The sequence below is a fragment of the Meriones unguiculatus genome, chromosome 16, assembly GCF_030254825.1.
Source record: "Meriones unguiculatus strain TT.TT164.6M chromosome 16, Bangor_MerUng_6.1, whole genome shotgun sequence".
In the NCBI taxonomy this organism is placed as follows: Eukaryota; Metazoa; Chordata; class Mammalia; order Rodentia; family Muridae; genus Meriones; species Meriones unguiculatus.
Genome location: NC_083363.1, coordinates 2,131,259 through 2,410,627, shown reverse-complemented (window position 1 = coordinate 2,410,627; position 279,369 = coordinate 2,131,259). Strand labels below are relative to the sequence as shown.

At 50.0% G+C, this 279,369-nt stretch overlaps 14 protein-coding genes and 3 long non-coding RNA genes across 37 annotated transcripts; 10 read left to right on the top strand and 7 right to left on the bottom strand.

Annotated features, from left to right (window-relative positions):
* Window positions 1–20,214: 20,214 nt before the first annotated feature.
* LOC132648294 (uncharacterized) lies at window positions 20,215–28,162 on the bottom strand. The gene is made up of 3 exons (XR_009586660.1): window positions 25,841–28,162; window positions 23,532–23,552; window positions 20,215–21,084 (listed from the first exon to the last, which is right to left on the bottom strand). It is a non-coding gene; the product is annotated as an uncharacterized LOC132648294 (long non-coding RNA).
* A 6,978-nt stretch (window positions 28,163–35,140) lies between these two features.
* On the top strand, window positions 35,141–51,921 carry LOC132648293 (phospholipase D A-like). Its single transcript, XM_060369083.1, has 4 exons — window positions 35,141–35,257; window positions 36,885–36,971; window positions 38,761–38,775; window positions 51,275–51,921. The coding sequence occupies exons 1-4, from the start codon at window positions 35,245–35,247 to the stop codon at window positions 51,766–51,768; spliced, it is 609 nt and encodes a 202-aa protein (XP_060225066.1). The 5' UTR covers window positions 35,141–35,244; the 3' UTR covers window positions 51,769–51,921.
* Window positions 51,922–95,793: 43,872 nt separating this feature from the next.
* On the bottom strand, window positions 95,794–98,456 carry LOC132648210 (uncharacterized). Its single transcript, XR_009586582.1, has 3 exons — window positions 96,817–98,456; window positions 96,487–96,610; window positions 95,794–96,208 (listed from the first exon to the last, which is right to left on the bottom strand). It is a non-coding gene; the product is annotated as an uncharacterized LOC132648210 (long non-coding RNA).
* A 16,487-nt stretch (window positions 98,457–114,943) lies between these two features.
* Window positions 114,944–137,064, top strand: LOC132648292 (nuclear transcription factor Y subunit beta-like). 2 transcript variants are annotated; one of them, XM_060369082.1, is made up of 8 exons: window positions 114,944–115,081; window positions 116,514–116,537; window positions 118,017–118,040; window positions 118,911–118,931; window positions 119,380–119,397; window positions 119,931–119,951; window positions 123,860–123,874; window positions 136,162–137,064. In XM_060369082.1, exons 3-8 carry the CDS (start codon window positions 118,022–118,024, stop codon window positions 136,857–136,859), a joined length of 792 nt encoding a protein of 263 aa, XP_060225065.1. In that variant the 5' UTR covers window positions 114,944–115,081; window positions 116,514–116,537; window positions 118,017–118,021; the 3' UTR covers window positions 136,860–137,064. The 2 variants fall into 2 exon arrangements, with proteins under 2 accessions (XP_060225065.1, XP_060225064.1); XM_060369081.1 differs by lacking the exons at window positions 114,944–115,081; window positions 116,514–116,537; window positions 118,017–118,040; window positions 118,911–118,931 and having other exon boundaries at window positions 119,213–119,397.
* Window positions 137,065–158,187: 21,123 nt separating this feature from the next.
* LOC110565385 (butyrophilin subfamily 3 member A1-like) lies at window positions 158,188–164,877 on the bottom strand. Its single transcript, XM_060369080.1, is given in 13 exon segments — window positions 158,188–158,800; window positions 158,803–158,952; window positions 158,955–159,038; window positions 159,041–159,142; window positions 159,484–159,510; window positions 160,259–160,285; window positions 161,740–161,766; window positions 161,849–161,869; window positions 162,093–162,293; window positions 162,404–162,606; window positions 162,608–162,665; window positions 163,492–163,842; window positions 164,793–164,877. Coding segments are annotated over 13 exon segments (1,869 nt in total). The 3' UTR covers window positions 158,188–158,267.
* Window positions 164,878–181,446: 16,569 nt separating this feature from the next.
* On the bottom strand, window positions 181,447–187,279 carry LOC132648291 (uncharacterized). The gene is made up of 3 exons (XR_009586659.1): window positions 185,737–187,279; window positions 185,337–185,446; window positions 181,447–183,622 (listed from the first exon to the last, which is right to left on the bottom strand). It is a non-coding gene; the product is annotated as an uncharacterized LOC132648291 (long non-coding RNA).
* A 2,033-nt stretch (window positions 187,280–189,312) lies between these two features.
* Window positions 189,313–211,069, top strand: Notch4 (notch receptor 4). The gene is made up of 30 exons (XM_021663050.2): window positions 189,313–189,513; window positions 190,237–190,318; window positions 190,409–190,704; window positions 191,169–191,516; window positions 191,594–191,716; window positions 191,823–192,059; window positions 192,146–192,301; window positions 192,874–193,068; window positions 194,633–194,746; window positions 195,235–195,348; window positions 195,417–195,539; window positions 197,040–197,199; window positions 198,186–198,331; window positions 198,560–198,712; window positions 199,287–199,404; window positions 199,621–199,708; window positions 200,240–200,390; window positions 201,024–201,208; window positions 203,872–204,124; window positions 204,329–204,441; window positions 205,244–205,767; window positions 206,203–206,589; window positions 206,695–206,870; window positions 207,235–207,454; window positions 207,572–207,644; window positions 207,746–207,884; window positions 208,554–208,849; window positions 209,164–209,311; window positions 209,740–209,837; window positions 209,997–211,069. The coding sequence occupies exons 1-30, from the start codon at window positions 189,435–189,437 to the stop codon at window positions 210,606–210,608; spliced, it is 5,907 nt and encodes a 1,968-aa protein (XP_021518725.1). The 5' UTR covers window positions 189,313–189,434; the 3' UTR covers window positions 210,609–211,069.
* Window positions 211,070–212,045: 976 nt separating this feature from the next.
* Gpsm3 (G protein signaling modulator 3) lies at window positions 212,046–213,969 on the top strand. 2 transcript variants are annotated; one of them, XM_060369079.1, is made up of 5 exons: window positions 212,046–212,059; window positions 212,345–212,474; window positions 212,673–212,775; window positions 212,950–213,149; window positions 213,388–213,969. In XM_060369079.1, exons 2-5 carry the CDS (start codon window positions 212,433–212,435, stop codon window positions 213,523–213,525), a joined length of 483 nt encoding a protein of 160 aa, XP_060225062.1. In that variant the 5' UTR covers window positions 212,046–212,059; window positions 212,345–212,432; the 3' UTR covers window positions 213,526–213,969. The 2 variants fall into 2 exon arrangements, with proteins under 2 accessions (XP_060225062.1, XP_021518728.1); XM_021663053.2 differs by lacking the exon at window positions 212,046–212,059 and having other exon boundaries at window positions 212,102–212,474.
* A 468-nt stretch (window positions 213,970–214,437) lies between these two features.
* Pbx2 (PBX homeobox 2) lies at window positions 214,438–219,413 on the top strand. Its single transcript, XM_021663051.2, has 9 exons — window positions 214,438–214,975; window positions 215,740–215,813; window positions 215,999–216,246; window positions 216,332–216,522; window positions 216,667–216,802; window positions 216,902–217,055; window positions 217,381–217,469; window positions 217,649–217,735; window positions 217,840–219,413. The coding sequence occupies exons 1-9, from the start codon at window positions 214,755–214,757 to the stop codon at window positions 217,930–217,932; spliced, it is 1,293 nt and encodes a 430-aa protein (XP_021518726.1). The 5' UTR covers window positions 214,438–214,754; the 3' UTR covers window positions 217,933–219,413.
* A 343-nt stretch (window positions 219,414–219,756) lies between these two features.
* On the top strand, window positions 219,757–222,621 carry Ager (advanced glycosylation end-product specific receptor). Of its 2 annotated transcripts, XM_021663080.2 has the most exons (11): window positions 219,757–219,913; window positions 220,102–220,208; window positions 220,329–220,521; window positions 220,685–220,749; window positions 220,843–220,930; window positions 221,027–221,209; window positions 221,321–221,451; window positions 221,609–221,750; window positions 222,016–222,042; window positions 222,172–222,298; window positions 222,373–222,621. In XM_021663080.2, exons 1-11 carry the CDS (start codon window positions 219,766–219,768, stop codon window positions 222,467–222,469), a joined length of 1,308 nt encoding a protein of 435 aa, XP_021518755.1. In that variant the 5' UTR covers window positions 219,757–219,765; the 3' UTR covers window positions 222,470–222,621. The 2 variants fall into 2 exon arrangements, with proteins under 2 accessions (XP_021518755.1, XP_060225054.1); XM_060369071.1 differs by lacking the exon at window positions 222,016–222,042.
* Window positions 222,622–222,701: 80 nt separating this feature from the next.
* On the bottom strand, window positions 222,702–224,995 carry Rnf5 (ring finger protein 5). The gene is made up of 5 exons (XM_021663079.2): window positions 224,752–224,995; window positions 223,787–223,805; window positions 223,536–223,703; window positions 223,346–223,463; window positions 222,702–223,265 (listed from the first exon to the last, which is right to left on the bottom strand). Exons 1-5 carry the CDS (start codon window positions 224,889–224,891, stop codon window positions 223,168–223,170), a joined length of 543 nt encoding a protein of 180 aa, XP_021518754.1. The 5' UTR covers window positions 224,892–224,995; the 3' UTR covers window positions 222,702–223,167.
* A 561-nt stretch (window positions 224,996–225,556) lies between these two features.
* Window positions 225,557–234,056, top strand: Agpat1 (1-acylglycerol-3-phosphate O-acyltransferase 1). Of its 3 annotated transcripts, none has more exons than XM_021663076.2 (7): window positions 225,557–225,761; window positions 231,226–231,425; window positions 231,610–231,743; window positions 232,065–232,240; window positions 232,365–232,460; window positions 232,551–232,623; window positions 232,954–234,056. In XM_021663076.2, exons 2-7 carry the CDS (start codon window positions 231,235–231,237, stop codon window positions 233,136–233,138), a joined length of 855 nt encoding a protein of 284 aa, XP_021518751.1. In that variant the 5' UTR covers window positions 225,557–225,761; window positions 231,226–231,234; the 3' UTR covers window positions 233,139–234,056. The 3 variants fall into 3 exon arrangements, with proteins under 3 accessions (XP_021518751.1, XP_021518752.1, XP_021518750.1); XM_021663077.2 differs by lacking the exon at window positions 225,557–225,761 and adding an exon at window positions 226,058–226,165; XM_021663075.2 differs by lacking the exon at window positions 225,557–225,761 and adding an exon at window positions 227,006–227,283.
* Window positions 233,991–237,257, bottom strand: Egfl8 (EGF like domain multiple 8). 4 transcript variants are annotated; one of them, XM_060369076.1, is made up of 9 exons: window positions 237,130–237,257; window positions 235,649–235,770; window positions 235,422–235,544; window positions 235,230–235,339; window positions 235,043–235,138; window positions 234,775–234,945; window positions 234,619–234,698; window positions 234,387–234,540; window positions 233,991–234,216 (listed from the first exon to the last, which is right to left on the bottom strand). In XM_060369076.1, exons 2-9 carry the CDS (start codon window positions 235,747–235,749, stop codon window positions 234,173–234,175), a joined length of 879 nt encoding a protein of 292 aa, XP_060225059.1. In that variant the 5' UTR covers window positions 235,750–235,770; window positions 237,130–237,257; the 3' UTR covers window positions 233,991–234,172. The 4 variants fall into 4 exon arrangements, with proteins under 4 accessions (XP_060225059.1, XP_021518748.1, XP_060225058.1 ...); XM_021663073.2 differs by lacking the exon at window positions 237,130–237,257 and adding an exon at window positions 236,227–237,119; XM_060369075.1 differs by lacking the exon at window positions 237,130–237,257 and having other exon boundaries at window positions 235,649–237,118.
* On the bottom strand, window positions 237,153–258,276 carry Ppt2 (palmitoyl-protein thioesterase 2). Of its 10 annotated transcripts, none has more exons than XM_060369073.1 (9): window positions 258,259–258,276; window positions 246,577–246,767; window positions 246,229–246,382; window positions 245,641–245,736; window positions 245,448–245,555; window positions 243,793–243,876; window positions 243,613–243,697; window positions 238,164–238,218; window positions 237,153–237,959 (listed from the first exon to the last, which is right to left on the bottom strand). In XM_060369073.1, the coding sequence occupies exons 2-9, from the start codon at window positions 246,757–246,759 to the stop codon at window positions 237,816–237,818; spliced, it is 909 nt and encodes a 302-aa protein (XP_060225056.1). In that variant the 5' UTR covers window positions 246,760–246,767; window positions 258,259–258,276; the 3' UTR covers window positions 237,153–237,815. The 10 variants fall into 10 exon arrangements, with proteins under 10 accessions (XP_060225056.1, XP_060225055.1, XP_021518743.1 ...); XM_060369072.1 differs by lacking the exon at window positions 258,259–258,276 and adding an exon at window positions 250,328–250,347; XM_021663068.2 differs by lacking the exon at window positions 258,259–258,276 and adding an exon at window positions 247,848–247,976.
* Window positions 249,167–252,475, top strand: Prrt1 (proline rich transmembrane protein 1). The gene is given in 5 exon segments (XM_021663061.2): window positions 249,167–249,332; window positions 250,033–250,262; window positions 250,264–250,572; window positions 251,166–251,351; window positions 251,473–252,475. Coding segments are annotated over 5 exon segments (921 nt in total). The 5' UTR covers window positions 249,167–249,313; the 3' UTR covers window positions 251,650–252,475.
* Window positions 258,277–265,047: 6,771 nt separating the features above from the next.
* Fkbpl (FKBP prolyl isomerase like) lies at window positions 265,048–267,851 on the top strand. 2 transcript variants are annotated; one of them, XM_021663056.2, is made up of 2 exons: window positions 265,048–266,006; window positions 266,714–267,851. In XM_021663056.2, the coding sequence occupies exon 2, from the start codon at window positions 266,774–266,776 to the stop codon at window positions 267,824–267,826; it is 1,053 nt and encodes a 350-aa protein (XP_021518731.1). In that variant the 5' UTR covers window positions 265,048–266,006; window positions 266,714–266,773; the 3' UTR covers window positions 267,827–267,851. The 2 variants fall into 2 exon arrangements, with proteins under 2 accessions (XP_021518731.1, XP_021518730.1); XM_021663055.2 differs by lacking the exon at window positions 265,048–266,006 and adding an exon at window positions 266,311–266,498.
* A 707-nt stretch (window positions 267,852–268,558) lies between these two features.
* Atf6b (activating transcription factor 6 beta) lies at window positions 268,559–278,167 on the top strand. 3 transcript variants are annotated; one of them, XM_021663058.2, is made up of 18 exons: window positions 268,559–268,727; window positions 269,064–269,143; window positions 269,527–269,605; window positions 269,897–269,988; window positions 270,424–270,559; window positions 273,386–273,471; window positions 273,591–273,726; window positions 273,812–273,943; window positions 274,081–274,214; window positions 274,683–274,868; window positions 274,949–275,040; window positions 275,704–275,883; window positions 276,037–276,144; window positions 276,282–276,363; window positions 276,564–276,634; window positions 276,744–276,855; window positions 276,972–277,056; window positions 277,577–278,167. In XM_021663058.2, the coding sequence occupies exons 1-18, from the start codon at window positions 268,625–268,627 to the stop codon at window positions 277,804–277,806; spliced, it is 2,124 nt and encodes a 707-aa protein (XP_021518733.1). In that variant the 5' UTR covers window positions 268,559–268,624; the 3' UTR covers window positions 277,807–278,167. The 3 variants fall into 3 exon arrangements, 2 of the variants coding, with proteins under 2 accessions (XP_021518733.1, XP_021518732.1); XM_021663057.2 differs by having other exon boundaries at window positions 268,583–268,736; XR_009586656.1 differs by lacking the exon at window positions 277,577–278,167 and having other exon boundaries at window positions 268,581–268,736; window positions 276,548–276,634; window positions 276,972–277,000.
* The last annotated feature ends 1,202 nt before the right edge of the window (window positions 278,168–279,369 follow it).

Below are 279,369 nucleotides of genomic sequence, written 5' to 3'. Positions count from 1 at the left end.
TGCTGTTCCTCTGCACAGTCCCTGCTGTTATATACTTTCTCTACCACAGGCACTAACTCTCTCAAACTCTTTTCTCCCAGTGGTTCCACTCTTTGGAACTTTTTCTTAATGTCTGGAGTGGACTGGCTGATGAAAGCCATGGCCACCCTGGGCTCTCCTCTGGCCCCTGACTGATATCATACACCTTGGTCAGATGGTCTGTGTGTGAGCAGCTGCCTTGAGACCTGTCAGCAGATCCTGGCTGTAGACCACAACCCTTCCCTTCCCTTCCCTTCCCTTCCCTTCCCTTCCCTTCCCTTTTCTTCAGCAGTGTTATTAATCCCAGGTGGGTCTAGTCAGAGGGAAACCTGCATCGGTTTGTCCCTGATTGCTGGTAGGGACTCAGTGGTTCCAGGAACCACTTTTCTGGCTTCCATCTGGGTGTCTCCCCTTTCCTCCATGATGAACAACAATAACTGTTGACAGTCACCCCAAGTGGGCTGGTGGCTAAACAAGACAGTTTCTGACCACATCAGCTGGAGTGGTTTGCTTCAGCTTCAGCAAGTCCAGATCTCAGCTCATTTCATCTGTCATTTCACCTGTCAGCAGGTGAAAATCTGCTGAGACAAATTTAGGCTAGGGACAGAAGTTAAAATTTGCCTAATCATTCAGGAAAGCCAGGAACATCAAGACCAAGGAGAAAATTGCATTTCAACCTCAGGCGGGTGTAGTCATTTAGAAAAAGCAGGTAACAGGTGACTGCAAGACAGCAGGAATAGACTCATGCCTTTAAGACCTAGTAAAAGCTATGGCTTTGGGTTACACTAGACTCTAGTGTGTCTAGATTACACACTAGACAGAGATGTTTTTAGAATATTTAGAAGCACAAGTCTATCTCCTAAAGACAACCAAAAGGAAATTAGAAATCTGGAGCTTGTGACTGAATAATAAGCAGTCAGTGTTTCATCAGCTTATCAGAACTCTATTGATCAATGTCAACTCTGAACCTTTGAAATTTTATAACAACATGAGCACAACCATAGCATAGAGGGGTAAGAGAAAGCTGAAATATTTCTCATTTCTTATATCCCTTAAAATATTTTTATATTTTTAGCACTTTCATTCATGTATCTTAAAACAGCTTTTCAGACCCATAAACATTTTACAAGTTGCACTTACCAACCTTAAAATACCTTCCTAGAGTCTCAGTTTTTTTAGATCCTCATAACTTATACTTTTATATCCTCAGATCTTATGTAAACTTTATATCTTTCTATCCAGCTCTTCACCATAAGGCAAATCAGTTAATATGATGCCTGTGAGCAATGCAAACCTGTTTGCCTTTCTAAATAAGAAATCTAGTACCTAGTAGTTTTAACTAAGCAATGAATCAACTAATAAACCAACAGTAGGTCTAACTGTCTGCTCTTTAGCTCCAAAGCTACCATTAGCTTGGTTTAACCATCAATGTGATCAGAGACCTGAGAATGATAAATTATAAGCTAAATGAATGTACGTACAGATGTTAAAATGCCATATTTCACAGATCTGTGACAAGCTTGAGGGCCCACATAAGTTACTCTCTCTATCTATCTTTAGTTTTCTTCTGCCTTTAGTTACTGCCTTCAGTAACACAGAATGCCATAATCTCTAATTCTGGCACATTCTGAAGTTAAGTGTTTTAGGACCATATCTATTTCAAGTAGATCTACATGGGCAAACTTTGTAGTTACCTATCCTAGGCTTAACCTTGAAAACATAAACAAGAGACTAGGTAATGCTCAATCTTGTAACTAAATACAGTCATTAGCATAACTTTAAATATACTTCTGAACTAAAGTCAAGGCAAAGCTTTCAAACATACAGTTCATAGAAGGACTGGCAAGTCTTGCTGATCCTAGTATATCGCATCATCAAGACTGAACCGCAAACGTTTAAAGGACAAAAGTTGCGCTATAGTGCCAAACAGCCCTCAACAAAGATGGCAGAAAACCATGGCTTCACCCTCTTTCTCCCCGAATCAACATGGCAGCAGCCACATGCTGTTACAGGCTGTGGCAGGCAATTTCAAACACAGCCAGTAGGTGTCGCTGGTGGTGCTGTTGCCTCCCATGGTCTACCACTGTGGAGCATTTACAGTTTCTCATAACCAAGGTCTAATCCTGTAACCAAATCAGTTTTAGTACCAACTATACACTAGAACAGTGTAGAACAATTTCAAAATGTACTTGACCTATTCTGGCCATCCCGAACCTATCGGCCAGAGGAAACAGCATTAATCCATTCGTTCAGGATCTGGCAGCCAGGGACGCACTTCATGTCTAAATAGACCTTCCCAAACCACGGTTGAATCACACAGCATGCCTCAAAAATACAACCCTGGAATACACATCTATAAAATCACTAAAGACATTATTGTAAAATACCGGATAAACTTAAAACTGTTTCATAGCCTTAAACACATTTTTAAGTTTAAAAGTCAAACCCAAATTTTACCAGTGTAAACAATTTAGTCTCTAAAATCAATGCCAATTTAAAATGAGACATGTTTACTTAATCTGGAAGGAGATAGTATGATAAACAGAATTAATTATTACTAAAAGTTGTTGTAATTTTTTTTGCCCTATGGCACACCACAAGATGGCAAGTCACGTCCTATGCCAGGCCGTATGGTTCCTATATGTCTCTCTCTTTCTCCCCATCACATCCTGCTCTCCCATCCCTCTCCATATCCACCTAATAAACCTCGTGCATAGAAGGTCTGTTTCAAGCCTCATCTTTTATTAATAGATATAACATTGGTGCGTTGGCCGGGAAAGGGTCTCTCCTGGCTTTTCTAGGACCCCTTTCGGACTCCTTTAATCTGATAGGACCTTGGATGGCAGCTCCCACTGGCTCTGTGGCGGCAATGGTGGCCCCGCCCTGCAAGTGCTTCGAGCCCCAGAGTAAAAAATCATCTTTGAAAAATCTACTTGGTGCACTGCTTTAGGTAAGGAATTTCTAAAATTCCAGCACAGCCATGGAAATTTTAAATTTCCCGCGAGATTTCCGACGCCATGTTGGTTTCGTGAAGAAATGGGCGCAACTGTAGCTTCACCATTGACTTTCAGGTGGCGTTGCTGCCATTTCGAGTTCTGGCAACGGGCTCTGCCTTGCCAGGCCTTCCCCCCTTCCCCACCAAGCCGCTTTCGTTCCTAGCTCCCCGTTTGTACTCTGGATTTTAAAAATTCTGACTACCCTAAGAGGCTATTTCCAAGCTTTAAAAAACATTTTCTTCTGATTTCTGCACACTCTGCTCTTAAAAGTATATATACATATTTAAAATGCTTTAAATTCTTAATCTAATGATTTATATAATTTTATCATTGGGTTTACATTTACAAGACTTTCTTAGTCATAACTAACTGTTTATTTTGTCTTTTAGACTAGGCTACAACAACAAGCCTCATTTTAAATTGGTATGGATTTTTATAAAATTTAAAGTTACATTTTACTATCTATAATTCAACCCTGCTTCAAAATAAATTTTATATAATAATAAAATATCAAAGTTATAAATATCTGTTCAAGTTAAATTGGTTTAAATTGTAGATCTCACTGCCTATATCTTTTCAGTTCCTAAATTAATAAAGGCTATTGCTGTCTCCTGCTAAGTGTTGCTCGTGATCCGGATTTACCACTAGGCTTTCTGGCTAATGGGTTTGCTATAATAAATTCAAATGTAATTTTAAAATTGCTCTATACTGTTCTACTATATTGTTGGTTTTAAACTTATAGCTCAGGTTCGTTATTACATACAAGTTGTTTACCAATATTCTAAATTAAGATCTATTAATTTAAAAATGTATTTGTGTTAAAACTGGGTCAATTTTCTGTATCTCTACTATCAAAAGGTTAAAATATGCTTGGTCTTGTTCTCTTAAATGATATTATTATTATTAATCTATAGTATAGCCTTAGACTATTATAAACTATTATAAGTTGCAAACATGGTCTCACTGCAATTTTTAATAAACAGCTGAGGATGGTCCTTGAGTCACCATATAGGAGTTGGTAAAAATATTAAGAGCCCTTCCGACTGGTTCCAGACCTTAGCTGTGCTCTGAGGCTGCTGACATTCTCACACAAAAGACAGGAGGTCTACAGTGAGCCCTCCCGACTGGCTCCAGACCTTAGCTGTGCTCTGGGGGTGCTGGCATTCCCGCAAAAAAGGCAAGAGGTTTGCAGAGCCAAAAGTCAGTTCTGCTAGGTGATTTTTCAAATGCAGCCAAAGTTGGTGCAGCAGCGGGCTGCTGCTTCAACATGCCATAGCTGCCTGTTGGCAGGCTGGCCTCTGGAAGTCAAAATGCTCCCAAGCAGGCTTGTCCTCTGTGCCTAGCCATGGAGGTTCAACCAGCACAAGAGCCACAGACACTTCCGGCCTTCTAGCTCTTCAGCCTGGCAGAGTACAAATGGCTCCTTGGCTCAGAAATCTCCACCACCATTGTCCAGAGCAGGGAAACACTGCAGGTCTGTTTTTGACCTCGCAATTTGGTCCCATGGACATATTGCCAACTTCTGTGTTGGGAGACTTCAAATGCCTTCCCAGTTCTCTTCATATGCAGGAGACCAGGCCTTAAGCCTAAGTCCTAGAGCTGCTGTTTTCAGGCCTAGGCACAATATGCCTTGTTGCCAGACTCAAAAACAGGCCTAAATAAAACCTTTTATCATCCCTTTAGCTAGGACAATAAATGTTCATAGCAGTCTCAACTCTGTCTCATGGTAAATAACTAAATACAAAGATCCCTCTCAAAAAAAATACTGTTTGAGAGTCTAAAAAAGCGTCTTAAGATTGATAAACACCAGTTATACATGCTTGAGACTCTCAAAAATTCAAAAATGCCTTAAGATGGATAAACATGTTATACAAAATTGAGTGTCTAAAAAAGTGTCTTAAGGTTAATAAATGTAAGTTATAAATATTTGAGGGTCTAAGAAAGTGTTTTAGGGTTGGTAAATGCAAGTTATAAAGGTCATAAGGTCTAAGGTGATTTAAGGTATCTTAAATAGGTAAAAAGGCTTAATATTTCCTCCTGTTGCCATGCTACTGTTGCATTGACTGTCCAGAGCTTTGACCTTTATCAATAGAGCTCTAATTTATTAATCTGACTCTAATACAAGAGCATTCCACTATACCACGTACTATTATGGTTCTACACTCAAGACTGCAAGCCTCCACAATGTGTATGCTTATACTAAAAGTTAAGATCAAGTGAGTTTCCCTTCTACTTCATAAAAGGCTTCTGCCTTTTCAGAGCTCACCTTAAAAAATACTTATGCTATTAACACAACTATGTATGTCTGCTGCCTTTTTCTCAATGCAGAGTACAATTGTGATACTAACATGTCTAAAGTTTTATCTCCTTAAAACTTAAAAGTAATTCTTGTGAGCTGCAGGAAATCCACCTGAATCCACCTCTCAGGTCAACTCCAGGACTCCAGATAAGTACTGCACTTATTGCCTATCTCAGAGGGTGGGATTCCTCCCCTTTCCCTGGTTCTGGAACTTCCTTTCCTAGCTACCAGACTGCTATTTACTACATGCAACCACTGCTGGATTGGTGAGTTCTCCTTATTGACCGGCCGCTAAATTGGTGAGTCCACTCCATTTTTCAGCATAAAACGCCTCTCTTGGTAGGGGAAGCTTGACCGCAGAGCGCTGGCAACTTTGTACTATCTTTTGAGACAGAGCCCCCCCCCCGCCATAGTCTGAACTGTCTAGGGTTGAGCCTCTCTGCTGACCTCCATTTTAGGGCCCCACTCTCCCTTGGGCGGTGCTTCCCCACTCACACACGGTGTCTTCTCCCCCCTCTCTTGTTTGTGGGAAGACCTAGTGCTAGGCAAAGCGTCATGCTGTGCCCCGCTGGGCATCTGTGCCTCAGTCTCTGGCCAAAAGCTGACGAGCTATTGGACCAGGTGGGACCTCTTGCTTGAGTCACACCTTGCCTTTGTGATGCCTTTGGAAGGTTCCTGATTTCTGCCTCCCAATGGCAAACGCCCAGACGCCTGTTCCTCCAGATTCTCCTCTAGGATGTCCTCTGGAGAATTTCAAGTTTCTGCACCTAGTACCAGCTGGCACCAGGGCCTCTAAGTTTACATACTTCTGGAACCAAACCTCACCTCAATGACAGATCCAAAACAAAGCCTTTTTAACTACTGCCAGTGGTTGGGTAACTAAAGGTCCCCCAGGTAGACGGAGGTTCCCATGTTCAAGTCTCATTGATCCAAACCTTCCACCTCAGTTTGCTCTCCCAAAAGTTTTCAATGTATACCTAAAGGATTTTTCTCCATAACCTACTCAACTTTATCTTTTGCCTATATATATGTTTCAGTGTCCTGCCAAACACAGATGTTTCCTATAGCCACAACAGTGCCAAAGCAACTATAAGTGTTCAATTCTGACCTCAGACTTCCATCAAGCTGGGCCTGCACTTTCCCTCCCAGCCATGGATGTTCTCACAGACCCTGGACAGCATCAAAACAGCCTGTTCTTCCTGGACTTGGCCAACATTTCAGCCTTTTGACCTCCCTACAGCGCCCCCAGTGTCAGCAGGAAGTAGCCAGAATAGAATCTATGCCTGTTATTAACTTATTATTAGCAAAAGGCTGAAATGGGGTGCTTCAGGACCAGGACAAACAGCTCCAGGTTCTCCCAGCATTACCCAGTCCCTACCTGCTGCCTTGCATGGCTGGCAACTCTCTACTGACAACACTCTACCCTAAATTTTCCAGGGCAGAGGCTTCCCTTACTCTTGACCTTGTAATCTGACCATTTTGTTGCTATAATTCTTCTCTTTCTCTTAACCCCTTGCATGACAACCAAGAGCTGCTTCCAATGAACCTAAATTTATATACTTTAACTTACCTTATGAAAAGCAGCCCACCCTCCTCATTTTTTAATTATAGAAAAAGGAAGGAATGTTAACATTTTGGAACAAAACCTGTTTTCTGGGTTACCTAGCAACTTATGATGTCATCATGTGTCATTGGCCAGGTGGCCACACCTGGAAGGCCTGGTTACCTTGCCCCTGGAAGGGACAACCTGACACGGGGTCACTCTTGCTCTCTTGCTCTTCTCTTGGTCCTCTCTTCTCTATAGGGGTACCCCCTTTCTCTTTACCCTCCTCTCTCTCCCCATCATGTCCTGTTCTCCCTTCCCTCTCCATATCCACCTAATAAACCTCTTGCATAGAAAATCTGTTGCAAGCCTCATATTTTATTAATAGATCTAACAATTACAAACACATATGCAAACATATATATGTTTTAAACAAGAGTTTGAATTTAACCTTTAACCATATCCAATAACTGTTGATCTATGCTCCAGACATACAGAACATATTAACCATCTGAGATTAGTCAGAAATAAACACGTAATGCCCATACATTCATTTACAACAGAGAAACTTTTTTAATCTTACTTCCACCAGCTGCAATTTAAAGCCGTCTGTTATTGGCTGAACCTGTGAAGGGTTGGGGACTCGCCAGCAGTATTACTTGGGGAGCCACAGGATGCAGCCACCCCTTGGTGGGCCTCCTCGCCTCTGCCCTCTCATCTATCACCTGGTGGGCACCACCACGGCAGAGATTCACCATTTCTCCTCCCAGAGGCCAGGCTTACACAAGCTGTGCTCTTTGCAGAGGCACAAACTCTCCCTGCCCCAGGATTTCAGCTAGCGATGCTGCCCAGGGGCAGTGACATTTGGGGTGGGGGTGGTAGGCACCATGGGTGACACCAACATCACCCCTCTCCCAGCATCTTCCCGCATGGTGCCTTCCCAGTCTTCTAGGTGGAAAAGGGCCAAATCAGCATGGGTGAGCCTGAGGTGCCTGCCCTGTGCTTGGCTGTTTCCTACCTGTCCCAACTTGAGGCATGTTCCCACCAGAGGTGCCCCAGCTTGTACTGCTGGGAGCATGGGGCAGGCAAAGTCACCACAGTGCACAGCTGTTTGGTCACCAGCCTACTGAGACCATCACAAGCAAACACACACACAAACAAAGAATGTACCAGTATAAAGCACACAAAAAGAAAAGAAGAAAAAAAACCCAAAACTCGGAACAGCCACTCTGCCAGACCAGAGGCCAGAGCAGCAGCAGAGGCACCAAGCCCGGGGCTCTGCATGCTGTAGCCATCCCTTGGCCCCTCCTCATCATTGCTATCGCCAGAGGCTGTGGAACATGGCTCGAGCCTCCCTGAAAGGGACAAACAACCAAAGGCAGGACAAGGCACGTGTGATGGACACCTCAGCCTACTTGTTGACATGTTTGTCTCTGAAGACTGATGTCAGCTGGTCACAGTCCTGGAGTGATAGAAGCACAGAGGTCAGGCTGCTCCTGAGGGCAGGGCTGGGCATAGGCTCCATGTCTTGGGGGGTCACAGGCAGTATGTGATAATGGGGAGTTGTAGTGATGTTGTCTACACTGTGCTCTCCTCGAGGTGCTGAGAAAGGAAGGGTCTATGTTTCCTTCTTTCTTTGTTCTTTTTCCTTTTTTTTCAAGACAGGGTTTCTCTGTGTAGCTTTGGCCATCCTGGACTCATTCTGTAGACCAGACTGCTCTTGAACTCATGGAGATCCACCTGTCTCTAACTTCTAGAGTGCTGGGATTACAGGGGTATGCCAACATCAGTAGCAGGTCTATATTTCTGGTAGAGCTTGCTGCACCATAGCTGGGAATGGGGTGGGAAGGGAAGGAAAGGCTTCCACTCAGCTCCCCAGTCTTCTCCGTGGCTGGCTGGAGCCAGGCCTGGCTGCTTGTCATGTTATGCTCAAGTCTCAAGGACCTCAAAGTCCACCAAGGAACCAATTACAATGCAAACTCAGTAGGGTCTTTTATTATAATTTTGAGCTCCTACCCACTACGTCACTGATGCAGCAGTTCTCGAGTGCAGAGCCCCAAGCTCAGGGAGGGAGGGGTTTTTATTTAGGGTTACAGCCAGGTTCGGAAAATTCCAGCTAGGTAGTTCTGTTTTTTGTTCAGAGGGCCAAACGTATTGTAGGGACACCTGAATAAATTCCAGGTATTCAAAGATCAGCCATTGCTAGGGAGGATGGTTAAATATTCCTGGGGCTTCTCCAGGGTATTCCTTGGGTTGGGGACTTTATTGTCTTCTTCCTGGAATTGATGACCTATGCCTTATTCCTGGGACTGGTGACTTTTGTGTAGGGGGGTGGCCTGGTTATCTCAGTCAGCATTGGGCTATGGAAGGCCTTCACACTGTGAACATGTGTTAGGCCCAGCAAGAGCCTAAATATAAGAAGGTATGAAGAGAACTCAGGAAACTAATCATCCATCAATGCAAAATTGCAAGAGGTTCATTTTGACCATTGCGCAATGGGGTCACCCCTGCTGGTCAGCAAGGAATGGCACCGGGAGACAAAGACCTTAGGTTTTTAAAAGACAAGGTGCGGGGAATTCTAAGAGTTGCCTTCTTGGCAATTTATGATTGGATGAGGTATTTAACTTTTAAAATAATTGGTTGTTTCTGGGCACCCTTAGGTCTGGTCAGCCTAAGGGTAAATATCTGATCTTCAAGTCAGTTTGGAATTTCCTGCCATATGAGATATAGCCACAGTTAAAGGTGGGAGAGTGATTAACTCATCCCGTGTCTGTTCTGAGGAGTGGGGGTTACAGGCTTTGGATCAAAGATCAGGAGAAGGATTGGGGCCATTTGGCCCAGGGCGCTGGCCAGTGATTTTCTCTCCATTTAGTAGAGATCTCTGCTTGTTCTCTTCCTTATCTCTGCCCTCACGGATGGCCAGTGTCAGGAACTTTTACATTCCACGGCTCTCTGGAGAAGCACTAAGAGGCTTTAATTAACATGGGCCTAAAACTTGAAAATATAAGTTATAAGGCGGTTAAAGAAACATAGGTTACAAGGTTAGTCTGATTCTTTCCCATGGGCATGTTTTGTTCCTGGGTGCTGGCCCTCTCACTGGTGAGTGTCCAAGCTCTGGGTGAACCTCCTTCCTTCCTGCTATTCAAGGGTCTAGGTCAGCCTCATGTTAGGAGCTGCTGTTTTACCAGCTGCTTTGATATTTAAATCTCAGGGGAAAGACTGCTTTTTCCAGGCCTTCATTGGAGTCAGTGAAGAATTTCCAAGTCTATCTCCTTTTGTTTGAGACAGCAGGTGGGATACTTTGTCAAAATCACACCTCTTGTTTCACCTCCTTATGAAAATTTAACTCATTGTACTGAAACTACTTTTACTCTGGCTTAAAAGGAGTCTGAAATAAAGCAAGGCATCTAGCTTCCCCTAGAGCCTCTTGGAAAGGTCCCATGTGTTGTGTATTGGTTTATTAATTTCAGTCCTCACTCCCAACTCAAGAACTGTTTGACTCTGCTGTCGGGTTTTGGCAGATTGGTGCTCGGACATGGGGCTTGAGATACTGGGGAATCAGTGAAGGACAGCTCAGGTGTTGACAAGCTCGAATCATGAAGTAAAAAGGGAGTGGTGAGTAAATCCTAGAATAAAAATGGGACAAGGCCTCATGTATTTTGTATGGAACTTAATTAGAGATAGTCAGTATATGCACCAGGGAACTGAGAAAGTTAAACTTTCAGGCTTAGAGAGAAAGAGGTTAGAAAGATGGGAGGCTTTGAGACAAAATGAGATTAGACCATCAGCTCCTCCAGAGGAGTTATATTTCCCTCCTGATGATAGTAATTTCTTGTCAGAAGAAGACCTTGAGGATGACTTAGATCCTGATGAGCTTGCAGAGTTGGAAGAAGAACCAGATCAGTATTACTCTGAGAGACACACTCTGATTCAGGCTATAAATGTTTAAAAAAGCATAAGCCTTGGCAAAAAGAAATAAAAAAGCTGGAATGGGGCTTGGAGGAAATAAACAGAAAAATTGGAGAATTAACTACTAGGGAAAATGAGGCTCAATCCCCCACTCCAACTCCATCATTGGTCACCCACTTGGGCCCTCCCCCAGGACTGCTACAGTAGCAGTGGCCCAAAAGACAAGGGGCCTTTTCCTTTGTCCACTATAAGGGCTACTGTATCTCCCTTGCAAGCTTCTTTATAAGAAGCTAGGCAGAATGGAGGAGATATAACTGAGGTTTATGGTTTTCCAGTTCTAGAGCAACCTGGTGGACAGGGTAATATGGTGAGAGTCCACGCTCCTATACCTTTTAAACAAATAAAAGACTTGAAAGCTGTGTGCGCTCAATATGGTCCTACAGCGCCTTCACTCAAGCTCTGTTGGAGTCCTTGTCTACTGAGGCCCTCTGCCCAGGGGACTGGAAACAATTAACAGAATGTGCTTATCAGGAGGAGATCATTTATTATGGAAGTCAGAATTTGCAGAGCACAAATTACAAGTTACAGCTGAACTTAATTGAGCTCAGGAAGTTCCTGTAACTTATGACTTGCTGGAGAAGGAGTCTACAGGGACACAGGACAGTGATTGGATTTTGATGTGGCAGTTTATGCTCAAGTAAATGCTGCTGCTCGGAGGGCCTGGAATAAACTTCTACAAGCAGGTAATGAGAGACCAAAAGATTAAAAATTAGCAGCTATTATTAATAGCTAAGGCCTGAACTAGGTGGGAAGAGAAGTCCGGTAATGCCCTAAGGGGAAGGACTGCCTTACTGCATTCTTTCTCCACCCACTAGAGATACAGTTGCTAGGAAACTGGCCCATCCCCCTAGGGAGGGACACCAGGTCATTATGGCCTGGGGACCTTCCTATAGCCAATCAATTCAAAATGTAGCATTTGACCAATAGATGCTTGCCAGGCAGGAATCGCCCCTGCCTTGGGCATGCAGGGATGGACCAGAATCTTTAAATCACCCAACTAACCTGGGCGCAGCGTGCTCAGCTCCCAACACTTCAGCGGTTAGGGGTGTGGGCCCAAGCTGCAGCTTGTAATTTACAATAAAAACAACCTCATGTATTTACAGCAGAGTCTGTTTATTCCTGGTCTTTTGGGGTTCGTGAACTGGGCAGAACAGTAGACAGGTGGAGGAATTGTCTAAAATCTGTCAGGGACCTGATGAGTTATTTCAAGATTTTGTGGCAAGATTAATACAAGCAGCAAACAGAATTATAAGCAATGAAAATTCTGGATTATTATTAGCAAAGCAATTGGCTTATGAGACTGCTAACAGTGCCTGCCAAGCAGCTTTGAGACCCTTCAGAAAGAAAGGAGATATCTCTGATTATATTAGGTTATGTTCTGACAGGGGGCCATCTTATACACAAGGAGTAGCTATGGCTGCCACCCTACAAGGGAAGACTATTAAAGAGGCAGCTTCTCAGTTTTTCCAGTAAGAAAGCTAATGGTTAATTTTGCTACAAAGCTTCTATGGTCATAAAAATCAGATTCAACAAATAGTGCGGTGTTTTCTCTGTCTGTTTTCAATGTATAGGTTTACTATGATTTTTGGTCATTATGTATTTTAAAATCTGTAACACAAAGTTAACTTACTTAAAACCTAGGGTTGGAACCATTCCAAACAACAAATGGACATTACTCATATCCCAAAATTTAGAAAACTAAAACTTTTTTCTACAATTGGTATTCCTTCCATTATAAAGACTAATAATGGTACTACATTCATTAGTCAAGCTTTTCAACATTTTTATAAGTCATAAAACAGTATTCCATATAATCTTCAAAGCCAAGGAATTATGGAACCTGCCCATGATCTCTTAAAATTGCAAAAAATAAAAAAGGGGAGTCATGTCTCCAAATCTTAATCATGCTCTCTTTATTTTAAATTTTTTGAATGTGGATATAGAAGGCCATTCTGCAGCTGATCAATTGTGGCATCCTAATACCAAAGATAATTATGCCCAAGTAAAATGGAAAGTTCCAATTACTGGAATATGGCAGGGCCCCGACCCTGTATTAATATGGGGAAGAGGGCATGCTTGTGTTTTTCCACAGGACGCAGAGGGAGCCAGGTGGATCCCAGAAAGGCTGGTGCGATTTGCAGGAATTGTTCCCCGGAAGGAGTATGTTCCCACTTTGGACAAGGGTAAATTCTGCCCTGGGGCTGAACGGAGAACTGTATTGGACCTATGCTCCTGACCCACCTTTGTTTCATTCTCCTGGGAGAAGATGTCATGCAGAGAAACTTCTTATACAATGGACTGGACTTGATTGTTCTGTTAATGAGGACAATTCTCAACAAAATCAGGAAGAATGAAGAAGAGGACTGACTACGAAACTTTGGTCTGATTCTGGTTTTCAGCAAAACAAAACAAGTTTGCTTCAGAAACTCTCGGGAGGCCCTATAACTGCCTATGTAAATTCTCCTTATGCTTTGTTGTTTGTAAATGTTAACAAGATTCAAACTTGTTTCTTGCCATCAATGCAAACTAACAAACTCTGTAAGCTTTCAAATGGTTCTGATTGTTCAACAGCCTTTTACTATGTAGTCCCTGTGAACGTTTCTCAGACTTGGTATTTACACAGTCATCTTTTAAGTCACTTTTATGGAGTGTTGTTATTTTGGACTTGGCTTGTTATTAGGAGAGCATCTGCTATCTGTGACAATTAAAGCCTTCCTGAAGAACTTTTAGAATGTTGAAACTGAGCTGATCTGCATGCATAAGATTAAACCCCAGTGTCTACGCTAGCAGAGATTGGTAGCCAGAGGTGGGTAAGATTTCACTGAAGTATGTTCGATCTAAGACAGGACATGAATGATGGAATTCATGTATCAATGATGAGTAAGATAATCTTATAAGAGAGACAACCTAGGACAGGCACAATCTTCTGCTCCATAGCTCTTAAGTTATGGTCAATCTTTTTAAAAACAAAAAGGGAGACCTGTTGGGAGCTGCTGGTCTTCCAGCTTGCTTTGATATTTAAATCTCAGGGGAAAGACTGCTTTTTCCAGGCCTTCACTGGAGTCAGTGGAGAATTTCCAAGTCTATCTCCTTTTGTTAGAGACAGCAGGTAGGATACCTTGTCAAAATCACACCTTTTTTTTCACCTCCTTGTGAATTTAACTCATTGTACTGAAATTGCTTTAACTCTGGCTTAAAAGGAGCCTGAAATAAAGCAAGACATCCCCACTCAAGAAACGTTCAACTCTGCTGGCAGGCTCTGGCAGCCACACCTTTTTTCTTCCTAGCTCTGAGTATATGAAAAAATTGCTGCAGGCACTCTCCACCATGTCATCTTCCCTGCCCGTTTGTCTTTGCACAGCTGCTCCCTTGGGTGTCCACAAGTGATTCTGTCCTGGTCACGTCCTGTGTCCCATCAGTGAGTAGGATCTGCCAGGTTCTCTGAGGCTCAGATTTGCAGGAGACTCATTTACTGTTGGGATCCGGCATTGTCCCAGCGTCCCTTTACAATGACTTAGTAGTAGGAGACACCTAGGGTGATCATGTGTACATCAATTTAGAGCAGCTATGAGTCCTTGCCAGCCTGAGCTTCATAGCCAGACCCTAGCTGGGGAGCCTAGTGGGGACAGCCTTGGAGCTGGCCCTATGCCTGGGGAGTGAGGAGCTGCAGAGGCCAGTGCTGGCTGCAGAGAGTGAGGCAGGGAGAGAGATCAGGAGCTGAGGAGGGAGCTGTCCTGCTGGGCCTGGTGGTCCCTGGTGGGAGAGTCAGAGATGGACAGAGCCTTGAGCACAGCAGGGGCGTGGCGTTGAGTCCATGTAAAAGGGCCAGAGTGGGGGTTGGGATACAGCAGGAAGGAGTCCTGCTGTATTGAGAGGCAGCAGCGTGCTAGACCCACACGGAGCAGTTCAGAGGGACAAGGATCTCTTCTGGGGCAACAGTGCCTATTTCACAGTCCTCCATGCCTAGAGGGCCAAGGGCACTCAGAGTGAGGTGGATTGTGTCTCCTGGAATGCTGGTGGCTTTGGGGGAAAGGAGGCGTTGTCGCTGGGTATTTCATTTCATGTTTGGGCGTTGTCCCAGAATGTATGTCTGTGTAGCAGCTGCATGCCTGATGCCCAGAGTCCAGGAGAGTATTAGAGAATTGAACCTGAGTCCTGGAGGAGTAACCAGTATCAACCAGTATCTTGACTGCTCAGCCACCTCTCCAGGCCCTGGTTCTGTTTTTAAACTCACATATAGCTCAGAGGAGGAAGTTGTGAGCTGAAGTAATGCACTTAGGATCTGTAGTTGGGTGGATATCTGGATGTGGTTCAGTGATCAAGGATTTCTAGCATAGGGTGTGAGACAGGGAGAGCCCAGTGTATCTAGATGTGGGCATCTTCAGGGATATTGAGCCTACCCCAGACCCAGAAACTGAGCTCTGGGCTGAGATCCAGTTACCTGGAAGGCACCTGTGTGACCAGGTAGATGCAAGCTAGAGAAGAAATGCACAGGGGGTTTCTTCATGGAGGGGTCTGGGGCCAGAGACACAGGGAGCACAGGGAGTATCTAGCATTGTTTGTGGGCTACACTGTATTGTCTGAAGATCTCTTGTGCCTTAGTCATGGGTACCCAATCCACAATGCCTAGGGCTACCCATCTCGCCCTTGCCTCCTGCTTACAGACTATTACGTAACAGTGTGTGTTCTCTGCATGGACCTGTGTCTCCCCTGTCCTCTCACGTCCATGTCTGTGTCCACAGAGGAGTTCCTGGTGTTTGCTCCCTCTGACCCCATTGTGGCCTCACCAGGTGGGGGAACCATACTGCCCTGCTCTGTGTCTCCAGCCATGAATGTGGAGAACATGGAGGAGTTGAGGTGGTTCCGATGGAGATTCACAGCACCAGTGTTTGTCTATCAGGAACAACAAGAGCAGAAGGAGGAGCAGGTGGCTGAATATTCAGGGCGGACCTCGCTGGTGAAGGACCAGTTCCACCAAGGCAAGGCTGCCTTGCGCATCCACAAGGTCCAGGCATCATGCAGGATGCAGGGTACACTCTGCCACTTCTGTGGGTTCTTCCGTGGAGAGGCCATCTTAGAACTGAAGGTGGCAGGTTGATTAACTGATCTTTCTTCTGAAGTCCTTGGGTGGCCGCTAACTTGTGGGTGGCAGAACACTAAGGGATCATGTCCCTCAGCTCCTTACCTTAGTTGTTATGTGTTTATGTTTGGTTTTTGAAACAGGGTTTCCCTGTGTAGCCTTGGCTGTACTGGAACTCAGATAGTCACCTTTCTTTGCCTCCCAAGTATTGGAATTAAAGGTTTCACCACAACCTCCTGGTCTGCCTTTTTCAGAGAATTCATATAGATCAGACTGTCCTTGAACTTGCTGTGTAGTGGAGGATGACCCTGAACTTCTGACCCTCTTGCTTCTCCTCAGGTTTGTGATCACAGGAATACTCCACCACACATGGCTCTGATCCAAAGTTTTTATTTTCATTTATGTTTGACACTCCATTGTCATATGAGAAATACCTGCCTCATTCCTACATCCATTCATCTAAAATGTTCTGGGGACCAGAGTCCCTTTCAGTGTTACAAAAACACCAGCTGTTGGGATTTATAGTTCAGACGTAGGCAGGAAGATCACAGTGCACCAGGCCAATGAAGATCAGTGCTTAAGACAAATGAGGAGGAGGGTAAGGAGGGAAATTCATGGTGGTGTCTTCCCTGGAGAGGAGAGCTGGGTGTGGGCCGGCCATCCTGGGCTCACAGTTGTGTGCATAACAGAGAGGTGGAGTGATTGTATCTACAGGCTCCTGGGTTCAACTTCCTTCAGTTTCCCAGGGTCTTGGTGGTGAAAGAATGTCCTGTGTTTTGTGCCCACAGTGGGTCTGTTAGCTCTCTTCTGTAACACAGTATCAGCTTGTTGGAGGTACCCTGCTGGATGAGGTCGCAGATCCTGACTGGACTGGATAGCCATTCAGAGCTTGGCACCAAAGGCAGAACTCCCTCCCCTCGGCGGGGTCCCCTGCCCTCTGCCTGACTTCACCTGGAGAGTGCCTTTAGAGATAGACTCCCACAGCCACACTTGATATATGGCCTCTGACACAGCTTCCTGCTGGCTCTCTCCTCCCTGCGCTTATCTATATGTTAATCAAGCACTGAGAGTCTGCTCTCATGATTGGGGTGTAGTGTATTATGCAAATCAGGCCTCCTTGAAGAGCCTGGACTCAGCCAATTATGTACACTTATTCTTGGAGCCTCCTGACCACTCCTCTAGGGGTATATGTTCTTTGTTCTATGGAAGTAAAGTTGAACTAGCCACCAGCTGTTCCTGGGGTGTGAGATCCCTGTACAGCCATTCCAGGCATGCTTCCTGTCTCCATCCTCTCCTGACTTCGTGGGCTGCTGTGAGGCAGTCCTCAGGCAGGAGGAGAACTGCTTTTAGAGCCCTAGTCATGGGGCTCTGGACTGCACCTGAAAGGTGAGAAAGAAAGCCCCAGAGGGGACTGCAGATGCAGAAGGAGAGCAAAAGAACCAAAAAATGTGGGCCAAGGGGTCTTTTCTGAGACTGACACTCCAACCAAGGATCATGCATGGAGATAACCTAGAACCCCTGCACAGAGGTAGCCCATGGCAGCTCAGTCTCCCAATGGGAACCCTAGTAAGGGGAACAAGGGCTGTCTCTGACATGAACTCAGTGGCTAGTTCTTTAATGACCTCCCCCAGACTGGTTGGAGGGCAGTATTACCAGGCCACAGAGGAAGATCATGCAGCCAGTCCTGATGAGACCTGATAGGCTAGGGTCACATGGAAGGGGAGGAGGACCTCCCCTATAGTGGACTGGGGAAGGGGCATGGGTGGAGAAGCAGGAATTGGAAGGGGTTGAGGGAGGGCTCTACAGCTGGGATACAAAGTGAATAAATTGTAAAAAATAAATTACAAAAAAGACAGTATGGAGAAGAGGCTTTGAGCTCTGTCGCTTGGGCCTTAGCTCTCTGGCTTTTGAGCTGGCTCTTTAGGACTTTAGCTTAAGCTCTAGCAATAAAGAGTAATAAACATAGAAGTTTGTATTAATATTGTTGGGTCTGTTTTGTTCATTAATTAATGAATGTTTGTCTTTGCTAGTTTTAATATCAAGCTGACCCAAATTGGAGGCATTTTGGAAGAAGGAAAGACCCTCAACTGAGAAAATGCCCCCATCAGACTGGCCTGTAGGAACACCTGTTGGGAATTTTCTTAATGAGTGAATGATGTGGGAGGCCCCAGCCTATTGTGGGGGTGCCACCCTTGGACTGCCAGTCCTGGGTGCTGTAAGAAAGCAGGCTGAGCAGCCATGGAGCCAGCCAGGAAGCAGCACCTCATACTGGCCTCTGCATCAGCTCCTGCCTCCAGGTTCCTGCCCTGCTTAAGTTCCTGTCCTGACTTCCTCGATGCTATGCTGTGCTATGCTGTGGGAGTGTCACTGAAATTAACACATAGTGTAAGTATTTGGGCAACATCTGGACCCCAGGGTCTCCTTCTTCAGGTGCTCAGGCTGACCACAGTCTCCCAGGCTTCCTGTTGCATCATGGGTAGCTGTGAGAGGGAGGAGACTGCAAAGGGAGGGAACAACAGAGGGTAAGATGGAGGGGTGGGAAGGTGTGGGGAAGTGAGGGTTGCAGAGAGAGAAGAGCTTTGGGGAGCTTTGTAGAGGGAGAGGGTGGAGCATGGTGAGGTGGGGTGTGTTAGAATGAGGCTGTGTGCTCAGAGGAGTGTGAGGGGGTGAGGAGAGGGAAAGGGGTGGATTGAGAAGGGAAAAGCAGGTACAGCTGTCTGTAGCCAGATACAGATGTTCTGCTGAAATTGTGCTAAGTTGTCTGCTGTGGAGGGAACAGAGGCACAGTTCCAAGCTCACTCTTAGCAGCCTGAGGGGTTCTACTCTTTTGGGGACTGTAATGTTTACACTGGGTCATCAACTTGACTACATCTGGAGTTAGCTAAAACCCAAGCATCTGGGTACACCTGGGAGGGGCTTTTCTTAGTTAAATCTTGCAGTGCAAAGAGCCACTTTTCCTCTGGACCTTTTGTGGGAAAATCCACCTTTAATCTCAGCCACAGTTTCTGCTGACAGCCCAGCTAAGCAACATGGAGGAAGGGAGCTGGCTCTCTGCCCACTTGCTCTCGCTCTTGCTGGCAAGTCTGTTCCTTTACTGGCATTAAATCTTACTTATTTGGGATCCTGGCAAATACTGAAGACCAGCTGAGACATCCAGCCTCGTGGACTGAACAACTGCTGGATTCTTGGACTTTCCATTGGTTGACAGCCATTGTTGGACTAACTGGACCACAGCCCACAAGCTGTTCTAATGATCTCCTTTCCATGAATATTCTATAAGTTCAATTCCTCTAGAGAGTCCTGACTAACACAGGGCAGGAAGTGTGTGCAGGGGATCCTGGTGAGGGGGACGTTGATGGTGATGGTGGTGATGGTTCCAGGAAGCAGCCAGCCAGGGAACCAGTGGGTGCTGGTCAGTCTCCAGGCTCTGGTCCACTGCATGTGCCCAGGCCACACACAGCTCCAGTCTCTTCCAAAGACATGTCTCCAGCTACAGTCACAATCACTTGCTGTCGATTGTGTGTGTGTGTGTGTGTGTGTGTGTGTGTGTATGTGTGTGTGTATGTGTGTGACCCCAGGAGGTCAGAAAGGATAGTACCATGGAACAGAATTCTAGGTAGTTGTGAGCTATTGGGAACACAAATCCCCTCTCCTCTTCCACTCTCCTCTCCTTCTCCATCCTCCTCTCTCATCCCTTTTCCATCCCCTCCCTCCTCCCTCCTGTCCCTCTTCCTTGCCTCAAGTACACTGAAAGCTTTTGAGTTGTGCAGAGAGTAAAGTGTAAACTCACGTTTGTTTTTGGAAACACCTTTTCCACCATGGTTTTCAGAACCTGACCTCAGATGCCCCGTGAGTCTTGGCTACACACTAGCATGTTCCCAGGAGCATGGCCCGAGGCCTGGGCTCCCCTTGCCTTCCTCCTGCTCTCTCTACCTCATGTATCCATGTCTAACCCATCATTTGTTGCTTAAAAAGTGTCATCCACATCTGTCCCCATGAAAGGGACAGATATTTTTTCTTTCTTGAGATTTTTGACCCGTTTATTTCTAAAGTGTTACCAAGACTGTCTACTTAAATTTCTTAGGACACATTTTAAAATTGACCCTTAACAGAGACTGTTTACAGGGCAGGCATGGTGGTACACGCCTTTAATCCCAGCACTCAGGAGGCAGAAGCAGGCAGATTTCTGTGACTTTGAAGCCAGCCTGGTCTACAAATCAAGTCTAGAATAGCCATGGCTACACAGAGAAACCGTCTCAAAAACCAGAAAAGATAAAAAAAAAAAAAGGACTCTTTTACATTGTCATCATTTCTGTTGTAAACTACTTGGTTGCAGGAACTCTGATTTTTATTTTTTCTCTCATGTAAATATAAGTACATACACACACACACATTTATGTCTAATAGAGCATTTGCAACCATCAGAATGTTAAGGTCAGCTGGTTAAGTTAGAGATAGAATACTGCCAAGGGAACTTATTGGATATTTAATAAAGACATTTTATTTCAGAAAACACCGTCTTCCTGCGTTGGATGATGTGTGTATAAATGTTCTTATGGAGTGATATCTGGAAGATGAAATTAGTGGTGAGCAAGTCTAGTAACGGTAGATTTCTGAAGAGCAGAAAACGAACAGGTCTGCTCTACAGGTGCTGGCGTTGCCTGCTCAGGCTATTTCTTCTGCTGCTGCTGCTGCTGCTGCTGCTGCTGTCCTGATTGTTGCTGCTGCTGCTGCTGCTGTCCTCCCCCCTGGCATTGGGGTTCTGGTGGACACGGACACGGTGGTGGTATGGGGCATGGACACATTATGGGTTCCGGTATAGGAATACAGGTTTGGACACATTCCTGTTTCTTTGGTGCGCACTCATCATTCTTTGGGGGTGGGGCTTCCTGTGTATTGCAAGGTGGTGGTGGCGGTGGCTGTGGAGGGTCACAACACACGACTTCCCGTACACATTCAAATCGCACTTGAGATCCTTGTCTCCTTGGAGGCTCGCAGGTGCTCCTCCGCAGGCTCCCTCTTCTTATTCTGTTTCCAGACTCACTTTGGCGCAGCAGTGTAAAGGACTCGCTGCGACATGACTGCAACACGGTGTCCCTATTCTCTCCACGATCTGTCACCTGGGATCTGGAAGCTGTCCTTGGGGGATTTCCTCCCCCCGAGACACCTGGGAACAGAACTGGGTGTACAGCAAAAGCACGTCATTCAGGTATCCAGTATTTCCTTTCTCCCTCCCCCAAGACTGACTCCCTTCTATGTCTTAAAACCAACAAACTGAGGATCACTGGAGATTTTCCCCCGAATCCAAAGCGATGACAATCACAGTGTAGATACTGATGTGACCTGGGTCTTAGGTAACCTAGACATTGATGACCAATAATAAAATGTAGATATTATTGACAAAACGCTGGATTCCTTTCAGTAAATTGGAAGACGGGTGAGAGGAAGGTGAAATGTAATGGGAAGAACTTGCCATTTGTTCAGTAGCTTAGGATAATGGAGGGTGGCTAGGGGCATAGGGAGTTTGTAGCTTGGGAAGACTGAAAGGAATTACTGAGGGAAGAAACAACTATCTCTTAAAAATAATAGCAATAGCTCATATTCGGCAAGTGTTATCACACTCTGATCAGACACTTTCCATGAGTTTGTAGATTGTGTTAAGTGTGTGTTTTTGGTGGAAGGGCATGACATGCATGCCCTGCTCTTGAAGGACAGAGGAGGGCGCCGTATTCCATGTTCTGGTGTTCTGGATGGCTGTAAGCCACCTCCAGTGCATGGGGAATCAGGTCCTCTGCAGGAGCAGTGGGAAGCTATCAATTACAAGCCCAGTATCCATTTTTGAACATTATATTAAATGGTCCAATCTTCACAGCAGCCAGGTAAGCTGGACACTGCTGGATATACACGCTAGCTCAGTCGTCAAAACTTCAGATTCCTTTAATTAGTGTGGGGAAACCAGCCCTTCTGTGCATCAATTTCTGTGTGATCTCATCAAACTCAGTTCACTTTGGGTAAGAAATTTGTAATTTTGTTATGGAAACCTTCCCCAAGACACAATCAATAAAAAGAACTACCAAAGTAAACTGTGAGGATTCTTGCTGGGGCTCAGTGTGTACAGGGACTCACTACCTCCTACCTTTCAAAGTAATTTAGAAGACAGCAGAATTTTTTTAACAGAATTTTTTAAAAAGATGTATTTATTTTCTTTATTTATACAGCACTCTGCCTGTATGTGTGCCTACGTGCCAGAAGAGGGCAGCAGATCTCAGTACAGATAACTGCTGGGAACTGAACCTGAGTTCAGGCAGTGCTCCTTACCTCTGAGCCAGCTCTCCAGCCTGGGGGAAATTCTAAGAGGAATTCTAAGAACTACTGGGGCTCAGGAGGTGTTGAGAGGGGAGGGTGGGTGTTAGTGCTCTTCTCTAGCACTTCAGCTCCCCTGTGGCAATATCCCCAAAGCAGATGCTGGAAGCCTTAGACTTTGAATAAGAGGAACATTTGATGTGACCTTAGCATTATGTGCATCTATTCTGGGAGGAGAAGCGTGCAGTGCAGAAAGCTTGAGAGCGGTGCCAAGTGTGTGAGAGCAGCTGAGGAACTTACCCATAGGAGGCCAGGCTAAAAACAAAACACGGAAGAGGTGGCCACAGGGATTTTCTCAGCTGAGAGAACCCACCTTCCAACAGCTTTTCTTGAGAAAATTAATTTTGTATTTTATGTGTTTTTGTCTGTGAAAGGATGTGCCGTGTGTGTGTGTGTGTGTGTGTGTGTGTCTGTGTCTGTGTGTGTGTGCGCGCCCAGGAGGCCTGTGGAGGTGCAGCTCCCATGGGTGCTGGGATCAGAACTCAGGCCTTCTGAAAAAGCCTCGACTGTTCTTGAGCACTGTGCTTTCTTTCCATCCCCCACCCAGAGAGTATGGCCATCCACAGCTGTGCCCACAGAGGAGACCACTTTGTCTCAGCCTAGTGATTTCAGGGTCACCCAGGTTTGGCCACATGCATTTCCTGTCTTTCCTCACTCTTCCACGACTCAGTTTAAACCCCATTCTCCTAATCAATTCAGAAAGTGTGCATTGTTGATCAGTGGTCAAAATCCTCATTGTGTTTCAGCATGCCTGTCAACCTGACAGGATTTTTCATTTAAGTGAAAACAGTTTGCCAGAGCACAGCAGAGAGGAAGCAACCTCCTTATGACAGACTGTCTCAGTGATTTTACCTTTCTAACACTGCAACCATTTAATACAATTCTTCTGGCTGTGGTGACCGCCAGTCATAACATTACTTCATTGCTACCTCATAACTGCAATTGTATAGCTAATATGGATGGTAATGTGAATATGCTTTGGAGATAGAGGGTTGCCACAGGGGTGGTGACCCACAGGTTGAGAACCTCTCGACTACCTGATGGCACGTGTGCTCTTCCACATAACTGAGTCACAAACAAGACATTATATTTACACAAAAGGAAAACAGTCAAGAAGGACCTACAATGGAATCCAGAGGGAACCACGAAAGACATAATGATTCTTGCACATAGAAGAATTGGTAACTCAAGAAGATCTGGGAACACAAACTCCAGGGTGTTAATCATAGGAGTAGGGAGGCCAAAGGAATGATGCAAACTTACTGAATTTCCTGGATCTGAAAGCTGAAAGAGAGAAAGGCAAACATGGCATCAGTTGCTGCTGGCTTTTCATTCCTTCCAAGCCCCAGGCCTCTGCACTGTGGAAGCTGTGTCATTGCTGTCCAAGGCCTATGGGCTTAAACTTTGGACACTTGGTTTCCTCTGCATGTAAACTCAGCTCTTTGGTTTAACAGGCTGCACTTGGCATAACAGGCCACACTCCCGTCTTCACTAACCTTAATCTTTTTTCAGTTATGACCTGAAATGGAAATTCTTTAGGCCAATGTGGGGTTCTCCACTGCCTGAATTTCAAGACTGTGTCTCAGAGAATACTGAAGGTTGCGGGACGGGAGACACATAGTCAGGGAAGGCAGACAGACAAAAGGATTTAAACCTACACTAGCAAATGTGGAAGAAAAGGGATGGAAAATTATTTGTCACTGAGTTTGGTGGTCAGATGTCAACAGGGCAAGTGGAGATGGAGGCCAAGGATGCTACCCACACTGGAGGAGGCTTGAGAGAGAAGACCTGGACTTACCCGGGCCAAACAGAGCAAACACTTAAAAAGAAAAAGAAAACACAGTAGTTTTAGAATGAAGTATGTACTAAAACCCACTTGTAAGACTAGAGAAAGGACTTAGTGAGGCTTTCTATCCCTCAAGAATGTGCGACCCTCTCCTCGTGTTTGTGAACCCCATGAATGACTTAGATACTCAGGGCATATTTATGATCCGTAGGGTTAGTTATCGAATAGCTTTCATTCTTCACAAAATAAACTTCAAAAAAGAGATTCTTTTCCAAGTGAAAAGTGAACCACCATCCCTCATACACCACAGGAAGCCCATTGTAATCGTGTCTCGAAGCTTTGGATATAGTTTTTCTTTTTTAACAATCTCTGGGTAATTTGGGAAGAACTTGAGGGACAATTAATACTCTAGTATTTGATAGGATAATAGCTGAATTAAGAAAGAAAATAGCTATTTTTAAAGATTACTAATTATGAGTGTGTTTGTGTGGGGGTGTATGTAGGTGTGTGGTGTGTGTGTATGTGTGTGTGTGGTGGTCTGCGCCTTTCTAAAAACTTTCCACCATTTAGGTTGGGGACTGAACTGGGTTTGCCCGGCTCAGCAGCAAACTCCTTCCTCCCAGCAGTCCTCCCACTGACTGTTCTTTTCTTTACCTTTCATCATGTCCTTCAATGTTCCCATTGCTTTTGCTTAGTGTGTTTTTAAGATTTCTTTTCTGGTGTGTGGTAAGCTCATGTCATAGTTGAGGAAAAATCAATGACCCCACAACCCCATGAAAACTGTGGGCACTAGCACCACAGCAGAAGCTGATCTTCAGCTAAGAGTGCGCAGCTGAAAACGATTTCATACAACAATCTCATAAAGGTTATGGGCAATGCCAACGCTTCCTCTTTGCTCACAGGGCATTTAGGGGAAGAGATGAACTGAAATCATTTGATGAAAGTGCTATCTTTGTGGGGATGGGGGCTCTAGAAAGCTGCTGGAAGGGGGTGAATTCCTGAGACAATGTCAACCAGGCTCCCGGCACGGCTCCCCCTAGCGTCCTACAGAGAAGGTGCCTCAGTACTAACAGGCAAGGGTTTATCATTCTGTTATTAAGTCTTATCTCCTGGAGAGCATACACCACCATCCAAAGGATTAGCGGCCTCTGGCATCAGCAATCCCGTGTGTAAAAGCAGGTGCTGCTGTCACAGAGCACTACCAACTCCCCTGCTAGTGGGTGGGGACTGTCACCTTGACACATGAAAAGCTAAGACTGGGCTGGGAGAGACAGATGAGGACTGAAAAGTGCAGAAGCACACACTTCTTCAGAAAATGTGGAGGCAGGTTCTGCATTTAGTGGTGAAGGATTTCTTTAAAATCCTCCAGCAGGAATGATGGTAAAGGAGACTTGTGCCCCGTGTTTGGGATCACTCCTTAGGGCATGTTTGTGCAGACAGAATCACGAGCACCCTGAAATCACCAGGCCCTCACTGCAATGTGGCATTTGTTTCTAAAGGGCGAGTGGAGAATGAAAACAGGACCTCTATCAAAAGTGTCAGACTAATTATCCTTAAAGTTCCCTCTGCATAAGTGAACCCCGCCCTACAGGGCCTTCATGCTCATCTACAGTCTCCGTTCCGTGTCAGTGCAGGCTAGTCACTGCACAGCAGTAAGTTCTTCAGCACTCGAGGGGTTCTAGACAGCAGAGAAGGAAAGGGCGTTGGAGGACACGAATCCAGAATCTCTTCTGGGAAAGGTTTCAAACGATATTGAAATGTAGAAAGAGATGAATAAAGAACTTACCAATAGGCACGGAGTAACTGGCAGGACGGCATGAAACAGAAACACATTAGCAGAATATTTGAAACAAGGCTACAGGCTCTTTCCTCCTTTTGTTTTTCCCCCCAAGAGCTAACCATTGCTCTCCTGTGGGCACCAGACCTCCCCCAGGGAAGCTGTCTAAGGTGAGAGCAGGGCGTTTTCTAAAGGCAGGGGCTGCTCTGATGTGACTGGCTGCCCTGTGCATGGCTCCCTTTTCCCAGCCAGTAGGAGGGTTCCTGCAGAGCAGTCAGAGACCTCAAGCTGGCTGCACTCAGCCCCTCCTTCCCTCCTTCTGAGTGTGCCCTGTACCCCACCCAGCCATCTCTGTGTCTGCTGTATTGTCCTCCTTAGCATGGGAAGTTTTATTTCTTATGAAAAGCTGTCTTCACGCGGGAGAGATGGCTCAATGGTTAAGAGCAGTGACACTGTTCTGGAGGACCCAAGTTCAATTCCCAGTACCCACATGGAAGCTCACAACCATTCGTATCTCCAGAACCCTCACATAGACATACATGCAGGCAAAGCACCAATGCACATGAAATATAAATAATTACATAATCAATTTACCAAAAAAGCTGTTAGGAAAATGTCGTTTGGGGGATTTTTTTCTCAACCTTTCTATCATGTGTTTATCTTTCTACCGAGTGATTCATAACAGATTGCTTAGTAAGAGGATGGGGCAGGTAGTCGTAAATAGAAACATCCCACCGAGATCATGAGGAACAGCGTTCTGCCCATTTTGGGATCCCTAAGTCTACCGGATTGATGAAAAGAAAATGCACTTACACATAGGTACTGCTACAGGGGCTAAAATCCAAACACAGACAGTTAGTGTGGGCTTACAGCGGCAACAGAGGTGATGACAGCAGAATTCTAACGGTAACTTCTTTCCAGACAGGAATCCCGGGCTGAGAAGAGACCCTCCCAGCCCTTCATTAGGAGGGTTTGGGATCTGTTGTTTTTCTTACAGTAACAGTCATTTTGAAAGGATGGAAAAATGATGAGTCATTGTCCCTTTGTCAGTCAGTTTCCTTGGAAATGAAATACTGAAGGATCCAGACAAACTCCATTTCTCTGGCTTTTGCCTCAGTTTTGTTACTTAAACTTTGAGACTTTTCCTGCTTCCCTGGTGGTTATGTATTGTAAATGTGTTCTTTCTGCTGAAGACTCGGGAGAGCTTACACAGCTCTAACTTCTGTTTGCCAGTTTCATTCCACTTAGTCCAGGGGGCAGAACTTTGTGAGTTACTGGGGTGCTCTAGTGCAGCTAGGCCCAGGAGGTTCAGGGCAGCAGCAGGTGTCCCTGTTTATTTGTCCCCCTCTCTGAGCACTTGTGTGCCATGGTGTGCATGTGGGGGTCAGAGGTCAACTTGAGGACTTGGTTCTCCTCATCTTTCACTCTGTGAGTCTTCCTAAGTGAGCCAAACCCTTTGACTCTAGCAAGACACTTACTTTCCAGGAGAATAGTGCCGTGCTGATGTTCCCGGTGCTCACTGTGCCCTATGCTGTAAGATCAGGACATTGTGGAAGTTGGGGCCCTTAGTCTATCCTAACTGGAGACAGACAGGCCTGCACTGAGCAGGTGCTGTACTTGTCAAAGAGAACGTTCTTAGAATTGCAGCAGTCGGTGAAGCCAGCACAGAGAGCTCGGATTCCCATGGGTCCTCTTCAGTGAGGGTAGAAAGAGACTCTCAGGTTCTCCTAACGAGGCTGGCTTAGTGGTCAGACTTAGGAGCACTGACCTGCTTTTCTTCTTTCTCTCAACTTCTTTGGACAGGAAACATATCAGAAGTGTTTACATGCACGAGTGAACTCTGGGAGGGACTTTCTCTCCCTTGGCCCCTGCTGTACCTCCCTGTCTGGCACCTGTAGGCCCTCCATTTGTTTTTCCTTGTTTCTTTAAATAGTACACATCAGTGGACTTACCTTTGCTAATTCAAGTTAAATCCCACTCACCTATAAACTCCAACAAGAAAAACAGCAGGTGACATTTCCCCCGCCAACACATGACAATTTCTAAAAACTCCTCAACACAGCAGTACTTTCTGTCAGGCTGTACTAGAGGAACAGCAACTCAACAAAGTGTTACAAATTTTAGAAGGAGGCAGCATGCCCTGAACAAGGGAAGGGTGCTGTGTGGGAACATGAGGGTGATAACTACTTTGATGTGGTGGCTACAAATCATATACACACAACAAGCTATACACAGTAACACATCAATATAAGCACAATCACGCCATTGCAAATAAGTTAAACACAGAGCAACCTGATTTAAAATAAAGGAGCATGCCTGACTGCAAGTCACCTTCAGGCAGCTGATTGTTTGACTTGTCGTCTGTAGGGTTTGAGTTTTCTGAAATATTTACCAGTGACTTTAAAAGTAGCTGTTCAAAAGAAAACAAGACAGACTGAAAGTCTGGTGGGTCCAGAAGGACAGCGTGTGCAGGGACTGACCATAGAGGAGGCCAGCAGACCACTTACCTGCATCTTGTTTCACTGTAAAAAAAGAAACAGGAAAATAAATGACCACACAGTTTCTGGAGGAAGAACACAGCTACTTCTTAAACTCTGCAACAAGTTCTAGGAAAAGGACAGTGAGGGACTGCCACATTCTCTTCTGAACCCACTGAGTTTGGTGACATCTCTGAACTATGGGACATTTTTGAAGACAGTAGTGTCACTGGGGGAGGTTTTTTTTTCCCCATTTTTCTCCCTAACAGTTTGAAAATTCACTGTTTAAATTTTTTTGTCCTTATCTTTTCTTATCCTTCTGTTTGCATCTTTGGAAAGATTGTGTTCAGTTGTGATCATTGCATTATGGCTCAGTCGTTTTTAATTTCCTTTTAGAAAACAGTTTTCTCCTCAATAAGAGCAATTATTTAATGGGGTGGCCATTATTTCTCAGCATCTGGCTTGAGGGTCATCTAAGGAGGTTTAGTTTGAAGAACTTGATAGGATATGTTAGTTCATCATTTCCTCCTGTGTGTGTTAGCAGTAATAGCTGATTAGGTGCAGTATGTATACAGATGTCAAGTGCCAAGTTCACTGCTTGGCACAAGATAAGTACCTAGTAGATACCATCACAGTACTGCACCAGGCATTAAGCCTTTCAACTATCACTTCCAAACGGCTATGGATAGCTGAGAATGGAGCAGGCTGCTGGGAACAGGGGATAAGAAACCAGAAACTAGAGACTGTGAGATTCTGAAAAGCTAGAAAACCATGGAAATTTTGGGACTTGGGACATTCACAGTATAAAGCTGGGACTCAACCACAGGAAGTTATTGAGAATACAGTTGAGAAAAACACAGGACTTAGGTATTATAGGTTGTCCAGGTTTGCTCTAATGAAACAGACAAACAAGTTAGTAAAGGTTTTTATGAAACAAATATTTGTTCACGAGTGTGACTCCTGCTAAGAGGGGTGTTTTAGCAGGGTGGCTTTGTCTTGGAATGACATGAAATGAAGGGCCCAAGGCTAGTGAGGGAGCACACACTTTCTCCCCCATCTGGTCCCTGCACAACTGAGGAAATGGCCTACAGTGTCCTGTGCTGTCTGAGATGAGCTACCATCTTGGTCCTTCACTGTCATCTGATGCTCACATGTAGGCATCAGGGGGCAACTTATGGGAGTTGGTTCTCTTTCCACCGTGTGTGTCCTGGGGAAGGAATTCAAAATATCAGGTTGGCAGTGAGAGTCTTTACCTGCTGGGCCACCTTGCTAAGTGTGAGTGAGCTTGTTCAGAGGCTGAAGATTCCCCTGAGACTTGCTCATGGGGTTTTGTTCATATGTGGCCAAGCAGCAGTCTTGTTAGACCTGAGTGTGAGTTCATGCTCCCAGGCTGGGTGACAGCCTTGCTGGGGAAGACTCCTCTGTTTCTTGGGAATTCAAGGCCGCAAGGCTGTTTGAGGCAGCGGCTTTGTCAGCATCTGAGAAGTGCACCTTTGACTGGAAAGGGCTTCAGTTCTGGGATGCCTTCACACCTCGCCAGGGAGGGGAAACCACACCAGGGCTGTTCTAGTGCCTCCTCCTGGGTCTCAGAAGCACAGAAGTTTGGACAGTTTTAAACTGTCCATATTCCTCTTCTTAGCTCTGATGTTTTTGTTGACAGTGCTGATAGAACTTTAGAGTTTCACACTGTGAACAGAGTCAGCATCAGGGAAAGAACTGTCACCTGTGTTGGCCTGTTCTCTCTGGTGGCAGAGCAGACTTGAGCTGCATCTTGACTTCCCTCCCTCTGAGGCTTTCATGGGGAGTCAGCAGGGGTACTCACCATTTTTTTTACTGAACCTCCATTTCATCAACAGAATAGCCAATACAACAAAGGCCACCACAGCAAAGGTGGCAGACCAGTTTATATCTGAAAGAAAAAGACACCTACAGGCTTGGGCCATGTCATGGACAGGGACAACTGCTGGCATCATGTAGCTCTGCCCCTCCCCTTTCTCCTCAATTCTTAATTGACTTTACTGTTGTTTTCAGATAGGGTCTCACCTAGCCCACACTGGCTGTGTTCTCACTGTGTGGCTGAGGCCAGTATTGGTTACTGACTCTGCCTTTGCCTTCCATGCTCGGGGATTACAGGCCACAAGGCCAAGCCCGGCTTCTGCATTTATCTTCCTCATGTTTCTGTCATTCCTGTCACAGCCCAGTTTAGCTCTTACTCCTGCTCTCTTTGTTTTGTACTAAGGACGGTGGTGGCTCTAACCCTTCCTTTAAGTGGGCAATCTGAGAGATACCCTCTGTGGTGGGGTCCTCCTCTCAGGCAGGAAAGGTTGGAGAGATCAGTGGTCTGGCAATGCAGTCTTCTGAAGTGTGAGAAAAATAATGGGACTTCTATGTTTGTGTGTGTTTACAGTTTAACCTGTTATGCATACATTTCCCATTTTGACTAAAACATAAATATTAGTATATTTGTACATTCATGACATTCATATATAATATGCATACAGAGAGAAAGCATACTCAATTCTTTTGGATAGATGAGCAATCAAAAGTTTTGGAGGCCCTGGAAGGATGCTGTCTGAGGTAGTGATATCAATGTGAGTCATGAAAGGACAGACATTTCTGATCAGTGAGAAAGACTCTGGGGTTGTTGCCCAGTGAGCCACGTAAGAAGGATCTATGTGAACTATGTTACAGACCTGAGGGGATAATGTACACTATGTTTATATGACAGAGATGTATTTGATAATTAAGATAGAGCAGAAAAGACAGGGGAAAACATTCATAGCAACTGCAAAACTGTGACAGTGAAATCTGAAGAATATCAAACTCTGGGTGACTAAGGAAGTAGATTATTCCACAGTCAGGGCTACTTTCAAAGAGCACTAGTGGGATCCACATCACTGGGCACCCTCATCCCCCAAATCGGCAGACAGGATATACATCTTCTGGGTCTTTCCAGATGTCTGGCAAGGTGAGAACATTCTCCTGCCAAAACCACCTTCAGAGATTTGCTGGGAATTCACCTCTAAAGTCATCAGCTTGTCTCCACCATGAGAGCCAGGAACTCTGGCCAAAGTGAGATAAGCTAGGATGGTGAGCTCAGAGGAAGACCCTGAAAGCAGCTGTCCCTTTGCTCAGTGTCCAAAGTGCTCCTGAGGGGCATTTGAAAGGTGGATGTTCATCCCATGTGCAGCGCTGGGTGGGGAGAAATGAAGTGGTCATTTCTCAGAGCTGAGGCAGATTGTGGAGTGACCAGTACTGTAGGAAGGATGGTGGGGGTTGGGGGTGGACTATGGCCTGCCATCTGATGAGTTCAAACCTCATAGAACAAAGGAGAAGATTGCTCTAGAGCTGAGGTGACCAGGGGCAACTTTCCCTCATCTTTCCAGAGAAATGACTCAGAATGGAAGAGTGATTGGACAGGAAACCAGGTAGGAAAGCAAGCCAGTTCTGTTAATGCCCCCAAGACAAGGCTCTTGAGAAAGCAGCTATTAAGGAAATTTCAGAGAGAAAGCTGAATCTTACCCTCATGTTCCATCTTCCTCTTAGTATCTTTAATGAGTTCCTCCTCATCTAGACTCTTTTCTCAGAGAGAGCTCAAGATAAAACATGTGCCTTAAGGCCACTGACTCTGAGCTGTGGGAGCCTGAGTGTCAGGGAACCCTCGTAGACAAAGATGTAGAGGGCCTCCCAGGAACTGTGTGGCTTAGGTTGATCAGCTCTGCACAGGATATGGCCTCTGAAGGTTCCACATCCTGTGTCATAATAAAGTCTCAGAACGTGCAAGAGACAAAGGAAGTTCCTTTGAGGCAGGGGCTTCTGAAAGACCTTTTATGACCCCTTATCCACCCTTTCATGGATGTTGAACCCACACATGGCCTCACACTGTTGGCCTTTATAGTCTGGACTCTTAAGTGTCAAAGACCAGCTTTGACATGGACAGAGGAAAGACTGAGGAGATGTATGCAGAGCTGGCTGGATAAATCATTCTTCAGAGTTTTGTTTTGTTTTATTTTGTTTTGTTTTCTGACGGTTTATGACTTAGTTGGTTACACTATGGAAAAACATCTGGTTCTTTTACTCAGAGATGCACAGCAGACCTTTTTAATAGGCTCAGAGACACAGAGGCCCAGGGGTTCTTTAACCCCTTTTTCAGAGAGAGAGACACAGAGAGAAGGAAAATCATGTTTCCCCACACATTCCATAGTTATCAGCTCATGCACACATACAGGCAAACAATCAGACATGCAGACATGTACACATTCATACACATTCAAGCGGCCCCATTATGCATGCATGTCATGCGTAGATACACAGATGTTCATACATTTGTACATATAGATATATTTATGCAGACAATCAGACATTCATGCATTCATACATACATTTCCTCATTCCGGAATGGATCCAACCCTTACATAAAAGGCAGTTGCAGTAGGACCACTGACTGTAAGTTCTTTCATCAGAACTCTATCTAACCAGATGCATTCGCTCACTATTAGCTTAAAGCAGTGCTCTTATCTATCCTCATCATGAGTTCAAAGCCCTTTTGTCTTTTTCTTATTCCTGTGTTGAGTCAGGAGACAGAGCCAGGAGGTAAAGGTGCTGAAGACTAAGCCTCAAAATGGGTTTCACACACATGTGACAGTGTCAACATAACAAATAAACAAACACTTCTTGCTAAGTCTCTTAGCCACAGGCTGTGAAGGAGGCAGCTCACAGACATAGGAGCATTCTCCCAGTAACATTCATTCCCCTAGTAACCCTCACACCCACAGTAACCTTCAGAGCCTAGTAACCCTCACACCCACAGTAACCCTCACACCCATAGTAACTCTCACACCCACAGTAACCCTCACACCCCAGTAACCCTCACACCAGCAGTAACCCTCACACCCACAGTAACCCTCACACCCACAGTAACTCTCACACCCACAGTAACTAACCCTCACACCCACAGTAACCTTCAGAGCCCAGTAACCCTCACACCCACAGTAACCCTCGTAGCTTTTGCTCCTCATCTGCCTCTGTCTCCTGACTCAGCACCTTTCTTCCCTGGTTCATCTTCATCTGAAGACTCTCATTTTTAAATATAAAACTGTCACCATTTTAACAATGAGTCATTTACAGAGTACGTACGCTCCTGAAGGTTCTCACAGTGAGTTAGATGCAGGCTCTTGGGTTAAACATTGGGAGCAGTTCCCACACTGGATTGGCAGAAGCAAGCAAGTGAGCTCCCTGGAGGCAGCCCACTGGCTTTTGCACGGCTGGCCAATGGGTGTGCCCCTGGTTTAGGCAAAGCCCCAAGGGATTTTGCCTCAGGACTGCTCATTGTTGCTATACCGCCTTCCATGCTTGTCTCCCACGCCTGGCATAAGGAAGTTGAGCAGGAATAGACCCTCACTGCCCACAGCACAATGTTACTCCTCCATGGGTGCTACCCTCTCTGCTGGGCAGCTTCCCTACAGATGATTTTATAATTCCTGATGGTGATTCCTGAATTGAGTCAAATAACGTTAAACCCTCCTGCAATAGAGGAAAAGCAGCTAGGAGCTCTTTGAACCTTCATGGTGATTACACCAAGAAGGAAAATAAGACTGAAACAAATTAATAATCAAGAAAACACATTCATCCTCAGTTTAGTCCAAGGATAAGGCCCAGGTGTACACCAGGATAAGACCATGTGATTACAGAAACAGAGAGGAAATGGTTAGCTATACAAGACAAGACAGACAGCTGTTTCATAGAAAGACCTTGATGGAAAACCTATCCTTTGAACACATAATGGACATATGAAATAAGAAAAAGACAAAAGGGCTTTGAACTCATGATAAGGATAGATAAGAGCACTGCGTTAAGCTAATAGTGAGCGAATGCATCTGGTTAGATAGAGTTCTGATGAAAGAACTTACAGTCAGTGGTCCTACTGCAACTGCCTTTTATGTAAGGGTTGGATCCATTCCGGAATGAGGTAATTTTTGTTACATTGAGAACCTTTGTCCAGAGGGTATAAAACCCACGACAGAAATAAAGTTGTTGATTGGAGTTTTCCTTTACCCAACAACCACCATATATGTGTCTGTCTGTCTGATTGTCTGTGTATGCTTATATGTATGAATGTCTGATTGTCTGCATAAATATATCTATATGTACAAATGTATGAACATCTGTGTATCTACGCATGACATGCATGCATAATGGGGCCGCTTGAATGTGTATGAATGTGTACATGTCTGCATGTCTGATTGTTTGCCTGTATGTGTGCATGAGCTGATAACTATGGAATGTGTGGGGAAACATGATTTTCCTTCTCTCTGTGTCTCTCTCTCTGAAAAAGGGGTTAAAGAACCCCTGGGCCTCTGTGTCTCTGAGCCTATTAAAAAGGTCTGCTGTGCATCTCTGAGTAAAAGAACCATAGTGTAACCAACTAAGTCATAAACCGTCAGAAAACAAAACAAAACAAAATAAAACAAAACAAAACTCTGAAGACTGATTTATCCAGCCAGCTTTGCATACATCTCCTCAGTCTTTCCTCTGTCCATGTCAAAGCTGGTCTTTGACACTTAAGAGTCCAGACTATAAAGGCCAACAGTGTGAGGCCATGTGTGGGTTCAACATCCATGAAAGGGTGGATAAGGGGTCATAAAAGGTCTTTCAGAAGCCCCTGCCTCAAAGGAACTTCCTTTGTCTCTTGCACGTTCTGAGACTTTATTATGACACAGGATGTGGAACCTTCAGAGGCCATATCCTGTGCAGAGCTGATCAACCTAAGCCACACAGTTCCTGGGAGGCCCTCTACATCTTTGTCTACGAGGGTCCCCCTGACACTCGGGCTCCCACAGCTCAGAGTCCAGTGGCCTTAAGGCACATGTTTTATCTTGAGCTCTCTCTGAGAAAAAAATAGATGAGGAAGAACTCATTGAAGACACTAACAGGAAAATGACACACCTGGGTAAGAATCAGCTTTCTCTCCGGCTCTCTCTCTCTTTCCTTGATAGCTGCTTTCTCAAGAGCCTTGTCTTGGGGGCATTAACAGAACTGGCTTGCTTTCCTACCTGGTTTCCTGTCCAATCACTCTTCCATTCTGAGTCATTTCTCTGGAAAGATGAGGGAAAGTTGCCCCTGGTCACCTCAGCTCTAGAGCAATCTTCTCCTTTGTTCTATGAGGTTTGAACTCATCAGATGGCAGGCCATAGTCCACCCCCAACCCCCACCATCCTTCCTACAGTACTGGTCACTCCACAATCTGCCTCAGCTCTGAGAAATGACCACTTCATTCCTCCCCACCCAGCCCCTGCACATGGGATGAACATCCACCTTCCAATTGCCCCTCAGGAGCACTTTGGACACTGAGCAAAGGGCCAGATGCTTTCAGGGTCTTCCTTTGAGCTCACCATCCTAGCTTATCTCACTTTGACCAGAGTTTCTGGCTCTCCTGGTGGAGACAAGCTGATGGCTTTAGAGGTGAATTCTCAGCAAATCTCTGAAGGTGGGTTTGGCAGGAGAATGTTCTCACCTTGCCAGACATCTGGAAAGACCCAGAAGACATTTGCCCTGTCTGCCGATTTGGGGGGTGAGGGTGCCCAGTGATGTGGATCCCACTAGTGCTCTTTGAAAGTAGCCCTGACTGTGGAATAATCTACTTCCTTAGTCACCCAAAGTTTGATATTCTTCAGATTTCACTGTCACAGTTTTGCAGTTGCTATGAATGTTTTCCCCTGTCTTTTCTGCTCTATCTTAATTATCAAATACATCTCTGTTATATAAACATAGTGTACATTATCCCCTCAGGTCTGTAACATAGTTCACATAGATCCTTCTTATGTGGCTCACTGGGCAACAACCCCAGAGTCTTCCTCACTGATCAGAAATGTCTGTCCTTTCATGACTCAGATTGATATCACTACCTCAGACAGCATCCTTCCAGGGCCTCCAAAACTTTTGATTGCTTATCTATGCAAATAAAAAAATGGAGTATGCTTTCTCCATGTTTGTATATTATATATAAATGTCATGGATGTACAAATATACTAATATTTATGTTTTAGTCAAAATGGGAAATGTATGCATAACAGGTTAAACTGTAAACACACACAAACATAGAAGTCCCATTATTTTTCTCACACTTCAGAAGACTGCATTGCCAGACCACTGATCTCTCCAACCTTTCCTGCCTGAGAGGAGGACCCCACCACAAAGGGTATCTCTCAGATTGCCCACTTAAAGGAAGGGTTAGAGCCACCACCGTCCTTAGTACAAAACAAAGAGAACAGGAGTAAGAGCTAAACTGGGCTGTGACAGGAATGACACAAACATAAGAAAGATAAATCCAAACACCAGGGTTTTCCATGTGGCCTGTAATCCCCGAGCATGGAAGGCAAAGGCAGAGTCAGTAACCAACACTGGCCTCAGCCACACAGTGAGAGCACAGCCATTGTGGGCTAGGTGAGACCCATCTGAAAACAACAGTAAAGTCAATTAAGAGTTGAGGGAGAAGGGGTAGGGGCAGAGCTACATGATGCCAGCAGTTGTCCCTGTCCATGACATGGCCCAAGCCTGTAGGTGTTTTTTTCTTTCAGATATAAATTGGCCTGTCACCTTGTTTGTGCTGGTACTTGCTTTTCTGGGTATTATGATTGTGAGATGGTTGCGCTGTAAAAAAAATGGTGAGTAACCCTGACAAGCCCCCATGAAAGCCTCAGAGGGAGGGAAGCCAAGAAGCAGCCCAAGTCTGCTCTGCCACCAGAGAGAGCCAGTGTGTCAGAGCAGGCCAACACAGGTGATAGATCTTTCCCTGATGCTGACTCTGCTCACAGTGTGAAACTCTAATGTTCTATCAGCACTGTCAACCAAAACATCAGAGCTAGCAAGAGGAATAAGGACAGTTTAAAACTGTCCAACCTTCTGTGCTTCTGAGACCCAGGAGGAGGCACTAGAACAGCCCTGGTGTGGTTTCCTCTCCCTGGAGAGGTGTGAAGGCATCCCAGAACTGAAGCCTTTTCCAGTCAAAGGTGCACTTCTCAGATGCTGACAAAGCTGCTGCCTCAAACAGCCTTGCGGCCTTGAATTCCCAAGAAACAGAGGAGTCTTCCCCAGCAGTGCTGTCACCCAGCCTGGGAGCATGAGCTCACACTCAGGTCTAACAAGACTGCTGCTTGGCCACGTATGAACAAAACCCCATGAGCAAGTCTCAGGGGAATCTTCAGCCTCTGAACAAGCTCACTCACACTTAGCAAGGTGGCCCAGCAGGTAAAGACTCTCACTGCCAACCTGATGATTTGAATTCCTTCCCCAGGACACACATGGTGAAAAGAGAACCAACTCCCATAAGTTGTCCCCTGATGCCCATAAGTGAGCATCAGATGACAGTGAAAGACCAAGATGGTAGCTCATCTCAGACAGCACAGGACACTGTGGGCCATTTCCTCAGTTGTGCAGGGACCAGATGGGGGAGAAAGTATGTGCTCACTCACTAGCCTTGGGCCCTTCATTTCATGTCATTCCAAGACAAAGCCACCCTGCTAAAACACCCCTCTTAGCAGGAGTCACACTCATGAACAAATTTTTGTTTCATAAAAACCTTTACTAACTTGTTCATTTGTTTCATGAGCAAACCTGGACCACCTATAATACCTGAGTCCTGTGTTTTTCTCAACTGTATTCTCATTAACTTCCTGTGGTCGAGTCCCAGCTTTATACTGTGAATGTCCCAAGTCCCAAAGTTTCCATGGATTTCTAGCTTTACAGAATCCCAGAGTCTCCAGTTTCTGGTTTCTTACCCCCTGTTCCCAGCAGCCTGCTCCATTCTCAGCTATCCATAGCCGTTTGGAGGTGACAGTTGAAAGGCTTAATGCCTGGTGAAGTACTGTGATGGTATCTACTAGGTACTTACCTTGTGCCAAGCAGTGAACTTGGCACTTGACATCTGTATACATACTGCACCTAATCAGCTATTACTGCTAACACACACAGGAGGAAATGATGAACTAACATATCCTATCAAGTTCTTCAAACTAAACCTCCTTAGATGACCCTCAAGCCAGATGCTGAGAAATAATGGCCACCCCATTAAATAATTGCTCTTATTGAGGAGAAAACTGTTTTCTAAAAGGAAATTAAAAACGACTGAGCCATAATGCAATGATCACAACTGAACACTATCTTTCCAAAGATGCAAACAGAAGGATAAGAAAAGATAAGGACAAAAAAATTAAACAGTGAATTTTCAAACTGTTAGGGAGAAAAATGGGAAAAAAAATAGCCTCCCCCAGTGACACTACTGTCTTCAAAAATGTCCCATAGTTCAGAGATGTCACCAAACTCAGTGGGTTCAGAAGAGAATGTGGCAGTCCCTCACTGTCCTTTTGCTAGAACTTGTTGCAGAGTTTAAGAAGTAGCTGTGTTCTTCCTCCAAAAACTGTGTGGTCATTTATTTTCCTGTTTCTTTTTTTACAGTGAAACAAGCTCCAGGTAAGTGGTCTGCTGGCCTCTTCCAGGGTCAGTCCCTGCACACGCTGTCCTTCTGGACCCACCAGAATTTCCTCTTGTTTTCTTTTGAACAGCTTCCTTGAATGTCACGGGTAAATATTTCAGAAAACTCAAACCCTACAGATGACAAATCAAACAATCAGCTGCCTGAAGGTGACTTGCAGTCAGGCATGCTCCTTTATTTTAAATCAGGTTGCTCTGTTTTTAACTTATTTGCAATGGCGTGATTGTGCTTATATTGATGTGCTACTGTGTATAGCTTGTTGTGTGTATATGATGTGTAGTCACCACATCAAAGTAGTTAGCACCCTCATGTCCCCACACAGCACCCTTCCCTTGTTCAGGGCATGCCTGTTATCCTCTGCTGCCTCCTAAAATGTGTAACACTTTGTTGAGCTACTGTCCTTCTAGTACAGCATGGCAGAAAGTACTCCTGCTGTGTCGAGGAGTTTGTCCAAATTGTCACCTTGGGGGGAAATGTCACCTGCTGTTTTCCTTGTTGGAGTTTATAGGTAAGTGGGATTTGAATTAGCAAAGGTAAATCAACTCAGATGTACTCCATTAAAAAATATGGAGGGCCTACAGATGCCAGGCAGAGGAGGGTCAGCAGGAGCCAAGGTGGAAAAAGTCCCTCCACTGCTCCTACGTCTGACCACTAAGCCAGCCTCGTTAGGAGAACCTGAGAGTCTCTTTCTACCCTCACTGAAGAGGACCCGTGGGAATCCGAGCTCTCTGCGCTGGCTTCACCGACTGCTGCAATTCTAAGAACGTTCTCTTTGACAAGTACAGCACCTGCTCAGTGCAGGCCTGTCTGTCTCCAGTTAGGATAGACTAAGGGCCCCCAACTTCCACAATGTCCTGATCTTACAGCATAGGGCACAGTGAGTACTGGGAACATCAGCACGGCACTATTCTCCTGGAAAGTGTCTTGCTAGAGTCAAAGGGTTTTAGCACAGTCAGAATGAAAGGACCAGGCCTGGCCCCCTCCCCCCAAAGTCATCAGTCTGAAGAAGAAAGACATACTTTTACCTACCCAAGGTACAGCCTGAGGTAACCACAAGAATGGGATGGTATCTCAGGGCGGGGCATCTGTGCGGGCACCCCACTGACCTAACATCCCTGAGGCCTCTGGATAGCTCGCTCAATGTTAATCACGTTAGTTAGCCAATCACTCTGTAACAAGCTTGCCCTTGCTGAATGTCATCCAGTTGTGTAACTGCTAAGCTGGGAATTCCTGGTTCTTGCTCAAACTCCAAATAAAAGTTCTGCCTTGCAGCTGCTGGGGGCTCTCCTTTCTGATCCACTGTGAGAGCCTGAGCTTAAGCTGGAATAAAGCTCTTTGCTCTGGCACGCGTGGTCCAGCTCCTGGTGGTCTTTGGGGATCCTGAGATCTGGGCATAACATTTGGTGCTTCTCTGGGATCCCCACAACCAACCCCAGGACTCCTGGCATGTGGAGTGCTCTCTTCATGTCTGTCCATGTATGCCTGTGTCTCAGAGATATTGGTTTTTATTTTGTGTTTCTTTGTGTCTGTGTTCTTGTTTCTGGTGTCTACTTTCTTGGTTTCAGTTTTCTTTTGCAAGGGAGTTGGAACTGGCCCTTGGGATTGGTGGACGCACTGTGAATCCCTCAGCCTGAGCTGTGGAAGATGCTCTTGCCACGTCTTTGGGCGCACGTCAGTTCTCATTGGTTTTGGTTTGGGGAAGAGCCTGGGATCTCTCAAATTGAGTCTTTGGTTCTGGATCCAGCAAATGTTACTGCCACAATTCCCTGGTTGGCCAAGTTTTCCCTGGGAACATCTGTGGCTGTTCATGAATGTCCTTGTCCTTGTCATTTCATGGTGGGTCTTCTTGAATTGATTTAACCATGGGTGAAACTTGAGTTTAGTTTTAGGCCAACAGAGCCATGGATCTCGGCAGCTCAAGCACAAGCCACAGGTCCTCCCTGGCAGAGTGACTCGAACCATGGTCCACAAGCTCTGCTCCTCTAGCCGTTAGCTGTGGGTGGGAAAGAGCCTGCTGGGAAGGCGGGTGGGTGCACAGAGTGTGCATTTTTAGTCCTACAGGGCGGCCACTTCTCTTCTGGGGGTCAGCATGAGAGGGCAGAGGTGAGGAGGCATATCAAGGGATGGCTGCAGCGTGTGGTGCCCAGGCAACACTGCCAGCCACTAACAAAGTGCCTAAAATAGCTGGAGGGAAAAGGAAAGCTTTGTCTGTTTAAATGTGTGTGTGGCCGCTACATGTTCACCTGTGACTGCTCTTAAATGGTCCATATGTTCTATACGTATTGGTTATAGATTAACAGTTACTGGATGTGTTTAAGGTTTAAATTCAAACTCTCGTTTAGAACACATATGTGTGCATATGTCTTTGTAACGTCTGTAGAAACACAGATTTTTTTTTTTAAATAGCAAACTTGTGGCCTCCGTGTAATGTGACTCTGCCATCTTGAAATTGCCATGTGGTGTGCCATGGGGCAAAACAATTACAGAATCTCTTAGTCGTAATGAATTCTGTTTATCATCCTATCTCCTTTTAGACTAAGAAGACAAGTCTCGTTTTAAATTGGCATTGATTTTACAGACTAAATTGTTTACACTGGTGAAATTTGGTTTTGACTTTTAAATTATGGTTATGCTTTGTGACTTCACTCCTAAAATGGGTACTTTATTTTGATATTGCAAAAACAGATTTCTTTTAAAAATGTGTTTAAAGCTGTAAAACATTTTAAAGTTTATCAGGTATTTTGTAATATTATCTTTATGGATATATATATTATAATATATTATAGTATATTATAATATAATATGCATTTATTATTATTATATTATATTATATTATATATACATAATATATAAAGACATCAATATATATATATAATTCTAAATTGTATTTTGGAGCATGCTGTAAGTGTGATTCAACCCTGGTTTGTGAACATCTATTCAGATTAACAGGTTGATCTGAAGTGTGCCTGGCTGCCTGTGTTTTTGCCAGTTCCTGAATGATTGGATTAATGCTGTCTCTTCTGGCGGATAGGTTTGGTATGGCCAGAATAGGTCAAGTGCAGTTTTAAAATTGTTCTACACTATTCCATTATGTGGTTGATTCTAAGACTTCCTTGATTACAATGTTAGAACTTGGTTACGGGAGACCACAGCTGCTCCACAGTGCGTTTGCTGTGGATGTTTTACGTCGCCCACCAAGCCCGTAACAGCATGTGGCTGGCCACCATGTCGGCTCAAGGATAAGGAGTGTGAAGCCGTGGTTTTACCACCATCTTGTTGATGGCTGCCAGCTGTGTTCAGTTCTCTGTTTAGTGGGAAGTGAAACTTTCGTCCTTTAAACTTTTGTGGTTCAGTCTTGATGATGCGATATAGTAGGATCAGCAAGACTTGCCAGTCCCTCTGTGAACTGTATGTTTGAAAGCTTTGCCTTGACTTTAGTTCAGAAGTATATTTAAAGTTATGCTAATGACTGCAGTTGGTTACAAGATTGAGCTTTACCTAGTCTCTTGTTTATGTTTTCAAGGTTAAGCCTAGGATAGGTAACTACAAAGTTTGCCTATATAAGATCTATTTAAAATAGTTATGGTTCTAAAACACTTAACTACAGAATATGCCAGAATTAGAGATTATGGCAGTCTGTGTTACAGGGTGCAGGTTAGAGTAGGTGACTAAAGACAGACAAAGAGTACCTCAAATATGCTGGCCCTCAAGCTTGTCAGAGATCTGCTGAATATGGCATCTAATGCATGTAGGTTTTACTATGACACAAAGTCCCAAAATTTTGGCAGTAGCTCCCCAAGGTCTCCAAAAGGATTTGGGCACAATGAAGATGACTTCAACTCTAGATTGGGGTATGCTCACCACTAGGCGATGCTGCCCCAACTGGCCCACCACTAGGGCCCTAACTAAACTGTGGACAAAGCTGTGGACACCTGGAGTGTCATTGTTTCACATTGCTGAAGGCGAGGTGAGATCAGTTTTGATATTCTTTTCCAACAGAAACCTTTTCTCATCCTCTGCGCCTGATGGCCAGACCACCTCTGCTCGTGATGCCATGAAACCACAGGAGTGAGGGACAATTGCCTAGAGGGTGGACTGACTAGTCATCTCTGTCATCTTGACTGGTACATAGACTGATACATTTATTTAGCTTATAATTTATTCTTCTCAGGTCTCTGATAACATTAATGGCTAAGCTTAACTAATGGTAGTTTTGCAGCTAAAGATCAGACAATTAGATCCACTGTTAGTTCATTGGTCAATTAATTAGCAAGTTACAACCACTAGGTGCTAGATCCCTTATTTAGAAAGGCAAACATGTTTGCCTTGCTCACAGGTTTCATGTTAATTGCCTATGTCTTATGGTGAATAACTGGATAGAAAGATGTGACGTTTATGTTAGGTCTGAGGATATGAAAGTTTAAGTTATGAGGATCTAAAAAACTTGAGGCTCAAGGAAGATGTTCCAGGGTTGGTAAATGAAAGTCATGAAGAAAAGCCTCTCTAAGAAGATGGTTCAAAGTTGGTAAATGCAAGGAAGGTTGGAGGGTCTAAATAGGTATTTTAAGGTTGGTAAATGCAAGCCGTAAAGTGTTTGTGGGTCTAAAAAGGCGTTTTAAGGTATGTGAAAACAAGTTGTAATGATATAAGAAAGTACTTTAAGGCATATTGAAAATGGGAGATATTTCAGATTTCTCCCTCCCTCTATGCTATTGTGCTTGTGTTGTTATAAGATTTCAGAATTTCAGAGTTGCAACACTGACCAATAGAGTTTCGGAAAGATGATGGAGCACTGATTGCTTATTTTCCAGTCACAAGCTAGAGATTTTAATTTCCTTTTGGTTGTCTTCTGGAGATAGACTTAAAGGTGCTTCTAAATATTCTAAAAACATCTCTGTCTAACGTGTATATCTCTGACCCAAAAGCCATAGCTTTTACTAGGTCTTAGTGGCATGAGTCTACTCCTGCTGTCTTGCAGACCCCTGTTATCTGTGTTTTCTAAAGTATGGATCACAATACAATATGCTTCCTTTTGTAAACTAAAATTAATATGATTTTCAGGAAATCAAAAAGTTGTAAGACCTGAATCTGCCATAGTTCAAATGGACCCAGATGAGTTTTTCCTTGCTCTTGGGATGCCTAACATTCCCCATTTACTAGACAAATTTTAACTTCTGTCTCTAGTGTAAATTTGTCTCGGCAGATTTTCACCTGGCTGACAGGCTCCATTCAGGGGTCAGCTATGGACTGTAAGCTGAGATCTGGAGTTGCTGAAGGCCGAAGTAAACCATTTCAGCCGATATGATGGCTCCCTATCTCTTCAACTGGATTGCTAATTAGATGGTTCCCCATTTGCCTAGCTTTTTACGAGCCGTTCAGCCTTGCTGGGTCCCCAATACATCCAATGTAAGCCTGAAGAAGTTACGGGAGAAGTCTGTCTGCCTTTATCCTACCTAACAGGCTGACATGCTAAGTCAAAAAGGTTCCCTGGCATAAAGAACAGGTTCTTATATTGTCAAATGACTCGATTCCAGAAAATTTGCCCTTAGTTCTGTTTCTTTTAGTCATTCTTTGTGCCCCTTGCACAAATATGTCTTCCATTACAAAGTCTCAGTGCTAGCCCTTGGACCCATCTCAAAGATTTGAGGGTGTATCCTGTTTGAAGTGGGAACGAAAGGACCAGACCTGACTCCCTCCCCTAAAAGTAATCATCCCCCAAAACAAAGCCATAAAATTACTTACCCAAGGAACAGGCTGAGGTAACCACAAGAATGGGAAGGTATCTTATCTCAGGGTGGGGCATCTGTGCGGGGCACAGATCTGTGCTGATCTAACATTCCTGTGGTCTGTAGGGAATTTGCTCAAAGTTAGTTTTGTCAGTTAGCCAATCACTCTGTAGCAGGCTTGCCACTGTTGAATGTCATCCAGTCATGTGACTGTGAAGCTGGAATTCCAGGTTCTTGCTCAAATAAAAATAAAAACCCTGGCAAGCAGCTGTTTGGGCTCTACTCTCTGATCCCATGCCTTGGTGACAGTGAAGAGACCAAGCAGGGGCCTGAATAAAGCTCTTTGCTCTTGTATGCATAGTCTGGCTCCTGGGGGTCTTGGTGGAATACAAGGAAGACTCACAGAGTGAAAGATGAGGAGAACCAAGTCCTCAAGTTGACCTCTGACCCCCACATGCACACCATGGCACACAAGTGCTCAGAGAGGGGGACAAATAAACAGGGACACCTGCTACCGCCCTGAACCTCCCGGACCTAGCTGCACTAGAGCACCCCAGTAACTCACAAAGTTCTGCCCCCTGGACTAAGTGGAATGAAACTGGCAAACAGAAGTTAGAGCTGTGTAAGCTCTCCCGACTCATCAACAGAAAGAACACATTTTCCACTACATAGACACAAGGGAAACAGGAAAAGTCCTGAAAATTTAAGTAACAAAATTGGGGGCAAAAGCCAGAGAAACGGAGTTTGTCTGCACCCTACGGTATTTCATTTTCCAGTGAAACTAACAAAGGGACAATGACTCATCCATCACTTTTCCATCCTTTCAAAATGACTGTTACTGTAAGAAAAACAACAGACCCCAAACACTCTTAATGAAGGGCTGGGAGGGTCTCTTCTCAGCCCAGGATTCCTGTCTGGAAAGAAGTTACCGTTAGAATTCTGCTGTTGTCACCCCTGTTGCTGCTGTAAGCCCACACTAACTGTCTGTGTTTGAATTTTAGCCCCTGTAGCACTACCTATCTGTAAGTGCATTTTCTTTTCATTAATCCGGTAGACTTAGGGATCCCAAAATGGGCAGAACGCTGTTCCTCATGATCTCGGTGGGATGTTTCTATTTATGACTACCTGCCCCATCCTCTTACTAAGCAATCTGTTATGATTCACTCGGTAGAAAGATAAACACATGATAGAAAGTTGAGAAAAAAATCCCCCAAACGACATTTTCCTAACAGCTTTTTTGGTAAATTGATTATGTAATTATTTATATTTCATGTGCATTGGTGCTTTGCCTGCATGTATGTCTATGTGAGGGTTCTGGAGATACGAATGGTTGTGAGCTTCCAGGTGGGTACTGGGAATTGAACTTGGGTCCTCCAGAACATCAGTCAGTGCTCTTAACCATTGAGCCATCTCTCCCGCCTGAAGACAGCTTTTCATAAGAAATAAAACTTCCCATGCTAAGGAGGACAATACAACAGACACAGAGATGGCCAGGAGGGGTACAGGACACACTCAGAAGGTGGGAAGGAGGGGCTGAGTGCAGCCAGCTTGAGGTCTCTGACTGCTCTGCAGGAACCCTCCTGCTGGCTGGGAAAAGGGAGCCATGCACAGGGCAGCCAGTCACATCAGAGCAGCCCCTGCCTTTAGAAAACGCCCTGCTCTCACCTTAGACAGCTTCCCTGGGGGAGGTCTGGTGCCCACAGGAGAGCAATGATTAGCTCTGGGTTAGAGGGGAGCAAAACAAAGAAAGAGCCTTGTTTCAAATATTCTGCTAATGTGTTTCTGTTTCATGCCGTCCTGCCAGTTACTCCGTGCCTATTGGTAAGTTCTTTATTCATCTCTTTCTACATTTCAATATCATTTGAAACCTTTCCCAGAAGAGATTCTGGATTCGTGTCCTCCAACGCCCTTTCCTTCTCTGCTGTCTAGAACCCCTCGAGTGCTGAAGAACTTACTGCTGTGCAGTGACTAGCCTGCACTGACACGGAACGGAGACTGCAGATGAGCATGAAGGCCCTGTAGGGCGGGGTTCACTTATGCAGAGGAAACTTTAAGGATAATTAGTCTGACTTTTGATAGAGGTCCTGTTTTCATTCTCCACTCGCCCTTTAGAAACAAATGCCACATTGCAGTGAGGGCCTGGTGATTTCAGGGTGCTTGTGATTCTGTCTGCACAAACATGCCCTAAGGAGTGATCCCAAACACGGGGCACACGTCTCCTTTACCATCATTCCTGCTGGAGGATTTTAAAGAAATCCTTCACCACTAAATGCAGAACCTGCCTCCACATTTTCTGAAGAAGTGTGTGCTTCTGCACTTTTCAGTCCTCATCTGTCTCTCCCAGCCCAGTCTTAGCTTTTCATGTGTCAAGGTGACAGTCCCCACCCACTAGCAGGGGAGTTGGTAGTGCTCTGTGACAGCAGCACCTGCTTTTACACACGGGATTGCTGATGCCAGAGGCCGCTAGTCCTTTGGACGGTGCAGTATGCTCTCCAGGAGATATGACTTAATAACAGAATGATAAACCCTGCCTGTTAGTACTGAGGCACCTTCTCTGTAGGACGCTAGGGGGAGCCATGCCGGGAGCCTGGGTGACATTGTCTCAGGAATTCACCCCCTTCCAGCAGCTTTCTAGAGCCCCCATCCCCACAAAGATAGCACATTTGTCAAATAATTGCAGTTCATCTCTTCCCCTAAATGCCCTGTGAGCAAAGAGGAAGCGTTGGCATTGCCCATAACCTCTATGAGATTGTTGTATGAAATCGTTCTTGGCTGCGCACTCTTAGCTGAAGATCAGCTCCTGCAGTGGTGCTAGTGCCCACAGTTTTCATGAGGTTGTGGGGTCATTGATTTTTCCTCAACCATGACGTGAGCTTACCACACACCAAAAAAGAAATCATAAAGACACACTAAGCAATCGGAACCTTGAAGGACATGATGAAAGGTAAAGAATAGAACAGTCAGCGGGAGGACTGCTGGGAGGAAGGAGTTTGCTGCTGAGCCGGGCAAACCCAGTTCAGTCCCCAGACTAAACGGTGGGAAGTTTTAGATAGGCCCAGACCACCACACACACACACACACACACACACACACACACATGCACACACACACACACATGCACACACACACACACACACACATGAACGCATACATAAACATAAACAACACACACAATTAGTAATCTTTAAAAAGTTCTTTTCTATCTTCTGCTATTACCATATCATGTCTAGAATATTTCTTCTCCCCCAAGTTCTTCTCAAATCACATTTAGAATGATCATTAAAACCTAGAGAATGTAAAAAAAAAATAAAAGTAAAACCTATAACCAAAGCTTAGAGACACGTTTACAATGGGCTTCCTGCAGTCTATGAGGGATGGTGGTTCTCATGTAGATGAGATGTAAGATGAAGAAAATTAAAAAAAGAAAGAGGCTTATGTTAGCAACCTGCCAGTCTCCTAAAACTCATGACACTTTTCACTTGGAAAAGAATCACTTTTTTGAATTTTATTTTGTGAGGGGAAAAAAAATGTCTATTACTCTCCTATAACTGATCCAACAGGCCATAAATATGCCCTGAGTATCTAAGTCATTCATGGGGTTCAGACCAGCTAGGAGAGGGTAGCACATTTTTGAGGGATAGAAAGCCTCACTAAGTCCTTTCTCTAGTCATACAAGGGGGTTTTAAAGGGAACCTAGTACATGCTTCATTCTAAAACTACTGTGTTTTCTTTTTCCTTTTAAGTGTTTGCTCCGTTTGGCCCGGGTAAGTCCAGGTCTTCTCTCTCAAGCCTCCTCCGGTGTGGGTAGCATCCTTGGCCTCCACCTGCACTGGCCCTGTTGACATCTGACCACTGAACTCGGTGGCAAATAATTTTCCATCCCGTTTCCTCCACATTTCCTAGTGTAGGTTTGAATCCTTTTGTCTGTCTGCCTTCCCTGACCATGTGTCTCCCATCCCTCAACCTTCAGTATTCTCTGAGACACAGTCTTGAAATTAGGGCTGTGGAGAAGCCCGCACCATCCTAAAGAGCTCCCATTTCAGGTCATAACTGAAAAAAAAAAAAAAAAATTAAGGCTAGTGAAGATGGGAATGCGGCCTGTTACGCCAAAGAGCTGAGTTTACATGCAGAGGAAACCAAGTGTCCAACATTTAAGCCCATGGGCCTTGGACAGCAATGACACCACTTCCACAGTGCAGAGGCCTGGGGCTTGGAAGGAATGAAAAGCCAGCAGCAACTGATGCCATGTTTGCCTTTCTCTCTTTCAGCTTTCAGATCCCGGAAATTCAGTAAGTTTGCATCACGCCCTTGGCCTCCCTACTCCTATGGTTAACACCCTGGAGTTTGTGTTCCCAGATCTTCTTGAGTTACCAATTCTTCTATGTGCAAGAATCATTATGTGTTACATGGTTCCCTCTGGTTTCAGTTGTGGGTCCTTCTTGACTGTTTTCCTTTTGTGTAAATATAATGTCTTGTTTGTGATTCAGTTATGTGGAAGAGCACACGTGCCATCATGTAGTCGAGAGGTTCTCAACCTGTGGGTCACGACCCCTGTGGCAACCCTCTATCTCCAAAGCATATTCACATTACCATCCATATTAGCTACACAATTGCAGTTATGAGGTAGCAATGAAGTAATGTTATGACTGGGGGTCACCACAGCCAGAAGAACTGTATTAAATGGTTGCAGTGGTAGAAAGGTGAAATCACTGAGACAGTCTGTCATAAGGAGGTTGCTTCCTCTCTGCTGTGCTCTGGCAAACTGTTTTCACTTAAATGAAAAATCCTGTCAGGTTGACACACATTCCAAAGCACAATGAGGATTTTGACCACTGATCAACAATGCACACTTTCTGAATTGATTAGGAGAATGGGGTTTAAACTGAGTCGTGGAAGAGTGAGGAAAGACAGGAAATGCATGTGGCCAAACCTGGGTGACCCTGACATCACTAGTCTGAGACAAAGTGGTCTCCTCTGTGGGCACAGCTGTGGATGGCCATACTCTCTGGGTGGGGGATGGAAAGAAAGCACAGTGCTCAAGAACAGTCGAGGCTTTTTCAGAAGGCCTGAGTTCTGATCCCAGCACCCATGGGAGCTGCACCTCCACAGGCCTCCTGGGCGCGCACACACACACAGACACAGACACACACACACACACACACACACACGGCACATCCTTTCACAGACAAAAACACATAAAATACAAAATTAATTTTCTCAAGAAAAGCTGTTGGAAGGTGGGTTCTCTCAGCTGAGAAAATCCCTGTGGCCACCTCTTCCGTGTTTTGTTTTTAGCCTGGCCTCCTATGGGTAAGTTCCTCAGCTGCTCTCACACACTTGGCACCGCTCTCAAGCTTTCTGCACTGCACGCTTCTCCTCCCAGAATAGATGCACATAATGCTAAGGTCACATCAAATGTTCCTCTTATTCAAAGTCTAAGGCTTCCAGCATCTGCTTTGGGGATATTGCCACAGGGGGGCTGAAGTGCTAGAGAAGAGCACTAACACCCGCCCTCCCCTCTCAACACCTCCTGAGCCCCAGTAGTTCTTAGAATTCATCTCAGAATTTCCCCCAGGCTGGAGAGCTGGCTCAGAGGTAAGGAGCACTGCCTGAACTCAGGTTCAGTTCCCAGCAGTTATCTGTACTGAGATCTGCTGCCCTCTTCTGGCTTGTAGGCACACATACAGGCAGAGTGCTGTATAAATAAAAAAATAAATACATCATTTAAAAAAAATCTGTAAAGAAAATTTCTGTTGCCTTAATAAAACTACTTTATTTGACAGTCAGGAGGTAGTGAGCCCCTGTACACACTGAGCCCCAGCAAGAACCCTCACAGTTTAAGTTGGCAGTTCTTTTTACTGATGAGGGAGAGGGGAGGGTTTACAACACAAAATCACAAATTTCTTACCCAAAGTGAACTGAGTTTGATGAGATCACACAGAAATCGATGCACAGAAGGGCTGGTTTCCCCACACTAATTAAAGGAATCTGAAGTTTTGACGACTGAGCTAGCGTGTATATCCAGCAGTGTCCAGCTTACCTGGCTGCTGTAAAAAATGGACCATTTAATATAATGTTCAAAAATGGATACTGGGCTTGTAATTGATAGCTTCCCACTGCTCCTGCAGAGGTCCTGATTCCCCATGCCCACCTGGTGGCTCACAGCCATCCAGAACACCAGAACAGGGAATCCTGTGCCTCCTCTGGCCTTCAAGAGCACGGCATGCATGTCATGCCCTTCCACCAAAAACACACACTTAACACAATCTACAAACTCATGGAAAGTGGCTGATCAGAGTGTGATAACACTTGCCGAATATGAGCTATTGCTATTATTTTTAAGAGATAGTTGTTTCTTCCCTCAGTAATTCCTTTCAGTCTTCCCAAGCTACAAACTCCCTATGCCCCTAGCCACCCTCCATTATCCTAAGCTACTGAACAAATGGCAAGTTCTTCCCGTTACATTTCACCTTCCTCTCACCCGTCTTCCAATTTACTGAAAGGAATCCAGCGTTTTGTCAATAATATCTACATTTTATTATTGGTCATCAATGTCTAGGTTACCTAAGACCCAGGTCACATCAGTATCTACACTGTGATTGTCATCGCTTTGGATTCGGGGGAAAATCTCCAGTGATCCTCAGTTTGTTGGTTTTAAGACATAGAAGGGAGTCAGCCTTGGGGGAGGGAGAAAGGAAATACTGGATACCTGAATGACGTGCTTTTGCTGTACACCCAGTTCTGTTCCCAGGTGTCTCGGGTCGAGGAAATCCCCCAAGGACAGCTTCCAGATGCCAGGTGACAGATCGCGCAGAGAACAAGGACACCGTGTTGCAGTCATGTCGCAGCGAGTCCTTTACACTGCTGCGCCGAAGTGATTCGGCGAACAGAGAAAGAAGAGGGAGCCTGCGGAGGGGCACCTGCGAGCCTCCAAGGAGACAAGAATCTCGAGTGCGGTTTGAATGCGTGCAGGAAGTCGTGTGTTGTGAAGCTGCGCCACCGCCACCGCCACCTTGCAATACAGAGCCACCCCCCTGCTGCCCCCCAAAGAAACAGGAATGTGTCCAAATCTGTATACCGGAACCGCCACCATGTCTGTGTCCCAGACCCATGATTACACTGTGTCCACCAGAACCCCAATGCCAGGGGGGAGGACAGCAGCAGCAGCAGCAGCAGCAATCAGGACAGCAGCAGCAGCAGCAATCAGGACAGCAGCAGCAGCAGCAGCAGCAGCAGAAGAAATAGCCTGAGCAGGCAACGCCAGCACCTGTATATTAGACCTGTTCGTTTTCTGCTCTTCAGAAATCTACCGTTACTAGACTTGCTCACCACTAATTTCATCTTCCAGATATCGCTCCATAAGAACATTTATACACACATCATCCAACGCAGGAAGACGGTGTTTTCTGAAATAAAATGTCTTTATTAAATATCCAATAAGTTCCCTTGGCAGTATTCTATCTCTAACTTAACCAGCTGACCTTAACATTCTGATGGTTGCAAATGCTCTATTAGACATAAATGTGTGTGTATATATATATTTACATGAGAGAGAGAAAAAAACCAGAGTTCCTGCAACCAAGTAGTTTACAACAGAAATGCCGACAATGTAAACAGTCCCTTTTTTTCTTTTTTGGTTTTTGAGACAGGGTTTATCTCTGTAGCCCTGGCTATCCTAGACTTGATTTGTAGATGAGGCTGGCCTTGAACTTACAGAAATCTGCCTACCTCTGCCTCCCTGTGTTCTATGATTAAAGGCATGTACCACCATGCCTGCCCTGTAAACAGTCTCTGTTAGGGGTCAATTTTAAAATGTGTCCTAAGAAATTTAAGTAGACAGTCTTGGTAACAGTTTAGATATAAAAGGGTCAGAAATCTCAAGATAGAAAAAATATCTGTTCCCTTCATGGGGACAGATGTGGATGACACTTTTCAAGCAACAAATGATGGGTTAGACATGGATACATGAGGTAGAGAGAGCAGGAGAAAGGCAAGGGAATCCCAGGCCTCAGTCCCTGCTCAAAGGCACATGCTAGTGTGTAGCCAAGACTCACGGGGCATCTGAGGTCAGGTTCCGAAAACCATGGTGGAAAGGGTGTTTCTAAAAACAAACCTGAGTTTACACTTTACTCTCTGCACAACTCAAAAGCTTTCAATGTGTTTGAGGCAAGGAAGAGGGACAGGAGGGAGAAGGGAAAGGGAGAGGAGGTAGGGAGAGGAGAGGAGAGTTGGGTTCCCAGCACCTCTCAACTACCTAGAATTATGTTCCATGGTATTCAATGGCCCTTTCTGGCCTGCTGAGGTCACACACACACACACACACACACACACGCACACACACTCAACAGCAAGTGATTGTGACTGTAGCTGGAGACATGTCTTTGGAAGAGACTGGAGCTGTGTGTGGCCTGGGCACATGCAGTGCACCAGAGCCTGGAGACTGACCAGCACCCACTGGTTCCCTGGCTGGCTGCTTCCTGGAACCATCACCACCATCACCATCAACGTCCCCCTCACCAGGATCCCTGCACACACTTCCTGCCCTGTGTTAATCAGGGCTCTCTAGAGGAATAGAACTTACAGAATATTCATGGAAAGGAGATCATTAGAACAGCTTGTGGGCTGTGGTCCAGTTAGTCCAACAATGGCTGTCAACCAATGGAAAGTCCAAGAATCCAGCAGTTGTTCAGTCCATGAGGCTGGATGTCTCAGCTGGTCTTCAGTGTTTGCCAGGATATATAAACAAGGCATCACAGATCACGTAAAAGCATTAAAGTTCTATTTAGCTCAGAATGTTTAAACTCTCACTTGAAGATACAATTAATAACGAATTCAGAATAAAATAAAAGAACTTCTTTGACTTGATTAATTTTGTCTAGTTTTGGTTGTTGTTTGTTTTCTTTAAAAGGCTGACAATTGCACCCAGGGGCTCACACATAGCGATCTTGTCCTATAGCATGAACTTTGCCCTCAGGACTTAATTTCTGGACTCTACAACACAAATCCAAAAAGAGGCCACATGCTCTCTGTCTCATTCAAGGCTTCTCTGCTGGGATGAAACACCATGACCACGATAAGCAGCTTGGGGAGGAAAGTGTTAATTTCAGTGACACTCAGACATCACAGCACAAAATCAAGGAAGTCAGGACAGCAACTCAAGCAGGGCAGGAACCTGGAGGCAGGAGCTGATGCAGACGCCAGGCAGGGGTGCGGCTTCCCGGCTGGCTCCCATGGCTACTCAGCCTGCTTTCTTAAAGCACCCAGGACAATAGGCTGGGGCCTCCCACATCAATCATTCATTAAGAAAATTCCCAACCAGCTTTCCTACAGGCCAGTCTGACGGGGGCATTTTCTCAGTTGAGGGTCTTTCCCTCTTCCAAAATGCCTCCAATTTGGGTCAGGTTGACATTAAAACTAGCAAAGACAAACATTCATTAATTTATGAACAAAACAGACCCAACAATACTAATACAAACTTCTATATTTGTTACTCTTTATTGCTAGGCAAAAAACCATGACCAAAGCAGTTTACAGAAGGAGATCCTTGTGTGATAGGGAGCCTACCAGAGAAGACCACTCCAATGCACTTTATACGCAATTCAACGTCTTTATTCCAGCTGGCTGGGACTACACTCAGGTACTCCGGGACCCAGATGAAGCCCCAAGAGTGCAGAGTGTGGTGCTTGTGGATGAAAACTTGTCCTGACTCTCACCCGGCAGCTGCAGGGGAGCATTGCAGAAGCAAGCAGTTTACAGAACTAAGGTCAGTAGGAAGGGTGTCTTAGTTAGGGTTAATTGCTGTGAAGAGACACGATGACCACGGCAACTCTGATAAAAGGAAACATTTAATCTGGGCTGGCTTACAGTTTCAGAGGTTTAGTCCATTATCATTATCGCAGGAATCACGGCAGCATGCAGGCAGACATGGTGCTGGAGGAGCCCAGAAATCTACAGCTTTTGTGTTGTGTTGTGTTGTGTTAAAAAATGAAAACCCCAACCATTCTATTTTACCAATAAAAACTCAGAAGCCACATGCTGGGGTGAAAATCTGCTAGCTCAGAGAGGCAGAGAAAGCACCCACCTGACCTTCCTTCTCAGCTCAGGTCCAGATGGTAAAAACGCTGAAAAGGTTTACCAGCTCACCTGACAGCCCAGAGGAAAAGCACAAAATACCTAGAGCCTAAGCTAAAGTCCTAAATTGCCAGCTCAAAAGCCAGAGAGCTAAAGCCCAAGCTACAGAGCTAAAAAGCTCAAAAGCCCCTTCTTCTCCATACTGTCTTTTTTTTTAATTGATTTTTTACAATTTATTCACTTTGTATCCTAGCTATAGACCCCTCCCTTATCCCTTCCCAATTCCACCCTCCCTCCTGCTTCTCCACCTATGCCCCTTCCTCAGTACACTGATAGGGGAGGTCCTCCTCCCCTTCCATGTGACCCTAGCCTATCAGGTCTCATTAAGACTGGCTGCATAGTCTTCCTCTGTAGCCTGGTAATACTTCCGTCCAACCAGTCTGGGGGAGGTCATTAAAGAACCAGCCACTGAGTTCATGTCAGAGACAGCCCTTGTTCCCCTTACTAGGGTTCCCATTGGGAGACTGAGCTGCCATGGGCTACATCTGTGCGGGGGTTCTAAGTTATCTCCATGCATGGTCCTTGGTTGGAGTGTCAGTCTCAGAAAAGACCCCTTGGCCCCCATTTTTTGGTTCTTTATCTCTCCTTCTGCATCTGCAGTCCCCTCTGGGAATTTCTATCTCACCTTTCAGGTGCAGTCCAGAGCCCCATGACTAGGGCTCTAAAAGCAGTTCTCCTCCTGCCTGAGGACTGCCTCGAAGCAGCCCACAAAGTCAGGAGAGGATGGAGACAGGAAGCATGCCTGGAATGGCTGTACAGGGATCTCACACCCCAGGAACAGCTGATGGCTAGTTCAACTTTACTTCCATAGAACAAAGAACATATACCCCTAGAGGAGTGGTCAGGAGGCTCCAAGAATAAGTGTACATAATTGGCTGAGTCCAGGCTCTTCAAGGAGGCCTGATTTGCATAATACACCACACCCCAATCATGAGAGCAGACTGTCAGTGCTTGATTAACATATAGATAAGTGCAGGGAGGAGAGAGCCAGCAGGGAGCTGTGTCAGAGGCCATATATCAAGTGTGGCTGTGGGAGTCTATCTCTAAAGGCACTCTCCAGGTGAAGTCAGGCAGAGGGCAGGGGACCCCGCCGACGGGAGGGAGGTCTGCCTTTGGTGCCAAGCTCTGAATGGCTATCCAGTCCAGTCAGGATCTGCGACCTCATCCAGCAGGGTACCTCCAACAAGCTGATACTGTGTTACAGAAGAGAGCTAACAGACCCACTGTGGGCACAAAACACAGGACATTCTTTCACCACCAAGACCCTGGGAAACTGAAGGAGGTTGAACCCAGGAGCCTGTAGATACAATCACTCCACCTCTCTGTTATGCACACAACTGTGAGCCCAGGATGGCCGGCCCACACCCAGCTCTCCTCTCCAGGGAAGACACCACCATGAATTTCCCTCCTTACCCTCCTCCTCATTTGTCTTAAGCACTGATCTTCATTGGCCTGGTGCACTGTGATCTTCCTGCCTACGTCTGAACTATAAATCCCAACAGCTGGTGTTTTTGTAACACTGACAGGGACTCTGGTCCCCAGATCAAGGAATCAGAACATATTGGATGAATGGATGTAGGAATGAGGCAGGTATTTCTCATATAACAATGGAGTGTCAAATGTAAATGAAAATAAAAACTTTGGATCAGAGCCATGTGTGGTGGAGTATGCCTGTGAGCACAATCCTGAGGAGGAAGCAAGAGGGTCTGAAGTTCAGGGTCATCCTCCACTACACAGCAAGTTCAAGGACGGTCTGGTCTATATGAAATCTCTAAAAACGGCAGATCCGGATGTTGTGGTGAAAGCCTTTAATCCCAATACTTGGGAGGCAAAGAAAGGTGACTCTCTGTGAGTTTGATGCCAGCCTTGTCCACAAATTGAGTTCCAGTACAGCCAGGTGCCCATCACACGTGCTTTGTCCTGCCTTTGGTTGTTTGCCCCTTTCAGGGAGACTCAAGCCATGCTCCACAACCTCTGGCAATAGCAATTATGAGGATGGGCCAAGGGATTCGTGTGTGTGTGTGTGTGTGTGTGTGTGTGTGTGTGTGTGTGTGTTTGCTTGTGATGGTCTCAGTAGGCTGGTGACCAAACAGCTGTGCACTGTGGTGACTTTGCCTGCCCCATGCTCCCAGCAGTACAAGCTGGGGCACCTCTGGTCCCTCGGGGAACACGCCTCAAGCTGGGACAGGTAGGAAACTGCCAAGCACAGGGCAGGCACCTCAGGCTCGCCCATGCTGATTTGGCCCTTTTCCACCTAGAAGACCAGGAAGGCACCATGGAGGAAGATGCTGGGGGAGGGGTGATGTTGGTGTCACCCATGGTGCCTACCACCCCCACCCCAAATGTCACTGCCCCTGGGCAGCATCGCTAGCTGAAATCCTGGGGCAGGGAGAGTTTGTGCCTCTGCAAAGAGCACAGCTTGTGTAAGCCTGGCCTCTGGGAGGAGAAATGGTGAACTTCTGCCGTGGTGGTGCCCACCGGGTGATAGATGAGAGGGCAGAGGCGAGGAGGCCCACCAAGGGGTGGCTGCATCCTGTGGCTCCCCGAGTAACACTGCTGGCGAGTCCCCAACACTTCACAGGTTCAGCCAATAACAGACGGCTTTAAATTACAGCTGGTGGAAGTAAGATTAAAAAAGTTTCTCTGTTGTAAATGAATGTATGGGCATTACGTGTTTATTTCTGACTAATCTCAGATGGTTAATATGTTCTGTATGTCTGGAGCATAGATCAATAGTTATTGGATATGGTTAAAGGTTAAAATCAAACTTGTTTAAAACATATATGAGTGTTTGTAACATCTAGGGAGACACAGATGTTTTTAAAAGCAGCCATGGTGACCTGCCACATGCTGTGACTCCTCCCTCTTGAAATTGCCATGTGATGTGCCATAGGGAAAAAATATGTATAAATTACAGAACCTCCTGGCTGTAATGAATTCTCTTTATCATCCTATATCCTTTTATACTAAGAAGACAAGTCACGTTTTAAATTAGCATTGATTTTACAGACTAAATTGTTTACACTGTTAAATTTTGGTTTTGACTTTTAATATTAAGTCTATGAAACACTTTAAAGTTTATCCGGTATTTTACAATAATGTCTTTAGTGATTTTATAGATGTGTATTCCAGGGTTGTATTTTTGAGGCATGCTGTGTGATTCAACCGTGGTTTGGGAAGGTCTATTTAGACATGAAGTGCGTCCCTGGCTGCCAGATCCTGAACGAATGGATTAATGCTGTTTCCTCTGGCCGATAGGTTCGGGATGGCCAGAATAGGTCAAGTACATTTTGAAATTGTTCTACACTGTTCTAGTGTATAGTTGGTACTAAAACTGATTTGGTTACAGGATTAGACCTTGGTTATGAGAAACTGTAAATGCTCCACAGTGGTAGACCATGGGAGGCAGCAGCACCACCAGCGACACCTAATGGCTGTGTTTGAAATTGCCTGTCACAGCCTGTAACAGCATGTGGCTGCTGCCATGTTGATTCAGGGAGAAAGAGGGTGAAGCCATGGTTTTCTGCCATCTTTGTTGAGGGCTGTTTGGCACTATAGTGCAACTTTTGTCCTTTAAACGTTTGCGGTTCAGTCTTGATGATGCGATATAGTAGGATCAGCAAGACTTGCCAGTCCTTCTATGAACTGTATGTTTGAAAGCTTTGCCTTGACTTTAGTTCAGAAGTATATTTAAAGTTATGCTAATGACTGAAGTGGGTTACAAGACTGAGCATTACCCTAGTCTCTTGTTTATGTTTTCAAGGTTAAGCCTAGGATAGGTAACTACAAAGTTTGCCCATGTAGATCTGCTTGAAATAGATATGGTCCTAAAACACTTAACTTCAGAATGTGCCAGAATTAGAGATTATGGCATTCTGTGTTACTGAAGGCAGTTTATAGAAGAAAACTAAAAATAGATAGAGAGAGTAACTTATGTGGGCCCTCAAGCTTGTCACAGATCTGTAGAATATGGCATTTTAACGTCTGTACGTAGATTCATTTAGCTTATAATTTATCCTTCTCAGGTCTCTGATCACATTGATGGTTAAACCAAGCTAATGGTAGCTTTGGAGCTAAAGAGCAGAGACTTAGACTTACTGTTGGTTTATTAGTTGATTCATTGCTTAGTTAAAACTACTAGGTACTAGATTTCTTATTTAGAAAGGCAAACAGGTTTGCATTGCTCACAGGCTTTATATTAATGCGTTATGGTAAATGACTGGATAGAAAGGTATAAAGTATACATAGGATCTGAGGATATAAAAGGATAAGTTATGAGGATCTAAAAAAAACTGAGGCTCTAGGAAGGTATTTTAAAGTTGGTAAATGCAAGTTGTAAAAGGTTTATGATATATGAATGATTTTGATCTTAGCCATTAAAAAATTTAAAAAAACAAAAAATAAAATAAAAAAGATATATGAATGAAAGTGCTAATAATATAAAAATAATTTAAGGGATATTAAAAATGAGAGATATTTCAGCTTTCTCTTACCCCTCTGTGCTATGATTGTGCTCATGTTGTTATAAGATTTCAAAGTTTCAGAGTTGACATTGATCAATACAGTTCTGATAAGCCGATGAAACACTGCTTATTATTCAGTTACAAGCTCCAGATTTCTAATTTCCTTTTGGTTGTCTTTAGGAGATAGACTTGTGCTTCTAAATATTCTAAAAACATCTCTGTCTAGTGTGTAATCTCTGACCCAAACCCATAGCTTTTACTAGGTCTTAAAGGCATGAGTCTACTCCTGCTGTCTTGCAGTCACCTGTTACCTGCTTTTTCTGAATGACTACACCCGCCTGAGTTTGAGTTTTCTCCTTAGTCTTGATGTTCCTGGCTTTCCTGAATGACTAGACAAATTTTAACTTCTGTCCCTAGCCTAAACTTGTCTCAGCAGATTTTCAACTGCTGACAGGTGAAATGACAGATGAAATGAGCTGAGATCTGGACTTGCTGAGGCTGAAGTAAACCACTCCAGCTGATGTGGTCAGAAACTGTCTTGTTTGGCCACCAGCCCACTTGGGGTGACTGTCAACAGTTATTGCAGCTGTTGTTCATCATGGAGGAAAGGGAAGAGACCCAGACGAAAGGCAGAAAAGTGGCTCCTGGAACCACTGAGTCCCTACCAGCAATCAGGGACAAATCCATGCAGGTTTCCCTCTGACTAGACCCACCTGGGATGAATAACATTGCTGAAGGAAAGGGAAGTGAAGGGAAAAGAAGGGAAGGGAAGTGAAGGGAAAGGGAAGGGAAGGGAAGGGAAGGGAAGGGAAGGGAAGGGAAGGGAAGGGAAGGGGAGGGGAGGCTTGTGGTCTACAGCCAGGATCTGCTGACAGGTCTCAAGGCAGCTGCTCACACACAGACATCTGACCAAGGTGTATGATATCAGTCAGGGGCCAGAGGAGAGCCCGGGGTGGCTATGGCTTTCACCAACCAGTCCACTCCAGACATTAAGAAAAAGTTCCAAAGAGTGGAACCACTGGGAGAAAAGAGTTTGAGAGATTTAGTGCCTGTGGTAGAGAAAGTATATAACAGCAGGGACTGTGCAGAGGAACAGCAGATAAAGGCAGAGAAGAGGCAGAGCTGGGACGTGGCAAAGATCCTGTCAATAGCCACCATGGACCTAGAGGACCGATGGAGGCACATGAAGCAGATGGCATCAGGCATGGGTGGCCAGTGCAAGATCTGTGGGAAGTAAACAGTGACCTTTCCCTAGCCCTGAAAAGTCAAGACTATGTCGACTTTGAATGGCACGACCCGGACACAGGGTTCAACGGGCCATTGACATGGACCAGACGTCCTCAGGGATTCCAGAATTGGCCAGCACCTTTGCTGAGGCGCTACATGAGGACCTGGGTGAGTACCCTGCCCGATACTCTCACCTCACTCTCTTGCTGTATGTCTTGCTTGTGGCAGCAGACCGTCAGGAAGCCTGCATGGTCCTCACAGAACATCTGCTGCAGACACTGGGAGACCTGGGAAACGAAGCCTCTGCCCAGAAGCCTCAGTTGTGCAAACAACAGGCTGAGTACCTGGGCTATATACTTAGAGGAGGGGAGCGTTGGCTCTCTGAGGCTCACAAGGAGGCTGTCCTTAGGATCCCGACCCCAAGGAGTCCCCTCCAAATACGAGAATTCTTGATGACTGCTGGGTTCTTTTGGTTATGGGTACCAGGTTTTGCAGAGATGGCCAAGCCCCACAATGAGCCAACCAAGGAGACATGGGAAGGATTCCTCTGGACTGGCGCTCAGCAGCAGTCTTTTGAGGCACTGAAACAGGCCTTGTTGTCTGCCCTTGGACTACATGGTGTAACTAGGCCTTTCCACCAGTTCATGGATGAGAACAAAGTGTGGCTAAAGGTGTTCTGACTCAACCACTTGGCCTATGGTGCTGCCCTGTATCCGACCTGTCCACGAACCTGGATCTGGTATTGAGGGACGGCCCCATTCCTCCTCACCATAGTTGCGGTGGCCCTTCTGCTCCAGGACACTGACAAATTGGCTCTGGGGCAAGATCTGACTATCACTGCTCCCCATGACCTTGAGGGAGAGCTGAAGCAGCCACCTGACCCAGGGCTTAGCAATGTTGCATGTCACACTGCCAGGAATGACTGCTGAGACCTGCCAGAATTACCTCTCAGTACCTGGTGCCCTGAACCAGCCACACTCCTGCCAGACCCAGACTTGAATACTCCCCTCCATGACTCTACCGAAATCCTGGCCCATGTTCACTCAGCCCTCACACACATGCTCTACATATGGTGTGCTAACAGCTTTGTAGTGAATCCACGCCAAGACAGTTTTTACAAAATTTTAAGAGTACTGTTGGAAGTCTAGTGATTTTAATTTATAGATACAAAACTTCCCTCAAAAGCTTTCTCATCAACTTCCACCATGAAAATGGAGTGAGGACTGTGATTATCAAGGCTGACTTGAAACAGAGTAATTGTTGCTGCCCAGTGCTGAGGATTTGACCCAAGAGGGAGTCCCTGCATAGCCCAGGACACTCCTCCTCGGCATTAGGCCTTCAACACTGCAGGAGAACCTGGCCATGTGAGCATAACGTGGGCTGTGGGATAAGATGCAGGACCATTTGTAGGTGGGGTCCCTTACGTCATCAGCATCCATCTTGAAAGATTACTGACGGGGAAGGTATGAAGGTTCCTCAGAGTGTGAGGGTTACAGTGGGTGTGAGGGCTACTGTTGGTGTGAGGGTTACTGTTTGTGTGAGGGTTACTGTGGGTGTGAGGGTTACTGTTTGTGTGATGGTTACAGTGGGTGTGAGGGCTACTGGGGTTTGAGGGTTACTGGGGTGTGAGGGTTACTGGGGTTTGAGGGTTACTGGGGTGTGAGGGTTGCTGTAGGAGTGAGCGTTACTAGGGAAATTAATGTCACTGGGAGAATGCTCCTATGTCTCTGAACTGCTTCCTTCACAGCCTATGGCTAAGAGACTTCAGCAAGAAGTGTTTGTTTGTTTCTTTTTTTGTTTGTTTATTACTTTGGTACCAACACACATGTGTGAAGCCTGCTTGGAGGCTTGGTCTTCAGCACTTTACCTCCTGGCTCTGTCTCCTGACTCAACACCTTTCATCTGAAATCTCTCATTTTTAAATATAAAACTGTCACATTTCTAACAATGAGTTATTTACAGAGTACATACGCTGCTGAAGGTTCTCAAAGTGAGTTAGATGCAGGCTCTTGGGTTAAACATTGGGAGCAATTTGCACGCTGGATTGGCAGAAGCAAGCAAGTGAGCTCCCTGGAGGCAGCCCACTGGCTTTTGCACAGCTGGCCAATGGGTGTGCCCCTGGTTTAGGCAAAGCCCCAAGGGATTTTGCCTCAGGACTGCTCATTGTTGCTATACCGCCTTCCATGCTTGTCTCCCACGCCTGGCATAAGGAAGTTGAGCAGGAATAGACCCTCACTGCCCACAGCACAATGTTACTCCTCCATGGGTGCTACCCTCTCTGCTGGGCAGCTTCCCTACAGATGATTTTATAATTCCTCATAGTGATTCCTGAATTGAGTCAAATAATGTTAAACCCTCCTGCAATAGAGAAAAAGCAGCTAGGAGCTCTGTGAACCTCCATGGTGATTACACCAAGAAGGAAAACAAGAGTGAGACAAATTAATAATCAAGGAAACATTCATCCTCGGTTTAGTCCAAGGATAAGGCCCGGGTGTACACCAGGATAAGACCATGTGTTTACAGAAACAGAGAGGAAATGGTTAGCTATACAAGACAAGACAGACAGCTGTTTCTTAAAAGACATTGATGGAAAAACAATCCTTTGAACACATAATGGACATATGAAATAAGAAAAAGACAAAAGGGCTTTGAACTCATGATGAGGATAGATAAGAGCACTGCTTTAAGCTAATAGTGAGCAAATGCATCTGGTTAGATAGAGTTCTGATGAAAGAACTTACAGTCAGTGGTCCTACTGCAACTGCCTTTTATGTAAGGGTTGGATCCATTCCGGAATGAGGTAATTTTTGTTACATACAGAACCTTTGTCTCAGAGGGTATAAAACCCAGGACAGAACTAAGGTTGTTGCTTGATTGGAGTTTCCCTCCACCCATCATCCAACAAACATGTGTCTGTCTAATTGTGTATGTTTGTTTATATATATATGAGTGTCTGATTGTCTGTATAAATATATACATACAAATGTCTAAATCTGTGTATCTACTCATGACATGCATGCATAATGGGGCCACTTGAATGTGTATGAATGTGTACATGTCTGCATGTCGGATTGTTTGCCTGTATGTGTGCATGAGCTGATAACTATGGAATGTGTGGGGAAACATGATTTTCCTTCTCTCTCTCCTTCTCTCTCTTTCTGGCTCAAAGAGAGTTAATGAGCCTCTGAGCCTCTGAACCCATGCAGGTGTTCAACTGTTCATCCCTCAGTAAAAGAGCCAGAAGATTTTTGATAGTGTAAGCAATTAAGTCATAGGCACTCAGAAAAAAAGGTCTGAAGAGTAATTTTCCAGCCAGCTCTGCATACATCTCCTCAGTCTTTCCCTTGTCCATGTCAAAGCTGGTCTTTGACAGTTAAGAATCCAGATTGTAAAGACCAACAGTGTGAATTTTATATATGGGATCATCATCCATCTAGACTTCAGAAGCCCTTACCTCTAGGAACTTCCCTTGTCTCTTGGGCGTTCTGAGACTTTGTTATGACACAAGTTCTGGAACCATCAGAGGCCATATCCTGTGCAGAGCTGATCAACCTAAGCCACACAGTTCCTGGGAGGCCCTCTGCACCTTTGTCTATGAGGGTCCACTGAAACTAGGGCTCCCACAGCTCAGAGCCAGGGGCCTTGTGGCACATGTTTTATCTTGAGGTCTCTCTGAGAAAAGAGCCCCGATGAAGAGGAACTCACTGAAGACACTAAGAGAAAGATGGCATACGTGGGTAAGATTCAGCGTTCTCTCTGCCATTTCCTTGATAGCTACTTTCTCAAGAGCCTTGTCTTGGGGGCATTAACAGAACTGGCTTGCCTTCCTACTTGCTTCCTGTCCAATCACTCTCCGTTCTTCCATTCTGAGTCATTTCTCTGGAAAGATGAGGGAAAGTTGCCCCTGGTCACCTCAGCTCTAGAGCAATCTTCTCCTTTGTTCTATGAGGTTTGAACTCATCAGATGGCAGGCCATAGTCCACCCCCCCAACCCCCACTATCCTTCCTACAGTACTGGTCACTCCACAATCTGCCTCAGCTCTGAGAAATGACCACTTCATTCCTCCCGACCCAGCGCTGCACATGGGATGAACATCCACCTTCCAAATGCCCCTCAGGAGCACTTTGGACACTGAGCAAAGGGCCAGATGCTTTCAGGGTCTTCCTTTGAGCTCACCATCCTAGCTTATCTCACTTTGACCAGAGTTTCTGGCTCTCATGGTGGAGACAAGCTGATGACTTTAGAGGTGAATTCCCAGCAAATCTCTGAAGGTGGTTTTGGCAGCAGAATGTTCTCACCTTGCCAGACATCTGGAAAGACCCAGAAGATATATATCCTGTCTGCCGATTTGGGGGTACACAGTGATGTGGATCCCACTAGTGCTCTTTGAAAGTAGCCCTGACTGTGGAATAATCTACTTCCTTAGTCACCCAGAGTTTGATATTCTTCAGATTTCACTGTCACAGTTTTGCAGTTGCTATGAATGTTTTCCCCTGTCTTTTCTGCTCTATCTTAATTATCAAATACAACTCTGTCATATAATCATAGTGTACATTATCCCCTCAGGTCTGTAACATAGTTCACATAGATCCTTCTTATGTGGCTCACTGGGCAACAACCCCAGAGTCTTCCTCACTGATCAGAAATGTCTGTCCTTTCATGACTCACATTTATATCACTACCTCAGACAACATCCTTCCAGGGCCTCTAAAACTTTTGGTTGCTCATCTATGCAAATAAAAAAATTGAGTATGCTTTCTCCATGTTTGTATATTATATATAAATGTCATGGATGTACAAATAAACTATTATTTATGTTTTAGTCAAAATGGGAAATGTATGCATAACAGGTTAAACTGTAAACACACACAAACATAGAAGTCCCATTATTTTTCTCACACTTCAGAAGACTGCATTGCCAGACCACTGATCTCTCCAACCTTTCCTGCCTGAGAGGAGGACCCCACCACAGAGGGTATCTCTCAGATTGCCCACTTAAAGGAAGGGTTAGAGCCACCACAGTCCTTAGTACAAAACAAAGAGAACGGGAGTAAGAGCTAAACTGGGCTGTGACAGGAATGACACAAACATAAGGAAGATAAATCCAAACACCGGGGATTTCCGTGTGGCCTGTAATCCCCGAGCATGGAAGGCAAAGGCAGAGTCAGTAACCAACACTGGCCTCAGCCACACAGTGAGAACACAGCCAGTGTGGGCTAGGTGAGACCCTATCTGAAAACAACAGTAAAGTCAATTAAGAGTTGAGGAAGAAATGGGGAGGGGCAGAGCTACATGATGCCAGCAGTTGTCCCTGTCCATGACATGGCCCAAGCCTGTAGGTGTCTTTTTCTTTCAGATATAAACTGGCCTGTCACTTTGCTTCTGCTGGTACTTGCTATTATGGCGTTTGTGATGTTAAAGCGGCATTGTAAAAATAATGGTGAGTACCCCGACAAGCCCCCATGAAAGCCTCAGAGGGAGGGAAGTCTAGATGCAGCCCAAGTCTGCTCTATTTTCAGATAGCAGCACACTCTGCCAGTGTGTCAGAGCAGGCCAACACAGGTGACAGATCTCTCCCTGATGCTGACTCTGCTCACAGTGTGAAACTCTAATGTTCTATCAGCACTGTCAACAAAAACATCAGAGCTAGCAAGAGGAATAAGGACAGTTTAAAACTGTCCAACCTTCTGTGCTTCTGAGACCCAGGAGGAGGCACTAGAACAGCCCTGGTGTGGTTTCCTCTCCCTGGCGAGGTGTGAAGGCATCCCAGAACTGAAGCCCTTTCCAGTCAAAGGTGCACTTCTCAGATGCTGACAAAGCCGCTGCCTCAAACAGCCTTGCGGCCTTGAATTCCCAAGAAACAGAGGAGTCTTCCCCAGCAGTGCTGTCGCCCAGCCTGGGAGCATGAACTCACACTCAGGTCTAACAAGACTGCTGCTTGGCCATGTATGAACAAAACCCCATGAGCAAGTCTCAGGGGAATCTTCAGCCTCTGAACAATCTCACTCACACTTAGCAAGGTGGCCCAGCAGGTAAAGGCTCTTGCTGCCGAGCCTGATGATTTGAATTCCTTCCCCAGGACACACATGGTGGAAAGAGAACCAACTCCCACAAGTTGTCCCCGGATGCCCACATGTGAGCATCAGATGACAGTGAAGGACCAAGAGGTAGCTCAACTCAGACAGCACAGGACACTGTGGGCCATTTCCTCAGTTGTGCAGGGACCAGATGGGAGAGAAAGTGTGTGCTCCCTCATTAGCCTTGGGCCCTTCATTTCATGTCATTCCAAGACAAAGTCACCCTGCTAAAAGACCCCTCTTAGCAGGAGTCACACTTGTGAACAAATATTTCTGTTTCATAAAAAGCTATACTATCTTTTTCATTAAAGTTATTCTACTTTTTCATTAGAGCAAACCTGGACCACCTTTAATACCTGAGTCCAGTGTTTTTCTCAACTGTATTCTCATTAACTTCCTGTGGTTGAGTCCCAGCTTTATACTGTGATGTCCCAAGTCCCAACATTTCCATGGATTTCTAGCTTTACAGAATCCCAGAGTCTCTAGTTTCTGGTTTCTTACCCCCTGTTCCCAGCAGCCTGCTCCATTCTCAGCTATCCATAGCCGTTTGGAGGTGACAGTTGAAAGGCTTAATGCCTGGTGAAGTACTGTGATGGTATCTACTAGGTACTTACCTTGTGCCAAGCAGTGAACTTGGCACTTGACATCTGTATACATACTGCACCAATCAGCTAATACTGCTAACACACACAGGAGGAAATGATGAACTAACATATCCTATCAAGTTCTTCAAAGTAAACCTCCTTAGATGACCCTCAAGCCAAATGCTGAGAAATAATGGCCACCCCATTAAATAATTGCTCTTATTGTGGAGAAAAGTGTTTTCTAAAAGAACTTAAAAACAACTGAGACATAATGCAATGATCACAACTGAACACAATCATTTCAAAGATGCAAACAGAAGGATAAGAAAAGATAAGGACAAAAAAATTTAAACAGTGAATTTTCAAACTGTTAGGGAGAAAAATGGGAAATAAAATAGCTTCTCCCAGTGACACCCCTGTCTTCAAAAATGTCCCATAGTTCAGATACCACCAAACTCGGTGGGTTCTGAAGAGAATGTGGCAGTCCCTCACTGTCCTTTTGCTAGAACTTGTTGCAGAGTTTAAGAAGTAGCTTTGTTCTTCCTCCAGAAACTGTGTGGTCATTTATTTTCCTGTTTCTTTTTCACAGTGAGACAAGATCCAGGTAAGTGGTCTGCTGACCTCCTCTATGGTCAGTCCCTGCACACGCTGTCCTTCTGGACCCACCAGACTTTCAGTCTGTCTTGTTTTCTTTTGAACAGCTACTTTTAAAGTCACTGGTAAATATTTTAGAAAGCCCAAATCCTACAGACAAGTCAAACAATGAGCTGCCTGAAGGTGACTTGCAGTCAGGCATGCTCCTTTATTTTAAATCAGGTTGCTCTGTTTTTAACTTATTTGCAATGGTGTGATTGTGCTTATATTGATGTGTTACTGTGTATAGCTTGTTGTGTGTATATGATTTGTAGCCACCACATCAAAGTAGTTAGCACCCTCATGTCCCCACATAGCACCCTTCCCTTGTTCAGGGCATGCTGCCTCCTTCTAAAATTTGTAACACTTGGTTGAGTTGCTGTTCCTCTAGTACATCCTGACAGAAAGTAGTGCTGTGTTGAGGAGTTTATAGAAATTATCATGTGTTGGCGGGGGAAATGTCACCTGCTGTTTTTCTTGTTGGAGTTTATAGGTGAGTGGGATTTGAATTAGCAAAGGTAAGTTGACTGAGCTGTACTCTTTAAAGAAACAAACAAAGAAAAACAAATGGAGGGCCTACAGGTGCCAGACAGGGAGGTACAGCAGGGGCCAAGGGAGAGAAAGTCCCTCCCAGAGTTCACTCGTGCATGTAAACACTTCTGACATGTTTCCTGTCCAAAGAAGTTGAGAGAAAGAAGAAAAGCAGGTCAGTGCTCCTAAGTCTGACCACTAAGCCAGCCTCGTTAGGAGAACCTGAGAGTCTCTTTCTACCCTCACTGAAGAGGACCCATGGGAATCCGAGCTCTCTGTGCTGGCTTCACCGACTGCTGCAATTCTAAGAACGTTCTCTTGGACATCTATAGCACCTGCTCAGTGCAGGCCTGTCTGTCTCCAGTTAGGATAGACTAAGGGCCCCAACTTCCACAATGTCCTGATCTTACAGCATAGGGCACAGTGGGTACCGGGAACATCAGCACGGCACTATTCTCCTGGAAAGTAAGTGTCTTGCTAGAGTCAAAGGGTTTTGGCACACTTAGGAAGACTCACAGAGTGAAAGATGAGGAGAACCAAGTCCTCACGTTGACCTCTGACCCCCACATGCACACCATGGCACACAAGTGCTCAGAGAGGGGGACAAATAAACAGGGACACCTGCTGCTGCCCTGAACCTCCCGGGCCTAGCTGCACTAGAGCACCCCAGTAACTCACAAAGTTCTGCCCCCTGGACTAAGTGGAATGAAACTGGCAAACAGAAGTTAGAGCTGTGTAAGCTGTCCCGACTCTTCAACAGAAAGAACACATTTACAATACATAACCACCAGGGAAGCAGGAAAAGTCTCAAAGTTTAAGTAACAAAACTGAGGCAAAAGCCAGAGAAATGGAGTTTGTCTGGATCCTACAGTAGTTCATTTCCAAGGAAACTGACTGACAAAGGGACAATGACTCATCATTTTTCCATCCTTTCAAAATGACTATGTTACTGTAAGAAAAACAACAGGGCTGGGAGGGTCTCTTCTCAGCCCAGGATTCCTGTCTGGAAAGAAGTTACCGTTAGAATTCTGCTGTCGTCACCCCTGTTGCTGCTGTAAGCCCACACTAACTGTTTGTGTTTGGATTTTAGCCCCTGTAGCAGTACCTATGTGTAAGTGCATTTTCTTTTCATCAATCCGGTAGACTTAGGGATCCCAAAATGGGCAGAACGCTGTTCCTCATGATCTCGGTGGGATGCTTCTATTTACGACTACCTGCCCCATCCTCTTACTAAGCAATCTGTTATGAATCACTCGGTAGAAAGATAAACACATGATAGAAAGGTTGAGAAAAAAATCCCCCAAACGACATTTTCCTAACAGCTTTTTTGGTAAATTGATTATGTAATTATTTATATTTCATGTGCATGGGTGCTTTGCTTGCATGTATGTCTATGTGAGGGTTCTGGAGATACGAATGGTTGTGAGCTTCCAGGTGGGTACTGGGAATTGAACTTGGGTCCTCCAGAACATCAGTCAGTGCTCTTAACCATTGAGCCATCTTTCCAGCCTAAAGACAGCTTTTCATAAGAAATAAAACTTCCCATGCTAAGGAGGACAATACAACAGACACAGAGATGGCCGGGTGGGGTACAGGACACACTCAGAAGGAGGGAAGGAGGGGCTGAGTGCAGCCAGCTTGAGGTCTCTGACTGCTCTGCAGGAACCCTCCTGCTGGCTGGGAAAAGGGAGCCATGCACAGGGCAGCCAGTCACATCAGAGCAGCCCCTGCCTTTAGAAAACGCCCTGCTCTCACCTTAGACAGCTTCCCTGGGGGAGGTCTGGTGCCCACAGGAGAGCAATGGTTAGCTCTTGGGAGGAAAAACAAAAGGAGGAAAGAGCCTGTAGCCTTGTTTCAAATATTCTGCTAATGTGTTTCTGTTTCATGCCGTCCTGCCAGTTACTCCGTGCCTATTGGTAAGTTCTTTATTCATCTCTTTCTACATTTCAATATCGTTTGAAACCTTTCCCAGAAGAGATTCTGGATTCGTGTCCTCCAACGCCCTTTCCTTCTCTGCTGTCTAGAACCCCTCGAGTGCTGAAGAACTTACTGCTGTGCAGTGACTAGCCTGCACTGACACGGAACGGAGACTGCAGATGAGCATGAAGGCCCTGTAGGGCGGGGTTCACTTATGCAGAGGGAACTTTAAGGATAATTAGTCTGACACTTTTGATAGAGGTCCTGTTTTCATTCTCCACTCGCCCTTTAGAAACAAATGCCACATTGCAGTGAGGGCCTGGTGATTTCAGGGTGCTCGTGATTCTGTCTGCACAAACATGCTCTAAGGAGTGATCCCAAACACGGGGCACACGTCTCCTTTACCATCAATCCTGCTGGAGGATTTTCAAGAGAAATCCTTCATCACTAAATGCAGAACCTGCCTCCACATTTTCTGAAGACGTGTGTGCTTCTGCACTTTTCACTCCTCATCTGTCTCTCCCAGCGCAGTCTTAGCTTTCCATGTGTCAAGGTGACAGTCCCCACCCACTAGCAGGGGAGTTGGTAGTGCTCTGTGACAGCAGCACCTGCTTTTACACACGGGATTGCTGATGCCAGAGGCCGCTAGTCCTTTGGATGGTGGTGTATGCTCTCCAGGAGATATGACTTAATAACAGAATGATAAGCCCTGCCTGTTAGCACTGAGGCACTTTCTGTGTAGGACGCTAGGGGGAGCCGTGCCGGGAGCCTGGGTGACATTGTCTCAGGAATTCAACCCCTTCCAGCAGCTTTCTAGAGCCCCCATCCCCACAAAGATAGCACATTTGTCAAATAATTGCAGTTCATCTCTTCCTCTAAATGCCCTGTGAGCAAAGAGGAAGCGTTGGCATTGCCCATAACCTCTATGAGATTCTTGTATGAAATCATTCTTGGCTGCGCACTCTTAGCTGAAGATCAGCTCCTGCAGTGGTGCTAGTGCCCACAGTTTTCATGAGGTTGTGGGGTCATTGATTTTTCCTCAACCATGACGTGAGCTTACCACACACCAAAAAAGAAATCATAAAGACACACTAAGCAATCGGAACCTTGAAGGACATGATGAAAGTTAAAGAATAGAACAGTCAGCGGGATGACTGCTGGGAGGAAGGAGTTTGCTGAGCCGGGCAGAGTAATCTTTAAAAATGGTCCTTTTCTTTCTCCTGCTATTATCCTATCATATCTAGGGTATTACTTGTCCCTCAAGTTCTTCCCAAATCACATTTAGAATTCTCATTAAAACCCAGAGATTGTAGAAAAAGGAAAAACTATATCCAAAGCTTAGAGACACGATTACAATGGGCTTCCTGCAGTGTATGAGGGATGGTGGTTTCATGTAGATGAGATGTAAGATGAAGGAAATTAAAAAACAAAAGAGGCTTATGTTAGCAACCTGCCAGTCTCCTAAAACTCATGACACTTTTCATTTGGAAAAGAATCTCTTTTTTGAATTTTATTTTGTGAAGAATGAAAGCTATTCTATAACTAACCCTATGGACCATAAATATGCCCTGAGTATCCGAGGAGAGGGTAGCACATTTTTGAGGGATAGAAAGCCTCACTCAGTCCTTTCTCTAGTCATACAAGGGGGTTTTAAAGGGAACCTAGTACATACTTCATTCTAAAACTACTGTGTTTTCTTTTTCCTTTTAAGTGTTTGCTCCATTTGGCCCAGGTAAGTCCAGGTCTTCTCTCTCAAGCCTCCTCCGGTGTGGGTAGCATCCTTGGCCTCCACCTGCACTCACCCTGTTGACATCTGACCACTGAACTCGGTGGCAAATAATTTTCCATCCCTTTTCCTCTACATTTGCTAGTGTAGGTGAATCCTTTCGTCTGTCTGCCTTCCCTGACCATGTGTCTCTCGTCCCTCAACCTTCAGTATTCTCTGAGACACAGTCTTGAAATTAAGGCTGTGGAGAACCCCACATTGGCCTAAAGATTCCCATTTCAGGTCATAACTGAAAAAAGATTAAGGTTAGTGAAGACGGGATTGTGGCCTGCTATGTCAAGTGCGGCCTGTTATGCCAAAGAGCTGAGTTTACATGCAGAAGAAACCAAGTGTCCAACGTTTAAGCCCATGGGCCTTGGACAGCAATGACACGGCTTCCACAGTGCAGAGGCCTGGGGCTTGGAAGGAATGAAAAGCCAGCAGCAACTGATGCCATGTTTGCCTTTCTCTCTTTCAGCTTTCAGATCCCGGAAATTCAGTAAGTTTGCATCACGCCCTTGGCCTCCCTACTCCTATGATTAACACCCTGGAGTTTGTGTTCCCAGATCTTCTTGAGTTACCAATTCTTCTATGTGCAAGAATCATTATGTCTTTCGTGGTTCCCTCTGGTTTCCATTGTGGGTCCTTCTTGACTGTTCTCCTTTTGTGTAAATATAATGTCTTGTTTGTGATTCAGTTATATGGAAGAGCACACGTGCCATCATGTAGTCGAGAGGTTCTCAACCTGTGGGTCACGACCCCTGTGGCAACCCTCTATCTCCAAAGCATATTCACATTACCATCCATATTAGCTATACAATTGCAGTTATGAGGTAGCAATGAAGTAATGTTTTGACTGGGGGTCACCACAGCCAGAAGAACTGTGTTAAATGGTTGCAGTGGTAGAAAGGTGAAATCACTGAGACAGTCTGTCATAAGGAGGTTGCTTCCTCTCTGCTGTGCTCTGGCAAACTGTTTTCACTTAAATGAAAAATCCTGTCAGGTTGACACACATGCCGAAGCACAATGAGGATTTTGACCACTGATCAACAATGCACACTTTCTGAATTGATTAGGAGAATGGGGTTTAAACTGAGTCGTGGAAGAGTGAGGAAAGACAGGAAATGCATGTGGCCAAACCTGGGTGACCCTGACATCACTAGTCTGAGACAAAGTGGTCTCCTCTGTGGGCACAGCTGTGGATGGCCATACTCTCTGGGTGGGGGATGGAAAGAAAGCACAGTGCTCAAGAACAGTCGAGGCTCTTTGAGAAGGCCTGAGTTCTGATCCCAGCACCCATGGGAGCTGCACCTCCACAGGCCTCCTGGGCGCGCACACACACACAGACACAGACACACACACACACACACACACACGGCACATCCTTTCACAGACACAAACACATAAAATATAAAATTAATTTTCTCAAGAAAAGCTATTGGAAGGTGGGTTCTCTCAGCTGAGAAAATCCCTGTGGCCACCTCTTCCATGTTTTGTTTTTAGCCTGGCCTCCTATGGGTAAGTTCCTCAGCTGCTCTCACACACTTGGCACCGCTCTCACTCCTGAGCCCCAGTTGTTCTTAGAATTCATCTTAGAATTTCCCCCAGGCTGGAGAGCTGGCTCAGAGGTAAGGAGCACTGCCTGAACTCAGGTTCAGTTCCCAGCAGTTATCTGTACTGAGATCTGCTGCCCTCTTCTGGCACGTAGGCACACGCAGGCAGAGTACTGTAGAAAGAATAAAAATAAACACATCATTTTAAAAAATCTGTAATGAAAATTTCTGCTGCCTTAATAAACTACTTTATTTGACAGTCAGGAGGTAGTGAGCCCCTGTACACACTGAGCCCCAGCAAGAACCCTCACAGTTTAAGTTGGCAGTTCTTTTTATTGATGAAGGAGAGGGGAGGGTTTACAACCCAAAATCACATAATTCTTACCTACAGCGATCTGAGTTTGATGAGATCACACAGAAATTGATGCACAGAAGGGCTGGTTTCCCCACACTAATTAAAGGAATCTGAAGTTTTGACGAGTGAGCTAGCGTGTATATCCAGCAGTGTCCAGCTTACCTGGCTGCTGTGAAGATTGGACCATTTAATATAATGTTCAAAAAATGTGTGCTTGGCTGGAGAAATGGTGGCTTCCCACTGCTCCTGCAGAGGACCTGATTCCCCGTGCACTGGAGGAGGTGGCTTACAGCCATCCAGAAATCCAGAACAGGGAATCCTGTGCCTCCTCTGGCCTTCAAGAGCAGGGCACGCATGTCATGCCCTTCTACCAAAAACACACACTTAACACAAAATAGATAATCTAAAAACTCATGGAAAGTGGTTGCTCAGAGTGTGATAACACAAGGAATTTCAGCTATTACTTTCATTTTTAAGAGATAGTTGTTTCTTCCCTCAGTAATTCCTTTCAGTCTTTCCAAGCTACAAACTCCGTATGCCCCTAGCCACCCTTCATCATCCTAACCTACTGAACAAATGGCAAGTTCTTCCTGTTACATTTCACCTTCCTCTCACCCGTCTTCCAATTTACTGAAAGGAATCCAGCGTTTTATCAATAATATCTACGTTTTATTATTGGTCATCAATGTCTATGTTACCTAAGACCCAAGTCACATCAGTATCTACACTGTGATTGTCATCGCTTTGGATTTGGGGGAAAATCTCCAGTGATCCTCAGTTTGTTGGTTTTAAGACATAGAAGGGAGTCAGCCTTGGGGGAGGGAGAAAGGAAATACTGGATACCTGAATGACGTGCTTTTGCTGTACACCCAGTTCTGTTCCCAGGTTGCATGGATGGAAATCTCCCAAGGACAGCTTCCAGATCCCAGGTGACAGATCGCGGAGGGTGCCAAGGAGAGAATGGGGACACGGTGTTGCAAGTATCTCGTAGCGAGTCCTTTACAATGCTGCGCCAGAGCGATTCTGGGAACAGAGAAAGAAGAGGGAGCCAGCAGGGGAGTACATGCGAGCCTCCAAGGAGACAAGGATCTAAAGTACGGTATGAATGTGTACAGGAAGTCATGTGTTCTGACCCTCCACCTCAACCACCTTGCAATACACAGGAAGCCTCATCCACAAAGAATGATGAGTGCGCACCAAAGAAACAGGTTTGTGTCCAAACCTGTATACCGGAACCCATAACGTGTCCATGCCCCATACCAATGCCTGAACCGTGTCCACCAGAACCCCAATGTCAGGGGGCACCCCCTGAGCAGCAGCAGCAGCAGAAGCAATCACAAAAGCAGCAGCCCAAGAAGAAATAGCCTGAGCAGGCAACGCCAGCTCCTGTATATTAGACCTGTTCGTTTTCTGCTCTTCAGAAATCTACCGTTACTAGACTTGCTCACCACTAATTTCATCTTCCAGATATCACTCCATAAGAACATATATACACACATCATCCAAAGAAGAAAGACGGTGTTTTCTGAAATAAAATGTCTTTATTAAATATCCAATAAGTTCCCTTGGCAGTATTCTATCTCTAACTTAACCAGCTGACCTTAACATTCTGATGGTTGCAAATGCTCTATTAGACATAAATGTGTGTGTGTATATTTATATATATATGAGAGAAAAAATAAAAATCAGAGTTCCAGCAACCAAGTAGTTTACAACAGGAATGGCGACAATGTAAACAGTCCTTTTTCTTTTTCAGTTTTTGAGACAGGGTTTCTCTCTATAGCCTGGCTATCCTAGACTTGATTTGTAGACCAGGCTGGCCTTGAACTCACAGAACTCTGTCTGCCTCTGCCTCCCTGTGTGCTGGGATTAAAGGCATGTACCACCATGCCTGCCCTGTAAACAGTCTCTGTTAGGGGTCAATTTTAAAATGTGTCCTAAGAAATTTAAGTAGACAGTCTTGGTAAGAGTTTAGAAATAAAAGGTTCAGAAATCTCAAGAAAGAAAAAAATATCTGTTCCCTTCATGGAGACAGATGTGGATGACACTTTTCAAGCAACAAATGATGGGTTAGACATGGATACATGAGGTAGAGAGAGCAGGAGGAAGGCAAGGGGATCCCAGGCCTCAAGCCATGCACAAAGGCACATGCTACTGTGTAGCCAAGAATCCCTGGGCATCAGAGGTCAGGTTCTGAAACCCATGGTGGAAAAGGTGTTTCTAAAAACAAACCTGAGTTTACACTTACTCTTTGTACAACTAAAAAGCTTTCAGGGGATTTTAGGCAAGGGGGAGGGAAAGGAAGATGGAGGAAGGAGATGGGGGAGGGAAAGGATGGAGGAGAAAGAGAAAAGAGGATGGAGAGGATGCAGGAAGGACAGGAGGGAGGAGTTCGAGGTTTGGAGACAGGAGGAAGGAGTAAGAGGACAGGAGAATTGGATTCCCAGCAGCTTACAACTACCTAGAATTCTGAACCATGGCATTAAATGCCCTTTTCTGACCTCCTGCGGTCTCTCTATCTCTAATCTCTCTCTCTCTCTCTTTCTTTTTCTTTCTCTCTCTCTCTCACACACACACAGACACACACACACAGACACACACACACACTCAACAGCAAGTGATTGTGACTGTAGCTGGAGACATGTCTTTGGAAGAGACTGGAGCTGTGTGTGGCCTGGGCACATGCAGTGGACCAGAGCCTGGAGACTGACCAGCACCCACTGGTTCCCTGGCTGGCTGCTTCCTGGAACCATCACCACCATCACCATCAACTTCCCCCTCACCAGGATCCCTGCACACACTTCCTGCCCTGTGTTAATCAGGGCTCTCTAGAGGAATAGAACTTACAGAATATTCATGGAAAGGAGATCATTAGAACAGCTTGTGGGCTGTGGTCCAGTTAGTCCAACAATGGCTGTCAACCAATGGAAAGTCCAAGAATCCAGCAGTTGTTCAGTCCATGAGGCTGGATGTCTCAGCTGGTCTTCAGTATTTGCCAGGATCCCAAATAAGTAAGCTCTAATGCCAGTAAAGGAACAGACTTGCCAGCAAGAGCGAGAGCAAGTGAGCAGAGAGCCAGCTTCCTTCCTCCATGTTGCTTAGCTGGGCTGTCAGCAGAAACTGGCCGAGATTAAAGTTGGATTTTCCCACAAAAGGTCCAGAGGAAAGTGGCTCTTCGCACTGCAAGATTTAACTAAGAAAAAGCCCCTCCCAGGTGTACCCAGATGCTTGGGTTTTAGCTAACTCCAGATGTAGTCAAGTTGATGACCCAGTGTAAACATTACAGTCCCCAAAAGAGTAGAACCCCTCAGGCTGCTGAGAGTGAGCTTGGAACTGTGCCTCTGTTCCCTCCACAGCAGACAACTTAGCACAATTTCAGCAGAACATCTGTATCTGGCTACAGACAGCTGTACCTGCTTTTCCCTTCTCAATCCACCCCTTTCCCTCTCCTCACCTCCTCACACTCCTCTGAGCACACAGCCTCATTCTAACACACCCCACCTCACCATGCTCCACCCTCTCCCTCTACAAAGCTCCCCAAAGCTCTTCTCTCTCTGCAACCCTCACTTCCCCACACCTTCCCACCCCTCCATCTTACCCTCTGTTGTTCCCTCCCTTTGCAGTCTCCTCCCTCTCACAGCTACCCATGATGCAACAGGAAGCCTGGGAGACTGTGGTCAGCCTGAGCACCTGAAGAAGGAGACCCTGGGGTCCAGATGTTGCCCTAAATACTTACACTATGTGTTAATTTCAGTGACACTCCCACAGCATAGCACAGCATAGCTTCAAGGAAGTCAGGACAGGAACTCAAGCAGGGCAGGAACCTGGAGGCAGGAGCTGATGCAGAGGCCAGTATGAGGTGCTGCTTCCTGGCTGGCTCCATGGCTGCTCAGCCTGCTTTCTTACAGCACCCAGGACTGGCAGTCCAGGGGTGGCACCCCCACAATAGGCTGGGGCCTCCCACATCATTCACTCATTAAGAAAATTCCCAACAGGTGTTCCTACAGGCCAGTCTGATGGGGGCATTTTCTCAGTTGAGGGTCTTTCCCTCTTCCAAAATGCTTCCAATTTGGGTCAGGTTGACATTAAAACTAGCAAAGACAAACATTCATTAATTAATGAACAAAACAGACCCAACAACACTAATACAAACTTCTATATTTATTACTCTTTATTGCTAGAGCTTAAGCTAAAGTCCTAAAGAGCCAGCTCAAAAGCCAGAGAGCTAAGGCCCAAGCGACAGAGCTCAAAGCCTCTTCTCCATACTGTCTTTTTTGTAATTTATTTTTTACAATTTATTCACTTTGTATCCCAGCTGTAGAGCCCTCCCTCAACCCCTTCCAATTCCTGCTTCTCCACCCATGCCCCTTCCCCAGTCCACTATAGGGGAGGTCCTCCTCCCCTTCCATGTGACCCTAGCCTATCAGGTCTTATAAGGACTGGCTGCATGATCTTCCTCTGTGGCCTGGTAAGACTGCCCTCCAACCAGTCTGGGGGAGGTCATTAAAGAACCAGCCACTGAGTTCATGTCAGAGACAGCCCTTGTTCCCCTTACTAGGGTTCCCATTGGGAGACTGAGCTGCCATGGGCTACATCTGTGCAGGGGTTCTAGGATATCTCCATGCATGGTCCTTGGTTGGAGTGTCAGTCTCAGAAAAGACCCCTTGGCCCACATTTTTTGGTTCTTTTGCTCTCCTTCTGCATCTGCAGTCCCCTCTGGGGCTTTCTTTCTCACCTTTCAGGTGCAGTTCAGAGCCCCATGACTGGGGCTCCAAAAGCAGTTCTCCTCCTGCCTGAGGACTGCCTCAAAGCAGCCCACAAAGTCAGGAGAGGATGGAGACAGGAAGCATGCCTGGAATGGCTGTACAGGGATCTCACACCCCAGGAACAGCTGATGGCTAGTTCAACTTTACTTCCATAGAACAAAGAACATATACCCCTAGAGGAGTGGTCAGGAGGCTCCAAGAATAAGTGTACATAATTGGCTGAGTCCAGGCTCTTCAAGGAGGCCTGATTTGCATAATACACCACACCCCAATCATGAGAGCAGACTCTCAGTGCTTGATTAACATATAGATAAGTGCAGGGAGGAGAGAGCCAGCAGGAAGCTGTGTCAGAGGCCATATATCAAGTGTGGCTGTGGGAGTCTATCTCTAAAGGCACTCTCCAGGTGAAGTCAGGCAGAGGGCAGGGGACCCCACCGAGGGGAGGGAGTTCTGCCTTTGGTGCCAAGCTCTGAATGGCTATCCAGTCCAGTCAGGATCTGCGACCTCATCCAGCAGGGTACCTCCAACGAGCTAATACTGTGTTACAGAAGAGAGCTAACAGACCCACTGTGGGCACAAAACACAGGACATTCTTTCACCACCAAGACCCTGGGAAACTGAAGGAGGTTGAACCCAGGAGCCTGTAGATACAATCACTCCACCTCTCTGTTATGCACACAACTGTGAGCCCAGGATGGCCGGCCCACACCCAGCTCTCCTCTCCAGGGAAGACACCACCATGAATTTCCCTCCTTACCCTCCTCCTCATTTGTCTTAAGCACTGATCTTCATTTAGCATTGGCCTGGTGCACTGTGATCTTCCTGCCTACGTCTGAACTATAAATCCCAACAGCTGGTGTTTTTGTAACACTGACAGGGACTCTGGTCCCCAGATCAAGGCCAGAACTTATTGGATGAATGGATGTAGGAATGAGGCAGGTATTTCTCATATAACAATGGAGTGTCAAATGTAAATGAAAATAAAAACTTTGGATCAGAGCCATGTGTGGTGGAGTATGCATTTGAGCCCAAATCTGAGGAGGAAGCAAGAGGGTCAGAAGTTCAGGGTCATCCTCCACTACACAGCAAGTTCAAGGACAGTCTGGTCTTCATGAGATTTCTCCAGAAGGCAGACCATGAGGTTGTGGTGAAAGCTTTTAATCCCAATACTTGGGAGGCAAAGAAAGGTGACTATTTGAGAGGTTGAGGCCAGCCCTGCTCTACAAATTGAGTTCCAGTACAGCCAAGGATACACAGGGAAACCCTGTTTCAAAAACCAAACATAAACACATAACAACTAAGGTAAGGAGCTGAGGGACATGATCCCTTAGTGTTCTGCCACACACAAGTTAGCAGCCACCCAAGGACTTCAGAAGAGACATCAGTTAACCAACCTTCAGTTCCAAGATGGCCTCTCCACGGAAGAACCCACAGAAGTGGCAGAGTGTACCCTGTATCCTGCATGATGCCTGGACCTTGTGGATGCGCAAGGCAGCCTTGCCTTGGTGGAACTGGTCCTTCACCAGCAAGGTCTGCCCTGAATACTCAGCCACCTGCTCCTCCTTCTGCTCTTGTTGGTCCCTACAAGCAAACACTGCTGCTGTGAATCTCCATCGGGAACCACCTCAACAACTTCATGTTCTCCACATTCATGGCTGGAGACACAGAGCAGGGCAGTATGGCTTCCCCACCTGGTGCTGCCACAATGGGGTCAGAGGGAGCAAACACCAGGAACTCCTCTGTGGACAGAGAGACAGACGGGAGAGGACAGGGGAGACACAGATCCATGCAGAGAACACACACTGTTACGTAATAGTCTGTAAGCAGGAAGCAAGGGCGAGATGGGTAGCCCTAGGCATTGTGGATTGGGTACCCATGACTAAGGCACAAGAGATCTTCAGACAATACAGTGTAGCCCACAAACAATGCTAGATACTCCCTGTGCTCCCTGTGTCTCTGGTCCCAGACCCTTCCATGAAGAAACCTCCTGTACATTTCTTCTCTAGCCTGCATCTACCTGATCTCACAGGTGCCTTCCAGGTAACTGGATCTCAGCCCACAGCTCAGCTTCTGGGTCTAGGGTAGGCTCATTATCCCTGAAGATGCCCACATCTAGATACACTGGGCTCTCCCTGTCTCACACCCTACACTAGAAATCCTTGATCACTGAACCACATCCAGATATCCACCCAACTACAGATCCTAAGTGCATTACTTCAGCTCACAACTTCCTCCTCTGAACTATATGTGAGATTAAAAACAGAACCAGGGCCTGGAGAGGTGGCTGAGCAGTCAAGATACTGGTTGATACTGGTTACTCCTCCAGGACTCAGGTTCAATTCTCTAATACTCTCCTGGACTCTGGGCATCAGGCATGCAGCTGCTACACAGACATACATTCTGGGACAACGCCCAAACATGAAATGAAATACCCAGCAACAACGCCTCCTTTCCCCCAAAGCCACCAGCATTCCAGGAGACACAATCCACCTCACTCTGAGTGCCCTTGGCCCTCTAGGCATGGAGGACTGTGAAATAGGCACTGTTGCCCCAGAAGAGATCCTTGTCCCTCTGAACTGCTCCACGTGGGTCTAGCACACTGCTGCCTCTCCATACACCAGGACTCCTGCCTGCTGTCTCCCAACCCCCACTCTGGCCCTTTTACATGGACTCAAAGCCACGCCCCTGCTGTGCTCAAGGCTCTGTCCATCTCTGACTCTCCCACCAGGGACCACCAGGCCCAGCAGGACAGCTCCCTCCTCAGCTCCTGATCTCTCTCCCTGCCTCACTCTCTGCAGCCAGCACTGGCCTCTGCAGCTCCTCACTCCCCAGGCACAGGGCCAGCACTAAGGCTATCCCCACTAGGCTCCCCAGCTAGGGTCTGGCTATGGAGCTCAGGCTAGCAAGGACTCCCAATATTCCAGTTCCCGCTGCTCAAGATCGATGCAGGCATGCTCACCCTAGGTGTGTGTTACTAAGTCTCTGTAAAGGGACACAGGTATAAATGAGTCTCCTGCACACTGAGATGCGCACCTGACAGATACCACGCACAGAGGGGACACAGGAAGAGAACACAACAGACTCACCTGTGGACCCCCACATGAGCAGCTGTGTAAGCACAGAAAGGCAGGGAAGATAGCAGGGTGGAGATTGCTTGCAGAAATTTTCCAGGTCCTCAGAGCTGGGGAGAAAAACAGGTGAGGCAGACCTAGACCCTTGGGCAGCAGGCAGGAAGGAGGCTCACCCAGCTTGGACACTCACCAGTGAGAGCAGAGTTCAGGGAGGGGTGAGCTCGCAGGAACAAAACATGCCCATGTTCACAGAGTGAAGGCCTCCCACAACCCAACACTGACTGAGATAACCAGGCCACCCATCCCCCCCCCACACTACACAACAGTCACCAGTCCCAGGAATAAGGCCATAGGTTACCAATTCCAGGAAGAAGACAATAAAGTCCCCAACCCAAGGAATACCCTGGAGAAGCCCCAGGAATATTTAACAATCCTCCCTAGCAATGGCTGATCTTTGAATACCTGGAATTTATTCAGGTGTCCCTACAATAGGTTTGGCCCTCTGAACAAACAACCAATCACAAAAATTTCTGGCTGGAATTTTCCGAACCTGGCTGTAACCCTAAACAAAAACCCCTCCCTCCCTGAGCTTGGGGCTCTGCACTTGAGAACCACTCTATCAGTGATGTTGTGGGCCTGAGCTCAAGCTTGTAATAAAAGACTCTACTGAGTTTGCATGGTAATCCACTCCTAGCTGGCCTTTGGGGTCCTTGAGACTTGGGCATAACATGACAAGCAGCCAGGCCTGGCTCCAGCCAGCCATGGAGAAGACTGGGAAACTGAGTGGAAGCCTTTCCTTCCCTTCCCACCCCATTCCCAGCTATGGTGCAGCAAGCTCTACCAGAAATATAGACCTGCTAATGATGTTGGCATACCCCTGTAATCCCAGCACTCTAGAAGTTAGAGACAGGTGGATCTCCATGAATTCAAGACCAGTCTGGTCTACAGAATGAGTCCAGGATGGCCAAAGCTACACAGAGAAACCCTGTCTTGAAAAAAAAAGGAAAAAGAACAAAGAAAGAAGGAAACATAGACCCTTCCTTTCTCAGCACCTCGAGGAGAGCACAGTGTAGACAACATCACTACAACTCCCCATTAACACATACTGCCTGTGACCCCCCAAGACATGGAGCCTATGCCCAGCCCTGCCCTCAGGAGCAGCCTGACCTCTGTGCTTCTATCACTCCAGGACTGTGACTGGCTGACATCAGTCTTCAAAGACAGACATGTCAACAAGTAGGCTGAGGTGTCCATCACACGTGCCTTGTCCTGCCTTTGGTTGTTTGTCCCTTTCAGGGAGACTAAAGCGATGTTCCACAGCCTCTGGTGATAGAAATGATGAGGAGGGGCCAAGGGATTCGTGTGTGTGTGTGTGTGTGTGTGTGTGTGTCTGTGTGTGTGTGTGTTTGCTTGTGATGGTCTCAGTAGGCTGGTGACCAAACAGCTGTGCACTGTGGTGACTTTGCCTGCCCCATGCTCCCAGCAGTACAAGCTGGGGCACCTCTGGTCCCTCGGGGAACACGCCTCAAGCTGGGACAGGTAGGAAACTGCCAAGCACAGGGCAGGCACCTCAGGCTCACCCATGCTGATTTGGCCCTTTTCCACATAGAAGACTGGGAAGGTACCATGGGGGAAGATGCTGGGGGGAGGGGTGATGTTGGTGTCACCCATGGTGCCTATCACCCCCACCCCAAATGTCACTGCCCCTGGGCAGCATCGCTAGCTAAAATCCTGGGGCAGGGAGAGTTTGTGCCTCTGCAAAGAGCACAGCTTGTGTAAGCCTGGCCTCTGGGAGGAGAAATGGTGAACTTCTGCCGTGGTGGTGCCCACCGGGTGATAGATGAGAGGGCAGAGGTGAGGAGGCCCACCAAGGGGTGGCTGCATCCTGTGGCTCCCCGAGTAACATTGCTGGCGAGTCCCCAACCCTTCATAGGTTCAGCCAATAACAGACAGCTTTAAATTACAGCTGGTTGAAGTAAAATTAAAAAGGTTTCTCTGTTGTAAATGAATGTATGGGCATTACATGTTTATTTCTGACTAATCTCAGATGGTTAATATGTTCTGTCTGTCTTGAGTACAGGTCAACAGTTATTGGATGTGGTTAAAGGTTAAATCAAACTCTTGTTTAAAACATGAATGTCTGCATATGTGTTTGTAATATCTATAGAAACACAGATGTTTGTAAATAGGAACCATGTGGCTTGGCATATGATGTGATTCGGCCATCTTGAAATTGCCATGTGATGTGCCATAGGGGAAAAATTACAACACCTTTTAGTCATAATGAATTCTGTTTATCACACTATGTTCTTTCAGACTAAGAAAGCATGTCTCATTTTAAATTGGTATTAATGTTAGAAACTAAATTGTTTACACTGGTAAAACTTGGTTTTGACTTTTAAACTTAAAAATGTGATTAAGGTTATGAAACACTTTAAAGGTTATCAGGTATTTTACAATAATGTCTTTAGTGATTTTATAGATGTGTATTCCAGGGTTGTATTTTTGAGGCATGCTGTGTGATTCAACCGTGGTTTGGGAAGGTCTATTTAGACATGAAGTGCGTCCCTGGCTGCCAGATCCTGAACGAATGGATTAATGCTGTTTCCTCTGGCCGATAGGTTCGGGATGGCCAGAATAGGTCAAGTACATTTTGAAATTGTTCTACACTGTTCTAGTGTATAGTTGGTACTAAAACTGATTTGGTTACAGGGTTAGACCTTGGTTATGAGAAACTGTAAGTGCTCCACAGTGGTAGACCATGGGAGGCAGCAGCACCACCAGCGGCACCTAATGGCTGTGTTTGAAATTGCCTGCCACAGCCTGTAACAGCATGTGGCTGCTGCCATGTTGATTCAGGGAGAAAGAGGGTGAAGCCATGGTTTTCTGCCATCTTTGTTGAGGGCTGTTTTAGTGCAACTTTTGTCCTTTAAACATTTGCGGTTCAGACTTGATGATGCGATATAGTAGGATCAGCAAGACTTGCCAGTCCTTCTGTGAACTGTATGTTTGAAAGCTTTGCCTTGACTTTAGTTCAGAAGTATATTTAAAGTTATGCTAATGACTGTAGTTAGTTACAAGATTGAGCATTACCTAGTCTCTTGTTTATGTTTTCAAGGTTAAGCCTAGGATAGGTAACTACAAAGTTTGCCCATGTAGATCTGCTTGAAATAGATATGGTCCTAAAACACTTAACTTCAGAATGTGCCAGAATTAGAGATTATGGCATTCTGTGTTACTGAAGGCAGTAACTAAAGGCAGAAGAAAACTAAAGATAGATAGAGAGAGTAACTTATGTGGGCCCTCAAGCTTGTCACAGATCTGTGAAATATGGCATTTTAACGTCTGTACGTAGATTCATTTAGCTTATAATTTATCCTTCTCAGGTCTCTGATCACATTGATGGTTAAACTGAGCTAATGGTAGCTTTGGAGCTAAAGAGCAGAGAGTTAGACCTACTGTTGGTTTATTAGTTGATTCATTGCTTAGTTAAAACTACTAGGTACTAGGTCTCTTATTTAGAAAGGCAAACAGGTTTGCATTGCTCACAAGCGTCATATTAACTGATTTGCCTTATGGTGAAGAGCTGGATAGAAAGATATAAAGTTTACATAAGATCTGAGGATATAAAAGTATAAGTTATGAGGATCTAAAAGAACTGAGACTCTAGGAAGGTATTTTAAGGTTGGTAAGTGCAAGTTGTAAAATGTTTATGGGTCTGAAAAGGTGTTTTAAGATATATGAATGAAAGTGCTAATAATATAAAAATAATTTAAGGGATATTAAAAATGAGAAATATTTCAGCTTTCTCTTACCCCTCTGTGCTATGGTTGCACTTATGTTGTTATAAGATTTCAAAAGTTCAGAGTTGACATTGATCAATAGAGTTCTGATAAGCTGATGAAACACTGACTGCTTATTATTCAGTCACAATTATTCACAATTATTCAGTCCAGATTTCTAATTTCCTTTTGGTTGTCTTTAGGAGATAGACTTGTGCTTCTAAATATTCTAAAAACATCTTGGTCTAGCGGGTAATCTCTGACCCAAAGCCATAGCTTTTACTAGGTCTTAAAGGCATGAGTCTATTCCTGCTGTCTTGCAGTCACCTGTTACCTGCTTTTTCTGAATGACTACACCCGCCTGAGTTTGAAATGCAATTTTCTCCTTAGTCTTGATGTTCCTGCTTTCCTGAATGACTAGACAAATTTTAACTTCTGTCCCTAGCCTAAATTAGTCTCAGCAGATTTTCAACTGCTGACAGGTGAAATGACAGATGAAATGAGCTGAGATCTGGACTTGCTGAGGCTGAAGCAAACCACTCCAGCTGATGTGGTCAGAAACTGTCTTGTTTAGCCACCAGCCCACTTGGGGTGACTGTCACCAGTTATTGCAGCTGTTGTTCATCACGGAAGAAAGGGAAGACACCAGATGGAAGGCAGAAAAGTTGTTCCTGGAACCACTGAGTCCCTACCAACAATCAGGCACAAACCAATGCAGGTTTCCCTCTGACTAGACCCACCTGGGATGAATAACACTGCTGAAGGGAAGAGAAGGGAAGGGAAGGGAAAGGAAGGGAGGGGAGGGGAGGGGAGGGGAGGGGAGGGGAGGGGAGGGGAGGGGAGGGAAGGGAAGGGAAGGGAAGGGAAGGGAAGGGAAGGGAAGGGAAGGGAAGGATCTGCTGAGAGGTCTCAAGGCAGCTGCTCACACACAGACCATCTGACAAAGGTATAGGATATCAGTCAGGGGCCAGGGGAGAGCCCGGGGTGGCTACGGCTTTCATCAACCAGTCTACCCCAGACATTAAGAAAAAGTTCCAAAGGAACTTTTGGAACAGCTGGGAGAAAAGAGTTTGAGAGATTTAGTACCTGTGGCAGAGAAAGTATATAACAGCAGGGACTGTGCAGAGGAACAGCAGATAAAGGCAGAGAAGAGGCAGAGCTGGGACATGGCAAAGATCCTGTCAATGGCCACCATGGACCTAGAGGACCGATGGAGGCACATGAAGCAGATGGCATCAGGCATGGGTGGCCAGTGCAAGATCTGTGGGAAGTAAACAGTGACCTTTCCCTAGCCCTGAAAAGTCAAGACTATGTCGACTTTGAATGGCATGAACCGGACAAAGGGTTCAACAGCCCATTGACATGGACCTGACGTCCTCAGGGATTCCAGAATTGGCCACCACCTTTGCTGAGGGTCTACATGAGGACCTGGGTGGGTACCATGCCCGACACCCTCACCTCACTCTCTTGCTGTATGTCTTGCTTGTGGCAGCAAACCGTCAGGAAGCCTGCATGGTCCTCACAGAACATCTACTGCAGACACTGGGAGACCTGGGAGACGGAGCCTCTGCCCAGAAGCCTCAGTTGTGCAAACAACAGGCTGAGTACCTGGGCTATATACTTAGAGGAGGGGAGCGTTGGCTCTCTGAGGCTCACAAGGAGGCTGTCCTTAGGATCCCGACCCCAAGGAGTCCCCTCCAAGTATGAGAATTCTTGGTGTCTGCTGGGTTCTTTGGGTTATGGGTACCAGGTTTTGCAGAGATGGCCAAGCCCCACAATGAGCCAACCAAGGAGACATGGGAAGGATACCTCTGGACTGGCGCTCAGCAGCAGTCTTTTGAGGCACTGAAACAGGCCTTGTTGTCTGCCCTTGGACTACATGGTGTAACTAGGCCTTTCCACCAGTTCATGGATGAGAACAAAGTGTGGCTAAAGGTGTTCTGACTCAACCACTTGGCCTATGGTGCTGCCCTGTATCCGACCTGTCCACGAACCTGGATCTGGAATTGAGGGACGGCCCCATTCCTCCTCACCATAGTTACGGTGACCCTTCTGCTCCAGGACACTGACAAATTGGCTCTGGGGCAAGATCTGACTATCACTGCTCCCCATGACCTTGAGGAAGAGCTGAAGCAGCCACCTGACCCAGGGCTTAGCAATGTTGCATGTCACACTGCCAGGCATGACTGCTGAGACCTGCCAGAATTACCTCTCAGTACCTGGTGCCCTGAACCAGCCACACTCCTGCCAGACCCAGACTTGAATACTCCCCTCCATGACTCTACCAAAATCCTGGCCCATGTTCACGGGACCATATCAGACCTGAAGGACAGCCCACTGCCGGATGCAGAGAGGCATGGTTCACTGAGGGGAGTAATTTCATCTGGAATGGACAGAGGTAGGCGGGCAAGCCTGTGCTGTCATTGACTGGGATCATGTGGGAAGACCCTTTGCCTACTGGCACCTAGGCCCAGAGAGCTGAACTCATCACTCTGACCAAAGCACTAGCACTTTGAAAAGAAATACTAGCATTGTTAAAAGCCCTCTGGTTACCTAGGAAACTGGTAATTATTCACTGCCCAGGTCACCAAAAAGGAGACAGTCCAATTTCTCAAGGAAACAATTGTGCTGATCATGTAGCCAAACAAGTCCCCCTCCAAATTATCCCAGTCTTGGCCACCACACTGGTCGACCCAGGCGACCAAAACCTCCCAGAAAAACCCAAGTATACTAAGGAGATCTAAATCAGATACAGGGGTTGCCACTGACCAATGCCTGGGGGGATGGTGGAGGTCAAACCTCATCCTCCCAGAGAGGATGCGGGAAAGGATGCTGGCAAACATTCATCAGTCTTCTCACTTGGGCTTCAGGAAGATGCAGGACTTGATCCGGCACGCAGAGGTAAAGATCAGGGAGGCCATCTCAGAAATGAAAGCATCGTCAACACCGTAAGGCTTGACAGCTCACCAATGTGTGCCAAATGCCAAAAACCCAGGCACTAGGCTTTGAGGAAGGAGGCCTGGAGCCTATTGGCAAACAGACTTCACTGAGGTAAAGCCAGGCTAGTTCGGGTATAGCTATTGGCTGGTATTTGTAGATACTTTTTCAGGATGGAATGAAGCCTTTCCTACAAACATGAGACTGCTTACATGGTGGCCAAGAAACTGCTGAAAGACATCCTTCCCAGGAATGGTTTTCCACAGATGACTGGGCCAGACAATGGAGCAGCATTTGTGTCCAAGATGAGTCAGAATTGGCCACAGCTCTGGGGACTGACTAAAAATTGCATTGTGCTTGTACGCCCCAGAGTTCAGAACAGATACAGAAATGAATAGGACTCTGAAAGAGACCTTAACAAAGTTGACCTTAGAGGCTGGCAGTGAGTGGATGACTCTCCTTCCCAGTGCACTCCAAGGGGGCAAGAGACAGAGAGAGAGAGAGAGAGAGAGAGAGAGAGAGAGAGAGAGAGAGAGCAAGAGAGAGGACCCTAACTAAAACGTCCAATCCCCATCCAGAAAGGCAAAGAGGATGGACATCAGAAGAAGAAGAAAACAGGAAACAACCTAGGAACCTACCACAGAGGGCCTCTGAAAGCCTCTGCCCTTCAGACTATCAAAGCAGATGCTGAGCCTGATGGGCAACTGTTGGGCAGAGTGAACGGAATTTTAGGTAAGAACTGGGAAATAGTAAGAGCTGGAGAGGACAGGGTCTCCACAAGGAGAGCAACAGAACAAGAAAATTTGAACATAGGGAACTTCCCAGAGACTCATACTCCAACCAAGGACTATTCATGGAGATAACCTAGAACCCCTGCACAGATGTAGCCCAGGGCAGTTCAGAGTCCAATTGGGTTACATAGTAATGTGAAGAGGGACTGCCTCTGACATACTCTGATTGGCCTGCTCTTTGATCACCTCCCTCTGTGGGGGGGAGCAGCCTTACCAGGCCACAGTAGAGGACAATACAGCCACTTTTGATGTGAACTGACATACTAAGATCAGAAAGGAGAGGAGAACCTCCCCTATTAGTGGACTTGGGGAGTGGCATGCAAGCAGAGGGAGGAGGGAGGGTGGGATTGGGATGGGAGGAGGGAGGGGCTTATGGGGGGATGCAGAATGAATAAAGTGTAATTGATGAAAAATTTAAGAAAAAAGGGAAAAAAATAATTTAAGAACCTTAAATGACTTTCAAAATTGGAGGAAAACATGGAGTTAGTCAATTGGCATGGAGCACGTCTCGCCCCTGGGGGCAATGGTCTCCTGAACCTACTCAGACCTCGGACACCACCACTGCTAGTTCTAGAACTGACGCAGGATGTTCCAACGAGGGGTTAAGGCTTCTCATAATATTTCCTATAAGCCCACACCTGTTTGTCTATATCCCCCATTTTTATTCATTATTAGCCAGATAGAGCCAAGTAATTGTGGTAATGATACTTGCTTTTTTGCCCAATGCTGGAATGCTAGTAAAGTTAGGTATGCCCTGGTTACTCGCATGCCTCACTGGGTGCCTATGCCCATTGATGCCCCTCACGCTATGACTCTCTTCAGACAGAAAAGGGATCTTGGAACTACAGCCACCATTGTTACTACCATCTCATTGACGGCTGTTGGAGCTACCACCAGGGCATTAGCCATGAGTCATACTGGGCAGACTGCTCAGACCCTGAATAATCATTTAGCCAATGTAGCTCATGCCTTAGTTGTACATAAAAGAATTAATGCTCAACTAAAAGGAAGCTTGATGGTGTTCAATCAGAGGATTGACCTCTTGCAGGAGCAAATTGATACCCTATGGCAAATCGCTCAACCTGGCTGTCAATGAAAGTATGCTGGACTTTGTGTCACTAGCATACAACATGAGAATTTTTTCCTGCGCTGCAAATCTGTCTAAACAATTGTCGAGCTATATTTTAGGTAATTGGACTGGAGAATTCGATACTACGATGGAGCAGCTGAGAGTGGCCATTGTCACAGTAAATTCTACCGGAGTGGACGCAGGACTAGCCACAGGATTATCAACATGGATTGCTGCAGCCATGAATCATCTGAAGGAATGGTCGGGCATGGGAGTGTTAGCAGGCCTTCTGGTGTTGGTCTCCTTGGTTTGCCTGTGGTATATATGCAAGATTAGAGTCTCACAACAGTGTGATGCAGCCATGATCATTCAGGCCTTTACAGCCACTGCAATAGAGGAAAAGCAGCTAGGAGCTCTGTGAACCTCCATGGTGATTACACCAAGAAGGAAAACAAGAGTGAGACAAATTAATAATCAAGGAAACATTCATCCTCAGTTTAGTCCAAGGATAAGGCCCGGGTGTACACCAGGATAAGACCATGTGATTACAGAAACAGAGAGGAAATGGTTAGTTATAAAAGACAAGACAGACTGCTGTTTCTTAAAAGACATTGATGGAAAAACAATCCTTTGAACATATAATGGACATATGAAATAAGAAAAAGACAAAAGGGCTTTGAACTCATGATGAGCATAGATAAGAGCACTGCTTTAAGCTAATAGTGAGCAAATGCATCTGGTTAGATAGAGTTCTGATGAAAGAACTTACAGTCAGTGGTCCTACTGCAACTGCCTTTTATGTAAGGGTTGGATCCATTCCGAAATGAGGTAATTTTTGTAACATACAGAACCTTTGTCTCAGAGGGTATAAAACCCAGGACAGAACTAAGGTTGTTGCTTGATTGGAGTTTCCCTCCAACCTACATCCACCATATATGTGTCTGTCTGTCTAATTGTCTGTGTATGCTTATATGTATGAATGTCTGATTGTCTGCATAAATATATCTATATGTACAAATGTATGAACATCTGTGTATCTACGCATGACATGCATGCATAATGGGGCCACTTGAATGTGTATGAATGTGTACATGTCTGCATGTCTTATTGTTTGCCTGTATGTGTGCATGAGGTGATAACTATGGAATGTGTGGGGAAACATGATTTTCCTTCTCTCTCTCTCTGTATCTCTCTCTGACTCAAAAAGAGTTAATGAGCCTCTGAGCCTCTGAACCCATGCAGGGGTTCTGCTGTTCATCCCTGAGTAAAAGAGCCAGAAGATTTTTGATAGTGTAAGCAATTAAGTCATAAACCCTCAGAAAAAAAGGTCTGAAGAGTAATTTATCCTACTCTGCATACATCTCCTCAGTCTTTCCCTTGTCCATGTCAAAGATGGTCTTTGACAGTTAATAGTCCAGACTGTAAGACCAACAATGTGAGTTTCACACGTGCTTTCAACATCCATCAATGGGTCCTTAAATCTGGGCTTCAGAAGCCCTTACCTCTAGGAACTTCCCTTGTCTCTTGGGCGTTCTGAGACTTTGTTATGACACAAGTTCTGGAACCCTCAGAGGCCATATCCTGTGCAGAGCTCATCAACCTAAGCCACACAGTTCCTGGGAGGCCCTCTGCACCTTTGTCTACGAGGGTCCCCTGACACTCAGGCTCCCACAGCTCAGAGGCACTGGCCTTAAGGCACATGTTTTATCTTGAGCTCTCTCTGAGATAAGAGCCCCGATGAAGAGGAACTCATTGAAGACACTAAGAAGAAGATGGCACCCCTGCGTAAGATTCAGCTTTCTCTCTGAAATTTCCTTGATAGCTACTTTCTCAGGAGCCTTGTCTTGGGGGCATTAACAGAACTGGCTTGCTTTCCTACCTGGTTTCCTGTCCAATCACTCTCCATTCTTCCATTCTGAGTCATTTCTCTGGAAAGATGAGGGAAAGTTGCCCCTGGTCACCTCAGCTCTAAAGCAATCTTCTCCTTTGTTCTATGAGGTTTGAACTCATCAGATGGCAGGCCATAGTCCACCCCCAACCCCCACCATCCTTCCTACAGTACTGGTCACTCCACAATCTGCCTCAGCTCTGAGAAATGACCACTTCATTCCTCCCCACCCAGCGCTGCACATGGGATGAACATCCACCTTCCAAATACCCCCTCAGGAGCACTTTGGACACTGAGCAAAGGGACAGCTGCATTCAGGGTCTTCCTCTGAGTTCACCATCCTAGCTTATCTCACTTTGACCAGAGTTTCTGGCTCTCATGGTGGAGACAAGCTGATGGCTTTAGAGGTGAATTCCCAGCAAATCTCTGAAGGTGGGTTTGGTAGCAGAATGTTATCACCTTGCCAGACATCTGGAAAGACCCAGAAGACATTTGCCCTGTCTGCCGATTTGGGGGGTGAGGGTACACAGTGATGTGGATCCCACTAGTGCTCTTTGAAAGTAGCCCTGACTGTAGAATAATCTACTTCCTTAGTCACCCAAAGTTTGATATTCTTCAGATTTCACTGTCACAGTTTTGTAGTTGCTATGAATGTTTTCCCCTGTCTTTTCTGCTCTATCTTAATTATCAAATACAACTCTGTCATATAAACATAGTGTACATTATCCCCTCAGGTCTGTAACATAGTTCACATAGATCCTTCTTATGTGGCTCACTGGGCAACAACCCCAGTGTCTTCCTCGCTGATAAGAAATGTCTGTCCTTTCATGACTCACATTAATATCACTACCTCAGACAGCATCCTTCCAGGGCCTCCAAAACTTTTGGTTGCTCATCTATGCAAATAAAAAAATTGAGTATGCCTTCTCCATGTTTGTATATTATATATAAATGTCATATATGTACAAATATACTAATATTTATGTTTTAGTCAAAATGGGAAATGTATGCATAACAGGTTAAACTGTAAACACACACAAACATAGAAGTCCCAATATTTTCCTCACACCTCAGAGGGTTGCATTACTAGACCACTGATCTCTCCAACCTTTCCTGCCTGAGAGGAGGACTCCACCACAGAGGGTATCTCTCAGATTGCCCACTTAAAGGAAGGGTTAGAGCCATCACAGTCCTTAGTACAAAACAAAGAGAACAGGAGTAAGGGCTAAACTGGGCTGTGACAGGAATGACACAAACATGAGGAAGATAAATCCAAACACCGGGGTTTTCCGTGTGGCCTGTAATCCCCGAGCATGGAAGGCAAAGGCAGAGTCAGTAACCAACACTGGCCTCGGCCACACAGTGAGAACACAGCCAGTGTGGGCTAGGTGAGACCCCATCTGAAAACAACAAAGTTGATTAAAGAGTTGAGGAAGAAATGGGGAGGGGCAGAGCTACATGATGCCAGCAGTTGTCCCTGTCCATGACTGGCCCAAGCCTGTAGGTGTCTTTTCTTTCAGAAATAATTTTGGGTGTCACCCTGTCTGTACTGGGCCTCGCTATTCTGACTCTTCTAATGGTGAGATGGTCGCGGTGTCAGAAATCTGGTGAGTACCCGACAACTCCCAAGGAGAGCCCCAGAGGGAGGGAAACCAGAGTGAGCACACTCTGCCAGTGTGTCAGAGCAGGCCAACACAGGTGACAGATCTTTCCCTGCCCGTGACTCTGCTCACAGTGTGAAACTCCGCACTGCCAACAAAAGTGCCCGGGCTAACAAGAGGAATAAGGACAGTTCAGAACGAAATCTGTCTGTGAAAGGAAACTGCTCTCATCTGAAAATGAGGGAGAGCAAGATTCCGACCGAAGCAAACACCTAACAAGGAACAGAAAGAACCCAGGGCTGTGAATGGCATTGTGGGAGATGGGGGGAGATAGAGGGATGGGATGGGGCTTAGGAGATTAAGGTCCTTCTCAGGAGGAGCCTCCTTGGTACCTGTCCTATTTCCTCCTTGTCACTTGCGTGCCCCAGATTTTCTCTCCTCAGCGCCTGGGAACCCTCCGAGAGAACAGGGTAGTGTACAGGGCAGGATGGAGGTGCTGGATGGAGAGAATTCAGCGTCCCCTCAGGAGGACTGCCCTGGGGGCGAGGTTTAGAGGACAGGAAGTTGGTTCAGGAAGAACACCTCTCTCAAATAGCTAACAGACATTTGCCTGACCCTTCCGCAGCGGCGCAGGCCTCCAGATATGCTTCAGAACAGAGTGAGTACCCGATGTCGTGAGTGACACAGTGCGTAGTGCGTGTGGGTTCTCTGTGTGCCTAGCTCACCGGCGTGCTTCCAGAACTCGATGGGGTGTGTAAGGGAATCCTATCGGAGACCTCCCGGAATGGACCAGTGCTGTGAGGCTCCTCGCACAGCTAGCAGACACCAAGCCTTGGGGTCAGAAGACCACTTGGGCATCAGCTCAGGGGAAGGGCTAAGTCTTGCTGTGAAGAGGGTCTCTGTAAGGCAGCCAGACAGAAGGCTCTAACAGCCAGGAATCATGAGAGTGGATGCTGCGAAGGGAAGGGAAGGATAGCAGTGTCTGTGAAAGCTAGCCCAGGCTGCTGGTGGGAAGCGGGAGCTGGGGGAGCGCGTCCATCCTGGTCACCCAGCCTAGCCAATAGCCTAAACTGTTCCTTCATGGTTAGCCCACATCCCGGAAAATTCCTGTCTATATCACCCCTGAGATGTCTAATAAAGCCCCGCACATGATCGAGAAACGCAATCATGGTGCTCTCTCTGCTTTCTCTCTAGGTGCCGGACTTCTGGACTATGAGGATGGTAGGGACAAAAAGATTAGGAACTACAGGCAATTGGTGAAGAAGGCGGGGGTTTTGTTGTTTGTTTGTTTGTTTTTGGAAACACCAGCTTCTTCTCCCTTTCAGCATCATGTGCACAAGCAGCACAGAGCCTGCTGTCGCTCTTCCAACCACCTTTCTCTACGGTTTCTCTGTGCATATGCAAGTGCAGAAACAGTTGTGTGTCTCTCTCAAAAAGAGCAAACATTGCTCCATCTTAAGACCATTAAAATAATTAACTTCCACCTCTTTCTTACTCCCACCCCCAAGATCTTACAAGAACCTTTATGAAACAATGTCAGAGATGTTTAAAATAGAATGAAAGGGGCTGGAGAGATGGGTTGGTGGTTAAGAGCACTGGCTGCTCTTCCAGGGGACCCAGGTTCAATTCCCAGCACCCACAGGGCAGCTCACAACTGTCTGCAACTCCAGTTCCAGGGGACGCAGCGCCTTCTTCCCTCCTCCTTAGTCCTCAATAGTCACATCCAAACCCCAGCAAGAGCCGGTACACTTGCTTCTCATTCCTGTTTGAATCCAATAAATTGGGCCCGCCAACCAATCTACAACTAAATCCATAGCTAAGCAAAGCTAGGGATTATAGAAGCAATCACACACACACACACACACACACACACACACACACACACACACAAGCGTGCACGAGCACCATAAATGCCCCAGAGTCGAGCAAAGTCTGGTAGCTTAGTTTGTTGCAAGAACCCTCCATTTCTGCTCACCGCTCCTTCCTCTCCGTCTCTATGATTCATGAATTGCAAGAAAGAAGAGCAAAGACCTTCTGAACCCTCTTCATTTTCTGAAAGGAAAGACAAAGGAATGGGAATGCGGGGGAAGTGGCACAGCCCTTAGCAGGGAGGTGGCTGGGGGTAAATTCGCTTCTTGATGAGATATTGGTGATTTAGTCTGTTCTCTCCCCCTTTCACACAAGGTTTTTCCAGTGCAAGATGTAAAAGAATGAAAGGTAAAACAATCCCATTCACTATGCAGCACAGACGTATAGCCCATGCGGAGTCTCATTGTGTTTCATTTCTTTCAGGATCCCGGAGCTCGTTTTCAACAGAAAGCAGTAAGTAAATTAGACACTGGCTTGTTAAGAAATGAATACGGATGCCTGTTTAGAGGGTGGTAGGAACCTTACATGTTTCTTCAGTCCTCTAGACATTCCATGTGATGACTGAGGTATACATATGTATGTGTTGGAAGGGAACCAATCCTTTTCCTCCTGCCATGAGGATCTGTAAGGCTCCTGTGTCGCTCGTCATGTGACAAAACACCTGGAGGAACCACCTTTAAAAGAAAGGGCTTGAGCTCAGAGGCTGACCCGCTTGCTTTGAAGCTGTGTCGAGGAACACGCCATGGCATGAGTGCATAGGGGTGGAAGGCAGAGAACACTCGCTTCCAGAACAGTCTCTGGCCCAAAGCCCATTAATCCAATGGGTTCATAAAGAAATCAGTCCAGTCATGAGGCGAGAGCGCTCATGAGCCAGCCACCACCCTCAGACCCCTCCTCCGGACACCGCCCTGGGACACAGGCTTAACTGTGGCCTTCCAAGCCTCAGGCTCACCTGCATCCCACAGTATAAAATGCATCTAGGTCCTCGCAACGGCCGCCGAAGTCTCAACCCTTCCAGAGTAGGTCAAACACCCACGTCCCATGAGGCAAATTCTCAGCTCCAGGCATCTTCGAAACTCAGAGCAAACAACTCGCTAAGCCCCAGATGCAGCAGTGTGGGGCCAGTCCTGAGCCCAGCAGAGCAAGCACCAGCCACCCTGCTCAGTGGGGCACCCAGCCACCGACTCCACCCACCAACTCTGCTTTCCCTCCTCGGGGGCTCCACAGTCTCCACACCCGCAGCTTCTTAGGCTCTCCTTTGCATATTTAGTTTCACTTTTACCTGTTCCACACGGGCCCCTTCTCCGGGCCTTACAAGCTTGCAAAGCCGCCTCTCACTGCTGCTGTGGGAACAGCATTCTCCCTTGGCGCATTGCCTTGGTGGCCTCTGAGGGCCTGGGTGATTGACCTAGGAAATGAATCCTGTCAAAATAATCCCCAGGCAGCTCTGGGAGTCTTACAAATTCAAACTGCAGCACTTGTGATTCCTCTGTAGGGGAGGTCTGGCAACTTCATGTTGCCCTGACACAAAGTAGGCAGCCTCCTTGCAAGGATTCTAAACTCTTCAGCAATCCTTTTCTGGCCAAGGGGCTCTTTCCAAATCTTCCCACTGTTTTCCGCTCACGATGCTCACCATGAAGCTGCCCACAACAGCCAGAAATAGCCAGGCTACCACCTGAAGAGTGTGGGGCTGTCAAACTCCCGAATCAGCTGCTCTTGGCTTTCAAGTCAGCCCCATCTGCCCACTGTAAAAGAGAAGACCGAGAGGACAAGGCCCAGAAGTCTAATTCTGTAATTCAGAAGCCTGAGACCATCCCTACTGCCCAGAATCCTGCAGCACCCTGGCTGAGCTCAGGCACATCTACCCACAAAGCTCCATTCACAACACCCAAGCTTTCCTGGCCTGTTCCTTATACTTTTCCTCCTCAAACCCTTGCAAGGCCTTCCGAGCCACAGCAAGGATGCCTGCCCTGTTACCAGTTTCCCCTCAGATTCCCACCACGTGATAAAATAGGCTGAGAAAGCTTCGTAACAGCTCCCGCTTTCAGAGCTCGGCTGGGGGCTACTTTGGACCAGTCTCTGGTGGATGCCAAGAAACAGCCCGGCATAGTCCAACCAGCCCCGAGGATGCCATCTCTGAGCATGGATGCCCTGAGGACCAAGCTCTAAGCTCAGAAGGTTGTGGGAGACACTTGAAACCCAAACGGCCAGGCCCACCCTCGGTAAAAGGCCAGAAAGCAAACCATGTTCAGGAAAGTCTGGCAAATACTCAGAACTGTTGGGTTCGTGCTGTGAACTGGCTTTGAGGCCAGCCCACCAAACCCTCTCCTACCTGTCCTCCAATCGGCTCACAAGAGTGAGGGGAGACACGGCAGCACTGAGGCCAAGAGCCTTGCCCTCCTCTGCCGAGCAGCTTAGACTGACATCCCGAGAACCCTGTGAGACTCGGGAGGCAGGAAATTGTAGGATAAAGGCATTAAAATATTGACAGCTCCCACTTACCATATGCCCTTCCCCACCTGGACAAACTCAAAGCCCCTAAGGCCATCATTTGGGCACACGGAATGAGTGACCACATCCTCTGTCCATGAGGAACACTGCCCAGCAGATTCGACTCTTTCCTCTCCTACCTACAAACGTGACTGCCACCCTGAGTGACTGGAGAGCAAGCTGCCAGAAGATGCTCCACAGACCTTCAGGAATACTTCTCACCAGCCACTCCAGGCACCTTCGCTAGGACTCCTTAAACCAGCACTCTGAGTGGCTTCTTAAGCGTCTGCCAGAGGGCAGCATCTGGAAGCAGCTCCAGTCCAATAAAGAAGAGAATCGGCTATTTGCAAAATCCATCAGAAGTCCGGGCCCACACACAAGTGAACTGATTTAATGCTTCATAAAGATGCAATAGACATGAGGAGAATCAACATGAACTCGGCACCTACTGTGTGCTGGTTCCTCCACTGGGCATTCCTCCTCTTGTGTGTATGAGCAGCTCGGACAGCCATGCGTCCACAGGCCTCTGCCTTACAGAGGACAGTGGGATCCTCCAGGCTCCTGCAGCCCCACAGGGACAGTGCGGGGCGGGGTTTCCCCTCTCACTGTTCTCTGCCTGAGCACCTGGAGCTGCCTCACACAGCTGCTCTGAAGATGCTCACACAGCCCTGCTCAGAAGCAAAGTTCTGACCCCTTCTGCCCACAGCACGCGGCCTGCATCCAGCCAGCTGCACATTTCCACCATCCTGGGCCTCCTCTGAGTCTGTCTCTCTCACTCTCTGCACCTGGCCCACCAGGGCATTCCGTCACCGATGCTTTGAAACTTCACTCAAAAGTCAGGTGGCTTTCCACCGCCATTAACAGCCTCAGCCCAAGAACAAGTGTGTCCTTCCTGGACTCCTCCATCTGCCTCCTGCCTGGTCCTTCCTCCCCTCTTGCAGCCTGATCTCATCGCCATCAGGGGCCCTCGGTGGTCAGTGCTGACATAAAACACCTTATTTTCCAACGTGGTCTCTCCTGATGTACAGAAGAGGAACTGACTCAGGAGAAACATGAATGTCCTCTCCAGCACAACGAGCTCAAGATGGCTCAGTGCAGGCACAATTGCTTGGTCATGATTTTACCTTCCGCACTGTCTGGTTGCTCATCCTGGCTGTGGATGTCTGCCTTCTTGGTTAAATCAGACATTTTACTGATGTGTGGATCAGACAAAATGTAACCTCATAAAGATGGTGACTTCACCATCACCCCTAAGGTGGCCCAATAAATCCCAACCATCCTAAGTTTCTGGGGGCCCAAGCCCTAGAGAGCTCCCTTTTATCATGTTGGGACATAAACATATCAGTCAGTTAACTGAGACTAAGGAAGACTTCCGGCAGCCTGAGACACAATGTTAGTTTAGGTGCACACATTGCAGTGGTTAAAGCTTAGCGCAATTTAAACTAACCACAGATGTGATTGGGTCGCTATGACAACTCAAACATTCTTGAGATTTAACGGAATGATGCCTGGTATTATAGGAAAACGTACATGCAGCACCTAAGTGCTTTATTTTATAATAAATTTCAAACATAAACGCACACTGGCCCTGAGTTCGGTTCCTTGGCACCCACGTAAAGCCATGGACAGAGGCAGCGTTGTCAGAGGCAGACAAGGCTTGATGTCCAGAGCTCACAGGCCAGCGCAAGCCATGCTGATGAGCTCCAAGAGCAACAGCTGACTCTGTCAGAGCTAAGGGAAGGGTTGGGACAGGCCGTGCAGTCCCGTGACAGAGTGCTGGCAGGCACACACAGGCCCCTGGAGTCGACCCCCAGCACTGCCAAATAAATGAAATAAGGTGAGAATGAGTGGGAAAGATACCAATGCTGACCTCTAGCCAGGCACACACACTCGTGCACAGGCACTCACAAGCTTACGTTCACACATGCACACACACAAACGCACCACACACATGCACACATAATAAGGCTATGAGAAGAAGTAATGGTGTTAAAAAACATTGCCATGGGCTTTGGACTTAACTTCCCCTATAATGGCATCTGTCTGGTTAGTGTGTGTGTTTGTTTTGACAACTTAACACTCTGGGCTGAGAAGATGCCTCCATCAGAGGCTCTGTGGACAAGTCTGTGGGGCGCTCTCCTCACTGATGACTGATGAGGGAGGGCCCAGCCCAGCAGGTGGTGGCCCCAGCTTCAGTTCTGGCTTCCAGGTTCCACCCTGCTTTCCTGCCCTAACTCTCCTTCATGATGACAGGAAAGCCACAGGATGAAATAAGCATTTTCCTCCCCAAGAAGCTTTTGGTCGTGGTTTTTGTCCTGGCAACAGACACCTAAGACAGCACCTGTAGAAGGGACACAGCGGCCCATTTTCAGGAGAGGAGCTAAGACTGGCTTTGGCACTTCTGGATTAGCCAGCTAAACCACAAGACCAAATGCCCCTGCTGCCTCCTGTCAGGACAGATCAACAGCAGGGGCCATGCAAGTCAGGAGTCATGAGGGGGAGGGGGATGGTGCTTGGGTCTGCTTTGCCTGTCTCCAGATCCTTTAGGGGTTGTATTGCTTTGGCATCACTAAAGCACAAATGTGAGCTCACAGCAAGGTCATCCAATGATTCCACCATATGTATGTGCAGTTAAAGGTTGAGGTTCCTTTGCAACCTAAATTCTCAGGCAGCCAAGAAATGATTTTACCAGCCCTCTCCTGCTCTCCTTAAACTCCTGTTATAATTACTATATCCCTGCATAATGTCTCCATCCCTCTCGCTCTTCTACAAATTCCTTGCCTTGGCTCACGTCCTCTCGCTTGTTTATTTAACTGGTAAGTTAGTCGTGAACTGATGTTGGCTCTCAGAGGATGTTGCCTGCTCTCTGATGATGGTGTTTGGGTGGCCGTCTGCACTGATACGAACACTGCGAAAGCTAAAACCGACTTTTCTTTGTTTTTTTTCTGTGTGTGCTTTCAGAGGTGTCCAAAGGATGTATCAGTAAGTCTTGTCGCCTTCTGCTTCTCCGCTGAAACTTGGTTCCAGTCCAGCACCTTCCTTGGGTTGTGTTTGTGGAAAGACAAACTCCCGAACGTTCGAATCGTCTGCTCTCCCAATGCTAATTTAGAACAGTCTTAGCCACAAATCACCTAGAAGAAGAGGGAAAAAAAAAACCAATGAACCAGAGAAAGGGGCAGAGTGGGGTGGGAGGAGGGGACAGCAGGAGACACAGTCTCCAGGTTTTACAGTGACATGTGCTGGGAATATAGTGCTTGCTTATAGCATGTAAGGCCCTGTCTTAGGGGCTCCGTGGCTGTAATGAAAACCCCCCTGGCTAAAGCAACCTGGGAAGAAAATGGTCTGTTCATCTTAAGCTCCCATGTCACTGTTCATCACTGAAGCAAGTCAGGACAGGAACTCAGGCAGGGCAGGAACCTGGAGGCAGGAGCTGATGCAGAGGCCACTGAAGGAGCTGCTTACATGCTTGCTCCCATGGCTGCTCAGACTGCTCTCTTATAGAACCCAGCACCACCAGCCCAGGGATGACACCGCCCACAATGGACAGGGCCCTCCTCCATGGATCAGTAATTAACACAAGCCTGCCTGTGGCTGGACCTTCTGGAGGCATTTTCTCAGCTGCGGCTCTCTGCTCCCCAGTGACTCAGACAGTGTCAAATTGCCATAAAACGATCCAGTACAGGCTCTAAGCTCAGTTACCATCACCAAAGCAAACAGAGCCTCAGGCCCCCAGCATTTGTCTACTGAAAATTAGACCCTTTAAAGGGTGGCACGGAAAGGGCTGGCTGGACGGGGGAGGAGACTAGTCAGTCCGGGCTGGGCTCAGCTCCTGAGAAGGGACAGTGCAGAGGTTAACAGGCAAAGGCTGGGCCCTAATTCTCCTGACTGACCTCTTGATTTTCTGCATATGTGTTTTGGCAGCATCTGCTACTTCTCTGAGAGTTCCACCAGCCTTCGCCCTGGGAGCACAGTCAGCCGGCTCCCTGGGTGAGTGTCCTCGGCTTGTTTTCCATCCTGCCATGTTCTGCTTTGCAAGCCCTGTTGTTCTTAGGCTCCCCTTCTTCTTCTTCTTAAGTGCTTTTAGAGTGAGACACAGAAAGAACTAGCACTGTGTCTACATCAGCCCCATCGTGTCAAGATCCTCAGTTACACAGGCGCCCGCTGTGGACATGCACTGGCCCGGCGTGTGCCCTCCATGTGCAAACACAGCTTCCTCAGTGTGCGCACACCTCAGTGTGGAGACACAGCATCAGTGTGTGCAACCTTCGGGTGTGGACCTACCATCACTGTGTGTAAACTCCCTCCTGGCAGTTGCTAACTTTTGTCCTGTTTCTCAAGCAAGATTCCTCTTAGCCATTACGGTCCCTCCACCCCACCCTCTCTCAAAGACTTTGATGTCTTCGTGGTCTCTGATGTCTGCCGTCTGCCAGTGAATGCAATTTTACAGAATCGTTTATTTTATATTTTTTTTTACTGAAGTGCTGTCTTTTTTTAAGGCATCCCTGTAATTTGCATTCTCCTCACAAGTGTCACATTGAAATATACAGAAATGTAATTTTATGTCTTCAGTTGTGGAATAAAACCACAACTTATGAAGATACAGTGTTTTTCTCTAGTTTTCCCGGTGTCTCCTCCATCGCTCCTATGCTGCCCCTTGGCTGGCCCCTCCCTCTCCCAGCACAGAGCCCAGTAACACAACCTGTCAAGTTTCCAAGTCTCTGCTTTCCCTGGTTTTTCTTAGCTGGGTACCACAGAGCTACCGCCTCCAGCCATACCTCATTTACGGAAAGTTTACATTTCTACAGAAAAGCCTTACTCCAAGCCACTTTTAAATCTGCTTCTGGAGGCGGATCTGAAAATGATATGGGGATCCCGTTTCTCTTGTTGTTTAGAGGCCAGCTCTTGCGGGGAGCCTAACAGCCCCTGCCCAGGCCTTCATTTTCTGCGCCGTGGTTGCCTTTGCTTTTTGGCTGGATTTCTTTTCTTTGCCTTAAATCCGTAATGTCCATTCTCTCTAAATATTGCTGTTGTTTTTAAAGGAGACGATCAGCCTTTTCTTCTAGACGGTAACCTCTAAATGGCCACCTCCCAGACAGTCCCTCAGAGCTACACTAACCCGCAGAGCTGCTTCTGTCTTTGATCTGTCTCTCCCTAAGTCTTGTGTGTGGGCAGTTGTTTTCCAAACTTTGCTGTGGCTGAACCAACCTGACTCCACACTAGTTCTCATGAGTCTCACTGACTCCAGAATGGAAAATGATTTTCCTTCAGCACTCTTTTTTATTTTTCTTGATCATTATTTTTTGTTATTGTTGACAAAATCTTCTGCTTTGATACTTGTTGCTAAGTAAAAATATTTCAAGATGTGTCTTCATTCTTACATTCTGTGTGGTTACTACTGCTACTGTTAACTTTATTCTTGCCTTCTGTGTGTTAACTATTACTAACTACTGTTAATTATTACCTTTATTCTTGCATTCTGTTCCTGCATGAGGGACTGGCTTCATTCATCCTGCTATGAATTCAAGATTTTCCAAACTCTTGACTCGAATTTTTCTTTAATCATAAAAAGAACCCTCCTACCTCTCTTGGCTGTGAATATGGCTGTTCCTTCCTCCTGTGCCTACATCTATAGAACAAACCTACAGCTTCTCTCTCTAGAGCTGTCACATATGGAAATCAAGGTTAGGGATCCCCTCCATGCCTGAGGATGCAGGATTTCTCCCTCATTTCTCTTCTGTGTTCTGTTAACATGGGTCTTATAATAAAGACTAACATCTGAGGGTAAGCGGTGTGTGATGGGTCTTACTATGTAGCCCAGGCTAGCTTCGACCCAAGTTCTCTGAGCACTGGCTGCTGGCATGCACTGCCACTTGCAGGCCAGCCCGGCCTGGGTGCTGAGTCTCCTCTTTCAGCCATGAGTTCATCCCATCCAGGGTGGGCACCTCTTCAGTTAACGGCTCTCACCCCTGCTTGTCTGCCTCTACGTGAGCAAAGCGCATCTTTGGATGTCTTTAGTGGGAGTTCCTCTGGGTGTTGTCTTACTTGTCACCTTACCGGTGGGTAGGCTAGACCTCAGCCAGAGGGCCACACCTAGGTGCAAGGGCAGGCTTGGCTGCATTTCCTTCTTGGCTGTAACATGTTATCGCAGCTTTCTGGCTTGACACAACTCCAACTTGCCTTCCAGTTCGGGGGGTGGAAGGGCCCCACGCACACTGAATCCGGTGTCAGCGACCTGCATCCTTCTAGGCCGCTCCTTTGCTCCTCAGCTAGCGGCTTGTCCGGTCTCCTTGGCTCACAGCCTCTTCTTCCCCCACAGTGTTTTCAAAGCTCTATCAGGCTTCATATCGTCTGCTCTTCTGCATCCTCCTGCACCTTTCTTTGTCTTATCTACTGGCCCTCTTTCTGTTGTAACACACAGGTAGAGCCAAAAACACAACTAGCCCATACTCGAAAATAATGGCATTTGCGTGTGTGTGTCCTCTAGAAGGAGGATGCAAAGGGCTGTTTATAGACTGTGTGCGACCACAGTTCTTTTTCCATCCAGTGCCGAGGGATGAAGTACAGGCTCGTACAGGAGTGGCTAGAAGTCACTGCTGATGCAGAGGGCAGGGTAGGAGTTAAAAACATCTGGGGACAGACAGGCCATTATGGAAACACAAAGCTGTCCACTTAAATGTTCCCAACAGTACAAGCCCTGGGACAGCCTGACCTCCGTCTGAGCACTGAGCACTATTCCTTGAAACAACATCTCAGGGCCCAGAGTTTGGGACACAGAAAGCTTCAAGGGGGGCTATCGTCCTGTACCACACACATGTGCAAGAGGGGAAAAGAGCACTTCCTTTGGTGAATGTCTTAGTTAGGGTTTCTATGCTTGAGATGAAACGCCATGACCAAAAGCAACCTGGGAAGGACAGGGTTTGTTTGGCTTACACTCCCACATCACTGTCCCTCACTGAAGGAGGTCAGGACAGGAACTCAGGCAGGGCAGGACCCTGGAGGCAGGCACTGATGCCAAGCCCATGGAGGGTGCTGCTTCCTGGCTTGCTCCTCATGGCTTGCTCAGTCTGCTTTCTTACAGAGCCCAGGACCACCAGCCCAGGGATGGCCCCATCCACAATAGGCTGGGCCCCCATCAACAGCTACCTAAGAAAGTGCCCACAGCCAGATCTTACAGAGGCATTTTCTCAATGTCTGCTGCCGTCTTTCAGATTACTCTAGCACATGTCAGGGTGACATAAGACCAGCCTCACAGTGAGCAGCAGGTAGTCAGTCCCTCGGTGCTCTCCCTCCGCTTCCCTGGCTCTTTGGGCTGAGTTCATTCTCTGCTTAGCTGTAAGTGATCTTTGGATAAGGTGGTTATATTTTCTGCATTTGTTAGTTTGATTTTCTTCCTTTTCAAGGTGTCTGATCTTTACTCTGAATTCTAGTCCTCCTCCTTACCGTCAGTGCTCCTCAGGAAACACACGGGATGTGGGGTACACCTGGAGGGGGGTCTGGAGATGCCGTCTTCCCACAAGGCCTCCAACCAAGGGCAGAGCACTTCAAGGCAGCACTCAGAGTGGGAGCTCTCTCAGAGCCAGGAGGCACTCACCTGCTGTTCTTTTTGTTTTCAGGTCTGGCCAGAACCAATCCGGGTGAGCTGCTTCACTTTCCTTCCGATCTGCTAACAGCCAGCCCCGTGCTCATCACAAGGACCACATTCCTTAACCTCTGCCAGAAGCTTGGCTCACTAGAGCCAAACACCCCAGTACTCAGCCGGAAGTATGGAAAGCAAACTGAAGTTCCTTGTGACTTATTAAAATGGCAGGTCACCAGGAGACACCGACTTTCTGTTCTGTATAACAGGACAGAACAAATAAGGAAGAGAACAGGGAGTGAGGGAGTTCAGTGAGAACAGGGGGTGCAGCATGAGAGAGATGGTGTCATGTGTCCGCTCCTCTGCTCCTCTGAAGAGGCTCCAAGTCAGGCTGGAAGCAATGGAGCAGCAAAGCCCCAGCTCCCTGCACTGCAGCTGACATTGATGGGGAGCTGATTCTCTCCTGGCTTCTAGTGTTCACACACACACACACACACACACACACACACACACACACACACAGACACGGATACACAGCTTCTGGGCCTAATGCCATAAGCCCTTTGCTTGCATTTATTTTCAGCAGAACAAACTGGTAAGCCCCTCCTCCTTCCTGTTCTCGCTCTTGCTGGGTCGCATAGCCGGGAACTGTTTCCTGACCCGCTAGGCTAGCGTTCTGCTGTTTCCTATCCACCCCTGAGCATGTTAAGGAATTAATGAGTTCTTAAGAAAGTGGGAGTCCTCCCGATTAGCAAAAGTAGGGAGAATGAAAGTGCTGGCTGGCAATAATGGTTTGAGCAAAGCTAGAACATCTTTCTTAAACTTAGAAACAGAGAGGAAGAGGGCTGTGAGAGCAGGCAGTGGGAGCAGGGTTCAGAGAAAGCTGAGAGGAAGGAAGGCCAGGCTCCTGCCGTGCAGGCTCACAAACCTACAGATGAGGAAACAGAAACTGTCAGGAAGGATTTGGCTTTGCTTGAGGGTAGACAGCTAAAAAAGTGTTAAACTTTCTGAACCCTGTGTCTTCCCTCCAGGTCAGGGCTGGCCCAGCAATGGGGGGAGGGGCGGGAATCCTGCCTTCTTCTTCATCATTCAGTCCACAATGAGCTTTAGAAATGAAAGGTTGATTTCAAGGGATTTTCAAAACTGTGCTTGTGTTTTAAAATGTCTCTTCGAGTTTAAAATGTGGCCTGAGTATCTTAAGCTGCAGCTTAATGTAAATCTGGGAGTGGCCCTGCTTCTCTGTGGTGCAAGATCATCACCTCACAAGTGAAGCACATTACAGCGAGCTCTTCGGGGCGGCCCTGAGATGCTCTGCTGAATTTTATTACTATAGATTTTATTTAGCTTATTTTTCTTTCCTTTTTTTTTTTTTTTTTTTTTTAAGTGATGCAGTAGTACAAAGGCTAGTTTCCTATAGGAAGAAACCAGATCTTTTCTGATTTAAACATTTCTGAAATAATAAGCTCAGACCTTGAATGTGCCTTGCCACCTCCAGGGGGCACGCTGGCCCATGAAGCCCTGGCACAGTGAGTCGTAAATGCTGGGCTAAGGTGGCACAGGCTGGGCTCGCCCATGTGGGGGAGCGACTTTTTGCGCTGTGGGTACTTACTATCACACTGATTAACATGGAGCCACAAGCTCTAGAGTTAACTTTGCAAATACGGCCCCAGTGACTTCGAACTTATGCTACTAAGTGCAGCCACCATGCTCTACTGCGAAGTCCCACCTCTCACTTCTCCTCTTCCCTGACCACCAAGTGACAGGAATGTCAAAGCAGGGGAGTGGCCAGACACTGTAGCAATGCAGAGTCCCAGTATGAACTCGGGCACCACGTGATTAATGGAGGAACACGTTTCAGAAGGCAGCTGGGGTTCAGGGACCCAACAGCCTTGAGGCAAAGACCCCCCTAGGGCAGCTGGTAAACCCCATGAGTAAGGACTCAGCGAAGAGTGTGCATCCCTGAGGCTCAAGAGCCCTGTGGAGCCATGGAGGTGAGAGGTCATCCCAGAGGCATGTCCACAGAGCACTGGCCTGACGATGGTGCCCTAGAGGAGGAGATCTCAAGCCTGTGTGTTCGAGGACTTAGTCCTGACCAGGCAGAGCGGTGGTGCTGTGCCTGCTGGGCAATGGAGGGCCCAGAGCATTCTGGGTACAGCTCCTGGGAAGACCCTGGTGGGGCAGGAGCCGTGTGTGAACCATTGTCTCTACACTAACGCGACTTTTTCTTTTTCTTCTTTGTCCTTTTTCTGTTCTTCAGCTTTAAGCCAAGGATCACTAAGTAAGTTTTTCTTATGTTTTCAAACTCTTATGTCATGGGCTCCCACACTGGGCTCCCTTTCTCACCTGCTTTCTGAGAAGCCAGGATGCCAGCACGCGAGGATCAGGGCTCTGGGTAGCTGCTTCCTGCCCACTCTACATTTCTCCCCAAGGCAGTGACTGACATGATCTTCCCTGCCCTCTTCTGACACAACCCTGTCTAACCACGGCCCCCACAGGGAGCCCAATCTCCTCATGCTGACTGTGGGCCTAGGAGAAAGGCTCTTGCTTGCTTCCTCTGTAAATTGTGCACAATTCCTCACAAACTGAGAGTCCCGAGTTAAGACTGGCTCGCAGACAGTTTTAAGTCATGTCTGCTGGTTGACTGAGGCCTTTCTGACACACGGGGGACTGTTGCCAGGCCACCTGGAGCTGTATCCCACTCCTTAGCTGTGTGAACACAGGTGAGTCCCTCCTAAAGCTTAAGCCAGTTACTTGAGTAATGACAACAGTCAGCTTTCAAGTTTCCAAACAGCCAGAGGGCTAAGAAGTGGAGGATCCTGAAGCCTCCAGGCTCGGCACCACACATCTGTGGAGAGGGAACGGAATCACTGGCCCTCTGTCGTGGGAATTGTGAGATCACAGTTCTGACCTTGGTAATATTTTTATGAACCTTTAGAGAATTTCATACCATGTAGCGTGATCATATTAACCTCCCACTTCTTTCCAGATCCACCTCCCTCTCCCCCCATCCTTTCCTTTGAGAAAGGAAAGCTGTGTGGGTCCTCTGGCCCTGACAGTCTCTCCGGCCCTTGTTCCCTGGTGTTCCCAGTGTTCCCTGAGCCTTAAGTGTCAGCATTGGGTTGTGTAAATGTATTAATTGGGGTTGGGCACCTAAAATGCAGTTGACCAGTTGTGGCTTTCAGGAATGATCTTGGTTTCTGTTACAGATAGAATAAGAAGCAACAGGTCCCTGGCAGATCCAATGCGTAAGTTTCTCTGCTCTGGAATTTAACTCTTGGGTCTGCTGCACAGTGCCTGTTCTGGGGTGACTTGGGAAGAGAGGCAAGGAGACACACTCGGATGGAGGAAGCCATTTGGTTCTTGCTGTCCCTCCAGTGTGGAGCCCTCCCCTCCTTTCAAGACCCTCAAGTAACAGTTCCACAGCTTTATGCAACACTGTGAACAGTCTGCAAACAAAAGTACAAGTTCATTCATTTAAAAACATGTTGAGACAAATCCTGGGGTCAGAATGAAGCGCTTCAAAAACAGACTAAGCCCAATAATGTCAGAAGGTGGCCGCGGCCTCCTAAACGACAAAAGGCAACGCGTTGACTTCCCGGAGCCCCTGTACGTCGAGGTCTTCCTGAACATTTGGCTCCAAACCCCCCAAAACAAACATCCCTAAGTTGTGCTCCTCCCAAACTTACAGTCTTGTGTTTTTTATTTTAGCTCGCCATGGCGGACACATCAGTAAGTTCCTCTCTGTACTTTGATCCTCGGACTCTTTGCCTCACTGCATAGCATAGTTATGACTCTTCACAGTCTGGAATCTCTATTTCCTCCTCAAACACTGCCCGTTCTTTTCCTTGCTCCTCCTCTGCCCTCCTAAACCTGCAGTTCCAGCTGCAGAGGGAGAAATGTTAAGGAGCAGACAGTCAGGCAGAAAGTAGGACTGTTCCTCGACTTGACATTCCAGGATCACTCGTGGGAGAATAACAACATGGCGTCCCCCTTTCGGGAGGTGGCTTCTGTGACGCTAGGCGTGCCCCAGCCTGTGGAATGAGGGTCCCCGCACTGTCTGTGGAATGAGTGAAGGGCATCCATGTAGCATAAGTGTTGAAGATGGGCCTAGACGGCATTGCAGACAGCACTATAGCAACCCATCAGGAGCCTGCAGGATGCAGACGGAGAGATGTGCATGACACTTGATGGGAGACTTTACCTCTGCAGCCTCGGGCTTGGAGTGGCCTGAGAATCAGCATGGCTGTCGCCTTGGCCTCTGTTGGAGATGCCAGACCTCAGCCTGGTGCCCAGCTCTCCTCTGTTAATCAGACCCTGTGTTTGTCAAGGTCACTAGGCGAAACACGCATACGCTAACACTTAAGTTTCATCGTGCGAGAGGATGTGGATCTTCTGCTCTTAGGAAGGAAACAAACACTGAGCGGGGTTGACCCAGATTGGATCCATTTTTCCACCTGTGTACAGTCTCCATCTGTGAGTTAATAACGACAAGAAAAGTGAAACCCCTCAGGCCTCAGTGTGTCTGTTAACACACCTGCCTGCCACTTCTGAGGCCATTTACGCCTAGAAGAAGTTAATCCTGAAGGAAAGAGGAAAATTAATGTCAGAGTTGGGGCTCCTGAGTCACACCCTGCACAAGAGAATGCTATTTTGCTGAGCACAGGAGTGTAAGGTCTTAATTCCTTTACCCACAATCCCTACCGAGAATGTCTTCAGTCTCACAGCGCTATTATGGCAAGCCAGGCTGCTCTGGCGAACAAGGACCCAAGTCATCACTGAGATACACACCCCCATCATCTGCTTTGGAAGATGAGGGCATAGACCCTAGCTAACCAGGTCAGGCCAGCCAGCCAAAAGGAAGGTGTTGGTGTGCTATCCACAGGAGGGGGCTGACCCCAGCTAGCCCTGCCCATTGAAGTGCAAACACCATGGTTGCTGTCTGTTTCTGACTTTCTCAGACAGAATCTTGAGGGAAACTGCATTTCCTCTGCTAGAGAACTAACTGATTTTGTTTTCTTTTTCCAAAATTTTAGCTAGAACCGTTGGACCTATAAGTGAGTTCCTTTTTACCTCTTTGTCCTTTTATGGGATTTGGGACCCTCCTCTCTCGGGACCCTATCTGTCCCAACTCCCATTCCTGAAGACTTTTCCATGCACATTTTATGATTGCATTTAGAGCTCAGGACATCTCCTGATGTCAAAATGCCCTGAGATGACACTGGCTTTAAGGAAAGTTAAAGAGTTCTTACATTTCTATTTTCTTGCTATTTTACTTTTTTTTTCCTTTACTACCCAGTTAGGATGGGTCCTGAGTAACTTGCTCTGATGGGAACTTTAGATTCTCTTCTAAGTTACCTGCCACCTTAGTCTTAGCCCTTTCCCGTCTGGTTGGTTGTGATTTCTTTGGGGAAACATGGCAGGCGGAGTCTGCAGCCAAGCCTCACTGCATGTCCTCTTCTTCACATTGCAGTGCAGTTCTCTGCGCCCATCCGTGAGTATCGCTCCAGCCGCCCCATAGCCAACCTGCAGGGGTGGGTGTGGACCCCACTTCTGGGGCCTGTGTTTCCCAGCTGTATCAATGCGGTTTCCAAAGCGGCCATGCATGATGTGGTGTGACCTCAAATCCCACACACTTACCTAGTAAAAATCCAAAAGAAGGGCCTCACCTAGGAGGGGGCAGTGTAATAGCCCCTCAGAAAGGGAGAGTATACTTCTCAGGCAGTTCTCTCTAAGGAAACACAAGAAGAAAAACATGTGCATTACAGACTCCATATTATAGCATGGAGTGGGTGGTTCTCAGTTGCCTAAGGCCAAATCACCACTCAACAGAGAGAAGCCTCTCTCCTAAAGGTCCCGTGGGTTGCAGGAAGGCTGTCTGGGGCTCGCCACCCTTGGTCTTCCCGGCATGTCCATGCATGATGGTCCCTCTACAGTGAATGCTGAGAGACGCGTGTTCATGTACTTCCTTCACACCGATTAAGCATAATGATCTGTCCCTCTCTCTCCCCCTCTCTAGCTGGATCTACGGGACCTATCAGTAAGTTGCTTATCCATTCTCCACTGGGGAGCTCGCTCTTTTTCTGTAGTAGCTAAAGGGTCTATTCTTGCCTCCATGAGGGAGTTTCAAAGGTCTGGCTGGGCCTTTTTCTTGGCCTTTTTGGTTTTCCTCCACCTGGCATTTCAGTGAGTCAGCTGTGAGCTGTGTTCACTGACAAAGTGGAGGCCACACCATTGTAGAAAGATTCCAGGGTCGACGGGCCCACTCAAGGGGCTTTTAACAAGGGCATGAGGGAGGTCAGTGCTGGGGGGAGATGGTGGCTGCAGCAGGGAGGGTTTGTTTCATCCTCTGCTGGGGTTTACATGGAGCCTCTGCCACCCACGTCTCAGGGGCGCTGGTGGGCAAAGGGCTTGCCTCGGCCTGAGCTTGTTCTCGCACTTACAGCAGGACCAGCTGGCCGCAGCCTACCTCAGGTTTGCAGTTCAGACCCCACCAGAGAAGGCTTGTAGCTGAGGGCAAGGGTACACAGGGCCCGGGAGGCCTACGGACTCCATCCCTTCCTTATTCCATTCTGTTCTGCTTTTTTCCAGAGATGTCCCAAAGGACCTTCAGTAAGTGCCCTAAGTCTCGGTTGTACTTCTGGACCCTTGAGAGACTCGGGCTAGCAGTCCGTGCTCATGTCAGTGATCTTGCCACAGAGCCACAGGCCGGGCACTACCGCCGCTTGACTATCCCTCCTCTAGGTGGCGCTGAGCCAGCTTCAACAGTAAGGAGCTGGTGACTATGAGAGCAGAGCCCAGGGTGGCATATAAGCCTGTGGGCTGACCCCCTTGTCCTAACCCGCCCGCTAGAGCCGCCACACAATAGTTCCAACATGGCGTCAAGGCGCCTTCCACGCATTTCTTCATCTTGTAAGTGGCATAAACAGAAGCTTCTTTTGACTTCTAATCTCTCTGACGACTTTTCTCGGGACAGTCGACTTCTCTTATCCCCAGCTTCCATGGCAACTTCCCTGATAGACATTTTTCCACAGACACCACATAAAGAATGGCTAGGTGCCAAGATAAAATTGTTCATTTTATAGCTTTATAAACTGAGTCCTAGCCATACAAAAACTGTTTCTTTCACGTTATGTTTTATAGTCTTACTAACAAAAATTAAGATTTATTTTTTAATTATACAACCAAAGAAATAAGACTTGAGGCCCCTCTAGATTCATGTGACTGTCCAAACAAGACATCACTGGTGAACTCTGTGATGTCTCCTTGTCACTGACATTACTTTCTTGGACCTACAATGATGACTAATGATGAGTGGAGGAGGCATCACAGCTGTCCTTAATGAAGTGACAACTCAAGTTGTATTGACCCTTAGCCCTTCTGCTACCATTTTTGGGTGTTACGCTCGGGTTATGGAACATGCTGCATTGAAGGGAGAAAAGACCTAAACAGAGAGAAGGGGGAAAAGCAACAAAGAAGTGAAAGAGAATGAAGATGATAGTTAGCCAGATAAAAAGAAAAGAAATGGAAGAAAAAGTAGGAACAAGATTAAGGGAAAGCAGCAGCCAGAAGACAGGAGACTAAATCAGTGAGAAGGGAAGAGAAAGAAGGGTGCCCACAATGGCATGAGGATGGAAGAGGGAGGAAAATAGAGAAAACAAAAACAAAACCCAAAAACAAAAAAGTAAAATGATCATGTGTCCAAGGAATTGTTAGCTGGCATTTGCGGAGCAGATATCTTAGAGCTCTGCCAAGAACAATGGCACACACACACAAAGAGAGAGAGAGAGATGCTAAATTATGTTTCAAAATACCCCAAATTCTAGCTTGCCTAACTGCTTGTAGCCCGGGTGTCTAGATCTGGAAAGCCATCTTCAGGTGAATCGGCCGCAGACATGTTCCACCATGGGCGCCACAGCCTGAGGCATGGTGGAAAAGAAAGCAGCCACGGTACCACTGGGGTCTTTTAGGTGGCCCTGACTGTGTCTCCATCTGCCCCCAGCCTCCTCCATCTGTCCTCAGCAGGAGAAAGCTGCCAGCCAGCAGGACGGCAGCAGCCGAGCCCTTTCTTGAGAGTTGTCCTTGACATGGCCTCCACAAGGGTCAAAAGCCACCTCTTCCGTGTTCCAACAAACCGCCACACACACACACACACACACACACACACACACACACACACAGATACCTTAGAACCTCCAGGAGTCCCACAAGGAGCATGGCCAAAGCTTCTGAAGGGGTGTCTGTAGTCCTCCATTCTGTATGCATGTCACCCCCAAGGCTCATTCCTGCACAAGCTGCTTTGCAGGTGAGGAAACAGGTGTCCAGCCCCTGCTCGGCCTCGGTGTCATGGACTGAAGGCCAGTCCACTGTTGAGAGCAGGGGCCCCATGGACCCTTTGCTTATACTCTGAAGAGAATCAAATCCAGACAGCAGCCACCTCTCCTAGTCCCCAAAGAGCCGGGAGCTGGGAGAGGGACATGCTGGTTCTCACCTACTGTGCCTGCGTGACCCTGGGACACAGCTGGTGAGAAGGAAGAGTTTATTCAAGTCCCTCGTGCAGCCCAGCGGTCTCTGCCCCTGCTACTCGTGGGCAGAGAGGCACAGTTCCGTCATTCTCTAATGTCCCCTGGGTCCACAAGCCCCCTCAGTGAGTGCTACCCACGATTTCTGTTCATAATTAGCAAAACAGGCTAGTTCCCCACGGTCGCCACACTGCTGTCCTTCCCCCTGCTCTGCCTCCCCTAGAATAAAAGTCATGAAAAATTCTTCAGCAAAAAATACTCGCAGTAACATGCCAATTCTGATTTTTTTTTTTTCAGTGCACGCTCCTGGCGGTACTGGTAAGTCACCCGTATATGCACAAACTCATCACCAGTGAGTTTCTGTGACAAATAAGGACTTGAGCACCAACTGTCCACAAGTCCTGTTCCTCAGCCTTTAATTCCCTGCAGCTTTATCATCCTTCTTAAAGACTAGTCATGTTTTTAAAAACTAGGGATCCTTAAAATTGGTATTAGGCTGCATACTGTCCTTTATGATTTTAATAGTGTCAATAATTATCGGATGTTTTCCAAAGCAAAAAAAATGGTCAAGAGGATTGGAGGAAGGATTAAAAAGTAAGCACAAATATAATACAGGGATGTCTAAGAAAAGGAAGCACCCTGCGTGAGTGACAGGGCAGGAACGGAGGAAGGCAAGGAGAGGATGCAGCTAAGATTCTCACCTGCAGAACCTGCACAGAAAGCAAGGAGCAGGGGCAGCCCTTCCTCCCAGCTAAATCTGGAGGAGGGTGGGTGGCGGTGCAGCAGCTGCGCACAGCGAGGGCGTCCCAGGACCGCGTGGTGCCGAGTGCTCCGATCGGTGCCAAATGGAAAGGCTGCTGTCTGCACGAGCCTTTGCAGAACAGCTCATCTGCTTTCTACCTAACCTTATCTAACCAGTCTTTTTCTTTTTCTTTTTCTAGAGCAAATTGCAGCAGGCGGTGGTAAGTCCCTTACATATATATTTTTTCTCTCTCTCTAGTGTTTCTTGCCCTTGAATAATGTTCAGAGGGCCTGTTCCTCCCCTTGGTGGTTTTGGCCACAAAATGATAGTTTAAACACGGTGTTATGCTTCCCCTACTTTGTAGCTGCTAAGAATTCTCTGGAGTCACATGTTAAGAGACGGGCTGCAGATAGGGCTCAGCAGTTAAGAGCAAATGCTGCTCTTGCAGAGGATCTGGGTTCTCTTCCTAGCACCCACATGGAGGCTCACAGACGTAATTCCATCTCCAGAGGATCCACTGCCTCTCTGGGCCTCTGTGGACACCAGGCACACACCTAGCACACAGATACACATGCAGGCAAAGCACTCATGCACACGAAACAATGTTTTTTTTAATGAAAGAAAAAGCAAGGAAACCTTCACTGAACATCATGATGTGCTCTGAAACATGTCAACATGTGGCCTGTACCCAGAAGAATCTTCTCAAGCACCAGAGAAAGACGGCAGAAGCTGGCTGAGGGCTGAGGAGAGCCTTGCAGACCACAGAGGGTGGGATCCCGCGAGGATGTGCAGATACACTGACAGTGGGAGAGAAAACTTTCTGGATAAGCCCTCAGGAGGGGCACAGTACACTTTAAACACACTGAGCCTTTGGCCCCTGCTGTGTGGTGTGTGCAGCCCCGAGCACCTGAGGGAAACAGTGTGCTGGGGCAGGACAGCATCCCACAGATGACGACCACTGTGACCTCTACAGCCACCCTCAACTCTGCTCCAACTCTGCTTCTGGCAAGTGAATAAAATCCATCAACTGGCTTGTGGCACACACTGTAACCCCGATCAAGGCTGCCTCCGTCCGTGCTCTTAACTGTCTCATACCTGCAGCCTTGGAAATTCGAGGGGGGGATGTTTCTGTCAGTGGCCCAAGGTCTCCTAAGAACCACCAGGTCTCCTGTGTGTAAATACCTTTGAGATATTGTAATGTATCCATGAAAATTGTGTTGCTAGTTTTATTTCTTCTAGCTTTCCTGTGACTTGTGGGTAAAAAGGAAGCAGCTGACACTAAAGGATTTAGAGAAATTAGTGGCTCTAGCAAGCGTAAGGAACAGGTGTGGGAAAGAAGAGCTTTCGGGTGGTTCAGGTAGGGAAAGAGGATTTGGAGAGAATGCAGATGACCAGGGCACATAGGCCACCATGTTAGGAATCTCAAAAGGTGTTTTAAGAATTTTCCACCTGGGTGGAAAGAGGATACGCAAAGCCTCACTGATGACATCACAGTCCCTCTCCTGCCCCAGGCCAGCAAGAGCAGAGACACTGCCCTGACTGACAGGGGCTGAAAGCCCCGCACCACTCTTCAGCCTGTGGGTTAGCCGGTCTAGCTTTAGCCCTAGGCTCACATACACTCTTTGACTGTTCCTTGTCTGCTCTTCCCCCAGAGGACATTCCAGAAGAATGCAGCCGTAAGTCACATGCTGTTCGTAAGTAAGGCCTCTCAAGGCTGGGATCCTTCCTTCTGACATCCTGTGTGCCTCCATCTCCTTCACCTATTCCACCGTCTCGTTGGCGCCTGCCCCTGAAAGGACTAAGTGGGCGCAGCACGGTAACTCTAGTCCTGGAGGCCAGAGGAGAGGAAAATCGGGGCTTCTAGGTAGTGCCACTCTGGACTAAGTAAGGTCTTGCCAGAAGAGACCTCTCAGAATCTACAGAGACGGGTCAACGAGAGCAGCAGGAAGGCTGTAGACGTGAGTCAAGGCTGGCACAGGTCTGCAGAAGTAGGAGAAAGATGAAGGCAGCATGGCCTAGTGCCCTGTCAAGCCAGAGTGTGAGCAGGGGGCAGCCGCTGAAAATGGGAGAGATGAGCACCCCGACCCTGGGGAGACAGGAGCGCTCTAGTCGCGCTCCAGCAGGCGCTCAGCCCCTCCCGCCCCGTCATCACACTGTTCTCACTAATTTCTGCCTTTCTTTTTTAGCTGAGGATTCCAACGGTAAGTCTGGCCGCCTCCTTTCAAAACTGAACCCAACTCTCTCCAGGAACGTTGAAAAGACCTTGAACCAAAATTTCTCCATCCGTGTCAGGACCCACTAGCTTAAAGCTCTAATTCCTTGACCCTTATAATTCTACTAGGTTATCAACAAACTTCTACAATGTGCCTTGACTTACTTGATAATTAAAGATCAAAGGGAAAAGTTTCCCTGTAGCTCTGTAGATTCTGAATCAGGAACTTACACAAAAGGGAGAAATGGATGAGAGGAAAACTAATACATATTCCTGTCTTCCAGCTGGGCCATCTCCACAGCTGGCCATTTGTCCCTGCTGTGCCCTCTCAGAGCCCCACAATACCCATGAGACCTGGCAGTTTCACAAAGGAACTGAAAATTCCCATCTCCTTGAGCCTTCGGCTTTTCCACTGTCTGGAATTCCACATCGTGGTCCTCAGTTCTCTGACAGCCTCAAATGCCTTTATTGACGTAGTATTTGTACCACCTGGAAAGTTCCCAGCCAGGAAGAAAGCAGAAAAGAGGCTGGTGGCTCAGGCTTGTGAGCCCAGCCACTTAGGAGGCACAGCTAGGGCATTGCCTGCCTCGTGGCCCAGCTGGACTGCAGACTAAGGGAGAGTCAAGTCTGGGCAAACTAACATGACCTTGTCTCAAAATAAAAGCAAAAACGTGGGAGAAGGGGCTAGGAGTGGGGCGAAGGAGGAGGCCAGGAATACAGCTTAGTGACAAAGCACTGGCCTACATTCTTGAGGCCCTAGGTTCAGCCCCTAGTGTGGGGAGGTAGGGGAACAGAGAACCAGAATACAAGGGTGAGCCTGGTGTAGTGGTGAGCCCAGGGCCTGGGCTGTAGAGACAGGAGGTCTCAGGTTCTATGTGAACCTGGGCTCAGACCCTGTCTCTGTAGAGCAAGCAAATAATCAACTTCTCTACTTGCCTTTCAGAAGGAATGCAGACTCAGGCAATATGTAAGTGTGCCCCCACTCCCCTTCTCTCCCTTTCCCCTCCCCTCAGCTCCCCATGCTGGGGTCCAGCAGTCTTTATCTGGTCACTGTAGAGTTCATGATCAAAATCTGCCCGGGTTATTAACAATATACTGCAAAGTTAGAACTGAACCTATATACAGACATATAAGGAGAACAAGAACTGGGTTCTAAAATTTCACATAATTATCAACAAAAGACTGATTACAGAAAAGGAAAAACTGACAGAGAAAGGGATTCTATGCTTGTATAACTACCACTGTGAGGATGCTCTGACCTCCTGGGTCTGACTGTCCACATTTGATACCATGATAGCTAAGGATTTCCCTGACTCGGTAGCTTAAGAGCTGCTGTCTCCTTGGCATCTGCTTTCACATTACCCATACATTTTTTTACTTTTAAAATAATTTTGTGGAAGAAAAACATAAAAGAATTGACTTACATAAAGTAACAGAGGGAAGCCAGGCACAATGGCACACACCTATAATCCCAGGGAGGCAGAGGCTGGAAGATCTCGAGTTTGAGGCCAGCCTGGTCTACAAAGTGAGTCCAGCCAGGAAAAGCACTTGTCCCACAAACATAACACCTGAATACAACCCCAAAACCCGAAAGGGAGAAGTTGAGAGCCAACTCCAGAGGCTGGACTCTGACCTCCACACTAAGGCCTCGGGGTTGAGGGGACATAGACTTTAACTACCTTCCTGTATCGGGAGCCGTGAAGTCACTGGGCCCCTTCTGCTCAGCTGACTCTCACAGGAGGTCAGAGACCCCCAAAGGGTGCTTATTGAGACAGAGCTCTGCCCAGAAGTCAAACAGGGGGTGAGGGAAGTGCTGAGCCCCTTCTCTGCCCCACAGGTTGCCCGCCTCCACCGGCCTGTGAGTACTGCTTGGTTTTCTGCCGGTTTCCTTCCTTACTGCTCTGCATGTGTGCCCTGCCCATTCCCACCCTGTGTGCAGATGAGTGTGGAAATATGTGAGCCAACCCCCCCCCCCCATATCCAGTTCCCTTTGCCTTTGTCATCTAACTCCACCTGTGCCGGAGACTCTGCTCACCTGGCCTCAGACGGGCACCCGTGCCCCTCCTGTAAGAACTAACATTTTTTTAATTGCATCGGGTTTTTTGTTTGTTTGTTTGTTTGTTTGTTTAATTCCTATAGTGGTGCCATTAATTAACCCCTATGAAGAGGATAGGAAATGGAGGCTAAATGTTTATCCAAGAATATATTCGTGAGACCTAATGCAAGCCTAGAGCTGAATCCTCCCAAACTATCCTGTCACAAAAGTGCCTTCACCCAAGCTTCTCACAGCTGCTCTCTCTTTTCAGGCCCATCGCCACCCATAAGTAAGTACTGTGCTTGTGTGGATTCCCTTCCACTCAGTAGGCTTGCTCTGCATCTCTCCTCCCATTTCCTTCCCGCCCAGCTTGCCTGCGCTGCACATAACAGCAGAATAGGATGCAGAGAAGTAAGGAGCTAGCATCTGTCAACAAAATATCTAACTACTAAACAGCAGAAGCAGACAGAACTCTTTTAGAGAGAGAGCAACAGTGTTAAGCATGGGGCGTTTCTCAGAGTACACGGAGATGCAAAGCCCCAGCTGTCTCTCGGAAGTCTCAGCCCAAAGTTGTCCAAGTCCAATAATGAAAGCCTTTCAGGGGCTGTACTTCCGGCTTCCTCATCGCTACTTAATCTTCCCTCTAAATCTGGACTGCAACTAGTCTACACAGAGCTGTTCTCACAAACCCTTGCTGCTTAGTTGAATATTCCCCTAACAGACACCAGACCCCAGCAAAGCATTAGGTAACTGTGTTGGTTCTATGTAAGAAAAATTAAATGGATTTCTCTCTCTCTCTCTCTCTCTCTCTCTTTCTCTCAGTAATTTCACAGAGAACTACAAGTAAGTTCTTTACTTTTCCTCTGGGATATGTGGGGGTTTCCACGGCTTAGCTGGGTCTGCTTCTAAATGCTAGAAGATTTTCTGTTTCTCGCGTTCATTTGCTTTCACGATTCACATGGGCCCGCAGGTTCCCAGACACACGCCTCCCACTCTTTATGCTAAAAAAAACTCACATTTTCAGGAAGCTGAGACTGTGCCAAAAGCAGCTGAAATGTTGATCCGCAGGTGATGCGTGCAGAACTCAGAGCTGTCCCATAAGCCCACCCAGTGTCCTCCAGCTGCTTCACACTGTCAGGAGCTCACAGGGTCTGAAGAGGCTGCGGTAGAGAGATAGATAGATAGATAGATAGATAGATAGATAGATAGATAGATAGATAGATAGATAGATAGATAAATAGATAAACAGATAAATGCAGAGCGAGAGTTGCCAAAGCAGCTCAGTCAATCCTCGTTTGGATAAAATGTCCCAGCCTTTAACTGGGCATCTGGAGCCGGTAGGCTGCAAACAGGCGAGCACTCCAGCTCCCTCCAGGAACACTCAGGGAGCGGAATTTCAGTGATTTCAGTGTTAGGGCAATTGAGCGGCTGTGATGGGCTGGGAATGGCGCTTTTGACATAGGCTGTGCTACTGCCTCTCTGGGGTCCCTATCCAAATATACCTCTGTGTCCTCACGTCAGCCAAGTGTTCTCACTGCACAATGACCACACCATCAGGGCAGATCAGATCATTCTCACTGCACAAAGAACACACTGTCAGTACCTCAGGGAGAAGCTGGGCATGCCACGTGCTCCGGATAGGCACAGAGCCTTGTGTCAGTCACAGCAGGTGTGTGAGGCGGCTGGTCAATGCCCTGCAGTGTGGACGCAGAGGTGAGTGCTGCCGACAGCTCGCTCTCTCCTCTGTCCTTCTTTATTCAGACGAAAGCCCATAGGAAGTGCCCTTCACATTCGGGATGGGTCTTCCCTCCTCAAAACATCCTCTCTGTGCGGCTGGAGAGCTACCGCTCCTGACTCAACGGAGGGTGTGGTCTGCTCTTGCAGCAGACAGAGTTTGATCCCCAGCACCTACATCCAGTCGCTCACACCCACCTGCAACTCCAGCTCCAAGTTATGCCTCTGGCCTCCAAGAGCACTTGCACTCACATGCACAGTCACACACACACACACACACACACACACACACACACACACTGGAAGCGCTGTCCTGGGTGATTTCTAAATCATACATTCTCTGAAGGGTAAAGAAGCAGAGGCAGCACTGGGCTGCCAGTAGGGGCACCAGAGGGCAGGATTCCCAGTCTCTTGTTTCCTCTTGAGTGACAAATGGCTGCAATAAAAATATTTAAATAAAACATACACCTCAGCCAGGCGCCTTGGCGCACGCCTTTGAGCCCAGCACTCAGGATGCAGAGGCAGGCGGATCTCTGTGAGTCCAAGGCCAGCCTGGTCTACCAAGCAAGTCCGGGACAGCCAGGGCTACACAGAGAAACCATAAATAATTTGAAGAAAGAGAAGACAGGTAAGAAAGAAAAAGTAAAGACAGACAGAAGGACAGAGACTTGGGGGACCCAGAAGGTAGCTCAGTCAGTTGAGTGAGAATTTTCATTCTCAACAATTTATTCTTAAACTAAATACATACATCAAGAGTGGTGGTGTCTGTAAGTCCAGCACGCAGGAGACAGAGGGAGGCGCAACTCCGTGTTCATGGCCAGCCTGGTGTACAGAGTGAGCTCCAGAACGGCCAGCACTACACAGAGAAACCCAAGAGTAAGAAATAGAGACAGGGACAGGGGAGACTGAGGCAGGAAGATGTAAATTTAAATTTAGCCTGAGCAAGACCCTTAACCACCCACCCAGCAACCAACCCTCAAGAAAAGGTAGATATATGCAGAACCTCTGAATTCCACTTCAGGATATAAATGCCAAAGAAAAACCTTGCATAAACATATAAGAACACACAAAGATGTATGAAATTGTTAATAATTTAAAACACACTGAGCATACATTTCGTTATTCGTACGACTGAGAAAAACCCCCGAACTACAGTAATAAATGATATTTACAGATATAAAGTTTCTTTAAAGATGACTCATTAATTACAACAAAAAGAGTAAAGCTTAAAAGTCCACATAGGCAGTGAGGCAGTTTTTCAGTTCCGGGGGACGCTGGCCTAACTGATAAGAGCAACACCCTTGGAGAGCAGGTGGGAGCTGGCCTGGGCTCTGTATTCACGGGTTGTTAGTTGCCCCTACCACTTTTTTCTCAAAAAAACAAACTCAATAGTAGTTTGACAAATGTTCTTTTATAGGTGTTTTTTGTTGTTGTTGTTATTTCTTTCAAAAAGAGAGAGAGAATGAACCAATGGCACCACAAAGGCGGCAATCCCGGAAAAACTGAGCACCTGCAGAAGTGTTTCTAAGACCCAGGAGGAGGCATTAGAACAGCCCTGGTGTGGTTTCCTCTCCCTGGCGAGGTGTGAAGGCATCCCAGAACTGAAGCCCTTTCCAGTCAAAGGTGCACTTCTCAGATGCTGACAAAGCCGCTACCTCAAACGGCCTTGCGGCCTTGAATTCCCAAGAAACAGAGGAGTCTTCCCCAGCAGTGCTGTCGCCCAGCCTGGGAGCATGAGCTCACACTCAGGTCTAACAAGACTGCTGCTTGGCCATGTATGAACAAAACCCCATGAGCAAGTCTCAGGGGAATCTTCAGCCTCTGAACAATCTCACTCACACTTAGCAAGGTGGCCCAGCAGGTAAAGGCTCTCACTACCAACCTGATGATTTGAATTCCCTCCCCAGGAAACACATGGTGGAAAGAAGAACCAACTCCCACAAGTTGTACTCTGATGCCCACATGTGAGGATTAGATGACAGTGAAGGACCAAGAGGGTAGCTCAACTCACACGGCACGGGACACTGTGGGCCATTTCCTCAGTTGTGCAGGGACCAGATGGGGGAGAAAGTGTGTGCTCCCTCACTAGCCTTGGGCCCTTCATTTCATGTCATTCCAAGACAAAGCCACCCTGCCGAAACACCCCTCTTAGCAGAAGTCATACTCGTGAGCAAATATTTGTTTCATAAAAAAAAAAAACTATACTAACTTGTTTGTCTTTTTCATTAAAGCAAAACCTGGACCACCTATATTACCTAAGTCCTGTGTTTTTTCTCAACTGTATTCTCATTAACTTCCTTTGGTCGAGTCCCAGCATTTATACTGTGAATGTCCCAAGTCCCAAAGTTTCTATGGTTTTCTAGCTTTTCAGGATCTCACAGTCTCTAGTTTCTGGTTTTTATCCCCTGTTCCCAGCAGCCTGCTCCATTCTCAGCTATCCATAGCCGTTTGGAAGTGATAGTTGAAAGGCTTAATGCCTGGTGCAGTACTGTGATGGTATCTACTAGGTACTTACCTTGTGCCACGCAATGAACTTGGCACTTGACATCTGTATACATACTGCACCAATCAGCTATTACTGCTAACACACACAGGAGGAAATGATGAACTAACATATCCTATCACAATTATTCACAATAGGGCTCCTTAGATGACCCTCAAGCCAGATACTGAGAAATAATGGCCACCCCCATTAAATAAAATGATCACAATTGAACACAATTTATCCAAAGAGGTAGAAGAGAGAGGGATAAGAAAAGATAAGGACAAAAAAAAATTAAACAGATTGTCAAACTTCTAGAAAGAAAAACGCGAAAGAAAATAGCCTCTCCCAGTGACACTTCTGTCTCCAAAAATGTCCCATAGTTCAGAGATGCCACCAAACTCGGTGGGTTCTGAAGAGAATGTGGCAGTCTCTCACTGTCCTTTTGCTAGAACTTGTTGCAGAGTTTAAGAAGTAGCTGTGTTCTTCCTCCAGAAACTGTGTGGTCATTTATTTTCCTGTTTCTTTTTCACAGTGAGACAAGATCCAGGTAAGTGGTCTCCTGGCCTCTTCCAGGGTCAGTCCCTGCACATGCTGTCCTTCTGGACCCACCAGACTTTCAGTCTGTCTTGTTTTCTATTGAACAGCTTCTTTTAAAGTCACTGGTGAATATATTAGAAAGCTCAAACCCTACAGATGACAAGTCAAACAATGAGCTGCCTGAAGGTGACTTGCAGTCAGGCATGCTCCTTTATTTTAAATCAGGTTGCTCTGTGTTTAACTTATTTGCAATGGCGTGATTGTGCTTATATTGATGTGTTACTGTGTATAACTTATAGTGTGTATATGATGTGTAGTCACGACATCAAAGTAGTTATCACCCTCATGTCCCCACACAGCACCCTTCCCTTGTTCAGGGCATGCCTGTTATCCTCTGCTGCCTCCTAAAATGTGTAACACTTTGTTGAGCTACTGTCCTTCTAGTACAGCATGGCAGAAAGTACTCCTGCTGTGTCGAGGAGTTTGTCCAAATTGTCACCTTGGGGGGAAATGTCACCTGCTGTTTTCCTTGTTGGAGTTTATAGGTGAGTGGGATTTAACTTGAATTAGCAAAGTTAACTCAAATGAGATTTACTCTTTAAAAAAAAAAAAAAAAAAAAAAAAAAAAAAAAAAAAAAAAAAAACATGGAGGGCCTACAGGTGCCAGACAGAAGAGGTACAGCAGGGGCCAAGGTAGGGAAAATCCCTCCAAGAGTTCACTCGTGCATGTAAACACTTCTGACATGTTTCCTGTCCAAAGAAGTTGAGAGAAAGGTGAAAAGCAGGTCAGTGCTCCTAAGTCTGACCACTAAGCCAGCCTCGTTAGGAGAACCTGAGAGTCTCTTTCTACCCTCACTGAAGAGGACCCGTGGGAATCCGAGCTCTCTGCGCTGGCTTCACCGACTGCTGCCATTCTAAGAACGTTCTCTTGGACAAGTACAGCACCTGCTCAGTGCAGGCCTGTCTGTCTCCAGTTAGGATAGACTTAGGGCCCCAACTTCCACAATGTCCTGATCTTACAGCATAGGGCACAGTGGGTACCGGGAACATCAGCACGGCACTATTCTCCTGGAAAGTAAGTGTCTTGCTAGAGTCAAAGGGTTTGGCTCACTTAGAAAGACTCACAGAGTGAAAGATGAGGAAAAACAACTCCTAAGTTGACCTCTGACCCCCACATGCACACCATGGCACACAAGTGCTCAGAGAGGGGGACAAATAAACAGGGACACCTGCTGCTGCCCTGAACCTCCCGGGCCTAGCTGCACTAGAGCACCCCAGTAACTCACAAAGTTCTGCCCCCTGGACTAAGTGGAATGAAACTGGCAAACAGAAGTTAGAGCTGTGTAAGCTGTCCTGACTCTTCAACAGAAAGAACACATTTTCAATACATAACCACCAGGGAAGCAGGAAAAGTCTCAAAGTTTAAGTAACAAAACGGGGGCAAAAGCCAGAGAAATGGAGTTTGTCTGGATCCTTCAGTATTTCATTTCCAGGGAAACTGACTGACAAAGGGACAATGACTCATCACTTTTCCATCCTTTCAAAATGACTGTTACTGTAAGAAAAACAACAGACCCCAAACCCTCCTAATGAAGGGTGGGAGGGTCTCTTCTCAGCCCAGGATTCCTGTCTGGAAAGAAGTTACCGTTAGAATTCTGCTGTCGTCACCCCTGTTGCTGCTGTAAGCCCACACTAACTGTCTGTGTTTGGATTTTAGCCCCTGTAGCAGTACCTATGTGTAAGTGCATTTTCTTTTCATCAATCCGGTAGACTTAGGGATCCCAAAATGGGCAGAACGCTGTTCCTCATGATCTCGGTGGGATGCTTCTATTTACGACTACCTGCCCCATCCTCTTACTAAGCAATCTGTTATGAATCACTCGGTAGAAAGATAAACACATGATAGAAAGGTTGAGAAAAAAATCCCCCAAACGACATTTTCCTAACAGCTTTTTTGGTAAATTGATTATGTAATTAATTATATTTCATGTGCATTGGTGCTTTGCCTGCATGTATGTCTATGTGAGGGTTCTGGAGATACGAATGGTTGTGAGCTTCCATGTGGGTACTGGGAACTAAACTCGGGTCCTCCGGAACAGCAGTCAGTGCTCTTAACCATTGAGCCATCTCTCAGGCCTGAAGACAGCTTTTCCTAAGAAATAAAACTTTCCATGCTAAGAAGTACTGTTGTAAGCTGTAATTAATATTTACAGTTGATTTGTCTTCTGGTAAAGCTGCTGTTAGTCCTAAACAGCTGTATACCCAAATCACCACACAGACACTGGGATTTCTTTTAACCTAGAACACAATGCTGGGCAATAGCTACTCCCTCCTAAACCTCCAAGGCCGCATAGTTTCCTAACATTTAGATTTCCCACATTACACTTGCTTTTAGTGATACATTATGTCCAGTCCATCTCCACATAGTTCCAAGATCTCTCCTCCAGCTCTGCTCCTCTCTTAGCTCTCACCCCTTCTCTTCCTACTCCTTTCCTGTCCTCTGGCTCCTCCTCTCTTTCCTGTCCTCTGTGTCTAGTTGCTTTATTTTGTTCCTGTTTACACAAGAGTTGAGACAGAATGCTTACAATGAGTATCACAATGCAATATCCAGATTGAAACCACAGGGGCATGGGGGGAGAAATCAGCATTTGAATCAACAAGGGTAAATTGTATACATTCCAAAAGAACATTATACCAACATTTCCCCCTTTAAGTCCAATAAAAGGCTCCTTTTCTTTCAATACAATAATAATTATGGAATTATGAAAACTGCTAGGTAAAATCTACACGTGCAATGTCTAGTCCATGTGTATTTAGCAACTTAGGAGAAAGTAGATTATCTGATTTTCCTATCTATCTTCACAAGTTAAAAGTTCTCTACCTAAGTTAACTTTTATCCTTATTGATAGTACTTATATGAAAGCATTTCTTAACTTCTAAACAACTCAAACTTAACTGTGGCACTATACCTATTTGGTCTTCAACCCCACCAGAGACTTGAGAAGAAATAAAATTAGTTACTTGAGTAAATAGGAAGTGCATGTTAACAGCTTCAAAAAATAAAAATTGACAGAGACAGTTTGCTGCCTGAACAGTCACCCATAACTCTTTCTATCATTGGAGCATCACCTTCAGCCTTCTGGCTCAGAATATTTGACAGACATAAATGTGAAGCAGGAACTATTTAGGACTTGCTTACCCTGTCTTGGCAGAGTTTGGCAGTCAACTTGTCCTGCATTTAAGTTTGCCCATTTTGGGCAGAATTTGTCTGTCGTGATGCAAGGGTATTTTCTTTACCCGAGTGGCTCATTTGCCATATTTGAAGCCATCTCCGTATGGAGGTTCTTCGATGCTCATTATCTTCTTTGAGGTAGGCGGGGTGCTGCCAGGAGATGACCTGGCTCATTGTCAAAGAATCTTTAAAATAATAAAAACATTTTAAATGCCATATTCTGTAGGTCTCTGAAGTTTTGAAGACTACCTATCTTTATGTAATCGATCTGTACACAAAATCATATCTATCTGTTAAACCTAGGATGTATACTCATGTCAGACACTTAGACTAGTGTCTGACATGACGATGAGTTTAATAACTAGCAATTAACTTACATACCTAATATCCTAACCTGTTTTTAATAGCAGTTTAGAAGTATTGGAAGTAACCTTGACTTCTATCAATATACTAAAGCTTATACCAATGTATCAAAAATACTTATTTTGCATCAATATGCAAATCCTATACCTGAGTTAAAATTAACCTTATTTGAGAATAACAAATAAAACCTTAAGTTGAGTAGATTCAATAATCTACCTTTTTTTTATTCCTATATCCCTTACATTCCTTGTTTCACTTTGAATAAGACCATTAATAATAAACATCTCCCAATGACAATAACATTTTGTAGCCATAGCAAACAACCAAAAACATACCCAAACCCCTTTAAGGAAAATTGGATGTTGTTCTTATGGATTTCTTCTAGCTGACATTTTGGACACACAGAAATCCTGTTAGGGGAGCCCAAAGAAAATTAGGAAAAATTCATAATTTAAGCAAACAATAACATTTGTGGTCCAGTCTTTGAATGTTGAGAATTTTCAGGCTTAATAAAAGTTCTCTTTGGAACAGTCTAAAATGCTGGACCAATTAAGATTAGTAGCTTTCTTCAAACTTCTTTTGGGAGCAGGCTTTGATGAGAAACAGCTTAGCAGTTGAGGCAGGAACAAGCAGAATGCTGGAACATGCAAGATGCTGGAACAGATGTGTCAATGTCTCAGCATGCTGAAAAATGATTCTGTTAGGTTTGATCCAGCGTCTCTGGTATCAAGTTCTTTTGTTCTGCAAACATATAATTTCTCACAAGCATTATACAGTTCTGAAATTATAAATGTATGAGATGTGCAGGATGAAACTAAACTGTAAGCCAATTTTATCTGTGCAAATTAAAAGGTTAGCATAATGCATTTTGAAGATATTATAGGCAAGGATTTATTGTTGAAGTTCTGGCTAGAGACATTTTTTTTTCTCTCAGTCAGTTTTAGAGTTGTTCCCGTGTAAAGGGATCAGCAATATAAGTTACCATTATTATTGAACATGCAGTCATTATCCTGTTGAAATCAAAACAAGGTTGGATAGATTAAAATATCTTTTCAGGCTCTTGCGTGCCTGTTGTATTAGGCCACGTTGCTACCTATTTCCCTAGAGAAGCCTCCCATTAGAGAGACAAGCTGGTTGCCTTGAGGAACAGAAAACGCATGTTTTAAGTAAACTTTATATAAACACCTTTTTAATTTAGAATATAAACATACCGTAGGTATCTTGTACCTGTTAGAGGTTTAGCCCTAGATTTTTATAAATGTTGTAGCTATTTGTCCTTGTTTATATAGAATGGGCAGTTATGCCTTTATAGCCAAATTTTATTTAAACTTCCTCTTACCTTCAGCATTTAAGCATACCCTAGGCATCTTGTACCTGGGTTGTACAATGGTTGTGGCTATTTATTGGCTTGTTCCTTTTTTATACAGGATGGGCAGTTATGCCTTTATAGCCAAACTTTATATAATAAACTCTCTTAGCATTAGTATATAAACTCTCTTACCCTTAGCATTTAAGTATATCTTAGGCATCTTGTACCTGGATTTTTACATTGCTTTTGGCTAGTTTTTGGCTTGCCCTCTTTTTTATATGGGATGGACAGTTTTGTTTTTAAACATATAAATATAATTTTTGAGTTTTTAGGACTAAACTAGGCTGGCATGTACTTTGCCATCTTTAAGCCTCTTGTGTCTTTTTTACATAGGCCTGTCCAACATTTCCCCCCATGAAAATATCTCACGTTTAAAAGGAGAAGGAAGTTTCCAGAGCAGTGTGACATTATCTCTCTTTACATAAACCTAAAAATGATGTGAATCCCAACTTTAGATCAGTAATGACATAACATCTATTATTAAGAAAAAGGAATTTACATGGTAACTTCAAGGAAAATTTTGTCATTTTGAATCTTAGATTATCTCTGCAAATGGCTAAACAGCAGGAGTTACCATCCTGGCTTTTATTATGTAAATAAGCTTGATCCAGAACTCAGAGATCTGCCTGTTTCTTTTTGCTTTGTGTGGTGAAGGCATGTGCCTTCATCAACTATATATCTATATCTAGATAGATAGATAGATAGATAGATAGATAGATAGATAGATAGATAGATACATAGATACATAGATACATAGATAGATACATAGATAGATAGATAGATAGATTTTTTTTTTCAAATCAAACAGACAAGAAAATTTTAAGTTTGGGGTCAGTTGTGCCAATTTACGCTGTAACAAACAAAGCCCAGTTGGCTATTTTTGGCTGATGTTTCAGTAAACTGGTGGACCCTTACCAGAAAGAGCTGACAAGTATCTTGCAGCCCGAGAGCTTTGAATTCTAGCCGTTATTAATCTAATTATTAGGAAGATTGCCCTTTTTGTTGTCTGCAACCTAGTATTCCAATCCTTGTTTTTTTTTCCCCATTTTCTCCTTCAACTTTCTGGGAGAAGGTATGGAGGAGAACCAACACCATTAAACATATTGCAACCAGATCCATGACCATGACAGCCAAAACGAAGCCAAAAGGATTAAAACATCCTCTGCCATGGAATTTTTTTTTTTTTTTTTTTTTTTTTTTTTTTTTTTTTTTTAGATGCAGTTTAGAGGTTTGTCTGTCTAGAGGTTTGTCTGCCTTCAGTTCCTTTCTTTCCTGCCATGGCTGTGGAGCTCAGCCAGTTGAGCCAGCCACAGTATAAAGGAGCCAGGCTTGTGTACCCCTCAGTTAGACTACAGCAGCAGCCAGGTTTGTTATGTTAAATCTCAGGTCTGCCCACAGGAGGCTGCCTTTTGCTCCAGAGCCTGTTTAAGAGTCTCTTAAAGAGGAAGTTTTTGAGCTGGGAGTTTTTAGGTTTTAAGTTTGGGTTTTTTCACTGGGAGATTATTTCCCCCACCAAATTGTGATAAAGTATGATTTAGGGGTGTGGATACTTAGATTAGTTGGGCGCCATTTGTTGTAAGTGGCATTTAATTAATATTTACTATTGATATATCTTCTGGTAAAGCTGCTGTTAGTCCTAAACAGCTGTATACCCAAATCACCACACAGACACTGGGATTTCTTTTAACCTAGAGCATAATGCTGGGCAATAGTTACTCCCTCCTAAACCTCCAAGCCCGCATAGTTCCTACCATTCAGATTTTGCCCATTATACTTGTTTTTAGTGATACATTATGTCCAGTCCATCTCCACATAGTTCCAAGATCTCTCCTCCAGCTCTGCTCCTCTCTTAGCTCTCCTCTCATCCCTTCTCTTCCTACTCCTTTCCGGTCTCTGGCTCTTCCCCTCTTTCCTGTCTCTGGCTCCTCCCTTTGCACAACATTGCAGCTAGTTGCTTTATTTTGGCCTGTTTACACACAGTTGAGACAGGATGCTTAGAATAAGTATCACAGTGCAATATCCGGATTGAAACCACAGGGGTATGGGGGGGGGGAGAAATCAGCATTTGAATGAACAAGGGTAAGGTGTATACAATTCAAAAGAACATTATACCAACAGAGGACAATACAGCAGACACAGAGAAGGACAGGAGGGGTACAGGACACACTCAGAAGGAAGAAAGGAGGGGCTGAGTGCAGCCAGCTTGAGGTCTCTGACTGCTCTGCAGGAACCCTCCTGCTGGCTGGGAAAAGGGAGCCATGCACAGGGCAGCCAGTCACATCAGAGCAGCCCCTGCCTTTAGAAAACGCCCTGCTCTCACCTTAGACAGCTTCCCTGGGGGAGGTCTGGTGCCCACAGGAGAGCAATGGTTAGCTCTTGGGAGGAAAAACAAAAGGAGGAAAGAGCCTGTAGCCTTGTTTCAAATATTCTGCTAATGTGTTTCTGTTTCATGCCGTCCTGCCAGTTACTCCCGTGCCAATAGGTAAGTTATTTATTCATCTCTTTCTACAATTAAATATCATTTGAAACCTTTCCCAGAAGAGATTCTGGATTCGTGTCCTCCTACGCCCTTTCCTTCTCCGCTGTCTAGAACCCCTTAAGTGCTGAAGAACTTACTGCTGTGCAGTGACTAGCCTGCACTGACACGGAACGGAGACTGCAGATGAGCATGAAGGCCCTGTAGGGCGGGGTTCACTTATGCAGAGGGAACTTTAAGGATAATTAGTCTGACTTTTGATAGAGGTCCTGTTTTCATTCTCCACTCGCCCTTTAGAAACAAATGCCACATTGCAGTGAGGGCCTGGTGATTTCAGGGTGCTCGTGATTCTGTCTGCACAAACATGCCCTAAGGAGTGATCCCAAACACGGGGCACACGTCTCCTTTACCATCATTCCTGCTGGAGGATTTTCAAGAGAAATCCTTCACCACTAAATGCAGAACCTGCCTCCACATTTTCTGAAGACGTGTGTGCTTCTGCACTTTTCACTCCTCATCTGTCTCTCCCAGCGCAGTCTTAGCTTTCCATGTGTCAAGGTGACAGTCCCCACCCACTAGCAGGGGAGTTGGTAGTGCTCTGTGACAGCAGCACCTACTTTTACACACGGGATTGCTGATGCCAGAGGCCGCTAGTCCTTTGGACATTGCAGTATGCTCTCCAGGAGATATGACTTAATAACAGAATGATAAACCCTGCCTGTTAGCACTGAGGCACTTTCTGTGTAGGACGCTAGGGGGAGCCATGCTGGGAGCCTGGTTGACATTGTCTCAGGAATTCAACCCCTTCCAGCAGCTTTCTAGAGCCCCCATCCCCACAAAGATAGCACTTTCATCAAATGATTTCAGTTCATCTCTTCCCCTAAATGCCCTGTGAGCAAAGAGGAAGCGTTGGCATTGCCCATAACCTCTATGAGATTGTTGTATGAAATCGTTCTCGGCTGCGCACTCTTAGCTGAAGATCAGCTCCTGCAGTGGTGCTAGTGCCCACAGTTTTCATGAGGTTGTGGGGTCATTGATTTTTCCTCAACCATGACGTGAGCTTACCACACACCAAAAAAGAAATCTTAAAGACACACTAAGCAATGGGAACCTTGAAGGACATGATGAAAGGTAAAGAATAGAACAGTCAGCGGGAGGACTGCTGGGAGGAAGGAGTTTGCTGCTGACCCAGGCAAACCCAGTTCAGTCCCCAGACTAAACGGTGGGAAGTTTTAGATAGGCCCAGGCCACCACACACACACACACACACACACACACACACACACCACAAACACGCATGCATGCATACATAAACATAAAAAGCACACATAATTAATAATTTTTTAAAAGTTCTTTTCTTCTGCTATTACCATATCATGTCTAGAATATTTCTTCTCCCCAAAGTTCTTCTCAAATCACCATTAGAATTTTCATTAAAACCTAGAGAATGTAAAAAATAAAAACTATAACCAAAGCTTAGAGACACGATTACAATGGGCTTCCATAGTGTATGAGGGATGGTGGTTCTCATGTAGATGAGATGTAAGATGAAGGAAATTAAAAGAAGAGGCTTATGTTAGCAACCTGCCAGTCTCCTAAAACTCATGACACTTTTCACTTGAAAAAGAATCTTTTTTTTAATTTCATTTTATGAGGAAAAAAAAATGTCTATTACTCTCCTATAACTGATCCAACAGGCCATAAATATGCCCTGAGTATCTAAGTCATTCATGAGGTTCAGACCAGCTAGGAGAGGGTAGCACATTTTTGAGGGATAGAAAGCCTCACTAAATCCTCTCTCTAGTCTTACAAGGGGGTTTTAAAGGGAACCTAGTACATGCTTCATTCTAAAACTACTGTGTTTTCTTTTTCCTTTTAAGTGTTTGCTCCATTTGGCCCAGGTAAGTCCAGGTCTTCTCTCTCAAGCCTCCTCCGGTGTGGGTAGCATCCTTGGCCTCCAACTGCACTCACCCTGTTGCCATCTGACCACCAAACTCAGTGGCAAATAATTTTCCATCCCTTTTCCTCTACATTTGCTAGTGTAGGTGAATCCTTTCGTCTGTCTGCCTTCCCTGACCATGTGTCTCCCGTCCCTCAACCTTCAGTATTCTCTGAGACACGGTCTTGAAATTCAGGCAGTGGAGAAGCCCACACTGGCCTAAAGATTACCATTTCAGGTCATAACTGAAAAAAGATTAAGGTTAGTGAAGACGGGAGTGTGGCCTGTTATGCCAAGTGCAGCCTGTTAAACCAAAGAGCTGAGTTTACATGCAGAGGAAACCAAGTGTCCAATGTTTAAGCCCATGGGCCTTGGACAGCAATGACACGGCTTCCACAGTGCAGAGGCCTGGGGCTTGGAAGGATTGAAAAGCCAGCAGCAACTGATGCCATGTTTGCCTTTCTCTCTTTCAGCTTTCAGATCCGGGAAATTCAGTAAGTTTAGATCATGCCCTTGGCCTCCCTACTCCTATGATTAACACCCTGGAGTTTGTGTTCCCAGATCTTCTTGAGTTACCAATTCTTCTATGTGCAAGAATCATTATGTCTTTCGTGGTTCCCTCTGGTTTCCATTGTGGGTCCTTCTTGACTGTTTTCCTTTTGTGTAAATATAATGTCTTGTTTGTGACTCAGTTATGTGGAAGAGCACACGTGCCATCAGGTAGTCGAGAGGTTCTCAACCTGTGGGTCACCACCCCTGTGGCAACCCTCTATCTCCAAAGCATATTCACATCACCATACATATTAGCTACACAATTGCAGTTATGAGGTAGCAATGAAGTAATGTTATGACTGGGGGTCACCACAGCCAGAAGAACTGTGTTAAATGGTTGCAGTGGTAGAAAGGTGAAATCACTGAGACAGTCTGTCATAAGGAGGTTGCTTCCTCTCTGCAAACTGTTTTCACTTAAATGAAAAATCCTGTCAGGTTGACACACATTCCAAAGCACAATGAGGATTTTGACCACTGATCAACAATGCACACTTTCTGAATTGATTAGGAGAATGGGGTTTAAACTGAGTCGTGGAAGAGTGAGGAAAGACAGGAAATGCATGTGGCCAAACCTGGGTGAAACTGACATCACTAGGCTGAGACAAAGTGGTCTCCTCTGTGGGCACAGCTGTGGATGGCCATACTCTCTGGGTGGGGGATGGAAAGAAAGCACAGTGCTCAAGAACAGTCGAGGCTTTTTCAGAAGGCCTGAGTTCTGATCCCAGCACCCATGGGAGCTGTACCTCCACAGGCCTCCTGGGCGCACACACACACACACACAGACACACACACACACGGCACACCCTTTCACAGACACAAACACATAAAATATAAAATTAATTTTCTAAAGAAAAGCTGTTGGAAGGTGGGATCTCTCAGGGTGAGAAAATTCCCACTGACGTCTCTTTTGTGTTTTGTTTTTAGCCTGGCCTCCTATGGGTAAGTTCCTCAGCTGCTCTCACACACTTGGCACCGCTCTCAAGCTTTCTGCACTGCACGCTTCTCCTCCCAGAATAGATGCACATAATGCTAAGGTCACATCAAATGTTCCCCTTATTCAAAGTCTAAGGCTTCCAGCATCTGCTTTGGGGATATTGCCACAGGGGAGCTGAAGTGCTAGAGAAGAGCACTAACACCCACCCTCCCCTCTCAACACCTCCTGAGCCCCAGTAGTTCTTAGAATTCATCTCAGAATTTCCCCCAGGCTGGAGAGCTGGCTCAGAGGTAAGGAGCACTGCCTGAACTCAGGTTCAGTTCCCAGCAGTTATCTGTACTGAGATCTGCTGCCCTCTTCTGGCACGTAGGCAAACACGCAGGCAGAGTACTGTAGAAAGAATAAAAATAAATACATCATTTTTAAAAAATCTGTAAAAAAATAAATTTCCACTGCCTTCAAAATTATTTTATTTGACAGGAGGTAGTGAGCCCCTGTACACACTGAGCCCCAGGAGGAACCCTCACAATTGACTTTGGTAGTTCTTTTCATTGATTGGGGGGTACAAAACAAAATCACAAATTTCTTACCCAAAGTGAACTGAGTTTGATGAGATCACACAGAAATTAATGCACAGAAGGGCTGGTTTCCCTACACTAATTAAAGGAATCTGAAGTTTTGACGACTGAGCTAGCGTGTATATCCAGCAGTGTCCAGCTTACCTGGCTGCTGTGAAGATTGGACCATTTAATACAATGTTCAAAAAATGTGTGCTTGGCTGGAGAAATGGTGGCTTCCCACTGCTCCTGCAGAGGACCTGATTCCCCATGCACTGGAGGTGGCTTACAGCCATCCAGAACACCAGAACATGGAATCCGGCGCCCTCCTCTGTCCTTCAAGAGCAGGGCACGCATGTCATGTCCTTCCACCAAAAACACACACTTAACACAAAATAAATAATCTACAAACTCATGGAAAGTGGCTGATCAGAGTGTGATAACACTTGCCGAATATCAGCTATTACTATTATTTTTAAGAGATAGTTGTTTCTTCCCTCAGTGATTCCTTTCAGTCTTCCCAAGCTACAAACTCCCTATGCCCCTAGCCACCCTCCATCATCCTAACCTACTGAACAAATGGCAAGTTCTTCCCATTGCATTTCACCTTCCTCTCACCCGTCTTCCAATTTACTGAAAGGAATCCAGCGTTTTATCAATAATGTCTACATTTTATTATTGGTCATCAATGTCTAGGTTACCTAAGACCCAAGTCACATCAGTATCTACACTGTGATTGTCATCGCTTTGGATTTGGGGGGAAATCTCCAGTGATCCTCAGTTTGTTGGTTTTAAGTCAGCCTTGGGGGAGGGAGAAAGGAAATACTGGATACCTGAATGACGTGCTTTTGCTGTATACCCAGTTCTGTTCCCAGGTTGCATGGATGGAAATCTCCGAAGATCAGATTCCAGAGGCCAGATCTGCTGCCCAGTAGTGTGCAGGGAGACAGTTATGAGAGAGTCAAGAATAAGAGGCCAGTGCCCTGAGGATGATGTGTGGTCCGGGAACAGAGAAAGAAGAGAGAGCCTGGTGTGGAGCCAATGCGGGCCTCCAAGGGGACAAGAATCTCAAGTAAGGTTTGACACCGGATACGGAAGTGAATGCGTGTGTTGTGAACCGCCGCCGCCACCGCCGCCGCCGCCGCCGCCTTGCAGAACACCTCCCCCGTGCATACCGAGGAGACAGGAGTGTGCGCAGCAACGCCAACCGTGTCCGCCGCCGCCGCCTTGCAGACCACGGAGGTGTGAATCCCAAGCGCGTCCATCACAAACATGCAACAGACGCCCGGCTCCAAGGTGTGCGCCACAACCCCAATGTCAGGGGGCACCACCGCAGCAGCAGCAGCAGCAGCAGCAGCAGCAGCAGCAGCAGCAGCAGCAGCCCCAGCAAAAACAGCAGCAGCAGCAGCAGCAACAGCAGCAGCAGCAGCAGCAGCAGCAACAGCAGCAGCAGCAGCAGCAGCAGCAGCAGCCGCCGCCCCAGCAACAACAGCAGCAGCAGCAGCAGCAGCCGCCGCCCCAGCAACAACAGCAGCAGCAGCAGCCGCCGCCGCCGCCGCCGCCTCCACAGTAGCCCCCACCATCGCAGCCACCGCAGCCTGAATGCTAGACCTCTTCTTTCTTGGCTCTTCAGAATTTTGCCGTTAGTAGACTTGCTCACCACTAATTTCACCTTCCAAATTTCGCTTCATAAGTATACATATATATATACATAATCCAACGAAGAAAGACGGTGTTTTCTGAAATAAAATTATTAAATATCCAGTAAGTTCCCTTGACAGTATTCTCTCTAACTTCACCAGCTGACCTTACGATCCTGGAGGTTGCAAATACTCTATTAGACATAACTATATATACATATATGAGAAAGAGAGAAAATAAAAACCAGAGTTCCTGCAACCAAGTAGTTTACATCAGAAATGATGACAATGTAAACAGTCCTTTTTATTTTTTGTTTGTTTGTTTGCTTGTTTGTTTTTGAGACAGGGTTTCTCTCTGTAGCCTGGCTGTCCTGGACTTGATTTGCAGACCAGGCTGGCCTCAAACTCACAGAGATCTGCCTGCCTCTGCCTCCCTGAATGCTGGGACTAAAAGCATGTGCTACCATGTCTGGTTGTAAACAATCACTTTTAAAAGTCAATCTTAAAATGTGTCCTAAGGAGTTTAACCCCAACTTGGTAAGAGTTTAGAAATAAAAGGTTCTAAACTCTAAAATCTCAAGAAAGAAAAAATATCTGTCCCTTCATTGGGACAGATATGGATGACACTTTTCAAGCAACAAATGATGGTTTAGACATGGATACATGAGGTAGAGAGAGCAGGAGGAAGGCAAGGGGATCCCAGGCTTCAGGCTATGCTCCAGGGCACATGCTAGTGTGTAGCCAAGATTCACGGGGCATCTGAGGTCAGGTTCTGAAAACCATGGTGGAAAAGGTGTTTCCAAAAACAAACCTGAGTTTGCACGTTACTCTCTGCACAACTGAAAAGCTTTCAGGGTATTTGAGGAAAAGGGGAGGAACAGGAGGGAGAAGGGGAGGATGGGGGAGGGACAGGAGGGAGGAGGGACAGGAGGGAGGAGGGAAAGGTTGTGAGACAGAGAGGAGGAGGGAAAGCGAAAGGAGCGAGGGAGAGGAGAGGAGAGTTGGGTTCCCAGCAGCTCACAACTACCCAGAATATGTTCCATGGCATTAAATGCCCCTTTCTGGCCTGAGGTCACACACACACACACACACACACACACACACTCAACAGCAAGTGATTGTGACTGTAGCTGGAGACATGTCTTTGGAAGAGACTGGAGCTGTGTGTGGCCTGGGCACATGCAGTGGACCAGAGCCTGGTGACTGCTGACCAGCACCCACTGGTTCCCTGGCTGGCTGCTTCCTGGAACCATCACCACCATCACCATCAACGTCCCCCTCACCAGGATCCCTGCACACACTTCCTGCCCTGTGTTAGTCAGGGCTCTCTGGAGGAATAGAACTTATAGAATATTCATGGAAAAGTGATCATTAGAACAGCTTGTGGGCTGTGGTCCAGTTAGTCCAACAATGGCTGTCAACCAATGGAAAGTCCAAGAATCCAGCAGTTGTTCAGTCCACAAGGCTGGATGTCTCAGCTGGTCTTCAGTGTTTGTCAGGATCCCAAATAAGTAAGATTTAATGTCAGTAAAGGAACAGCATGATCGAGAGCAAGTGGGCAGAGAGCCAGCTTCCTTCCTCCATGTTGCTTAGCTGGGCTGTCAGCAGAAACTCTGGCTGAGATTAAGGTGGATTTTCCCACAAAAGGTCCAGAGGAAAAGTGGCTCTTCCCACTGCGAGATTTAACTAAGAAAAGCCCCTCCCAGGTGTACCCAGATGCTTGGGTTTTAGCTAACTCCAGATGTAGTCAAGTTGATGACCCAGTGTAAACATTACAGTCCCCAAAAGAGTAGAACCCCTCAGGCTGCTAAGAGTGAGCTTGGAACTGTGCCTCTGTTCCCTCCACAGCAGACAACTTAGCACAATTTCAGCAGAACATCTGTATCTGGCTACAGACAGCTGTACCTGCTTTTCCCTTCTCAATCCACCCCTTTCCCTCTCCTCACCCCCTCACACTCCTCTGAGCACACAGCCTCATTCTAACACACCCCACCTCACCATGCTTCATCCTCTCCCTCTACAAAGCTCCCCAAAGCTCTTCTCTCTCTGCAACCCTCACTTCCCCACACCTTCCCACCCCTCCATCTTACCCTCTGTTGTTCCCTCCCTCTGCAGTCTCCTCCCTCTCACAGCTACCCATGATGCAGCAGGAAGCCTGGGAGACTGTGGCCAGCCTGAGCACCTGAAGAAGGAGACCCTGGGGTCCAAATGTTGCCCAAATCCTTACACTATACAACCAGCCTTCCCACAGCGCCCTCTTTTACTTTAAAAAGGGTCAGTAGAACTAAGAACAAAATCCTTACTTTGTAAAGTCCAGTAAATTTCCCTGTAATGGAACAAAATCACTTTCTTGTCAACTTATATTCTATTGCAAATGCTCAGTTCTGTCTTGGTGCCAAAGCAGCCATACAGACTTTATGAATCAACAGCACTGTGTCCAAATAAAACTTTATTTTTGGATACTGAGGTTTTAATTTCATCATGTTCACATAGCATAAAATGTTATTTGACATTTTACATTAAATAAATTTTTGCATCAGTTCACAGGACTCACAAACACACATACCAAAAAAAAATCACATTCAATTTCGTAGCACTCAAATATTCTTTAATATTTTATTTGGGGCATTTAGGCCTGAACCTCCCTTCCAACCTCCCAACCCTACGTAGGAAAGAGAAAGTCAGTGGGAGAGGGGACACAGAGCCCTTTACTTGCCTGGCTGTTTAGAGGGTTCTTTAGGGCTCTTTACCCTTCTCCGCCAACAGCAAACAGCAGCCAGCGGTCTCCTCCAAGCCACTGCCCCCAAAGTATTTCTCTCCGTCTGTCCGCTCCAAACTGCCACACCGTCAGTCTCTCTGGTCTCTCCACACTGCTACAAGCCACAGGCCAACACTGCATGCCACACGACTCTTTCTGGGCTCTCATATTGATATTCCAGGAGTCCTAGACCACGCAGCGGTCCATGCAGCACGAGGCAAGAGGGAGGCCATTGCCAGCTGGCGAAAGCCACACCTGGCACAAGACAGTTAACAGCTGTGGATAAACTGTATCCCAAGTAAGATCCCATACTTGGGATTAAAATAAAAGATAGTTACAAGACATGTTGGTATAATGTTCTTCTGGATCAAGCTTATTTACATAATAAAAGCTCGGATGTTAATTCCTACCGTTTAGCCATTTGCAGAGATACTCTAAGATTCAAAATGACAAAATTTTCCTTGAAGTTACCATGTAAATTCTTTTTTCTTAATAATAGATTTTATGTCCTTACTGCTCTAAAGGTTGGATTCACATATATTTTAGGTTTATATAAAGAGAGATAATGTCACACTGCTCTGAAAACTACCTTATCCTTTTAAACGTGAGATATTTTCACGGGAGAAAAATGTTCATGCCTGATGCTAAAAAAGACAAAAGAGGCTTAAAAATGGCAAAATACGTGCCAACCTAGTTTAGTCCTAAAAACTCAAAAAATTATATTCATATGTTTAAAAAACAAAACTGTCCATCCCATATCAAAAAGAGGGCAAGCCAAAGAATAGCCACTATCATTGTAAAGTTCAGGTACAAGATGCCTAGGATATACTTAACACTAAGGGTAAGAGAGTTTATATACTAATGCTAAGAGAGTTTATATAAAGTTCAGATATAAAGGCATAACTGTCCAGTCTGTATAAATAAGGGGCAAGCCAAAATATAGCTTTACTATCAATGTAAAGCGCAGGTACAAGATGCTTAGGGTATGCTTAAATGCTAAAGGTAAGAGGGAGTTTAAATAAAGTTTGGCTATAAAGGCATAACTGCCCATTCTATATAAACAAGGGGATAGGACAAATAGCTACAACATATATAAAAATCTAGGGCTAAACCTCAAAACAGGTACAAGATACCTATGGTATGCTTATATTCTAAATTAAAAAGGAGTTTATGTAAAGTTTACTTAAAACATGTGTTTTGTATTGCTCAAGGCAACCAGCTTGTCTCTCTAATGGGAGGCTTCTCTAGGGAAATAGGTAGCAACTTGGCCTAATACAACAGGCACGCAAGAGCCCAAAAAGATATTTTAATCTATCCAACCTTGTTTTGATGATAATGATTATATGTTCAATAAAAATGGTAACTTATATTGCTAATTCCTTTACATAGGAACAACTCTAAAACTGACTGAGACATAAAAATGTGTCTCCAGCCAAAAACTTCAACAATACTTGGCTAATAAATCCTTGGCTATAATATCCTCAAAATGCATTATGCTAACCTTTTAATTGATATAGATTAAAAATGGCTTACAGTTTAGTTTCATCCTGTACATCTCATACATTTATAATTTTAGAACTCTATAATGCTTGTGAGAAATTATATGTTTGCAGAACAAAAGAACTGGACACCAGCGACGTTGGATCAAACCTAACAGAATCATTCTTCAGCATGATGAAACATTGACACATCTGTTCCAGCATCTTGCATGTTCCAGCATTCTGCTTGTTCCTGCCTCAACTGCTTCAATTGCTGTTTTCTCATCAAAGCCTGCTCCCAAGAGAGCTTTGAAGAAAGCTACTAATTTTAACTGGTCCAGCATTTTAACTGTTCCAAAAAGGACTTTTATTAAGCCTGAAATTTCTCAACATTCAAATGTTATTGGACCACAAATGTTATTGCTTGGTTAGTTAACCATTTTTATTTGGGCTCCCTACAGGATTTCTACATGTCCACAATGTCAGCTAGAAGAAACTCATGAGAACAACTTCCAATTTCCTTTAAAGGGGGTTGGGTATGTTTTTGGTTGTTTGCTATAGCTACGAAATTTTTTTGTCATTGGGAGATGTTTATTATTAATGGTCTTATTCAAAGTAAAACAAGGAATATACAGGGATATTTTATAAAAATAGAAAAAAGGTTAGATTATTGAATCTACTCAACTTAAGGTTTTATTTGTTATTACCAAATAAGGTTAATTTTAACTCTGGTATGGGATTTTGCATATTGATGCAAAAATAACTATTTTTAAAACATTGGTATAAGCTTTAGTATATTGATAGAAAGTCAAGGTTACTTCCAATACTTTTAAACTATTATTAAAAGGTGGTTAGGATATTAGGTAATGCAAGTTAATTATTAGTTATTCAACTCATAGTCATTTCAGATACTAGTCTAATTTATCACAGGAGTATATCTCGTAGGTTTGACAGATAGATATGATTTTGTATACAAAGTGATTAAATAAAGATAGGTAGTCTTCAAAAACTTCAGAGACCTACAGAATATGGCATTTAAAATGTTCTTGTTATTTTAAAGATTCTTTGACAATGAGGCAAGTCATTTCCTGGCAGCACCCCACCTACCTCAAAGAAGATAATGAGCATCGAAGAACCTCCATATGGAGATGGCTTCAAATGTGGCAAACAAGCCACTCGGATAAAGAAAATACCCTCGCTTCACAACAGACAAATTCTGCCTAATATGGGCAAGCTTAAATGCAGGACAAGTCGACTGCCGAACTCTGCCAAGACAGGGTAAGCAAGTCCTAAATAGTTCCTGCTTCATGTATATGTCTGTCAAGATATTCTGAGCCAGAAGGCTGAAGATGATGCTCCAACGTTATAGAGAGTTATGGGTGACTAACTGTTCAGCAGCAAACTGTCTCTGTCAATTTTTATTTTTTGGAAGCTGCTAACATGCACTTCCTATTTACTCTCATAACTAATTTTATTTCTTCTCAAGTCTCTGATGGGGTTGACAATCAAATAATTACAGTTCCACAATTAAGCTTAAGTTGTTTAGAAATTAAGAAATCTTTTTATATAGGTAACACCAATTAGGATAAAAGTTAATTTAGGTATAGATCTTTAAACTTATCAAGACAGATAGGATAATCAGACACTTTCTCCTAAGACACACTCTCCATGTGCTAAATACACATGGACTAGACATTGCACGTGTAGATCTTACCTAACAGTTTTCATTATTTCATAATTATTATTGTATTGAAAGAAAAGGAGCCTTTTATTGGACTTAAAGGGGGAAATGTTGGTGTATGTTCTTTTAAAATGTATATGCCTTACCCTTGTTAATTCAAATGCTGATTTCCCCACCCCCAACTCTCTGATTTCAATCTGGATATTGCATTGTGATACTCACTATAAGCATCCTGTCTCAACTCTTGTGTAAACAGGACACAAATAAAGCAACTAGATACAATGTTGTGCAATGGGAGGAGCCAGAGGACAGGAAAGAGGGGAGGATCTAGAGAACAGGAAGGGGGGAGAAGGAGGAGGAGCAGGAGGAGAGGAGAGCAGGAGGAGAGCAGAGCTGGAGAAGAGAGCTTGGAGGACTTGGAGCATGAACCAGACCTAAGATTTCACAAAAAGCAAGTATAATGTGGGAAATCTAAATGTTAGGAAACTGAGGGCTTGGAGGTTTAGGAGGGAGTAAATATTGCCCAGCATTGTGTTCTAGGTTAACTAAAAACCCAGTCTCTGTGTGGTGATTTGGTTATACAGCTGCTGAGGATTAACAGCATCGTTACAAGAAGATAAAACAATAGTAAATATAAATAACTCCTACAACAATGACATAATTGTGTTTACAAAGAAATCAAAACTTTCATTACACCATTTGGATCAGAGATAGGTTTGCAAGATAATTTTGCAAACTTCTTGAACAAATAATTATTAATAAATTAAGACTTATTATTCAGGATATAATAAAAGAGAAATCTTTAACTTGATGAATGCTATCTGCTCTTGGTTGTTGTTGGTTTTGTTTTAAATGTGGAGGATTGCACCCAGGGCCTCACACATGTGGGTCACATCCTCTACCATGGAGCTGTGTCCTCAGGACTTAATTTCTGGACTCTACAACACATTTCCAAAAAGAAGCCACATGCTCTCTGTCCCAATCAGGGCTTCTCTGCTGTGATGAAACACCATGACCATAAACAGCTTGGGGAGGAAAGGGTTAATTTCAGTGACACTCCCACAGCACAGCACTGCATCAAGGAAGTCAGGACAGGAACTCAAGCAGGGCAGGAACCTGGAGGCAGGAGCTGATACAGAGGCCAGGCAGGGGTGCTGCTTCCTGGCTGGCTCCCATGGCTACTCAGCCTGCTTTCTTACAGCACCCAGGACCGGCAGTCCAGGGGTGACACCCCCACAATAGTCTGGGGCCTCCCACATCAATCACTCATTAAGAAAATTCCCAACAGGTGTTCTTACAGGCCAAACTGATGGGGGCATTTTCTCAGTTGAGGGTCTTTCCCTCTTCCAAAATGACTGTAGCTAGTGTTGAGTTGACATTAAAAACCAGACATTAAATTTGTGAAGGAAACAGCTGGCACAATCCTAGTGCAAACTTCTATAACTCTTCTGAAATGCACGACCAAGGCAATTTATAGACGAGGTTTGGGGCTTACTGTGTTACCAGGGGCCCAGCAGAGATGACCACTCAGACATGGTTCACACCCTACTGAAAGCTGTTCTTCCAGCTGGCTGGAGCTATGCTCAGGCGTTCAGAGAGAGCCCCAAGGGTCCTGAGCATGGGGGTTGGGATGCAGTCACCTGGTCCTGGAATCCTGCGCAGCAGATTCACACAAACAGGCACTTCGCAGAAGTTAAGCTACCCGGGGCCTCTTTGTCTCGGGTTCCCAGGACATAGCTGAATAATTTTTCATGATATGCTCAATCAAGGAGGTCAAATTCTACCTAAACTTGAAATTACTTAAGCAAAAATACAAGATGGAGGAACCCCTGCACTATATTGCCTGTCACAACTGCCCAGAGGGACAAGAGTCCATGATGACAGAGCAGAATCACGGTGGCTGGAGCTGGAAGCCGAGAGCCTCTTCCTGAACCACAAGCAGGGGGCAGAGAAGACAAGCTGGGAGTGATGCACAGTTTTGAATCTTGAAAGCACACCCAGTGACACACTTCATCAAGGACACACACCCCAAACCTGCAGCAATCCCAAACACCAATCAACTGGGGACCAAATATTCAAGCGCCTGTGCCTATGGGAGACATTGTCATTCAAAACACTACACTTGGCTACAAAGCAATTTCAAACCAGCCTGGTTTCATGACAGAATGTCTTAAAAGATGCATACATAGATAGATATATAGATGATAGACAGACAGACAGACAGACAGACAGACAGATAGATAGATAACTAAACAATAAAACATTAAAATACATGATGTCAACCTTTAGAAAATATGAATAATTTTTATACTTATATGTATTTACCTGAGAGAGACTCAAATATAGAAATCAAACAACTTATGTGAAAAATCATTGACAAAAATGATATATTGACTAGGCTGGTTCCAGGAGGTTTGAAGAACAGGTATTGTCCACTGAGAAGGTCCACTTAGAATAAGTTTCCATCATCTGGCAACCCCACTACCGGGAACAAATTCACAGGAATTTATGTGCAAAGATTCATCTGATCCCCCATATTCACCACAGCAATGGTCACAAGAGCCAAGACACAGAATAGAGCTAAGTGCCCGTGGTCAGATGGACAAACTAAAACAATGTCCATTCAGCCCTCCATCTGTTTCATAACAAATGATATGAAAACCCAATGAAATGCCATTTAACACAAAAAGGAAAGTTCCTTCCAGAGTTCAAGCCAGCTGAAACCCTAGTCAGGGAAAATCCGCTGCTGCATGAACACAAAGCAAGAACTCACTGTTCTCACAGCCTCAGGGTCACACTGAAGAGCGCTGGGTCAAGGCTCCAGGCCCTTCCAGGACTCAGGGGTTCTGGCCTGTGGCTTCTGCAGTCACACAAGGACTCCCACTGACAGCTTAGAGGCAGTGACAACTGTGGAAACAAGGTGTCACCAGGATGATGGAGGAAAGGGGGTTCTTCCCCTGGGAGACAGTCCACAACACAAGAGCCTGGACCCAGGCCCTGCCCTGGGGGACACAGAGACTCCTTCAAAGGGAAACAAAAATAGCCTCTTTCCTCTCTTTCTTCCACTCTTTCTTGTACTCCCTTCCCCCCTTCTCTCTCTTTTATCCTCTCGTCACCCTCTTCGCCATAATTCCCCTTAGACACAATTGCCATGGAGCTGAGAGTTATTGAAACATTTCCAGACTTAATCCTGAAGTATGGAAAAAGAGTCCCCAAGAAGGAAGCTTCATGGAAGGAGAAAATGGGGACATGTCACTCATGTTGTAGAAGGAGATGTCACCCTCGCTGTAGTCCACAAACACCCCACACTCTGGGGAGCTTCCCGAATGGACAATGAAGCCCTCCCAGTGTCAATGTAGGCCCAGCGTCCACTACTAGACCAACCCACAGTCCAGACCCCTTCTCTGGACTCTCAGAGCCTTTCCTCCACACCTCCCCTACAGACCCCAGAGTCCACCTGCTCCTGTCTCCATTCTGTATCTCCACCTCCCAGTAATGTCTCCCAGAGGAGATGCCTTCCCTGCCTAACACACAGAGAGGCCGTCCAAGCATGGAGTGGGGTCCTTCAGGGCCACACTCATCCTGTCCTGGGAGACAGCAAGGATGGGGTGGGAGAGTCTGGATCCAGAGTGACAGGCCCTGCAGGGAGAGTTGCCAGTCATGGGAGGTCCTGTCCAGGCCCTAAACAAGGCCACAGCTGCCCCCACCTCCACCTCAAAGCCCCTTAGCTCCCTCTAGGGGGATATGTCCCTCATGTAAGAGCCTTGTGGCTCCAGCCCATGGCTTGCAAGCAGGGGAAATGACCAAAAGGCTGGTTAAGGGCTACAAGGTCACAGGGTCCTTGAGAACCAGACCCAGCTTAATGACTGTCCCTCTACCACCCAACACTGTCACCACCTGGGTCACCACAGGGAACCAAAGGAGAGAGCAGAGCAGTGGAAAGGGCAGGAAGGACGTCCCTAAGGAGCACAGTCACTCACAGGCCTGGAAGAACTCCTTGCGCCAGTCTACAAGAGAAGAACAGGTCACATGAGGGGCTTCAGAGACTGCACCCTATGCCCAGCAGATGACCCCAGAAAACATTTTCTGAGGACACAATTCCCACTTCACACACACACACACACACACACACACACACACACACACACACAAGCTTGGGAAGCCATAGGGAAGGCCCTGTCGCTCTCCTCTCTCCTAACCAGTATTTCTCTGATAGTTTATGGGGGAGGGGCCTCATGAGCCCAGCCCACATCTGTGACAGGAAACTAATGGGCCCAGGCTTGTGCGGGGGGGTCATCTGGGAGGAGGGACTCTGAATAGAGAAAATAATACATACAAACTCCAGAGAAGAAGTTTCTTCAGGTAAAAAAATTTTAAATACAGATTTTAAAGTGGCTCTTTAACAAGGAAGCTTCTCAAAGCCAGACTTTGCTAGCCAAGGCAGAAAGCAAAATCCCTTTGGGAAGGGGGTTCTTGCTGGTCTGAGCAGCAAATATTTGTGGACCCAGTAATTTCCCAGACTGAGGAAAGGGTCAGGATCCAGTGAGGAAGGTAGAAAAAATACCTCTCCCTGGAGGCAGACACAAGAGACAAACTGAGAAGCCTCAGGCATCTGAACTGGTAGGATTTAGAAGGAAAGCAGGGTCTAAGAAAGTAAAGTCCTTAGGAAGAGATTTTGAGATTTAAAAAGATAATTTTGTATGTTAAAAATGGAGGAAGACACAATGACACAGTGCTTCTGGGTACCATTTGAGTTCGTTTCTCTTAGCATACAAATAATGTTTTCAGTGAGGATTTCCATTTTGCATATCCTCTTTGGGAGAGATCAGGATAAAACAGACTTGGGAAAAAAAAGAGAATGAGAAAAAAGAGGCTAAATTTAAGGCCATAGAACAGAAGTTGAGGGAATGTTTTAATCAAAATTGAGAGCCTGCAGAGCAATCCAATCTGGAACTTACAATAACGCCAAAAGAGGGAGTTCCAGATGAGAAAGTCCACAGAGGTTTGAAGATATTGCAAAACATCAGCCCATTGAGAAGCTGGAGAGAAAGTCTTCAGCGATAGGCCAACATTGTGTGTGTGTTGCTGAGGTTCAATGACTAGATGAAGGTCTATATGCTATAGTAGAAATGCAGATCCTGTTTAGTGCTGTCTTGGAACAAGATCCTACAGTGGCTGGTGTGCTCCATTTTACAGAGTCCAGCGAACTAAATTATAAGCACCATGCCATAGATTCATATTCAGAATTCCAGTGGGCCTTGGCCTTAAATTCTGGAGAGCATGATTCTAAGGTAAGCATTATCTGGAGTGCATTATACTAAAGTTGGAGGTGGTGAATGTTTTGGAGATGCCCTAGAAGATTGGTGATGATGGTGTTTCAGCATGCATATCCATTGGAATTCAACAATACTTTAGACATTATGACATGAAACCTGTTACAGATAGAACTTATAATCCTACATGTCAAACAATTAAGAAAATATCTAACAGAAATATTTAAAAGATGGTCATAAAACAGAAGGGAGATACAATATCTCCCCAAAATAGATAAAATTATGACATATCAATTTTAAAATGTTTAAATGAAATAAGTAGCACACCTGCTAAGACACAATGGAATTTAGAAAGGAATGCTGAATTAGAGCAGCATGTATAGGTCCTAATACCATAATGGAGATACAGGCAATGTATTATGTTAGAGAAGAGGTTGTGCATATGTTCATACAGGAGCAGAGAAATGGGTTCCATCAAAACTAATAAAAATCAGATATGACAGAGGAAGACCACATGAACATCTTGGCCACACACAAGAAGAGAGGAATCAGGAACACTAAACAAAACAGCTAGCATAAATTGCTGATAAATCCCTTCTCATGGGAACAGCTCTGAAACTGACTGAGGACATAAAAATGTTTCCAGCCAGAACCTCAACAATACATGGCCAAGAAATCCTTGGCTACAATATCCTCGAATTTTTACTTAAATGGCATGAATAAAATTGGTTTACAATTTGCTTCCATTGTGAACATCTCAAACATTTATAATTTTAGGACTGTATAATGCTTGTGAGAAATTAAATGTTTGCAGAACAAAAGGAGTGAACACTGGGGACACTTGATCAAACCTGACAGGATTCATCCTTCCAGCATGATGAGACATTGACACATCTGTTCCAGCATCTTCCATGTTCCAGCATTCTGCTTGTTCCTGCCTCAACTGCCTCAATTGCTATTTCTCATCACTGCCTGCTCCCAAGAGAACATTGAAGAAAGCTACTAACCTCAACTGGTCCAGCATTTAAAAAAAAAAAAAAAAAAAAAACTGCTTTTAAGCCTGAAATTTCTCAACAAAGACTGGACCACAAATGTTAATGCTTGATTAATTACCCATCTTTCCCAATTTCCTTTGGACCCCCTAACAGGATTTCTGCATGTCCAAAAATACCAGCTAGAAAAAAATCCATGAGAAAGACATTCAGTTTCCCTTAAAGGGATTTTGGGTAGGTTTTTTGTTGTTGTTGTTGTTGTTTGTTTTCTGGAGCTATGAATGTTTATTGTCATTGGGAGATAGTTATAATTTTTTAATGATCTTATTCAGAGAGAAAATAAGTTTAGGATATTAGGTAATGCAAGTTAATTGTTAATCAACTCATAGTCATGTCAGACACTAGTCTAATTTATCACAGGAGTATACATCCTAGGTTTAATAAATAGATATGATTCTATAAACAAGTCGATCATTTAAAGATAGGTAATTGCTCATATTTCAGAAACCTACAGAATATGGCATTTAAAATATTTTTATTATTTTAAAGGTTCTTTGACGATGACATAGGTCATCTCCTGGCAGCACCCAGCCTACCTCAAAGAAGATGATGAGCATCGAAGAACCACCATATGGAGATGGCTTCAAATGTGGCAAAGAGCCACCCAGGCAAAAAGAATATGCCCTCCTTTCATGACAGAAAGAATTTGCCAAATTGTACAAGCTTAAATGCAGGCCAAGTCAACTGCCAAACACTGCCAGGACAGGGTAAGCCTGTCCTAAATAATTCCTGCTTAATATATGTGTCTGTTGAGTAACCAAAGAGTTAAAAATCAGTGGATATTGTTTTAAAGTTTAAAGCCTGAAGGAAGGCTAGTAGGTGGAGACATGTCCAGTAATGCCCTGAGGGGAAGAACTGGCCTTACTGCATTCTCTCCCTGCCCTCTAATTATACAGTTTCTGGAAAACCTGCCCATACAACCAGGCCAGCACTGTTTGTAGTCTTGGTGCCTAAGTGGAACAATCATTTCAAAAGTCAATTTCCCTTACCCAATCATGTAATGCCAAAGCATGTAAGTCACTGCTTGTGGGTTTTTCCCTTAAAAACTCTATACCCCTAGACCTCTGGACTGAATTTCTCTCTTATTTCCACAGGAAGTTTGTGTCCCATGTTCGAACAAGTATACAATAAAAAACCTCATGTATTTACAGTGGAGTCTATTTATTCCTGGTTTGTTGGGGTTCATGAACTGGGAATAACATTTTTGGGGACTCATCCCAGGATCCCAAGACTCCAGGGACCTGACCCGGAGGTTTTTATGCTGGCAGTAAGTGTCTAACTGTCTCTGTGCAGTGTCTATGTGTGCGTGTGCTTTCTGACCTCTATTCCAAAAATTCCTTGGGGCTCGGGGTGTCACTATCTGGGCAGCAATATATGACAAAGCAGATGCCCTGGCGGTCACTGCTGCCACAGTTCGGGAGGACGCCCCTTGCTTCCTCAGGATTTTGGCAGGTAATCTGTCTAGTCTGTTTTGTTTTTCATGTCTGCTGGAGTGAAAGTGTTAGACCTTTGCCAGACACATTTCCAACATGGCAGCCCACAGCGACCTTGCACGCCCAGCTCCAGAAAGGCTGGGGCATCGGCTGCTAGGTCTGCCATGTACTAATTGTGCAAATAGCACACCCACGTGGCTCCAGGGCACGTGATTGAGTGGACACACTTGAGAGTCACAGCTGTGGGGGTCAAGCGGAAAAGTCCCTGGCCCTGGGGTGGATGAAGAATCCCACCTGTCAGTTTTGCTGGATGTGGAATCCCACCATCGGTTTTAGATTGAGTAAGAACAGTTCTGTCTGTTTACAAGTATGCTGGAGCGATAAATGAAGGAGCCCCCACCAATTCCAGTCATGGACTCATGGCTGCCCAGCAAGAAAAGAGGGCAATTCAAATCTTGCCCCTCTTGGCTGTTGCAGGAATCACTGCAGCTGTCAGGACTGGGACAGCAGGACTTGCCACTTCGCTAACTTTGTATTATCAGCTTTCTTCCCAGTTTACCCAGGACCATCAGCAAGTGGCTCAGGACCCTCCAAGGGTCCTAACCCTCCGAGGACAGATCAACTCACTTGCAACAGTAGTACTTCAAAACCAACATGGACTGGATCTCCTCCCAGCTAAAGAAAGTAGCCTTTGCACCTTCCTCCAGGAGGAATGCTGTTTTTATATCAACCACTCCGGTATAGTAAAAGACAAAAAGCCAACAACTACAGACAGATCTATAAAAGCAAAGGGAACAGCTTGAGGCCTCTAGCTCTTGGGCCTTTGAGAACCCCCTATGAAAATGGATTCTGTCTTTCCCCACACCTCTTCTGGTCATCTTTCTGCTTTTGCTTTTTGCATCCTGCTTAATTATCTTCCTCCCTACATTCCTTCAACAACAAATTCTCTAACCAAACCATTAATCAGTTACTGTTACAGGATTAGCAACCTCTGCCCATAGAACCAGATGACAATGACCATCCAATTGACACGGATCGTGGGGACCAGCTACACCCTGAGAACGACTACACCCCTAATCAGCAGGAAGTAGCTTGAAGAGCAAAGGTCACCCCTGTGTCCTCCCCACCATCACCCTTTCCTAGCTCCTCACTTTTTAATAAAACAAAAAGGGAGGAATGTTGGGATCTGTAAGCAGGAATCTTTACAACTATACCCAAGAGACATGACAAACTGAATATCAGTCATCTCTGAAGCCACCTACGGACCACCTGGAACCACCTGCACATGCTCTGGGTCACCTTATAAGAGAACTTGAAGCTCCTCCTCTCTCTCTTTTCTTCTGTCCTACCCAAGGGTCTCTGTAACCCTTTACCCCTCCTTTTCCCTTTCCCTTTCCCTTCCCCCTGCCCTTAATAAACCTCCCACTCCCATGTGGAACCAGTCACATGGCATGATTTGTGGACCCGCTGTGTAACTCTGTTTTTTTTTTTTTTAAGGTTGAGCCTAGGATGAGTAACTTTTAAGTTTGCCTATATAGATCTACTTGAAATATAGTTCTAAAACATGCATCTAAGAAGTATGCCAGAATTAGAGATTAGAGCATCCTGTTTTATAGGATGAAGTTTAGAGCAGATGATAAAGCTAGACAAAGAGTAACTCAGATATGCTGGCCCTCAAGCTTGTCAGAGATCTGACAAATATGGCATTTTAACATGTGTAAGCTTATTGTGACAGAGAGTCCCAAAATCCTGGCAGTAGCTCCCAAGGTCTCCAAAGAAGATGTGGGCACAATGACAGATGACTGAGACTCTGAATTGTGGTATACTAACCCCTGGGCAAGGCTGCCCCAACTGGCCCACTGCTAGGGCCCAGCCTAAACTGTGGACAAAGCTGTGGACACCTGGAGAGTGTTTGTTTCACATTGCAGGAGACAAAGTGAGGTCAATCTCTTGTGTTCCTTATTTCCACAGAAGTAGTCTTTCACCTTCTGTACCTGGCTGGACCACCTCTGCTCAGGATGCCATGAGACTACGGGAACCAGGGACACTGCCTAGGTGATGGACTAACTAGTCATCTCTGTTATTTATGATTGGTACATCGATTGGCACATTTATTTAGCTTATAATTTATCCTTCTCAGGTCCCTGATCACATTGATGGCTAGGCTAAGTTATGGTAGCTTTGCAGCTAAATAGTAGTCAGTTAGATTCACTGTTATCTCATTGGTCAGTTCATTAGCTAGTTAGAACTACTAGGTACTACATCTCTTATTTAGAAAGGCAAACAGGCTTGCCTTCCCCACAGGCTTCATGTTAGTTGCCTGAGTCTTTTGGTGAATAACTGGATAGAATGTAGGGTCTGAGGATAAAGGAGTTTAGGTTTTGAAAATCTAGAGAATGTTGTTTGATGGTCTGGGAAAATGTTTCCAAGTTAGTAATTGCAAGAAAGATCGGAGAGTCTAAGTAGGTGTTTTGAGGTATATGAATATGAGTTGTAATGATATAGAAAAATGATTTAAGGCATATTAAAAATGGGAGATATTTTAGATTTCTCCCCCCCGCTACTGTTGTGTTTATGTTCTTATAAGATTTCAGAAGTTCAGAGTTTTGACATTGATCAATAGAGTTCTGATAAGTTGATGGAGCACTGACTGCTTATTATTCAGTCACAAGCTTGAGATTTAAAATCCTTTGGTTGTCTTCTGAAGATAGACTTAAAGGTCCTTCTCATCATCCTAAAAACATCTGTTTAATGTGTGTATCTGACCCAAAAGCCATATCTTTTACTATGGTAATCTTAATATCTGCCATTTCTGAGGTAGACTTTGACACAAGAATATCTTAAACCTATTCCTTCTAGTTGCTTTGTTAAGGAAAGTCCAAGCATCCATGGTTTAGCACTAAAGCCAGTAATGTATTTCTGCTTAACTGTCCAGTGTGACATAGAAATGGGGGCTAAAAGTAGATGCTGAGTGTACAAAAAGTGGCCAAGCTCCACTGGTGGCTGATTACCAGCAGCTGTGCCAACAGAAAAAGTGTTAGAGTTTCAGACCATGGACACCCCTAATTTATTTATAAAGGTTACAAAACAAACAGCTGAGAAGAACTGATGCTCATTCCAATGGATACAGTTTTACCTGTTACTCACAGAATGTTGTTTATATTAGATTGGCTGATATGTTACTTTTCTGAGTTTTTAATATAATTTTATAATATAATATAATATAAAAATATAATATATTTTAATATAATTCCTTTTATAAACAAAAAATTCATGTGAGCTTCAGGAAACCAAAAAGTCATGAGATCTGGCATAGCTCAAATGGACCCCAGATGAGTCTTTCCCCTGGTCTTGGATTCCTCACTTTTCCCATTTAATAGACAAAATTTAACTTCTGTCTCTAGTCTGAATTTGTCTCAGGAGATTTTGACCTAGTTGACTCTATTCCAGGATCAGCTACGGACTGCAAGCTGAGATCTGGACTTGCTGGAAGCTGACATGATTGCTGTCTGCCTCTTCACGTGGATCAACTGACCAGATGCTTCTGAGGACTGCCCCATTGCCCAGCCTTTGACTGGCGTTTCAGCCTTCCTAGCCCCTGATGCTAACAGTCCTATTGTGAGAACTGAAGCAGTTTCAGAAGATGAGGCCCCTGGCCTAAAATCCCACCTAGCAGGCTGAAATGCTAAGTCAAAAGGGGCTCCCTGACACTAGCTATTATCTTGGGGATTGGCTTAACTGGAATAGGAACTAGTATTGCAGCAACTGGACTAAAAGCCTGGAGAGAAAAGATTCCAGAGGATGGTTTAAATCCTGGTGTAATAGTTCTCCTTGGCTTACTACCCCTGTATCCACCCTGAAGGGACCCCTACTCATTTTGATTTTTACCTTTGGGCCTTGCATTTTAAATTGCTTGATGGCTCTCATGAAGAAATGTTTGGGAGCAACACAGTAATGGTACTCAGATCCCATTGTGGAACAAGGGGTCATATCTGGAAGACTCAAAATTGGGTCTTCAAATGATCATGGGAAGGGGAGAGTGAGAGACCAAAAACTTAAAAATCAGTGGGTATTGTTTAAAAGTTTAAAGCCTGAAGGAAGGCTAGTAGGTGGAGACATGTCCAATAATGCCCTGAGGGGAAGAACTGGCCTTACTGCATTCTTTCCCTGCCCTCTATTTATACAGTTTCTGGAAAACTGGCCCATTTGACCAGGCCAGAACTGTTTGTACTCTTGGCACCTAAAGTGGACCAATCATTTCAAAAGTCAGCTTCGCTTACCCAATCATGTAATGCCAAAGCTGTAAGTCACTGCTTGTGGTTTTTTTCTCTTAAAAACGCCCCTAGACCTCAGGGCCACATTCCTCTCCTATTTCCACAGGAAGTTTGCATCCCGTGTTCGAACATGTACACAATTTAAAAATTCTCATGTATTTACAGCAGAGTCTATTTATTCCTGATCTTTTGGTGTTCGTGAACTAGGCATATCACTGTCAAATATACTGGGCCAGAAGGCTGAAGATGATGCTCCAATGTTATAAAGAGTTCTGGGTGATTGTTCAGGCAGCAAAATGACTCGATCTTTTGTTTTGTTTTGTTTTTTGTTTCTTTTGTTTGTTTGTTTGTTTGTTTTGGAAGCTGCTAACATACACTTCCTATTTACTCCAGTAACTAATTTTATTTCTTCTCAAGTCTTTGGTGGGGTTTAAGACCAAATAGTTATAGTGCCACAATTAAGCTTAAGTTGCTTACAATTTAAAAAAATATTGTCATATAGTTAATACCAATAAGGATAAAAGTTAATTTAGGTATAGAACTCTAAGAGTGTCAAGATAGGATAATCAAATACTTTTTCCAAATGCACATGGACTGGACATTGGACATTTAAATCTTACCTAATAGTTTTCATAACTGTTTTATAATTATTATTGCATTGAAAGAAAAGGAGTCTTTCATTGGACTTAAATGAGGAAGTGTTGGTATAATGTTCTTATGGAATGTATACAATTTACCCTTGTTCATTCACATGCTGATTTCTCTACCCCACTATCTGGTTTCAATCTAGACAATGCATTGTGAGGCTTATTCTAAGCATCACAGTTTTCAAGTTTTGTCACCATTAGTTTTCTGCGCTACAAATAAAACAACCAGGCAGTACTGAGCAATGGAGAGAATAGGGCGGGACATCCTGGTACAGAGGAGGGAAAGGAAGGGGAGTGAGAGGAGGGTTAACACGGGAGAGATCTGAGAGGAGAGGACCTGGAAACACCAGGGAAGATGAACCAGACCAAAGATATGACTAAAAAGCAAGAATAATGTGGGAAATCTGAATGGGAGGAAACTATGCAGGCTTGGAGGTTTAGGATGGAGTAATTATTGACCAGCATTGTGCTCTAGGTTAATTAAATAAATCCTAGTCTCTCTGTGGTGATTTGGGTATATAGCTGGTTTAGGAAAACTGCTGATTAACTAAAAGATAAATCAATAATAAATATTAAAAATCAACAACAAAGTCACCTACCCAAGGAATAGCCTGAAGGAAACTCAGTAATATTTAACCATCACCCTACAATGGCTAATAGCTGAATACTTGGAATTTACCCAGGTGTCCTTTACAATAGGTTTGGCCCTCTGAACAAACAACCAATCACAGAACTGGCTAGCTTGAATTTTCTGAACCTGGCTGTAACCCTAAATAAAAACCCCTCTCTCCCTGAGCTTGGAGCTCTGCACTCTAGAACCACCGCACTGGTGACACTGTGGGCCAGAGCTCAAGCTTGTAATAAAAGACCCTACTGAGTTTGCATGATAATCGGCTCCTTGGTGGCTTTGGGGTCCTCAAGACTTGGGCATAACACAAATAACAGTCAGCCCTGGCTCCAGCCAGCCATGCAGAAGACTGGGGAGCTGGGGACACCCAAGTCCTCTGAGAAGAACCCATTCCTGTTTTTCACCCCATTCCCAGCTATGGTGCAGCAAGCTCTACCATAAACATAGGCCAACTGGGCACCATGGTGCATGCTTGTATATGCCTTACCCTTGTTAATTCAAATGCTGACTTCCCCACCTCCAACTCTCTGGTTTCAATCCGGATATTGCATTGTGATACTCATTATAAACATCCTGTCTCAACTGTTGTGTAAACAGGACAAAATAAAGCAACTAGATACAATGTTGTGCAATGGGAGGAGCCAGAGGACAGGAAAGAGGGGAGGAGCTAGAGAGCAGGAAAGGACTGGGAGGAGAAGGAGGAGAAGGGGCGAGAGGACAGCAAAGAGAGCAGAACTGGAGGAGAGATCTTGGAGGACGTGGAGCATGAACCAGATCTAAGATTTCACAAAAAGCAAGTATAATGTGGGAAATCTAAATGTTAGGAAACTGAGGGCTTGGAGGTTTAGGAGGGAGTAAATATTGCCCAGCATTGTGTTCTAGTTTAACTAAAAACCCAGTCTCTGTGTGGTGATTTGGTTATACAACTGTTTAAGATTAACAGCAAGCTTTACTAGAAGATAAACCAATAGTAAATATTAATCATCCCTTACAACACTCTCACTTAAAGAAACAATTATTAATGAATTCAGGATATCATAAAAGATTAATTCTTTAACTTGATAAATGCTGTTTATTTGTAGTTGTTGCTTGTTTTGTTTCAAATGCTGAGGATTGCATCCCCACACTTCACACATGTGGGTCATGTCCTATGCCATGAAACTGTCTCAGGAACTCTACAACACATTATGCAAAAGGAAGACACACACTCTCTGTCTCACTCAGGACTTCTCTGCTGTGATGAAACACCATGACCATAAGCAGTTTGGGGAGGAAAGGGTTAATTTCAGTGACATTCCCACAGCACAGCAGAGCATGAAAGAAGTCAGGACAGGAACTCAAGCAGGGCAGGAACCTGGAGACAGGAACTGATGCAGAGGCCAGGCAGGAGTGCTGCTTCCTGGCTGGCTCCATGGCTGCTCAGCCTGCTTTCTTACAGCACCCAGGACCAGCAGTCCAGGGTGGCACCCCCACAATAGGCTGGGGCCTCCCACATCAATCACTCATTAAGAAAATTCCCAACCAGCTTTCCTACAGGCCAAACTTATGGGGGCATTTTCTCAGTTGAGGGTCTTTCCCTCTTCCAAAATGCCTCCAATCTGTGTCAAGTTGACATTAAAAATGAGCTAACATGCATTCATTAATTTATGAACAAAACAGACCCCACAGTACTAATACAAATTTCTATATCTGTCACTTTTTATTGCTGGATCCCATGACCAAAGCAGTTTACAGAAGGAGATCCTTGGGGCTTACTGTGTGACAGGGAGCCAACCAGAGAAGACCACTCCAATGCACTTTATACGCAATTCAACGTCTTTATTCCAGCTGGCTGGGACTACACTCAGGTACTCCGGGACCCAGATGAAGCCCCAAGAGTGCAGAGTGTGGTGCTTGTGGATGAAAACTTGTCCTGACTCTCACCCGGCAGCTGCAGGGGAGCATTGCAGAAGCAAGCAGTTTACAGAACTAAGGTCAGTAGGAAGGGTGTCTTAGTTAGGGTTAATTGCTGTGAAGAGACACGATGACCACGGCAACTCTGATAAAAGGAAACATTTAATCTGGGCTGGCTTACAGTTTCAGAGGTTTAGTCCACTATTCTTAGGACATCAAGCATGTCAGCATGCAGATGATAGAGAAGGAGCTGAGAGTTCTACATCTTTTTCTTGGCTTTGGTGTTTTAAGGCAGGGATTCTTTGGGTAGCTCTGACTATCCTGTCACTTGCTCTGTATAACCTGCTGACCTCAACCGAACAAATATCCACCTGACAATTTCCAGGCAGTGATCCACACTGAGGGAACAAGGTGTCACCAGGGTGAGGGAGGAAAGGAGATTCTTCCCCTGGAACATAGTCCACAATACAAGAGCCTGGACAGAAACCCTTCCCAGGGGATCCAGAGACTCCTTCAAAGGAAGAAAAAATAACAACCTCTTCCCTCTCTTCCTTCATCTCCTCACCTACCTCTCCCTCATTCCCCTTAGAAACACTTGCTATGGAGCTGAGTGTCACTGAAACATTTCCAGACTTAATCTTGAAGTATGGAAAAAGAGTCCCCAAGAAGGAAGCTTCATGGAAGGAGAAAATGTGGGACATGTTACTCATGTTGTAGAAGGAGATGTCACCCTCGCTGTAGTCCACAAACACCCCACACTCTGGGGAGCTTCCCTAAGGGACAATGAAGCCCTCCCAGTGTCAATGTAGGCCCAATAGCCACTAAAAGACTTACCCAAAGTCCAAAACCCCTTCTCTGGTCTCTCAAAGCACCAGCCTTTCGTCTCCACACCTCCCCTACAGACCCCAGAGTCCTCCTGCTCCTGTCTCCATTCTGTATCTCCACCTCCCAGTAATGTCTCCCAGAGGAGATGCCTTCCCTGCCTAACACACAGAGAGGCCGTCCAAGCATGGAGTGGGGTCCTTCAGGGCCACACTCATCCTGTCCTGGGAGACAGCAAGGATGGGGTGGGCAGCGTCTGGATCCAGAGTGACAGGCCCTGCAGGGAGAGTTGCCAGTCATGGGAGGTCCTGTCCAGGCCCTAAACAAGGCCACAGCTGCCCCCACCTCCACCTCAAAGCCCCTTAGTTCCCTCTAGGGGGATATGTCCCTCATGTAAGAGCCTTGTGGCTCCAGCCCATGGCTTGCAAGCAGGGGAAATGACCAAAAGGCTGGTTAAGGGCTACAAGGTCACAGGGTCCTTGAGAACCAGACCCAGCTTAGTGACTGTCCCTCTGCCACCCAACACTGTCACCACCTGGGTCACCACAGGGAACCAAAGGAGAGAGCAGAGCAGTGGAAAGGGCAGGAGGGACGTCCCTAAGGAGCACAGTCACTCACAGGCCTGGAAGAACTCCTTGCGCCAGTCTACAAGAGAAGAACAGGTCACATGAGGGGCTTCAGACACTGCACCCTCTGCTCAGCAGATGACCCCAGAAAACATTTTCTGAGGACACAATTCCCACTTCACACACACACACACACACACACACACAAGCTTAGGAAGCCATAGAGAGTACCCTGTGGCTCTCTTCTCTCCTAAACAGTACTTCTCTGATAGTCCATGGGAGAGGGGCCTCATGAGCCCAGCCCACATCTGTGACAGGAAACTAATGGGCCCAGGCTTGTGCAGGGGTCCTTTGGTAGCCACAGCTCCTGACACTCAAGAAGACAACAGCTGTGCTGTGTGGGCGTTTATGTCAGCTTGACACAGGTAGGGTCATCTGGGAGGAGGCACTCTGAATCGAGAACACGCTTCCATAGGATTGGCGCGTGGGGCCTTTCTTGGATTGATGGTTGATGTGGGAGAACTCAGCCCACTGTGGGTGCTGTCATCCCTCGGCAGGTGGTCCTATGCATAAGAGAAAAGACACTGAGCAAGAGCCACGGGGGCAATCTGGTAAGCAGCACTCCTCCATGGCCTCTGTGTCACCTCCTGCCTCCAGAGCGCCGCCTGTTTGAGTTCCTGCCTTGACTTGCTGACACGATGAACTTGGAAGTGTGAGTCAAACCCTTTGCTCCTTGAGTAGCTTAGGGCGAGGTGCTTCATCACAGCTGTGGGAACGCTAGGACACAGGTTCTGCCCAGACGATGGCAGTTGACCATAGTCACTCACCTGCATACAGCTGGGTCTTCCTCCAGGCTGGAAAGGAGCACAGTCTGGTGAGGATGCAGTCAGAGTCGCCCCACCCACAGTCTACCAACCCTGCCCTCCCTCCCCTCTAGAGGGGAGCCCATACCTAGAGGGACAGAGGAGCTAGCCCCTGCAAGATGCGGAGGCAGCAGGGGGTTATGGGAAATTCCCTGGACCACAGGTGACAAAGATGGCATTGTAGGCTAAGTTCCCCCATCACCCCGATTCTGTGTGGCTTTTAGCATTCACATAGCTGCCTCTACTTCAAAACCCAAAAAGTAAAATAATAATAAAGGTAGTGGTATTCTGTAATCGCTCAGCTTCACTGTTAACAAGCAAAACTTTACTCTGTGAGAAAATATCTTAGAGAATAAAATGAAGTTATTCTACAATTGAAAGAAACCATTACATCTGGATTGGTTGAAAAGATACATTTGGAGGTGTGCTGAAAAGGACACTGTGTTTAAATGTGGGCGTGAAGTGAGTTCTTGGCAGAAGAACCCGGCATTCCTCAGAGGAAATATCTCTACAGCCAGGCACCACCATGCCACCAGCACCCAGCTCACCCTCCCCTCCCACTTGATAAACCCCCTCAGGACCTATAGGAACAGACTCCCTGGGGGATGACTGAGGAATGGGGACAGGACTGACTCCTGGATCTGTGACCTTTGTTTATGTATAAACCTCTTGAACTGGATTTTCTCAATTTGAGAAAAGCTAGAGTCAGCTGAGAGGAGGGAGCCTCAAGTGAGAAAATGTCCCCATCAGACAGGTTGTAGGCAAGGTTGTGAGACATTTCTTAATAGAATGATTGATTGAATGTTTTATTGATTGATTGAATGATTGATTTACTGATTGATTGATTGATTGATTGATTGACTGATATAGAAGGAGCCACCCACTGAGGGTCGTGCCACCCCTGGCAGGGGGTCCTGGAGTGTTTCAGCAAGCAGGCTGAACAAGCCACTGGCAGCAAGCAAAGAAGCAGCCTTCCCTGTGGTCTCTGCTTCAGCTCCTGCTCCAGGTTCCCGCCTTGAGTTCCCACCCAGTATTCCTCAGTGATGGACTGTGATGTGAAAATGTACAAGACAAGTGAACCCTTTCTCCCCAAAATGCATTTAGTCATGGTGTACATCACAGCAAGAGAAACCTAACAGAGACACCTTCTTTAAGGAAATATTGAGGCTGCTGTTTGCTCCCGGGTGTGGACAACAGTCTAGAGCTGCTGGAGCCCAAAGAGTCAGCAATAAAGGGGTCAAGAACTGGATAGATTAGGACACAGGGCACATGCAGGAATCACATGTCTTCCAGCTCTGGGCAGAGATATGAAGGAGACCACAGACCCTCCCAAAACCTTCCACTTCTGTCCCCAAAAGGATTCCCACTCTGCCTAGAATCAAGGAGAGGGCACACATGGCCCCATGTGCCAGAAGGAACCATGGGACATTGGGAAGGTCACTCACCAGCCCTGTAAGCACACTTCCTCCAATCTGAAAAGTGACACACAGAAGTCAAGGGAGCTGCTTGACTATGGAGGGGAACAGGGGGCTCAGAAGGAAAAGCCTGACTCACCAAGCTCTGCCTGGAGTGTGCCTGGAAAACAGTGAGAAGAGGGAGGGAAAAGAAACACATGTTGTCTTCCTATTAGTCTAAGCTAGAGACCACCTGACCAGCAGACTCCAGCCATCCTCTTCGGGTGCTCTTGGCCACCTACTCTGATCCCAGAGCACCAGGTCTTCCTGGAGACTCTGGTCCTGTTGTTCACCACTGTTGTGATTTACTGGTGTTCCTGTCCTTCCCCACTACCGTGACTTACTGGTGGTCCTCAACGCAGCCTCCTTTGTCTTCTGGATCTCCTCCTTCTCACGCTGAAGATTCTGTCGTTCCTGCTGCACCTGCAGCCTTGCAGAATGCTCTCTTTTGAGATAATAGCTTGTCCCTAAGACTACAAGTGCCAACATGGCCAGGCTCACAACAGAAGCTGTCATCCATGGGGAGTCCTGAGGGAAGAAGGGCTCTGTGGCCCAGGCAGAGAGAAGTTTGGGAAAACCTGAGGGCAGGCAGACCAGCACACTCCAGAAAGGCCATTCACTTCCCAGGCATAGAGGAGTGACACCCAGCTCTCACCTGGGATGACCGTGGCCATGGCCTTCTCCTGGCCCAGGGTGGGATTGAAGACAGAGCAGGTCACATTCCCCAAAGAGCTGTCTGTCACCACCAGCGAGGTCTCCATGCTGAACAGCCCTTCAGCATCTTCAGTATGAGTCTCAGAGGATGCTGGGAGATTTTCCCCTCTGGAGTCTCTGCACTGCACCCGGGGCTTCGGGAAACACACACACGCCACCATCTTGTGGACCTTTGATGTGCACCTCAGGGACAGAACCCGTCGCTGCAGGAGGACAGATGTGATGACCCTAGAAGCCACACTCAGGGTTCCCAGGACCAACTGTGTGACATAACTACAGGGGAGAATTTCACAGGGCACATGGGAGCTGAAGAGGAAACGCTCTCCTGGGTTGGGCCTAGCATGAGCCTCTATTGTCCTACAGAAGAAAGATAACAGAGCCCAGAATGGGAACAGAACATGGGCCACTCTAATCAACCACATGACCCAGGAAACTGAAGGAATTGAACCCAGGAGCCTTGATACAGAAACAGTCACTCCATCTCTCTGTGAATCACACAACCTGTGAGCCCAGCTCTCCCCTCCAGGGAAGACCACACCCTGAACCTCCCTCCTTACCCTCCTCATCATTTGCCTTAAGCATTGATCATTGGCCTGGTGCACTCTGATTGTCCTGCCCACATCTGAACTGTAAATTCCAGCACATGTGTCTATCCTAACTGACAGTGACTGTGGTCCCCAGAACAAGGCCCAGCACCTTTCAAGGCACCTAATGTAAAATGTGGGTTGACTTAACCTATGCAGGAATGTACAACACATTTCTCAGATCAAAGTGCAAAACTAAAAGTAAATGGAAATAAAAATGAGAGACCATAACCACATTACTGGAGCACCCCCATGAGCCCAGCATTAGGACAAGGGACTCAGAGGTGTCCTCCACTGCACAGCTGGCTCAAGGACAGTCTGGCCTGCTTGAGAACTTCTCTCAACAAGAAAGACAAAACAAGGAGCTGAGTGACATGAGCCCTTTGTTTCCTCCCACATTCAAGTGGTCACACAAGAGCTTTAGGACAAAGATCAGTTAACCAACCTGACACCTTCAGTTCCAAGATGGCCTCTTCATAGAAGTCTCCCTGTTGGAAGTGGCAGATGTATACCCCACTGTCTGAAGCCTGGACCTTGTGGATGCGCAAGGCAGCCTTGCCTTGGTGGAACTGGTCCTTCACCAACGAGGTCCGCCCTGAATACTCAGCCACCTGCTCCTCCTTTTGCTCTTGTTGGTCCCGATAGACAAACACTGCTACTGAGAATCTCCTTCGGAACCACCTCAACTCCTCCATGTTCTCCACATTCATGGCTGGAGACACAGAGCAGGGCAGTATGGCTTCCCCACCTGGTGCTGCCACAATGGGGTCAGAGGGAGCAAACACCAAGAACTCCTCTGTGGACACAGACATAAATGTGAGAGGACAGGGGAGACACAGGTCCATGCAGAGAACACACACAGTTAGGTAGAACATCCTGCAAGCAGGAGGCAAGGGGCAGAGGGAACTGTCTTAGGCATTGTGGATTGGGCACCCATGACTGATGCACAAGAGATCTTCAGACCATACCAGTGTAGCCCACAAATAATGTGAGACACTCCTTCTGCTGCCTGTGTCCCTGGCCCCAGACCCTTCCATGAAGAAACCTCCTGGGCATTCCTTCTCCAGCTTGTATGCCCCGGGGCACCTGGGTGCCTGTCAGGTAACTGGATCTCAGCAGAGCTCAGCTTCAGTAGGTCCAGGTGGACTCATGCATTTGTGAAAGGCTCTGCAGATGCCCACACCATTCGCAATGTGGCTACACTTTGAGAACCACTGATGTCACAGAAAACCCAGGAACCTTCCAGGCCACATTCCTAATTCAGTATATCAGTCCACATCTTCCTCCTCAGGAGACCCAATCAGATCTTGTTAAAGGAGAAAGCTGTCCATCTCACTCTGAGTGCCCTTGGCTCTTTAGAAATGGACACTGAAAGGCATCAGGCCCAGCAGGGCTGGTCCCACCTCAGCTCCTGATCTCTCTCCCTGCCTCACTCTCTGCAGCCAGCACTGGCCTCTGCAGCTCCTCACTCCCCAGGACAGCTCCAAGGCTGTCCCCACTATGCTCCTCAGCTTGGGTCTGACTATGGAGCTCAGGCTGGCAAGGACTCCCAATATTCCTAGTTCCTGCTGCTCAAGATCGATGCAGGCATGCTCACCCTAGGTGTGTGTTACTAAGTCTCTGTAAGGGACACTGGAAAAATGCCAGATCCCATGTTTAAATGAGGCTCCTGCACATCTGAGCTGCAGAGCGCCAGGTAGAGCCTACTCACTGAGGGGACACAGGAAGAGACCAGGACAGACTTACCTGTGGACCCCCACGTGAGCAGCTGTGCAAGGACAAACAGGCAGGGAAGATGGCAGGGTGGAGAGTGCTTGCAGCAATTTTCCATGACCTCAGAGATGGGGAGAAAAAAGGTGAGGCAGACCTATAACCTTGGGTAGCAGGAAGGTAATACCAATAAGGATAAACATTAATTAAGGTTTAGAACTCTAAACTTGTCAAGATAGGATAATAAAATACTTTCTTCTAAGTTGCCAAATACAAATGGACTGGACATTGCACATGTAAATCTTACCGAATAATTTTCATAACTGTTTTATAATTATTATTGTATTGAAAGAAAAGGAACCTTTTTTTGGACTTAATGGGGAAAATGTTGGTATAATGTTCTTGTGGAATGTATACAATTTACCCTTGTCCATTCAAATGCTGATTTCTCTACCCCACTATCTGGTTTCAATCTAGACAATGCATTGTGAGGCTTATTCTAAGCATCACCTGTCTCAAGTTTCTGTAAACATGCTACCACTTGTTTTCTGTATTGCCAATAAAACAACCAACCAATGCTGAGCAATGGAGAGAATAGGGTGGGACATCAGGGTCTGGAGGGGAGGAAAGAATCGAGTGGGAGGAGAGTTAACACAGGAGAGATCTGAGAGGAGAGGACCTGGAAACACCAAGGAAGATGAACCAGACCTCAGATGTGACTAAAAAGCAAGTATAATGAGTGAAATCTGAATGGGAGGAAACTATGCAGGCTTGGAGGTTTAGGATGGAGTAATTATTGCCCAGCATTGTGTTCTAGGTTAATTAAATAAATCCTAGTCTCTCTGTGGTGATTTGGGTATACAGCTAGTTTAGGAAAAACCCGCTGATTAACTGAAATATAAATCAATAACAAATATTAATGATCAACAACAAAGTCCCCTATCCAAGGAATAGCCTGAAGGAAACTCAGTAATATCTAACCATCACCCTACAATGGCTAATAGCTGAATACTTGGAATTTACCCAGGTGTCCTTTACATTAGGTTTGGCCCTCTGAACAAACAACCAATCACAGAACTGCCCTGCTGGAATTTTCCGAACCTGGCCTGTCACCCTAAATAAAAACCCCTCTCTCCCTGAGCTTGGGAAATCTACACTCATGAGCCACTGTAGCTGATGGTGTGGGCCCAAGGTTGAGCTTGTAATAAATGACCCTACTGTGTTTGCATGGCAATCAGCTGCTTGGTGGGGTTTGGGACCTGTGAGACTTGGGCATAAAATGAAAAACAGTTAGTCCTGACACCTGCCATGGAGAAGACTGGGGAGCTGGTGACAACCCAGTCCTCTGAGAGGAAGCCTTTCCTTTCCTTTCCACCCCATTCCCAGCTATGGTGCAGCAAACTCTACCAGAAATAAAGACCAGCCTGGCACAGTGACACATGCCTGTAATCCCAGGATTCTAGGAGGCAAAGATAGGTGAATCTCCAAATATTCAAGGCCAGCCTAGTCTACAAAGTGAGTCCAGGACAGCCAAGGCTATACAGAGAATCCCTGTCTTGAAATAAAAAAAAAAAAAAAGAGGAAAAAAAATAATAAGGAAACATAGACCCTTCCTTCCTCAGCACCTCGAGGAGAGCACAGTGTAGACAACATCACTCCAGTTCCCCATTATCACATACTGCCTGTGACCCCCCAAGACATGGAGCCTATGCCCAGCCCTGGCCTCAGGAGCAGCCTGACCTCTGTGCTTCTATCACTCCAGGACTGTGACTGGCTGACATCAGTCTTCAGAGACAAACATGTCAACAAGTAGGCTGAGGTGTCCACCACACATGCCTTGTCCTGCCTTTGATTGTTGGGTTCGTTCACACTTCAGGGCACAGCCCAGTCCCTGCCACGGTTGCACGTGTGACACAACACTCGGCAGGAGACACACAACTCACACACGCGCACGCACGCACACACGCACACGCACACACACAGTCCCACAGCATGGGTTTCTCACCACGGTCTCCCTCTTAATGAAGACACTGCTGGGCATAGGCAGGGTTGGAAAGAACATGAGTAAACCCTTGCCAGCCCCAGCTACCTGTTGTTTGGACAAGTGGGGTTGGGGGTTGGGGCTGCAGAGGGAGTCTAAAGGCCTGAGAAGGACAAACCCAGGGACCTCTGAGCTCTCTGCAGGTTCAGCCACCAGGGAGGTGATCTACTATGATGCACTGAACAAAATCTCATCTCTGGTTCCCTCTGAGGGCTCCCAGCTGCCTTCAAGGCCAACCTACCTGCTTCTCTTGGCTCCCAGCTTTGAAAGGCTGTGACTTCATGGGGAACAGCTCAGGGCCACAGCAAACCCCAAATCTTCCTCTAGACTTCAGCTCTGTTCAAAGATGCCCTCACATCCCTAAACTCTGCTCCCCCAAATGCTGGGCTCCAGTTCCCACACCTCCAGGATTCATGGTTCCTAGAACAACAGACAAGAAGCTGAGTCTGGCCCACGCTGTCCTGGCCTCTACTCAGACTTTGACACTTCCTGTTTCAGCAGAGCCCTCCAGCCAATGGAGCACCTTCAATTTCAACAACCTAAACTGAAAGTTAAAGTAATATGAGCAGGGTGTGTGTTCCCTCTGCATGCTACTCTCTATCAGGAAGAGATCAAAAATACACCTCACCACACCACCCCACACTCACCCTTAACCCCCACCCCCACCCCCACCCCCACACCTGCCATACCCACCATGCCCAATGGGGAGACTTCTGTGGTCTACACACACTATGGAAATGTTAACAGATGGTGGAGAGAAGAAAATGGAACCCTACTGGATCTCTTTAAACATCAGGAGCTGGGCTGCACACACCAGTCCTGTCAGAACTGCAAACAATGATGATGTCATGAGCCCTGGGCTCCAGTTACTAAGATGAGGGGAAGAGAGGTCTTCCAGGAACCCACCATCCCTGTCCTCCCACCCCTGCCTCAGCCCAGCCCCAGCTCCAGGCATCACACCCTCAGCAGGAGCCTGCAAGGGACCTTGGACTCCAGGGGCCTGGATATCACAAACCTTATCTCCTCCTGAGTGCCCAGCCTAAGCCTCCCTCCCACAGGATGGGGAAGGCAGTAACTAGGAACACAACAGACACAGACACTGAGGAGACCTGGCTGGGAGGTTCATTGTGTCCTCTCACACGGCATCTCGACCACAGCTGCACAAACAATGAGCACTGAAGGATCATGGGTGACTCTGCTCTGTAGACCCATGATCCTGAGCTCTGTAGACCCATGATCCTGATCTCTGTAGACCCATGATCCTGCTTCTTGTTTAGGGTGGTAAGTCTGACATCTCAGCAGTCAGGAGGTACAGGCAGGATGACCAGGAACCAAAGGCCATCCTCACTTCTCAGTGAGTTCAAAGTGTAAACTCAAGGTGGGCCTGAGTGAGGAGGCACACACCTTTAACACCAGCAATGGTGGAGCAGAGGGCTGTCAGTTTGAGTCCAGCCTGGTCTACATAGCAAGTTCCAGGCCAGCTCTGCAGTGGGCTCCTGACTCAGAGAGCAAAACAAAACCAACCAACAAACCAACAAAACGAAGCCGAGAAGAAAAGGGGTGACAGAAGCATGGTGATGAAGTAGGCTCTAAAAGCCTTAGCCACTGAGCCTGACAACCTGAGGTGGTTGCTGGACCCACAGAAAGGTGGAAGGAGAGAACTGACTCCACCATCTATGACCTCCACCTGTGCGCCATGACAGGGGCACACTGGTTCCCCCTTGACTGAACTCACTCCCAGCACACATATAAGAGAACTTGAAGCACCTCCTCTCTCTCTCTCTCTCTCTCTCTCTCTCTCTCTCTCTCTCTCTCTCCTGCCTTGTCCAAAGACGGTCTCTGTGACCCCTTCACCTAATAAACCTCCCATGTGGAACCAGTTGCGTGGCATGATTTGTGAACCCGCCATGTAACCCTTCTGCACAATTCCATCATTGGTGAGATTGGCCTGGAATAGGTATCTCCAGCGGCCACACAGTGTTTTGGTTGCCGGCACCCCACTGGGGCTGCTGGAAACCTATTACATTCCAAATCTTCCCAAGATCCACTTTCCGACAACTAGATCGCTATCTGCTCCATTCAGCACCGGCTGAATTGATGAGTTCCCCCCATTGGTCGGCATAAACGCTTCTCTGGGTAAGGGAAGATTAACTGTTGAGAGTCCAGCAACTTCCCAGTACCCTTTGAGGTGGAGGAAACCCCAACCACGGTCTTCACTGGCTACGGTTGACCCTTCTTGCCAACTTCCATTTAGGACTTCCCTTTCCCTTGGGAGAGCCCCCACGTGCACAGTTCCTTCTCCCCCCTCAGGCTCACAAAGAAAAATCCTAGTGCTAGGTGAACTGTGCTTCCTCAGGCAACTGTGCCCCTGATCTCTGGCCAAGAGCTGATGAGCTATTGGATCACGTAGGACCATATCTACTGAGTCTTCCCTTGCCTTTGGGACTCCTCTGGAAGGTCACTGACTTCTATCCTCCCAATGGGAAACGCCCAGATGTCTATTCCTCCAGCATCCCCACTGGGATGTCTTCTGGAGAATTTTAAAACATTACACATGGAGCCTGAATTAAAGGCCTCTAAGCTCATACACCTCTGTAATAAAACTTGGCCTACATATTCTTTAGATAAGGGCTCAGATTGGCCGATTAATGGCATATTAAATTCCAATATTTTATGAGATTTTCTTAATTACTGTCAGTGATCTGGTAAATGGAAAGAGGTACCTTATGTTCAAGCTTTCTCTCTTCTCTGCTCTAAACCTTCCATCTGCTCTTCCTGTCCTCCTACCCAACTTCTTCTAGCTATAAAGTCTCAACCTCAAGAGTTCTCTACCTTTGACCCTGCAGATGAACCTCCACCTCGTTGATCTCAACCCCCAGCTTCTCCAAAATCCTCACCCCCCCACTCCCCAGCAATAGGCTGTCCTAATCATCCTACTCTGGCACCCTCTTTCACCCCACCGACAACTATTAGCCCCCCTGCTACCCATTCTCGCTCTATAGCAAAGGCCTCTTCCTCTACTCAGCATAAGCCAGCGTCCTCTCTTCTCCTAGCTACCCTACCTACCAGTTGTGACACGTCACTTCCTTTACCAGCCTCTCAAGTGGACCCCCAAGTCTGGGATGTCCAAAACCCCTCTGTGGAGAGACACCATTCCCCTGTGGTCTTTCAGCTGTAGGATTCCATCTGCTATATTGCCCAGGCTCAGTACCACTTCCTCCTAAGATCCTCAAGGGACTTAAGCCCATTATTGCTGACCTTCTAAGAAAAACACTCCTTTTATCGTTTCTGGGAATGGCTGGTTTCTTACGGTCCTGGGTCCCCTCCTCTCTTCTCGCCCGCCCCTTATATGAGGCAGCCTTAGGCCCTTTGCATGAACCCCTTCTTAAGCCCATTACTAAGCCCTTTCAGGGGATCTAACAGGCTCTTCTTGAGGCCGCAGCCCTACATCTTCCAGACATTAGCCGTCCCTTCTCCCTCTATGTAACAGAAAAAGAGGGATATGCCCTTGGAGCCCTGGGTCACCAACTGGGACCCTCCTTTGCCCCTGTAGCATACCTATCCAAAAAATCAGACCTGACAATCCAGGGATGGGCCCCCTGTATTCATGCCCTGGCGGCTGCGGAGCTCCTTCTTCGAGAGTCAAAAAAACTAACTTTTGGGTCACCTATTACTGTCTTCTCTTCTCACAATCTGTCTCACCTTTTAACATATAAAGGTTTACAAACTTTACCTCCTTCCAGGGTCCTTTCCCTCCAGGTGGTGCTAATAGAAGAGTCTACGCTTACTTTCTAACCATGCCCACCTCTTACTATTTCAAGCCTTCTTCCTCGACCTAACTCTGACTGTTCCCCATCTCACTCTTGCACTGAAACTTTAGAGGAACTATTGCCCCACCCCTCACACATACAGGAGGGCACATTACCTCAGGCCGTATATACCTGGTATACAGATGGCAGCTCCTTTGTACATCAGGGAGCTCGAAAAGCAGGCTATGCCATAGTGTTGGATGCTGAGGTGGTTGAGGCACAAGCCCTCCCTGCCCAAACCACCAATCAATAAGCCAAACTAATAGCTCTTACCTGCACCTTCCAATTGGCCCAGGGACAATCCCTTAAAATCTATACAGACTCTAAATATGCCTTTCATATTCTTCTCTCCCATGCTGCTATCTGGAAAGAGCGTGGGTTACTTACAGCAAATGGAGGATCTGTAACCAATGCAGGCCAAATTATGGCCACGCTGGAAGCCTCCTGCCTTCCCACAGCCATCGGAATAGTCCACTGACGGTCCCACCAGACAGATGATTCCATAGTTTCCAAAGGAAATAACCAGGCTGATGAGGCAGCTAAGGCTGTGGCCCTTAAAGGCCTAGACTCATCCCACTCACCACAGAATATCCTTACACTACAACCCACATCTCCCCTGTCCTCTCCTGACACTCATCAGATCCTGTCCTATCTATACCAGCTCTTTCATCCTAACAGTCAAGCCTTGTCTAACTTTGTCAGGGCTCAGCTGCAGCCTACCCCTGAGGACTTGAGTAATAGTCCCGAAGACTATTACTGCCTCTTGTAAGATTTGCCAGACCTCAGATCCTAACTCAGGATATCATAGCCCCCTTTTCCCTACCCACCAGGCTAGAGGCTCCCTCCCTGGGACTGACTGGCAACTTGATTTTACCCACATGCCAGCAGCCAAATGTGCCCAGTACCTCCTGGTCTTGAGGGACACCTTCTCAGGATGGGTGGAGGTTTTCCCCACTACTAAAAAAGAGCTTAGAAAGTTTCTGATCTCCTTCTCCGTGAGATTATCCCACGTTTTGGAATCCCTACATCTCTCCACTCAGACAATGGTCCTGAGTTCACTTCTCAGGTTTCCCAGACCTTATCTAAAGCCTCTAACATTCCTTGGTATTTTCATATCCCATACCATCCCCAGTCTTCAGGAAAGACAGAACGAACTAACGGATCCTTAAAAAGTACTCTTGTTAAACTATCACAAGAGCTTCACCTCAATTGTGTAAAACTCCTCCCCCTGGCCCTTTTCAGGCTACGAGCTCTCCCCAAAAAACCTCTATCTATCTCACCTTTTGAGCTCATGTATGGGAGACCGGTCCTAACTCCTGGTTTTTCAGCTAAATCCTCTCCTCTCCCTGACCACCTGCTTACTCCCTTACTCTGTCATCTCCGTTTCCTTCTATGGGTCTTTACTGACCACTGTCTACCACAACCATACACTAACCCCTGTCCATCCCCTATTAACATTGGGAACCAGCTCCTTCTTTCCCCTCCAAAACAAAGTTCCCCATCCCTTTCTCCTAAATGTCAGGGCCCCTTCAAGGTGATTCTTGTGACCCCCACAGCTGCTAAGCTTGAGGGCTTCAGACTCTGACCTCGGCCTACAAGTTCCTTAATGTGACCCAACCGGGCCATTTTAAAGATTGCTGGTTGTTTAAAGATCCTGGGACCAACTCAGAATTACCCCTGACAGCTTCTGCGGTGACTCTGTTAAGTAACCTCACTTCACCATGTACTAACTGCCATGACTCTAATGTTGCCACAACCCCCTACCTTTTTCATATCACCCTCTTTGGCATGGCAAGACACTGTTTAAAGGCATCCAGGACACACTCTGTAGGAATGCTAAGTTCCTTAGAATGTAATCAAACTATAATCCTTGATACCTCATCTCAACCACAATGCCTTACTGCTAATAATACCTCAATTCTTTGTGGCACTCATGTCTACCATCATCTGCCTGCTGGTTGGCCAGGAGTTTGCAAGTTTGTGTTCCTCTTCCCCTAGCTGGGGGTAATAAATGAAAAAGAGCCCCTACCAATTCCAGTCGTGGACTCAATAGCTGCCCAGCAGGAGAAGAGGGCAATTCAAATCCTGCCCCACCTGGCTGTTGCAGGAATCATGGCAGCTGTCAGGACCAGGACAGCAGGACTAGCCACTTCCCTAACCTTGTATTATCAGCTTTCTTCCCAGTTCATCCAGGACCTCCAGCAAGAGGCTCAGACAATACTAACCCTCCAAGGACAGATTGACTCGCTGGCAACAGTAGTACTTCAAAACCGACGCGGATGGGATCTCCTCACAGCTAAAGAAGGTGGCCTTTGCATCTCCCTCCAGGAGGAATGCTGTTTTTATGTCAACCAGTTGGGTATAATAAAAGACAAAATCCAACAACTCCAGATTTACAAAAACAAAGGGAACAGCTTGAGGCCTCTAGCTCTTGGGCCTTTGAGAGCCCCATATGGAAACAGATTCTGCCCTTCCTCACACCTCTCCTGCTGTCTTTCTGCTTTTGCTTTTTGCACCCTGTTTAATTAACTTCCTCTCTACATTCCTTCAACAACAAATACAAAAATTCTCTAACCAAAACATTAATCAGTGAATCTTACAGGATTATCAACCTCTGCCCACAGAACCGGATGACAATGACCCTCCAATTGACTCTGATGGTGAGGACCAGCTATACCCTGAAAGTGACAATGCCCCTAATCAGCAGGAAGTAGCTTGAAGAGCAAAGGCCACCCCTATGCCCTCTCCATCATCACTTCTTCTTAGTTCCTCACTTTTTAACAAAAAAAAAAAGGGAGGAATGTTGGGATCCTTAAGCAGGCATCTCTACAGCCAGCCCCAAGAGTCCCGATGAACTGGTTATCAAGCATCAGAGAGGCCACCTGAAAGACCACCCGCTGACCACCAGAAACTACCTGTACATGCTCTGGGTCCCCATATAAGAGAACTCGAAGCTCCTCCTCCCTCTCTCTTTCTTTCCTGCCTCATCCAGAGACAGTCTTCTTCCCCTTCTCCTAATACCCCCCATGTGGAACCAGTTGCATCGTGTGATTTGTGAGCCTGCTGTATAACTCTTTTGCACAGTTCTATCAGTTACTCCCTCCTAAACCTCCAAGCCCGCATAGTTCCTACCATTCAGATTTTACCCGTTATACTTGCTTTTAGTGATATCTTAGGTCAGGTTCATTTCTCTACGTGGTTCCAAGACCTTTCCTCCAGCCTCTGCTCTCCCAACTTCTCTGCTGTCATTTCCCTCCTCCTCTGCCTCCCACTCCTCCCTCTCCTCTGGCTCCTCCCATCTCCCTCCTACTCCTTCCTTTCCATTGCTCAACAGTGTGGCTGGTTGTTTTATTTTGGCATGTTTACACAAAGTTGAGACAGGCGATGCTTAGAGTAAGTATCACAATGCAATCTCCCGATTGAAACCAGAGAGTGGGGGAAAGAAATAAGCATTTGAATGAACAAGGATAAGGTGTGCACATTCCAAAAGAACATTATACCAACATTTCCCCCTTTAAGTCCAATAAAAGGCTCCTTTTCTTTCAATACAATAATAATTATGGAATTATGAAAACTGTTAGGTAAGATCTACACGTGCAATGTCCAGTCTGTGTGTATTTAGCAACTTAGGAGAAAGTGTCTGATTATCCTATCTATCTTGACAAGTTTAAAGTTCTCTACCTAAATTAACTTTTGTCCTTATTGGTATTACCTATATGAAAGCATTTCTTAACTTCTAAACAACTTAAGCTTAAATGTAGCACTATAACAATTTGGTCTTCAACCCCACCAGAGACTTGAGAAGAAATAAAATTAGTTATTGGAGTAAATAGGAAGTGCATGTTAGCAGCTTCCAAAAAATAAAAAATTGACAGAGACAGTTTGCTGCCTGAACAGTCACCCATAACTCTTTAAAACTGTTGGAGCATTATCTTCAGCCTTCTGGCTCAGAATATTTGACAGACATAAATGTGAAGCAGGAACTATTTAAGACTTGCTTACCCTGTCTTGGCAGAGTTTGGTAGTCAATTTGTCCTGCATAAGTTTGCCCATTTTTGGCAGAATTTGTCAGTCATGAAGTGAGGGTATTTTTTTTTACCCAAGTGGCTTGTTTGCCACATTTGAAGCTATCTCTATATGGAGGTTCTTCCATGCTCATCATCTTCTTTGAGGTAGGTGGGGTGCTGCCTGGAGATGACCTGTCTCATTGTCAAATAATCTTTAAAATAATAAAGACATTTTAAAATGCCATATTCTGTAGGTCTCTGAAGTTTCTGAAGACTTACCTATCTTTATATAATCGATCTATCTACAAAATCATATCTATCTGTTACACCTATGATGTATACTCCTGTGGTAAATTAGACTAGTGTCTGACATGACTATGAGTTGATTAACTAGCAATTAACTTGCACTGCCTAATATCCTAACCAGTTTTTAATAGCAGTTTAAAAGTATTGGAAGTAACCTTGAAGTTGTATCAATACACTAAAGCTCATACCAGTGTATCAAAAATAGACTTAGCTTTGCATCACATGCAAAATCTTTTACCAAACTTAAAATTAACCTTATTTGAGAATAGCAAATAAAACCCTAAGTTGAGTAGATTCAGTAATCTACCTTTTGTCTTATTATTTCTGAAAGATATCCCTGTATTACCCTTTCTTTCTTTTCAACCCCTTTTCTCCTTATCTAAGAAAGAAAGATAGAAAAAAGAAAAAGGAAAAGAGAGAAATCCTGGGTATAAACTTGTTTGACTCTGAAAGACCATTAATAATTTATAAACATCTCCCATGACATTAAAAATTTGTAGCCATAGAAAATAACTAAAAACAGACCCAACCCCCTTTAAGGAAAATTGGATGTCGTTCTCATGGATTTCTTCTAGCTGACATTTTGGACACACAGAAATCCTGTTAGGGGAGCCCAAAGAAAATTAGGAAAAATTCATTATTTAAGCAAGCAATAACATTTGTGGTCCAGTCTTTGAATGTTGAGAATTTTCAGGCTTAATAAAAGTTCTCTTTGGAACAGTCTAAAATGCTGGACCAATTAAGATTAGTAGCTTTCTTCAAACTTCTTTTGGGAGCAGGTTTTGATGAGAAACAGCAATTGAAGCAGTTGAGGCAGGAACAAGCAGAATGTTGGAACATGCAAGATGCTGGAACAGATGTGTCAATGCCTCAGCATGCTGGAAGGGTGAATTCTGTCAGTTTTGATCCAGCATCTCTGTTGTTCAGTTTCTTTGTTTTGCAAACATATAATTTCTCACAAGCATTATATAGTCCTAAAATTATAAATGTATGAGATGTACAGGATGAAACTAAACTGTAAGCCAATTTTACCTATCCAATTAAAAGATTAGCATAATACATTTTTTGAGGATATTATAGCCAAGGATTTATTGGCCAAGTATTGTGGAAGCTTTGGATGGAGACATATTTTTATGTCTCAGTCAGTTTTAGAGTTGTTCCCATGTATAGGGATCAGCAAAATAAGGTACCATTATTATTGAACATACAATCATTATCATGTTGAAATCAAAGCAAGATTGGGGTCAAAATATCTTTTTTGGGCTCTTGGGTGCTTGTTGTCTTAGGCCATGTTGCTATCTATCTCCCGAGAGAAGGCCTCACTTTAAAGAGACAAGCTGGTTGCCTGAGCAATATAAAAGGTGTGTTTTAAGTAAACTTATTATATAAAGTCCTTTTTAATTTAGAATTTAAGCATACCCTAGGCATTTTGTACCTGTTTGGAGGTTTAGGCCTAGATTTTTATATATGTTGTAGCTATTTGTCCTATCCCCTTTTTATAGAATGGGCAATTAGGCCTTTGTAGCCAAACTTTATATAAACTCTCTTTTACCCTTAGCATTTAAGCTAGGCATCTTGTACCTGGGTTTTTACATTGGTTTTGGCTAGTCTTTGGCTTGCCCCCTTTTGATATGGACAGTTTTGTTTTTTAAACATATGAATTATAATTTTTTGAGTTTTTAGGACTTAACTAGGCTGGCATGTACTTTGCCATCTATAAGCCTTTCCTGTCTTTTTTGCATCAGGCACGACAAACATTTGTCCCCCATGAAAATGTTGAGAGACCAAAAGATTAAAAAATTGGCAGCTATTATTAATAGTTAAGGCCTGAACTAGGTGGGTGGAGAAGTCCAGTAATGCCCTGAGGGGAAGGACCGCCTTATTGTATTCTTTCTCCACCCACTAGAGATACAGTTGCTAGGAAACTGGCCCATCCCCTAAGGAGGGACACCAGGTCATTGATGGTTTGGGGACCTTCCTATAGCCAATCAATTCAAAATGTAGCATTTTGACCAATAGATGCTTTCCAGGCAGGAATCACCCCTGCCTTGGGCATGCTGGGAGGGACCAGAATCTTTAAATCACCCGACTAACCTGAGCCCAGGGCTCTTGGCTCTCACTGCTTTGGCAGTGGGGGGTGTGAGCCCAAGCTGCAGCTTGTAATTTACAATAAAAAGAACCTCATGTATTTACAGCAGAGTCTAGTTATTTCTGGTCTTTTGGGGTTCACGAACTGGGCAGAACAATGTATCACGTTCAAAAGGATAAGGCAGTTTCCAGAGCACTGTGATATTATCTCTCTTTACATAAACCTGAAATTGATGTGAATCCAACCTTTAGAGCAGTTAAGGACATAACAATTATTATTAAGAAAAAAGAATTTACATCGTAACCTTGAGGAAAATGTTGTCATTTTGAATCTTAGATTATCACTGCAAGTGGCTAAACAGCAGGAGTTGCCATCCTGGCTTTTATTATGTAAATTAGCTTGATCCAGAACTCAGAGATCTGCCTGTTTCTTTTTACTTTGTGCTGGGAATAAAGGCATGTGCCTTCACCAACTTGTTAAAAAAAAAATTTTTTTTTCAAATCAATATCATTGTAACTCAAAGCCTTTAAATGAAAATCAAGCAAAGAGACAAGAAAATTTTAAGTTTTGGGTCAGTTGTGCCAATTTATGCTGTATCAAGCAAAGCCCACTTGGTTATTCCTTGGAATTTAGTTGATGTTTCAGTGAGTTGGAAGACTCTTACCAGAAAGAGCTGACAAGTATCTTGCAGCCAGAGAGCTTTGAATTTTAGCCGTTATTAATCTAATTATTAGGAAGATTGCCCTTTCTAAACTCTGTAACTTAGTAGTCCAATCCTTGGCTTTTTCCCCATTTTCTCCTTGAAATTTCTCGCAGAAGAGCCATCACCATTAAACATATTGCAACCAGATCCATGACCATGACAGCCAAAACAAAGCCAAAAGGGACTAAAACACCCTCTGTCATGGCATTTTTAAATTTTAGATGCAGTTTTAGGCCAAGCTCTGTCTAGAGGTCTGTCTGCCTCTAGTTCCTTTCTTTCCCACCATGGCTGTTGAGCTGAGCCAGTTGAGCCAGCCACAGTATAAAGGAGCCAGGTTTGTGTACCCCTCAGTTAGACTGCAGCAGCAGCCAGGGTTGTTATGTTAAATCTCAGGTCTGCCCACAGGAGGCTGCCTTTTGCTCCAGAGCCTGTTTAAGAGTCTCTCTTAAAGAGACAGTAATTGACCTGGGAGTTTTTAGGTTTTAAGTTTGGGTTTTATCACTGGAAGCTTATTCCCCCACCAAATTATGATAAAGTATGATTTAAGGGGTGTGGATACTTTGATTAGTTGGGCACCATTTGTTGTATTTCGATAATATTTACTATTGATATATCTTTTAGTAAAGATGCAGTTAATCCTAAACAGCTGTATAAACAAATCACCACACAGAGACTGGGTTTATTTAGTTAACCTAGAACACAATGCTGGGCAATAGTTACTCCATCCTAAACCTCCAAGCCCGCATAGTTCCTACCATTCAGATTTTACCCGTTATACTTGCTTTTAATGATATCTTAGGTCCAGTCGATCTCTCCACGTGGTTCCAAGACCTTTCCTCCAGCCTCTCCTCTCCCAGTTTCTCTCCTGCTGCTTCTCCAACTCCTCTGCCTCCCACTCCTCCCTCTTCTCTGGCTCCTCCCATCTCCCTCCTACTCCTTCCTATCCATTGCTCACCATTGTGGCTGGTTGTTTTATTTTGGCATGTTTACACAAAGTTGAGACAGGTGATGCTTAGAGTAAGTATCACAATGCAATGTCCGGATTGAAACCGGAGAGTGGGATAGAGAAATCAGCATTTGAATGAACAAGGATAAGGTGTGCACATTCCAAAAGAACATTACACCAACAGTTTTTGTTTTTCAAGATAGGGTTTCTCTGTATAGTCCTGGCTGTCCTGGAACTCACTCTGTAGATGAGGATGGACTCAAACTCAAGATCCACCTGCCTTGCCTAGGATTAAAGTCATGAGCACCCACTGCCCAGCAAAGATCCACTTCTACTCCTTGTCTAGAGGTAGGAAGACAAACTTTTAACCCAGATCATTGCAGCTGGAAAATCCCACCTCTAATCTAGGCCACACCTTCTGCTGGAAACCTACATATACACAGGAAGAGGGAAGCTTTAGTCTTTGCTTGCCCTCACTCTAGCGGGAATCCACCCCTTCCCTGGCATTACAGCCTACTTGTCTGGATTCCAGTGTGTCCTGAAGACCAGCCACAACATCAGCCTCATGGATTGAACAAATACTGGATCCTTGAGCTTCCATTCATAGGCAGCCATTGTTGGATTAGCTGGACCACAGCCTGTAAGGCATTCTGATAATTCTCTCTCTCTCTCTCTCTCTCTCTCTCTCTCTCTCTCTCTCTGTGTGTGTGTGTGTGTGTGTGTGTGTCTCACCCTCTCCCTCTCAGTGTGTGTGTCTCTATCTGTCTCTGTCTCTGTCTCTGTCTCTCTCTCTCTCTCTCACACACACACACACACACACACACATTCTATAAGCTCTGTTTCCTTAGAGAACCCTGTTGAATACAGACATTAACAGCAGCAGACTTAAGAAGGGGACAACTAAGGAAGGTGCCCAGGGCAGAAACTCCTGGGAGCAGATACACTGGGTGCAAATTAATGGAGTAGGAAGATGAGAGTGGGCTGGAAGCTGGGGATGAAGAAAGAAACGAGCCAACAATGAGAAACTGCACACTCCAGTCACCCGGTGAGATCTGGGAGCCACCAAGCCTCGAGAGTCAAGGCTCCTGGGGCTGGAGAGACAGCTCAGTGGTGAAGAGGACCTCTGCCCTTGCAGACCCCCTGCAGCTCTCTAAGTGACCATGACTCCAGCTCCAGGGATCTGACACCCTCTGACACACACCCATGTGTGACAGTGTGACACTGGCAACGGTTAGAGCAGAGGATCCAGATACCCAGAGCCCACCTCAGGGCTTGAACTCCAGCATGTCACCTGTTGCTGCTGCAGTTGCTGCTGCTGGAAGCTGTGTGAATCCTAACTCTCAAGTGATGGAATGGTCACTAGCTGAAGCCTAGAGCAAATGCCAGGAGTGGCATAGGGCTATTGTCACCAGGACTCGGGAAGAAGAGACAAAAGGATGAAGAGCTGAGTTCAGGTCATCCTCCTCTACAGTGAGTCCACAGCCCTGTGCAGCCCAGAGATGGAGATTCTAATAGTCCTGGCATGCTGGACAGCCTGGGCCTCTCCTACCACAGAGCCTCCTGGAAGGAGTGGCCACAGACAAATACCCCAGCACGTGCTCACAGTCTCTTCATTCTGAACACCTTCTCCTTTGTTCCCATGGCTGTTTGGTGTGAGACTGTGACACATGGAGGCTTAGTGGTATAGAGAAACCTACCCAGGGCCCACAGAGACAAACACTGAGAGGAGTTAGGTGTGCCCCTAAAGCCAGGCGAGCTCAGCAGAGGAGCACCAGACTTCAGACGTCAGCACGGGGAGTGCTCCAGGGATCAGGGTGGACACTGGGGCACATTAGAACTTCTACCCAAGAGCCTTGCTCTTGCTTCTTTTCGTGTCTGTATTTCTTTTGTGCAATCTTCTACTGTGGTACATATCTGTGAAGTGTGACTTCTCAACATCTTACTGTGGGAGCGCTTTAAAGGGCCTGGAAGACCAGTACATCTCAGAGCAGGATGAGGGCCCGGCAGGACCCGGCAGGAGGCTGCACAAGGGTGTGTGAAATGCTAGGCCAGGGCTGGGGAGAAGGCTCAGATGCCAGCACTGCTCTTTCAGGGATCCAAGTTCAGGTCCCAGCAGCCTCGTTGGGAGGTTTCAACCCCTGTAACTCCAGCTTCAGGCGACCCTGTGCTCTCTCTGGTCCTCTGCTGGAAACTGCACGTGTGTGACATACACGCCCCAAGATGCACACACACACACATAAGTAAAACAAATATGTTTTCCTGTACTGTGTAACGTGTGTATGTTTATATACACATACACGCGCGCAGAAAGTCTCAACTGGGTTTCCTGGGCCTCTGCTGCCTCCTTGTGGCCAGAAGGCGACAGAGCATGCCCAGTTCCCAGCCAGACATGTGACCTTGGCTTCCCTGCTGCGCAGCTTGCCCAGGAACAGCACGACCGGGTCACGGTTTCAAGGAGACGTCCACTGGTGTCTGCTATCACTGCCCCTCCCACCGCGACTGGGAGAGTTGAAGGGCAGGACATTGGTGATCGGAGATCCTTTCCAGCAGATGGAGTCTCTTCCTGCCTAGAGCTGGGCTCCGGGGACAGAAGACCGCGTGTGCACCTCCAGCCTCACGGCCAATCAGCAGTAGCCAGGGACCACAGATTAATGTCAACCAAGCATGCCACGGAGAGCGGAGCGTGAAGAGACTGGACAGCCCAGTCAGGTAGTCAACGGCAAGGCCCACCACCCTGAGCTGTCGCGGCTAACTACAGCCTGCCCCTGCTTTGCCCAGGTCTTACGGCAAAGACCGCCAGTAACCGGACCACAAATGCAAGAGCAAAGAGCTTTATTAGAGCTTAAGCTCGGTATCTCCACCGTCACCAACGCAGCGGATCAGGGAGGAGAGCCCCCAGCAGCTGCACGGCAGGATTTTTACTGTGATTGTCCTCAGGCTGTTCCTTGGACAGGGAATTTTATGACCTTGTTCCTGGAACTGATGACTTTTGGGGGGAGGGGGCAGGCCTGGTCCTCTCAAACCCACCCGCACCACACATCACAGTCCCTCTCACTGAGCCTGCTCCTCCTCCCACACACGTCCTGGGCATTCCCCACCCCTACCCATGACCTGCTATCCACTGTGCTGCGCCCTGTGATCTCCCACTGCCTGGGCATCCCCCACCCCTACCCATGACCTGCTATCCACTGTGCTGCACCCTGTGATCTCCCACTGCCACCTGTCCTGTCTTTTTTTCCTTCACAATTTATTCATTAAACGTCCCAATTGACTTCACCTCCCTCAACTCTCCCAAGTCCCACCCTCCCTCCCTCTTCCCTCATCCCCTTCCCCTAGTCCACTGAAAGGGAGAGTCCATTATAGCCATCTGCCCATAGCTTAAGTCTCATCAGGACTGCCTGAATCCTCTTCCTCCGTAGCCTGGCAGGGCTGCACCATCAGGGGCGAGTGATCAGAGAGCAGTAAACTGAGTTCACAATAGAGGCAGCCCCTGCTCCCCTCCCTCAGAGATCCACATGGAGACTGAGCTGCCAGTCGGCTACATCCTAGCAAAGGATTTAGGTCCTCTCCATGCATGGTCCTCTGTTGGTGCATCGCTCTCTGCAGGACCCCCTGCTCAGATCTTTTAGTCTCCTTGTAGGGCTCCTGTCCCCTCCATGTGCCTCTCTTCCCACTCCTCTCTGCTTCTGTAAGAACACCTGTCCTGTCTTAATCCCCAGCCCCCTGCCCCAAGTCCCTGAACCACGGCCTCAGCTGCCAAGAGCTTGCTCCCTCCAGCACTCTGGGGCCACAGCCCCCTACCCTCAGCAAGTGCTTGGGAAGTTTCCACAGAGTGGAGGATGGGCAAGCTATGCAGATATGCCAGCCCTTTGGGTCCCTGGGGGTTGAAACTTGAAGACATTTACTGAGGGCCAAGCTGTTCCGGGGTTTGTTTGCTGCTTATTTTATTCACCCTGTCAGTCCTGCTGACAAAGGCATAAATGCTTATAAATGTTTCCAACTTATGATTGTTGTCATATATTTTAATTCCTTCCTCGTAGGAGACACCAGTAAATTTATTCTCCATTCACAAAAAAATAAATAAATAACTCCTTTGTAGGACCTTCAACTTTCACCTATTTATGTGATTATTTCTAAATTTAAAACAGATTTCACAATCAAGCCATGACCTTGCATGTCCAATAAAGACTGTGCAACTCTGTTCTTAGGGTGTGACAAATCCTCCTGGGAAAGTGATAACCCCAAAAGCTTCCCAACCAGGGGCTCCTGGGACAGTAACGATACCCACCCAGTACCTTAGGGACTGGCTCACCCATCTCTTCCAACCCCTCACTCCACACATACTCCCCAACCGAGGCTAGCCTCACGCATGACAAGGGGCTGCCTTGCTCACTGACTGCGGGAGGGGCGGTGGTCATACTCCAGTTGGGGGACACTCCATCCCACCCGGATCCCAGCCCTGGAGAATGGGGCATTTCCCTTAAGCAGCCTGCCTCCTAGGACAGACTTTGCAGAAGACATCCACGTTGTCAAAGGTAAACCCGCCTGGATTCTCCGCTGATATGTCGGAAGCAGGTTCTCCTCGGTGGCTGCTGGCAGTGGCGCGCAGCTGAGCTTGGATCCCTTGTATGCAGAGGCCACGGAGCAAGCAGGGTGCGATGCTCAGGTGACTGGATGCCGAATCCCAGAGGACACACACCTCTCTCTGGGAGAGTCTGTGAGGGAGGGTCCAAGGATATGAAACAGAGACGGGTAGAGCCTCGCTGAAGGTGGTCAGCCCCGTCCCCTGGGCCAGGGCAACCAGCTGAATAAACCAGGAAGCGAGCCAAGCCTCAGCATCCATCATGCTTCCTGACTGGCTAGGATGTGACCAGCAGCTCGCGCTCCTGCTGCCTGCCCTCTTTGCCACGACAGACTGTGCTCTCCTCAGACCTTGACCTGCCTTCAGTTCCTTTTCTTGGACATCTGGTTAGAGTGGGAAAAACAACTGACTTGCAGAGGCTCAGGGGGGCTCTGACGTGGGAAGCAGAGGGCAGGGGCTGCTCGGGGGAGAAGCACCTGGGCAGGCGGTGCTGGCTGGTTTGAGCAGCTCCCCCCCACACCCACACACACAGGCTGGGACACAGAGGCATGCCTCTCTGATGACTGCTTGCTTGCCCATGATCTTGGGTCTCAGAGGGGTATTTCTGAATTGACACATGCATTTGCAAGGAGGACCTGTCTCAGCCCTGTGTCCGGGATCTGACGAGTGGCATATCCCGACAACCTTGAGCTTCCCACGTCTACACCTGGTCATCTGAGGGACACGGGCTTTCGCCGCCATGTCAACCGAGCATCTCAGGGCTGCGTCCAAACACGGCCCTGTACGACCCCCCAAAGCTCCTTTACACCAGCGCATTATCTTCTTCTAACAGGCCGAGAGAAGAGGGTCTGAAACTCCCCACTCACAGCCCATTTTACTCCTAAGAAGCTACACCACTGAGAGAACAGAAGTACAGAAAACAGGCATGTTTCCCCAGTCCAGTTATCGACTGTTGGTGTGTCAAAGGTTTTAAAACAGTCCTTTGGCATAATCTTATTTCATTATTAAAGGCAAGGCCTAGCAGCCTGGCTTGTGCTGCTTAATCTCATCTTGAGATTTTTTTTTCAGCATGCAGTGCCCACAGGCGCCAGAAGAGGGCGTCAAGTCCCGTAAAACTGGAGTTTCAGATGATTGTGAGCCCAACCTGAGCCCTACACTGTCCCACGGAAGAGCTGGCACTGGACGGTTCAGTCCCGCAGCCACTGAGGAGGGAGTATAACTCAAGGGTGGAGACTTTTGCTCTGGGCAACGCCCGGAACTCTACTCCCAGCGCTGAAACAAGCAAGCAAGCAAAGGCTGAGGTAGAACGCTCACCTCACAAGCACAAGATCGTAGGTTCAAACCTCAGCCCTGCAAAAACCAGGACTGGTGTCACACACCTGTAATTCCATGATTCGGGGAGGATAAAGAGAATCTGAAACACAGGTCATCCTAGGCTACTTGGTGAGTTAAAGGCCAGCCTGGGTTACGTGAGCCCCTGTCTCGAAAGTAAGTTAAAGGAAGCTGGAGAGGTGGCTCAGAGTGCTGGCTGCTCTCCCAGAGAACCTATGTTCAGTCCCCAGAACCCACACTGCGACTCACAACCATTTGTAACTCCGATCTCAGGAGTGACTGCCCTCCTCTGGCCTCTTTGGGTACTAGACGTTCAAGTGGCACACAGACATACATGCAGGCAAAACACCCGTACACATAAAATTAAATTCAAAAAATTAATGCTGGACCACGGTGACACACGCCTTTAATCCCAGCACTCAGGGAGGCGGAGGCAGGCAGATTTCTGTGAGTTCAAGGCCAGCCTGGTCTATGAAGAGAGTCCAAGACAGAGAAATCCTGTCTTGAAAAACAAAACACAACAACAACAAAAATTAATGTAGAATTGAGTAAGTGTGGGCTGGAAATGTGGCTCAGCTAGAAGGCTTTCCCGTGCACACAAAGCCTCAGGTTCCATCCCCAGCACCTCAGAACCCAAGTTGTGCAGGCCTGGAATCCCACTGACTGGGAGGCAGAGGCAGGAGGATGATTCAGGAACATCCTTGAATACTTAACAAGTCAGATGAGATACAAGAGAACCTGTGACAAATAAATTAAAATTCAAACCTTGGGCTCCCCGCTCTGTAGTCTTTCTTCAAAATCAGCACTGACAGGAAACCCTTCCATTCCCTGGGCAGAAAGGTTCCCTGGGCAGCAGCGGGGCCGGCCTCCTGGCCCTGCAGGAACGGATACGGAAATGCCAGGGTTTGTCTCCTGCCACTTCCTTTTCTGCTTACCACAGACTAGAATGGGCTTCTCTAAAGAACCCCGATGACATCTGATGCATTGAAAATACTTCAGCAGAATTCCTGGGACGAAGAGGGGGCTGCGGGAGTGGTCGGGGAGCCTCGAGAAACTTGCTTTGTTGGGAAGTAACCCTCCACCCCACCCCCACTCCTCCCACCCCCACCCCTTCCCCCTCCCCCCTCCCCCCTCAAGAAGGCCCTAAGTGGGAGGTAAGGCTTACAGTGTAACACTAATGCTTGAGAGGTAAAATCAGAGTCAGGAGGGCCATGAGTTCAAGGTCACACTCCACTATGTAGGGAATTTGAGGACAGCCTGGGCTACAGGAGACCCTGTCAAAAGAAGAGAAAGGAAATAGTCCAGAGATGTGAGGAGGGGCTGGAGAGGTGTGGACAGCAAGAGGGTGAGGGGCGCCTGGTCCCTGGGCACCACATCCTCCTGGTATATTCCATGGAGCAGGACGAGCTCAGTGGGGAACGTCCCTCACATGCCACAGCACAGACAAGCTCAAAAGCCAACTAGACAGAAATCCTTGTTGGGGCCAAACAAGAGGGCCCGGTTCCCTCTTCCTCCCCTCCCAACAGAACTGGGCTTGTTTGCTCTAAGATTTATGTTTACAGGTCTGGTGGGCCTGCAGGGGCCAGCAGAGACTGTCTGATCCCCGGGAGTTATCAGCCACAGGATACAGACGTGGGAACCAAACCCAGGTCCTCTAGAAGAACAGCCAGTGCTCTGAAGCACTGAGCCGTCTCTCCGACCCCAGAGCTGCACTTTACAGTTTGTTGTTTTGTTTTCAATCATTCAGACCCCAGATCATTCAGATCCTTGGAAAAGTTGATCAACCAGATCACGAGGAAGATAAGATAAAATAAAATGTATGACCTGGGAGTTTAAATAATAATAATAACAATAAAATAACAATAAATAAATAATGACATGATTATTATTATATAAGAAAAAATAAACAGAAAACTGAGGGTCAGGAAGCTCCACAAAGGGCTTCTGATTTGGGAACAGGGTGGTAGCAAAGGGCGTTTGAAAAGGGCGGGCTACGGGGCTAGAGAGAGGGCTCAGAGGTTAAAGAACTGGCTGCTCTTCTAGAGGTCCTGAGTTCAAGCCCCAGCAAGCACATCCTACATTGCTATCTGCTGCCCCCTTTGGCCTGCAGGGGACATGCAGGCAGAACACTGTGTAGGTAATAATAGTGGAGGAGGAGGAGGAGGAAGGAAAGGGGAGACTGAGGCAGCAAACAGGCTGCACGGCGCTCATGGCAGGAACGCTGTTCCTCTTCAGGCGGGAAGCGAACCGTGATGGGTAGGGAGGCGGTGGTTTTGCATCACTCCTTCGGGAAGCGCTCAGGGAGCCGTGAGAGGGCGCGGCGGCCCGGAGCAGCACAGGCAGCCCGGGCAGGAGCCGGCGTCGCAGGCTGACACGCGCCCCGAGCGGCCCCCACGCTGCCCGCCGCCCCCACACTCCCGGTTCCCCTTCCGCCGCCCCACTTCCCGGTCTCCACCACCGTTTCTCCTTTCTCACGCGGGCCCCTTCCTGGGCGACGTGAAGCTGGCAGCAGCGCGGGGTCTCTTCCCACCAGGCCGCTGTGGTTCTGCCGGAACCCAGGTGTCGCTTCCTGGTTTCCCTTAGCAGCACCGGAAGCCCAGACCAGCCCCACACCAGCAAACCCAACGAGGGAAAGCGGGGACTGTGCCCTCTGGATCTTCCCAGGCCTCAGCCGCCTCCTCAGCCAGGGAAGGTTATGGGAAAATGACCCGTCAAGAGGACAATGGGCTGAAAGCACAGGCGGGAAATGCGCAGAAGAAACAGGAACGCCGTCACACGTGAAAATAATGTTAACCCTTATTGACAACACGGGGCAGTCAGTTGTCTGGGGGCTAAACAACTGTTTGTTTTGAGATGGAGTCTTCTCAGGCTGGCCTTGAACTCCAGTCCTCCTGTCTTAACCTCCCAAATGCTGGCATTCCGGGTGCCTGGCCCACACCTCGCCCAGCTGCAACCTTAGAGCAACCGTGAGATAAGGCCGCAGACTGGACTAGACAGTCCCGCCCTGTCTCCTGGCCGCTGACGGCCAAGCCCTCGCCGCCGAGGCCACGTGGTCATCTGTTGGCTCGGGAGTTTTGCTCCCAGTTAGCCTAGGAAAGTGGGCTGGAGAGATGGCTCAGCAGTTAAGAGCACTGCTCTTCCAGAAGTCCTGAGTTCACGTCCCAGCGAGCACACAACCATCTTAGTGAGATCTGCTGCCCCCTTCTGGTGTGCATGAAAACGGAGTCATATACATAAAATAAATAAATAATTTGACCTAACACCCTCCTTAGGGGCAATCGTTTAAGAATGACGGGGGCTGAGGCTACAGCGGAGCTCGGTATTGGGGTTCATGCTTATCACCTATGAAACCCTTAAACATCGGACTCAAAGTTTAGGACCAACATACAAGGCTACGGGTGTGGCTGCAGGTGTGACTACGGCATGCACAAAGCTTGGTGTAAATGGGGGCGACGGCTCACACCTGCAGCCCCAGCAGTTATGAGACGGCAGCAGGAGCAGCAGGAGTTCAAGGCCATCCTCTCCTACGGAGCAAGTTCAAGGCCAGACGGGGCTGCCCTGGTGGGTTGGGGCAGGAGGGCACAGTGTTCCTGTCAGGCAGTTCAGCACTGCAGACAGCACCAGGATTCCTCAAAGCTGAGCTGTCTGCCTCTGTGGGACACCCCGGGCTCCCTTCCCAGCGCGACAGACTCCGAAGCTGTACCAGGTCCTCAGGAAGAGAGTGAAGCCAGGCATTACCGGGCACGCCGTAATCCCAGCACTTAGGATGCTGAGGCAGGAAGAATTGTGAGTTGGAGGCTAGCCTCCACTACATGGTGAGTTCCAGGCCAGCCTGGGCTACAGAATAAGACCTTGTCCAAAGATTTTGTTTGTTTGTTTGGGTTATTTTACTTTAACAAAAATAAAAGAAGATAGAATGAAATTTTCAGGGCAATGAATTCCCTTTGTGAATGTCTTTTTTTATATATGATTGAATTTTATGTCTTGACTGACATCCTGACTGTATCCCAGCATCCTTTACGGAGGAGGGAGGCAGAGGTGGGTGAAATACACTGTCCCCCAACTCTAACAGCAGCTCAGCAGGCTCTGGGTGTGGCTCATGGTGACAGGGCCTGTATGTGGAACATACAGGTTCCATCTCTTCCCGGGGGGTGGAGGGAAGCCTCGTGTCCATTCCCCAGGAAGGTGTTAGGCATAGAGTCACGCGCCTATAGCCTCAGCACCCAGGAGGCAGATGTGGAAGGACCCCCACAAGCTCCAGGACTACAAGCACGGTGAGATCCCCCCTCAAGACACTGTTTCTAAAGTAACTCCCCCAGAAAGAACCAAGGAAAGGCCTCGAGATGCCCTGGCTGCCCTCTGCCAAAGTGACTGGCTTGAATTCATGACAAGTGGCTAGTCCTTTGAGAAGTGGGCTGTCCCAGAAGCTGAGTGGCCTCTCCTAGTCCCTACACCTCTGTCCACACCCTGCCCTTCCCGGGACACCACGCCACTCCCAGTTCTGCAAGAAGGAAACCATGCTGACAGTTAACAAGACAGGGACTCCTCCATGTGCCCTGCACCGCTGCCCTGCGCCTCAGGAGCAAACCAGCTCCCACCTGTTCTTCACCTTCCGGAAAGCCACACTGTCCTCCTCTCGGGGACGGAGGCCCCTCCCTCACCCTCAGCGTTGCTCACACACACCAACCTCTCACAACCCCCCCCCATCAGTAGGGTGTCCAGGACATTGTGTGACTCAGGAAACAGCTCAGACTGAGTCGCGCAGCAGGCCCAGGAGGAAGAAGGGGCGGTGGAGGCAGGGGAGGTGGCCGTGCCTGGCCACAGGGCTCTGAGGGTCCTTGCCTCAGGGACAAGTGCTCTGGAATGCGGACCCAGTCGCTGCTGCTGGCCCTGCTGCCCCTGCTGCTCCTGCTGCCCAGCTTCTCAGTCGCCCTGACCAGAGGTGAGGCGTGTCCAGAGGAGAAGGCGTGGGGGCAGTCTCTCCTGGGGAGATGCTTGGTGAGGTCAGGGAAGAGGGCTAAGCCCCAGGCTCTGCAGGGACACTGGAGGGAGGAGATTCTGTCCCCTCACATGGGGACCACCTGCTGGCAGCGCTGACTGCCGCAGCGGCTGCTGAGACCCAGGCTTTGAGCCTGGTGCCAGGGGTAGTGCCTGCTGTGGGAGGGGGAGGAGGGTGCCCCCCCCGAGAGCCAGCCGCCCCGGAGTAGGAGGCAGAGGGGTCTCGGTGTGGGACAGGCAGGAGAAGAAGCTGCCTGCTTGCTGCAGACAGGGATGAGCATCGAGAGATGGAGGCAGGGAAGGGCACACTGGGTCTCCATCCGTCCAGATGCTGCCACCCCCAGTGGCTCATGGCCGGCCTTTCCTGAAGGAAATCCCTTAGGTGACTCGGCCATTCATCTCCCAGGAGCGCCTCGGCTCCCTCCTAAACGCTGTTGTCCTGCTTCCGGGGGATGGAGCTGGGCTGAACTTGGGAGAATAAACAGGAAGGGGGCGGGAGTACTAACCGAACCCTGAATGGAAGGGTTGGGGCAGGGGGACCATGTGGAGCCAGACGCTGGGAGTGAAGGGGACGGGGGTACACAGCACCCACCTGAGCCGCATGGGGGCTGCCTGGAGGAGGAAAGGCAAGGGCCAGCTCCATCTCCTCCTCCCGTCTCTCCCCCAGAGCGTCTGTGCGGAGCCTCCCCAGGGCCCTGTGCCAACGGAGGCACCTGCCTGAGGCTACCTCGGGGACAAGAGATCTGCCAGTGCGTGAGCTTCCTGGAAGCGGGGCTGAGGAGAAAGAGGAGGGGAGAAGAAAGAGGGGCCCCTGGCCTGAAATGTCCCTGTGCCCCCAGGTGTGCCCCGGGATTTCTGGGTGAGACTTGCCAGTTTCCTGACCCCTGCCGGGATAGCCAGCTCTGCGAGAATGGCGGCAGCTGCCACGCCCTGCTCCCCACACCCGCAAGGGCCCCTAGCGCCACTTCTCCGCCGGCCCCCCACTTCTCCTGCACCTGCGGCTCCGGCTTCACCGGCGATCGGTGCCAAACCCACCTGGAGGAGCTCTGTCCACCCGCTCTCTGTTCCAACCGGGGCCGCTGCCACGTCCAGCCCTCAGGCCGCCCACGGTGTTCCTGCGAGCCGGGGTGGACAGGTAAGCAGCAGAGGGCTCCTCACGAGGAGTGTGCCCGTCTCGCTTTGCGCCGCTGGGACGAAGGGCCTGACCAAAGCTCCCGGAGAAAGGCGAGCTCGCGGTCTGGGCGCATCGTGGCGTGGGAACACGGCTGCGGCGGCATCGGGGCGTGCGTGTCATTTCTGAGGCTGTGATAAACACAGCCGTGACAAAAGGCAGCACCGGGGAGGAAAGGGTTTATCGGCTTACATTTCCAGGTGACAGAATGTCCAGGCAGGAACCCAAAGTGGCCAATCACGCAACAGCCGAGAGCAGAGAGAATAAAAACATCTCACCTGGCTGTCTCTGGGCTTCCACGGGTCAGGACCCTGACCTAGGGAATGGTGCCGCCCATGGCGTGCACACAGAACGCTGAGCAAGCTTAGACGCATAAGCTAGACCCGTGCAGGACCGAAAACGGCCCTTCCCCCCGTGCCCTGCTGCAGGTGAGCAATGCCAGCTCCGCGACTTCTGCTCTGCCAACCCCTGTGCCAACGGAGGTGTGTGCCTGGCCACATACCCCCAGATCCAGTGCCGCTGCCCGCCGGGCTTTGAGGGCCACACCTGCGAACATGACGTCAATGAGTGCTTCCTGGAGCCAGGGCCCTGCCCAAAGGGCACCTCCTGCCATAACACCCTGGGCTCCTTCCAGTGTCTCTGCCCCCTGGGGCAGGAGGCTTCGCAGTGCAAGCTCAGGAAGGGGCCCTGTCCTCCTGGAAGATGTCTCAACGGAGGCACCTGCCAGCTGGTGCCAGGGGCAGACACCGCCTCTCACCTCTGCCTCTGTCCCCCAGGTAGAGCCTCCCCGGGGGCCCTCCTGCAGCCCTCTCCCCCTGAGCGGGCTCCGTGGCTGATGCCGTGGTCCTGTCAGGTTTCACAGGCCTAGACTGTGACGTGAATCCGGATGACTGCATCGGGCACCAGTGTCGGAACGGGGCCACCTGCCTGGATGGCCCGGGCACCTACACCTGCCTCTGCCTGGATGCCTGGAAGGGTGAGCCACCCAAAGCAAGCTCACGGCAGCAGCGGTGCCTGCCCCGGCCTCCCTCCCCACGAGGCTCCCAACGCCAGCCCGCGCCCCCTCTCTGTGCCCGCCGCAGGCTGGGACTGCTCTGTAGATGTGGACGAATGCGAAGCCCAGGGCCCCCCTCGCTGCAGAAACGGTGGCACCTGCCAGAACTTGGCTGGCGGCTTTCACTGCGTGTGCGCGAGCGGCTGGGGGGGCTCGGGCTGTGAGGACAACTTGGATGACTGTGCCGCCGCCACCTGCGCCCCGGGATCCACCTGCATTGACCGTGTGGGCTCCTTCTCCTGCCTCTGCCCGCCTGGACGCACAGGTGCACACGGGGGGGGGGAGGCTCCTGAAGGGCAAACACATGGAGCCCGGGCAGCCTGCGGGAGCCCTGCCCTCCGTCCCCCACAGGCCTCCTGTGCCACCTGGAAGACATGTGTTTGAGCCAGCCGTGCCATGGCAATGCCCAGTGCAGCACCAACCCTCTCACGGGCTCTCCCCTCTGCTTATGCCAGCCCGGCTACTCAGGACCCACCTGCCACCAGGACCTGGATGAGTGTCAGATGGGTGAGCGTCCCGGGCAGAGCCCCTCTGAGGCCAGCCAGGCCAGCCCTGTCTCAGAAGAACAACAGGTGGGGCTGGGGAGACGGCTCCATGGTTAAAGCACGTGCCGACAAGAGTGAGGACCCGAGTTCAGATCCCCAGAACCCACATAAGTGGCAAGTGCCAGGGGGGCAAGAGGGCACACCTGTGAAGGCAAAGACAGGGTCCCCAGAACAAGCTGACTGCACAGGTCAGCCACACCCACAAATGCTGGATCTGATACCGAGGCCATGCTTGTGGGGGAGGGGGCAGGCGGGACCGCGGAGGAGGATTCCCAGCGTCAACCTCGAGCCTTCCTGTTCACACACAGTTGTGCTCGCCCACACGTGTAAACACGTAGACACGCGAATGCGTGCCACACGCACATGCACACACAGCGGGAACTGTATATAAACAGCAGGAGCACAGAACAGCTGATTTTCCTGCGCGAGTCTGGGTTCGGCTCGGCCCTCTGCCCGGCGCGGAGCCCCGCACCTTCCCCACCCCCTTCCTCTCCGCCCCGGCCCCTGTGGCCTCCAGCTCTTCTCTCCTCCCAGCCCAGCAAGGCCCCAGCCTCTGCGAGCACGGCGGCTCCTGCCTCAACACCCCTGGCTCCTTCCACTGCCTCTGCCCGCCCGGCTACACAGGCTCCCGCTGTGAGGCGGATCACAACGAGTGCCTGTCCCAGCCCTGCCACCCGGGCAGCACCTGCCTGGACCTGCTGGCCACCTTCCACTGCCTCTGCCCGCCAGGTACGGCGGGGCGGGGCCGTGGGCGGGGCCTGGCGGTGTGGGCGGGGCCTGGGCGGGAGCGTCAGAGGACTATGAACCCAGGGGGACCGGCCTGGAGTGACTGGCCTCAGTTTCTCCAGCAAGCTTCATTCTCCCGCTCTGTGCCAGCTAGAACCGGGGTGCCCACGACCGCTAGAAGGGCGGGCTGCCATGTAGTGAGACTGTGCGTGCTTCAGGGGCAGGGTGTCCCACCCATTTCCTACCGTGTGCATCCGGGCGCACTGCGCACAGTGGCCCGGCAGAGAGGACCCTTGCCGCTCCGCTTGTGGCAGCCCGGAACGTCCCCTTAATCGCTCACTCTCCACCTAGAGATGGAGTGTAAAGCCTTGAACTTCCACACGGGTGGTGTGCTGGAGTTGGTGCGATGGGGAGGAGCTCGGCTGTCCACACACACCCAAGAGAGGAGAACCGTATCCCCAGTTTGTATCCCCTCTTCGTAGTTTAAGGCACGAAGAGGTGGGGTGCCCTGTCCACACTGCCAGTGGGGAGCAGGGCCAGGCTTCAGCCCGGTTCAGCAGCTCCGCCGACTCCCTGCTGGCAGCCGACCCGCACCCAGGCATCCCGGCTAGGCCACACGGAGAGCAGGGAAACTGTTCGGTCATCCCAGGGGAAAGTTGCAGGCAGCAAGGTGCCAAGACAGGCTCCCCAGAAGAGAAGGGGGGGTCAGGAGGCTGACCATGAGACCGTGCAGACTAAGTAAACTTAAAAGGGGAACTGGGGGTAACTCTGCTGCACCATCACCATCACCACCACCACCACCACCATCACCATCACCACCACCATCACCACCAACACCACCATCACCATCACCACCACCACCACCACCATCACCACCTCCACCACCACCATCATCACCATCACCATCACCATCACCACCACCATCATCACCACCACCATCACCATCACCACCATCATCACCACCATCACCACCATCATCACCACCACCATCACCACCATCACCACCATCATCACCATCACCACCATCATCACCATCATCACCACCACCATCACCACCATCACCACCATCATCACCATCACCACCATCACCACCATCATCACCACCACCATCACCATCACCATCACCATCACCACCACCATCATCACCACCACCACCACCACCATCATCACCATCATCACTACCACCATCACTATCAATCACCACCACCATCATCACCATCATCACCACCACACCACCCCCACCCGTGCCAGGATCCCTGTTCCCTGGTACAGAGGCCTAGAGAGTACACGAAGGCTGAATCACCCTCCAGGCAGGGACCGCCTCTCACCTGTGCTTCAAGGCTCTGCAGGCCGCCGGGCCCGACCCTCTAGGCCGCAAAGGGCACCTCCTCTGAGCAGGTCGCCTGCCGCCTGAGCCTTCAGGCCTGAGGGAGGCAGGCGCGCCCCCAGGGCAGCTGTGTCGGGGCCCCTCCGTACAGCACGGGGGACAGAGCTGCTTCCGGGTATCCCAGGCGGGAAGCCCGCTGGGCGTGGCCGAGCCCCCTCCTCACCCCGGCTGTGTCCCCAGGCCTGGAGGGAAGGCTCTGTGCAGTGGAGACCAACGAGTGCGCCTCCAACCCTTGCCTCAACCAAGGTGGCTGTCAGGACCAGCTCGGCGCCTTCCTGTGCCTCTGCCTCCCCGGTGGGTGAACACTCGGGTCCAGCCAATCTCCGTCCCCCTCCTTTCCAGCTCCCCAAACCTTCCCCCCTCACTTCTGTCCTGGCAAGTCCCGCCCCTTCGCTCCGCGTACTCCCCTGCATGTCCCCCGGGCTGGCTTTGGCGGGCCACCACGGGCGCAGAGAGCACGGGACGGGTTCTCCCTGCGCCGGTGGAGGGAACGGGAGGCAGGGCCGGCTCCCGCTAGGCACGCCTGCGAGCCACACACACACACACACACACACACACACACACACACGCACACCGCCCCCACCCCCCGGCTCCCCCATCACTCCGTCTCACGCGGGAAGTGAGGGCCGGGGCGAGACCGCTCGCTTGCCCACAGCCGCGCGGGCGGCCCGCAGGGGCTGAGCTGCACTCTCCGCGCCTGCCCTCGGCTGCCCCGTGCCCGAGCGCCGGGGTCTCCTCGAAGACCCGCCTCTGGGCCGGCCTCACCCACCCTCCCCCGCCAGGATTCACCGGCGCCCGCTGTGAGCACCACCTGGACGGGTGCAGCAGCGCCCCCTGCGCCAACGGGGGGCGCTGCCGAGACCAGCCCGGAGCCTTCCGCTGCGAGTGTCTCCCAGGTAAACTGAGGCTCCGCCCCCCCCCCCAGGGCACCGTCTGGGCCTCCCCCGACCTCTCCTACCCACAGGCTTTGGAGGGCCACGCTGTGAGACGGAGGTGGATGAGTGTCTGAGCGCCCCGTGCCCCGCGGGAGCCAGCTGCCTCGACCTCCCCGGAGCTTTCGTCTGCCGCTGCCGCCCTGGCTTCACGGGTCAGTGGGCAGGAGAGAGAACCTGGGGCGGGGAAGAGGCCGCCGGGGGGTGTGTGATGGCTGATGGGGGGATGTGGCAACCCGGTGAGGGTGGACGCGTCAGCGAGAGCTACGAGTGAGGCTCAAATGTGCGTGAGTGCCCGGGTTCGACGCCCAGCACCACAAGAAGCGGGATAAGTTAAGTGAAGACGTGAGTGATAAATGCGAGCAGTTGTGAACCTGAAACTCAGAATCCAGGCGAGCGTGGCTGGAGAGGACTCGCTCTACAGAGCCATCCCCTGGCCTCCATGACTGCCAGCCTGTGTGCAAGCTCACACCCCCCACATACTAAACAAATACAGGAATAAAGGAGAAATGTTGATTAACTAGTTAAGTGTCACAGCGCTGGACTCGACCTGACACAGCTGCGGTCACTCAGTGGCTGCACCTCCAATGCGGGGTGAGCGCACTTCCTGTTGGCCAAGGCTGAGTGACTGGGACAGCAGAGGGTCCTATAGGCCAGGCCCTTCAACTTTAAAATCCACTCGCGACCCCTTTGCACCCAAGAAAGCGCCAAGCCTATGGTTCCTATTTTGAACAGCTCTCCGGGTGAACACGAAACTTTGCCACTTGCTAAGTTAGACAAATAGACGCTGCGTGCTGGCAACTCGGGTCTGACGGAAGACGAGACAGTCTGGGGTGAAAAGCTGGCCCCCCCCTGAGGACTGGCGATGGGAGAATACCGTCTCGGTCTTCCACCACTAAACCGACGTAAACCGCAGGACGTGGCGCAGCAGAAACGAGTGTCTTATAACACTCGAGCGGTTTATAACACTCCGCAACCTCAGAGCTGAGCCGGTGTTTGGGGCAGCTCTGCTGCTGGCGTTGTGGGGTGGTGCGCATCCCGTGTGTGCAGCACCAAGGCTGCGTGTACACCTGCGCGCCAGCGGAGGGCGCCAGATCTCATTATAGACGGCTGTGAGCCACCGTGTGGGTGCTGGGTGTTGAACTCAAGACCTCTGCAAGAGCAGCCAGTGCTGCTAACCTCTGAGCCGTCTCTCCAGCCCCTTAAATTAGTTTGTGGTCATTGCATGTTGGAAAATTTTACTGTTGCCAAAATGTTTGCAACGCCTACATTCAGTTCCGAGCCCCATGTGTTTCCGTGGGGCACACAGCACCACCCAACCCTGACTGCCAATCAGAAGGCTTCTTGGAGGAGGTGAGGCAGAGCTGAGCTTGAGAGCAAGGCAGGTGAAAACAGGCAGCCAGGCAGCGTGCTGAAGGGAAGAGAGCGGCACACAGAGGCCAGAGGGACGCAGCTCTGCCCAGGGAGCTTCGGGAAGACCCAGAGCCCAGGGGGGAACAGGGCAGAGAAGGACAGTATCCCCAAGTCATCAGAAACTGAAGAAAGGACAGTGCCTGGGCGGTGAGAGAGCCACCCCCGGGGTGGCCTTTGACCCTTCGGGACATAAAGGGACTTTCTTTCCTCTCAGACTCTTCTCCCCGCAACCCCGTACACAGGCCAGCTTTGTGAGGTCCCCTTGTGCGCCCCCAACCTGTGCCAACCTGAGCAGCAGTGCCAAGATCGGGAAGACGGACACCACTGCCTCTGCCCTGACGGAAGTCCTGGCTGTGTCCCTGCCAAGGACAACTGCACCTGCCACCACGGCCATTGCCAGAGGTAGCCCCTTCCGGCCTTCCATCGTGCCCTCCTTCTTCCCCAGGCGCCTCAGCTAGGACAGACAGCGCGGGGCGGGGTGCAGGTGGATATGACTGATGGGGGAACAGGAAGGAGGTGGCAAGCCTCCTGAGCATCGTGAAGGCGGCAGAAGATGACAAGAGGGTCAGAGCAGAGAGGAGTGTAAAAACCAGGCTCTGTCGTTACGTAAGCATCTACTGGGTGGCTTTGTGTGGACGGTTCCCAGCACAGAGCAAGCCACCTGTGTTATCACTTGCCTGCCAGCCACGTAAAGGCAGATGGATCCACAGCCGAGGCCGTACTCAGCTATATAGTGAGTTCTGAGGCTAGCCTGGGCTATAGGAGACCCTGGCGAGAAAGGGATAGAGGTGGGGGAGAGAGACAGAGAGAGAAAGAGAGGTCAGTTAGTTTGGAAGCCAGCCTGGGCTATCTAAGACCCCTTTTTCCGGTTTTGATGTTTAGTTTTTCAAGACACGGTTTCTCTGTGTAGCCCTGGCTGTCCTGGAACTAGCTCTATAGACCAGGCTGGCCTCGAACTCAGAGATCCGCCTGTGTCTGCCTCCCGAGGGCTGGGATTACAGGTCTGCGCCACCACTGCCCCGCTGAGAATCCCCACCCCACCCCCAAGTTTAAGAAAAAGGAGTGCGGCTTAGAGCACTAGCTCTGTGGTCAAGGCTGCGCTTGCAGGGGACGGGGGTTTGATTCCCAGAACCTCCATGGTGGCCCACAACCATCCGTACCTCCTGCCCAGAGGATCCGACGGCCTTTTCTAGCCTCCGCGGGCACACCGTGGTGCCCAGATGTGCATGCAGACAAAACACCCACATCCATGAAAACAATAAGGGAAACGATTCTTTCGAGTGGGAAGCGGAGGAGGCTGACACGAGCCTCTGGGCCAAGGAGGACCGGTCTTGAGGGCCTTGAGCAGGGGGGAAGAGACGGACCCTCTCCTTTGTGTTTGTGATCAGCTCCTCCTGCGTGTGTGACGCGGGCTGGACCGGGCTGGAATGCGGGACGGAGCTCTCGGGCTGCGTCTCCGCACCCTGCGCCCACGGGGGCACCTGCCACCCACAGCCCTCTGGCTACAACTGCACCTGCCCTGCAGGCTACGAGGGTGAGTCTCTCCCTACCCCGGGCACGCTCCAGCCTACAGCCCCACAAAGCCAGGCGGTGGCTGAGAGCTTCGAGAGAACTGTGGGCTTGGGGGGAGGCACAGGTGGCTGGGGTCTGGGGGAGGGCCCGGGATTAGAGGAGAGGGGTTGGGGGGAACGGAAGGCGGAAAGCGAGAAGGCAGAGAGAGCGAGGAGAACCCCACGTCTTCAGAGCCCGGCCGGTCCCTCAGGGCCGACCTGCGCTGAGGAGGTGACAGCCTGCCACTCAGAGCCCTGCCTCAATGGCGGCTCCTGCAGCACCGGCCCGGAGGGCTACTCCTGCACCTGCCCGCCGAGTCACACAGGCTCCCGCTGCCAGACCGTCCTGGACCACTGCGAGTCTGGTGAGTCCCGGGCCTGAACCGCAAGCGGGCCGCAGGCTGGGCTGGGTGTGTGTGGCATTGCCTTGAAATGTGAACTGGAGGCTGGGGAGAGAGTTCCGGTGCAGACGGCATGCCTAGCATCCTCAGAGCCTTAGAGCCAATGCCCAGCACCACCAGGCACGGCGGCGCCCACCTGTAAGCCCAGCCCTCAGGATGGAAGCAGACGGTGGGGGGTTCAAGGTCATTCTTGGCTTACATGTCCAGTTCAAAGGGACCCTGTCAAACACAGATTAGGGGTTCGGAGGGTCCAGGCCGCCAAAGACTGGAGTTGGACCCCCAGGACCCCGGGTAGAGGAGAGCTGACCCCTCAAGTTGCCCGCTCACTTCCACATGCCCACTGTGACATGCCCGTAACCGTGCAAATGTCAGGGCACCTTCATGTAAATAAACTCGTAGGTGTGAAAGCAAATGTTAACCTGTAACTGGACAATGGAAAGGTGCGTGCTGGTGAGAGGTGTGCACCCTCCTGACCCCCTGTGAATGGGGTGGCAGGCCAGAACACGAACACGGAACCCACCCACGCTCCTCTCTCCAGCTTCGTGCCTCAACGGGGGCACCTGTGTGAACAAGCCAGGCACGTTTTCCTGCCTCTGTGCTGCTGGCTTCCAAGGGCCGCGCTGTGAGGAGGAGACTAAGCCCAGCTGTGCCGACAGGTGAGCACGGCTGAGGCACCCAGGAGGAGCAAAGGAACCCTCCACCTCCTCTCCGCCTCTCCTTGGGCTCTGTGCTAGCAAGGCTCCACACCCTTTGGCCGCCCCTCCCCCGCAGCGCTGGCCTTCCATCTCCCCACAACCGTACTCCTGTAACCCCACATCACACACGCCCCATCTCCCAGACCTTCCTCCTACCGCCGCCTCTGTCCTGTCCAGCCCCTGCAGGAACAAGGCAACCTGCCAAGACACGCCTCAGGGTGCCCGCTGCCTCTGCAACCCTGGCTACACAGGCAGCAGCTGCCAGGTGAGGTGCAATCAGACAGAGGTGTCAAGGGGAGGGGCTGGCGAGCTGTAGGGATTGGGGTCTTGGGGACTAATGGGTGGGCAATAGGGAAACTGAGGCAGATGGCCATGGGAAGGGACATATGGGTGTCCAGGAGTTAGTATCTCACTTGGGTGTGAGGTGAAGAAGGAAGGAAAGCTAAGATCCACATAGTGGTGCACACCTGAACTCCCAACACTTGGAAAGCGGAGGCAGAAGGATCAGGAGTTCAAGGCTAGCCTCAGCTACATAGCAGGTTTAGGGCCATCCTGGGGTAGATGAGATCCTATCCCTCCCCACACAGACACACACAGAGAAACCCTGGAGCTGGTTGAGCAGAGTGAACTTCCAATCTTAGAGTCTGCTCTGAAAGGAGAAGACAGAAGTCAGCTCGGGCCATTTTCCAGCAAGTCATCTTGGAAGCCATTCTGGGGGAGCTCCAGTTGGCAGAGGCTCATCGCTGCGTCCCGGAAGCTGAGGCCTCCCCCTTTCTCCTTCTCTCCCAACCCTCAGACTCTGCTGGACCTGTGTGCCCAGAAGCCGTGTCCGCACACCGCCCGGTGCCTCCAGAGTGGGCCCTCCTTTCAGTGCCTGTGTCTGCAGGGATGGACAGGGCCTCTCTGTGGCCTCCCACTGTCCTGCCAGAAGGCCGCCATGAGCCAAGGTACCGGACCCGGGACCAAAGGAGGAAGGGACGGGCAGAGTCCTCTGGCCCACACAGCTTGTGTCACAGCCAAAGCAACCGGGAGAAACTTCCACAGTGGAACACAGCTCTGCTCTGCTACTGCATTCAGTACCAACGGCCAAGACACGCACAACAGATATTATATGGAGGAGGTTTACTGGGTGGAGATGGAGAAAGAGAGAAGGGGAGAGAGACATGGTAGGGGGAGGGGAGAGGGCACCCCGACAGAGAAAGGGGAGAAGGCAGCAGAGAGCGAGAGCGAGAGAGAGAGAGAGAGAGAGAGAGAGAGAGAGAGAGAGAGAGTAGCGGGTTGGTCCTTTCATAGCTTCTGCGCAACTGAACTGCACCTGCCATGTGCGTCTACCTGGCTGGTGATACATGATGACATCATAGGTTACTAGGCTGCCTACATACTAACAACAAGACTCCAGTTTAACACAACCTCTAGGGCCGTGTCTCACTGGAGGCATTCAGTTCCACCTGGAGCGAGCCGTTACCCAAGGGCACCAACATCTCCCGGGCCCAGCCTCCAATGCTGTACTGTGCCCAGGCCCTTGAGGGTCCTTCCCCTCTCCCCATCGATGCGCCCCTCCCCGTCTGCCTTTCTTCCAGGCATAGAGGTCTCTGGCCTGTGCAAGAATGGAGGCCTCTGCATTGAAAGTGGCTCCTCCCACATCTGCCGCTGCCCTCCTGGATTTCGAGGCAGGTTTTGCCAGGATAGCGTGAACCCCTGTGAGTCCAAGCCTTGCCAGCACGGGGCCACCTGCGTGGTCCAGCCCAACAGCTATCTCTGCCAGGTAAGAGCTCCAGAGGAGCAGAGGTAGGAGAACACAGCAGGGCAGGCTGGTGAGAACCTCGTTTATCCAACCCGCTCCTTCCTTTAACCCAGGCACCCAACCACCCACAGGGTCAGGCTCCCCCACACCTCCTAAGTATTTCTCAATTCTGTCTTTCCCCTTCCTCCTTTTTTTCCCCTACCTTGATACCTACATCAGATTCTTTGCCTCCATATTTGTCCTTCTGCTAGTTCAGTCTTTACCCCACTGCCAAGGGACTGGCCCCGTCCCTCCCTGCCTAACCCCCTCCAGGGATGCCAGCTTCCTCCAGAGCCCCTGTCATCCCTGTCCTGCTCCCCGCTGCAGTGTCCCCAAGCTGCTCCTCCACCTTTGAGCCTCATCCCCTACGGCTGCTCTGCCTCCTCCTCGGCAGGGCGTCCTGTCCTCTTTTTCTCTGAGCCGAGGCCGGTCCAGGTCACTCTCCAGGAGTGGAAACGCTGGGATTAAAGCAGAACCAGTCTAGGTCCTGTGCTCAGAAACACAACTTTTTTATGTAATGTGTTTATTTTTGTTTTACCTGCATTGGGGTCTGGCCGGCATGTCTGTCCGTGTGAGGCTGTCAGATCTTGGAGTTACAGTTGTGAGCTGCCTTGTGGGTGCTGGGAACGGAACCCGGGTCCTCTGGAAGAGCAGCCAGTGCTCTTAACTGCTCAGTCATCTCTCCAGCCCCAGAAACACAACTTTTGTTTTCACTTTGGTGTGTGAGTGTTCTGCCTGTATGTATGTGTGTGCCCTGTCCCCGTGGAGGTGAGAGGTAGATTCAGATCCCCTGAAACTGGAGCTACTAATAGTTGTGAAGTAACATGGAGGTGCTGGGAATTGACCCCCCCACCCCGGCCTCCGCAAGAGCAAAATGTGCTCTCAACCACTGAGGCACGTCTCCTAGGAACACAACTTTCTATCTGCTCGCCTAGCCCTGGCCTAACTCTGTAGTCAGTCACCATCTCCAACTTTTTATTGTAAATTGCATGTGTGACTGTCCATGGGTGGGTATGTGCCTGTGAGCGCTGGTCCTACCGAAGCCAGGGGCACCAGACCTCTGTGGGATGGAGTTACAGGCCGTTGGGAACTAACCTGCATGGTGCTGGGAACTGAACTCAGGCCCTCTGCAAGGGCAGCGTGCTTTTGTGTCTCTTTGCTTTTGTTTGTTTTTCTAGACAGGGTTTCTCTGTGCATCCCCAGCTGTCCCGGAACTCACTCTGTAGACCAGGCTGTCCTAGAACACACAGATGGCCTGCCTCTGCCTCCTAAGTGCTGGGTTAAAGATGTGCCACCATGCCCAGCTTGTTTTTGTGTTCTTAACCACTGAGCCATCTCTGCAGCCCCCTACCCACCCTTTTCTTCTTTCTTCCTTTCTTCTGAGGCAAGGTCTCATGTAGCCCAGGCTGGCCGTGAGCTCACCCTGTTGCTTTGGGTGATCTTGAACTCTCCTGCCTCCACGTAGTCAGTGCTGGGATCATAGGCACACACACACACCCGCGCCCACTTTATACAGTTCTGGGGCTCCAGCCCGGGACCATGTACATGCTGGGCAAACACTGTCCACACTGAGATGTGCATCCCAGCCTCACCACAGCCAACCCTCAGGGACATTTTCAGACACGGAGAAGCAGGGCGGGCCTAGGGGTAGCCCTGTCTCAGAAACGAAGAGGATAGTGTCCTCAATAGTGAAACTCTGCGTTATTCAACTCTGAGTCCTCGTGACACTCCCTCCTCCAAAGCCCGCCCCCACGCCTTCCAGCCGCTCTGCGGCCACTCCCCAGACTCTGACTCCCAAAGCTCCCCTTCGGGCACGCTGTCTGGCAGACGCCTAGCGCCTGTGACTCTGCCCCCAGCATGGCTGTGAGCGGAGCTGGTCTTGCTTTGATTCTTGTGTCCGACAAGGCTGTGTGACTTGCAAAAGTCAGTTCACCTTTCTGCAGACTGTTTCCTCATCTGTGGAGAGGGTTAGGCGAGACAATGTTCCCTGGTCTAAGGTTATGCGCACAAATTACACAATCAGTGCCACCCATCACTCTCCTCTGGCTGACTGAGCGGCACAGAAACTGGAATGAACTTCAATCTTCCCTTTATCTGTACTACTTAAAATACTGCCTGGCCGGCTGGGGACTTGGCTCACAGCCTCAAGACTTGAGTTCAGATCCCCAGAACCCAGGCTCAAACTCGGGCTCAGCAGCATAAGCCCATAATCCCGAGGACTTTGAGGCAGAGACAGGCAGACAGCCTGGCCTAAACTGGAAAGTTCCAGCCAGCAACAATCCGTCTCAAACAAAAGGCCAGAAGAGCCTGAAAGCTAACAGTAAAAATTAGCGCCAGTGAAAATGTCTTCTGACCTACACACACACACACACACACACACACACACACACACACGGACACACGGACACACGACACAAGTGGGTAATCATAGGATCAGTGTGGAATGTATGAGGAAGGCTGGAGGGTAAGTTGGTAGGGGAGAGAGGCGTCCCCCGAATGAGGCAGTGCTCAGTGGTAAGCTCTCTCACTGAACAGCAGCATGTCCTGTAGCGCTGAAACGGGCTGCGATGGATGAGGGGTTCACCGTGAGGTGGGCGGTGGGGGCCGGCAGGCCACCTAGAGCTCGGCTTTCTCCCTGTCTCCAGTGTGCCCCAGGCTATGAAGGACAGAACTGCTCCCACGTACAGGACGCCTGTCAGTCCCAGCCCTGCCACAACCAGGGAACCTGCACGCCCAGGCCCGGCGGTTTCCACTGTGCCTGCCCCTCGGGCTTTGTGGGGCTGCGCTGTGAGGGTGACGTGGATGAGTGTCTGGACCGGCCCTGCCACCCCACGGGCACCGCAGCCTGCCACTCTCTAGCCAACGCCTTCCATTGCGAGTGTCTGCCTGGGCACACAGGTGAGGCCTGGGATCTCCGGGGCACATCGACGACCAGGAAAGCCCAGACGGCCCCCTCCCCAAAAGACTGGTCTTCTCACCCTCTGCCTCCACTCCTCTCTCCCGGAGAAATCTTCTTGCCCACCTACCGTGTGCTGCACCAGCTGTCAGGAGTAGGCCATGACTGAGGCCGGGTGTCACCTCCAATCTCACCCGCCCCCACAGGCCAGCGGTGTGAGGTGGAGACAGACCCCTGCCAGAGCCAGCCCTGCTCCAATGGAGGGTCCTGTGAGGTCACGACAGGACCACCGCCCGGCTTCACCTGCCAGTGCCGCCAGGTCAGTGCTGCAGCACCCATTTGTCTCTTCTCCCTGAGGAGAAGTAAGAGAGCCAGAACCCTCAGGCGGTAGGTGGGGGACACCAGAGTCAGAAATGCCAGAGAGGGCACAAGTTCAAGTTCACCCTGGCCAGTGCCTCTCTGAAGCAGCCAGGGGAAAGGCAGAACCAGAGGGCAGCCTGGTGCAATTTTCCGTTCCCTGAACTTGGGCGTCGAGGCAGGAGGACCAAGAGTTCAAGGTGAATTCTTGGGTGAATTTGAGGTCAGTTCAATCTCAAAAAACAAAACAGACCAACCCTTCCAGGGACGGCTTCACACACGCGCTTTAAACTGTGTGTGGCGGACGGGTGTGGTGAGGAGTTCGGGGGGCAGGGCACTGGCAGAAGCCTTGCGTTGTCACAACAGCTTGTACCTTCCTTCCTTATGCAAACGCTCCCGAGCCAAACCCGAGAATCACAGTCACCACAGTAAACACTTTCCTCTACTTCTGCCCCTGTGCCCTGGGAAGGAAGATAACAGCGTGTGACCTGGCTCCAGGGAGTAAAGTGACACAGTAAAGCCGCCAAGGGCACCAGGCAACCCGTCTTCTCTGACTTGTACCCTGAACCTGCCTGTGGCCTGGCCACACTTCACCTACTCCCAGTGTGTGGGGTTAGCAGGGGACATAGCTGCAGCTTACAACTGCCCCACGCTCTCTCTGCCCTGTTTACAGATGACAGCCTAGGACCCTCTGTGTTGTTCCGGTTTGCCTCAGGGAAGACTAATGCAAGGCTGCTTTTGTGTCCTCTCTTTCTCTGCTGCAGGGTTTTGAAGGCCCCACCTGCGGCCACAGAGCCCCTTCCTGCGGCACCCATTACTGCCACCATGGAGGCCTATGTCTGCCCTCCCCCAAGCCGGGCTCCCCGCCCCTCTGTGCCTGCCTCAGTGGCTTTGGGGGCCCTGACTGTCTGACACCTCCAGCTCTGCAAGGTTGTGGGCCCCCCTCGCCCTGCCTGCACAACGGCAGCTGCTCTGAGACCACCGGGTTTGGCAGGCCCGGCTTTCAGTGCTCCTGCCCTCCTGACTCCCCAGGGCCCCGGTGTCAAAGGCCAGGGGCAAACGGGTGTGAGGGCCGAGGTGGTGATGGGGCGTGTGATGCCGGCTGCAGTGGCCCAGGAGGGGACTGGGATGGAGGGGACTGCTCCCTGGGGGTCCCGGACCCCTGGAAGGGCTGTCCCCCCCATTCCCAGTGCTGGCTTCTCTTCCGGGATGGGCGGTGCCACCCACAGTGTGACTCGGAGGAGTGCCTGTTTGACGGCTTTGACTGTGAAATCCCTCCCACCTGCACGTGAGCCTGGAGCCTGGGAGTGGGGGTGGGTGGGGGTGGAGGCGGGCAGACACACAAGCCCGAGTTACGAGATGACCAGTACTGGACTCCAGGGAGTTCCCCTGCTAAGAAAGACTCTAGCTTCAGCCCAGAGGAATAGACTGACTGACACTGTGGGGCACAGCCTCTGTCTCCTGAGAGCTCTAAGGCCTCAGGCCCCAGCTTATGCCCCTGAGCCCTTCTACCATAGAACGCCTCCCCTGGCAACCAGCATCCCCAAGAGAAAGGGTCATGGACCCTCTTTCTGGGAGAGGGGCAGGAGGAAAGGGTGGCCCCAGGAGACGGGGTTCAACAGACATCAGGTGTTCGGCCACCATCCTTAGCAACAGGAGGCAGTAATTCTCTGTGAAGAAGAATCAGACTTGAGGAGTCCTGAGTCCACCTCTTTGCCCACAGCCCGGCCTATGACCAGTACTGCCAAGACCACTTCCACAATGGACACTGTGAAAAAGGATGCAATAGCCCTGAGTGTGGCTGGGATGGGGGTGACTGCAGGCCGGAAGTTGAAGACCCAGAGTGGGGGCCCTCCTTGGCCCTGCTGGTGGTGCTGAGACCCCCAGCCTTGGATCAACAGCTGCTTTCCCTGGCCAGAGTACTGTCCCTGACTCTGAGGGTCGGGCTCTGGGTGAGGAAGGACAGTGAGGGCAGGGACATGGTGTTCCCCTACCCTGGGGCCCGGGCCAAAGAGGAGCTGAGAGGATCTCGGGGTCCCTCTCCGTGGGAAAGACAAGCCCCACCTCACACCCAGCCCCTGGGCAAGGAGACAGAGTCCCTCGGTGCTGGGTAAGCAAGAGATGGAGGGCAGGGTCAAAGATCAGTCCTCGGAGAGGGGTGGGGGCCGGGAGCAGGGCCTGGACAGAGGTCCTGAGGTAAGTGTGTCGCCCACAGGTTTGTGGTGGTGATGGGAGTAGATTTGTCCGGCTGTGGCCCGGACCATTCTGCATCCCGCTGTCCCTGGGACTCCGGGCTCCTGCTGCGATTCCTTGCGGCAATGGCCGCAGTGGGAGCCCTGGAGTCCCTGCTGCCTGGACCCTTGCTGGCTGCTCACCCTCAAGCAGAGACCAGTAGGTGATCCCTACCTCTTCTTCGACCTTTGCTCATGCCATCTCTGGTAGAGATCAGCTGAAAGCCAAAATGTTCTGCCTGGGGAACTCGGCCTCCCTAACGCCTCTGGAATGACTCTCCCTCAAGCTCATCCATTCAGTGGTCTCTTCCTATTTCCCTCAGAACTTTATACTAACCTCTGGCATAGTCCTTCAGCCAAGCTTGGGTTGCAGCTTATAAAAGAACAGAAACTACCATGTCATAACATATCCTGTGGCCTCTCCTCTAAGCATTTTACCATTAACACATCTAACGATATAAGTGAGGAACCTGAGGCAGGGCACCAAGAACGGGCCCCTTTTGTGACTGTCTCTCTCCTACCAGGGCCCCCTGCCAACCCGCTTCCCTGGCCTCTTGTGTGTTCGCCAGTGGTTGGGGTGCTTCTCCTGGCCCTTGGGGCTCTTCTTGTCCTCCAGCTCATCCGGCGGCGGCGGCGAGAGCACGGGGCCCTGTGGCTGCCCCCCGGCTTCATTCGGAGGCCTGGGACCCAGCAGGCACCCCACCGGAGGAGGCCCCCCCTGGGCGAGGACAGCATGGGTCTCCAGTGAGACTTTGGAAGGCCTGGGGTTCAGGGAAGGGAAAGACCGCTTCGGACCTGGAGGGGTAGAAGGCTTCCGGAAGTTCGGAGCCCGTGTGACCTCTTCCCACTCACCCCACCCAGGGTGCTGAAGCCAGAGGCAGGAGTGGATGAGGACGGAGCGGCCATGTGCTCGGGCCCTGAGGAGGGCGAGGAGGTGGGCCAGGTGAAACCACTGGGGTGGCAACGGGACAGGGCTGAGAGCGGCCATGCAGAGACAGCTCAGCGGCCTTCACCGCTCCTTGCTCCTGCCCCAAGGCTGAAGCACCGGCCTCGGCCTCCACGTGCCAGCTCTGGCCACGGAACAGCGGCTGTGGAGAGCTCCCCCAGGTAGCCATGCTGACACCTCCTCAGGAGTGTGAGATGGAGGCTCCAGATGTGGACACCTGTGGACCTGGTACACAACCAACCTAGACCCCCTCCCCCTCAAAGCAAAGCCCACTAGTATCCCAACAGCATTTAGAACAATGGCTCTCAGAGCAAGACCCCAGACAGCAGCACCGGCTAGGGATCTGTCACGAACAAACTCTCAGCAAGCTGAGGTTCCCCGGGGTGAAAGCAGCCCTCCACATGAGCGTGACCTGAGGTCAAGCCTGAGAGCCTGTGAGAGTTAACCCCCTGCTGCTGCTGACCACAAAACTGGAGCTCAGACAGGTTGCTAAATCAAGGGCCGGACTTTAACCCTAGCACGCTGGAGGCAAAGGCAGGCAGCTCTCGGAGTTTGAGGTCAGCCTGGTCTACAGAGTGAGTTCCAGGACAGCCAGGGCTTCACAGAGAGACCCTGTGTAGACCCTAAATCAAGATGCTTGACTGGCACACGCCCTTAATCCCAGCAGGTTTTAGTCCTAGCGCGAGGGAAGCAGAGGCAGATGGATCTCTGTGAGTTTGAGACCAGGCTGGTCTAGTGAGTTCCGGGACAGTCAGAGCCACACAGTGAGACCCAGTCTCAGTCCCACCCCACCCTCACCCCGAAAAGAGGCACAGCTTGGCTAAGATGGCTGCAGTTCTCCCAGCAGCCATTTATCTTTCTGCCTTTGATTGGTCTGGTACTCATTCTCCTCCTCAGATGGGGTGACCCCCCTGATGTCAGCAGTCTTTTGTGGAGGAGTGCAGCCCACGACTGTGCAGGGACCGTGGCTGGGAAATCCTGAACCCTGGGACCCGCTGCTGGATACAGGCGCCTGCCCCCAGGCTCGCACTGTGGGCACTGGAGAGACGCCCCTGCACCTGGCTGCCAGATTTTCTCGGCCAACTGCTGCCCGCCGCCTCCTGGAGGCTGGAGCCAATCCCAACCAGCCGGACCGGGCAGGGCGCACCCCGCTTCACACTGCCGTGGCCGCTGACGCTCGGGAGGTCTGCCAGGTCAGCACACACCGGGGCCCCTAAAGGAAGTGGGAGTAAGTAAGCTTACAAGTAAAATGGAAAGGTCTTCTCTTGGACAAAGAGGAAGCTGAGATTAAAACCCGAAAGAGGAAGGCGGCAGACAGCGACTGGCGATGGGGTTGACGGGCCCACAATCCCAGCCCTGGGGAGGCGGAGGCAAGCCGATCTCTGAGTTCCAGGCTAGCCTGGGCTGCACAGGGAGACCTTGTCTCAGAAAACAGCCAACAAAAGCGTCAAGGGCCTGACGTAGCCCAGGGCAGCCCAGTGGTCACAGGCCCTTTCTGTCTCCCCAGCTCCTATTGGCCAACAGACGGACTGCGGTGGACGCGCGCACAGACGACGGGACCACAGCCTTGATGCTGGCTGCCAGGCTGGCAGTGGAGGACCTGGTTGAAGAACTGACCGCAGCCCGAGCAGATGTGGGAGCCAGAGATAAAAGGGGTGTGTATGGGGCCGTGGGCCACCGAGACTCGTTGGGCAGGGCGGGAATGAGGTGAGGTTCAGAATACAGGCGTAGCGGGGACAGACTAGAGGCTCCGAAGCTGTGGCAATCAGGAGAGCGAGTTTCCCCACTACCGTCAACTACACCTCCTGCCCCAGTCGGTGCAACAGGGATGGAAGAAGTATCTGCGGGAAAGGGAACCAGAACAATGCCCATGGTCCCGCCTGCGCGCCCATGACGTCACCGGGGCAACGCTTGCAGCCGACTGTCGGTTGCCAGGGCAACGCTTCCCGCCTCTGAGGCAGCCTAGTAGCTCTCCCTCCCCCAGCCACCCACCCCCACCCCCAAGGCCAGAGCCCGTGGGAAACTGGAACGTCCAAGCCTGGCCCACAACTGCGGGGTGACCGGCTCCCACGGGTCACCCTAGGAAAAACCGCACTGCACTGGGCCGCTGCCGTGAACAACGCCCGAGCCGCCCGCTGCCTCCTCCAGGCTGGAGCTGACAAGGATGCCCAGGACAGCAGGGTGAGCCCAGGCCGCGCCCTCCCCACAGTATAAGCCACGAGCTCGGGACGCCCGCAAGCCCAAGGGGGCGGGGCCCAGCGTCGGGCGGGAGGGCGCCGACACCGATGGGCGGGCATCCCTGACGCCCCGCCCCCGGGCCGTCCGGTCTCCGCCCCGCAGGAGCAGACGCCGCTGTTCCTGGCGGCGCGCGAAGGCGCCGTGGAGGTGGCGCAGCTGCTGCTGGAGCGCGGCGCGGCCCGCGGGCTGCGGGACCAGGCCGGGCTGGCGCCTGGAGATGTGGCCCGCCAGCGCAGTCACTGGGACCTGCTGACGCTGCTGGAAGGGGCGGGGCCGCCCGTGCAGGAGGCCCGTGCGCGCGTGCGCACCGCGTCGGGGGGCGGGGCCGCGCCGCGCTGCCGGACGCTGTCGGCGGGGGCGCGCCCGCGCGGGGGCGGGGCCCGTCTGCAGGCTCGCACTTGGTCGGTGGACTTGGGCGCGCGTGGGGGCGCCGCGTACGCGCGCTGCCGGAGCCGATCGGGAGGCTCCGGAGGCCCTCCTTTGCGGGGCCGCCGGCCTTCCGCGGGCTACCGAGGACGACGCGGGGCCGGGGCTTCCCAGGATGACTGGCCTCGCGACTGGGTGGCCCTGGAAGCCTGCGGCTCCGCCCGGAGTGCGCCGGTTCCGCCTCCCAGCCTGACCCCGTCCCCAGAACGCGGATCCCCTCAAGTTGCTTGGGGTCTTCCAGTGCACCAAGAGGCGCCCTTAAACGCGGGCGGAAGGGACCGAAACTAGGCAGCTCCATGGAGTGACTAGTCTGGTAGTCCCCGGGCGTTTAAGGCCAAAGCAAGCGCTATGACCACCTGTCTTCCGCACAGTGTGTCCAGCACTGGGAAGAGGGCTCAGGACGCCCTGATGAGACTTGCCGTGCCTCTCCTGGAAAACAGGGCGGCTACAAGAGGACAGAATGGATTTTGAGAATCCCTAAACTGGAACCAAGAACTGTGGGCAAATTGGGTGTAAAGTGTTTCTGTGTACGGCCTCCCAAAGGGAGCCTCTGTCCACTGCCCACAGGTAGCTAGCAAATATTTATTCAGCACCTACTATGTGCCGGGGCGTTGCAACGGTCCCTCCTCCTGATGACTTGCCCTCCCTCTGCTTCCCCACAAGGAAACCGGTGCAAGGCCTCGCTCTGTAGCCACCACCATCTCTGAGAACCCCAAACTCATGAATAATAAAGCTGATTTGAAGTGTTACTTTATTTGTCTGAGGGACTGGAGGGCGAGGTAGAGGGCAGTGTCTGGGAAATTTAACCCTCCAGGTTCATTCATACAGGCTTCTAATATAAATGAAGAGCAAACAGACAACCCGGTACCATCTGAAACTGAGACTCCCTAAAAGCCAAAAACTGTACAAAGTGATTTCTGCTGTGTCCGCATCCAAGGGCGTCTTGCTGTAACAGGAGATTCCTAAGGAAAGACAGGAAGATCTTGAGCTGCTGACATTTCAGCCTCGGGGCTTTACCTCAATACTGCTAAGCCGTGGTGTCCGAGAAGAGGCCTTCTGGAGGATTACCGTCCACAATTGGTGTGCCAATGCTGCACTCCAGTTAGCCCTTCCTAATGCTGAGCGAAGTGCCACTGGAGCCTGTGTTACCCTTCAAAACTGGGCACAGAGATTTCATGCACCCAAGACTTCGGAGGTGTCTCGGTCCCATTTCATGCTCCAAGCGCCGAGGCTCTAACTTCACCACAGCTACTGCAGACCCCAGATGTCTGTCCTGCTCCCTTCTTAGGACTGAGCAAAGGCTGACCAAAAGACTTAGGACTGACCAAAGACTGACCAGAGCTGACCAAAGGCCCAGCCAGGTTCTGTGTTCCACTCTCACGACCGACCGTAGGCGACTCCTCCCCTGACCCTTGTTACACCAGAGAACTTGGTGAACTCTAATCCCCTCTGCTGTAATGCTTGAGGACAGTGCTAACTATTCAGCTCAGAGTCTCTGACTACGTACTGTGTTGGGCCAGTGTTAGGACGTAAGCATGTTATCTGAGGGGTTTGCTCCTCTCTGGAGCCATGTCTTTCCCTGACCCAGAAAGTCAAGAGGGAAGGTGAGAAGGGCCAAATCTTATATATGGAGCAGTCTTATGGGAGGGAAGGAACCCAGTTTGGGGGAGGGGGATCCCGAAGAGTGAAACCACTTCCTGTGTTATAGCTAGTTCCGGTGTTGACAGAGAAGAGCTGAGGTGGGGGTGGAGGGAGCAGTGTGGCCGGCTAGGGGGTTACTGAGGCTCTGGAGATGAGAAGCAGGAGTCCGTCCCACCAGGAGCCTGCTGCATTCCTGCAGCTGGAACTTTTCCCAGTCTCTGTCCTCCCCTGGGGCAAGAGAGGTCAAACAAGCTGTTTGGGTGGGAAAAGAGAATGGAGGAAGTTGACAGAGATGGGCGGGGCCCGTGGGGGGACTGACCAGGAACCTAGCTTCCTGCTCAGTACCCAGGCATCCAGCCCCCAGCTCACCCCCACCCTTCCAGCCCCCATTCCCCCCAGGAACCCAAGGTTCCGGTCCACCTCCCAAGTTCCAGCCACCCCTCCCCCATCGGTCTCTCCCCAAGTCCAGGGATGGAGGCAGAAAGACCCCAGGAAGAAGAGGATGGTGAGCAGGTGAGTTGGGTGCGGGGTGGGGAGGCCAACCCAAGGAGAAGGGCCATGTGAGGACCTAGATCAGAGACCTAGTGAGGGATGGACTCAGGAGAGTTGGAACGCTTGGGCACACTAAGGAACAGAGGCAGGGAAACGGGTCACTGGGCTGGCCCCCACCCACCCACCCCTGTGACTGGAATGGACATGTCTTGGCATCAGGGTCCTCCTCAAGATGATCAGGGCTGGCCCCCTGTGAACTCCACCACTCGGCCTTGGCGATCTGCTCCTCCCTCCCCTCCTCCTCCAGGAACCCGCCACACAGGTACCCTACCGACCCTGGGAGATCTCGACCCATTACCCAGGCTGCCCCAGCGAAGGTCCACCAACAATCACACCTGCTGACCTGCTGGTCCCTAACCAAGTCTGTGGGCTCACCTGTCCCACCCCTTGCCACCACCGCCTCTGGGTCTGAGCCCTCCTCCCTCCTCTCCCACAGCCCTGGGCCCCCGTTCGGGCTCCCTGCTCTCCCTGCAGACCGAGCTCCTTCTGGACCTGGTGGCTGAGGCCCAGTCCCGACGCCTAGAGGAACAGAGGGCGACCTTCCACGCCCCCAAAGTGCCCCCAAGCCCAGTGCCAACCCCACCCCGGCTTCTTGAGGACAAAGAACAGCTCTACAGCACCATCCTTAGTCACCAGGTAAGGCACATCCCATCCCACCGAACCCTTCACCCCACCCCCCACATTTGTCATGAAGGCAAGATCCAGGTCTCCTGGCTGGCCTTCTGTTTGAGCCCTAACTTCTTCCTCCCCTGGTCAGCCTCTGGTTCCCCCATCCCCATCATAGATTTGCCATCTGACCCACACCAACCCTGGCCCCTCTTACTCAAACCCACCGCACGACTACCAGTGCCCTCCTCTCCCTGCACATCTCTAGTGCCAGCGGATGGAAGCCCAGCGGTCTGAGCCTCCCCTTCCTCCCGGGGGACGGGAGCTCCTGGAGCTGCTGCTGAGGGTTCAGGGTGGAGGTCGAATGGAGGAGCAAAGATCCCGGCCCCCTAAACACACCTGCTGAGACCTGAGCTCCCTGCCACCCGGCCCTTCTCTGAGGGGCGCTGACCACTCCCGCAAGTCTGCAGCCCTGTTTGGGAGGGGAACCAGAGACTGGAGACCCGGCTGGCATAGCAGTCTTTACCACCCACTTTCCCTGGAGCTGGACTTGGGGCGAGTACTCTAAGCTAGAGGATAAGCAGAGTAGCGGGGACACAGCTCCCCAAGGCAGTTAAGAGTCTGCCCTGAGCTGTCAAGCTACTGAACAGGGCGTGAGGGCGAAGGCCTGTCCCTTCGTGCCTAGTAAAAAAGAAAGAAAAGATTAAGACAATTGTCCAGCACTAGCACCCCCGGCCCCAAGGCAGAGGGTCCCAGAAACTGTGACGCGACCCTTAGCCCCGCCCACCCATCCTGCTGCTGAGTCTGTCTGATGTTTTGGTTCTATGAATAAATATAATTCCCGTCTGGACTGAAGACTGGTATCTGAGGGGTGGAGAGGGGTACAAGGGGGGTAGGTGAGCCCCGGGGCAGCCGCTCTCCGCGCTCTGGCCAGAGGCCAGCTCCCCTCCCTGGCTGGTTAATTACTGGCTCATTAAGCAGCGGCGGGAGACCTCCCTAATCATCTCCCCCAGCCCCCAGTCTCCCGGTTTTAATTAAGTCGAACAGGGAGGGGAGTCATTAGAACAAGAAATATGAACCGAGCTGTCGGAGGACATTCCAGCGGCCGGAGTCCGCACCACCCCGACGATGGCCTCGGAACCCAGATGGCCGGGCCACCCCCGGCCCCAGCGCTAGCTCGGCCGCCCCGGTGCCAGCCGAGTCTCTCCCGCGCCGCCCGGGCGCTCCCCGCCTCCACCCGCCGCCGCCCGGCCTGCGTCTCTCCGCCCCCGGCTCCTCCCCGTTCCTCCTCTCCTCCCCTCCTCTTCCTCCCGCTCCCTTCCCCCAGCCGCCTCCCTCGCTCCCCCTTCTCCCTCCTCCCTCCTCTCGCACACACACCCCCGCCTGGGCCTCCTCTCTCTCTCTCTCCGGCTCCATTTTCTCCGCCGCCGGGGGCCGGGGTCTCCTGTGGGGGTGCCCAGGCGGCACCCCGGGTCTCCCCTTCAGTGCCGGGGTGAACCCCCGGAGGGGAGCCGGGAGGCGGGTTGCCGGGCGGGGTTGGGGCGGAGGGAGCAGCGGCCCCGGCGAGTTTGGGGGGGAAGTCACCCGGCGGGGGGAGGGGCGAGCCGGGAGGGGGCCTCAGGGCCCCCCCCAGCTATGGACGAGCGGCTGCTGGGGCCGCCCCCTCCGGGCGGGGGCCGGGGGGGTCTGGGGCTGGTGGGTGGGGAGCCCGGGGCCCCTGGCGAGCCTCCCGGTGGCGGAGACCCCGGTGGGGGAAGTGGGGGGGTCCCGGGAGGCCGAGGGAAGCAAGACATCGGGGACATTCTGCAACAGATAATGACCATCACCGACCAGAGCCTGGACGAGGCCCAGGCCAAGTGAGTGCCCCCTCCCCGGGACCCCGCTCACAGCTCGGAGTCCTCCGCAAGCCCCCCTCCCCCAGGGCCCTCTCTGGATCTTGCAACTATTTTCTTTCCTTAGTTCTACTGTTCTCTGAAAGCCCGCTTTGCCCCTAGGCCCTAAAGCCTCCACAGAGGGAACCCCAGGTGGTCTAACTCCCTCCTAACCTTTTGCTGACCCCTACAGTCTACACCGGCCCATCTCCTGGCTCCCAGACTTAGGAACTGTTCTCAGCCAAAGCTGTCTTCCCTAACTCTCCAGCCAGCCCACCCCATTCTCTACGGATCCGGGATCTCCACACTCTCCCTTCCACCGCGTTTGGGGCGTGCAGGAGACCTCACAGCCTTTCCCCCCCTGCTCAACCCACACACTGTCCTGAACTCCCTGGCAGCGGCCCCCCCTTTCAGCCCCCCAGGCCGCTCGTTTCCCTCTCCCGAAATCGCCCCAGCCCCTTATAGTTCTTCAGGCATCTGTCGATCCTTTCTCCGTCTTTTTGCTTGCACCGTCTCCCTTAGCCTCAGCCCGCCCATGGTGACTTTAGCCCCATAGCCTGCATCTTCTGCTTCCTGTGGCCCAGCAGCTTCCCGGAGCAATGGCAGCTGATCTTCTCAAGAACTACCCCTCCTGTGACACTCTGCCCCATTCCACTTCCCCCTCCACAGATTACCCCTACCTTGTTCCCCTGCACCCTTCTCATCTCTCTTGGCCCCTGAACTCCTTTTCTCCTCCCATTCCTTCAAAGGAAACACGCCCTAAACTGTCACCGAATGAAACCTGCCCTGTTTAGTGTCCTGTGTGAGATCAAGGAGAAAACTGGTACGTGGGTGCCCCTCAGCTCCCCACTCTGGGAACAGGACTCCTCTAGGGCTCAGGGTTGGATAAGCCGAAGCCCCCAGGAAGGAGAGACCCAGGGAGGCACTCCAAAGGGATTGGGGAAGGAACGGAAGCCTGGAGACCGGGTCTTCGGCACTGGTCCTTAAGTCTCCTTGCCCGCCTGCTAGGCCTTAGCATTCGGAGCTCCCAGGAGGAGGAGCCGGTGGACCCCCAGCTCATGCGTCTGGACAACATGCTTCTGGCAGAAGGTGTGGCGGGACCAGAGAAAGGGGGGGGCTCCGCGGCGGCCGCTGCAGCCGCCGCAGCCTCAGGAGGCGGCGTGTCCCCCGACAACTCCATCGAACACTCGGACTATCGCAGCAAGCTTGCCCAGATCCGCCACATCTACCACTCAGAGCTGGAGAAGTATGAGCAGGTGAGAGGGTCCAGTGAGCGGAAGCAGCTGTGGACGCCCCGGCCCCAAGCCACGGGCCTCCTCAGCAGCCTCCCTGCCCCAACAGGCGTGCAACGAGTTCACCACCCACGTCATGAACCTGCTGAGGGAGCAGAGCCGCACGCGGCCTGTTGCCCCCAAGGAGATGGAGCGCATGGTGAGCATCATCCATCGCAAGTTCAGCGCCATCCAGATGCAGCTGAAGCAGAGCACCTGTGAGGCCGTCATGATCCTGCGCTCCCGCTTCCTGGACGCCAGGTGGGGCTTGGGGATTCCCACCTCCAGGACCTGCCTCCCTCCGTACCTCTCCAAGACCCCTGGGCTGCCATTTTGCCCAAGAGGACACGATGATGAAGCCATGTCCTGGAGTTTTCTGACACGCTGGGCCCTCTCCCCTCGCAGGAGGAAACGCCGCAACTTCAGCAAGCAAGCCACCGAGGTCCTGAATGAGTATTTCTACTCCCACCTGAGTAACCCTTACCCTAGTGAGGAGGCCAAAGAGGAGCTCGCCAAGAAGTGCGGCATCACCGTCTCTCAGGTGCTCTTCGGGGGCAGGGGCAAAGAGTCCTGAGCTGTCGCTTGTTGGGGGGCTCCCGGAGAAGGGCTTCCACCTGACCATCTCTGTCCAACCCCACAGGTTTCCAACTGGTTTGGCAACAAGCGAATTCGCTATAAGAAGAATATTGGGAAGTTCCAAGAGGAGGCAAATATCTACGCCGTGAAGACAGCTGTCTCGGTCGCCCAGGGGGGCCACAGCCGCACCAGCTCCCCAACGCCCCCTTCCTCTGCAGGTGGAGCCCACTGCCACTCTAGATGGCTGTCTTGCATGCTTCCTGCTTTTGTTCTCATTTCCTGTCCACGTACCATGATAGCAAAGAGGACTTTGGGGGTGAAAGAGACCAGGCTAAGATGGGGTGGTGGTGTCAGGGGCCTAAAGTAGGTAGATAGCCAGGGGAGGTTCACGCGTAGCCGATCCTGGGGGTGAGGCTGCTGCCATGTGGGTAATTTGCCTGTAACTCATGTCATTCCCAGGAAGCCAAGGGCTGTGTTCCTCTCCTGTCTATCATCAGGCCATCCCCTGTGCTTTTTCTCTAATTCCCTCTCTGCTCCCTCAAGGCTCTGGCGGCTCTTTCAATCTCTCAGGATCCGGAGACATGTTTCTGGGGATGCCTGGGCTCAACGGAGACTCCTACTCTGCTTCCCAGGTTGGGAGCCCCATCTCGCCTTTCCTCTTCCATTGTGGGCATAACGGGAATCCTCCATGATAGGCACCTTTACCTGCACGGCTCTGTCTGTCACTGGCCCCTTCCCCCCAGCCCCCACTCAGACATACGACGCTTCTGCTAAGGCTTCCGTGTGTCATGCCTCTCTCTGTGCCCTGCAGGTGGAATCACTCCGACACTCAATGGGGCCAGGGAGCTACGGGGATAACCTCGGAGGAGGCCAGATATACAGTCCTCGAGAGATGCGGGTGAGTGGGTCGAGGGGCCTGCCATCCCCGGCCGCTGGCCCTCGCCAGGACAGGGGTGTGCCCCCGCCGGGGGTTGCCCTGACTCTCATCCTCTGCTTCACCAGGCCAATGGCGGCTGGCAGGAGGCTGTGACCCCATCCTCAGTGACATCCCCAACGGAGGGACCAGGGAGTGTTCACTCTGACACCTCCAACTGACCTTGCCCCTCGAGGTCACAGGGCTGGGGTCTCCCACCAGGCACCTCTCGAAGAAGATGTGGGCATCAGAGGACAGACCCCACAGAAGCACAAAACAGAAGAGTGAATGGGGTCGCGCCCTCCCCAACTAGATACTCAGTGCTGGGGTGCTGACTACATGGCAGGGAGAGTGGGGTGTCCCCCCTTTTTTCAAACCCTTTTTTCTGTTTTTTTTCCTCTCACACAAAACGCCAGATAGCTACTTCTCAGATCTCTGTCTCTGAAGCCTACACCCACCATGACGACTGTGTTTGTCTCTGGGCTCCACCGCCTTCTTTTCCCCACTCCACTTACACACTCTGGAATCTGGAGATGTCAGCCCTGCCCGACCCAGAGATGCCAAAAATGGGGACTCCTGGACAGAGGCCCTGGGCCAACCCCCCTTCCCCACGCATCCCCACCTTCTGCCCCTCCAGACGGCTTTATTACCTCATATGCATCTTAAACCAATAGAATCGCTCGGTGGACAAGAGTGTCTGACTCAGATATCTACCTCGGAGGGAGTTTCTGCTACTTTAGGCTGGGTTTGGGAGTTAGACCTTTTTCTTTTTTTTTTTTTTAAGAACCCCTGGACTCTGTGTTTGGTTTTTTTTTGTTTTGTTTTGTTTTGTTTTTTAATTGTTTTTGTTGGTAGTGGTGATCCTTTATATTTTAATAGTTTGAAGAAGTAGGGTTTTGATGTGTGTGTGTGGTGGTTTTTTTTTTTTTTTTAAATAAACATACTGGTCTATTTTTGTTTACCCTGTGAGAAGTTAAGAGCCAAAGGGGCCTCTAAGAGAACAAAGAGCCCAGGGGTGGGTGCTCACTCCAGGCCTGCAGTGGGGAAGTGGATTTTGCAGGACACCGTGTCCTTGTCCAGGACACTTAGCTGTCAACTTGTGCAGGCAAATCTCTGCTGTATTTGGTGTGGAGCATAAGGCCCCCATAGCCTCCTGTTTCCCCCACTCCCAATAACCTTTGGGCAAGGCTGAACTGAACTCAGTGACTGTCGAAAAAGTCGAAAGACTTTGTTTTTTTTTAAACTATTTACAGAGTGGAGATGAATGAGTGGGGAGGGTGTTCTTGCCAAATATGCTAAATATGGGCTGGGTGTTGATATATATGTCTGTATATATATCTCCCCCAGTTTCCCAGAAATAAGTGTTTCTGTTCACTTTTTAATCTCATGCCAAAATCAAGGGGGTGGGGAGAGGAAGGAGGTCACAGAGAGCCAGGTATGAGGGAAAAGTTTAAAAAGTTCATCTCAGCCTTCTGACACCCTCAGAATCCTCCAGACTGTCTCAGTGGGGAACTCTCCCATCAAAGACCAGGCAGGATTGAGGGATAAGAGGGTGGCGGGAGGCAGGGGTCAGGGGCAGTTCTCTCCTCACTGTAAACTTGTAGATTCACAGAAAAAAAAAGAAATTGCAGTTTTAAATAAAGAGATTTCTTTTTCCCCTGGGTTTAGTTGAGAATTCTTTTTTTCAAAAAAAAAAAAAAAAAAAAAAATTACCCCCAAAGAGTAAGTCTTACAAAGCCCCAACAAGTTTCGGTTCTGTCCTCACTGCAAAGATGTACCTTGTTGCCTAGCAACCTGCCCCAGTCAGGATGGAGCCCTAGTGAGCCCCTTGTGGGACTGATGGATTGCAGGGGCTAGGGGAAGCCAGACCCTCAGCAGTACACCAACCCTATCCCGGGGGTGGGCTGTGCCAAGCGGCTGCCGGTGCCCAGGGTGGGTGAGGTTGCTGCTTGTGGTACCTGAAGGACTCTTGTCCCAGAAGCATGAATTCCTGGCATTCTCTGTGACGGGACGAGATGGGGGCAGGGCAGAGGGTACAAGCCCCACCTAGGGCAGCGGCACAGCAGGAAAAGGGGCAGACAGAACCAGGAGCCCGGGAAGGAAGCATGATGCCAGCAGGGACAGCAGCAGCGGGAGCCTGGGTGCTGGTTCTTGCTCTGTGGGGTGAGCCACTCCCAGCCCCACAGACCCTCCCTCCAGCAGCCCTGCTCCCTTCTCCCCGGGACCTCCCTTCTCCCCGGAAATTCCCTAGAACCTGGGCACCACTTACCAAAGCCCTTCACCCACCCCGTCCAACACCCACTAGCCCCACATCTGCCCTTCTGCCCCTCTACCACGATGCTGCCGCCCAGGAGCCGCGGTTGGTGGCCTGAACGTCACAGCGCGGATGGGAGAGCCCCTTGTGCTGGGCTGTAAGGGGGCCTCTAAGAAGCCGCCTCAGCAGCTAGAATGGAAAGTGGTAAGGACACCCACGTTTGGCCACCCACACTCAGGAGCCATCTGAGGGTCCCCAGCACCCCACCCTGCCTGGTCAGTCCTCCCCGGAGGACCCAGACCGCTTAGGCTTTTCTCCTTGCAGAACACAGGCCGGACCGAAGCTTGGAAGGTCCTCTCCCCCCAGGGAGGCCCTTGGGACAGCGTTGCACGAATCCTCCCCAATGGTTCCCTCCTGCTTCCAGCCATTGGAATTGTCGATGAGGGCACTTTCCGGTGTCGGGTGATCAACAGGCATGGGAAGGAGATCAAGTCCAACTACCGCGTCCGCGTCTACCGTAAGGGTTCCGGGCCTTGGCTAAGTCGGTTTTCATTTACCCCACCCTTGACTGACCCTGGTGTGTACAGACCTCTAATCTCCCATGCCTAGAGTGTGAGAACCTTAAAAAAAAAAAAAAAAAAAAAAAAAAAAACAGGCTTCTGACTGAATTTCCCCTCCAGAGATTCCTGGGAAGCCAGAAATTGTGGATCCTGCCTCTGAACTCACAGCTGGTGTGCCTAATAAGGTAGCAGAAATACAAGAACACAGAAAAGGCCCTTTGAATACAGTGTGCGCCCATATCACCTCAGCAGAGGGTGAGGTCTCCGTCTTTCTCCAGGTGGGGACATGTGTGTCTGAGGGAGGCTACCCTGCAGGGACCCTTCGCTGGCACTTGGATGGGAAACCCCTGACTCCTGATGGCAAGGGTGAGTGCCAGGGCACCCTGCACCGGACCACAACCACCTTCTTCCTGATGACGCTCACACCCTTTTGGGTGTTTGATCTTGTCCTACCCACTACAGGAACAATTGTGAAGGAAGAGACCAGGAGACACCCCGAGACAGGGCTCTTCACGCTGCAGTCAGAGCTGACAGTGACCCCAAGCCTAGGGGGAACCACCCATCCTACCTTCTCCTGCAGCTTCAGCCCGGGCCTTCCCCGGCGCAGGCCCTTGAACACAGCCCCCATTCAGCCCCGTGTCAAGGGTGAGGAGGGAGGGAGGGCCCAGTCTGGCTCTCTGGGAGGCGGGGGTCAACCCCGGGCCTGTGAGGCCTGCTCCCAGAAGTCTGACAGGCCCCACGTCCATCCCCATCCAGAGCTTGTGCCTCCAGAGGGGATCCAACTCTTAGTTGAGCCAGAGGGTGGAACAGTCGCTCCTGGTGGCACTGTGACCTTGACCTGTGCCATCTCTGTCCAGCCCCCTCCTGAGATCCATTGGATAAAGGACGTGAGTGACCCGGAAGGCCCGAGGTGGGAAAACTGACAGGCATAGGGCTGGTAGGGGGAACACAGCCTGCAAGCTGGGCTGGAAGACAGAATGCGCGGCTGTGGAGATGCAGGCAAGACTCTGGACGCTCGAGTCTCCTGTCCCTCTCTCCCACCAGGGCACACCCCTGCCCCTGACCCCCGGCCCTGTGCTGCTCCTCCCTGAGGTAGGGCAGGAGGATGAGGGTATCTACAGCTGCGTGGCCACCCATCCTAGCCTTGGGCCTCAGGAAAGCCACCCGGTCAGCATCAGCGTCACAGGTAACCTCCCCACCTCCAATCCCAGCAACCCTGGGGCTGAAGTCAGGGCCACAGACCCCAACTCCCTACCAGACTCAGACAAGAACCCCAACAGTCATGCCACCCCTTCCTCAGCACCTCCAATCCCCAGGCCCCTTTCGCTCCAAACTCTTGTCAGGAGAGAAGTTTGGCCTCTCCGGGAAGTGATGGGAAATGGCCCTGGGCCTCCCATCAGAGAGCCACACGGGAGTTTAAGCCTTCCTCCTGACTACTCTTTATCTTCCAGAAACAGGCGAGGAGGGGTCAGCTGCAGGTGAGGGTGAACTAAAATCAGAGCGAAGCGTGTGGGTGCCACATGTGACTGGCACCCACACTGGCACCACTTCTAGCCGGCAAGGAAGGAGTGCTGTGTACGCCCTCAACCTTCCCTATGTCCCTACAGGCTCTGTGGGTGGGTCTGGGCTGGGAACCCTAGCCCTGGCCTTGGGGATCCTGGGAGGCCTGGGAATAGCCGCCCTGCTCACTGGGGCCATCCTGTGGCGAAAGCGACGAGCCAGAGGAGAGGAGAGGTGAGTGAAAGACTGGGACTTCCAGGCAGCTGTCAGGTAGGCCAGCAGAAGGCTAGAATACTGTCCCTTCTCAGGAAGGCCCCAGAAAACCAGGAGGACGAGGAGGAACGTGCGGAGCTGAATCAGTCAGACGAAGCTGAGGCTGCAGAGAACGGTGCGGGAGGACCTTAGGAGGGCCAGGCCGACCCTGTCCCCAGCTCCCCCGCCTTCCCCCCTTGACAACCCTCGCTGAGTAAACACCTGGCGCGTTGCCCACTTGCTGTCTGTGTGAGAGAAGCGCCCTTACTCCTGCACCCCCAGAGCCTTGCAGGGGGGCTCACGCCACGCCTCCCACCGCACCGGCAGCTATTCACCCGGGCAGGGGCGCTGTCGGGTGGGAAGGACTGGGGACACTTCCCAGCCATACATTTCATGTCTTTTTATTATTATTATCATTATTATTATTTGAATCTGTAATAAAGGAGGTATCGAGGGATGGAAAGGAGACAGGCGTCTGGGGCAGAGCTCAAGACAGTGGGGAGAGAAAAATTAAATTAAATCAACAGCTGGAGGGATTGGGGAGAGCCCACCTCTAAGCATCAAATCAAGAAAGCCGGGAGAGAGAGGACTGGAGAGCGCAGACCTGCACTCTGTCCGTAGGCTGCCCACCTCGGGGCAGGAGAGACTGAGCTCCTGGGCCGGCAGGACACAGCAGCAGAGACTCCCGTCTGGAGCAGACTGGTCACTCCTCCCCAGGCCCTCCTGAAGGAGGCCTCCGCAAACAGAGCCGGGTCATGGAAGTGAGGGGGTGGTCCAAAAGCAAGGAAGGGCCAGCAGGGACCCCCAATACTGATTCTCCTCTAGCTAGAGGTGGGCAGGTGGGACACAGCTCAAATACTGAGCAGCCAGAAAAAGAAGAAGATGGCGACAAACAGGAAGAGGGAATCTTGCCAGCTGGAGGCCGGGTGACCCTGTCCCAGATCCACACCTGTAGGAGAAAGGAAAGCTTCAAAAGCCAGGAGAAGGTCTGGGGCAGGGCCCTGGCAGGAACCAAGCAGGAACTCTTACCTGCTCCCCTCCGGAAAGGATCATGGGTATTGAACACGGTGGTGAAAAAGCCAAAGGGGAAAGCACCAACACCAAACGAGAAGTGAAAGCCCCCGGTGTCACCGAATGGCTGGAACCCCTAAAAGGCAGGGGAGGTCAGGGAGAGCCACAGGCTTCGGCCCCAGAGGGACAGCTCAACAGGGAGACTCACCCCTCTGCTCTCTGGAGCAGGTCGCTGGCCCTGAGGGCGGGGTGGAGTTTTCAGCCTGGGGTCCTGGGGCTTCTGGCTCCCTCGCCCATAGAGAGGGACGACCTTCTCCCGGCTGATGCCAGCTTTACACACTGGGCACTCCTGGCGCTCTGGCCGCGTCTCCAGCCACTGGGAGGAAAATAGGAAGTGTTTGCAAGTACAGAGAATCTTCAAGCTCCTCAGTCCTCCCCGTTCACCTCATGAGTACATACCTGATGAAGACAGGGCCAACTGGATGGAAAGAAGCAAAAACAGGTCAAACTACAGAAAGGGCCACGGACCCCAGAAAACAGAAGCCCACCCCACCAGACTCCCAGGTCCTCCCCACTGTATTCTATGCTTCTACAACTTCTGGCACACTTGCTGACTTGACTTCTCCAACTTCTCTCATCTTTAATAGCTAAGGTTTGAAGGTACTCATCACACTTGATCCTCTTCTTTCTTCCAGGGCCTCCTCTTCCTCTCTCTCCCACCTCTCTCTACACCCCCACACCCCCACACACCTCCCTCAACCTCTCCCCTTTCTGTCTCTTAACTTGGTTTCCCAATTCAACAGGTTTCCTTTCAGCCCAAACTCCATTCTGGTTCCTTATTCCTCCTGACTCCCATCATTAGCATACACCTTTACTGTTCCTTTTCCTCTCACTTCAAGCTCCATGACCTTTTTAACCCCTCCGTCTTGTCCTTCCACAACGACCCTGTCCTCAGGTTTGACAAACCACCCCCTCCCACATCTCACCTTAATGTGGTCCATAGTCCCCAGATCTTTCCCTCCTCCGCGGAGGGGCCCCTCCCCTAACTGAAAGCCTCTCTCACCAGTTTTTATCTCAACAGCTAAGTAGATCTAACAGGGCACCGTGGCTCAGGCCTCCCCTCTGGGAATGAGTATGTAGCGTCTCCCGTCTCACCTCATAACATACCACACACGCCACCAGACCCTAAGACCTTCCTTTCCGGACAGCTCGTCCCCACCCCCACCCCATACCCACACACACACACACACCAGCAAAGACACACGTCCCCACCTCAGGCCTCCCCCACGAGGGGCGGGTGGGGGGTGACGACGGACGGACATACCTTCGGGTCATCTGAATAACTGCACGGTCCGCGCTCTCGGCCTCCCCAGCACCAAGGCGAGCCCCACCGCCTCACCCACACCCCCGACTCGGATTCTCACCAATACAGGTGGCCACACACGCTGACCACAGCTTCGCGAGCCGTCTCCAGACATATATTACATTCGAAGGTCGCGCCCGCCCCGCCCCGCTCGCGGTTTGGCCCCTCGGGGCCCCCGTCCTCTTCCTCCGCTGCTGCCATGGCCGGTTCTGCTTCGCCCCCACGTACCCCTCAGGATTCCCAGGCGCACACACATAGACGCTCACACACGGAACACACTCGCTCACGCCCCAACAAAGCAGGCCCGCCCTCTGCCCACGATCTTCTCGTCACCATTGGCCGACGCGCCCGTCAATCATCCAGCATTCGCGAGCGGGCGGGGAGAAGGCGTGCCAGCGCGGCCGCTCAGCGAGCGGGGCTCTCATTGGTCCACGCGGCCGCCACTCACCCCGAGGCTCGGCAGGGACTGGCCCGAGCCGGCAGGGCCCGCCCCACCAGGCCGCCTTCCTGCCGGCTCTTCCTCTTTCGAAGAACGTCCGGGTTCCTACTGGACTTGAGAGCCTGCGGTTCCGAATCCAGTGATTGGCTGGAATAACGGGGGGGCGAGCATGCGCAGTAAGCGGGGGCGGGCGTGGAGCGGGCCAACCCGACAGGGCCGACTGCCCTCCAGTCCCACCCTCTTCGCCGCCATCTTGTCGCCATGGCAACCCCCCCCCCCGCTATTGGCGGGGACCGCGGTTCGAAAGCCTTGGCTCGGCCTCATCCGGGTCTCTCGGCGGGGACCGTCTCGGCTTGATTGGGCGGTTTACTTCGCCGCTGATTGGCCGAGACGGTGCAGAGCGGAGGAGCGGGGTCGGGGCTGGGGGGAAGGGCAGAAATCGCAGGGTCGCAGGGTTCAAGATGGCTCCGGCCTCCTTGGGTGACGTAGAGGGAAGGCCTTGGGTCCGCCCCTCCCTCCTGGAGAAGCAGGGAGCCGACGTGGGGCTAGCCCGACGTGTGGATGGTGCGGCCGTCGGTCTGCGGCGCTGGTGTTAACCCAACTCTCGCGGGTGGACGACTCGGCCTCTCTAGGTGATTCTCCCGGCAGCGAGCCGGAGGCCCACCCGCCCCGTTGTAATGTGACACAGAGCAGACCACAGTGGACCTCAAGCCCGCCCTAAACCTTAAAGAGCAGAAAAGGTCTGGTTCCAGCCCTTCAAGAGTGGGCGCCCCAGGGGCACGGCCGCCCCGCCCTCTCCTTGTAACTTGCCCTGCAGAGCTTTGGCTCTTCTTGGCCGGCCCGCTGGGAGCTTGGTGACCCTCCCTGTGGCCAGAGGCGCAGGATTAGGTAACAGTCTTCCCACTACCAAGGGCGCTTCACCAAGCCATGTAAACTTATCCAGGTCAAAGGTGTCCAGGGGCGGGAGATAAGAACGGGCTAAGGATTGTCCAACGCCCTGATAAAAAGGACCTATGTGACTCGGGAATAAAGAAAGGTGAGAAGCTGGGCCTGGAGAGAGGGAGGTACGGGATTCTGCGAGGACTCTGGAGTATTGGAGAGGTTTGTATACTGGAATGGCGAGTGCGGAGGTAGGAGTGATGGACCGGACCAGAGTATGAGAAAGAGGTTAGGAAGCAGGGCTTGGCCAGGAGGATTCACGGCTCGCCCCATCATTCTGTCACCCCTAGGAAGCAGTGCTGTATTGTCCAAATTCCATCCAAAGAAAGGACTTAGATTCACTCCTGCCCCGGGCTCCCCCCTACTCCACCAAAGCCAGCAGCTAGATTCTGTAGCTCAGATGAAGGAACTGGGAAAGTACTTGGACAGGCCAGCACGTAAGGGAGAGAGAGTCCTCTTATCTTTAAAGAGCAAAGGTGGGTGGAGGAGATGGGGACCCGGGCCAAAGAGCAAATGTTCAGGGAAAGATGAGGTCCTGGGCAGAAAAGAGTGGACCTCAATCTTCGATTCAGAAGGTGCTTCGTAAACGTTTGTGATGGAATAGGGGACAGGAAAGGGGTGTCTCGGGATCCTGGAGTTACAGGGGCATAGCGCTGGAGTCTAAAGAAAGGCAGCCGTGTCAGGGCGAAGAACGGTGTGAACGAAGCTAGGCGGTGCAGAGGCCCGGAGCGGGGAACCGGGTCACAGGTGCCGAACCTCGCGGGCCGAGCCGCGGAGCCGGCCGAGGCCGCGAACTCCGCTGAGCCCTCCCGGGGCGGGGCCAGCCAGAGGCCTGGCAGGCGTGGGGGGGAGAAGTCTGGTCTCTGAAGACCCGATTGGCGAGGCCCGCTGCCCATCATCGCCCCCCACTTCCTGGCCAGCCCCGGAAGCCAGCGGGCGCTGGGAGGGGTGGGGGAGATAGCGGCGGCAGTGGCCCCGGCCCTCGGCGAGCCGGCAGGGAGGGAGGGAGGGTGTTGGGGGTACGGCCCCCCCACCATTCCTACCGATATGGGTCCGGCTTCCCGCTCCCACCACCCCTCCATCGGCCGGGGCTAGGACATCCCCAAATCCTGTCGCCCCCTTGGCACCGACACCGAGACAGATACAGCCGCCACCACCGCTGCCGCAGCCTGGCTGGGGAGGGGGCCCGTCCCCCAGGCCCCCCGCCCCATTGAGGTGTGGGCGGGAAGGGGGGTGGGAGGATGTGGGAGGAGGGCGCCGAGAGGGACGGGGATGGGGAGAGAGGTGGCTGGGAGGGCCCGCTGGGGACAGGGTTGCTGGGGAGAGGGGCCTGAGCGGAAGAATGGCAGCGACGGGGGCTGGGCACAGGCTCCGAGGTGGGGGGCTTGCCCAGAGTGCAGGAGTCGGGTCAGAGAGCAGTAATGGCAACTCCGAATTTGGGACGGGGGTGTGGACACGGGAATGAATCTTGAACAGGGGATCCCCTTCAGGTTGCCCAGCCCTTCTGCTGCGTTTTTTGGCCCCACATGACTTTTGGGTGGCGGTGAGAAGGCCAGGTCTGCTTCCTAGGAATGCTGTCAGGCACCCGTTATCCTCTAGGCACGGAACCGCTGGTCTCCCCGCGGCCTTCCACGTTGGGGTAGACCCTCGCTAACACAGGGTGTCTTGAGGGAGGCTCTGGGTGCCTTTGATAGGCTGGGTTGCTCGCGTGCAGCAGAGCTGCAGAGAGTGACGTTTAAACTCCCGTCGGGATGGCTCTCCTATCTCATGCCCGTGCCTCATGTTCAGATTGTGACACGTTCCAGGGCCAAATGGATGTGAGGTTCTTGGCATGTTACACCTGTTGGGCGTTTCCAGGTTGCCTCCATGCTCTGTGGTTTCGCGTGTTTGCCGTAGCTCGCTTTCTTGGCGTCCCAGGGGTTCATCCGCGGCTGGGAGTGTGTGGGGTTCTCCCTGTGTGGGATCTAGCGACTTAGCCCTGTTGTGATCACAGTAGCCTGTTCTCCTACACGCGCCCCAGATCTGCATGCCCCCTGGTGTGACGTGTGGCACAGCCCTAGCGTGCGCTGGTTGCACCTGCCATTCATTTCATAAATTTATTGTCAGTATGACCCGGTGTACGCTCTTGAACCCATTTGACATTCCAGCGTGTTTATAAATCTTCAGACATATCTGTCTATAGATGGTTACTTCATCAGAACAAGGTTACACAAGTATTTCTTGTTCTGAATTCCCGGAAGCATTTTTTCTTGTTTTGCTTGGAGGCAGAGTCTATCTGTAGCCCTGGCTGTCCTCAGACTCACCTGGCTCTGCCTCAGGAGTGCTGGGATTAAAGGTGCATGCCACTGTCCAGCGAAGAGTTCTGAGTCTGTCTGCCTTCCTTCCTCCTTCCTTCCTTCTTTCCTTCCTTCCTTCCTTCCTTCCTTCTTTCTTTCCGACAGTCCCACATACCCTGTGCTGGCCTTGAACTTGAGATGTAGCCAAGGCTAGCCTGGAATTCCTAATGTCCTACCTTAGATTCCTGTGTTCTCACACCTCGAGTCCCAAGCGGCCACTCTTCATTTGTTTTACTTTGCTGACCACTCAGCCTGTCTCTCCACATGTTTCTCTCCACTGCCCGTATACACAGTCTGTGTCACAGCTTTGATGCCGGTCTGTCCTGTGGTGGACCCCAGTGCCTGTGTCATGTGTGGGCCACTGCCTGCGCCCCGCTCTTTGTGCCGTTGTCACATACTTGATGACGAGTGTAGGGGCATGCTCATCCCACTGTGCTCTGTGTGAGGTGGTACCTTCGCGATTTATATTCTGACCTTCCTGGGGCCATGTGTGCCTAGAATGGCTTGCTGTTAGGATTTTGGGAGGAGGTGGCGCTTCCTAATTAATATTCCTTAAGAAGGTAGCCATCTAGCGTACGATCAGAGCTGCCCAGCCCTGGGCTGCAAGTGTAACTCGGTGGCGGAGCGCTTGCCCAACCTGAAAATCCCAGCACTGCCAAAGCAAAGTGAAACAAAAACAAGGACCACGCTGCCTCGAGTTAACTGACCAGCGGTGGGCGTGTGTACAGCCGTGTAATCCCGTCAGGGCTCACCGAGCACCCACTGTTCCTGCTGCTGTGTGTGGGCACCACGAAGAAGACATGATCCCTGTCCTACCCCTGTCCAGCCTGGAGGAGGCTGGGCAGGCGAGACCAGTGAGCGCGTACCCCCAGCGCGTCACCACCATCACTGCGCCCGCAGCGCGGCGAGCATCAGACTTACCTGGAAGGCATGTTGAGGTTCAGGCTGGCCCAGTGCCAGAGCTCCTCTTGTCGGGGCGGGGCCCAGCAGTTTGCATTTCACCGTGGTAAGCACTGCTGTGTGAGTGCTGTGACATACACCCCTGGCCCCAGCATTCAGGAGGAAGGACGCATTCAGGCAGGAAAACTGTCCTGACTGTTGTGGGGATGTGCAGGGATACTGGAGAACTTTGTGATGGAGCGTGAGCCTGGTGAGGGGGCCACTGGGCTGTGTGAAGCAACAGGAGGTAGGGCTTGCCCAGCCACAGGGAACAGTGGTCAAAACAGAAGCACAGAGGACTCTTGCTGAGTCTGGGGAAGTGAAATAGAGCCTTTTGGAGATGGGGTCTGAGAAGCACAAGCCAGCTTTTCAAGAAAGGCCTTTGTAGGCAAAGACTCAAGGTGTGGCCAGGGCGGGGTGGAAGGCGCGCTCACAGCATGCAGAGAACGAGCAGAATAGTTAGCAAGCCTGCTGGTAGGTTCTGGGGTCTAGGGCCGGGACAGGCTGGTGTGGGTTCCCCCTCTGGCCTCTTGAAGGAAGGGAGAGCCTTTGACCAGCATGCACAGGTACAGAAGAACACCTTTCTATCAGCTCCGACCCTGCCTGCAGCACTGGAAAGAGGAACGGCCCAGAAGGCAGGTTCTGCGTCATGCCTTCCTCCCGAGCCTGTGTCTGCCCTGGCAGCTTGTCGGAAGCTCGGTCCACCCTGCCCTCTGTGTTGTGGTGTAGCCTCTCCCACCCCCAGCCTGCCCACACTGCCTCCCTGAAGGCTGGGAGGAGGAAGGGAGGCTTGGGTTTGTTTGCCCGTGTGTGGAAGCTCGGCGGTGTGGTAGGCACGGGGCATGAAAGTCCGCAGAGTGGGCAGTTCTGGACAGGTATTTACACCCGTAAATTCATAACTGTATGTGGCTGTATTAGCTTCTTCAGGCCTGGCAATTTTTATATCTGTTCTTGCAACTGGTTCCATAGTGTTTGTCAGTCACTGACTCCATGTCTGCTGCGTGCAGCATGTGTGTGCATGCATGTGTAAGTGTGTGTGTGCAGTAACAGTGAGCAAGGTTGGGGAACACAGGACACTTAGGTTTAACCTAGAAACTGCTACTGAGGAGCCACGTGGCCTCAGGGAAGCTTTTTCCTCTCCTTGAGCCATTTCCTATGAAATCAATAATGCTAATAGTACTTTGTAAACTATCACGTGGATCATACATAGGGTTTAACATACGATCTATTACGTCACTGTCCACCAGAAATAAATGGAGCCGCTCTTTAGTTTTAAACTTTTGATAACCCCAACAAAAAAGGTGACAAGAAGCAGTGCCGTTTATTTCATCAGTGTATTTAACTGAAGCCAGTGGAACCAGAAGGAATCAGTAGAAGCTGATCAGATTCCGAGGGAGGAAGGACGCTTAGCTAGCACGCACAGGCCTGGCCACTGGGGCAGCGGCGGACTATTTAATAGCGGGATATTTTATGTGTCTGTTTTTCACCCCGAATCCTCAAGAGTCTGGTGTGCCTTAACATTCCCAATCCCTCTCCATTGGAAGTGCACGGTATAAGTATAGACAGCCTGTGAAGAGCAGGTCATGGTGCCTCATGCTTGTCAGTTGGGCGAGTAGGAGGCAGGGGGGTGTCTGTGAGTTAAGTGCAGCCTTGGCTACACGGTTCCAGGTCAGCTTGAATTAAAATGAGAATCTTCCTCAAAAAAAAAAGTCCCTTCCAGCCCCAACTGTTAGCCGCCAGGGCCGTTGCCCCTCCCCTTCACGCGCCGTGGGGCTCTTGTCTGTATCGGGAAGACAGCTACCTCAGACTCGTTCCTCCCATTCTGGACCCTGGGAGCATCTCCCAGCTTTGCCTGCTGTTAACCCGCTGCTCTCACCTGCAGGTGACCAGAATGGAGCTGTGGCCCGGGGCCTGGACGGTGCTGCTGCTGCTGCTGCTCCTCCTGCTGTCCACCCTGTGGTTCTGCAGCTCCAGTGCCAAGTATTTCCTCAAGATGGCCTTCTACAACGGCTGGATCCTCTTCCTGGCCATACTCGTGATCCCCGTGTGTGCTGTGCGGGGGCGCAATGTCGAGAACATGAAGTAAGGGGCCAGGGGAGACATGGTGGGTCCTGGGGGAACCCAAGGGCGAGAAGGGAGCGGTGGGCTTGCAGGGGAGAAGGCTGCAAGCAACAAGGATGGGGGAAAGGGGCAGAGAGATGGCCAGGAGGCAGCAGGCACGGAGGCATCGGTGGATCCCACTGGGCCCCTTGCCGTGACCCCGCAGGATCTTGCGTCTGCTGCTGCTCCACATCAAATACCTGTACGGGATCCGAGTGGAGGTGCGGGGGACTCACCACTTCCCTCCCACGCAGCCCTACGTCGTGGTGTCTAACCACCAGAGCTCCATCGATCTGCTCGGTGAGGCCTCGTCCCAGGGCCCAGTCCTCCCTCAGAGCCTTCTCCCTCGGGGGCCCCTCCCAAGCCTGGTTCCATAAAGGTCCTCGGTCCCGCCTCCTCTTGGAGGTCACCCCTCCTCGGGCTTCTCTTCCCTGGGTCGGGTCTGCCCTCAGCAGGTGCCTACGCCTGTAGCCAGCCCTGGTTGCTCAGGCTTTCTCCAGCCCACTGATCTCCAGTTTGTGCGGGCGGTGGCCTGGGGTCGGTGGCCTGGGGTCGGTGGTGTGATGCCTGCCATGATGCTGCCTGTACCCTGATCCGAACCCCACCCCCACCCCTGCCAAGGGATGATGGAGGTGCTGCCAGATCGCTGTGTGCCCATTGCCAAGCGTGAGCTGCTGTGGGCTGGCTCTGCCGGGCTGGCCTGCTGGCTGGCAGGAGTCATCTTCATTGACCGGAAACGCACGGGAGATGCCATCAGTGTCATGTCCGAGGTGGCCCAGACCCTGCTCACACAGGATGTGAGTCTTCCATGACGGGAGTGTGGAGGTTAGGGGGTCAGTGGCTGCAAATCCCCAGTAGTCAGTGTTGTGTCCTTATTACAACTGGGCAGCTACTGACACATGCTACGGCCTCTTCCCTCAGGTGAGAGTGTGGGTTTTTCCCGAGGGAACAAGAAACCACAATGGCTCCATGCTGCCCTTCAAACGTGGCGCCTTCCACCTCGCAGTACAGGCCCAGGTGATCATTGTGTCTCCTCCTGCCTGCCAGCGCCCAGCCCCACTTCCTCCCTGCCTGGGCACCTGCACTCACTGCTTTGCCCCTTCCCAGGTCCCCATCATCCCCATAGTCATGTCGTCCTACCAGGACTTCTACTGCAAAAAGGAACGCCGATTCACCTCGGGTGAGTCCACACTGGGTGGAGGGCCGAGAGTGGGTCCTTGGGAGCCTGGGGAATGTCCCTGAGGCAGGGGATCTTAGGTGCCCACTGGACATGCCAGGAGGTAGTCCCCGTCTTTCCGAGAGGGACTGTTACAGTCTGGAAGGAGAGTGAAGGCCGAGGGTGCCGAGCCAGACTGACCATACTCTGGAAGCATGCAGAGAGGCCTAGACAGGGTCCGGGAGGGATCTTGTTAGGAGCTGGTGTGCAAGCAGAGCATCACTGCGGGAGGACAGCGTAGCAGTGAGCTTCCACCGCGGTTGGCTGGTCCTGATGCCGGTCCCACCCCGCCAGGACGGTGTCAGGTGCGCGTGCTGCCCCCAGTGCCCACAGAAGGGCTGACGCCAGACGACGTCCCCGCCCTGGCGGACAGAGTCCGGCACTGCATGCTCACCGTCTTCCGGGAGATCTCCACCGATGGCCTGGGTGGTGGTGACTGTGTGAAGAAGCCTGGGGGGGCGGGCGAGGCCCGGCTCTGAGCTCTTCCCCACACCGCGACCCAGGCCTGAAGCAGGGCCAGGCCTCCTTCCCGGGTCCCCGCTCTCTGCACTCCCTTTGGAATCTCCTCCAGTGATGGTGGCACAGCGTCACTCCGCACCCTCCCCTGCCCCACTGCGGACTCTCCTGCATGGTGCAGGCTCCACTCCGAGCCCCACCTGCCATCTCGTCTTGTGGGACACTTGCCTCCCCTCATCCTTGGCTCGACCGATACAAGGGTGGGAGACGCCCACCCCGCCCCTTCCCTGTGGTCTCTTTGCGGCCTTCTCTCCCTCTTCACCCCACACTGGACAATGGACTCATCTGTTCTGTGGAACAATCCATCCTTTCCCCCCAAGTCCACACGTGAGTGGGCACGCCTGCTACTGAGGACTCCTGACCCTGTGGCTGGAGGCTGAGCCCGAGCGCTCCTCACCGGCTCATCTGGGGACCGTCCTCAGCACTGTCACCCTCATCGGGTCACCCTGGTCGGGAATGGCCCTTCTAACTCAGATGTCTCATCCCTGCCCATGCCAGGGGCTGAGCACACTCCAAATGCCAATTTCTGCTTCCCCTGCTCCCCAGATAGAGGTCTTCCAGCACCGTCTAACCAAATTCTGGAGAGGCAGACAGCAGAAGCCGCGCTCTCTGCTCCCTGGGGCCTTAGGGGAAAGAACCCAACCCTGGCGAGAGGGAGAGAAGGGCGCTTAATTTATTTCTCTTTCTTTTGAGGTACCTCCCTCTCTGAGCCAATTTTCATTTCCTCCCAGTGGCATTGGCCACCCCCTGCCTCCCACTCTAGACCCATTCCTAAGACCCAGGAGGTAGGCTGGGGGCAGAAGGAACGGGTGGGATCCAGTTTTGTGTGGTTGTTTTTATTTGGAGAACAGCAAGCGACTGAGAATAAAGAGAAAGAGAGAGCTGGGGCTTTCTGTGGCCTGTTGCTCCAGGGTGGCGAACCTGGGTCTGCCAGTCCCAGATTAGATCCCAGGGTTCCCCATAAGACAGAGATCCAGGCTGTTGCGGGCGTTCCTTGTCAACCTTGGAGGCCTGGGCCCAGGCTGTTGTCCTCACAGGCACCTGGTTAGTGGCAAAGAGGCAAGGTGGCTGTGGTCTGGGGGGGCTGGAGGGAGGGCCCTGCCAGTCACCCATCAAAACACGGCCTGGGGACCAGGGCATGGGGGAGGGTCTCAGGAGTGAAATGCTGCCTTGAGGCGGGCTCTTCAGTCCAGGAGGAGCAGGGGACTCACAGGCACCCAGCCTTTCCTCGAGTAGCAGCACTTGATCGCTGAGGGACTCGATCCTGTCACCCCGGCCCCACAGCTCAGCCACCTGTTCCGGCCGCAGCTCTTCCGGTGGCATGGGCAGCACTGCCCGGACCCAGGCCCCGGCCCGCGTGGCCCACTACAAAGGAAGGCGCCTTAGGATGTGGGCAAGGTCCCGGGGACCCTGGCAAGCCCAGCACCTCTGCCGGCCACTCACCTGCTCCAGCCGCTCCAGGCGCTCACGAAGCTCTGCGACCTCCCACCTCAGCTTATGCCCCCCCTGTTCCGCTTCCCGGACTAGGACAAAGGAGATGGTGAGCGTGGCCTCACGCTGCAGGGACCCAGGCCCACCCTGCAGCCGTCCCATACCCACCCTCCACACTGAGGACACCGGCACGTGTGGAGGACTCCAGAGGGCCCCCAGCACACGTGCGTCCATCAGGACCCAGCACCAGGGGTTGAGGACAGCTGCACTGGAAGCTGCCCAGGGTGTTCACACAGTCATGAGAACAGAGAGTCAGGCTGGTCCTGCATTCATCAACATCTAGTTACCAGAAAGAGAGGGGGCAGCGTGCCAGCGTGGGTGGGGGAGGTCCCAGCACCCACCCCCATTCTGTATCGGCGGTGCCCATCCTGCTCACCCACGTGGCAGTGCTTCCCTCCCCAGCCGGGGGCGCACTCGCACTGGTCCGGCCCGGTGCAGACACCCCCGTTAAGGCAAGGCTTGGAGCAGATGGCTGGGGTATATCGGAGAAGAGAGAGAGTTAAGCCGGGGACAGGGTGCCAGCTCCCCAGCGTGCTCCCACAAGGCCTCAGGCCCGGCCTCACCTTCACAGGTGAGCGCTCCCGGGCGGGGCTTCCTCCAGCCCTGGCAGCACACCACGTGCGGCTGCTGGACCTCCCGCCTCACCTCCCGCCAGGCCACGCGATAGGTGGTCCTAGAACACAGAAGCAGCGGGCTCAGGGCTCCGGTCCTGGGCTTGGTCCTGGGGAGCCGGGGCTGAGGGCTCCCTCTCTCACCTGTAAGTGCTGCATGTGCGTCTTCCGGCACACAGCGTCAGGTAGGGCTTGTACACAGGCTGACTGTAGGACTCGTTGTACCAGAGTGGGAGCAGCAGGGTCTGTTTGGAGCACACTCCCGAGCTGCGGCCACGCCAGGGAGGAGGCGCTGAGTTTCAAGTTTGTCTTGCCTCTTGTCAAACCCAGGCCTAGCAGAGACCTCCCCCGGCCTTCCCCTATCTGCTCACCTTTCTTTGAAAGATCCTCCTTTGGCCCCCTCGCCTGACGTCAGTAGCAGGAGGAAGGAAAATCCACTCAGGAAAACCCACAGCTCAGCCCTGGGCCCCATGGTTCTTCAAGACGCTGTGGGCTGCAGACAGGCAGTTACTGGACGCCTCTCTCCAGCAGAAGTCCCCCCTGCCCCCCGCAAAGCAATCTCTTGAGGTGAGGTCAGGACATTCACTTTATTCTAAATGAGCTACTCACGGGGTCTACAGCAGCCTATACCCTTAGCCGGGTACGTCCTGACATTATCACATCACCACCCATTCATCCTCAGCCAGGCTCGCCCCTACCCCAACTTCTCCATTCCAGCGCTCAAGGCCGGCGGCCTTCCCACACAACCCTTCTATACTCCCTTAGACCATCACCTTCAGAACTGCAGACCCGCACAAACACATTTCTGCCACCACCACACTGCCACCCGACCACGTATCCCCGAGACACACGCCTCTCAGAAACCCCTCAGCTCATCCCCACCCAAAGGACAAGTACTCCCAGTCTTCCCACACCGGCTTCCTCTCTCCCAACACCCTGCTCTTCCCACCTGTTTCCCCTGTCCAGGGAGACTGCAGTCACAGCAACCCCAACAGCGGCAGCTTAGACTGGTGGGTGGGCCTCTCCGCCTGGGAAGAGGCTAAGGGGTTGGGCCACACAGCAGCCTCCCATTCCTGCCCCCTCCCACAAGCTCCTCAGACTCAGGCCTCTAAGCTCAGTCATCAGCTTCTGCCTTCCTCGCCGTCGCTCAAGCACTACTTAGCAGGACCCACACATCCTTTGGAGGCCCCCAAATATGAACCCCAAATCAGAAGTTCCTGGCTCTAATAGCAACCAGCACCCCACCCCCCTCAACCTAACACACTGTGGGACAACGTGAGAACAGAGAGGGCGAGAGACAAAGCAAGGGCAGGTCATGGCCGAGCAGGCAAGATCAGCCATCAGCCGTCATAGAAGGGCAGGGGCGGCCCAAGGCACCAAGGGGAAAACTGCCTCGGTCTCTTGATGGCATTTGTTGGAGGCTGGGGGCACCACCCCCAAGCCAGAACAGACAGGGGACTATTGTCTCAGCCAAATTCCTCCTCCCCAGGCAAAGGGAGACTCACTGTACAGCCCCTCCCCCAGCCCTGGCCTACAAAGGTCAAGGGGCATGACACATGTCTAACCTGACCCTCTGCCCCCTCGTCTAGTCTGGGGGTGGCCGGCCAATTCCACCCATGAGGCTGAGGCCCAAACTACCAGAGCCTGGGGCTCAACCCCCTAACCCCAGGACAGGACAGGAAGAGAATTGTCTTTAGCAGGAAAGAACCCACAGAGAGTCAGGAACCCACACAGAATGGGCATTCAGAGGGCGGAAACACCAAGGGGGTCCCCACCCCAGACTAAGTATCCGGGCGCCCAGGCCCCAGGCTTTCTATCCCCACCCTCTTCGGGGAGTCCAGGTCCCCTTTACCTGGGAATAAGCCAAGCCACACGGAGGAAACGGAACTTTATTTCTATAAATACAAGGGACACCCGATAAAGGGCAGTTAAAAGAGGGCCTGGGGCCTCAAAGAACCTAGGCTCCCAGGGGAGACCCCAATACTGATCATAGGGACTGGGGGAATCCCCAAACCTGAGATGGGCCTTGCAGGCCACAGATATTCCCCAACACTGACACTTCAAAAGTGGAACTGTCCCCATAGGGGAGCCTCGGAACCCCTCTTACGGGTGTCCCTCTTGCTGAGGAGGCTGGCGACAAAGGGAAAGCTGAGAACAAGGGAATATGGGGATAACAAGCTAAAAATGTCCTGAGTGGCCTGGAAGGAGCCCCGTGTGGTGGGCAGGGCCTGGGCTCTTCCGGTGCAGCCAGACCCGGAGGAGCAACAGCAGCAGCAACGGGGCCACAGTGCCTGCTTCCCAACCTCAGCCATGGCAGAAAGGGAGGGCTCGGGGGCATCCCCAAGTGAGGATGTGAGGTAGGGGACCAGGGCCTGTCATTCACAGAGGAGCAGGGGGAGGGCTCAGGGAGCCCTGGTGGGGGTGGGGCAGTGTGGGAGCGATGAGGTGGTCACAGGCTTGCCGGAGCCTGGCATCTGCTTCCCAAGGCCACAACCACTCTGGACTGGGGAATTCCTGGAGACACCCTCGAGGACAGCTTCAGGAGAGCCACGGCTCGATGCAAGTGTCATAGAGCGTGCGATTGGAGTGCCAGGCGGTGTGAGAGATCCCAGCCATCTGACACCTCACTATGGCACCCCGGGCCAAGAGAGTCTTCAGCCCGAAAGAATCCCGAAGATAAACCTTCAAGTGGGTGGAGGGCCGTGGAGACATGGAAGAAGAGGAGACAGAGTGAGGCACTGCTGGCGGCCAGACCTTCCCCTTCCCCTCTCCCTCCCCCTCCCCCTCCCCCTCGAGGCAGACAGGTCAGCTCAGGAGGCACAGGCAGACAGCTCCAGAATGAGGTGGAGCACTGGGAGGGAGAAGGAAGTCTCCCCAGGGGCTTACCGGCTGCTTCTCCATCTCTAAGACAGTTTCGTTGGCATCGTAGAAACCAAAGAAGCTACAAAGAGATTTGCAGAGGGGATTTAGCGGAGCCAGGAGCACTAACATGCGTTAGTGTTCCCCAGAAACTCAGCCCGCTAGGAGATGGGGAGCACAGAGCACACCCACTCTCACAGGACCTGGGCACAGGGACACTTGAGAGATGAAGACGGACGTAGAGAGTTGGAGGCCAGCTCCAGCTGCAGTGAGTTCCAGGCCAGACAGGCCTACATGAGACCCTGCCTCAAACAACAAAAAACTGAGAACAAGTCCTGATTTGAAGAATTTGAGGTGGGACTGGTTAAGAGCACTGGCTGCTTTTCCAGAGGACTCAGGTTGAATTCCGAGCACCACCACATTGTCTCAACCATCTGTAACTACAGTTCCAGGCGATCCATGCCATCTCGTGGCCTCTGCCGGTATCAGGCACAACCAATAGTACACAGATGTACATGCAGGCAAACCACTCCCCCGCACACATGAATCTTAATAATAAAATAATCGCCGGGCAACGGCGGCACACTCTTTTAATCTTAGCCCTCAGGAAGAGTGAGTTTCCACAACAGCCAGGATGACACAGAGAAACCCTGTCTCAGGAAACAAAACAAATAAAATAAAATATTTAAAGAAAAATAAAATAAGTTAAGTTTGGGGGCTGGAGAGACTGCTCAGCAGACAAGAGCACTGGCTGCTCCCACAAAAGCGCCTGAGCTCACACAGGCACAAAGCCAAATGTACACACACCTACACAGGTGTCAAAATAGTAAATATCCTTAAAAGAGACTCAAGAGGGCTGGAGAGGTGGCTCAGAGGTTAAGAACACTGGCTGTTCTTCCAAAGGTTCTGAGTTCAATTCCCAGCAACCACATGGTGGCTTAGAACCATCAACAATGAGATCTGGGCCCTCTGCTGGTTCTCAAGCACACATGCAGGCAGAATGCTGTAGAAATAATAAATAAATAAAATTAAAAAAAAAAAGAGAGACTCAAGAACCAAGTGTAGTATATGTGTAAAATCTAAACACGTGGGAGGCAGAGGCAGGCGGATCTCAGGAGGCCAGCCTGCTCTAAAGAGCTTCAGGAGAGTCAAGGCTACGTAGAGACTATATCTAGAAAAATCAAACAGTTAAAACAAAGCAAAGCCATGCACGCCTAGCATGGACTCTAGGCCAGCACTCTCTGCAAGTAGGTCGGCCGGCTGGTTTGCAGGGCCTCACCCAGAACACCATGTGTGAGTCCACAGGGGACTTTGGTGTTTGCTTGCTTTTTTGAGGCAACTTCTCGCTAGGTGACCTTAGCTGGCCTGGAACTCATCCACCTGACTCCTGGGTGCTAGGATTAAAGGCACAACCATGCCCAGTTAAAATACCGTTAGGTGTGGTGGTGTGCGCCATTAATTCCAGCACTCAGGAGGCCGAGGCTGGAGAATCTCAGTGAGTTCCAGGCCAAACCAGGGCTACAAAGTGGAAGCCTGTCTCAAAAGGAGAGAGATAAAAAATTACAAGCAAGTAGACCTTGTGGATAACTCGACAAAAGCTCATAGTGTCAAAAAAAATCTAGGAGTTGCTGAGTGTGGTGGCCCACGCCTTTAGTCCCAGCATTTGGGAGGCAGAGGCAGGTGGACCTCTGAGAGTTCAAGGATAGCCTGATCTACATAACAAGGTCTGGGACAGCCAGGGCTATGTAAGAAACCTTGTTCCAAAAAAAAAAAAACACCAAACCAAACCAACAACAAAACAAAACAACAACAAAAAAGCACCTAGGAGTCTGAGAGTGAGAGGAAAGCAGGCTGGAAAGGAGCCCTGGCTGAGGAAGCATGTTCCAGGCAGGAGGAGCAACAGGACGACACAACAAGGTATGGGGGCTGGGTTTTAGGAAAGACAGGTTGGAACCCAGCTCTGGGCCTATAAAACCAGTGTTTTATCATGCCATGTAAAAGTGCGCCCTTTGTGGAGGGAAAGGAAAACCAGAAGACAGCCTGTTCTTAACTACCAATGCTGCATGTACAGGCAAGCCTGAGAGTCCCTGCCTAGTGTGCCTGGCATGGCCGGGTATTACCCCCCAACTGGGTGGCTGTGAGGGTGAAGTTAGCTCATCTAGGAGAACAGAGGGGGGCTAGAGAGATGCTGTGCTCTTTCACAAGACCCAAACTCAATTCCCAAACCCACGCTGGCGCGGGTGAGTGGGTGGGGTGGTGCCTGGAAGCTCAGCTCCATCCAGGGGCTCTGACACCAAAGTATAACCCAGCAGGCAAAGGTGCCCGCTGCCGGCCAACAGGCTGAGTTCAGTCCACAGATCACGCAGCAGAAGGAACAACGGAGCCCCGCACGTTGTTCTGATCCCTCACCCCCGTGAGGTCCTACATGAGCATGCTCGCAAAGTCAATCGGAGGAACTAAACTGAAAAATAAGAAATCCTAAAAAATAAGATGGTGCCCTGGGACATACCACAAGCCATCACCAAGAGCTGTTACAAACATGGGAGCATTACACACGGAATGACACTGTGTACGTAAAAGCCACCCTTACTCTTGCACTGTTTTTTTTTAGTAATTTATTTAATTTTATGTGCATTAGTACGGTGTCAGATCCCTTGGAACTGGGCTTACAGACAGTTGTAAGCTGCCACGTGGGCACTGGGACTTGAACCCAGGTCCTTTGGAAGCGCAGACAGTGCTCTTAACCACTGAGCCATCTCCCCAGCCCCTCCTATACTGTTTTTATTTTGGAAGGTCGCCACTCTTTCCTCAACCCTCCAACGCTGTCCTATCTCACTCAGAATATTTTATTTCTTTTTGAGATAGGGTCTCACTTTGCAGCCCTGGCTGTCCTGGAACTCACTCTGTAGACCAGGCTGACTTTGAACTCAGAGATCACCTGCCCCTGCCTCCCTCCTGCGGGGACTAAACAGGGGCCAGCAGCGTCAGCGTGATGTTTCCTCCTGTGTGTATGGATGAGCAGCCTGGCCATGCCCATGCGCACCACATTCACGGCCTCAAGGACCGCAGGCGCTGGTACAGCCCTAGGACTAGAGTTACGGACGGTCGTGAGCCACCATGTGGATGCTGGGAACCAGACCTGGGTCCTCTGCAAGAACAGAACGACGGATCCACCTCCCCAGTCCCCACTTCTCTCTCTCCACGCTGGCTGCCAAGGATTGGGGGGAGAAGTGTTTAATGAAGCTTCATTTTAGCGGGGAACGTTCAAGAAGGACGAAGGTGATGGTTACACAAGTGTTAATGTAGCCAATGCCACAGAACTATTCACTTGAAAACCTTAACTTTTAAAGTTGGGTATATAAGGTGAGCTGGTAGAGTGACTGGCTAGCATGCATGAGGTTCTGGGTTCGATGCCCAGCACTGCATACACTTGACTGGTAACAAAGGTCTGTGTCCTTGGCTCTATAACAAATTTGGGGCAGCCTGGAACACATGGCACTCTATCTTAAAAAGAATGTAACTCCTACCTACCCATCTTTCTTCCCTCCTGCTGCTGAGAATCAAACCCAGGGGCCAGGTGTAGTGGCACAGGCCTTTAAGGCCAGCACGCAAGAGGCAGAGGCAGAGGCAGGAGGATCTCTTTGAGTTCAAAGCCAGCCTTTTCTACAGAGCCTGGACTAAAAGAAAACCTGTCTCCAGAAACAAGGAAACAAATTCAAACCCAGGACTTCAGGATGCTGGCCAAATGCTCTGGCCTGCACCCTCTCAGCTCATCGTGACCTCTTAGCTTGTTGTCCCTGAGCAGACTCTACTTGGTAGCCAAGGCTAATCACAAAATAAACAGCCTTTCTCTGCCTCCAGGGTACTGGGTTACAGCTGGGCACACCACGCTCAGCTACAGTTTTATCACAATAAAAAATAGCTCAAGGGCCTGACACTGGCAACAAGGGTTGAATGGAACCATGCCCTACCTCATTCACCTCCTCCTGCTCTCCCCACACTGCCTCCCCAATCCTCACGGAGGCTCGGCTCGGCTCCCACAGCACAGGCCTGCCCTTGCTTCCTCAGGCTTGCTCAGATGGAGCGCTCCTCAGAGGATGCTGCCTTCAATGGAGGCTACAGCAGGCCCCTGCCTCCTCTTTCACTGCAGCTGCCATAAGTATTCTAATTGAGTGGCTTCTCCCTAACCAGAGCAGAAAGTACATAACAGCAGGGACTTCCTTTGCCGATGCTTCCCCAGGGCCCAGGACTGCACCTGGGCACACATGCAGTGTTCAATAAATATGTATTGGGTGAATTACAGGTGACATTCCCAGAGCAGCTCCTGATGACACAGGTGTGCAGCGCCACCTGGCCATCAGCTTTCCTGAGCTTTGAGACAGAGGTAGACGCTCTGATGGGTCGGAAGAGAAATGGCAGGAAATGAGATAAAACGGCTCGGACCTCAATGAGATAAAACTGGAGTGACCTCAGTGTCCTGACATTGGTCTTTTTGAGATTATTACTTGTTTTCTCACACAGGGTTTCTCTGTGTAGCCCTGGCTGTCCGGGAACTTACTTTGTAGGCCAAGCTGACCTTGAACTCAGAGATCCTCCTGCCTCTGCCTCCAGAAGGAAAGCTGGAATTAAAATCCACCACACCTGGTAGTCTCACTTCGATATTGTGTTTTAGATACCTAAGATACAGCCCCAAAGAAATCTGGATAAAGCTTACACAGGACCTTGATAAACCTTCTCAGCAACCTCCTAAGAATCTGTGATAACTTCAAAATTATTTCTGTATGGATGTTTGTGCGTGGTATTTGAAACTGGGTTTCAAATGTAGCCCAGGCTGGACTAATATAGTCCAAGGATGACCTTGAACTTCGGATCCTCTCTCTGTGGCCCTGGTGAGTGAAGTGTGTGTGTGTGTGTGTGTGTGTTGGGGTTGGGGAGGGGGAGGGCACGCTACGCAAGCACTCTACCAGCTGAGCCACATCTCCAGCTGCCAAAATTGAAAGACTTTTTATACCAGTTTCTTGCTTGCTTGCTTGCTTGCTTGCTTGGTGGCAGCGGTGGGTTTTAGATCACGAGAAACAAACAGAGACCCACCTTCCTCCTCCTCCTGAGTGCTGGGATTAAATATGTCAGGTTTTTTCTGGTGTTTTGGTGAAGCAATCTCATTTTCTAGCCCACACTCATCCGGAACTCCGGGGCTCAAACATTTCTACAAGGGGCAAGTACGGAGAGCACTTGCCTAGTGTGTGCAAGTCCCTGGGTCTGATCCCAGCCTTGCCAAAAAGAAGAGGGAGACATGGATGTGCTAATAATGCCTGTCCCTTGGGAGACAAAGGCATTGGCTCGGCAGCCAATCCTGGGCCGCACACCGGGCCTCCTTCTCTAAAAAGTCTGCTGTAGGGGCACTACAGGCCAGGCTTGGGAGGTAAGACTGGTGGGGGCTGGACGGCCGGGCTTCAGCCTTTGTAATCCCTCTTACCTAGACTGCCAGGGAGTGATCACTCCATCATCAGGACCCCCAATCAGCACCACATGGCCCACTCGAAGGAAGTTCTTCCGCCACGCTGTAGAGACGGGAAGACACGGAGTCAGCCACAGGGATCAGGCCAGGTTTAGCTAGAAGCAGGCGAGGGGACACAGGTGGGGGTGGGGATCTTACCAGTGGCATTGGGGTGGTCTCTCTCCCTGTTGATGAGGGCCAGAAAGCTGCTGGCGTTGAGGTACAAGTCATCATGGTGAGGATCTGAGGCAAACAGCAGTTAGGAAGACAGCCAGGGGCTGGGGACGTAGCTCAGCTGGGAGTCACTGCCTAGCATGCCCTGCTTTTGACCCCAGGCCCCAGTGAACTGGGCACAGGTGACACACACCTGTAATCCTAGCAGTCAGGATGTTACGACACAAGGATCAGAAGTTCAAAGTCATCCTTGGCTACATACAGAGTTCCAGGGGGCTGGAGGGCTGGCCCAGTCGTGAAGAGCATCAGCTGCTCTTCCAGGACTCTGGTTCAATTCTCAGCACCCACACTGGCTCACAACTAACTCCAGTCCAGGGGATCCAATGCCCTTTTCTGGCCTCCACAGGAAACTGGAATGTATGTGGTGCACATATATGCAGATAAGACACTCATTAAAAATTAAAAGAAAGGGGGAAACACACGGGGGGGGGCAGACCAGAGGCAGCATGGTCAGTCAAGAGACAACAGGAAGAGTAAAGACTGGGGCTGGAGAGACGCTCTGTGGTCAAGAGCTCTGTCCGCAATCCCAGAATTCAATCCCCAGCACCCACATGGTGGCTCACAACCATCTGTCTACGCTGGGATCTGATGACTTCTGACCCGCAGTGCACATGCAGACAGAGCACTCATGTATGTATGTAAAAACAAGTAAATCTTAAAGAGGGCAATCACTGCTCTTCTGAAGGTCGTGAGTTCAGGTCCCAGCGCCCACGTCCCAACTGTCTGCCGCCCTCTTCTGGTGTGCAGGTGGACATGCAGACACGCGTGTACATAGAATGCACACACAAATCTAAAAGCTAGCCATCCAACCACACAACAGGAGAATAACTGCCACACGCTGGGACACACTTGTGGAGTTTGTCGATTTGCTCTGTTTGATTTTTGAGACACGGTCTGTTTAGTCCTGCCTGCCGTGGGACTCCTCTATAACACAGGCTGGCTTCAAACCAAAGCACTGGGGTAAAATTCACGCACCATCCGTGACCCCAGGAGGCACTCTATCTGCTTCCCTGTAGGAGTCAGTGACTAACAGTTACTCTCACTGCTGGAATCATTCCAACCCCTTCACAAGGTATATGCTGTATTACTCTGGAGAAGGAGACTGAGTCTCAGAGAGCCAAGAAAGGTACCCAAGATCACTCAGCAGCTTCAACCCCTAATCCGGCCCCGGCTTCCACTGTCACCTGCACTGTAGCAGAGGTTGGACCCTAACGGACCAAATCCAGCCTGTTACCTGCTTCCGTAAATAATGCTTTATCCGGACATGGGTCACTCACTCACTCACACGGCCTATGACCCACTATGGCGGAGACAACGGACTCCTGAAAGTTGTCCTCTGACCTCCACATACGTGCTTATGCAAGCAAGCAGGCGCAGGAGAGAGACGAACAATAATGATAATTAATTATTTCTACAGAAATTTCTGCATGAGACTACACTCTCTGAGGCAACCGGGTGGCGTGCGCGCCACGTCCTGGTGCGCGCCACGTCCTGGACGTCTGAGAAGTGTTCCGTAGATGGAAGCTGTTACTTTGGTTATGGCAGAGGTGGGATCGGCGGCCCCCCCCCCCCCAACTCACCGTGCCAGTAGTTGCAGATGGAAAATTCCTGGCCCCAAGGGCTGTAGCAGACCCGATAAAGGTTAGACCGCATGGACGTAGGGAAGAGCCACTTCAAATAGTCTGTGTCTGAAAAGAAAAGGCGTGCCAAGGCGGCCTCAGCCCCCAAGCCCCGGGCAGCCTGCCTTCCACGGAACCCACGGCGCCCACTCACCTCCATACTGCCCCATCTGCGGGGAGGAGAGAGAGATGAAAGAATCCACGTTGTGGTCGTCCATGACAGACAACAAGGCTCGGCACACCAGGCCCCCTGCGGGCAGAGGCAGGCAGAGCTCTGTGAGTCTCCAGGCCAGGCGGGTCTACAAAGAGGGTGCGGGACAGCCAAGGCTACACAGAGAAACTCTGTCTTGGAAAACAGAGAGAGAGAGAGAGGGGGGGAGAGGACAGGCACTGGAGTGACCCTTGTCCCTGTCTCTCAGAAAAGTGAACGTAAAAGACTGGAATCCAAGGCCTCAGACACACTCTGTGCCAACAGGTCACATATCATGTGATAGAAGCATGCTAAGAGCCTCTAGGCCTCTGACCAAAGGGATATGCTCTTAGCTGTTCTCTAAATCCCCAAATCCAAGAGAACCATGGGCAACGAGGACGGAAGGACGCCTCCCTCCCGTCCAGGCCCCGCAGGATGAAGACAAGAGCGGGTAGGATCAAACACCAGCGCTCATTCGCTAGGGCTCTGAGCAGAGCAACGCAAGCGTCTTTGCAGCGGACAGGGTTTGGGGGTTAGGAGGGTGTTGCCTACCCTGGGAGTAGCACAGGAGGTGCACCCCTTCGGGGGCCTTTTCCATGATGGGGACCACAGCCTCTCGGAAGCCCTGCACCTGCTCCCACAGCGGCCGCAAGCTCTCTCTGCCATCGAAGAGATCAAGCACTGTCACCACAGTCCCGGGGTGCGTCTGTGGGAAGGGGGCAATGCAGCCACTGGGGTTGGACGGCGGAGGCACGTGCGTTTTGCTGCGCTTGCTTGCTGGAAGGAGCCCCTGCCCCCCAGCTCTCCCCTTAAGTCCTGGCCTGGAGGGGCAGTCCCGCGCTTCCTCCCCCAGCCAGTGTAGCTGTTCCAACACCCCGAGGCCGGTGTCCCCTGACAGACCTCATTGATATAGTCCAGCAGGTGGCGGAAGCTGTAGGAACTGTCAAACAGCCCATGCACCACGATCACCGGCTTGTAGGACCCGCGGTGGGGTGCGGGGGCCGCGGGCATGAGCAGCCACAGGAACGGCAGGAGGAGCAAAGTCCACGCGGAAGGAAGCCTGTGCCTCCGCAGCCCCGGCATGCTCCCACCTGAGAAGGAACGAGGAGCTGTGAAGGAAAGCAAACGGGCTCACGGCGAGCCGCCCTCCGGCCTCGGCTCCTACCCCTGAGCCTTACGGCCCGCTTTTACTTACTCGGGTTCGCTCGGCACAAACACACCCCCTAAGACACCAATGCTCCAGACACCAATGCTCACCCTAAGTCCCGCCCCAACTTGACGCTCACGGGACTTGGTCCCCTAGGCCCAGGATCTTCCTTAAGCATCACCTCGGCCATGCACAACTCTGGGCTCTGCAAAGGCCCCACAGCAGCAGCCCAGGCCCCACGGAGAGTGGAAACTCCCACCTGGCCTGGGTCTGGAGGCTTCGCTCCTCCAGCTGTTTACTTGTACCCAGTCTGAAGTCCACGGGGTGGGAGGGGAAACGGGACCAGGAGAGCGCGCAGTGGGAACGACGGAGGGGAGTGGGGAGGGCTGCTCGGGGTCGCGCAAAGCCGTCACGTCCGGGGCTTTCCCTGGCAACAGGGCGAGCGTCCCCTGCAACGCGGCCGCGGACCGGGGAGGCAATGGAACGTTCCATTGCACCCAAGGAGCTGGGGAGGAACGAGGCGGAGCGATCCATTGAGGCGGGTGGGGAGCTGCAACCGCAGAGAAAGTAGTCCTGGGTATCTAAAGAGGGCTTTCTGGGGCTCAGCCGCGTCCGGCCCTTCAGGGGTCCAACTTCCCCTCCTCGTTGCGCCCCACTTCCCAGCCCGGGCTGTCTGGCTCCTCGGCAGAGCCCGAATTTCTGGTCCCAAGAGAAGGTGCGAGGGGAGGTCAGCGCAGCCGCTCGCCGGGTCTAGCCGGACCAGGCTTGCCGCAGGCCAGCGTGCGGGGCCGAAGGCGGCCGGAGCGCCCCCCGCCCGCTCCCGCCTGCCCTCCTGCCCCGGATCAGCGCCTTACAACTCTTCACTTTGAAGTGCGTGTTACGCCCTGTCTCCGGAGACGCCGAGAGTCCTCCAGGCCTCTCGAGTGAAGTGCAGCCTGACCCACTTTCTCCGGCCCTACTTTTATCTCCGCGTTCGCGACCCACCTTACATGGGTGTGGGCCCCTGGGCGGGGCAAGGACTCACCACAGCAATTCCTCCAGTCTTTCAACCCTAGGCGACCCCGACAATCTGCGGCGACACAGAACCTGCCTCGGGAGCCAGACGGCAGCCAGACTTCAGCGCTGGCACCCGCTCGGCCTACCCATGACCCCTGCTAGCGCCTGGGTGCCCGGGGATGGCCTGTATCTCGAAAGGCTCTGCCTTAGCAGTTGAATAAGTTTCCAGGATTTCTGAGCATGCTTCAGGTCTTCGCGCAGTCTAAACTCATGTCTCAATAAAACCAGAAGCGTGTGGTGAAGGTGGTGTGGGAGGGATGCTTTCGGGATTCTGCCTGATCCATCCACGCTTGAAAAACCGGAAGCACCGGTGTGGTGTGAGGCTGCGGAGTGAAATGTTCTCAGAGCTGGGAAGGGCTCAAGCCGGGGGACTGCTCTCCAGGACGCCACCGGAGGGCCTTGTCCTGAGGGGAAGGACCTTCTGTAGACAGTCCATCCTCACCCCACCTCCCCACCACGCCTTCCACGGAGCCAAATTAAAATAAAAAGACCTGAAGTCACCGCTGTGCCTCGGGTTGACATCCGAGGGGGTCTGTCTCGGGGCAGGAGGCGGGGAGGACAGGGGCCACTGTAAGAAATGGACATGAACGCTGACCGGCCCAAGAATTCTCCAGCCCCACCAAAGCATGCCCTTCCAAACCTGCCTGTCAAAAATAAGCAAGTCCATCCTGCTCCCCTCTGCTAAAGCACTTTGGCCTCTTAACCCTGGAGAAAGAAGGTGCCTGTGCTTTCTCTCCAGTTCCTCAGCCATCTTCAGAGGACAGCTCCGAGCTTCCCCCTTAACTGTGGGGCGGGCAGGCCCCCACTATACCTGAGGGCCTCCTCAGACCCCCTCAGATCCTAGCTTATACAGTTCTCTCTCACACCTGGTTGTCCTAGAGCTAGCTTGCAGGAAGTTCTGAGGGAAACTGAGGAAAGAGCCCCTTGGGTGAGCAGGGTCGGGGGACCGAGGTCCGGAGATAAGTGTGGTAAATCCACTGAGCTGGCTTCCTCCCACAATATAACCACTACAGCGAGTCTTTGCGGGAGAGGCTCTGGAGAGTTCTCTCTCCCTCCTTCCCTCTCTTAGTCCCACCCGCCTTGCCTGGTCTTGCCTCCGGTTTCCATGACAACTCCAAGGGAGCCTAAACTGGGGGCTTGGATGCTGGGGTGAGAGGAGGAGAGAGGTGGTCCAGAGCAGAGAGAGACAGAGTGGGGGAGACTTCCGAAGCGCTCCCCCTCCCGCCTCGGTCCCTTTAAGCTCCCCCCCTCACCACTCTCCCTCTGCCCCCCCCCCTCCGACACTGTCTTCATCTCTCCATCTCTGCGCTGCTGCCGCCACCATCGCCGCCGCGCTGCCGCCGCCGGCTGCGCCATCCCGGACCCAGACTCCTGCGCCAGCAGCCAGGGGGTCCTGACTCCAGCTTCTGAGACCCTGTCCCAGCGATTGCAGACATGTCCTCGGAAAAGTCAGGTAAAAATAAAAAATAAAAACCAGTAAAAACCTCCCCTCCAGCCGCCTCCATCACCTCCAGTCTAACCCCCACTTGCCCTAATCCCCTTCTTTGACCCTCTCTCTCCATTCATACCCCCTCCCCCCTCCTCTTTCCACATCCCGTCCTTCTTTTCCTGTCTTCGGGTCAGTCAGCCTCTGTGCCTTGTCAACAACATGGGGGGGGGGGCGGTGAGGCCCAGCCAGGTACTGCAGGGACATCAGGACATCATCACTGGGAGTGACAGACGGACTGGTTCACTGGCATGGAGACACCCACGGGGAGAATAACGGAGACTTGATCAGATTAGGATTACAGGCGGGAGCCGCCATGCCTGGTCCCACAAGACTGTTTCATGGACCTTAACAGAGGCCATGAGGTTCGCAGGCAACTCCACTGCAAGAAAGTGACACAGGGCCACATGCGCAGGACGAGGGGCAGCTGGGGGGGGGGGGCAGCCCGGGCTGAGGGAGTGTGGCTGAAGGCTGGGGAGGAGTTGTGAGGCAAAACTAGACTGGGGGCAGGTGGCCTAGGTGCACCCCTTCCCTGACCCCAAAATGGGAGATGTCCTGTCTCTCCCTCGCTATTTCTCCACCTCTCAGCTGTCTGTTGATTCTTAACCTTCTGAACTCTGCTGTCTTCTCTCTCCCCTTATCCGCTCCTCGGCTTTTCCATGACCAGGCCTTCCAGACTCCGTTCCTCACACTTCCCCGCCGCCCTACAATGCCCCCCAGCCTCCGGCCGAGCCCCCCCTCCCGCCCCCACAGACGGCGCCCTCCTCACACCACCACCACCACCACCACTACCACCAGTCCGGCACGGCCACCCTCCCGCGCCTGGGGGCAGGTGGCCTGGCCTCTGCCGCGGCCAGCGCTCAGCGCGGGGCCTCGTCCTCCGCCACGCTCCCGCGGCCCCCCCCACCACGCGCCGCCCGGCCCCGCCGCTGGGGGTCCACCGCCCGGCTGTGCTACCTTACCCCGCATGCCACCCGACCCTTATCTGCAGGAGACTCGCTTCGAGGGCCCACTTCCCCCGCCCCCGCCTGCGGCCGCCGCCCCGCCCCCGCCAGCGCCAGCCCCGACGGCCCAAGCCCCGGGCTTCGTGGTGCCCACGCACGCGGGGGCGGTGGGCACGTTGCCGCTGGGGGGCTACGTGGCGCCGGGCTACCCGCTGCAGCTGCAGCCCTGCACTGCTTATGTTCCGGTGTATCCGGTCGGCACGGTGAGTGTGGTGCGGGGGTTGGCAGGACCTGGGAGCCCGGGGAGGCAGACGCAACGGGGACAAACGGGAAGCTGGGAGAGAGAAACAGAGCCAGGCCGACCGGGTAACAAGCCCTGGGCAGAAGAGGAGAGAGGGAAGGGGCTGGGGTGGGAAGGTGGTGGACCTGGTTGGGGGGAGGGTGCCTGTGGGGTCAAAGGTCAAGGCTTGGGCGGTTCAGAAGTCAGTCAAGAGGAGGTCTGAAAGAAGGAAACCTCTTGGAGGGAGAGGAAGAAAAGGGACCTGGGAAGCCAGGGTTAGAGCAGGGCCGAAGCCTGGGCCGGGGGGTGCCAAGGAGGATGGAAACAGGAACAGAAGGGCAGAGCAGACCCATAAGCCATTCCCTGTAAGACAGTGTGGGCATTTACAGGAATATGGGTTAATGACACAATGAGGGGGGCTGGGCCGATTTCACTGTCAGGAAAGCTCAGTGCGTTGACTTTCCTCCCCGTAAACCTTGGACTCATGTTCTCAAAACCTCTCTGCCAACTGGCCAACCGCTGGCAAGCACCGGGAGTGTAGGCGTAACGTCCCTTTCCCCCCTGTCCTTCCCACAGCCCTACGCAGGCGGGACCCCCGGGGGTCCCGGAGTGACGTCCCCTCTGCCCCCGCCGCCGCAGGGTCCAGGACTGGCTCTGTTGGAGCCCAGGCGCCCGCCGCACGACTACATGCCCATCGCTGTGCTGACCACCATCTGCTGCTTCTGGCCCACTGGCATCATCGCCATCTTCAAGGCCGTGCAGGTGCGGGGCGGGAAGGGAAAGCTGGGGCTGAGCGGGGTTCAGAGCCCGGGGCATTCTGGGCGCGTGCTGTGGCGGGTGGGCAGCAGTGGCTTTCTGACCCCGCCCGCCCCCTCCCGGGTAGGTGCGCACGGCCTTGGCCCGAGGAGACATGGTGTCCGCTGAGATCGCCTCCCGGGAGGCCCGGAATTTCTCCTTCATCTCTCTGGCCGTGGGCATCGCAGCCATGGTGCTCTGCACCATCCTCACTGTAGTCATAATCATCGCCGCTCAGCACCACGAGAACTACTGGGATCCCTAAAAAGACAGCCTCCCCGCGTCGGCCCCACGAAGCGCTCCCCAACCTCCCAGCCGCCCCGCGCCTCCTCCCGAGGCGCCGCCGGACCCCCAGACATCACACGCTCCGCCCCCGCGGGACGTCTGGCCCAGCGAGTACGCTCAGTTCCTCAGGAACCCCTCCAAGCCCACATTCCCGGCGGCACCCGTGCCAACCCCGCGTCTCCGGTCGCCCCGGCTCCCCACCCACCCCAGTGCAGCGCCCGGGGGAGGAGCTCTCCTGCTGGCGGCTTCCCTGCGGGGATTCTGTTCCCCGAACCCCGCCTTCTCTACGGGCTCCGCCCAACTCCCTCAAAACCCCGCCTCCAGGTCGGCAGGCTCCGCCTTCTTTTCTTCCTCGCGGGGTGATTGGGTTTGGGGATCCAGGCCCAGCCCACAGACGGACGGACTCCTCCTCCTCCCCTCCCAAAACGGGCTCCCCCCACCCCCAGGAGAACTACACCCCATCTCTGGCTCGGATTTTTGCCAGTTGCGGATTTTTCTCGTTCTCCACCCGGGTCTCTGCCTATTTTCTTGCTAATTACAGAACTTCCCGTCGTGTTGCTTTTGGAGTGAGACGTGGGAAGTTCCTGGTTTAGTACCCCTCGCCCTGGAAAGAGAACCAAGTCCCTGCCATGTAAATACCCTTTCCACCTGTGCCAACCCCTGGGCAGGGAGGCAGAAGGGAATCCGGGTGCAGGGAGGGAGCCAGCGCTCCCCGCTCCCTTCTGCCCTAGACTTGTTCTGATCTGTGTGTGCGTGTGTGTGGACTCCCGAAAGACGGCATTAAAGACATTGTAGTGGATTCATCACCCGCAGTTCCAAGGTCCACAGCTCAGCGAACACCCCGGCGTTCCGCGCCCTTCATTTTATGGGTTGTTTTTTTTTTCTTTTTTAACTCCCCTGGGAGGAAGAAGGGAGTGCCACCAGCAGAGACAGAAGCGGGAGGAGATAGTTTCCCATGCCAGCAGAGAAAAGAGGGTCGGGGGTCCCCCGTTCCGCTCCCCGAGCCAGACTTGCCGTAGTTCTGTAGCCCCGGCACCTGGGAGGAGAGTCAGGAGTTCAAAGCCACACGCTGCTTTACAGCGAGTTAGAAGGCAGCGTGGACCACACTAAACCCTGTCTGGAGAGAAGGGACTAGACGGAGAAGACCTGGAGTGGCATTCTCAGTGGGGTTCCCGACCCCAGCCTCGTTCATTCTCAGTGGGCCTCCCAACCCGCTTCTCCTTCCCGTCTAGGCTGGGCTTAGGGCTCCGGGGAGGGGCGTCTTGGGGAGGCAAGAAGGAAGAAGATGGCAGAGCACAGTCAGGAAGCTGATCAAGGATGGGTGACCGGGGCGGGGGAGGAGCTCCACCTGCCCACAGCGTTGCTGGCCTGGGCCTGGACAAGCTCAGGAGAGGAGCAGAGAGCCGAGGGAACCCGGGTGGACGGCTGGCAGCAGCGCCTGTAGTCTCGCCCTAGCTGACCCTGGGCCAGCAGAGAGGCCTTCTGTGAGCAGGGATCAAGCAGAGCCGGCTCGCCTCACTGCACACACACAGAGCAGGATGTCACTCCGGCTTTGTCCTTTCAGACGTGGCCATGATGCACAGGGTGGCTAGGGACACGCGCAGGCCAGGCCGTGACCCCAAATCCAGACAGAAAACCCTGCACTGAGGTGGGGGCGGGGGGGGCGTATATCACAGGTTCCTCTTGGGACATTTCAGGCCTAAGGTGTCTTGGCTAGCAATAGTTGTTTTTCTTAGAGATTTATTTTATTTTTATTTAAGTGTGCTAGTTACATGTCTGTTCTTGTGGGTGTGTGTGTACAAAGCCCACAGAGGCCTGTGGATACACTGCAGCTGGAGTTACAGGTAGCCCTGAACCATCTGCTGTGGGTGCTGGGACCCAAACCCAGGTCCTCAGAAGGAGCAGCAAGTTCATGACCCCGGAGCGGCCTCTCCACCAAGGCTTCTGAAGGGTGCCACAGGCAGCATCGCTTTCCTTGTCCCCTGACCAGCTTTCCTCCTGAGTTGGAAAATGCTGCTATGACAATTGTCTGTGTGTGACTATCTTTTTCAAACCCACTCTTTCCTGTCTCCCTGAAATGCACTTCCGTTCCTGGCGCTGCTAGAATCTCAAATAGCCAGTGATTACATTGCAGAAAATTAGTGATGTTTTTAAAATGTTCGCTTGTGTCTGTCTGCCAGCCTTTTTGTGTCTGTCTGCCTGCCCACCCTCTCCCACCCATTATTCATTTACTCCTTTAAATACTTGAGACGGTGTCTCCTACAGCCCAGTTAAACTCACTGTGTACCTGAAGATGACCTTGAACTTCTGAAGTACTGCCTCAGCCTCCCCAGGGCCTGGAGGACAGCTGTGTGTCACCTTGCCTGAGCACACCTGTTTCTGCACCTCCCGGCTCAGGGATGTGCTGTGTCCTCCACAAGCACGCCTTGGTAATTCTTCCCTTCTCCACTTCCCCAGCTGCCTGTCTCTAGATTTCATTCTTGTTTTCCAAGAAATCTCAACTACTGCCTGGTGGTGGCGCTCACCTTTAGCCAGAGCCAGGAGGATCTCTGCATTTGAGGCCAGCCTGGTGTATAGACTCGAAAAAGAAAAAGAAAGAAAGAAAGAAAGAAAGAAAGAAAGAAAGAAAGAAAGAAAGAAAGAAAGAAAGAAAGAAAGAAAGAAAGAAAGAAAGAAAGGAAGGAAGGAAGGAAGGAAGGAAGGAAGAAAGAAAGAAAGAAAGAAAGAAAGAGAGAGAAAAGAAATCTCATTCACTTAACACAGCCATCACCTCCATCCATCTAGCTATCTGCGGAGACAGAGGCCACAGTACTTCCTTCAGACTTGCGACCATGCTGTCTCCACCTGCAGCCAGCCACTCACCAAAGTTCCAGGATTACAGTCCTAGCTCTACTACCAAGCTAGGAATTCTGTTTATTCTTTTTCTGTTGTTGTTTTGGCTTTTGGGATTTGTTTTGTTTTGTGTTTTTGGTTGGTTGGTTGGTTGTGGGGGAAGTTGGTTTGGTCTTGGTTTGTGTGTTTTTGTTTTGACACAGGGTTTCTCTGTAGAGCCCTAGTTGACCTTGAACTCAGCTTTGCAGACCAGGATGGCCTTGAACTCACACCACCTGCCTTTGCCTCCAGAGTGCTGGGATTATAAGCATGCACTATCGCACCTTTCTGGTTTGTTTAATCTTTTTAGTTCTGGGAATTAACCCAGCTCCTGGTGTGCTAAGCAAACCCTTTCCCAGGAGCTGCATGTCAACCACGGCAAGCCTCTGACTCAAGCCCTTTCCAACACAACCCCTCACCTTCCTCCAGAAGCCAGCTGTGCTCCCTCACAGACAGGGACCGTGCCACAAGGCATCCTCATCCATTTGGTCCCAAGTCAACTCGGTGAAGCTGTTCCACCATGCTTCCTTAACCCCACTGATGGCACCCCAGCCACACCTCCTTACCCATCTTGTGCCCGCTGTATCAAGATGTGCTGTGGAGCACAGACAGTATGCCTCACTCTAACCCTTCGCCGGCCCTTGCCAGAAACATTGCTTCAAGCTGGATTATTGCAACAGCTTCCCCAGAAGATCCCTCTACCCTACAGTCAGGGGCCTGGCTGGGTGTGGTGGTGCACACCTTTGGTCCCAGTACTCAGGAGGCAGGGGAATCTCTGTGAGTTCCAGGGCAGCCTCCTTTTCAGAGTGAGTTCTAGATGGCCAGGACAACAAAAAAAGCTAAAAGCTAGCCACAGAGCCGCTGTACAGAAGGGACCATAGCTTGATCTGAGGAGTTCCGCCTGGCCGTCTCTAGGGTCCATCCAAGGCCTCAGGAACGCTAGGCAGGTGCTCTGCCACCCAGCTACAACAGCCAAAGAGGTGGAGAGAGAAATGAAAGGACTCAGAGGCTGGGTCTGTAGTCCTCTGAGGAAAGCGGATCATGAGTTTAAGGCCTGCCTGGCATGGTGCAAGCCTTTAGTCCTAGCACATTGGGGCGGCAGGGGTGAGGGGGAGTGTTGTTTTTTTAACAAACTCCCAATCGAAGGCTCAGGAGCCAGATCCTGGGTGGAAACCTGCTAGCTCAGAGAGGCAGGGAAAGCACCCAGCTGACCTTCCTCCTCAGCCAGTGTCCCGTAAAGAAGGCTCTTTCGCCACACTATCTCCAAAAACTCTCAAACTGAATGTCCCTCCCTTCTACTTCCTGTCATCTATCCGTCCTCCTGACTCTCTCTCACTCGCTGTGGTTTTCTCCCCTATGTTCACTCCCTGTTAACTGGTTGTTTGTTCTGCCATCTTTTTTTTTAAAGATGTATTTATTATACAGTACTCTGCCTGCATATACATCAGCACACCAGATCTCACTATAGATGGTTGTGAGCCACCATGTGATTGCTAGGAACTGAACTCAGGACCTTTGGAAGAACAGCCTGCATTCTTAACCTGTGAGCCATCTCTCCAGCCCTGCCCTGCCTTCTGACCTATGGTTGACTTTATTTAATCCTGTTTACAATATTCAAGCAGAAAGCTCTTGGATTAAAGGGGTGTGCAGGGGCTGAGCCACAACTAGAAACAGGTTTTTCCAGTAAACAACACAGTCTCAGGGTTCGCGGTGTGATCGAACATCCTGCAACGAGGGAGAGCCAGGTTTATCGTTCTGAGTTCAAGGCCTGTCTGGGGCTGCTGAGAGAGCACTCACCACGTCAGCCTGACTGCCTGGCTTTGATCCTATGTTAAAAAAACAAACAACTGTGTGATGACGCGTAGCTCCAATCTCAGGACTCTTCTTGTGGGAGAGGAGGTGGAGACAGGAGGATCACCCGGAAGGTTCCAGACCAACTAGCCCAGAACAGGCAGCATAGCAGACTGGAGAGAGAGACCTTGCCTCAAAGTGATCTCCACACACTTGGTGCGGGAAGCACACGCACACAGTAACAGCGACTGTTAAAGGCGTGTCTGAGTTACAAAGCCACCTCAGGATCACCTTAAACAACTAGTGAAACCCTGCCTCAAGATAAAAAGTGGGGGAGAGGGGGGCTCATCCACAGACTAGCCAACCCATGTTGCACAAGTCCCTAGTGAAGCTGGTCTTTGTGACTTAGTGGGTTCTTCTTTTTCCCAGCCCCGTTTGCATCCACTAGCACTAGATAGGAGAGAGAGAGAGCAGAGAGAGACAGGAGAGAGGGATAAAGGGCCTTGAATCTACTTTCTTCTTTCAGCACAACTACTACCGAACTTCAATCAACAACCCCGAACGACCAGCCACCATCAACCCCACCTCTTGGGGGCTCTAGCATTTATACTCTCTGAAAATTTCCCTGGATTCCAAACGTCATGCAGCCACAGGAACTATCTGCAGCTGGTGAAACCGTGCCTCTGCCAGAGCGCGAGGCAAAGGCCGATCAGCTGCTGCAAGGCAGCCCCGCAGCCCCGCGCCTGGGACTAAAATAAAAAACATTCTTATGATATTTCTGTGTTTTTTAGAGAAACCAAATTCCAGACTGCTCAGTACTTGGTCGGTTTGATTTGATTTTTGGAGGCAGGGACTCTCCGTGTCCCTCCATGTTCCTGGCTGTCCCGGAACTCCCTCTGATGCCAGGATGGCCTCAGACTCAGAGCTCTGCCTGCCTCTGCCTTGCAGCCCCATAGCCTGTCTAAAAACCTAGCACCCAGGCTGCAAGGATGGGAGTCTTGCACGGTACCACTACATCAGCAGGCCTGTTTCAGGGCCCTGGGTTTAGTCTGCTGCACGGCGGAAGCACTTGCAGACTGTTAATGGCGTATCCAGTTATTTCCCAACCACAGTCTGTCTGCACACTCCCTCATAGCTTAGGCAGCCCTCTGCTCCTGTTCAACCCAGTTTTCAACCAGACTGGTCCCTCGTCCTTCCCACCCTGGGTGTTTAGCCAGCAGCACCTAAGTCTCAGGCGTGCGTCTCCAGCCTCTGCCAGGCATCAATCATGAGTCGTTGGCCTCCTCTAGGCTCTGGACCACTTCCGAGATCTAGGCCACCCCTAGGCTTTCTCCAACATGCTTCTGCGCGTGGACAGTTTTTCCTGTTCTTCAAAGCCCCAGTCAGTTCACCCCTCCCCACCTCAGGGCTTTCTGTGTCCTCTGGGTTGGATTACAGCGGTGGGTGCCCAAGCAGTCCTGGGCATTTTGTGGTGTGATGGTTCTCCCAGCTGGCTACACGTTAGGATGCTGGGATGGAGAGGTGTTTATTTGTTTTCCTGAGACAGGGTTTCTCTGTGTAGTCTCGGCTGCCCTGGATTCACTTTGTAAACCAGGCTGTCCCCCAGCACACAGAGATCCTCTTGTCTCTGTCTCCCAGAGCTCTGGGATTATAGGTGTGAGCCACCATACCTGACTGGGGGGGGGGGGTGTCGTTATTTTTAAAGCCCAAAACTCAGGTGACATCCTGGGGCAATGGAATCAGGATATCGGTGGGGAGGCTCAAATGTCAATGCTGTGATCTCCCAGGGGATTCCAAAGAGCATCCGAGGCTGGGAGTCGCCCCAGAGACCCCCCGGGGAGACTCCAGAGGGTGCTTCAGCCAGGGCGACTTCCTGCAGAGGAGTTTCTGCTCCCGAAGCAGACAAGCGCATTCCCCAGCATCTTACCTGTGTCTTGCTGTGCACACTGCAGCACACGCCTGCTTTTCCCGGCAACTCACCCGTGGTCCTCCTGTGCCCACCAAACCTAAAGCTTGGATTCAGGTGTCAAATCTTGCTTCTTTCTGGTTTTCAGATCCTCATCTGGAAAGAATCACTTCCACCAATATTTGAACTCTTTGAAAGTAATTAGGAGAAGTGGGTTAAAAAAAAAAAAAAAAAGCAAAATCACTTCTGGTCTCTTCCTCTCACCCAGATTCAGCCCCTTCCGGGGAAGACAAGAAGGTCCCGTGTTCCTGTGGCTCTTCTCCTGCCGGGCCTCAGCAACTCTGTGTTCAGAACCCTCACACCCCTGTGGACATCGGAATCCTCTCCGCTTGCTCAGCGTCTGCTTGGGTGCCCCCTCACTCTGCAAGTCCGCACCAGGCTCACTGTATTTGTCTCTGCCTCTTCTGGCGTGGCTGTCTTTTAGGCGGCTGCTATCAGTTGTTGTGCTGGGCATTGAAACCAGGACGCTCTATGTGCCAGACAAACGCCGGGCCAGGGATCTCCATTCCGGAGCCATCGTCTCATTATTTTCGACGTCTTTGGTATCATCCAGTATTCAGTGATCTAACTGCCCACCCTCCCCTCCCCCACACCATCCACCCACCTACAACCTGATCACCCTATAACTATAGTTATAACTTTAACTATCCACCGTCAACTGGATCAGCACCAGAAGCTGCCGACCTTCCAAAAATCCATGTATAGTCTTTTCCTGTCATTCCTCAGCCCCACTTGAAAAATTCCCAACCCCATTTGGACTGCCCACCCACTGACTCTGTCCACCACTTAATTATTTTTTTGAATTTTGTGTGTATGAGTCTGTGTGCCACTTGGCAGTGCCGGTGGAGCAAGAAGAGGGGGTCTGCTTCTCTAGAGCTGGAATGCAAATGTTCCCAAGTGCATGCTGGGAACCCAAACACAGGCCTCTGCAGGAGCAGACAATGCTCTCAACTGTTGATCCATCTCTGTGTCCCACATCGCTTTTGTTGTTGTTCGATTTTCTCAGCTTTTCATTTTCAGACCAGGCATGATGACTCATTCCTGTAATCTAAGAACTTGGGCGGCTGAAGTTCCCAAATCGGTTGGTTCAAGGCCAACCTGGACTAGTGACACCCTACCTTCAAAGGACAAGAAAATCTCATTGTCAGTTTAAGCTTCCTTCCTGGCTGGTTTTGTGTCAAGCTGACACAAGCTAGAGCCATCCGAAAGGAGGGAACCTCAATTGAGAAAATGCCTCCGTAAGACCCAGCTGTAGGGCATTTTCTTAATGAGTGACTGGTGGGGGAGGGCCCAGGCCATGGTGGGTAAGGCCATGCCTGGGCTGGTGGTCCTGGGTTCTATAAGAAAGCAGGTTGAAGGTGACACAGTGCCAGCGGTTGAGAGGCAGAGGCAGGCGGATCTGTGCGTTCCAGGCCAGCCTGGTCTACAGAGTGAGTGCCAGGTCAGCCAAGGCTACACAGAGAAATCCTGTCTCCTGACTTGGAAAAAAACAAACAAACAAAACCAAAGGGGGAAAAGTCAGGCTGAGCAAGCCATGAGGAGCAAGCCAGTAAGCAGCACCCTCCATGGCCTCTGCATCAGCTCCTGCCTCCAGGTCTCCGTCCTGACTCTTCAGTGAGCGGCTGTTACCTGAAGTATGAGCTGACATCAACCCTTTCCTCCCCGAGCTGCTTCGGTCTCCGTGTTTATCACAGCAGTCCAAACCCTAACAAGGCAACTCCTGCCTTCGGAAGCTGCGAACACGGTCTCACCCTGTTCTGGTGGCTCCTCTCCCCTCTACAGCTTCATCTCGCTCAGTCTCACCCTGTCTGCGAACAGAACACTTCACCCGTCAGTCCAAGAGAAATGCCCAGTCATACTGGACGGTCCCATTTCCTCCTCGGTTGACCTTCCCCATTCCAAGACCACAATTTCACAAGATGACAACGCTCTTTCCAAAGAGAGTGAGGAAACAGAACCACGCAGAAAGGATTTCCCCATGGCTTCATCTGCACCCACGTGTCATCTCTGTTGGGGACACTTGCTGTGGCTCAAGGAATCCTTCCTCCCGCCAGAGCTGGGACTCCTTAAGTCATGTCTTTTGTACATCACTGAAACGTGTGCATCATTGTGCAAAGAAGAAAGAAAGCCTCACCAAAGTAGTTAGCATGGGTACGAAACTGTTAGGAGCACTTGTGCTCTGGCTGGAAGGGAATTCTTTTTTTTTTTTTTTCGAGTCAGGGTTTCTCTGTGTAGCCCTGGCTGTCCTGGATTCGATTTCTAGACCAGGCTGTCCTTGAGCTCTCAGAGATCCGCCTGCCTCTGCCTCCTGAGTACTGGGATTACAGCCCAGGGCTACCCTGCCTGGGGCAGGAAGGGAATTCTGCTGTGTGCTATTGGGAACGGAATATGCAGTGTGCTTCGAAGATACTGAGAAGACTTCTCACTTTCACTTCCGGGGGAGAGCAAAGCCGGGCGGGGCCTTGTGCATGCTAGACAGGCACCCTGCTCCCCCCTCCTCTCCCTGCCCCCCCATCTCCCCCTTCTCCCTCCTCCTCTTCCTCTTTGTCCCCCTCCCCCCCTTCTCACCCTTCCCTTCCTCCTCCCCTTTTCCCACTTTCACTTTTTCTCATTCGGGACCTTGCTCTTCAGCCCGTGCTGCCCTTGAACTCAAGAGCCTCAAGCCTGTTTCCCATGTTCTGGGGTCATAGTCCTGCCTTCCCATGCCCAGCTCAAGCAAAGTCTTCCCTTTGTTTGCTTACTTGATTTTTAATTTTTTAGAATTTATTATTGCAAGGTATGATGACACATGCCTGTAATCCCAGCATCCTGGTGGCAGAGGCAGGGGGATCTCTTTGAGTTAGAGGCCAGCCTGGTCTACACAGAGAGTTCCATCTAGGGTGATACACTGAGGCCTTGTCTCAAAAAAAATTTTAATTATTATTGTGAGGGGAGTATGGTGTGTGTGTGTCTGTGTGTCTGTGTCTGTGTGTGTGAACCACACTGCACCTGGAGAGGTTAGGGGACAAGTTGCGTGAGTCAGGTCTCTCCTTTCACAATGCAGATCTCTGAAATCAAATTCAGATCATCAGGTTTGGCAGGAGGCCGCTTTATCCACCAATCCATTTCGCACGCACGCACGCACGCACGCACGCACGCACGCACACACATGCACTCTTTGCTTTTGCTGTTCTGTTTTTTAAAGCTGTTCAGTATTGTGTGCATACATACATGTACATGTGTGCATGCCTAGCATCGTGTGGAGGCAAGATAAGAGCCCTGGAGTCGGTCCTCCCCACCCACAGTGTGGCTCCCCGCTGTCAGAAAGCGCCTTTACCGCTGAGCCCCTCCGGGAATTCCACACCTCATGTAGCCGAGCATGAACTTGAACTCTGGATCCTTCTGCTACGACCTTGTGGCTCGGAGGTGTGCCATGCATGTATGTGGCACGGGGGCCAAACTCAGCACCTCCTGCATGCTGGGCGAGCACTCTGCCCACTGAGCCACATGCCCCCAGTCCCTTACAGGCCACCGTACATCACAGGACCATTGTCAGCTCCAGGAGGAGACTTTCCCGTAGCACTGAGTTAAAGATGACTCACACACCCAGGACCTTTCCCACGTTTCCCTTACCCTGGTTTATTGGTTCGCAACCCTTGTCACTGTCTGACACTGTAGGGCATCTTACCAACAGGTTTTTGTGCCCTAACGTCTTCAGCTGTAAAAGTGTAAGCTGTTGCCTGTTCTCCTACTGTGGCCCTAGCACAGGGCTTACTAAGAAGGCCAGCAACAAAGATTTGTCTGAGACATTGCATCATGGGTGGGCGAGGTGTCCGCCCCTCCCAGGGAGACCGTTGGTTGGCAGTTGGTGATTGTCTGGGGAGGAGGGTTTAATTTTTTCAGTGTGGCAGTCAGGATCAGCTGCTCACAGTCTGCTGAATAACCTCCCACCCACACTCAGGCAAGCACCCCGTATGCAAAAAGACTGTGTTGACAAGGAAAGACTGTGTCCAGCAGGAAAGAGACTTTTTTTTAAGTCAGGCACAATGGAGCACTCCTTTAATCCCAGCACTCAGGGAAGCAGAGGCAGGTGGATGTCTTTGAGCTCAAGGATAGCCTGGTCTACATTAGTGAGTTCCAGACTAGCCAGGGCTACAAAGTATGACTAGTCTGTCTCCAAAAAAAAAAAAAAAAAAAAAAAAAAAAAAAAAAAAAAATGCTTTTATTAAAGATTTATTTTATGTGTCTGAGTGTCTAGCCTGCATGTGTGTATGTTCACTGTGTGTGTGCCTGGTGCTCACCGAGGTCTGGAGAGGCCGTTGGTACCTGGGAGTGGAGGCTACAGAGCTTGTGAGCTGCCATGCAAAGGCTGGGCACCGAGCCAGGCCCTCTGCAAGAGCAGCCAGTGCTCCCAGCCACTGAGCCAGCTTTCCAGCGCCAGTTAAAAAATAAAAATACATAAAAAATTAAATTGTTGAACAGGGCCTGGGAATATGGCTTAGTGATGCAGAGCATGCCAAGGGTTTACAGTCTTGGAATGTGATCTGCACCATTACAAAGGGGCAGAGAGACTGAATGAATAAGTAGCCCCTTGAGTTATGCTAGGAGAAAATGAGGTCATACGCATTAGCTAATACGTATGAGCTAAGACTATTGTCCCTTAGCACAAAGCCGGCGTTGCTGTCGTGACTCAGGGCCAGGCTTACCACGGAGCACATCTAGGAGATGTCTCATCGCAGAAAGGCTGCCAGCAAGGCAAGTGCATCCCAATAACTTTGGGAGGAAAAGACGAACAATTCTGACACAAATTCTCGGAGAACCAAGCCCCACAGAAACCACCAAAACTGAACAAGGGGACATTTGTTTCCCTCTGGGAGGCCACAATCTGGGCGTCTCATGCTGGTGCTAACCGGTTAGAACATGAGGGCAGCATTTGGTTCCTGTGGCGTGTGGGGGACGCATGGTGTCTGACAGCGTGAAAACCTCCAGCCAGCTCCGGCCCTTGTGGCAGGGCGGCAGGCACGTGGCTTGGAACAGCCTGGGCAGTCTGAGTCTGACCAGAAGGGCATGAAGCCGGGTGGACAAAGGGTAGCGCTGCCTCCTGCTGCCTCTTCCGCAACGAACGCCCCAAATCTCAGCAGTCCGATTGCCTCCCTGCCTGAAGGCTTTGCAGATGGCGCTGAGCGGGAAATCGCCAGCGCCCTGCTACCCTGCCCACTGTCCCTGGCACCTGCAACTTTTTGAAACATGACCCCCCCCCCACACACACACACACAGGAGAGGATTTCAGCATTTCACTGAGAAATCCTGAGTCCTTAGTAAGGATTTCGGGGTGCACCTGTGTACGTACTCTGCCACTGAGGGACACTAAGAAAGAATCAACGGGGGGGGGGGCTGGAAAGATGGCCCAGTGGTTAAGGCCTTGCTGCTCTCCCACGGGATACTCCCGCCAGATGTGGTATTTGAGGTTCAGCCTTCAGGGGACGTTGACCTGTCCTCCTCTCCTCTGTCCCTCATGCAGCCCAGGCTGGCCTCAAGCTCACTCACTGTTTAGCTGACAAGTTCTTGGACTCTTTTTTTTTTTTTTAAAGAATAATTTATTTAATTTTCTTTTATGTGCATTAGTATGAAGGTGTCAGATCCCTTGGAACTGGAGTTAAGGACAGTTGTAAGCTGCTTCGTGGATGCTGGGAATTGAACTCAGGTCCTGTGGAAGAGGAGACAGTGCTCCTAACTACTGAGCCATCTCTCCTGCCCCAGCCCTTGAACTCTTGATCTTCCTTCCTCCACCTCCTAAGTGCTGGGATTATAGGAGCCATCATGCCCGGCTACAGCTCATTCTTTACAGCTCGTTCCGCAAAAACTGTTACCACAGGAATGTCTGCTCCCCCTCACAGCTCACTCTCGCGTCACACTTTCTGCCTCTGCGGTGACTTTCTGTAGCGGGGCCATACATTGACGAGTGTGCAGCTTATTCGCCTCTGCACCCCAGTCCTGACACGCTGCCTGGATCCTTGGGGTGCTCCATAGATACTCGGTGAACGAACGGAGGCATTAAACCACACACACGTGTGCACACGTGTGCACACACGCAGAGTCGCTGCCTGCTGGAGTCTACTGAAGCTAAAAGACACACATGCAAAGTACAGGAGGATGTGGGTTTCTTTGTCCAGGGATTAGGGTGTAAACTTTCATGCTTCCTACTTTCCTTGAAATCCCCCAGAGGAAAGGGGAGGAGAGAGAAGATGAATTAACTTTCGCCAAGCTTCCAGGGACCCAAACAGTGTTGAAGATGGGACAGTGGACTAGGTTACTCTGGCTCAAGACCAAAAATAAAATGAGAGAGAGAGAGAGAGAGAGATAGAGAGAGAGAGAGAGAGTCAAGATCAGTGACCTGGAGCTCAACACAAATAGAAAAAAAAAAGGTTTTTGTTCTGTTTTTCTTTTTTGGTTCTTCGAGACAGTATTTCTCTGTCCTGGCTGTCCTGGAAGTTGTTTTGTAGACTAGGCTGGCTTCGAACACACAGAGATCCACCAGCCTCTGCCTCCTCATTTTTAGGATTAAAATCATGGGGCAACACACACCTGGCTTATGCCATCCCAAATGACGCTTTTCCGTAATGAAGCAAGTGATACAGAAATGGAAACTGTGGGTCCGTGTTGCCTCTGGATTACATGTTCTGGGCAGCTGAGCAGGTTCAGAGAGGCAGATGGCAGCCTTCATTATCTCCAGGTTACAGTTTTCCGTGTGATTAAGTAAGAGCAGCGCTTTCCATCAGCTTCGCGCTCTGCCGAGGTGGCTTTCTTGAGGCAGGTCAACAGACCTTCGCCTTCTCTGTTATGCTTTTCAACGAGCAAGCGGCTCCGAGGAGCAAAGAAAACGTCGATTTCTATGAACTCCTTATCTTCCTAAACTGTCTAGCAAAGCTAGTTTGTAAGTTATGTTTGAGTAAGAATTGGGTCAGAGCCGCGAACGATGGAGCACGCCCGTGATCCCAGCACTCAGGGAGGCAGAGGCAGGCGGATCTCTGAGTGCGAGGCCAGGGTGGTCTACACATTGACTGCAGAACAGCCAAGGCTACGCAAAGAAACCTTGTCTCAAAAAAAGAAAAGAAATAATAATTGAGCTATTTCTCTAATATCTCCGAGGGAGTTTATCAGTGCGCCCATCCTTTGTCTATTCTCATCCGAGCTAACCCTTGCCAGGATTTCTTTCTCCCCGCATCCTCGATGAAGCGCGGTGTGAGGCACACGAGCCACACACAGAGGCGCTCGCCGTCATCCCAGAATCCTCTTCTACAAAGAGTTCCGGGCCAGCAAGGGATGCCTAAACCCTGTCAAGCACCCCAAGGACTACATATGCCAAAGGGAGGTACTCAGATAACAAAGTACTCTCCTTTCCTGAAGAACTGGCCCGGCCTGTGCAGTTAGCCCAGCAAGGCTGAGTCACCACGAACGAGATCTATCCACACCTTCCGTAGCGAGGAAGAGACCGTCCGCCGCGCTCCACTCACTGGAACTCACTGGACGAACTGAGCAGGCGCGGAAGGAGGTCGCCGAGGGCCTGGGCCGTTGGCCGAGGTGCTTCCCCTGGGCAGGAGCACTGAGATTCCCAGGCAGCTCCTCAGACGGTCGAAGTCCAGGCCCGCGACTGAAATGAACGTCTTTCCCAGGGATGGGCACGCACATTCGAGCTTGAAAACAAACCGGATCGAGGCCCCGCTTGAAGGGTGCGTGGCAACAGTCAAGGAGGGGGGGCCCGGGTTGATTTCCGCGTTTAGGAACACCGACCGGAGGGTGGGAGGCGGCTAACGCCTCGGTCTTTGACGGGGCGGGAGCTCGGCGCCGGTACGGCACGCCGGGAAGCTCTCCAGCCGTCTCCGTCGGCCCAGCTCTCCCGCTCCTCGAATAAGGCAGTCGGCCAGACCTCCGTCACGCTCGGTCTGACTTGGCCTAGTTGTATCGCTGAGGTCTAGTCCGGTTGCTAAGGTCCGGAGCGTCGCGGTTGCTGGGGAAATGACGTCACCGCGCAGGCGGGCTAAACTGCCTCTCCGTCCTCCCGATTGGCCGTCATGTTGGGGCCGCGCGCCTCTGTCTCTCGGGCTGGAGGACTGATTTTTGAGGTCCTCGGCTGCTCCCAGGCTCGTCCCCCAGGCCTCGGGAGCGTACTCGGTGGGGGAGACGTGGCTTGGGCCGCCCTGCCAGGCTTTTCGGCCTCTCAGGTACTTTTGACTCAGTCAAGTTCCCATAGTTGGGACAGCTACCCGAGCCGCGGGGAATTACGGTAGTTAGAGTTCTAAACTAGATCTGGGTGGACTGCGGCTTTGGAAAGGAACAAAAAGAAGAAAGGAAACTTTAAGGACTTAGGGCTACGAGGAGCCCTAACTAGGAATCCTGGAATTTACATTGTTTCGGTTTTTTGTTTGTTTGTTTTCAGGTCTGAACTACGCTTGATCCATCACTCTCTAGTCCGAACTGTTCCTTAATCTTACCTACTATGGAAGGGACAGGAGGCCAAGTAGAGACCTCACCTATCAGCCCAGTGAAAGAGAAGGACACCGCTCAACCTCAGCAGCGGGAAGAGAACGCCCAGAAAAACCTAGATGCAACCATTGAAGTTGGACAGCAGCCCCCAGGGCCTCCCGCTGAAGGCCCGGGAGTGAGGCCAGAGGCAGCAGCCAGTCAGACAGCAGAGAATCCGCAAGAGAGTGAACACCCCGTGGCTGGGCTTGAAGGTGACTCTGCTAAATCTCACGAGACGGCAGAACATCTCCCAGCTTCCAATCTCTGGTACTGCCCCGATGGCAGTTTTGTAAAGAAGATCACAGTCCGTGGCCAGGGCTTAGATAAACCCAAGCTAGGCTCCCAGTGCCGAGTGTTGGCTTTGGGGTTTCCGTTTGGCTCAGGGATGCCAGAGGGCTGGACAGAACTAACCATAGGCATGGGGCAATGGAGGGACAGAATTTGGGGGGAGCTCACAGAAAAATGCCTGGAGTCCATGTGTGAAGGTGAGGAAGCGGAGATTCGTCTCCCGGGATGCTCCACACCTCTTTTCAAGCTCAGACTGGATTCCTTCTCTAAGGGCAGGGACTCCTGGGAGTTGGAGGCTCTGGAGAAGGAAGCCCTGGCCAGGGAAGAACACTCACGCGGCACAGAACTATTCCGAGCTGGGGACACTCAGGGGGCCGCGCGATGCTACGGGCGGGCCCTCCGGCTGCTGCTCACCCTGACCCCCCCCAGGCCCCCCCAGCTGACTGTCCTTTATTCCAATCTGGCTGCCTGCCAGTTGCTGCTCGGGCAGCCCCAGCTGGCGGCCCAGAGCTGTGACCGAGTGCTGGAGCGGGAGCCGGGCCATTTGAAGGCCTTATACCGAAGGGGGGTTGCACAGGCAGCCCTTGGGAACTTGGAGAAAGCAAGTGCCGACCTCAAGAAAGTTCTAGCAGTAGATCCCAAGAACCGTGCCGCCCAGGAAGAGCTGTGGAAGGTGGTCGTTCGGGAAAAGAAACAGGATGCAGGGCTGGCTCGGGGGCTGCGCAAGATGTTCAGCTAATTAAAAAGTTACACTTCAAAAGAGACAGGAATGTGTGAGTTGTGTTCTGTGTTGTGGGCTCATATCCCGTTCTCACCTATGGGGAGTAAGCGACGGTGTGGTGGAGAGTCTCATATCCACCCCCGAAGGTATGAGAGCGGCTGTGGCAAATGCCAGAACTTCATTTGCTGATCTTAAAAGATTGGTGACTTTATCATGGGTCTGTATTCCTTCATGTGCCTGCGGATGTCTGAGGGAGTTGCATCCCCTGGATGCTGGAGTCACAGATGTTTGCGAGTGGCCTGGCGTGGGTGAGCTTCGGGCTGGCCTCGACTTCACACAGACCCGCCTGCCTCTGCCTCCCACGGGCTGGGATTAAAGACCGCAATAAAGCCTCTTAACTGCCGAGCCCTCTCTCCATCGTGGGTGAAATTTATTTATTCAGCCACTCATCATTTATCGCGCGTGTATTGGTGCCTTCATGAGTTTCTGGGCCCCACGTGAGTGCAGATTTCTGCGGATAACCGCCGAGCCATCACTCCAGCCCAGAGGCCGGAACTTTAAATGCTAGGAACTGCATTTCCCACAAGGCCAGTGTCTGGGGCCCGCAGGGCGCGTGCGCACGCTGGCCTGGACGGGTGGAGCGGCTGACCGCTGCCATGTTCCCATTGGTCGGACACGTACAGTCACCGCTTCTTCGTGTCATCTGCTCGCCAGGCAAGGCTCTGACTGGTTAGTGAGACTTCCGGGATGCCCGGTTCTCCCTCAGCGAGCCCACAGATTTGCCGGGGCCGGGAGAGGCGGGCCGGGAGCCGGCTCATGGTGGGGGGTGGGGGGAAGATGGCGGAGCTGATGCTCCTCAGCGAGATCGCCGACCCGACGCGCTTCTTCACCGACAACCTGCTGAGTCCGGAGGACTGGGGTGTGCGGAGTGAGGCCCGGGGGAGGGAGCGGGCTATGGCCGGACGTGGGCCGGAGGCGCGCGGGAAGGCAGCGGGGGTGAAAGAGGAAGAAGGCCGGGCGGGCGCCGTGCCTGTCGTCTGCGGGAGCGTGCAGCGGGGCTCGTGATCTCCCGGGATGAGGGAAGCCCGTAGCCTCCTGCGGGAGCACGACGCTGACCCGGGGTCAGGAGAGAGGGAGCGGACACCTTAGGGCGGACGGCGATGCGAGTGGGCGGGCGATGGGTCTGGCCCGGCCGAGCCAATGAGGAATGGAGCCGGGGCTGGCGTGCGATCCTGACGCACGGGCCTTCTTGCAGACAGCACCTTGTACAGTGGCCTGGATGAAGTGGCCGAGGAGCAGACACAGTTGTTTCGTTGCGTGGAGCAAGATGTCCCGGTATTGCTACCCCAGAGTTTCTCCTATACTTCTTGGTGGTGGGAGGGGGGTCCCCAAACCTGAAGCCATCTCCAAGCCGGAGCTCATTCCGAGAGTCACCCCTGCTTTTGTTAAACCCGAAAATTGCGAGGAGGAAGAGCAGTTTCACAATTGTCTAATTGGAGCAAGCTTCATTTTAGAGTCGCACCCGGGACTGGCCAGCAGGCTGAACCACCCTAAGTGGAGATTTTAGAGAGCAGTCCCTTCTGGCATTTTGAGGTCCCTTTTATGGGGGAGAGATACAAGATTAACAGACGTTAGCGTGTGTACAGGGGGCTCCTTAATTTGCAAGGAGTGTTGTTCCTGTTTTGGCCTCACACTTTCCTGCGCTCTAATATGCTTAGTTTGACAGCAGCTCTCTGGATGTGGGGATGGATGTCAGCCCCCCTGAGCCCCCCTGGGACCCTCTACCCATCTTCCCAGGTAAGGTACCCTTAGCCTTTCCCTCATCTTTCCAGATTCCCTTCTCTTCCGGCTGCTTCCCAGAAGCAAATACCCCTGGGCCTTGTGTGTATTGTCCACACAGGTGTCAGGGCTCCACCCTCTGCTCCCCGGTCTGGTCTGTGTGTTGTCTGTCCTTACCCTCCTCCCCCCACCCCAGCACCACTCCTCAGGCGCTGCTTCTTGGTTGTTTAGTTCTACGTGCAGGGTGGCATTAACTCTCTGCCCTGTCCCCAGACCTTCCTGGGTGTTCCCTAACTTTTCTCCCTCCAGACCTTCAGGTGAAGTCTGAGCCGTCCTCCCCCTGCTCTTCCTCCTCCCTCAGCTCAGAGTCGTCACATCTTTCCACAGAGCCCCCCAGCCAGGTGAGAGCCACCTCCCCCTCGGTTTTCGGCAGTCCTGCTCCATTCACGTCACTCCTAGGTGCTGAGGTGTTATTTATACACTGTGAGTCACGAGGTGGGGGCAGTTGCTTCTTAGTCAGACTTCCAGTCTGGTTGTGTGGAAGGGAAGACGAGGCTTTTTTAGTGTGCAGTAGTAAGGCTTGGGGAAACAGAGTCGGCACCAGCTGCGCACCCTCACACTGTTCCTGCCCGGTCGACCACTGTGGTGTGATATTTGCAATCTTGAAAAGAAAATGGAAAGAAAGAACAAAGAGCTCGCAACGTCCTGGGTAGAGTGTCAGGACTGTTTAGACCCAGTATGTTCACTGCTGGTTTGTGAGCACCGGGCTTCGTCCTTACTCTTCCTCTTGCTTGCTTTCCTTCCTTCCCCCTGCCCGCCCCCCACCTCTCACACAGGTTCCTGGAGTAGGGGAAATACTGCCCGTGAAGATGGAGTCCTTAGCACCCCCACTCTGCCTGCTGGGAGATGACCCATCATCCCCATTTGAAACCATCCAGATCACTGTGGGCTCTGCCTCTGATGATCCCTCAGGTACTCAGGCTTGTCCTGCCCTTAGGAACCGCCCTTGGGGGGCCAGGCCGTGGTGGCGTGTGTGTGCCTTTAACCTAACCAGCACCCGGGAGGCCGAGGCCAGGCTACAGTGAGAAACAATCTCAGAAACAAGGAAAAGGAAGTGAGAACAAAGTCCTGGACATGGGAGCGTAAGAATAGTCTCAGGGCTCTGAAGGCAGAGGCGGGTGGGTCTCTTGAGTTCGAGGCCAGCTTGGTCTACAGGGTGAGTTCCAGGACAGACAGGCCTACACAGACAAACCCCGTATTGAAAAGAAAAAGAAAAAAAAAAAATTCCAAAAAAACCCTTGCTGTTGGGGAGAGAGTAAGGGCTGGAAAGAAGGCTCAGTGGTTAAGCGCACTGGCTACTCTTCCAGAGGCCCCAGCTTTAGTTTCCAGCACCCACATAACAACTCACAATCTTCTGCAACTCCAGCCCCAGGGGATCCGAAGCCCTTTTCTGGCCTCCAGGGGCTTCAGGCACAAACATGGCTCATAGACATGCCTGCAAGCAAAACACGTAAACACATAAAAACCAAGCTGGCACTCGGTTTTATCCAGGTAGATGTGTACATCTGTGGACAGAGATGGGCACGGTGGGAGAGCGAAGTGGTGCTCCCTAGAACAGAAGCTAAGGAGAACTTTCAGAAGCACAGGCAAAAGCAGCGCTGGCGGACAGGGATGACTGTCTCTCCTCGTCCCCAGTGCCCAGGCCTGGCTTTGAGCTTACTATTCATTTGCATTTTTTGAAAAGTGGGGAATTTAGTGCGCATGTGTGTGCTGTTCCAAACACCCAGCACACAGCCTTCTTAGTTACTCTTCTGCTTCTGTGCAGAGAACCCATGGTCAAGGCAACTTTTAGGAAGCATGTCACTTGGGGCTTGCTTATAGCTTTGGAAGGTTAGTCCATACTTGTCATGGTGGGAAGCATGGCAGCAGGCAGGCATGGCGGAGCCGTAGCCGAGAGCTCATGCCTGATGCACAAGTTGGCATGCGCTTTTGAAACCTCAAAGCCCACTTGACACACAGTTTCTCCCGCTGGGAGAAGGTAGTCAAGTACCTGAGCCTCTGGGGCCGTCCTCATTCAGCCCCACACACCCCTCTTCTTCCTCTGTTTTATTTCTTGAGCTGGTTTGCTCTGTGTTGTCCATGCTGGCCTCCAATTCCAGGGCTCAAGCCTAGGTATATGCCACTCACTGCATTCAGCTTCCTCCAAATTTTTTTCTACAAATGTTCAAACATCCTGAAAGGTTGGAATGCCATAGTCCTAATTCCCTAATTCTGCAGTTGACATCAGTATCTTATTTTTATGTTCTTGAGTTTGTTTACTTACATGGTTTATTCAGTAGACATTTGTTCTACGCCAGCTGCCGGACAGGGCTCTAGGAATGAAAGATGAACAGGGGGAGAGGGCCTGGTTGGGGGATGCTGCTTCTTGTTTCACTCACTCCTCTTTATTCAGCTGGGGACCCTCAGGTAAACCTTCCTGGACACCCCTACATGTGTGTTTCTGTAGTTACACTAAACCTAGCAGATGGTCAGATGTTCCCAAGAGGCCACAGCATACAAATACTCCTGTACAGCAAAGCTTATTGGTAGCTCTGTTAAAAATGTGATATGAATGTCTTATTCCCATCTACCGAGGCCTTTCATGAGGGTTTGCACTCTGCCCGCCGCTCTCAGAGAGGAGAAGCAGAGCCTTGCTTCTGGAGAACTTTCTGGGGGGTGGGGTACATGCTTAAACAGTGCTCACTATGGCCACCTCCAGGGGAGGGCAGTGTAGCCCCACTTTCCATTCCTCTGATGCTTATAGTGCAACTGTTACCATTGAAAATACCGCGACTGTGTTTTTAAGTACCAGCATGGTGCGAGCCAGGCACAGCAGTGGGCCTTAGCCTTGGCTGAATCTGGTGAGCCAGGCACAGCAGTGGGCCTTAGCCTTGGCTGAATCTGGTGAGCCAGGCACAGCAGTGGGCCTTAGCCTTGGCTGAATCTGGTGAGCCAGGCACAGCAGTGGGCCTTAGCCTTGGCTGAATCTGGTGAGCCAGGCACAGCAGTGGGCCTTAGCCTTGGCTGAATCTGGTGAGCCAGGCACAGCAGTGGGCCTTAGCCTTGGCTGAATCTGGTGAGCCAGGCACAGTGGTGGGCCTTAGCCTTGGCTGAAACTGGTCTCAGGTGGTTTCCTGTCACCCACCTGGGCCTCACAGTTGTTTCTGCATGTGGTTAGCAGCGACTGAGCAGAGGTCACTATAGCATGGTGGTTTGTTCCTAGGAGGCCCGTCTGTCAGTCAGAAAGGAGCCTGTGTGAAGTGAGAGGCAGCGGGCCTCCTTCACAGCTGGTTAGGTTTGCGTGCATGGGAACATGAGAATGGAGCCGGCAGGAAACAGTTTGGAATTTGCGGCAGGAGCCGGTCAGGTGGATGTGAAGACAATGGCCATTGTCAGCATGAAAGTGCATACTGGGCAGGGAGATTTATTATGCATACAGTATTCTGTTTGCATGTGTGTCGGCAAGCCGGAAGAGGCCACCAGATCTTACTGTAGATGGTTGTGAGCCACCCTGTGGTTGCTGGGAATTGAACTCAGGACCTTTGGAAGAACAGACAGTGTTCTTAACCTCTGAGCCATCTCTCCAGCCTGCTGCTTCTCTTATTTATTTTATGAGTATTTTGCATATGTACCATGTGTGTACCTGATGCCGCCAGAGATCAGAAGAAGGCGTCGGATCCCCTGGAGTTACTGACAGTTGTTAGCTGCCCTGTGGACCCTGTTAGCCAGCTCTTGTGTCTTCTTTCTGCCGCCTCACAGATATCCAGACCAAGCTAGAACCCGCCTCTCCATCTTGTTCCGTCAACTCCGAGGCCTCCCTCCTCTCAGCAGATTCTCCCAGCCAGGTGACACGCCCACTGCCCTTCTGCCGCCCAGCCCTCCTTCTCCAGGGGAGTGAGAAGCTTTCTGATATCCTGCTCCATTCTGACACTCCCAGCTAATATCTCTGGACTGCCCTGCGTAGGCTTTCATAGGAGAGGAGGTTCTGGAAGTGAAGACAGAGTCCCCGTCCCCTCCAGGGTGCCTCCTGTGGGATGTCCCAGCCCCTTCACTTGGAGCTGTCCAGATCAGCATGGGTCCGTCCCCTGATAGTTCCTCAGGTAATGGGGCCTCCTGACCTCTGGGTACCCCGGTGAGAGGCCTTAATGCTGTTGTAATTCCTTCCTCCCTCTTGCCTTTCTTCAGGGAAAGCTCCGGCCACTCGGAAGCCTCCACTGCAGCCCAAACCTGTGGTGCTGACCACAGTTCAGGTGCCACCCAGAGCTGGGCCTCCCAGCGCTACCGTCCTCCTGCAACCCCTTGTCCAGCAGCCCGCCGGTGAGGAAGATGGAGAGGGACTGGGCTGGCCAGGGCTGGCTAGTGAGCTCATTGCCACCGAGGCCCCTGAGCCTTGGTGTGAGCTTGGACGTCAGGACACCACCCCCACTCTGACTCCCTCCTCCATGCCTTCCCAGTGTCCCCAGTAGTCCTCATCCAAGGTGCTGTTCGAGTCCAGCCTGAAGGGCCAGCCCCCGCCATTCCACGGCCCGAGAGGAAGAGCATCGTTCCAGCCCCCATGCCTGGGGGCTCCTGCCCGCCGGAGGTGGATGTGCGTGTAGGGAGGGGAGGAGGGCTCTCAACGGTGGGGAAAGAAGTGTGCGGCTGAGCAGCCCTAGCTGAGGGGCTGGCACACAGGACCTGTGGGCTGGCCTCGTGTGTGGCGTTACGGTGTGAGCTGTGCTGCACGGCATGGGGAGTGGTGGCAGCAGCCGCGGCTGCCAGGACGCAGGCGGGGCCCAGTGGACAGGCAGGCCAGCTGCTCTTCACCGTAGCTCCGTTAACTCTGCACTTGGAGCAAGAGTTTAGAAAGACGGAAGACCCAAGGAGTGGATTGGCCGGGATGCTGGCCGGACGGTCTCACTGTCCCACATCTGAAGACCAGCAGGGCCCTTTCCCCGGAATGTGGCAAGAGGGAAAAGCAGCCTCTGCCTCGGCAGGAGAGTGTGAGCTTAGGGCGGGCAGCTCCTGGAGTTGGCCAGTCTCTAACTCAGCTTCTATCTGCCCTCACTGGTACAAGGCAAAGCTGCTGAAGCGGCAGCAGCGGATGATCAAGAACAGAGAGTCGGCCTGCCAGTCCCGCCGCAAGAAGAAAGAGTACCTGCAGGGCCTGGAGGCCAGGCTGCAGGCCGTGCTGGCCGACAACCAGCAGCTGCGCAGGGAGAACGCCGCCCTCCGGCGGCGGCTGGAGGCCCTGCTGGCAGAGGTGGGCCTGTGCTGCCCTTGGGACGGGTGGGAACACAGGCCTGTGGTTACGCTGGCTCACCTGTCTCCCCTGTGCTGCAGAACAGCGAGCTCAAGCTGGGCTCTGGAAACAGGAAGGTCGTCTGCATCATGGTCTTCCTTCTCTTCATTGCCTTCAACTTTGGACCTGTGAGGTGAGGTGTTTGTTCCCTGGAGCCTTCTGGGTGAGGTGAGCCTCACAGCTGCATGCCTGCTGGGCCAGTGTGCTCACAGTTACACGGGCATTTCTGGTGCTCTTAGCCCTGATGGCATATCCAGCAGCCACTGCTCTCCTTCAGGGGTGCTGGGCTATGAGTGGGTGGTGGGGATAGCGCTAGCAAATAGACTCCAGGGCGTGGGATGCAGCTCAGGCCATAAAGTGCTTGGTGTGCAGGTGTGAGGACCTAAGTTTGATCTCTGAACCCACATTTTGAGAAAAGCGGCATCTTAGAAGGCAGTGGGAAGACAGAGACAGGCAGGTCCCTAGGAGAGTGCCAGAATGGTGAGCCACAATGCCTCCCAAGGAAAGTGAAGAAAGAAGGCGGGTTGTGCCTGAGGAGTGATGGCCAGGGTTGCTCCCTGTCTGTGTGCACACGCGCTCATGTGTACACACACCCACGCAGATGACGTTCGGCTTTCTGAGGGCCACCCATAGAGCACTTGCTCTCCTTTCCTGTCTCCTGGGCCTGTGAGGTGGGCACCCTCCCATCTCATGAAGGGAGACGCAGCCGTGTGGAGTGGAGCTGTGCCATTCTGCAGAGGCCTGACTCCTGCCACACACTTGAGAAAGCCTCTACTTCCCGCTTCCCTGCCCGCAGCATCGTTGAGCCACCTCCAGCTCCAGCCTCCCCTCGGATGGGCAGGGAGGAGCCCCGGCCCCAGAGGCACCTGCTGGAGTTCTTGGAGCAAGGGCCGCCTGGTGGTGTTGAACCCCTACAGGAAGCGTCCCAGGGCCCTGAGGAGCAGCACCCCAGCCCTGTGGGCAAGCCCAGCTTCAGGTGAGAAGCAAAAGCCCCCTTCTCCTGTGGGAAGAAGAACATGTCTTCCTAACGCCTGCTTTTGCGTGGTGTAGAGCCAGAGTTGCTGTCAGCCAGGGGTCCTCCATAGTGCCCTGGCTGGGCCGTCTGTAGCCTCTGCCTCCTCCTTTTCAGAAACCTGACGGCCTTCCCCAGCGGGGCCAAGGAGCTGCTGCTCAGAGACCTGGACCAGCTCTTCCTGTCTTCTGACTGCCGCCACTTTAACCGAACTGAGTCCCTGAGGTGTGCACAGCCTGTCCGTGGAAGCCCCACACGTAGCCCTGCTGTCCCGCGTGGAAGCGCCGGCCCCTGCCTTCTCGTGCCTGCTTGTGGCTCCAGAGCACGTTGGCTTTCCTTAGAGGTGGTGACTGTCTCCCTAGGCTTGCTGATGAGCTGAGTGGCTGGGTCCAGCGTCACCAGAGAGGACGACGGAAAATACCTCAGAGGGCCCGTGAGAGACAGGTAGGAGCCAGGGCTGAAGGAAGGTGAGGTGCAGATGAGCGCTGAGTATCTGAGGGTTCAGGTGGACATCTTGTAGAGATTTTAGGGAGCTACTGGGGGACACGGGGTAGGGGGTGCGAGATGGCACCAGCTTCCAGGGACCGCCTGTCTCTCCCTCTTCCCTTTACCCTCTTCAAATGTTTAGATACTTCTCCTTCCAGAAGTCTCAGCTATGGAAGAAGTCACCTCCAGTGAAAGCAGTTCCCACCCAGCCTCCGGGACCTCCTGAAATGTGAGTATGTCACCAGGAGCTGTGCCCCAGGAGACGTCCTTGCCACTGTCCCCAGCAGAGAACACTGTGCCGTCAGCGAGGTTTGCTGAGTCTGTCCTCACCTCCCTAGGGACGCTGTGGGGCAGCTGCAGCTCTACCGCCACCCAGGCCGCTCCCAGCCGGAGTTTCTGGATGCCATCGACCGGCGGGAAGACACCTTCTATGTTGTCTCCTTCCGCAGGGTGAGCCCCGCTCCTGTCCTGTGCCTATCCCCCACACCCCAGTCGTCCTCTTAAGTGGGAGGATAAAGAGTAGCTCTGGGACCCTCTGCCACCCAGCATGGCCCTTCTGCTCCTAGGACCACTTGCTCCTCCCAGCCATCAGCCACAACAAGACCTCCAGGCCCAAGATGTCCCTGGTGATGCCAGCCATGGCCCCCAATGGTGAGTCTTCCCTCGGGCCAATACTGAGGAAAGAAGACATTCTTGCAGAGAGCCAGCAGGGGGCGCTGAGGGCGATGGTAAGAGGGACTACTTCCAGAGGGTGAAGAGGACCAGGAACGAGGAAAGCTCAAATCAGGAGACACGTGCCGGAAGTCCTAGCATGGAGGCCTCAGGAGGCTGAGGTGGGAGGATGGGGGAGCCTGGGTTACACAGTGAGACCCTTCCTCAACCAAATCAGAAACCGCTTTGATAGGAGGCTAGGCAGAGTAGGTGGGCTGGAAGCCTGTGAGAGTTCTCACTCTCCTTTTCTTTCTTGACATCCCTTGACCCCTCACTCGTCACTGTCACTTGTTTTCCTCCTCCATCCTCCTTGCCCCGTGCTACCCCTGTGCCTACTTAACTCTGCCCGTGGGCCTACTCCGCCCTTTCTTTTCTTCACTACTTTGTAACCGTATTTCCCATCTTACCCTGCCACCATCACTGTGTGCCTCCCCTCTGCTCCTCAACTCCCTCCTCACAGAGACCGTGTCAGGCCGGGGGCCCCCAGGGGACTATGAGGAGATGATGCAGATCGAGTGTGAGGTCATGGACACCAGGGTCATCCACATCAAGACCTCCACGGTGCCCCCCTCGCTCCGGAAGCAGCCGTCCCCAGCCCCGGGCAATACCACAGGTGGCCCCCTGCCAGCCTCTGCAGCCAGGCAGGCTCGCCGGGCCTCCCACCAGCCCCTCTACCTCAACCATCCCTGACTTCTGCGGCTCACATTGGAAGCCCATCCTGGGGCTTGGGGCAGTTGGCAAAGGAGAGCGGGTGTGGGATTAAACACACAGTGGGAGTGGGCGGGTGGCTCACCTCGCTTCTCACTTGTCAGAATACAGGGCTCGTCTTGTTCCCGCAAACCCCGTCCTCTCTCCCCGAGTACCGCACAAGGTCCAGTTCCGAGCTGGGCAGCCTCCCATAGCGTCTTTTGTTCTTTGGTTTATCTGTTCGGGAGCAGCGGTGGGCTCTGGCCCCAGGTGGGACAGGGATGTTCTTGGGTGGTGGAAGTCAGGTGGTGTGTGCATATGTTTTTATTATCATTAAATAAACAGCTCAGAGGGAGTAAAGGGATTGGTGGTGCCTGCCTGGTGTGTGACTTCTGTAGGGCCACTGTACAGAGCCAGGCACTGAGGATGTCACTGGCAGAGTGGGCTCGGGCCTCGTCATCCCCTTCCCCACCCCTGCAGCTCTAGGGCATGTCTGTGTCTAGCAGGGATGTCTGGCGTGACAGCAGCTAGAGTAAGATCACCGGAATGCGTCTGAGTAAACAGGAAGGACAAGGCCCCCACGCCCTTCAGGGTGCAGCAACAGTCCTTGCTCTGCAGCAGGTGCCCCCCCCCGCTTTCCAGGATGAGCTGTCCACACAAACAACGGGAGGTGGGGAGCTTGGAGCCCAGGGAGGCAGGACCACAGTGGAGGGGGCTGGTAGAGGGAAGGGGCCATGTAATGGGACATCCTGTTGGCCCTGAACTGAAGACGGCAGACTTGAGGGGGGTCCAGATGGATAAAGACAGGAGAAGTCAGGCGGTAAGGGCTGTGTGCTCTGAGCGGGAGGGAAGGGATCGCATCCAGATGAGGGGCCCAGTCTGACCAACTGTTGGGTCCCTGCAGTTGCTCTCATCCAGCAGCGCCTTAGGCCTGACCCTACAGGAGTGGCCTGGGTCAGCTGGAGGGTGTGAGTTGGACCTGGGCTCCGGGCCCAGATGACTGGACAGGGGCTGCCTGGCCACAAGCCCAGCCCTGAAGGAGGGAGGAAGAACCTCACGTGTCCAGCCAGGCTCTCCCCTTCTCCCTTCACCCACCCCTACTGTGTTTGGGGTGAAAACAGACTAGGGAACTATGGCAACCTGGAACTAGGGCTCCCAGGAACTCAGCCTCTCCTCCCTCCAGAGGGCAGCTCTGATCCACAGCTCCTTCCTGTCCCAGGATCCCAAGCACAGCCAGACAGTAAGGAGAACCGATGGCGTAGTCCTGCGCCCCTTCACAGGCCTTGGATTAGCTGATGTCCCTAAACACCTTCCTTGGGATCTCCCTCTGTCAGGTGGTCGGCTTCCCTACTTTTCAGGGTGGTAGTGGGAATCTTGGGACTTGTTCTGGGCTGGAGTCTCAGCCCTGGCCCTGCTTCAGCCTGCATCCATCACTTCCTTGACCCAAGGGCTGGCATCCCTCAGGGCTCTGGGATGGTCCACCTGGACTCTTTCTGAGTGGTCGGAGACTGGGGCCCTCACACTTGCCCTGGCTGGGGAGGGCCGTTGTGGGGGCTAGGAGAGCCT

Bases quoted from the DNA above. Each gene is read 5' to 3' on its own strand.
- Egfl8 (XM_060369076.1), bottom strand. From the start codon at position 235,749: ATGGGGCCCAGGGCTGAGCTGTGGGTTTTCCTGAGTGGATTTTCCTTC. The intron at 235,139-235,229 runs GTGAGGCCGGGC...GATATACCCCAG, and splicing joins GGGAGCGCTCACCTGTGAAG to CCATCTGCTCCAAGCCTTGC. The intron at 234,699-234,774 runs GTGGGTATGGGA...CCTTTGTCCTAG, and splicing joins CGGTGTCCTCAGTGTGGAGG to TCCGGGAAGCGGAACAGGGG.
- Notch4 (XM_021663050.2), top strand. From the start codon at position 189,435: ATGCGGACCCAGTCGCTGCTGCTGGCCCTGCTGCCCCTGCTGCTCCTG. The intron at 206,871-207,234 runs GTAGGTGATCCC...CTCTCCTACCAG, and splicing joins TCACCCTCAAGCAGAGACCA to GGCCCCCTGCCAACCCGCTT. The intron at 207,455-207,571 runs GTGAGACTTTGG...CACCCCACCCAG, and splicing joins GAGGACAGCATGGGTCTCCA to GGTGCTGAAGCCAGAGGCAG.
- Agpat1 (XM_021663076.2), top strand. From the start codon at position 231,235: ATGGAGCTGTGGCCCGGGGCCTGGACGGTGCTGCTGCTGCTGCTGCTC. The intron at 232,241-232,364 runs GTGAGTCTTCCA...CTCTTCCCTCAG, and splicing joins AGACCCTGCTCACACAGGAT to GTGAGAGTGTGGGTTTTTCC. The intron at 232,624-232,953 runs GTGAGTCCACAC...CCACCCCGCCAG, and splicing joins GGAACGCCGATTCACCTCGG to GACGGTGTCAGGTGCGCGTG.
- LOC132648292 (XM_060369081.1), top strand. From the start codon at position 119,250: ATGGAGGCTAAATGTTTATCCAAGAATATATTCGTGAGACCTAATGCA. The intron at 119,398-119,930 runs GTAAGTACTGTG...TCTTTCTCTCAG, and splicing joins AGGCCCATCGCCACCCATAA to TAATTTCACAGAGAACTACA.
- Atf6b (XM_021663057.2), top strand. From the start codon at position 268,625: ATGGTGGGGGGTGGGGGGAAGATGGCGGAGCTGATGCTCCTCAGCGAG. The intron at 268,737-269,063 runs GTGAGGCCCGGG...GCCTTCTTGCAG, and splicing joins GGAGGACTGGGGTGTGCGGA to ACAGCACCTTGTACAGTGGC. The intron at 276,856-276,971 runs GTGAGCCCCGCT...TTCTGCTCCTAG, and splicing joins ATGTTGTCTCCTTCCGCAGG to GACCACTTGCTCCTCCCAGC.
- Pbx2 (XM_021663051.2), top strand. From the start codon at position 214,755: ATGGACGAGCGGCTGCTGGGGCCGCCCCCTCCGGGCGGGGGCCGGGGG. The intron at 214,976-215,739 runs GTGAGTGCCCCC...ATTCCTTCAAAG, and splicing joins CTGGACGAGGCCCAGGCCAA to GAAACACGCCCTAAACTGTC. The intron at 216,247-216,331 runs GTGAGAGGGTCC...CTGCCCCAACAG, and splicing joins AGCTGGAGAAGTATGAGCAG to GCGTGCAACGAGTTCACCAC.
- Gpsm3 (XM_060369079.1), top strand. From the start codon at position 212,433: ATGGAGGCAGAAAGACCCCAGGAAGAAGAGGATGGTGAGCAG. The intron at 212,776-212,949 runs GTACCCTACCGA...CCTCTCCCACAG, and splicing joins TCCAGGAACCCGCCACACAG to CCCTGGGCCCCCGTTCGGGC. The intron at 213,150-213,387 runs GTAAGGCACATC...GCACATCTCTAG, and splicing joins GCACCATCCTTAGTCACCAG to TGCCAGCGGATGGAAGCCCA.
- Rnf5 (XM_021663079.2), bottom strand. From the start codon at position 224,891: ATGGCAGCAGCGGAGGAAGAGGACGGGGGCCCCGAGGGGCCAAACCGC. The intron at 223,464-223,535 runs GTGAGTCTCCCT...CCTGCCTTTTAG, and splicing joins CTGCTCCAGAGAGCAGAGGG to GGGTTCCAGCCATTCGGTGA. The intron at 223,266-223,345 runs GTAAGAGTTCCT...TTTCTCCTACAG, and splicing joins TCCTTTCCGGAGGGGAGCAG to GTGTGGATCTGGGACAGGGT.
- Ppt2 (XM_060369072.1), bottom strand. The intron at 246,383-246,576 runs GTCTGTCAGGGG...CCCTTCCCACAG, and splicing joins TGCTGGACTATATCAATGAG to ACGCACCCCGGGACTGTGGT. The intron at 245,737-246,228 runs GTAGGCAACACC...CTCTGCCCGCAG, and splicing joins CCTCCTGTGCTACTCCCAGG to GGGGCCTGGTGTGCCGAGCC.
- Ager (XM_021663080.2), top strand. From the start codon at position 219,766: ATGGGGGCAGGGCAGAGGGTACAAGCCCCACCTAGGGCAGCGGCACAG. The intron at 220,931-221,026 runs GTGAGTGCCAGG...TACCCACTACAG, and splicing joins CCTGACTCCTGATGGCAAGG to GAACAATTGTGAAGGAAGAG. The intron at 221,452-221,608 runs GTGAGTGACCCG...CTCTCCCACCAG, and splicing joins AGATCCATTGGATAAAGGAC to GGCACACCCCTGCCCCTGAC.
- Fkbpl (XM_021663056.2), top strand. From the start codon at position 266,774: ATGGAAGGGACAGGAGGCCAAGTAGAGACCTCACCTATCAGCCCAGTG.